The sequence below is a fragment of the Perissodus microlepis genome, chromosome 19 (genome assembly GCF_051167445.1).
Source record: "Perissodus microlepis isolate ML-2025 ecotype Zambia chromosome 19, ASM5116744v1, whole genome shotgun sequence".
Taxonomy (NCBI): Eukaryota; Metazoa; Chordata; class Actinopteri; order Cichliformes; family Cichlidae; genus Perissodus; species Perissodus microlepis.
This window is the reverse complement of record NC_140479.1, coordinates 21,893,300-22,171,838: the sequence shown is the minus strand read 5'-3', so window position 1 is coordinate 22,171,838 and position 278,539 is coordinate 21,893,300. Positions and strand designations below refer to the sequence as shown.

The window sequence follows — 278,539 nt, the reverse complement described above, 5'->3', positions numbered from 1 at the left end:
AGGGGATTGTCACCTGCAAAAAGCTCCAGAGGGGCCAAGTTCAGCTTGATAAAAGGGGAGACGATTTTTCTAAAAGATGTCTCACCTGCTAAAACTTGGAATGACACATATTATTATCCACTTAGGCTGCCGATGTCTTCTGATTTGCTGTGTTGACACATTTCCTCAATAGTAGAAATGTTTCCATCCTCCTCCCAAAAGTCCTGCACATCTCTTTATCGCAGTCTGGCTGACATACCCTGTTATTTTGTGCTCCGCCGCCACAACTTATATTTACAGTAAACTCAACTTGACATGAATGCAGCAATGCCCCGTGTCACTATATTTTTCCCCCCCCATTCTTAAACTGTTTTGAGGTGGGGGACATGTAGTCAGCGGGGACAGAAAAGCGACAGATCTGACAGAAGAAATCGCACATACACGCACACCAGTTAGACATCCTCTGCCAGCATTAGGTGACACAGCAGGCCTGCAGTATTCACACCTGTCTAGATCGCTCAACACAGAAACAGCACAAAAAGCAGTGGGAAGGCCTGTTGGATTGGCGACGAAGATTCATCATTTCGCCCAGACTAGAGCGCCGTGACAGATGGTTCTGCAATTTGATGTCTCGTAGCGACATCTTTGCATCGGTGCGTATGTGGCTGACGAGGAAAATGTCAGCGGGCCTTTAGTCATTTGGATGCATAATTCAAAATAAGTTATTATGAAGACATTCAAAGCAGGGGATCTGGTGACACGTGTGCCACCTACTGTGTTTTTTGTCACCTGTGCAATGAAACCAAGCGACTGATTTCAGAGACAGGGAGATATACCCACGTCTGTCACCAAGTAAGTAATTCTTCTCCGATCTTGTGCGCTCCCCTATCTCGCTGTCTCAGGATGACCACAATCCAGCTGCTGGACTGTGTCACTCTGCACAGGTGCCCAAAAAACTATAGAGTTTCATTCATCAGTCTGAGCTTGAAACCTACAACAACTGCACCCACTAAAACAACTCACTACACACACATGCACAGCAAGAGAGGGAGAGACAGCTGCACCCTGATGAATGCCCTACATTCATTCCACAGGAAGCCGGTTCATATGTCACCACTGATGCAGCCCTTCCACTCTCCTCATTCAAAAACACACACAGGCACACACACACATACTGAACTCCAGTTCTCTTTCTCTGATTATACTCCCAGCTGGTCTCTGCGACAAATGCTCCTTTGATGCGTCTTCCCGGAGGCCAAAGCTACCATCGGCATTCTCCTCCTCCTTCTCCTCCCTTCCACTTCTCTGCTCTCTTTCTGTCTCCCCACCAGCAGCTTCCTGCGTGACATTGAAAGTCGTGAACTCGCCGTCCCATTCTGCGGCAGCTCTGTGCTCCAGCGCGAGGACGACAGAAGAAGACAAAGAAAAGGAAAAGATGCCTTGTGATCTAGATTTTTCCTGCAGAGATGCCAGTTTGAGCTGGAATGAGACGCCCACTTCAAACCCATTTGTTTTTATTACTTACCGGTGACAATAAGTCATCGGGAAGCACCCAGAAGTTGTAGATTGGTCTAATTACCCAGCGAAGATGGGTCATTTTCATTGCAGGTTGTAAAATTTCTCTGGTTTTAGCAGATGGGCCTTCCTCAGTAACCTACAGTAGACATGATATGTTTGATAATCAGGGTAAATGCCTGGGAGAATGCCCAGCAGCCAACAGCAAACATCTTATATTGGCTCCATGAAATAGGAAAAGGAGAGGGACTCTTGTTTGTTTTGATGAATTTAATTTTCCACCTGGGCTTGCCGTGAGCTGATTGTGTACAGAAACACCACTTCACATCCAGTTGGCGTGTGTACAGAATGAAAATGCAGATTAATGTGTAAGCATACATACCTTTAGTCATTCTCTTGACGGGATTATGCTTCTCTTTTCAGCCTCCAGGCCCGACAAAGATTTTTATTTATACGACTCCAGGAAGAGCCGAGATTTTAAGCTCCTACCTTAATTTTGAAGGCCGTCATCTGCACCTGACAGGGTACTATTTAGATAATAACTCATGGAGCTTTGATATCATTATGGATGTAAATTAGGGGGTTTCGATGATTTTACTCGCTCACTGTTTAAGGACCACGGACCTAACTTGTGTTACTCTGAAAATAACCATATATTTTAAAAAAAAATTGGACTTTTTTTTCTCCTTTTTCTTTTTAAAGTCAAACAAAGAAAAGATGTAAGTGATATCTTATTTTGTTTGCCACAAACTGAACTTGCACAATGCATAAATGTGACAAAACAGAAATTACCATCAGGCATTTTAATGACTCCAAATGAGATGTTTTACAATATGTTGCCTGAATTCAACAAACTGCTGGAAACACTCCTCAGAGATTTTGCTCCTGTTGACATGAGGGCATCACTCAGTTCTCGCAGATTTTCCAGCTGCTCGTTTGATCTCCATTTCCACCTCATCCTGAATGTGCTCTATTGGTTTGAGATCTGCTGACTATGGAGGACATTTAAGTACAGTGAACCAGTTTGTGACATGTTGTGTTATCCTGCTGGAAGCAGCCATTAGAAAGTGAGTATACTGTGGTAAAGGGTCAACATGGTTTAACAACAATATTGAGGTGTGCTGTCGTGTTTAAATGATGCTCAGTGGGTACAAAGAGGCCTAAAGTGCGCTAAGAAAATATCTCCCACACCATTAGCAGCCTGAACCGAGGCAGGATGGGTCCACAAATTCGGGCCCTACGATCGAGTCCAGACAACATTTTTCTAGTCTTTGATTATCAAAGTTTGGTGAGCCTGACCAAACTGTAGCCTCACTTTCCTGTTCTTACCTGATAGGTGGCACCCGGTGTGGCCTTCTGTGCGGTAGCCCATCTGCTTGAAGGCTTATTTAAGGCTGTTGCGCGTTCAGAGATGTTCAAGATATGTTTGTGGCTCACATTTTATTTTTCTCTGTAAACCCTAGAAATGATTGTGTGTGTCAGGCACCAACTGCCACGTAAACTCACTTAAATCACAGTTCTTCATCATGTGGACACTTGATTTGACCTTCACCAGTTGTGTTGACCAAATGTGTCTAAATGCAGTTGCTCCCATGTGATAGGCTGGTTAGGTGTACCTAGTGCATGAGCACTAAAACAGGCATATTGTTCACAGAGTCGGGCTCAGCTGCAGATTGCCTAAATCTCATTTAGCATGTGGCATTTCAGTGCCTGCAGTTCTGCATACATGTGGCAACTCCTCATGCTGTATCTGATTTAATGAGATACCTGCTGTCAGTGTTGACGTCTGGTGCTTTTTGTGCAGGGGATCCTTGTTGCTGCTCTCCCCACCACAGAGCCATCCCATCAAATATAAATGACTGCAGACAGAAATATTAACCATCTTCCTCGGATTAAAGTGCTACTGACTGAAAACCAGATAAACGTCTTGCACAATTAAAACAGTAAAAACTCCAGAAGTAACAGGTCATAAAATACCCTACTGATTACAACCTCCTCCCCTTTCCTTTTATAGCTGTTAAGCAGGTTAAGTGGCCTCCAGGTCTCCAAATAAAACATTACGTTTAAAATGGAAAACATGAAACTCAAAGATCAATTCGTGTATGGCAGCAGAGGCGTGACGTATTAAATTTTAAACACACCGGTAAGAGAATCTAACCCCTTGCAGTCTTGAATTCATTGGCAGACGCATGCATGACATTTAATGAGTGAAACACAGCTATTTATAGGAAGCGAGTATGTAAACACTGCATGCTGCTCATTCAGTGCGACACGCAGCCTTTTAGTGAGCGGTCGACCTCGTGATGAGTTCGCCGTGTGCAGCAGTGACAAGATGACACATCACTCCGCATCGTCAGCCTTTATTAAAACAGATCCGCCTCTAAATAGTATCACTGCTCAGTTTGCTGTAGAAGTGTCAACTTTTTAACCTGACGCCAGTACACTTGGTGTCACCTGTCACGCGTGATTACTAGCGGTCGAGAACGATTGACTGGACCAGACAAGGAGTGAAGCGCGAGGATTTGGTGCATGCAGTAGTCAGCACAGATTTTAAAAGTCAGTGTGGATGCCGTCTCCAGAGAGAAAGCTTTAACTGTGTGACCCTCTCTGAAGGTCAGCATTTTACATTTTACCAACATCACACTCAAATCCAGCAAAGGGCTTGATCTCACTTTAAAGGCTTAGGTGTGTTATTTTTCCAGGATCTGAACCCTCACTTTTTTTTTTTAACTTCCTGTAAGTATAGCACACCTACCTACCTTTTCAACTCCCCAAAGTCACAGCAAACCCAAGAAATGATGTTACCGATAAAAAGTGTGAAAAGGACGAGTCCAGGTAGAGCAGTCAGAGGGAAGCTTGTAAATATCGTTCTTTATTGCACACATGACATTTGTTCTCCTCATATTTATTCTTTTTTTTCCTCTTTTTTTGGTGTGAGCAACAAAAACTGGCATTACATGTTTTACACCCTATTGAAAAATTCTCAGTCTAACCCTGTATAATAAAAAACAAGATAACACAAAACAAAATAAAGACTACTTCACATAAAAACTTACAACTCCACAAAAAAGGAAATCTCACAGATATTGCATCACTAAATGGATGAGAAACTTACAATATATCATACTAGTATTTTTTTTAGGAAAAAATTGTTTTATACTATTAAATGCATATATATCATTATTATTTTTTTAAAAGGAAGAAAAATCCAGTGGCGCGAATTTATTTCTGTATTTTGGTAGCATTTTTCTTTCAACCACCTGAGTGCTACATCGCTGAGACCAGTACTGATTGGTTAAACCTGCCGTTTAACTCATTGGAGGAATGTTTGTTAAACAGAGGTGAAGAAGAAAAAGAGATTGACAGGTGAGAAGGTAGTTAGTAGATAAATACACTGAATGTCCTGTGACAGATTTGGAAAAGACACTGAGAACTCTGCCAGAGATGGCAGCAGTATGCAACCAGCAGCAGTTCACTGCATACTGTGGTCCGATTAGAAAGTTCTCAGTGGATCAAATCGAAAACAGGACCCATTAAGCCAAAGTTTAATGGTGGGAAACATCTGTGACCAAATTCCCCCTCTTTTTTTTTTTTTTGGTCAAATTTCCCAGTTTAAAGGGAAAAAAAAAGAAAAAAAAAGTGTGCATTGTGCTTGGGTATTTAGTTTTGTGTGCTCAACAAGGCAAAAATAAAAACAACAGCTTTTGGTGAGATAAAGGGAGGCAGAAAATTGGCACTTGAATGATAATGTACAAAAATATATAATTTTCCAATCTGAGAAAGAAAAGGCACTTTTTAAACAGAGCTGCGGTATTTTAGGCAGCGTTTGTAGTTTACTGTGCTTCAGAAAAGAACTCACACCGGGTTACTGTCTTTTTCATCAGCTCGTTTGTTGACGGGAGCCACTGAAAACCTCTCCGACATATAAAAAGGCAAGGCTTGTGACAGCTAGTGGACGGATTTTTAGCTCAAATTGCTCATTACGACACAGACGAGCCAATCGAAAAAAAAAAAAAAAAAAAAAAAAAAAAAAAAAAAAAAAGAACACATTAAAGGCCAATCCTAGATTAATAAATAAAAAGCTTATGTCTAACAATCAAAAACGCACAGCGAAAAAACATAAAATTACAATTTTTTGGCTTGCCTGTAATGTAATCTCTGCCTTTATTTGCTGGTGTATAAGCAGGTGTTAAAGGTTAAAGAAAAATAAAAACATGTTAATGTTAATTTTCCAAGTCGAGAAATGTTAGTTTTTATGTTAGACACTTTAATTCTTGCTCTCCGCTCGCTGAGACACGAAGAGAATTGTAACAAGTTAAGGCCAAGTTGTTTTGGTTGCTGCAGATATTAAAAAGGAGGAACCCCCCGCCCCCAAAATAATGATCTGGAGGCAACAACTCAGCAGGTTAAAGTAATAATCGGGATTAATGAAGTTAATCTTTTGCTTGTGTGTCAGTGTCAATACCTCGAGTAAAGAGTGGAGGAAGAAGAGAGCTGAATAAAGAAAAAGGAGAAGAAAGCTCAATGAACCCCAGGACGAGTTTAATGTCAGCAGGAGGATGAAAAAACACGAAACAAAAAAGAAACCACACACACACACACTGGCAGTGTTTCAGACGAGGAAAATCCACTCTGGACAGAAAAAAAGGTGATAAATACTAACAAGCTGAAAGCCATATCAGCATTCTTACACTGGAAGAAATAGTACGGTTGTTTTGATCCCAGAGCACTTCATATTGGCGTGGTGTACTGGTGTGTGTCTAAGCGTTATAGATGCTCCCAAATGGCCTAGTATTAGCCGTTATATCAATAAGCTGAATGGGGAGAAGTGTTCACCAAACAGGCAACAGCTGGTGATAACAGTAATGCTCCAATCCAGGCATAACAAGCCAGGGATGCAATAGAGGGAAAGTGGGGAAAAAATAAAATAAAATACAGCTTTAGACGTTCACACGACTGCCATCTATAAATTTGCCCCCCCGCCCGAGTGTCTGTTGTAAATAACTCACGACATCTATAATGTGCAGTGATGAGATGTTCTGCTCTTCACATTCACAGTAAAATTAATCCCTTTGAGATGACTAATATGAGTATTTTTGCACAGCTTGCGATTAGTCCTGCACTAACTAATGGTTAGAGATAGTGTGTGTGTGTCTGTGTGTGTGTGTGTGTGTGTGTATGTAGGGAGGAAATGGGAGTTTTATCTTCTGGGGATTAGGGCGTTTTGACTTTGCGTGTGGAGATGTATTTGTTTTTTTAATCAGTGCGCGCCTCGTTGGAGAGAGAACAGCCGACCCAGAGGTTAACCCGTGACCTCAAGCAACGTGGGGCTTGTTGTTTCAGACAGGGCGACACTTCCTGCCGTCTCACGGAGGGGGCGGCGGAGGGTCAGTGACACAGGCGGACAGGACAACTAACAAAAAGTTGCTTGGGAGAGACGACAAGACACAGCAGCAGTGTTGGGTGCAAGTATGAAGAGACATTTTTTTGTTGGTTTCTTTTTTTGTTGTCAGCACAGAGGTGAGAGCGCGTGAGCGGCAGTGAGGGACATTTATCAACTCGTGCAGTTTCCAGTTAGATCTGTGCGTGTGTAGTGTGGTTTTATGTAGAGCACACTCGTTCATGTAATGTGCGCTGTCAGTCAGTGGAAGTGGTGGCAGGACAACTGGTTTTAATCGTGTTAGTCCGTGAACCAGACCAGAGGTAATACATTCATGAAACTGGTTATAAACACAAGACAAAATATCAGCAAGTTAGTAAAATTCTTACTAAGAATGTTTTATTAAAATAAATGCCAAGAGGTTAATAAGAAAAAAAATAACAGCATACACCATGAAAACTAAATGCAAGCATGTAAAAATACTCGTGACAAGGAAAAAAATTAACTAATAAAGTAGCTAATGAGTTAAACAAGCTGGGAATCAGCAAGAAAACAAAACAAAATGTAACAGGGAAAAAGGCAACACTCCCCACAAGAGACAGTTTTCGAGATGTAAAAGAGATGAGGGGAGGGGGCGGGGGAGAAGGAGGAGAGAGGGTCGTTTAAGGGCGAGGGGGGTTGCAGTGGGTTTCATTTAAAAAAAAAAAAAAAAAAAAAGAAGAAGAAGAAGAAGAAAAAAAGCACTCAGAAACATGATTAATATACATATAAAATGAGATTAGAAAAATACATTATAAACCTGTAACAATGGCTGTTAATTACATTATCATACATGTAGTAGGCAGGCCAGAGAGAATACGGTAGGTATAAGAGTCAACCTTTCCCCTGATGGTCTTATCCAGCCTTTCACAATGACACAGCAAGTTGTAACATTGCAGAGGGAATTTTCTTAATACTGTCAAATGCCGAATAACCATCTCTTGCTCCACTTTAATATTGCATTTCAATTTAATAAAAAATAATAACACTGAAAAAGAATATTTCATTGACCTTTCACTGTAACAGCATGATGAAAGAGCTATGAATAGAGGGAAGAAAAAAAAACAACAAAAAAAACCCAAAACCGCCAAGTGTTATATTGGATTTAAGAATTCCTCGATTTTAATATTATTTCACCTTCCAGCAATAAACTGTCAGTTGTTTCAACAGCTGAGAACTGTTTGGCGGTGAAGCGGGCCTCGCTTGTTTCATTATTCCAACATTTCAGCTGTCCAATTTAAACCTCATGATTGTATTGATAGTTTGTTGTCAAACTGACGCTGAGAGACGTGGACTGGATGCTTTCAGTTTGCAGCTGTTGAAACAAAAACAAACAGGCGTAGTGGGGACGACCCTCCCCACCCGCTGTTCGCTCTTCCATCCACTCCCTTGAACGTCATGTATTTTTCTTAGCTCATAATAAAAACAAACAAACAAACAAACAAACAAACTATAAAAAAGAAAAAAAAAACATGTTCCGGCAGACTACTGGGTCACGACTGGCAGTTCAATTTGTTCTAGGAAGTTAGTCAAAGTCACCAAAAATCAAGACAATATCTCGTTTGATCGTTAGAATCGAAATAACAATAATAATAAAAAAAAAAAAAACAGAGAACAAAATCTGCTCATACCGCAGAGTAAAGGGCCATCAGGTAAAAGGAAAAGAGAAAAAAATCATTTCAGGAAGACAAAACCATGGCACATGTTTGTAGCTGGTCAAAACGACTGCTATTCTTTTTGCATAGAATAACTTCGGTAACGCCACGATACGGTGGCGGCTACCCTGCTCGACCTTTCAGAGCGTGTAACACCAGCCATTCCTCTCTGCGCCATCTTGGTGGGTGCTGGATATTATTGAACACAACTGGAATACTAGAAAACAGAAACCGCTGTCGATAAGGCACTTTGATTTGATCTTTTTAAGCTCTCTAGGCGACCGTCTCACTCTGATGCTCGCTAACTTTCCGAAGGGTCGTGACTGTTTTGGTCTTCCTTTTCCAATCATATTCAAGGTCAACAGCACTTCTCCCCCTCCCCCACTTGCCCCCCCCCCCATTTCCCCTATACGGTTTTAAACTTTTTTTCTTTATTTTTTTCAGATTTTGTAACTGCAAGTAAAGTATCAAAAGCTAAAATTGCCAAAAATAGATCTTATTTTTTCTCATCTCCAGCACCCTGTAAAATTATCTTTTTTTTTTTTGTTCTCTTCTGTATTTGAATATGCAATGACATATCTACATTTTTATATATTTATATATATATTTATATATATAAGACGTATGTATAAAGCAATTTGAACAGGCAGGCATGGCTTTCACATCCTATTTTTTTCTTGAGAGAGTTAAACAAAAGATTGTGGGCTCAGAAGCTAGACTATGATCACAGGGAGGTGTGACACATTGTGGATGCGCTTTTGGATCGTTTACCTCGAGTTTAAAAAAAGAAAAAAGAAAAAGAAAAAAGAAATTTCATCAGTAAAAAAAACAAACACAAAAATGCAAGTAGGCTCAGATTATGCCAACTGCATGATTCAACTCATGTAAAGTCTTCAAACTGGGGTTAAAACTTAAAATACATTTAAAAAGAATTAGTCAAACGTGGAGATGGAAAAAATGGCAAAATAAAATAATCTGTTTGGCAACGTGGCTGATGAAACAACTTAATATAGAATCCAGGTAACATGGCAAAAGCATTTATGTACAGAACTTCAAAGTGCCCCCCTCCCCCCTTTGCTGTCACTGTGTAACATGTTGATTTAGTGTTGATTAGCATCGCTTCACCTTAAAAGAAAACAGAGCAGTAATGGGTGAGAAATCATCTAAACTGACTGGCTGGCTGGCTGTTACAGCTGAAGGCAGGCACTAAAAATTCACACCCTTTTAAACTCTTAAAAATCACAAAGAGAGCCCTCTGTGAGACAGATGCATAACTGCAGATATATAATTCACTGGCAAACCCTTTGGCTAAATATGCACACTTAATACTTTTTTTTGTCTTTGTGATCACAGCTCAGCTAACTCATTGAGATTTTTTTTTGTCAAAATACATCAGGCACTGTATAGTGGATGTAGTGTGGATGGGGGGGCAATTTCCCTCTCCCTCCCCCCGAAGCCTCAACACACCCTACTTTCATTGTAGTATTAATTAAAAACACACACACAAAAACACACAAAGAACCATCAGCCCAAGTAGTGACCTTCCCATCTTGCCCTTCATCATTTCTTAAGCTTCTGCGGCCTGCTTTGAACATCAGTTTGCGTACTGCTTTAGAGCTAACCACCTCGCCTTGGTTTTGCTGGTCAGGTTTAAGCAAAAGCTAATTAGTCAAATATGAACAACAGGGGAAAAAAAAGGACAAAATCAAGTGGAGAAAATGACTAAAAAAAAAAGCATTAAAAACAGACAGGAGAAAAACAAAACACATAAATCATAAAAAGCTCCTTTAGCAATCATTTCAGCCATGCTTTTTAAAAAATTAAATAAAAACAAAGACAGAAAGCTGTTTAGAGGGGCACACCCAGAATGTGTCAGCTCAAAATTACATCTTAGAGCTCAACAACTGAACTACACGTGAAAATGACAGAAATTAAACAAGTTAATGTGAGTGTATGTTCTCTTTCCTTCTATTTCTTTTTCTCTCCCCGTGGGTGGGTTTTGGAACAGGGTGGGAGCAGGTAGACGCTCTTATATCTATATTTTGAGGGAGGGGAGGGGAGGAGGGGCTGTCAATCTGAGGGCCATTACTCTGAAACCAAATGGTTTGCGTCAAATAAATACTCAACTTTGATTCATCCAAAGGGAGGTCACCACATCAGAGTAATTAGAGGAAGGGGGTGGGGTGTGTGGGGTGGGGGTCTTTATTGCTATGTAATTCAGTGCAGATTTATGAGTCATACCACAAACACGTCCACCCAGTGTGTGATTCATGAAGAAAAAGAAAGAGAAAGAATGGGAATCGAACTCAATGAACAAAGGGAAAAAAAATATTTATGAATATCACACAACTTTGTTGGGTTTTCGTTGTGTTTCTGTGAAGATTCTGCGTTGGTTTCTACTTTTTTTCTCTCTTTTTTTTTTTTTAATTGTCAGAATGTGTTAGGGTAACTGTACGGGCAGGCGCCTCTCTCTCTCTCTCTCACACACTTGCGTCCGAGAGGCTAGCAAAAGGCAATTACCAGTTAACTGATCAGCAGGCAGGCTTGGGGCGGCTCGTCATTGGGTGAAGAGTTCAGAGGTCAGAAGGTCATGTGTTAGTTGCCGGTGGCGGCTAGGTGGTTAGAAACAAAAACAAAACAAACAGAAAAAAAAAGATAGAAAGGATATTAGTGTCAGCAAGAAGAGACTGGAATGACATCATTTTAACAATAAAATGAATGCAATCTCTTACGTCGCCCCCTGCTCTTAGTCCCCTGCCAATATGAGGTGAACCCAGCTAATCTCACTGCGATCATGGCGCCACAGCGGCATGATCCAAACTACTAAGCCCCACCCTGAATCAGGTAGCTTGGTGGTTTAAATAAAGCGCACATTGCCCCCAAAACCAAAAATCGAAGCAAAGAGAGGTCGAACAGACAAACAAAGTAACAAAAATCTAGTGTTTTAGTGTCGTTCGAGTTGGAATGCAAGCTCCAAACAGTGTGATTAGTGTTAAGGAGACTTAATAACTAGAGTTATGTGAAGCATAACTAAGACTAGTGTTATATGTGCAATGAATAGATGAATCGCTGTTTTCCGATTCGTTCTCTTTATTTAGCAGTATATTTTTATAGAATATAAATATACACAAAACCATAAATACATTTGATATAAAATGCTCAAATATAAAATGACAGTACCTCATGTACAACTGAAATATTAAAAATGTACTTTAGCTTTATTTCAATATATTTGCAATACACTGGAGAGAATGCAAGCTACCTCAGCTTATGTCTGTGCGTGCCTATCTTCCATAGAAAAATCAAAAAATCAAAAATAAATGTAAATTTCAAGGTGAAATGGGGCCTGGTAGCAGCACGGCCACTTGCCTTATGCCTGCTATGTCTTTACGATACAGTATAGAAATGAGTCTCCTTTTTCTCTGCTCCTTATGAGTCGAGGAGATAAATCATGTATGGGAACAAGCCTGCCCCATTTTAGGCTCGAATCTCACTTCAGAGGAATGTCATTATACACTTTCAACACTGCCTGCAAAGTACTACCTGTCCTGGCTTCACAGCTGCAAAAACCCAAACCTTTCAACATCACTTTTGCCTGAGCTTTGACATATACACAGTCTGCACATACTGCATATGTTAAGTACTAAATGTAAACAAAATGTGCATACCACAATCAACCATTTAGCTGGCGTGTGGCGATACGGGGTAGGAAAGGTGGCAGGGGGACAGGAAAACAAAACAAAATGCAATACAGACAATGTAGAAATTCCCAACTAAGGCATCGAGGCATAATATAATAATCACTGAAATGCATAAGTCAACATCAAAGTGTAGCTAGGAGACTAAACTGACCTCTGTCAGCGGTCACAATCCTTTGGTAAGGATGGACCCGCGTGTCATGCCGTCTCACTTTAGTAGCCATTGCACCTAGATTGTAACAGGTCCACAGGGTTAGAAACCGTTCACTTTGAGGAGGGCAAAAACAGTCATTTGTACAGTGATAACATTCACATTTTTAACCATTATAATGCTCGGATTACACAACAATACACAGAATAACATAATACAGATTATAGTACATATACACACAAACACGTCTTCTTTTTTTTTTACCTTTTACATGTAGAAAAAAATGCAGTAGAAAAAAAAATTATACATCTTTTTGGAGATTTACTTAGTATTTAAAAATGCATAACTTAAGTACTAAAATTCCACAGTGCTCAGAGTTATATGTGGGTGGGTGGGTGGGGGGGCAGGTAAAGGGTACAGGCTCCAGGGCTGTCTAGAAAAATAATGTGATTCTTCCTGTGGGATCCAAAAGGGGAACAGAGAGAAATTTGTCTCTTCATTTTGAAAGGTGGGGAAATCCAATACAGCTCTGATGGTAATTGAATAGTGCCAGACACCACCTGCCTCTCTCTCTCTCCTTCATTTTCTCTTTCCCTTTTCAACATTTCTCTCCAGGTCAATCTGCTCACTAGCGGCACAGGCTGTCATTTCCCTCCTATATTTGTCACAAGTGATTTCTTTCTACTGCAGCGGTTGACACCGCCTCGTATGCATCACAAAAACTGTTTGTGTGCCACACTATGTTCAAGTATTACAAATTTCAGATGTGTGCATGGATTTAAAACAACAACACAAAAATGAAATAGAAAAACATTTCCCAGAGGAAGCAAGGACATGCGAAATAAGTTATAAAAAAAGATTTTCTTCTGGCATTATCAAGAGCGGATTTTTTTTGGCCCATGACTACACAGCTAACTACACTACTCTGAAGTAGCAGATGGCCTGACATTTCTTTATTCTCAGAGAAGCCGTTGGTGGCTAGATACAGTAGCGCAGGAAACTGAGCCAAGTCTGTGAGTATGTGTGTGTGCGCGCGAGTATGAGAGGGAGCGTGTTCCACAGGGCCCTGTGTTGCTGAAGGCACCAATCGATAGTGTGAGTAAATAAAATGCACTAAGCTGGTGTAACCCTGCAAGTTAAAGAGAGAAAAGCCAGTCAGCTGCCCCTGTCTGTTCTACACATGACTCCCAGAGGCACCTCAAATACACAGGTCAGCTAAAACCACACTTGTGTCTGCTGCTGCCAAATGAATCTGTGAACATTAGTGAAGTGCAGTGTCAAATTAAATCTGGAAAGCGGCTAACAAAGGTTTCTCCTGCCTAACGCGGGAAACGGCTTTTCTTTTGTGTTAACTAGAGCCTTAATATAACATATGGGGACGGTACCAGGCCTAAACCTAGTTCTTTCTTCTTTGGTAGCAGATGAGCTGAGCTTAAAGCACCGTCGGGGATAAACACAACATATATTAGGGAGTGAGGGGGGGAATTTAATGAACATCCCCAGTGGGAGTGAGAGGGACTATCTGCAGGCATTGAGGCCTGCCTGCAGACAACAGCGCAGAGAAATAATTTCAAAAGCTGCAGAAATCCGAGGGGATCTGCCGCCAGACTGAATATACCTCTAGGCCAGTGCATGAAAGGGTTAGGGAGCAGACCTGCGTGTATGCGAGTGTGTTACTGTCAGTGTGCCTCGTTTCACGCTGAGGCAAGTGCAAGTCCACCTATAATAAACCTTGCAGACAAGAGGCAATATAAACCTGAGAGCGCAACTGTTTGGCAAGAACGTAACTAAACAGTGAATATCCTTAGTCTATAGAGAACTTCCCATTAGCCTGGCCCTCACACAAGGTAATTATTGCCCCCCATTGCCATTTAACAAAGTGTCCATGAGCAACATAGCTGGTCATCCCATCACCAAGAGCTTCATCAGTACATCCACCCTGTGAGTTTGTCTGTTTTGATCCTCAGGTGGACACGACATATTTACCTTTCAACAAGTCCTGACTGTGGCTCATGGAAGCCGCGTCCAGCACCCCAGCTCCGGGGTAAAACAAGCTGGCCTCTTGTCCAGGCTGGCTAAAGCTGGTCGCTGTACCTGCGGCACCCATGCTTCCCCAGGCTCTCTTACCTAGAACCCCACTGTGCTCGATGGGGTACTCCAGCAGGGAGGTGGGTGCCAAGGCATAAGGGTACTCGTAGGGGGTGGTGTAGATAAGCCCGCCATCCGGTGTGGGAGGCACCAGGGTGGGGGTGCCATTGGGCAGCATGGCAGCCATCTGAGTGGGCCGGATGAGGTTCATGATGGGGGCCCCGGCTGGCGTTGGAGGCCGCAGTGCCGGGGGAGGCAACACCTGACCTGTGGAGGTCGCTATGAGGCGAGGGCCCTGAGCGGCTGCTGCCGCCGCTGCAAGAGAGAACGCAAGGGTGGCTGCCATAAGCAAGAGAGTGAAGGACAGAAACAGAAAGAAAGACAGAGGACAAGAGATAAAGTGTAGCGTGGTTGAACAATATCACAGATGAAAAGTGAAGTGTGAAAATACGAAAGGGGGAAAGGAAGGGTGAACAGGAAGTGGCAGAGAGAGATAGAGAGAAAGGGGAGAGGAGCAAAAGGGAAAATTAGTCCATGCAATGATCATGGTGGTGAACCACAAAAGCGACAATCTTTTGCCAACATTGCCAAACAAAATAAAAAAAATAATAAAATCACCCCACACACCAAAACACAAGAAGCACAAAAATACTGAAATAACGCCATCATCCCAGTGCATCTGAAGCAGACCGATCACCATAGCAGCTACACATTCACCTACTGGAAATGATATGGGTGAGTTAAATGACACGCATGCCAACAGAAACAGAGCTGTTGACTTCATACAGAGGAGGAAGCAGTTTTTATGGCATAAATAAATAAATAAGGAAAATTTTGAACTTGATGTGAAGGTCAGAGTGGGAGCATTTAAACTTAAAGAAATGCCCATCCTCTGCAAAGTCAGCACTCAGTTTGTGTTGGATGACAAATGGACATACAAATATAATTCTTATAGAGGCTAAGTATTAGCATGTTCTATAAGCTGTGCCACACAAGCTTCCCCAAAGGGAAGCCTATTAAATAAAGTGCTTTTGTAACTGCAGTTGGGTGGTGGGCTACTTCATCATGGCTCCCATTTAGGCAGATGTTAAACGAGAAAAATTCAACAAAGAAATTAATCGCTTAAACTTTCATTTTAAAAAAAGTGTACAGAATAACCAATTTTTAGTGACATTTTTAATTAAATTTTGATTAATTATTAAGAAAATAATCACATGCACAAGTTCAGATTAACTTGCTATTAAGTCAAACATTGGGGCTGTATATGATTTACATTTTCAAACATAATTTGGTGATTACAAAACACACGTGAATCAGCAACTGACATGCAGAACTGAGCAGGTGAAATACAGCAATGTGCTTAATATTTAAAGTCTGCCAGGAGCGAGTAAAACAGGGTGAATGCATGTGGATTGCAGGGGAAAGGATGGGTGGATGAAAGGATGGTAGAGAGGACAAGAAATATGGAGAAAAATGGAACAGAGGTATTCCTACTTATGGTTGGAAAACAGTTTTGAAAAAGAGGTCTGCTCATAGTCAGAGATAATATGATGTATGCACACAGTGGAGCTGACTGCACATTTATTTAATGAAAACCAAAAGTATGAGTTAATGGGAAATATTGGAAAAATATCATTAAAATATTAAAGGTTTTTATTATGTATGGAAGAAAACTGATGGATTATGGAAATCGGGGATATGGTTGCTTTTTTACTGCAGCTCACTTACGTGTTTTGACGTTGTTATCTCTGTATGTCCCATTGAGAATAGCTAGCTCCATCAGCTGCATCTTCTTCAAATTGTCCTCTCCCTCCGCCTGTTAAAAAACAAAACAAAACATTTTAATACTCACATTAACACACCTTACATTGATTAACATGAGCCGACAACTATCGGACAACTAAAACAATCCGCATGAAGACAATTTCACCTAACCGCATATCTGGGTGTTGCCGTTAAATCATTTGGACACGACATGTCATCTGCTCTCCAGAAGCACTGGTTGGACTGGGTTTAGGGAAGCAGATATGAGATAAGCTAAAGTGCTGTTGTCATGGCAGAGTGCCTTGTTGTTACTAAAATGCTGACAGAGACATTAAGTGTGGGAATGCATATTCATAATCCATATCAGAATGATAATTACTGTAATTTTCTTTGCTCCCTTGTGCGCAATCAAATGCGCAATAACCGCACTGGCTAATGTCAGTCCTGTCAATTAATGTTTGGATAAATAAATACAAAAGCAGCAGCCACTGTCATTATCGCCAAATTAGGGGACTGAAATTATTCACGGAAAGCAATTAAGATAGCACCCCTCCTTCCTCCTCCCACTCACCCATCCATTCCTCCCAGTTTCTTTTCTGCACCTCGCCCCACCCCACCCAAACTTAATTTCCCCTGAAGCTACCGAACATTCAATAACCATGACAACACAAACCCCTCCCTGTGATTTTCCAGGTTGTACGTCACAATATAGGCACGGTCTTACGTGGCTTATTTACAAAACCGAGGGTGCACGTGAAGCCTTGCTGACCTCAGGTTAACCTCAAGTCAGTTATTGATTTTATACCTTTTGCTGGTTCAAGGTAAAATTGTGACACTTGTTCCCTCACTAGTTCAACTCGTAGGCACATACACTCTGCACCAGCATTTAAACGCCTCATGTGTGCACAGAGTAAGGCAAACCTGCCTGTCAGGGTGGCAGGAATGAAAGCAGAAAGGCAGATACTGAACCTCCTCCGTTTCTCTATTTTGTCTAGGTGCAGAGTGTGTCTCCTGGACTAATTCACAGTTCAACAACAGCCTGCAGCTCCATTCACAGGACGATAAGGGAAGAAAAGACGTGGAAGGAGAGAGAGAAAGAAACGGAAAAAGAACGAGGGCTCAGAATTAAGCCCTCCCCTGAGACTCCTCTTCAACACAGACACCGAGAGAGGAAGAGAAAGAGCGAGGTTAAGCAAGAGAAAAAGTGACAGAGGCTGGTCTCCCTTGACTAAATATAAAGCTGTGGCTTCAGAGCAGTCACAGCATTCAACAGTGTGTCTGCGTGCGTGTGTGTGTGTCTGTGTGCACACGGCATGTTTAGTGTACCACAGAGCTGCCAATTAATGAAGCAAGGAAATTTCTTTTCCTTCGCTACCTCCACTGTGATCTGTCTCTCTTTTCTTTTAATAGGGAGGTCTTAAAGCATGAAAACGACACTGAATTATTCCAAGCTGCAAAGGCTGATCAAACAATAACTAGTGATTCAACAGACATGTTTTTATTTTCCAGGTAATTAGAAATTGATTGATTAAACAAACAGCTTTACATTACCAATAATTAACATCTAATTATCATTCATTTCATTCAAAATGGCGTTCTAATATTCACCTCTGAATCAAATATTTTACATCTAATCAAATGACAACTTATGCTAACTAGCACATTCAGAAATTGGTTAAAATAAATAAAAAAAATCAAGCTACAGGCTTGAACGGTGCTGTATGACAGAAAAGTCAAGACAAGGTGTTAAAATAGCAGCCTAGCACTATTTTACTCCCTCGCCATTAGCTTTGGAGGTGAGCAAAGGGCCGCTTGACATGCAGCTTCAACACTAACTGAACACGGCCCAGGTCAGTCGCTAACATGGACCAATAAACCCTCTTCAATAGAGAGCCAAAATCAGTACTAATTAGATGCTGCAATCTCTACGTAAACAACCGAACACATGAATGAACAAGCCCTGCCAATAGACATTAAATCCAATATCATCTCTGTTTCTTCCATTTCTGGGATCACCTTTAGTTACTTACGTTACAAAGTCAATATAATCATAGTGTCTACAACCTTGCGCAGTCCAGAAAGTGGGACAAGCCTGCTGTTATTTGCTAATGACTCTCATAAGTCAAAGCAACCATTTATTCTCCTGCTTCCCTCTACGTGTGTGTCTGGGTCTCCCTAAAAGTCCATAATCCTTTCTCTGGAGCTGGCTTAAGCAAACGTAAGCTTCCCACGTCCACAAGTATGCTCGGGTACAAGTGATGTAAATTTCATCATCTGACCCAGAGCGTGAGGGTTCGTGTAAATGTCTACATACCTGCCTGTTTTCCGGAACCGTGGAGAGAATTTACATTGTAATGCACCAACTACGCAAGCGCCCCGGGTGGAGGACTTCAAGAAGACTTGAAATAAAATATTAGAAGAATGACTACTCGGCTGCCGGGTCTGTATCCGTAACAGAGTATAATCAAGGCAGTCAAATTGAGGGATGAAAAGTAAAGAGAAAATACAAAATGAATAACATAACTACAGCAGAGGAAAATCATGACGAGGGGCTGCATGTGTAATGCTTTCAAAGCTCAATATGTTTATTCTGACAATAATAAATCACACCATCTTGCCTGTGTCCCTGCGTGGAGAGCTGGATAAAGAATACCAATTGTGCTAAAACCACACTTGCATTCAAGTTTTATTTTACACACAAGCAGAAAAACCTCTAACTGTAATTTAAATGAACTGGCAGGCTTGTCTCTTATATTAAGAACTAGCCCTTAATGAGCACATAGCATCTCAGCAAGCTTAGTGCAAAGAACACAGCATCAGTTTGGTTGCAACAGACTAAGACTTAAAAAAGAAAAAGACATAATAATTAGCACATTTCAGGGGTGAGACTCTAAAGTATATGACAAAACGATTAGGGGTTACTTAGTAGGAAGCTGGAGATCAGGACATATGCATTCAGGGATGTGGGTGTTACATGTGTTGTGTGTGTGTTGAGCAATGATGGATCTGCAGGGCTGTGGGGGTTAAATGGGTGCAAGGGGAAGGGGGTGCCACCATCCATCCAACTCTGCATAGGTGGCACACTGCCTGTTGAGAGGAGAGAGACAAAATAGAGGGCAGCGAGAGGGGAAAAGCACAGATGCTGCTGCTGCTGCAAGGATGAGGTGTGCATTGCTGTGTGTGAAATGTGTACATCCTCAGTGGAGGGCTGCCGATATAGCTCCAGCCTCTAACAGTTTGCTCACTAAACCCCCCAAACGCAAGACAGATCATTTCTGTTTTACATCTGAAACAAGCTCATTTTCTGCATCAAAACACAAAATCCCTCTTGCAGCATTGCCACCACTTTTCTCTGTAGTAATGGTAGGTTTTGGGAAGTGCTGATTGTATTAGTGCTACTGTTTGAGCAAAACAACAACTGAAAAATGACAGGCTCAAAATGGCTAAAGACACAGCCATTTACACGGGCAGGAAACAAAAGACGGCACTGCAGAAATCATGTTGCTTCCCCCCGCAGAAGCACAGATTAGATAAATGATGAACGGTACCTGGGAGAGCAGTTAACACTTAAATGTTGTCTTGCTCAAGGTGTCGTCACAATTAACAGACTCCTCAGTCAGCATGCACAATAAATAATAAAATCTTCACTCTGATGCTGCACTAAGTGTGTGTGTGAGAGCTTCTTTGTGTGTGTCTGTAATGATCTGGCTGCTGGAATTCCCTGGAGATGAATAGCTCCTGGATTACAGAATGAGAGGGAAAGGAAGTTTTCTCTTATCATCTCTTACATGCACACACACACACACGCACACACACACACACCTGTCCATCAGTGAAAAAGCCACTCAATAAAGCTGCTCTATCCACAAGAATCAGATTCAATCAATGAGGCCTATTTGTGAAATCAGCAGAGCGGTAAAAGCTATCAGGGACAAGCAAGACGGAGGGATGAGGGAAGGTGGCGGAGGGGGAGCAGGCAGTGTGATGAGCTAAAGCAGGTGAGCCATGTCCCAATGCCTACCTGACAACCCGGCGATGAGGTCACTAGATGCATGCTAAATTACTGTCACGCTTCACTCTCCCGTGCCTCTTCTGATCACAGCTCGTGTCAGCGTTTTATATGAAAACAAACTGTAGCTAATGCTAGTTTTTATTAGACAATAGTGTTTAATGGCATTTACTGCATGTGCATCCCATGAATGATTGTGTACACTCACTCTCGCCCTGACACCCCGATTGAAGGCCCTTTCCTTTCCCCTCTCACCCACAGAAAAATGCAACAGGCGCCTGGATTAGGTTGGATGAGTTTCCTCGTGTCTATGACTGCAACTGAGGGGGAGTTTTTGCTCATATCTGGCAAGAGTCACAGTCTATGCAGCTCAGCTCAGAGAGATGAAATGATGAGCAGTGAGAGATACAGAAAGAGAAGTGGAACAAAAGGGTGACAGGAGGAGAAAAAGCGCTGCGGAGCAAGTACAAGAGAAAGCGTGAAAGATTGTCCTTGAGTTGGTGGAGAGATGGAAAGATAGGTAGTAAGAAGAAAGGAATAGCTGAAGAATATGAAATGAGAAAAGACAGAGTAGTGAAAGCCAATTTGTCTGCTCCCTAGTGGGATGACACTGGCTAAGGCCTGCTTTCCTTCCCTGGCCTCTCTGCCAGTCATCACAAACAGCCGTACGCACACATGTGAGTATACGAGCGCGCACACACACACACACACACACACACACACACACACACACACACACACACACACACACACACACACACACCTTAGGCCTTAGCAGGGCTAGGGTCAGGCTCTCTCCAAACTACTCCAATTACCTCAGCGGTAAACACAGCCTGCCCTAGCTGCCTCCTGGGGTATAGGAAGGCAGTATGTGTAGAACTGAGAATGAGAAGGGAGGGTAAATTTTTCAGCAGAGGGGAGTGAAGGAGATGATATTGGGAGTCTCGGGAAGGGAGGAGTAGGTGACTTCATGTATATGGGTGGAACTGGCAGTGGCGGCAGCTGGTTTCTCCCCCCGTATCCCTCCCTCTTTTCACTCCCTTTTGGTTCCTTCCCAAACTCTAACATCTGGAGGGAAATGATTACTCTTGCTATGCTGCCAAGACGACTTATCAACAATTCCACACTCTCCAGAAGTGGAGGGTGTGAGAGAAGAGGATGGAATGAGTACTTGTAGCAAGCTTCAAAACATCTCCACACTAAATAGTGACAAGAAGTTTAATCAATGCAAGATAGTTAAAGCAAACTTGGAACCTGGACGGGGGGGAAGAAATGAAAACACTTGTGCAGCAAACCTAATTCCAGTGTTTTCATAGACAAGACTGTAAATCAAAGAGATGCTCTGGAAATGAAAAAAAAAAAAAATCCAACATGCCACTCATATATACAAGTGTGTCTTTCCACCAGGGATAGACACAAACATGCACGCACAGAGCATGTCTATTCTCTTTCATTAAAAAAGGCCCTTTAAAGGGTCTAGTAGAGTAAGTGCTGTTTGTCCTTTTTCAAATTCACTGCTGCACTTTCAAAGGCAATTTTCTTGCCTCTGCCTTGCCCCTCAGCTTTTGTGAACATATCTGCCAAGAGAATCAGGCCTCAACTGTATTTTCCCTTTCCCCAAAGACTAACAATGCAATCTCCTGCAACTTTGCTTTCTCGCAGCCTCATGCCTTCACAACATTCCCGTAAAGCCTCTTTATTTCTGCTGCACTTCTTTGCTCCCGTCCTCACACCCAGACAGCTCTGTTAGCGATGTGCGCCATTAGTCATGCTAAACCACCAACACACTTGCTCATTAGCATAGAAGTGAACCTGACTCCAGTCAGATTATTACAAACACATCACGGCTGCTCCGCCCCATTGCTGTCAATCAGACAGCTTATCGAGGTACGGTTGAAAGTGGCACATATAGTGAGGCGCTAACTCTTCTGTTAATACTTCTCTTTCTACTTCATAACAAAGCTCAAGTGCCAAAAGCTCAGGCTCAGAAGTGCCAACTCTGCTCCGTCTAGAGAAGCATCGGTTGTAGCTCAGTATGTAAGACATATGTTGCAAAAGGGTATTAATTTAATTGCATACTTTATTCCTACAGCTTCTCTGGGGTTGTTCATAGCATGCGGTGTAGGTATGGGTGGTAGAAACAGCCTGAGCCATGGAACTGGAAATGGTTACTGGATCTATGGGGCTTATTACAGCCTTTTATTGTACTGGAGAATAGCGAAGTGGGCAGCCTTGGTGCTTGCCGATAGCCCCATCAATATCAACTGACAGACCCATACACAGACTCTGCCACGGACAGGAGAAAGGACAAGAAAATAAGAAGGGAAGCAGAAATACTTTTTTTTTTTTTTTTTTTTACTGAACTAACTAGAACTTAAAAAAATTTTTTTTTTCTTTCCATGAAAAGCATTTCCAGTAATAGGGAAATAGCCACGCAGAAATTCTGAGTGATCATGTTTATCCTTAGAAACTGGGCTGGTATTTCATGTAACATAACAGCATTAAAAGCGGATTAAATTTCATATGAATAACCTAGAGAAAAAAAATATACACAGATTTAACAGAATGATTCAGATATAATTAAAGCTTGTTGGCCTGCTCTAGCTTTGACAAACCAATGACGTTACAAGCTAAGAGAATAAAGGATCGTGCAGTCCCACCGTGCTGTACAACCTAACTAACAGCTGTCGGATTCTCCTGAACTCACTCTCATCATCGTTTTGCTTGCCTGACAATAAAATTCCCTTTGCCTACTCCCACATTCCCAATTTTCACTCACAAGCTCTACCTTATTCATCCATTTCATTTTTTTCCCCCCTTCTGCTCTGCACTCTGTTCCTGCCCGTATCTTTATCCCTCATTCCAGCATACTGCCAGACGGTGTATTGTTCTGTCGCTGCGATCCCTTAATGCCATCCAATCGAGCAGGGAATATCTTGAAGGGATTTGGCCAGGGATGATTTGGGAGCTTTAAATACTGCTAGGGGATTTGCATCAGATTCAGAGATCCTGACTCAGAGCTGATCACTGGAGCTTTCTCCCGAAACAGGGATCCAAGTACCTGCTGCAAGATGTGGATTCAACCCTGGAACTATCTGGATGGATGTGCACATGTGCAGGCCAGCAAAAGACAACTTCCTTGGGTGTCCTTGGGTTATCTGGCTCAGTGCAACCTGGGAAAGCTAGAACTGTGACTCTCAATAAAGGAAGTCTCAGTTCACTCATTGTGCTATAACTCTTAATTACCAACATCAACAAGAAAGCAAAGGGTTTACCATGATTCTGATGATTTCATTCACTAAGTAGCACAGAGCTATGAGGCATCCTAGCAGTTCCTACAATGCACTGCTGAAAAGTGTATTTAGTTTTATTTAGCATGCCAGTATTGCAGATGTTGACTGCATCCTCTGCTCATACAAAAGCACATTCAACATAGCTGTTTGGAAGAAAAACACCAAACAGGCAACGGAACTCAACTTCTACCACGGGACGACCAGTCAGCAATCGCCAACAAGTTAACATCACCCCTAACAAACAAAAGCAGCGTGGAAGAGAAAGACAAAAGAAGGGCACTGCGATGAACAAATCAAACCAACCCAAGTGAGATTTAAAAAAACAAAAATCTGAGGGAAAGCATTTATTCTCAAGAGACCGTGGAGGAGGCAAGAAAGCCATCAGTCCAGAGCTGGCTGGTGGGACTGAGAGAATGGAGTTTGAAATGACTTGAACGATGGCGGGCAAAGCGAGGCATCACAGCCTGTAGGAGCTGAATTTGATGGGCAGCCTTTGGGCTTTCAAAGCGCTGAGCTCTACACAATCCTATTTTCCTGCCTAAACACTGGGACACACTGTCGCTGGAGAGGCAGAGATGAAAGCACCGAGTGTGTGCGTGTTTGTGTGTGTGCTTCCTCTTCACAGATGTTGCAGCTTGGCCCTGGTATGGGCCCTGAGGAAGTTCAGAACATACTGTGGGTGGACAGTATAAAGTGGCGTGTGCAAGAGACAAAAAGACAAATTGGCAGAGAGACAATGTGCACAAGTCTTGATCAGCACTGAGCCGTCGGAGACAGAGTTCTAACTGCAACTCCCCTGAAATTGACTCGCAGCCATGTGCACACTTCTGCATTTCCTTGCCTCTCTGTAAAAGGATTAAAGGGACCTTCAAAGAGCGGCAGAGAGATTGGCCAGGGGCCTGCAGGGTCCCTTTCCTCACCACTGGAGGACCAGGGCAGATTAAAAGTGCCCGGGCTGCTCAGCCTGCCTTGTTACCCGCCTTTGCTTTCTGCGCAGTGTATTAGGACACTTGAAACTCCCCCCCGGAGGAGCCGAGCACAACCAGGTGGATTAGGAAGGAGGTTATTTTACAATGATGTGAGGGACCTGGATGGGGACCGAAGAGCACGTGTATGTGTGTGAACTGAAATTAAAAGGACAGTACAAGTGGGCCAGGCAATTTCATAAGTGGTACCTGTGTACACAGAATGCACCCTCACAGGGGATCATGGGTGACTGAAATCTAACTGAATGAGACAGGAGAAGAAACAGGCCTAATTCTCCTTAGGCAGAAAAAATGAACTAGATGGATTAGCAACAGGATGAGGTTTCAAGGAGAAATGAAGAAGTCAAGAGAGCGCGTGAGAGAGAAGCTGCTAAGTGTGGCGAGTTTGGTTCAACAACAAAGGACAAGCCATCACAAATGAGACCTCTTCGGTTGTTCAGCTAGTTTATATCGACAATTAATTACTGACCAATTACCCACTGTGAAATTTGATGGTCTAAGAATATAGTTATCCTCATTTTACATCCAATTTACTTGGCTCTCATTTGTAATTTGCATGGCAGCGCACATGCATGGCACTGCGCTTCTTTCTTCTTTCCACAACTCTTCCCAGCCGTGAGTAGGTGAATGCCAGAGGGATAAAACAAGCAGGAGGTGGGGAAGGAGATGAAACACACCATTCAGCATGAATATTATTGTAATCTGAATCTTCTCCTTGCTTTGGGTTTTCACCATTTCCTGTGGTTGGCTCTGTGAGCAGACTGACAATGAAGGAACAGCGGGGAAAGTGGAATACAAAGCAACAAAACCATTATTCCTTGTTCATATGTCACTAAGTGCGTGCAAGCAGCTTACTACAGGTGCACATCTAGGTAGGTGCATTTTATCAAAACCGTTTGACAACTTCTTTCCGGATGTGGGGACAGCTGACAGTCAAACTAGACTAAGACTGTTTAAAAATATGGTCCCAGTTTAATTCCAGGCTACTTCACTCTTTGCAAAAATGTTCTGTTTGTGGTCAATACGCTGACAGACTAACTATAGTATTTTTCAACAGTAAATTCATAGCATAAACTATCCGTAAGGTGCCATTAAAATTGAATGTATAAGAAAAGCTTATGTGGGTGGAGAAGCAAGGAGTAGGCCAAATTGCTAAATCTTGAGATAAAGTTCAAGTTCAACAATCAAATAATATTCTAATGAAAAAAATAATTGCAAACCAAATATCTATGTGTACAACCAACGCCTAGTTTCATGTCCAACATGAAACTAGGCTTTGAGGCTGAAGCCTTCCAGGCCCTCGTCTTTTCTATCAGCGGTGAGTCTCAGTACACCGGTGAGGATAAAGTTGGAACACAGCATGAGAACAGAGCTGTTCAGCAGATTTATGTAACCATTAACTAGTCCAAGACTATGTAAGGTTACTCTAACGTGTTCTCAACCTTATCTGTATTTGTCCATGTGCTTTGTTATGTAAGACGAGATCACCAAAACGCAATATAAGTGAGCCGCATGGCTACACGATGTGATGTTATACTATTCTATATTTTCACTCGTTTTTATATGTGTTATTAATTACCTTTTAGTTAAATGCCCTGCAGCTTTATTTCATCACATCTTATTTGAAGTGTTCCCTGTTTTTCCCTGTATTTTAATCTACATATAGGGGGAAAATGGCCAATTTTAGTTCAACTCAAATTGGTTGAAGAAGTCTGCCTACCTGCCTGCGAGCTTTACGGCCAGTAAATTAAAGAAGAAAAGGACAAGGCCAGGGAAGGTAGCCAAGATTAGACAGGTTGCTCCCTACGGGATTACAGTTTCTTTAGGGTCAGAACCACCTGTCTGCCGCCCAGGAGAGTGGTAGAGCTGGAGATGACGAGGGATGGGCAGATGGAGATGTGGAGGGGAGAGATGGCAGGGGAGGATCCCTAAGGGGAAAGACCAGACCGAGTCCCTCCGGTCAGCATTTGAGCTGAGAGGAGGGACCTGGCACACAACACAGAAGCTCACCGATTACCACATATAGTAGAGCGATAGAAAATGGAGGAATGTGTGTAACTAGATGATCAAAATTGGGTCCAAACAAGTAGCAGATAAAGGAATAGAAGAAAGTAGTGAATAGCTTTTGTCCTTTCAATCACTTCTACAGAAGAGAACTTCTGTTCTCATACTTTATGAAAGAAATGTCTTTCGCTATAAATCATGAATTGATGTAACTGTGCAACTGTGAACACACACGATAAATAGCAGTGTTACAAAATCAAGCGTACGCGCAGCAAGACCCGCACAATTACAGGTGAGAAGTGAAAACCTTTTTCTCAGAAAAAAAACGAGAAGAAGAAGAAGAAAAGAAATTAAAATGTACGCAAACAGATTTATATGCCAACAATGCTGGCCTTTCAAGGTGATTGATGGCTTCCCTTTCTGCACATTTCAGAAGTAATAAACACAGAAATATTTCCTTCTCTTCTCTCTTAGAAAGGCACAGAAGGAAGGTTTGGGTAAAACAAATGGCTCAGAGATTCCAGATGTGTGGTCATTTATTTTATACCCAGCTTTCCCTGCTGTACTGGAATGTTAGCGAAGGTCTTGTCTGAGCCCGCTTTCAAATGTTGTAAGTTAACACCAACCGGAGGATGGCTGTGTTTTATTGTTGATTTGGTGTGTAAAGTATTACTGAAGAATGGGTGTTGGGGATAAGTTTGCGATTTATACAGCCAATCCAAAAAGTTAAAAGGAAAGTCTTTGAGGAGGGGATGTATAAATGTCAGTCTGCACGCTTGATTAAAGAGCGCTTCAACCTGACATGGCCGATCACGGTCACTTCTTAAAAAGTAGCCCATTAAATGACATGCACTAGTAATCATTATTGGCATAAGTGTCAGAAAATCCACATCTGTTTCCCGTGGTAACAGTTCAAGTGGTCCATTTCAATTACCCACTTATCACATCTAGACCATTAATCAGAGCTGCTTTATACATCACTATTTTAGTGTTTGCTCTTCACTGCTCTCCTGGTTACAAGGTTTCAATACGAGTCTGTGCGGTACTTGTCTCAAATGTATTAGCAAGGGCACAGAAAAGGTTGGATAAATGAGTAAAGAGTGTGAGCGCTGAAGATGGATGATGATGAAAGTGGAAGACAAGAGGATGGTTAGAAGTCAGAGGTCACAGTGCCTCCAGGCCACATTCTCTACCACTTCACACACACATGCATACACACAGCCAAACCAAGACAAAAGCATAATTGCACTGAAGCAGGAGCACAGTGATGCAGCCTTGCAGTCTCTAGCAGAGGTCACCATGTCAAAGAAGCCAATTAAAAAGATGATTAACATTCATGTGGGAGAAGCGTCATTGACGTGCAGGTGGGACCACACACCATTCACTCACCCACACACATATCTATATAATGGGTGCACTGAATATTGCAGTCCAGCCAGTTGTAGCTGCAGTGTCCTGGGAGGTGGAGATCAGGAGGTTAATATGATCCTAGCCAGCTCTTTCATTAGACTGATGAAGGTAATAACAGCCTACAGGGAAGGAAGGGCTGCCAGATTGACTAAAACCATATACCCACAACCTGACAGCAACGTCTGCAAGCCTACTTGAGCTACCTGGCATAGTGAGATAATAGCTACTTTTGTCATTCACCGCATTTAAATGCAGACAAACCGAACATGGAACAAGAACTGACATGATGTCATGCGATGTGTTAGTCTGATGCCCTTTCATTCCATAGCTGTACTGCAGACCTTTCAGCTAGCTGAAAGGTCTGCAGTATATGAAGAAATGATGAACCAGTGATTTGCGATACTGCACATAAATACAGAGCCAGTATTGCAAACACCAATAACAATACATTAAGGTGCAAATTTATGCAATGCAAATTTAGTTGGCTAAATATTAAACTTAAAAAACATATCCATCCTATCTGATCAACACCAACACCAACATTGGTATCAATAACATCAATATTTGGATCAATCTGCCCAACTCTACCATGAAGTTATACTTTTACACAACTACATAGCACCTGTTGCAGAGTATTTTCTTTAGAAGTCATGTTCATTGAGCACAGTTAAGTGCATGCATCACCAAAACACATTATGAAGAAATGTGAGCTTCTATTCATGGGTATAGCCGATATCATGCATGGCTGAGAATGTGAGGCAGGGGAGCAGATTAAGAGTAAATAAAAAGAGGATGGTCGTGATAGGTAGCCCCAACAAAGAATAAACATCATTAATTGGGGAGGCACACATGGATGGACACAGCCAGATGGTGTTTTGTGCTCATTTGTCATACACTGCTGACAGAGAAAGAGGAAAGAGTGAGAACCAGAAAGAGAAAAAGGAAGAAAAAGGTGTTTATTGATTGCAAAAATCAGCACACTGCTGCCTAGAACACACTTTTACTGTGCAAATCTACCTCCGCTTGTTCTGCACCGTCTTCTCTCTGTGCCTTTCCAGACTGAGTGGTTCTGATGGTGCTGCCATTGTACACTCTGCCAAGCCGGATGCATACTGGTGAGTACAGACCCAACACCCCACAGATAGCCAAGCTTGGCATCCATTAAGGTCCATCTGTCTGCCTTTCACAAAAACACCCTCTACTGTATGTTCTTTCTCAAAGGTGGCCCACAGGAGAGAACAGAAAAGAGAGAAGAGTGACAGCAGACTCAGGAGAGCAAGAGACAGGAACAAGAAAAAAGGGGTGGAGTGGATTTGGGGGAAAAAAGAACCCTAGTGTTGGCATGAAGGGACTCCAAATGACAACCAGCTGGGCTCTCACTTTGCTGCTTGCTGCTGTTCAGGCATTTATAAAATTGAAGAGAGAAAAGTGGACTGAAAACAATGTCTTATTTTGCATTATGTGTACTAGAACTTCTAAAGTAAAAAAACAACAACAACAACAGTAGTATGGAGTGGAAAGTAAGAGAGATGTAGCACAAGAGGGAGCAGTAAGTCTGAGTCAGGACTGGGTTTCCACCATCCCACAAATGGAGAGTAGTGCTCAAGGCCATGGGCTGCTCAGGCAGCTACCATGCTCACTTTGTTCTCTGCGATGACAGTTTCATTCAGAGAGGCATGCACTCGGCTCCCGAGGGCCAACGTGCTCCTGCACCAACCAGCTCTTTCTTTCTCTGTTTGCTGTTCTCCTTTCAAACACAACCCTGCCTGCTTTTTGGATGTTCAATGTGTATGTGTGTAAGAATGTCAAAGGAATCAAAGCTAGCTGGCTACCCCTATTAATATACTATGGGTACCTTACAGTAAGTGCTTTACTGTCACTGCACTGAATCAGATGTAGATCCTGCTGACATGAGAGCCTGTAGACCAGATACGGTCATAAAAATGCCTGAAATTTAAAACAGAATTGACTCACTTTTTCTAAATAGTATAAACTTTGTAAGCAGCTCAATTATCACTACACAGCAGAACATTTTGCTTTGTTAGAAAGAGTGAAGTGCCAAGTGGTGTTTTTTTGGGATTGAGCAGACACACTATAAGGCAGAAATATAGCTCTCAAAGAATCTGAAATAGTAGATTATTGGAGAAATCCATAACAGCACAGATGCAGGCTGTCTCACCCGGTCTCCAAAGAGCCAATCAGAAGTCGAACAAGGAAACATATTAGCCAATCGTGTGTAGACTGGAGATTCACGAAAGGATTCACTGTGCATTGCAGTGTAGGTAAGCCCAATTTTTGTTTTTCTTGCTTTGCTATATCTATAATATGAATTAGCATCTCTGGTGAGATGAACCATAAACACAGATCACGTCGCCATAAATGAAGCTGTGATACTGCAAAGCGATTGAACGGCCAATTCATAGGCGACCTGCTTTACCTCCTGAATTACAGCTACCCCACATTTATGTCTGGAACAAAAACATTAAGACAGGTCATCCAGTTCCTGTATCAGAAATCTGTGAGCTCTATGCAGAGTTTTAAAAAAGGCAACACTGCTGCTCCCTTTTCCTTCCTCCTGCACACTCTCATACACAGAATGTTACACAATGCATCTCTTGGCTAACATAGTTATTGCCAATTAATAATAATAATGGATTGCATTTATATAGCGCTTTTCGGGGCCCTTAAAAAGTAAATCTCTACTAAATAATTTGGAGACAACGTCTGCCACACAGCTTGCAGTGAAACAGTCAGGCCACATGTCAATCAGTGATATCACAGCAGGCACTTGCTCCTAAGAAAGGTAAAGTACCTACACTGGCCTGATTAAGAAGGGGTGTGGCCAAAGGTGCGGCGTGCCTAAATGTTTCATACAGAGGTCATGTTATTGCGTTTAATGAGGATTATAAAGAAATTGCTTGTGGCACCCCCTGTGTGTGCAGCTGCCAAGCCAAGACTTCATTACACCAGAAAAAAAACGTTTTCCATCGATGCTTTGTTTGAGGTTGTGAGTACAAGTAAGCAGTAGATCATTAATAACATGTGGAAGTAATTCAGATGGATTTGGACCTAAGCGTATGTCTGTTTACACAAGTCAGCTGCAAGCCAATTCTTATTTGTGATGACAACATCATTCTACATAATCTTGGCATACACAAAAATCAGGGTTTTGAGGGGGATTTTTTTGCCTCTCTCTTAATTGGCCATGATATTCTGTCAATCACAGGATAATGCCTTCCTATAGGCTGATAATCTTTGCTCTCTTGCCCTTCTAAGGATAGTGGGGAGAAGTGCAATGAGCCAGTCAGGGTTTATGCATACAACTGTGCAAGCTGAGGTTACCGAAAGTGCATTGGGGTTCTGCTGCTTGCTCTGTTTGAGGCCTTAACGAAGGACTCAAGAGATGAGAGCAGCATTTTTGTCGGTGTGTATGCGAACGCACGCACGTGGACGCATTTTTGTGTGCAAGCGCATGTGTGTGTGCGCACTAGCGTAGGATCAGTGAAGTAAATCCACACTTGAAAGAGTAGCTCAATCAAGCTCTTCCACCAATCTCCCCCCACCTCCCTTCCTTCTGCCTCTCAACTTGCCGTCGTTCCCCTGCTCCCAGTTCATTTAGAGTTGAAAAGTTCACAGGACTAAGGAGTGAAAGAGCAACACACGGGGCAAAGATGAAGAACTACCATGAGCAATGCAGCAGCCACTGGCTAAATGACAGATAAAATGTAAATACATCATACAAACCCACAAATGAGCCGAATGATTTTACAAGTCATGCTTTTTAAGCCCTTAAAAAAAAGAAAATTACATGAGAAATAAGCTCATATTGTTTCTGTTAAATGCACTTATTTAGCCTAGGGAAAAAAAGTTTCATTTTGAATAATTAAACTAAATCATTACTGTTAAACAAGCTTCTACAAACTATTTTCTTACTAAAAAAAAATAAATAGTATGAGCGTGACTGAGTTTAGTTGGCTAAGCAAGTGGGAGGAGAGGATTTTCATTTTGTGTCCTGTGCGATGTAATAAAGGCGATTTTACGCTGCCAAACGTAGAGGAGATGCCCTTCATTAGAACTGTGCATACTCAGCGTGTCCATACTTTAATCCAATTTAGTTTAGCATGATAAAGGGCATTACAGCCACCCAGTCCCACACATACTCACGACACGTATGCATTCAGATGCAGGAAATAACAGAAGAAAAGAAAGAAAGAAATGCAGAGCCCTTAAGAATTATTGGGTAGATAATGCACTACCCCAGTATTTAGGAACATCAGACAATTATATTGAACCCAGGGGCCAATCAGAGTCCTCTGTGGTAAGTAAAATCTATAACAAAGTCAAACTTGGTTTATTTCTTGCGTCAATATAAAGTAGAGTATTAACTAAAAATATGTCTTAGCCGAACAAGCTTTAGCATTTTTTAATAGATATGAATGTGAGGAAAATGTGCTTCCTTTATTTCATTATATTCCAAAGCAAAAACAGGACACATGGATCCTGAGAAATCAGAACATTTATATGCAAATTTGATAGGTTCAGAAAAAACACTATCTATCTAATGTCTAACTAATGGAAATAACTTTTCATTATGGTTAAATGAACAAAGATGCTTTGCCTGAAGGAAAAATAGCCTTTGGCGAACTGCATCTGGTCATTAATTAGATCCATAAAACTCTTATTCAAATTAAGAGAGAAACTTTATGAGCAAAGAGATTTCATTAGTGTCTCAAAAGAGCAAGAAGCTTTCTTGTGTTTGAGAAATAAAAGAGTGCCTCTTTACCCCACTCAGTGGTTCAGGTACCAAATTAACAGACTGTGTTTAATGTACTTGTAAGGGTGCAAAATGCACAGAGATTTCTAGGAAAGTGATAAAGTTATTTTCATGGCACTTGATTCGGATTAGTTTTAACACTGAGAAGCTGCCATTATCTTAAAAGGTGTTGCTGTGTCGTGTTGACACGTGTGCCAGTGACTCATTCTACTTATAATAATGCAGCTTCCAGATATGGCCTTCATCTTCAACTGTGCATATAAAAGTCTTTCAATATCCTCTGTACATAATTACAAGTCTCCAAACTAAAGTCAGGAAATGAGAACCGGTTCCAAATTGTCCAATCCATCAGAGTAGGATGTTCCCTGGGTTACTTTTTTTCTTTTTATTGATGCCAACATGTTTTTCTGACTGTTGAGTCTTGCAAAAACAATGTTGTTAAACTCATGAATCTACTTTGTTGGAAACTTCTAACAAAAAGGAGTCAAGATGAAAAGGAGGAAACGGTGCAAAGCATGGCTTCATTTGAGAGAAAAAAGGATAGCAGTGCTAGTTTTAATGGCTTTAAAATGATCATTTCAAGTACGGGTGGAAACACCAGCAATATGCCGAAACATCTGTCTACACAACTTGGGCTTAAAACAGGAATCCATTAGACACTATTGCTTCTCAGCTAGGCAGCACACATGTTACAAGGGTAAATACTGCATGGTATATCCGTGCAACACAGGCGAGCTTAGCAATTTTTTTCCTCTTTGACTTCAAACAAAAAAAATTTTCCCCTCGCTGCATCCATTTTAAGTTTTGACTGACTGTTGCTACAATAAAATAAGGGAATTCAACCAATAAGGGTAAAAAAAAAAAAAAATCAATTAAGTGTGGTATGAGTGAAGTCATATCAGTTCCTCGAGGAGCTGTGAAACACTTCAGTATTCAAAACAGTCGGCGCCTAAACAAATGACAAGTAAGCCGAATACAGACAAGAAATACTCCGGCAAGATGGCACGAATTAAAGCGCTTTCCATACTGTCTCAGAAAGGCCTTATACCGCTTTGACAGACAGGTTAGAAACATCACAGAAGACAGGAGATGCATGATGCAGCTTCCTGTGGCAGACGTGAAGCTCTAAACTGGTCTAAACGAAAAGATGCCGTTCACGGCCCTAGAATGATGCAATGACAAGGATTTGTTTTAACTCTTTACACTATAAAACAACATTTTACAGCCTCCCCCGTGATGAGTTTTGACACCTCAGTATATATCAATAAAAATGTGGTTTGACGACCATTAGGATGGTTTCCAGGTCTTTTCAAGCATAGCTGCATAGGCAGAGATTACCCTCACTAACTTCTGATGCACACCCAGTCATTTTGTTCTACAAGCAGACCAGAAATATGAGAGAAAGCACTCAAGGAGCTTCAAGGGGTAAAGAGGTAAACCCCATTTGTTTTAACAATTACTTTCCTGATGTGGCAGACCCAATAAAATAACTAATAACCCTGAGCTGACACATGTAAACATTTGAATTAAAATATAGCAATTTATAGTCTATGCTTGTTTTTCCTAATACAACACCAGGATTCAGAGAGCCTTTCCCATGAGAATTTCTATATAAAGTTTCAAACATGTTGGTCTTAGAGCTAAATAGGTGACTTCAACTTAATTCTTGGGATTCAGGTTTCCATTTTATAAGTCTGAAGAGAAGTTTGTTCAGCTATTTTTTGGATAAATTGATTAACATACAGCTCTTACTGGTGTGCATCTGAATATCCCCGTAATCTTATAACCCCTATTTTGATGTGTTCAGATCAAATTTTTTCCCACTATTGAGCTCATTTCCACAAATGTTGACTTTCTTGGGGTATCGAAGGCATCATAACTCTGACACTCAAACATTACATGCTTGTAATTGTAATACAGTTACAACTGGGACAAACGCTGTCCTTGTTGCGTATGTTCCTCCCCGGGCGAAAGAATCTAAATGTGAAGCACACATGTAGGAATAATTATGCATTAGCACGATAGAATGCATGAAGGACAGCAGCTTAACAAGGTTACAAATGCAAGTAACACTTTGTTTAACCTTGTAGGGCTGATATTGGTTGGCCCCATTTCCACAGACCTCCAACCCTGTGCATTGCCACCTGGTGGTAAACCTGTGCCTTCAGCTGCCCTGCCCACCTGGTCGCCACAGCTAAAAGCAAAAATATGCATTGCATGCCAAAAGCACTACCAGCAGCTATCACCAGTGGCACCATGTAAGAGGAAGTTTTGGCAGAGGGGAAGCGGAGATGAAATGTGGCAGTCACAGGAGGTGTGTACAGCTAGCTATGTTTTTCCACTCCGCTGGAGGTACAGCCAACCTGTTCTCCTCAACTATATATGGAAGTAAACAGGATGCTAACAGCGGGATAGAGGTAGTATGCCATATGTAGGTCGGTAATCTTGTTGTTTTGACCAAAAGCTTCTCATAGGACCATAAATTTAGAGTCAATATAAGTCCTTCATCTTCTGGGAAACTCAAATGGAGAACATTAAATCTCTCATTAAACCACAAGCTGCTACCATTGCATCCATCCATACATCCATCCGAGCGGCAAAATGTACAAAATGTGTACGTATAAGCTTGTGGACAGTATGTACTTACTGCAGGTACAAGGAGCTTCTTGACCTCCTCCACTGCTCTCCTCATCTTGATCTCTGCTCTAGCCTGTGTGTCTTCCACTGTGATGAGGACATGAAGGTCTTCATTTAGGTGTTCCCAGTTTGGCTTCCCTCTGTTCTGCTCCTCCTGGACAGAGAAATAGGAAGAGCGAGAGAGACGGTGAGTGAATGTGACAGTGTGGGTGTGTTAGAGTACCAGTGCAGTAACACAGCATATCAGAGAAAGTGGAGGCGAGAGGCAGGCATACACAGAGGACGACGGGGCCCTGTGAAGAGAGGCGGGATGACAGGGCCGGCCCTTTAGTCAGCTATTTAGCTTTAACTTTGAAAGGACACCCTTCTTTAATAGATCCCTCGCTTCGCAGAGACAAAGATGACAGCTAGCCCTGCAGCAATTAATATCTGTGAAAGATGGATGGATCAGAGAGAGATGGATGGGGATTTTTTTTTTTTAAACCGCAGCAACTTCACTTGTTGGAATAAAATTATAACACATAGCTAGGGCTCAGAGTATGTGAAAGTACATGAGTGTGCATCTGCCTCTGACACTTTTTGACATACACTGTAAGGGCAACAAAGGTTCGATGAAGGAGTCGTTTTCCTTCCTACAAAGGCAGCAGCACAGCACTCTCAGGGTCCCAAACTGTAGTAATAGCAGCATCTAAAAGGAAAAAATGGGTTGTATTCAAAACCAGCCATCACTGCTAGATAGCCTTTCAACACAGTTAAATAGGAAGCAGGCTCAAAATTGAAATTTGGCAGACTGAAGTTTGGAGAAGCTTTATGTTTTCAGTTGCCTCCATGAAAAGCCCAGTCATACCCAAGTCGTGTGAAAAAGGTAAAATGGGATATATGTACAGACAAAAAAATCCTACATTTGCAGCAAAAAAATAAAAAATGGGATCAATTTTCAATTTAGCATAGCTACTTTCCTCCCTCTTCTTGTTGCCTGGCTGACAGTAAATCTAGCGAGCACACTGAGAGCGCTCTAAAAAGCTTTTGAGGTTGGATCGCATGTCAGCGTACAACCATGAAAGCCAGTGGTTTGAAAGCAGACTACTTCCCCTTGAGGTGAGGAGTTGAGGTCTAGGTTGTCTGTAAAAGATACAACCTCAGATTTTGATGTGTGACACCACATTATAGCACCAAAAAGGAAAAAAAGGGATAATAATGCTCAAATGTTTCAGTTTGTGAAGACAAAACATGTAAAGTGAAAATGGATCTGACTGCATTGTAAAATCAGAAATGTTTTTCTAAAGGAGGTCAGAGTCTCGAGCAGTCAGCTGCATACTCTCCTGCTGTTGTTCATAAATACTGTATCGTTTACTCCCGCCCATACAAACCACCTCAACTCCAGATCACGGCTCATTTCTGAGTAGTGAGCGAACTGCTGCAAGGATGTCTAATTACAAACAATGCATTGCTGTGCTCTGCATGGGGTCCACCTGACATGATTTCAATATACTCAACGAGCACCTCAAAGTGAGGTGGAGCACGCACGCACGCACAGTACTAAGAGCTTGAGCTGAGTGCCACCCACCTGCTTTCTACTCCACAGAGAGCTGTTGCCATGGCACTGCTCTTTACAACACACAGACACACACACACACACGCACACACACAAGAAAGTTCAATATTCCACTCTCGTTTTCCCCTTTTCCACACATGGGTGTGGGTGGGAGGGTTGTTGGGGGGCTAGTTTTCAGCAGTCAGGCCATTATTTCACCATGGCTGTTTGCTTATGGCCTATTAGGGGACATGGGGACTGGAACGTGACTCAGCACTTTCTGGAGGGGACAAGACAGAAAGGCCACAAGGGCTGCCACTGTATGCAGGACACAGTATGAAAACACATGGCTGACACGTAAAAGTATTTACACTGACAGACTCCTGCTCAAGTTGGAACCAAAAAAAAAAAGATTAGTCGGTCACATGCTCGTGCGCATATGTGTGCAAAGTGTGACCACCAAAGCTCGGACAGATTCAGATTTGGTAAGGATTTTATTCAAATATATCTGGGGGGGGAGGGGAATGCGTACACCCACACATCTCACACCAGCATGACTGCCTGAGAACAAGGTCACTGTGTGCCTCTGAGAGAATGTGACAGCATGACAAACAGGAGGAAGGCTGGAGGGGGAGGAAAGAGGAGACCTACCAGGAATATTGGGAAGGCCTTTGAAGACAATGTCCACGCTGGCCAACATCAAATGCCACTGCAATAACCATGTACCGGAGGGCAATGGATTTTGGCAAAGCACGTAGCATGAAAAAATAGCATGGGGATTGCATCTATAAACACCATCTAAGAACAGGATCAAGGGGAAAGGCTGCTAGTCAGTTATGTTGCCCGACTTCCAACGTCTGTGCAGCACCTGTTAGCCCGTTGCATTTCACACCTCTCAGAAAACTTAAGGCCTCAATTCTCACCACATGTTAAAAGGTTACAAAAATACAGCACTGATATTTTTGACGATCCCTTTTTTGGTTGTCCTAAAAATCGTGATTCAGCGTAGGCTTTTTAAACTTATTTCATGATCCGAGTAGTTACTCTTTACAGTCAGGTACACTCAAAAGGATCTTTGGCCATGCAGCGCCACAATTTTATTGTTATTTTGTTGGTATTTGACAGTCTAGCTACTGTTTCAACTCGTGATCTGGAGTTGAGGTGGTTTGTATGGGCGGGAGCCTTTGCTACTCTGAACGGCCCATTTGCCTTTGATCCTAAAGGATTTCCCAACTAAGGTCAGAACAACTGAGGCTGAATGCAAGCAGGCCAAACAGGTGCAGAGAGCTGCAAGGACATGGAAGGACAAGAGAAGATAAGCAACGCTGGAGAAGAACAGTAAGCACTGAGGGGAAAAGATATAACTACATATTAAATGAAAATGAGGCAGATTACAAAATAAACACAGAAAACCAACATATCCACCCCCAAAATGTAGATGACAGTGGTTAAAAAACTCAACTTATCAATAAACAAGATCAAAAATGACAGATTGAACATGACATTACTAAACAGGTCACCTTTAAATCTTTGTGGCTAAAGGACATAACCACCTATCACAGAGAAACAAAGACATGAATTACTGGGTAATACGGCAAGTGTAGCTGCACCCTCTGCTCAATGCCAATCACATTAAGGGTGCTCAAAACAGACCAAAAACAGCCTGCAACACAACTCCGTTACAAATAAGGCTTTTCAGATTGCAGGGAGTACAAATCATTCTCTCGGCCATCAATACCATATGGATGTTGATTTCATTTTAAAGTCAAAGTGACTTTGTGCGACACTTTGTGTCCATTAGGTATTCGGTTTCAGTCAGTGTGTTGCAAACCAGGCCTCAAGTGACCCCACAGGCTCTAAGCAATGGGACATATTGTTTTTAGGGTGTATTTTATCCATTAGCTACAACAACTAATGTTACTAAACTATTGTTAACAGTTGGTCATTACAATGATTAAGTATAAATTCAAAAACATAAAAACAGCTTGAAAGAGTTAGAGCTATAAATATAAAATGAGAGAAAAGAACCAGGCAGATATTTTGACTCGACATTGTTTCCCTTAAGTTGTTCAGCTTAAGGTAAACATTGCTAATAACCAGCCATTAATATTAACTAATTAAGGTAGACTAAATTATTCACTGCTTTCTCTCTCCATGCACCAGCATCTGTGCACTGAAAGCATGAAGCCGTAATACCTGCATGTATACTCTGCTATTCTCACAGTGTGCCCTTTTGCGGTTGGATGGTGCCAAGTTAACCGAGGCGCAGCCCTGATGTCTACCAGCTTTTCTGGTGTATAATCAGCCTGGCAGCCTGTGCTTCTTCCACAATCAAATATTAATGTTCACAAATGAAATTGGATTTTATATATAATTTAGAAATGTACAACACTAAATAACTGCCTTAGTCCTTTTCTATGACAGTCAACTTTTAAGCCCCTAAAGCCATTTGCAGAGGAAAAACTCCAAGGCAACTAAAGTAACACCTGGACTCTGAAGACTTAAGTACAAAGAAGCTATTGTGGCTCTATCGAAGTGCATCCAAAGATGAGGAGCTAAAAAAAATAAATTAAAATGTAAACAAAACAAGTAGGTCTGCTGCAGAGCCAGCAGGCTAATGGAATTCAGTGTATTGACTGCCAATGTCACATATTAACTCTTAAGCAATAAATGCAGGAGCTGTAGTGTGACTCTGTCTATGGGCTGGCACAAGCTGATGGCTCAAATTGGAGTCCGATTCTATTCCATCAGTGACCGTGCTGATAGCACAGTTTTAGTCATTATGTTTTGGGACAATCAGCAAAAAAAACAAATCAAAGCAAATTCACTTGATAGAGAACATTTTTCAAGTGCAAGTCTGAAAGGACATTTAGTGCGACTCTAAATAAAACAGCCATCTACGTAATTTCACCATGTAGCAGCCAAAATAGAATTAGGGAATTGGTTTTGCAAAAGGGAAGGGAAATCCCTTTTCTGCCTGTGCAGCAGTCGATACAGCGTACCTGTAATTTAATTGCAGTTGTTCTTGCTGCTGTTTTGCATTAAGCGCGACTGCAGGAGTGGAAAACAGAGACCAAAGCTGCCACGTCAGGTGAAAATCTGATTGGAATATGGCTGCAAAGAGAGTCCTTTTTAGCTGTCAGAAAAATAATTACTCAAATGTGTCAGAAAATCTTTCATCTTTCCAACCATACTTCTCTATTCAGAGATGTTGCAAAAATCTACGTGTACCAGTCACTCTTATAGAGACCTCACAAGTTATTTTCATGTGTTAGACTCCCCTGTCTCAGCCTAAGCTGGATTTCAGATGCCTGCACATACACACAGACATTTGTAGTAAGTTCACTATTTTCATATTCTGTATTTGCCTACCATGCCAAACCATAAATGATAAATATACTTCTGCTGGGCTCTGTCCATTATGGCTGCCCAACATCATTTTAGCGTCAACACTACGGTGTGCAGGCCTGCAATCATTACATCACAGGCCGTGCTGCAACTCATTCGACAAAGAGTGTGTCATTACAGAAATATATTGCCTCAGTCCTGAGGAAATGTCGATGGTGACTCGGTCAGAGGCACAAAACAGATTTTTCTCTAGTGTTTTTTTTTTTCTTCTGTTAAAAAAAATTAACATTTAAGAAAGAACGGTTTGCACTCGATTATTACTCAGGGGCAAGAAATTCATCTGTTCTAGGGAAAATTCATGAAAATCACTTTATTTTTCTATCTTGTCCAACATGTTTCAATTTCTACTTCAGATATTCTATTCTAAATAACCCAATACTGCACCATTAGACAAAAGACATTTGTTAACTATGCTTAAATACTGTGCTTGGAAACAATTAAATGACTACAGTTTTTAATTTGCACACAAAATACTACAGCAAACAAAAGAAGACTGCAATGCAAAGTAAATTTGTGTCAGGCAGCCTAAAACAAAACATGATATGTGTTGTTACATAAATATACAACAAATAATTATAATCTGGTGTGATTAGATGTTCAGGATTACAAAAATCTCCATCACTCGTCATCCATCCGTCTACCCTATTTTTCTCTTCACCTGCTTCTTTCCCTCTTATTTTATTTTCTGCTTTTCTTCTCTCACTATTGTTCTTCACTTCTCTTTCCCATTCCATAGCTCCAGTGAACTGACTCCCTGTCAGGCAGTGCGACCCAAGAGGGAGTAACCAGCTGAATTATTGAGAGCATAAAAATGCTGTTGCTAATGGATCCTGAATAAACACACTGGCTAAGCTGCTGCCGTGGCATCCCCTTCTGCCACGGGGCATCAAGCTGAAAATACTGAGGTTGAGAATGCAGTGACTGGGAGCTCCTCACGCAGCTTTATTTGCAGCTGAGCCACAGCCATGAGACACTTCAAAGCTTTTGAGGTCCTGTAAACAAATCTCATAGTATCCATTATGATTTATGGGTCCAAAAACAGTCACATTATTAGGCGTTTTCCTCATTATGCACTGTAACGCAACATTAATGGGGGGAAAAAAACGACATTAGTGGAGTGTTGAGTGATTAATGTAATTAAATCTTCAGTTATAATTTTGTTTAAAAAAAGACATTCGAGATAGGGAATTATTGTGCTGCAATCAATTTTGTAATGGTGTTCTGGTTTTGTCTCTTTTTATGAGTCCAGCAAATGCCTTTTCCTCAACAAAGGTGAGACTATACCAGCAAACTCCAGAAATGGAGACTAGTGAGCTCAACTTCCATCAAAACAATCCTGTATCCCTACCACCTAATTTCTTTTCCATTCACATATTTGTTGTTCAGTTTAATTAAATTTAAAGTTCAAGGAAATCCACAGTTAAACATTTTTAAATTTCACAAATGTATGTTTTTAGTCTCGATAAGTAATCCTCTTAAATAATGATTTTTTTGTAGCCCTACATGGGTGTACGTTAAAATCCAGGCACAATACTAGGGAAAAAAGAGAGAAATGAAATTTAAAAAAAAAAAAAAAAAACTATAATGGATTTGGGGGAGGAAACAAAACCTTTTCCTCATTTACTTAGATTTTCTATGTATACACAGTATTCAGGACCATTTATGAAGCATTTTGAACATGAGATCATTTAATTTCTAAATATCAAGTGGAGAAATGATCCTGCTTGCTTATGTGTGTAATATTTGCCTTGACAGGTCCCATCACAGCATCACACACACACAAAACAAACCCGGCACACGTCATTAACTTTTAACACAGTAAGAAATAAGGGAGGCAATCATGGATTCACGTAATGAGCTAAAACAAAAGGATGTGTGGGCTGGTACATGTGTGAGCATGCTTGGTCCCATTAAACAACTTCGGGATCTAATTCCAAAGAAGACGCCGCAGCTGAGCATCTCCATCTTGTTCTGTGATAATGAACTTACTCAAATGGAAATGAGAAGGAAAGATAGAAATTAAAATACGAATGAAAGAAGCCATAAAAAAAAGAAAAGAAAGTGGAGCAAAAACACTGGGCCTGCAGCAAACTGGATCCTCTAACATATGACTCAGCTGGAATCTGTATGATCTATTGGACTATTTTGTAACTGTTGGACTTTTTTGTTTTTATGTAGGAGAAAGGTAAGTATTTGGACATGGACAAAAGACATTTCTGTAACTGTTAAATTACTGCTTTCATCACACTGTGTCAATGCACTGGTCACTTTTTAAGTACACCTCTATAACTGCTTGTTAAGCCAAATATCTAACCAGCCAATCATATGGCAGCAGCTCAAAATATTTAGTTGGGTCAAGACAACATGGTGAAGTTCAAACTGAGCACCAGAATGGGGAAGAAAAGTGATTTAAGTGTCTTTGAAACTGGAATGTTTGTTGTTGTCAAGACAGGCTGGTGTGAGTATTTCAGAAACTGTTGATGTACTGTTGATCTGTGGGATTTCCCCACATAGCAATCTCTAGTGTTTACAGAAATTGGTCAGAAAAAGACAAAATACAAAGTGAGAGGCAGTTCTCCGGGTAAAAGTGCCTTGTTACTGAAGCAAAAGCGGGCTTGATCTGGTACTAGCAAGGTGTACCTAAAGAGTCACCGATATGATGATGAGCAATTGGGAACACAAAGAAAAGGAAAATTTAAAAATGAGATATAAATAATGACTTAATTAAATACAGTCAAAAGCAGGAGGCTTTATAGGAGGCTTTGAGGCAGATGAGCAAAATTTGCACAGTTAATTGAAACAACACATCTTAAAACTGTCAATTTGTCCTTATATTAACTTCCACACAATTTCCTCAGGGATTAATAAACTATTCTTATTTTAAGGGCATCACTAAACCTGATCTGACAGACTTGAAATCTTCCTTCAGGGTGCATTTTTGTTGCTGTTGTCTTGTTGTCAGCCATACTTTGGGATTGTGTTACAATAGGAATTTCAGCAAACTTGGCGTCTGAGATTTTTAGGACACACACCTATGGTATATCAATTTGAAAATCCTACGTCGTCTCGTTGGAGTAATCGTGTCCATGTCACTCGCACAGAGAGACAACATCAATACTCCAGGTCTTTTATGACTGTGGGCTCAAAATGTTTCACATCATTTCATTTTATTTACCTAAAGAGCACAGTTTGTAAATAAAATAATGCAAAAGGTGGCATTGTTTTGCATAACTTCATTCCTTTGTGGATATGTAGAGACCTTATATGTCTCCAAAGTCAGCTCGGTATATCCAGAAATAGTGGCTGCTCCTGGCCTTGGCCGACTGGTTTACTACTGGCTTCAATACTTTCCACTGCGCAGCGTTTTGCAAACAGCACTATCAGATATCAGGATGCAGCCACTGGGCATTAGCTAAGCACGTGTCTGCTTCATGTTTCTTCAAGACCAGAGGGAAGCTTTTTGTGTGACCACTGGCCCAGAAACTTTTGCAATATTGTGTGAAAATTAAAAAAATATGAGTTTTCCTCTTGTATATACCAGGCACACTGCCACTGATGATCTTACCTTCTTTTTGTCTCTCATGGAGCTTTTTCCTCGCACCATGATTTTGCATCCCGTTTCTGCTTCCAACTGTTTGGCTGTGAGTCCCCGCGGGCCAAGGATTCTCCCCACAAAGTTATACTGCAGATAGAGAGAGAGAAAACCTTGTGAGTCTATATACAGACACATAAAAGACAGAAAAATTTACATTTTATTTACCTCAGAGAAACCCTTCATAAGCAATGAGCAGTTTCCATGAGCTTTCAAAAAGCATGACCTCAGCTTTGTTGGATATCACGCCTCTGCTACAAAGACTACACGCACAGCCAAAACTACCCTCTTTCAGCCTTTCAGGAGCCATTTTCACACCTGCACTACAGCCCTGAACTTTTCTCGACAACAACACTGGAGGATTTGTGTCTGAGAACACAAAAGTCCATATCAGTCTGACAGGATATTAAACTGACCCCACCCTGCCAGTTCCCTATGCAGTGTAATGTCCACTTCACTTAAGCGAGTACGCGTGCAGGTGCCGTCCATCATGTGTTTTCTGTGATCTACCAGGCCATGCTTAACCCAAAATAGATTTTTTTCCCCTTGTCTGACACAAACAATCTGCTGTCTGCTAAATGTAGGAAAGGAAAAGTTGGTAACCAGCAGACACAGTTCCTCTTGGTAGTTTTTTTCCCCACCTATTTGACTGGAAACTGTGCTAAAATAGCTGCACTGGTTGTATTTTTTGTCCCTTCACCACAATGAGAGCACAATCACAGACGACAGTGAGGTTGGCTTGCCCCAATAGATGTCAAAATGATCTCAAACAAAAAATAGAATATTAACTACAGAGGGTGTAGTCTGGGTGGGCATGGTGGAAAAGGAACAAGGGAAATTGAGGTGGAAAGTGTGCTAGGGGTTGTGAAGTATGGCAGTGTGTTTTGACACAATTTTATTATCATGGCCCCCCTTTCACTGGTGAGTGGCTGTGGAGCTTTGTACCACAAGGAAACAAATTTGCCAACAATCCTCTTGACATGAAACTGGTTTCCAACAGGATAAAGAGAAAACATGTTGGAATAATCCAAATCAATTTTCAGCCAGAACAAAAACAGAGGGTAAGGAGGAGCACAGTGATGTATAAAAAGGTAAACAAACCACCCAGGTTTCAATAACGTATGCAACGGCTGGTGGAGAGCATGACGGGTAAGAGATGCCCCCTTCCCCCTTCTTTTCCTACCTGAAAATGCTCACTGCCATAGCGGAAAGCTTTCCTTCACAATCAGAAGCACAACTATTCGTCTCTTGGGCTGTCGCAATGAGCTGTGACACCACAGCATTAAATTCTTAAAACGCAGTCACATCTGCTTACGCACGCCACCGCACCAGTGCCTCTGCAAAATCCAAAAGGCTATCAGAGGAGTCACATTTAATTACAGAGGGATTACAAATTTAATGTGATGTTGCCAGTATTTCCCCTAAACAACATAAATGCTACTGAGGACAATCGAAAACTCCGGGCCTTTTGTTTTTCTAGTCCCTGTCAGTGGGGTTTTCCTGCATCCCTGGCCTGTCTCTAACAGGAAAGACATAGCCTGTGACTGGAGTCTCCCACAGATGATCATAGCGTGCTGCTACACAGGCTGCAAGCGTGCTTTTCTCTGTCACAAGGCAACTGTCTGTTTGGTTAACTCGAATGCAGGAAACTGGCACAGGGGCTACATTTGTGTGTGTGCGTGTGCCAGCTGAAGGATGTAAGGACACCTGTCCTCGGAGGTCAGCCACCAACGAGGTATGGTGGCCTGCTTCTGACTTGTACGTAAACACACACATGCATGCACAGCCTCGAGAAGCACAGAAGAGAGAGCTGTCTGTCTGCATCACAGCTCCCGCTGCAGACGAGGGTGAACCCTGAGTACTGTGGTACTCCTACACATACCACACAAACACACCGTTTCTAACCCACTAAACTCAAGCTACAGTGATGTGTGTTACACTCTGCTAACAACAGTGGTGACATATTTGAAAAATGCTTGCTATCAAATTAGCAAATACAAGGTTAAAGAGAAAGAAAAAAAATCTAAATGTATATGTAGATTTCTGTGCAGATATGACATGTGACAGCTCCCATTGGCCTTAAAACCTACAATATAACCCATCAGTCCCAAAACTGACAGATTTATTCACCGTGAATATATTAAATACATATATATTACACAGCAAGCTTGAATTATCGGATTATAGAAGGGGGTAGGAGAATATCTGATTAAAACTCTGAGGTGGCAACTAGTCGAACCACTCGCCTTTTTTACAGCAGAGGTGTACAATGTGAACATGATTATGCTGTGTTTGTCAGAGAGCAGTGACACGAAGGAGGAAAGCAGGAAGAAATAAAGAAAGGAAAAAGTTAGAGATGATGCCACATCTTGTTTTACCACTACTTGGGAAATGATTATGAGTAAGAAAGGCCAGCACCGGCGCATTCTCGCATTTTTCACACTGTGCAGGTAGACAAGCTAACTACTCAACTCCATCTGACGGGTCCTTGCAGATAAAAGAAGTGTGCGGATTGTTATGGCCCCAGGCCCTCTTGCGGTGGTGCTGTCTCTATTGTGTTGCAGGGGTTCCTGTGTACAGCTGAGTAAGACTGGTGGAAAAGCAGAAAACCCAGCAAGCACTCTGCACAGCTATTTAAACGCCACGTGCCTCGTCTGGCTTTGTCTCACATGTCCATATATTGCTTGCACACTTCACATTTCTTCCTGTAAGTTTCAAAAATATACATATTTGTTAAGCTGGCAGTACACCTCATTTTTGCTGTGACGTGATTACGCGAGCATTTCAACAAAGCAGCCACTCATCATAGTTAAACTTGAAATTTGATTTGAAATGTAACACTGCTGTAAAGAGTGAAGCCACATTTACTCAGTAATAGAATAAAGCTCAGCATTTTAATTGTAGTGGATGGCTCGCTTTGCTCCCTGGTCTGCAGTGAGGGTTTGACACTCTTTTCATGGATGTTGATATGCTTTTACAAAAAAGCGACCTCCATTTTCAGCTACTGGAATGTAGAGACAATGAACAGCCAAGCGGGTGAGTTATCAGAAGGGTACAGGGCCATCGACTCTGCCAGGAACTACACTCAGTACAGCCAGACAGGGGAGAAGGACGGATACCGTGCCCTGACTGCCAAATGCACTATCCAGTCTTCACCCGGGCCTGCTAAACTATCAAGCTAGCTTTCATTTTCTGTCTTCCTGCTGTTAAATCAACTCTGTGCTTCTGCAGACTTAAAAAACATCTGGGAGCCATCATTTTTCTTGTCTGGACTTCCAGAGCTTTATTATTGATTATTGTCAACAGATCTATGATTTTCCTCACTAAAAAGAAAAAGGAGGGGGGTTGGGCTCGATTATTTACAGTAGTAGAAAATTGCAATGGAACCCTTAGAGGACAAAGTCTTCTCTTCAGTTCTTGAGTTCAGTGTCACGTTATCTGAGTTTTCTCAAAGTTTCACCCCCCCCCCCCAAAAAAAACAAACAACAAAATACAAATACAAACATATACAGTATTCACACATAGCTCATGTGTAAACACAAAGACATACAGATACGCACACATTCATACTCACAAAGCCCCCTCCAGGACAAAGGCTTACACTGACATTAAAGGGCCTTTGTTTAGTCCCAGTTATCGCTACTCCACAGGCGGGTTATGCTGTGTGCATCTACGTCTCTGTCACTGTGTGTTTGTGAGCGTGTGTGACACAATGTATGGGGTGAACTCTTGCAGACACCCTCGGCATACAGAGCTGCACGGGTTTGTGCGCACGGGCATTCTGGTTTTGTGTGAACTACTGAGAAAAAACAGCAGTTCCACCAACAATGCTCACAGAAGCAGAACAATTGTGCCTTTGACGGCGTTTGTTTGTGGTGGTGGGGAGACAGGAAATGAGATCATGCTGAGGGTTCTGACTGTGTGCGTGGAAGGCTTATCGAAGAGCCGGGCCAGGCCAGGAGCAGAATACCAATCACTTATTAACCAGCCTTGCTAGGCTTATGGAAATGAGGAATAGTTCATTCAGTGCAATGCATCATGGAAAGGAGGAACCTGGTTACACCAGGCACCATCATCTCTCCCCATCTTTTCACTTACTTTACTCTAAACCTCCCTCAAAGTCTGAAAGCATTATTGCGAAACAATGATACCCACCATTTATTGCAAAAGTCCCATTTCCTCCAACCCAAGATACATTTTGTCTCATTTCTCCAACGTAACAGTTTATGGAGGCTTTACAGAGTTTACCAGCCTGCTTAGTTGGTAAAATACATCCCTTTTGTTTCCATATCCTCCCTTCTGTATCCATTCATAGCTTCTGGAAACTCTGCGGGCTTCCTTTTCCTCTTTGTCCAAGTAAACAGGACCTAAACAGCGTTTCCTTTGCTTATCTGTGACCCCCACCCCTGTAGTGGACAGGTCTTTCATTTAATCATAGACAACCTCCCTACTTTTAGTCACTCATTTATCTTTGGGCTCTAGTGTTGCATCACTGAAATAATCCATCATATTTACCTTCACACTACTGCCTGATCCCTACCCCTGCCAAAAAACAGTATAGAAGGAATATGAAATGGAGCAGACGGGTGTATAAACTACTGAAACCTGCGTACCTGATGTTCGGGAGGGACAGGGGACACAAGGCCATAGGCTGATGAAGGAGTGAAAATTAGACTTAGATTCCAGTGGTGACATTTACGCCTCAAAGCCCTACAGACTTCAAAGCTCTCTATTCAGCACACCCAGCATTTAGTGCCTAATCCATAGCTCCTTTGATAATTCTGTTTGGGTTTATTTCGGGGTTGCAGGCAGGGTGGAAATACAGACGAGTGAGGACGGAGAGATGGAAAGCATAAAGATTGATATTGGCTCAAAGTTTGGAAGATGTGAGTAAAGAAAGCAGGGAGCAAAGTTTGTAACCCTTTAGATAAACAAGAAGCTGGGATAAAAAATAAACAAGTAGAAACATGCTCAGTTACATTCAGCCTCACCCCTATGGTTAAACGTTGCATAATCACAATGAATCAATAGAAGACTGAGAAAGATGTGGATTACTGTTATTCGTGTGATGCTAGCTTTCTCAGGAAAACTTGATGCCGGTTACTTACATCTCACCAATATCCATTCAGTTTAACAGAATTATGCAAATTCAGGTAAAGCTGTGAAATCACACTTGCATCAGCTGATTAGCCATCAGCTTCTTTACTCACTTGTACTGATTCATAATATGACAGCCAACCATGTAACTGATAACAGCTAGTCATACACATTCATAGCCTGATCTGCTTCTAGCAACACCCTGTGATGCAACAACTTCCTGTTAAGTTTTCGGTAAAGTTGATGTTGATATCCAGCATTTATCCTGGCGTATTAGATCTCCCAGGAGTGTCTCTCATTATGAGCTATTTCCAATAAATTGTTGATTCCTTCAGGAGATTCTCTTTCAAAAAAAAAATTAATAAAACAAATAATGTTGGTACTAGAGGTGGGAATCACCATACATCCCACGATACGATATTATCACAATACTTAACGCACGATACGATATTATTGCAATTTTTAAAAATATTTTGAGATATTCAGATTCTGTACATAAAGGTAAACTTTATCAATATTCATTTTATCTAATATCAAAGTCTCACACTCAGTCTCTCATTTCAGTCAGTTGTATTGTTGACAAACTGAACGGTTTGTATTACAGTCTCGTCCAACTTAACTGAACGCAACCATCTGGTACAATTATAGCTATTCTGAACTATGCAATTTATGAAAACTATGCAGCCCCTTCAGCAACTGAAGAATTTGAAAGTAAATTAAAACAAAATATAATTTTACATTAAATAAAAAAGTTTTAAACTTAATTAAAATAAAACATGTCTTAAATTAAAATAAGTAAACTGTCATGTTTATTGCTGCCAAAAAACAAGTTAAACACATTTGGACAGTGAAGGAATGTCAGGATTCTTGCTCAGAAAAAGGATCAACATGCTCTGAAGTCAGAGCACAAAAACCTTTTTTGTAACAAAATATCGATTTCTGCTGTCCCTGTATCGATACATTATTAGCAAACAAAATATCACGATACTACACAGTATCGATTTTTTCCCCCACCCCTAGTTGGTACTGACACAGATATCAAATTAGTATAGTCGATATTTACATCCAAGATTTTTGTTCAGCAGTAAAATCCTGGTACTTACACAGCACTCTTCAAGCATTAAAAGTGATTTTCTCCCACACATTGATACAGTGCTTTTTTCAGTGCCTTCAAGTGCTTTCCAGTTATCGCACACATGCAAACTGATGGACCCATCAGGGGTGACTTGGACACTCTGGGATCAAACCACTGACCTTACAATTGTTAGACGAAACGCTCTATTACCTGAGCCAGTCCAAACAGGACAGGTCTTGCCAGCTGTCTCTGTTTTTTTGGGGGGTTTTTTGAGTCAAAGGCATGGATATTAGTATTTGCTCAAAAATCCTGTATCAGTGTGATCTAGTATATGTATGCAGATAGTGTAGCACTATTGATACAAGCTGACACGACATCCCCAGTGCAGTCTTTGATTCCGGTGTGGTCGACCTGCTTCATTTTGTCCTTGATTCTCACTTTTCACCCTCCGTATCTGTCAGCTTAATGATGCACAGACGGACGGGCCAAAGCAGCACGTGGCACCATCCACCTAAAGTATGCAAGCACAAGCTGCTGCTACACAAGCTGGCATTAGTGTGGTAATGGAAGCACATCTAATAGCTTATACTTTTGCTCTTCGTCATTTTAACTGACAACAACAAATAGAGTTCTCGCTGCTTAAATTATTATTGTAATTACCTTCTTATCAAACGGCTAACTGGAAAACCATCCGTTCATCAAATTATCAGCATCATGGATGGCTGGCTAGCTATAGTTATCAAAATCCTTGTCTCTGCCGCTCTACCAGTGTGTCGAGGTGAGGTGCGGGGCGGTACATTTCCAGGACTCGTAATGACTTAAGGGGGTCAGAAGGATATCAGGAGCTGGCATGATAAGTGAAGACACCCTCATGGGAGCAAGCTTAATGACTTTCCCTGTGCAGGGACCTGGCTGGTTTGGCCGGGCAATTTTTCCGCAGTGAAAGAGAGAGGGCCAGGACATTCTGTCTGCTCAAACCACCAGAGCCTCTTTCTTTGCTGTTCGCAAATCTGGGTGCCTTGCAGTGAAGCACCATGATCCAACAGAACACACACACACACACACACAAACATACTCAGAACTCGAATAGTTAATGGACTTTTTCTCCCTCTCCCTCTCTCTCCCTTTTTTTTTTTTTTTAAAAACCAACTCATTAATGTATAGAAAATATAGTATCTTTCTAGTGTCTTTTTTTTTTTCTTCTTATTTGCAAAAGGATTTACAGTTAAAAACCTCATTTGAAGCTTAAATTCTTTGGAACAATGAAAGGCTGGTGATCCCCCCGGTGCTTTCTCCAAATATAAGGAGAGAAAATATTTGCTTCTATTAAGGAGACGAGTTATTTGCAGTTTACAGATCGACCAATTTGCTTTTAGAAACTTTAAAAAATAAGAAAAAATAGAAACTCGCATGGACTTCAAACATCTGCTCCTGTGAGGTTCTTTGGTTTAGAGACAGCTGGTGTGGTGAGAGAGCGGAAATGGGACAGGGGCTTAAAAGGATTTCATTACTGAGGTAAACAACCTTAAGTGCCATGACAACACCCAGAACACTAGACAAACAGAAAAGACCAACAGCAGAGACTTAGCTAGGGTGTCCCTAGCTATTTTTTCCCCCTTTTTTTTTTTAAACAATTTTGGCTATATAAGTGATCATTTTCGTCTTGTGGATGCCCCCGAGCTTGTGACAAGTTCAGACGGTCCTGTTTACCACTTGCTCAACAGCTTACATCCAACTGAGGGTCTCATTTCACAGAGTCAGCACAGCCGAGGTGTCTCCCCCCACCTCTCGCGTGTGTTTTCAGTCCTAAGCATTTCTCAACACCAGGTGACCTGCCCACAACCCACGTGGGCATTTAAGAGTTGGCACATACAAATACACTGGGAATAAAGTGGAGACAGACACCATCTTAAAAAGATATGTCACACATCCTATCAGACGGCTCAAGGTCAACGGAAATGACATGCTGAGCTGTCAGTCAGCTGCCTATCAATGTGTATGCGAGCGTGCGCTTGGAAGAGAAGCGGAGCCACAGATAGCATTTAATTGAAGGTTGAAGTTATCAGATAGCCTGCGACTCAGCTGTCAGTCAAGATGCAGTCACCACAGTGACGCTTCGCAGTGTTCTGCACCGCTGACGACATCGGGAAATGGCTGACTTTGAAGAATGGCAAGGGGGTGGGGGAGACAGACGCGCAGGCAGACTGAGTGATGGAGGCGCACGCATACACAAACACATTTACAGACAGATGTGGGGCACACAGGCCAGAAGAGGGACACACTTAAGGGAATTAGAGTAGGAGTGTGCTGGCGAGGCAAGTTATTTTGATAGAACTGACATGCCGCACTGCATCCAGGCACCAGGACAATCTAATTATCTACTGGTGAAACCTGAGCAGGGTAAACATAGGTGATCTGACAGAGAAAGCCCCAAAGAGAGCGTGTAACCTCAGCCTAAGGATATAGTATGAATAAAGGGAGTTTTTAAATGGAAGTGAAAACTGAGAGGAGAAAAAGTAGATGCCAAGAGTTCCACAGATGGGGAAACAGCATGAATGATGACAAATGTTCCACGGCAGGTGAGTAGATGCCAACAACACAAAACAGGAGACTTGGAACATCATTCTCCATTTTCTTGAGAGAGCCTAGACTTGTATCAGCAAGCCACACATACATGGATTTTCAGTGGGAGGACTCTGGGAAATCAGACAGAAATGTAAAAAGGATGGTGAAATTCCCCAGTCTAATAATCTTTCATTACACTTTCCTATCCGTTAGAAGTGGGCAGATGGGGATAAAAGGGACATTTTTCCCTTTGCTTCTTTTCTATCCTCTCGTGCTTCCTCCCCCTTTTTCTTAAAAGGCTAAAGGGTTCTTCTTTTTATCATCTCTAAAAGCACAAACTGTAGAACCGCTGTCTCTCCGTGTTAAGACAACCATTGTAACTGTTTTATTGGGAAATCAGTTTAACGCGCAGCAACACTTTATCTCCTATTGTCTGCTGCTCAAATAGTCAATGCCAGATTTCATTTCCTCTCTGTCCACTAACTTAAAAATCCTAAACAGCAGCGAGAGCAGCAGCACAATCAAAGGGATGACTACTCTTCAACTTCAACTGGTAGCCTTAAAAAAATTACATATCTGGCACAAGATTACTGTTGGCACCTACACAAATATGATTTGGCAATCATGTTGAGGAAGTTTTGCACATGAACCGTGTTCCAAACAGGAGAGCTAAAATAAAGAAATAAATAAATAAAATAACAATCATTTAATCTGGACTTGCTGCTGATTTCTCCCAACTGCAGTCATCACATCTAAATTTAACAGTAAGTCTGCCATTGTCCTCTTTCCCCGCTGACAGACTGAATGGCCATGCTTGAATGTGTTCACCAAATGAAAGCAGAAAAAAAATCATTTGAAAAATGTCATATTTTCGTGTCACTGAGTTTCAGTGTTCGTCTGTGCTCACACTTCTTTATGTGCATGTCAGTGGGTGTGCCAATTTGTGTCTGCTAAGGTCATCAGTGAGTCGTCTTGACCACCAGGGGGAAGCCTAATTAATTTAGTAGCTTTCCAAACAGCTTATAAACAGAATACAAGAGTTACAGCCCTGCTCTGCTCAAAGCAGTGTAGCAAAGCGAGTGAAGGGTACACAAAGGGTCATCTGAGGATGCTGTACTTTTAATAGATTGTGTGTGTTATTTCATTAGCATCTCTACAGTCACAGGTGGCACCCACTGCTTCACACATTTTTATTGAACTTCTTCGCTTAAAAAAAAATTGCATTCCTGTGCAGCACAAAACCCACACACAAAGAACACAGAAACTTCTGCAGTAACTGAAAGCAGGCATCATCTCTAAACAGCATGTCACAGTCGATGATCTCACTAAGACGACCACCATGCTCTTAAAGGCAACTGCACATCAGCTATGACCACACATGTCACAATTACAAGGCAAACACTTAAGGGTCACTTAAACTGGCTGGAAGTCACTTAAGAGCCTGAGCGCAGACGCTGGGCCTGGTCTCAGGGTGAGATGGAGCTAAGCTGATCCTAGCCAGTCCCTGGTGCCTTTTATCAATTCTGTCAGGGGGAAAATGCAATCCATGCCCGACTGAGCCTTGGCCTGCTCTACGGTGTCTCTTATCCTCGTCACCTCCCTCCATTCATTTCCTTGCTGCCAGCTGCTGGGATTATGAAGAGAAACGCTGCTTCTCAGGACGTGACACAATCATTCATGTGTGTGCCAAAGATTACCATGAGCATAAATGTGGCCGACTGTGGTAAACGCCTTACACACACGTCCCAAAGCTTTACACACAGACACACATATCACTCTGCTCTGTGCTGCCACCATCCTCCTCATCTCTAGAAACACCATGGTACCTCCACCGTGTGCTGCTTCCCCCCCTGCCCCAACTGTGTGCATCCATCTCTCCATCAGAGTAAAAACCAAGTGGTTACTCCAAAAGATTTTCATTCCCTTTTACTGAATATTTATGAAATTGCAGTTTACTTTTCTTGATGCTTCTTTTTTCAATCCCCCGCTTTCTCTCTCAGCACTAATCTGCTGCTGAGTTGGCTCATAAACACCCCAGCATGCTGCGTTTTCCACAGACCGGGACCAAATTAGTGTGCAGTCTGATAAAGTTGTGTCAGTAGTACATTAACAACTTGGTGCACACAGTGTAAGTCGGGCAGCTAATAAAGTAAAAAGAACAAGTCAAGGACTGCATGTTTATCAACTAAAATATTTTTAAAAAAAAGAGCATAAAACTGAAAGGCAAAAGAACAGAACTGAGAGCAGAGTGCATGAGCAGTGAGCAAGTGCTTACAACAGTCATGAGATATGTCCTCAGTGCTGACAGACTGCAGAACTATCAGCAGCTGTCGTTCCCATGATGACATATCACAAAGACACATGGCCTAAGGCAAAAGGACCAACAGTGTGTGTAGAGGTATTTCTGCACAAGGACCAGTGTGTGAAAGAATGTCTTTATCTGTTAACATGAACTTATATGAAAAATAAAATCTAGTTTCTCGATAAGATTAAGATTTCTTCTTTAATACACTTTCCTCTGGCTCCAGTCTAAATATTAATCCAGCCACCATTCAGGCAAATGCTCTGATATTATTGGCAATGTGATGCAACAGCAAAAGTGAGAGACGTGTAACCCTGATACTCACATCTGGGTACTCTTTGACAGGCACAAACAGTTTTTCCTGCAGGTGAACGATGGGTCCGACTGGTTCGGGCAGCTCCAGTGGGTGTTTGTCCACAAGGCCATTCACTGTGTCGCTGTACATGTCTTTACGCACTCTGTTGATCTCTGAAAGACAAAAATATGTAAAAGTGTGGTAAGCAACTGCATAAAAACAGAGCAGTGACACTTAAAAAGAACGGTGCTAGATATATCACTGTCATATTGATTTTGACTTATGGGGAAAAGCCTAATGTAGCATACAAATCTTTGCCTTGCGTAATGTTTGTCTTTTACAGATAAACAACTGCGTAACTTGGGTAATATTAACATAGCCTTTGAGTATAAAAACGTGTGATCATTAATGCTTCCTGCTTTCTACAGAAAATGGCATTTTTTCCTACTACAAACTGCTCTGAGTAGAAACAACGAATCTGTGATTGTGTGCAAGTTAGTCTATGAGCTGGACACAAAAGTTAAACACTGCACTATTTACAGGTTAAGGCCACCGACTTTCTGTTCTTTCCCCTCAGAGGTTGTTCTCTAACAGAGCAGCCTGTGCAAGAGCCTGAGCAGGAGACCAGATACAGGGGAATCACCAAGGCTTAAGTATATGCCGCCTTTAGATCTGATCCCCCTGTCAGATAAAACTAATGGACCTCTCTCTCTTCCACACGCACATGCTGCCGACTCAGTCATACACATGTTCAAGCACACCCCATTTTTACTCCATGTGTAGCCCGATGCATACAATCAAACCAGTGTGTCTGCAAGTCCTGGTATGTGACAGTGAAACAAGTGTCAGCTGCTGCAGGGCATATTTCTGCTTTCCAGGTTACCCTCAGAGTACGGTAATAGTGAATCCAAAAGTGCAAAGACGACGCACTTTGATGTTTGTGCCATAATCATATGATCTGCGATAACACTGGTATACAAGTTAATGTGACAAAATGTTAAAAAATTAATTGTCATATAACAATATCACTGACATAGTAAGACAGTGTTTACCTTCCCCCAGCGTGCACAACAAGACAAGCTCTTACATGTTTGACAGCAAACCTCTGATGTTGATTTAGCACCTAAAAACTAAGCTATTTCAACATCTCCACCATAGCACGTACAGGAAAACACGCCATCGAGTACAACCAGGCTAAGAAGGCACGTGAGGAGCACATTCTCGCAGATGGTGATATGTGACCCCAAAGTAAACAAATGAGTCAACCAAGCATTGCTAGAGAACTCAGTGGTTGCACTCCATATGACAAGAAGAGCAAACAGTGAATGGATGTTACTGTAGCAGGTACATGGTTGTAAAGGAGGCCTTTAAGCAATGTTAAAAAGCTCAACCCAAGACACTGACACCTTTTTTCCAATAGAGTCACACTTTGAATTAGGCAGTTTGTCATTAATGACAAATACCCTTCATTTACTTGCACTTCTAAATGCTGTTGCCTGCAAGCTGCAAGCAATAAAACATTGTTCAGTAGTTTTGTTTTCTATATTTTCATAAATATCACTATTGCAAGTTTTCCTGAAATACTGTGATATCATTTTGTGGCTATGTCACCCACTCCTGGTATGAAACAGCATGAACTAAATGGTAGAGCTGGCAAGGCCTCGAGGAACCGTGTGTGCAGGGTGGAGTGGGAGCGGCTGCTAGGCACTTTTTCCATCACCCATGAGACCTTCTGGCAGTAGGGAGCTCTATATTAAACTGCAGCAGGGGAACCTGACACTCAACTATAGATGCCCTCAGTAAGGCATGCATGACAGGCGAAGCATAACCCTGCACCTATGCAAAACTGGATAGGTGGGGTGAAACTTGCATCATCAGCTGCTTGTTAAAATTTCCAATTATAACAAAAGACAAAATAGCAGCATTAGAAAGGGCAAAAATGTCCCGACAAATCTAAGCAAAGCAAATTTCCCTGACGATGTCTCAATTACATTCACAGGCAAGTCTTTCTCTTCCTGTCATCTTAAGCAGATTGATACTTGTTGGAAAGCTTTTACTACACTCACAGTAACGTAATGAGTGGTCAAAAATAAAGTCATCCTTAGCTTACCCGTCAATGTTCCTGTTGGATCACATAATTGTGACACATTTCCAAACTTGGTGCAGGAAGAAAATAAATTTCCTGCATTTTTATCTAATTTCATATTATGAACAGCAACCGGTGCTGTGGTTTAAAAGTGCCAACAAAATGTTTTAATTTTTGGACAGTGGAGAAAATATTTCCTCATATATTGACTTTATGTCCTACAAGACACCTAAATACAACATTTTTACTGCTAAACTGAAAAAGAGTGTTATCTCCGGACATGGCAATGAGACTAAAAATTTGTCCACCAGTGAGGTCACAGACACTGACCGGCACACAGCTAAAAAACATCTGGTCTGCAGCTGTGTGGACAGCACCTGCAGAAGACATTGGAAGAGTACAAACAGGCAGCCAGGAGACTCGGCCCAACTCCTTTCCAAACCACATGACCTCAGTACTGTGAGGACCACAGATACTCCCAGCCCTTCCCAAAGATGAATTCATCCTCATGGTATCTTGCACAGAAAACAGATTACATCACTCCTAACCAAAACAGCAGCCAGGCAACGTCTTAGCTTTGGTTTGACACATTATACAGGGAGTAGACCACGACAGAAGGACCAAACAAACAACATACAGGAAACGCAACATAGTTGATGACAAATCAACATGTGTTGTGTTTTAAAGAACCCTTGAATCAGAAAAACCTGAACAGGAGCAGGTTTAATTTCGTTCCTTCATCTTAAAAATAAGTAATCAGCACTAAAGTGCAACTAAAACCAAGTTCTAGAAGCCTTCTCAAGACAATGAGTGAAAAAAAAGAAGTTATTCAACACCAGTAAAAGCAAGTCAATGACAACTAAAGAAGAGATCTGTAACTTAAATTAAGAGATCACTTCTCTGTATACGAGGGCATAACTGTGCTTGATATGAGTTTCATATTTGGAGTCACGGTTCGGTATGTTTTCTCTACAGCAGAGAAATCATCCACAAAAAAAAAAATCCATTAATAATAATGGATTGCATTTATATAGCGCTTTGAGGGGTCCCGAAAAGCGCTTTACAATTCCACTATTCATTCACTGTCACGTTCATACACTGGTGAAGGCAAGCTACAGTTGTAGCCACAGCTGCCCTGGGGCAGACTGACAGAGGCGAGGCTGCCATATTGCGCCATTGGCCCCTCTGGCCAACACCAGTAGGCAGTAAGTGAAGTGTCTTGCCCAAGGACACAACGACCGAGACTGTCCGAGCCGGGGCTCGAACCGGCAACCTTCCGATTACAAGATGAACTCACAACTCTTGAGCCACGATCGCCCCATTAAGTTTTTAAAACTTTACAAATGCATTCACACGTGCTCGACTGGCAAAAATTCAACTGCAACAATAAAGGCACTCAAATGCTGTGAACAGTCAATAAAGAGAAGCTCGGTTTAGTGTCAAGCATAAAACAAATCAAACAAAAAACACAGTAAAGAAGAATGCAACATAACATAACAACACAACTGAAGTGAATAAATAAACATCTCCTGCTTGTTGCTTCTATTTGACAGATACTGTACCGATACTGTATCAGCAGAATCCTTTGTATTATTATCCTTATTGTAACTGTATCGTAACCACGCTTGTTATGGGGTAATTCAAGAAAAATACACGTACCATTGCACCTATATCTACATTTTTTTTATTACACTAGGTCTGCATCCGGGAACTATTTTTTTCTTCAAGATAACAAAAGAAAACAAAAGGTGGTATTCATATGTGACAATGCAATCCAACAACCACCAGCGGCCTCCCCACCCCCTTCTTCTAATTCTATTTCCTCTTGCTGAAATGTCACATTAACATAAGGAGGCCGCGCTGGGCCATCAATGGAGACGTGCGGCATTTGACAACCTCTAATTTCTGTGCGGCAACTCTTTTCTGAAGCGCTGCGCTCACCTAAAAATTACCCCCTGCCTCGCACGGCCGACAAAATCATTTGTCTAGCTGTCCACCCCAGCAGAAAAGGCTGATTTTGTAACAAAGCATGCATGTGGGATCACTATCTTGGACGGGGGTTGGGAGGGTGTCACCCTCTTGGAAAAGAAAAGAGACGGGGGTAAAAAGACGAGACAATCAAGTGGAGTGAGAAAAGACGTTAGCTGCTGAATGAGACTTTTTTTGATAAGTGGTATTAAATGCAAAACCCTACTAATGCCACAGTAAACCCTGCAACTATGGTCACACATCACCCAGCTCAGTGTGTCATCTCCAACCTGACTCAGCTCTTCACACAGACAACTCTGACAGAAAGAGTTGTGTGTTTATTTACCTGTGGGGGTGGCTCCACATAGACACAGGAAGAAAGCATAATATATCTGTTTAGTTTCTTTACTCAGACATCTGTCAAGAAGAAACAAGTATCGACCTTGAGAGCAGGGTGAGGGCACAGCGGAGGGTTTGATGATACAAAGACGGAGAATTATAATCACAGTGCTGAGCAAGCAGAGTGCAGCTGAATTCTTCTAGACTCACGCTGCTCTTTTCTGCCTCAATTTAAGTTTTTTTTTTTTAAGAAGCATTTCACTTTATCGTTCTCTTTCTTTTGTTTCTCTCAGCTTCTGCCCTTTCTTCTCAATTTTGCGGTGAAAAAAAGAAAATGTCACAGACTGAGGCTGCATATCTGTCTGCCCTTTGTCAAGCAAAAGAGACAATTTCTCCTCATCTTCGCCGTGATCTTAGCAATGGTTAGAGACGTGTAACTAAAGGGAAGGGTGTGGGAGTGAGGAAGGGCAGGTGAAGCGCTTTTAAAAGGCAGTGGACTGAGAAATATGGGAGAGGAAGTTTCTGTAAGATGGGAGCCCATATTCAGTGAGGTTTGGGGAGTGCATATTAACTGAAATGTTCATTCTTGACCTTGGAAGAAAAAACTGATCGGGAAAAAAAGAAAAAAGAAAAATCTTAAATCAACATCTGCTCAATTATTTTAGCCTACCATCAGTGTGTGGCTGTCTCCATTTGGCTTAAATGCACTTTTTTGTACACGGCCTCATCATGTGATAACATGAAACTCTTTGACAAAGTTTGTGAGAAGTTAAAGAAATCACATTTGATTTTGTTTTATTGAAATTTAAGAAGATGCCTGATTTTCAGTGTCCATTTCAAGGGGTCATGTTACTAGAACGTACATATTTCAGGGGGTGTTTTTTGCCCCTGACACTTAAACACACCTGGGTAATGTGGTAAATGTAGAGGTCAGTGGATTTCCAGCTATGTTGGAGAATTTTATAAATTAAACATGTATGTAATGAGGAAATAAATAAAACCCTTTAAAAAAAAAAAATCTGATATCGCACAGGTCATTTTTGTTTGGCAGAAAACCTCTTGGGAACCCTGTTATGTATGTAAGTGATCTGTAGATACCATAAGGACCATACATATGGTGTTTTTAATCCTGTTACCCTTAAGATATAAGCCACTTGATGGCTCTTGGTTTTATTTACCTGTAGATTTAATTTGAATCTAAAGTTACGGCAAAATAAAATATGGTGACATTGTGTAACAAAACAAAAACCATACATGTGGTGATTTTTAAAGCCAATTGATCCTCAAGATAATGCCTCGTGATTTTGATCGTCTCAGGGCTCTACATTTAATGAAAATGTAGATGAATTAGGTGAAGCTACATCACAGCATGACAAAAAATCTCATTCTCATGTAACAAAACAACAAGCCTTGAAGAGAAAAAAGGCAGTGTCACTGTGCCACCTTTGCTTCTAATTGGTTCTTTAGCAGGAAGTCAGACTAGCACTCCCAAACAGAAGCCATATTCCTGTCAGGGCACAGCACCAAAAAAACAAAAAAAGGGGGGGCGGGGGCGGGGGCGGGGGGGGGGGGGGGGGGGGGGGAAGAGAGAGAGAGAGAGAGATAGACAGACTTGGGAATTATGTGCACACTGAAGCAAAAGATCGAGAGCAAATCCATTATGTGTATCGAGTTATTTAAGTGTCTGTGACACTGTCAGCCAATCACAATTGGCCACTGCAAACTCACAGACATGGACAGAGAAGCTTTTCTTGTATTTACCCAGCCAGATGTTTAAAAACATGATCACACAGGGGCAGCACATGCTGAACTAGGGCAAACAACTCATGAGCTTGTGATGAGAAAAGGCACATGACGAGAAAGAATAGCCAAGTGAGGTAGGACAAGTTTGGAATCTGAGGTAATGTATTCAACCACAGCATGAGGAAAAACACAGTGAGTGAAACAGAGAGGAAGGGAGATCAAAATTGGAGCAAAGAGAGAGGAAATAGAAGAGCGAGAGTAAAATTAAAAACAATGGAGAGGTCCAGCAGGAGATCCTGTAATCAGGTTTAAGACAGGTGAACATCACTCAACTAGACCTGCTCCATAAGAGAATGGGAGCAAGTCCATTAAGAGCCCAAAAATAGACGCGTTCCATAAATGCTTTGTCCTCACCCTGTAGCTCACAGCAAACCGTCCTCTGACCATGCAGAGCACATCTGTCCCGGTAAGTACTCTGTGAGAGACTGTCAAGAGCGGGAGTGAAAGAAAAAGAAATATAATGGTTGAGCAATCAGTGTGATCAGCTTTGCCTAAGGAAAGCTGCTTTAGATGCCTTGTGATGCCTGGCATTAGCCTGATATTATCTGGCACCTGAAGCAGATCGAGTCCAACACCAATTAATCTTCAAGCCAAAATGATCAAATGTTCAACCCTGCAGAGAGACAGAGCCAGTCCTTCCAGTTTAGGATGATTTAAGATCAAAAACCTGTAGTGTTAAAAAAAATAATAATAATCCTCTTCACGCTTGCACGTGCATGAATGCTCAATTCATGTTTTAAACAGAGGAGGGGGAGTGACTGGGATCTCAGGTAAATATAGACTGAATGCGGTCGCATGCAAAAAACTACAGCAATCAAAGATACACCTAAATGTGGCGGTGCCGAGTGAAACAAGACTCGGGCGAGGAACAAGCCTTTTCACTTAAAAGCTGTGCACTTCAGCAATCACAAAGCCTGGGTACCCGTTGCAAGCGAAAGGATTTGGGCATTTAATGCATTCCTGCCCTTTATTCACGGCACAGACAACTTTATCCAAGACGACACTCCACTTCAACAGTTTAGGGTTTGGCAGGCCAAGCATATGAAAGACGGGGGTTTCTTTTAAAGCAGAGAGCAGAAGTATAGCGCGCACTGGTGGGGGTGACTGAGCCATGAAAACTTATGCATTTCTGGGTCTTATCGTCAACTCACAGCTGTCTCTCGCTACCCCTCCCTGTTTGTGGAGGGGAGAAAAAAAAAAGTTTCCCTATGCTTCTGTCTTATTTTTACTTGCATATCTTTGATTTAACAGTAGGCCTACACTGCTAAATCTATCATGCACAATCTATTCCTGCGCTGTTAATGAGTGCTGTCTTATATACATAGTAACCAAAATAAGGTTACGTTTTGAAATATAAAATTCTTTACACTGGGGAACAAATGTAATTTAATCATTATTAGTGTATTAATCTTTATTAATCAGTGCCGAATGTTATGTCTGATATGTCATTTGTTGCGCATTGATAGTCCCCGTGAATAAGGTAATCACGGGTCATGTGACTTTATGGTTTCCAAGTAAACAGCAGCAACACTGAACAAAGAGGATTTAGATAACTGTGGATCAACATTATTCAAGCCAATTAAGCCAGTATTGTGCCTTTGGAAATGGCTACATCAAACACACCGATCATTTGCGAAAGCTTCACCCGAGTGTGTCTATTAGCAGCGTAGCCGTGTTTCTTGCAATGGTTATGTGGCTATATTGAGCAAAGCACAGTGTTATTTGTCCCCAGCAGACCGCACAAAGATTTGTCTTTTAAGCACAAAATTCACAGTTTGTCTCTTTGCTGACCTGCAGCAACAGCAATACAGAGAGGCAATTTTGCACAATACAATTTTATTGCTGTATGATATACACTTAGTCTGAGCAACCCAGAGAGCTGAAGCACAATATAAACTTTGGCAAAGAACATTTCGGGACAGAATGAGGCCAAAGGATTTTGTCACCCATCCCTTACATACGGGTTGCACCAATAATAGGGGGCTGCTCAACATTCTACAAGGACAGGAGAAATGATATGCAACTGCAGCGACTAACAACTTTTTATTGTACGAAAGTACTGAGAAAGGCTCGGAAGAGTACTCATTAAATTAAAAATTTGTGCCAAGAGGTCTCTGTGAATGCTAATGCATCTCAACTGTCAAATTCTAAGTAGCACTAAAAAAAATACAGTATATCGCAATTTTACTTTACAGCGACTTATCTACACAGTTGCTTAACCCTGACATGTGGATATAAGCGCTGACCCCCACAGGCTGAGGGGGGACTAAAAGGCTCTAGACAGAAATGACGGTGCGGTTTGCAGCCAGAGGGAGAGATTTATGTTGTGTGTCAGGGATTTTCCTGAGGCAGGCTGGGTAGAAAGCTCCAGCGTCAGGTCTTTAAGTAGATAGGCCACTAAATAAACGACTGGCATAACAAGGTTTCTGGATTCTTTCCTGCCTGTGCCTGGTTTAAAAAAAAAAAAAAGAAAGAAAGAAAGAAAGAGAGAGAGAAAAAAGAAACACAGAAAACACATTCACATACACACACTTTTACCCATCACTTGGTTAAAGTGCAAGCCACGAGAGAGTGGAGCTACACTTTCAGCCAAATTAGGGATGGACGAACAACGAAAAAAAAACCTTACATACAGCAACGGTAACAATTTCTGTCTGCGACATAAACTATAGCTGGGAAACAGCAGCAAACATAAATGCTGTGCGATTGTACACACACGTCTATATCTCAGCCAACTCACTCCCTGAAAGCAGCACGTTCTGCTCTCTGATTATCAATAATGAGCAGAAGCTGCCCGAAAACACACACACGTAGATAATAACTCACACAACATTTAAGCTATGGGCTCACCAATGCTCTGATATCATGCGCACAAACGCACACATAAGCACATATGATACATATAAAAACAAACATCCAGCCGAACATTAAAACACCCACACACGCACAAGCTAATGAGCCTGTGTGTGTTTATAGGCAAGGCTCCCCTGAGACAGTGAACCCACAGAAATAACACTACACACGGAAGGAGGAGGGAGACTGCCTCGGAGAATATCTGCTGAACAAATACAGCAGGAAACAAGAAGGAAATGGTGCTACATCTCTCCTCTAGCTTGCCTTAATAGCCACTGCTTTATATTTAGTCTGGTGACAAAAAGACAGATTAAAAACAGAGATTAGAGAAACACACAGCTGCTCTACATTACGCTGTTCTCCACAGTCTCACGACTCTTGACTGGTGAATTTATTTTATCATGATGATTGAGAGCAGGGGGAAAACTGAGCTGCAAAGTTGTAGTTTGTAACAAAGGTGAGCCTGTTAATATAACGTCATCTACTTTTAATAGCTGAGCATTAGGATTATTACAACAAATGTGTGCATGCTTGAAACAGAAAGCAAAAGATTTATGTGCACAGAAAACTGAGTTAGTGGCGAAACTAAACTCATCAAGTCAAACTAAACTGCACACAAATACGTCAGAACACTGTGACGTCGGGTGTCATGGTTTACCGCCTTCTCTGGTCACCTAAGAAAATATATATGCTCAAAGTGGAGTGTGTAGGTGTCTTCATGGCAAAAAAAACAGCAATCAGTAAAGCCATTAATCATAACCTGTAGCAAATGCTAGGTTTCCTGAGGCTGTCAGAGTGACTGCATGCAGGAAGGGGGAAGAAGTGCCAGACTGAGTATGGCTTTCTGCGGCTGCTGACACCAACAGTGACGGTGTGCTGCAAAAAAAAAATGTGTGTCATTGCACATTAGTTTGGTGATTAAACTGCGTAAACAGACAGTGAAGAAGAGGAGAGAGGATCCACAGGAAAGGTGTGGCCAAGGGTGAGGCGATAGAGAAGCAGGAACAGCCTGCACATCTGCATTTGACTGGCCACAAATTCCTTCTACAGATTGATAATGACTGTAATGTTTGAAAAAAAATCGTCACATACATAAACAACAAGCTCTACAACAGATGGTATAATAATGAGAGAAAATAAAGAGAGCCTAAAATCCAGAGAACAGTATTAAAAAAAAAAAAAAACCAGAAAAAAAGCTCTACAAGGGGTTTAAAACTGCACAAGTATACCTAGGATGCTTGCTGTTATTTTAAAAACAAACAAACACTGGGCAGACCCAATAATCATCAGATTTAGATTTTTTTCCTGTTTACAGCATTTCGAAGACGAATAAAAAAAACTATCCATCTCATTTTTAAAAAGCATCATCACTTTAATTTCAGTGACATTTTTCTTTTCTTGCAAAGTGCTGTGAACAGTCAAAAAAAAGCACCACATTAGCAGCGTGCACATAGTCCTGTGCGTGAACTTTGAAAGACTCGGGGTTGTCTAACAAATCAACAAAATGTCTTTACCGTCTCGCAGCAGCAAACAGCCCTTGTAAAACAAAAGAGGCCATTTGATTAGAGTGACTGCTGTCACTTGATAACTCCCATCAGCAGTGAAAGCTGAACAGGTGCAGATACCCCTGAAAAAGTTAAGACAAATATCCTTTTGTGATCTCACAGCTGGCACCTTTTGTTTTAGTACATATCTCAAATAAAAAAAGAACAGGATTATTACTAAAAGGTGATTACTAAAGCTATTAAGCTGCAAAGACATTCAAGGTTAATGCCTTTGGGATGGTCTGGAAGAAAAAAAATGTAAAAAAAATAAATAAATAAGACAAGCAGAAAATTTATTTGCTATCTTTTGCCATTCCACAACATTTTCTTTTTAAAACCTGCCATATTTGTTTACATATGGCACTACATTTTAAAACAAAGTACCAATTTTATGGTAAAAAGAGGAATATGTCTCCAAAACTCCTGTCCTCACATAAGGACCGCCTTTCATCCGCACCAAAATGTCATTTTCAGTTGTGTTACATGCAAACAAAGTGTCCAAAGAACAAGGTCATATGACAAATATAACAACAACTGGGATAGAATCAGAATCAGAATGTCTTTACTGTCATTGTTACAGGTACAACAAATTAAAAATGGTCCCCGATCAGTGCATCATCCCTAACAATATCAAAATATAAATAAAACAATAAAATTCAATAAAATCAATAAATAAAATACTTAAAGTGCTAATGAGAATAGTATTAGCAAACATTCACATACATTCCCACAAACATGCTTCAGTCAGCGCATAGATTAATACAAGAGTGGCGTGATGGACATTTTTTGGTAGCAGTATTCAGATAATTTAAAGGTTTGATTAACCTACAGTAATGATTCAGTGTAAATCAAATAAATAGTGAGCACATTTAAAACCCAATTCAAAACAAAATAGCCAAAACAGGCACCATATGTGGTAGTTTTTTGGGGGGGAAACACGCAAACAGAAATGATCGCATACCATAGCCTAATAATGAAATAAAATCATTATTTAATGACAAATTTGAAAAAAAAGATGTCTGATATCTAATCAATCATATGTGGCCAAAATAACGAGGTGAATAATTTACATGTTTCCCAGATGAGACACTGCAAAGCCCTATCCTCCTCACTTCCCTCAGCTCAAGGCTGAAATTACTGTTTCAGACAGTATCTGCAGAGCTATTAGGACTTCAGTCTAAAATTAGAAAAGGGGATCATCACATTTGATGATGTGGAACTGCTTTATGGGGCTGTCTGTTGGTGGGGGCAAGCTGGCAGCTCAATGAGCCAGAGGTGTGCCAGTTTTGTGCACTCAGTGGGGTCTACCATACAGAGTGAGGCAGGGGAGGGCAGCTCAATACCGAACCATAATGGTTTACGCTTAATAGCTGCCCGCGAGGGGCCAAAGTTCATTACTCCCTGCGTGGCGGGACTTCTGATCGGTCGAAACTTATAAGTGCAATTGCACTCACACATTTACACTTCAGGGAGGCACCCCAAGGGGAGTGAGCAAGGTGGAAAACTGTGGAAACTGTTTACTTTCCTTCACACACTCACACAGATACAATTCCCTTACAGGAAGCACCGGAGAGCGCGGTACTTAACAGAAAGCTTAAACCTCTTTCTCATTGCAATTATTCAGCAGTTTTGGAAAAAAAAAATAAGTTTGGTACTAATACTCTCCTCAGTTAACCTTTAAAAGTAGCCCAACGTGCTAGCTCAGCTAGGAAAAAAAAAAAAAAAGACAACCTAATGCACACAAATGCAGACTCAGACTGCTTCTAAAATACCAGGCAAAGGCTATTTTACTGCTGCTTTTGCCATCTAAAGAGGGAACGATATGTAGCGTTAAATTGGAAGCCAAAGCAATAGTCATTTAACAGACTGGCTTTAAGAGAGAAGCCTCATGAGCTGAAAATGGTTTCACAAATTTGAGAGGAAATACTTTGTCCCCAAAAAAGCAGCGGCACAAGGAGAAAGCGCATCTTCTTCCCTTACATAGACCCTCCATCTGTGTGGCTCCACACATACTACAAACTATGCTTAGTTATGATGGGAACTGTTAAAACTTGTGGGTTAATTAGTATTAACCCAAGCACACAGAAAAACTAGATTGTTCTTCTGCATCCTGCGGGAACTCATTTCTCCACCTGGCAGACAAAAGATTGACTGTGCTGTGCGGTGACACACAAGAACCCTTCTCTTACTTTGCTTGTTGCCCATTTAACTCAACTTTTAATGTTTCAGTCAATGTAGACGCAAACAGGCATTTCATCCGCCAACGCCCCAGGCATTATGCTTACAAATCAGGACTTACATTTGAGACAGACACACACACACACAAATACACACACCTCACAACAATGCGGAGGATGCTATGTAAAGTGAAGCACAGGATGCATTCTTTGAGCTCCACAAGATGTGAGAGTATGAGATAAGGAATGGGAAGAATAACAGGATGAAGAGTCAGGAAGCTTGCTGATGTGGTGTGTGTGTGTGTGTGTGTGTGTGTGTGTGTGTGTGTGTGTGTGTGTGTGTGTGTGTGTCTTGGCCCGTTTTGTGTTGACGCTCGCCTTCTGGACGGTGGAAAAAAGGAGGTATCCTTTTCCTCTTTCCACAACCTGGAAGGGGCGGGAGGGAGTTCAAAAAAAAGTGTCATTTCCTGTCAGTGGCCAGATACAACGCTATGCCTCAAAGACGCAACCCAGTGTCTGGCAGAATAACTTTGAGCTTAAAAATACACAACCACTAAGATGGTGAGCCGCCGTTCATTTCATAATATATTTTTGCTGTGTGTGCACACAGCTGCCCCCTTTTGTCACGCAACAATTCAAGGAAAGGTCCAGCTGTCAGAAGAGGAAGTGAGGGGAAGGAAAGGCTCCGACTGTCAATGTGACTGGAGGAGATAACACGCGCTGTGCTTCCTGTCCCCACCCCTGTAACTAAGGAGACCACAGTGCACACAACCAATGGCGAGGATGGAAGGGAGGATTATTTGGATAATTTGTAATAACCCCTACGTCGTCTTTGTGAACCGATCTCTTCCTCAGATGTTTGTCCCCTGACTATGCAATTTACCCATGCTTCAACTCTTTCCTACAAACCGATCAGAACCCACAGGAAGCCGACAAAAAGCTGGTTTACTTGAAGGTCGTGCAGTGGAAGATTGGCATATTCAAAGATCATTCCATCACGTAAACGCTGCCAAGTGATGGCACAGAGAGAGTCTCAGACAGATGCACATTTTAACTGTAAACCTTGGGCAAAGCCTAACATCAACTGAGACTTCTGATTTTTGACAAAGAACAGATGGGAGCAGAAGCCTGCAAGAAGTGCGGCACTGAGAATGTCAAACAGAAACAAAAATGTTTATTTAAAAAGGGGAATTTCACTTCTAAATCACATTGGCACATTTTCCATTTGCCTGTAGTGATTTTTATCTCAAAATACCAGAAGAATATAGACGAAAAGAGCAGAAGTCTCTATTTTAAGAAATCATAACTCAAAAATACTAAATTCGCCTAGTAAGCGGTTTCATATAGGAACTTAGTGTAGGAACAGTTTTCTTTCATTAAAAATAAAAAAAAAGTCTGTTTCCTAAAATCACAACCTGGTTATTCAAAAAACATTTAAACATTATTATCTGCACTTTCATGGGGAAATGATTTTATTTGTAGCAAACTGCATCCCACGGCAAAAGTGGTATGCACCGAGCTTATATTACAGAGTCGGCCCATTATCGACGATGATGACCCTTCTCAATGAATGTAGATGTGTGCTTCCCTCTGTGGTGTGAGAGGGTTGGCTGGTGAATTTCTGAGTAACCTGGTCATGATTTCAGAAACCAGATGTCTCCAAATATCCAGTGTTATAGGACCCTTATTGAAATAAGTACAGAAATAGACACATTTCCTTATAATTTTGAATAAAAGATGGAAGACTAAGTATTTTTTATTCATATCCATTTCCATGGAACAATATGGGGGGGGGGGGGGGGGGGGGGGGGGGGGGGAATAGGGGAGGAAAACAAAAAGACAGATCCATCCATAATCTCTTCAGGTGTCCACAGAGCAAACTCAAGCTCAACACTTTCTTAAAGCAAGGTAAGCAAGTCAGCTTTATCTTTTGATCTGGCTCAAAAGATGAAGCCGACATAAAATATTTACAATAAATATTCCGAGGAAAATACAAAATAAAATATGATGCAATTAAATTAAAAAGCAGTGCAATAACTCCTGGCTTTATGGATCTTGTCATAACCGGTTACTGGTTTAATAGGTAAGTGCAACCATAACAAATGCAGTCTGCTCTTTCATATAAGCAATACAGACGTTTGAGCACGTATTTTAAACGCCTTTTAATCCAAAACAGTTCCACCAAATAAGAACGTTAAGCTTTAAAAATGACAATTAACTTCCCTCACCTCCTCTCTAAAGAGTGTCAGACAGTATACAACAAGACAGGAAGACTAAGCATGCATTGTGTACCACAACTACAAGAAACCACTGAAACATTTAGTCAATCCATAAGTTAACAAATGATCTGTAAGGCTGGTGCTTTGCCCTGCTCTTTCCTGCGCTCCACATTTTTTACTAATAGGAAACTCAAATTTGTGCCAATGCACATTAGTAGTCACCCTGCTATGACAGCTATATTCACCTGCCATTATAGCAATACAGGCTTTAATGAAGCATTTCAATCTAACGCTGAAATTAAGTAAGGTGCGTGCCTATAGTCTGTGTGCAGAAAAAGCTTGTGAAGGATATGAGTTATACATACAGGAAGACAAACAGGTTACATCACAGATCATATGCATGTGTGTGTGTCTGTATGTCAGCTTCTTTTATCCCCAGGCGCTGGGCCTGCTGGGGCTTGTAGCTACCATCTTAAGTTCCAGTCCAACAGCCACTCGGTCGCTGTCCCTGGGTGTGACAACACACAGACATCCCAGCTGCTATTGTGTCTTTGTGCCGGCTCTTCATCAGCTTTGCAGTCTGATGGGCCCTTTTTTTCCTCCAGTATTTAAATCTTACCACTTTAAACGCCTACTCTTGTTCAAAACAAATTAGGCATACAAAAACAAATGTGTTAAATATCTGTATAAATATGCATGGTCCTCTGCCAGAACAGGAATTATTCTGGACTAAGTATCCAAGGACGCATTGTGTAAGTGTTAGATAGTCATAATTCGGGACTGTTCTTTATAGAGTAGCTGTATGTACTAAAAAGCACGATGCAGACACACTTAAAAACTCTCCTGCTATGGGATGTACTTCCAGATTGCTTATCTTGAAGGACACACAACAACAAAAAATAAATTTCAAAAAAGCAAAAAGGGCTCCCCCTCACCTACCCTCTCCTCTATCTGTAGATCATAAGAAAAACTGCACTTTAGCTATGCATCTGTTTGGTCTGGCCGCCCCACAGATCAGCCATTTGATCTGTTTTGTCTGCCAAGTCATGTACCTTTCAGAGTATTTAAACAGAAGGATTTTAAGATTTTGAAGAGCTACAACAACTAGGTCAGAGTGTCAAAAGGGGAGGAGAGGAATATGAAGAAGAAGAAAAAAAAAAGTGGGAAGCGCTGTCGCTGACTCAACTGTCATTAACCAAGCTTCCACAATGTTTAAGCCTTTAAACATTGATCTGCCTCAAAGTGCTTGGGTGTGGGGTGGGCTTAACAAATCTGCAAGTGCAATGTACATGTGCACAATTACAGCCAGCGGGCGCAGGCATGTTGTTTCCTACCAAACGACGATTGAGCTTGGCAGTGAGTGAGTGGAAAGCTGAGTGCACGCTTGGGTCCTGGGCGCAGACAGTTAGAGCTGGGCTGATGCAAACCGACAGACAACGTTACAGGCCTTTAATGTCACCACTGGTCCTCACATGAAAGAGGCAATGTAGCCCCAAGGCTGGATTTTTGCCACACATGCGAGTACAGAGGGAGGCTGGAGAAGTGAAAACAAATGGAAGCAGAGAGTGGGAGAAGAAAATAAAAAAAATCTGGAGAAACAGGAGATGAGAGGGGAGAACAAAAGGCAGAGGGGAAAAAAACAATGATGGGAAGCTGTAGAGTCAGCCTGATAAAATAAATAGGTGAAAAGACAAAACTAGGAAAAATGAGTCACTCCCTGGGGAGAACAGATACCGATTTTTCCCCAACAATGAAAACGTTGCTTTTGCCGAGCACCACGTTATCAAAATGGAAGGCAACGCAACACAAATAGATGAGACGGATGCATGTACATGTTTAAGGCAGAAAGGAAGAAATAGGAGGGGGAAATAAGAAAAAAAACTATGTGTATGTGCATTTTAGAGATGCAGATAGAGCAAGATTTCACATGGTGATGAGGGAGGAGGAGACAGAACCAAGGTCTGGTTCATTCAGAGTGTTAGACGCTCAATAAAAATAAGGTTGCAGGAAGAACTCCCATCACAAACAGCCTAAAGTAGTGTCAGACAAATACTCTCCAGGAAAGCAGAGCAGAGGAGAGCAGGGAGCTGAAGAGAGGGGATTAAAGGGGACAGAGAGAGAGACAAGTCCATCTCCTAGCAGACTATTCTTCACCTTAAGGTGTCAACAGCAGCTGGCACCTTGGCACCCTGCTCATGTCCACACCTGTCTCTCCTGCTGGGTCTACACACCTTCCATCGCCAGCTGCAATAAATCTTTTCTTCCCTTGGAAGGAAGGCAACTAAAAAGAAATAAATATATATATATATTTATTTATTTATTTACCAACACAATGCTGGCAATCACAAACAAAACACAACAAAACAAATCTCTTAAATCACCATTTTCAATGTCAGCGAGCTTATGCTGGCACCTTCTGTAATAAAATCTATACACACCAGCCGGAGAGAAGCAGCTGTATTCGTACCCAGGATGTACTGACGCAAAGGGGCGGGCAGTACTTCAGCATACTGTCAAACAGTGTTGTTTATTTTCATTTAAACAACACGTTTTTCTCGTCCAGCAACCACAAGTGCCACAAATACAGGAAAAAAGGACTTAAAAGCCTTTTTCAACCACTACTTTGACAGAGAAAGTGCTTATAGATTTGAAGCTCCTTCAATAAACCACATTAACAATTAAACAGTGACCAAATTATATTTTTTGGTTTTATTGTGGCAGTTTTACTGTATGTCACAGTTTATTATTTATTGATACTATTTAATTAAATTAATAGGCTCATTCTTCTGACAGGCATGTATGGAATATAAAACATTAATTAAACAGAGATAATAAAATAAAAGCATGTGGCCAAACTCATAAATCTGTTCTTCTAACCTCTAAGATTCGAACACAAAATAAATACTAGAGTCAGGCCATAACAGAGTACCTGTTATGGTTTCTGTTAGATGTAATGGCACTTTTTGTTTGCCACTGTTTTTAAACAAAGTCAACATCTGGCTCGTTAGCATTAATGTGTCCACAGCCGAGAGCAGCTTTCAAACAAACTCTGTTTGGACTTATTCTTCCAAACTTTGCAGCACAAATGATTGTATCGCCAGGAAAAAAGCACCTGTTAGCCTCTAGCTGGGTTTCTCCTGGCAAAATGAGCCTTTGGGGGATACACTCATAAGCACGATTGGTCCGCTTATAGTTAAGGGAACAAGCGTGTGTTAACTTACTTAGCAGAAGCCTGTATTGTTTCCTGTTATTTCTGGACATTTGACAAAAAAAAATAAAAATAAAAAAATAAAAAAGCATTTAATCTTATCCAAATTAAACTACACTTAAATCAAAACAGCTGTCTACTTATTCTTTTTTAAATAAATAATAAAAAAATAAAAATCACAGTTCTGGTGATTTTCCTTTGGTGGAAGGGTGGGTACCAAGTTCGTTTTTCAATGCAGGAAGCGCATTTGTTAACCTAGAGTAACATGTTCATTATGCTGACCTCACCTGGAGCTGTCTGTACCCCGCCTGCAGTGAACTTTAAGCATGGAGGGAGCCTGTCCAGGAATGAGACATGACGAGTCTCATTTTGAGACTGAAAACCTTACAAAGAGCTGACCCAGCTCCTTCCTGTTATATTTTTCATTTTCCATCTGTCTTTATCGCTTCTGAATGTAGCAACAGAGTCTCAGACTGCCACTTGGCTAGCTAGCATTATGTAGGTGGTGAAATTTAGCAAATGTGCAGTTTTTGGTGGTACAAATAGTTTGTGTTACAAATTACAGAACTCATAGTTCAGTAGAATTGGTTGCATAATATCAATTGCCTTATACATACAGATTGACATTAATAGACTATAAACTCTTTGATCTGCCATGGTGGTCTTTTTTTCTGCTCACCTATATAATATTGTGTCAGGAATACCACCAGCAGTATGCAGCAGCTTTATAAAGTGGTACATCCAGGTCACATTATTAACCAAGTGGTAAATACAGAGTGTAAAAATTAACTGCAATCCTCTGGGCTTTTTTGACAGATAGCACTTGTGTGCATGCTGCTATGTGAAGCGGTAGGAATGACCCAGTGTGTGAGTCTGGCCCATTAAAGCACAAAAAGCCATTGTGCATCATTTGCTGAGAGGAGGAATGGGGAGACAGAGGGGTGGCGTGTGGAGCTGAGGGAGGGGTCGGTGACCTTCTTCATAACCAACCAGATGACCTCATTCACAGCACATAGGAATCCTCTGTCTCCCCCCACTGTTCTTTATCACACTCACCATCCTCCCATTGCTCTCGGAAGCCTAACTCACCTTTTTTGCTTTCAGCGAACACAATAAATTAACTGAGTGGGGACAAGGTCATGCCCTAACCCTTTCATATAGACGACACATTCTTTCCTGCCAGTTATCCATGTTTTTTATGCCAGTCTTTCCCATGTTGCACAAAGTGTGACAGGGACTCTTTGTTTCGCCAATTAAAGCCTAATCATATGAAAACACCTATTGTTTCTGCTGTGTAATCTCCTCCCAACCCATGCACTGATAAGGATAGGCAGACTTAAGCCTCGCTACAAACAGACAAGCAGCAACAAACACTAAACAAACACAACAGGCTCAAAACTGGTTCACTTTCTGTCACAGAACTTAGTTCAGGAGCTGCTCCTGTCACCGTGGGCTGCATGTGCTGCACATGGGCATAAATTATGCTAAGCAAACCATGTTTTGTATTACAGCAGAAGACTGCAGGGCAGACAGCCACTGTAAAATACAACTGTGCAACACATGTAATTGGAGTTGGGCCAGACAGTTACTATGTGTGACTGTGTCACTGAGTCAGAGTAAACCCTGTTCAATAAACTGAACCACTGCTGTACAGGTTGAAGGAACAATGACATAAAAATCTACAGAGGACAAAAAAAAGACTGCTGTTTGTAAAAGAAATGTGTGCACCTCTATCCAAGACAACATAACTCCATCACTACAAACACGAATGAGAACACCAACAACAACAAGGACAGTACAGGGATTGCTACCTGCAATTAGTGTGACCAGGTGTCCCACTTAATGTATGGCTGCACAGCATTTTTATCCCTCGTCTCCCCGACCCACATATTGAGACAACATACCACACTTGGATTGGTTCAAGCTAACAAAATTCAACACGCGAGTCTCACAAGAAACATGGCTGCCAAAGACATGAGCCGTTTATGGATGAATAAATAGAAAAACTCAGAGATAATTAGCAGAAAGAACAGAAGCTGAAGTAACACTTTTAAACCACTGTAACACTGTGATGACATTAAAACTGTAAGACTATCACTCAGGGGCATTAAGGCAATTTTTAGCTTTTATTTATCCTCGTAGGAAGTTGTAAAATGTGCATTTAAATACAATAAACAACATCTGTTTATGCGCCTGATCCCAAATCTCTAACCCGTCTATAAATTAAGATCATCTCATGCCACATAAAAATCTTTTCCCACCACATGTTACAGGTCAGCGTTATTTTGTTATCGTTTTTATCGTTTACTCGGTTTTCCTGGGTCTTTTCACGTGTGTTATGAATAAATCTTCTTTTTTTCGGTACCGGTACTAGTTTTATTTTGTTGTATTTATCCGCGACACCTTAAAGGCCGGTCCGTGAAAATATTGTCGGGCATAAACCGGTCCGTGGCGCAAAAAAGGTTGGGGACTGCTGATCTACGCCTAAAATAAATACATAAAAAAAGCCTTCCTGCATGATTTGATAGAGGACATCCTCCTTCACTCTGCTGACATGTTTCTATTTTACAGTTCACACACCGCATGTGTGACAAAACCAGTTTCACAGTCTTTAAAACTATCTTTATAACTGGTAAAAGTTAAATATGTCAAAGGCCTCTCCTGTTTAAAAACGAAAGTAATTTAGTACTTATATACTGGGTAAAAGCTTCGATATTATGTTATATAAGCATTTAAGAGAAGTCTGCATGCATGTGAAATCCTTAACATTGAGGAGATTTCTACAAGATGAACTCAACTTTTTTGTGGGGGTTTGGGACTTCAAACAACATCCTGAAAATATTTATTATATTTACAATTGTTTGGAACAATGCTGACATTATTTCTGGCACCGGTTTGTTTTGTTTTTTCTCAGAACTGTCAATTCTGTTCAAAGCAGGACCGGAGAAATCTAAAGGGACAACAACATCTAAAGAACAATGCAGCAAGCGTCTTTACAAGAGATCGACTGCATTCAAGATGAAAAGCCGACTGCCCTGGGTAAAAATACAAACAAAACACGACTCGCAAAATTCTGCATCATTGTGTAATTAGAGCTCCCAAACCAGAAAAAGTCTGTGAAGGACACATCAAACGACATCTCAATCTCCGCCTTATCAAACTGGACGCCAGAAAGCTTGTTTAGAAATGTCTTTAAGACTATGACACGTTTGAAATTAAAATATAAGAAACAGGTGAAAAATACAAAAACCATAATAACTCATAATAACAATATATAAAAACTGCAGCTTTAAGGCAGCAGTGCAGATGCCAGATTAAAAGTTGGCATTGAAGCAAATGGCACAGTATACAGGCTAAAGGCATCATTTTGCAAAATTATGCAATTTACAGTGAAATTTTTACAGCACGTTGCACAATGACACAACTAACAAGCAACTGTACTGTGAATAGTAGAGTATGGCTTTTGAAATGCAAGGACCGAAAACGTGTTGAAAGCACGGTGGCAAAATGCTCAGTAGTGATCTCACTGCCTCCTCCCACTTCACTTTCTTTGGCCCCTACAGGAGGTTATGGCAGCACCGCCTGCTCTTGCCAAGCTTCACAGAAACAACAAGGGCTGCTGAGGAACAGTTAAATTATTCATCTCAGATTCATCAGCCTGCGACTAGTTAGAAACCCCTGCAAAGGCTGAAAACCACAGGCAGACTGATTTAACGCTGGGTGTTATGAATAGGACAGGGCCAGAGGACGCTTTGGGCAAACAGGGGTTATATGAGAGTATAGAAACGTTACAAAGCTAAAAAGGGGGGGTAAGAAAGAACGTTTCTGCACTTTGATATTTCCACAGGAGTTGAATCAAGTTTCCTGTTGCTGGCTGTTAGGGAAAAAAATTTCACAGAGTCAAAGACAAAATTATTCATCGAACATTTCCAGGCATTTAAAGCAAAGGAGTAATTCCTACGTGTCACGGTGGCATTCGCATTAAGCCAAGCTAAAACACTCTATGAGAGCAAGTGTGGGGAAAACAAACACTAGGCTGGAGGTTAAGTGTTCTGACTGTGCTCCGGTGAAATTCCTGAGCTGGCTGCCAACGTTCGCTTTGCCATTCCTCCTCTGAAAGGAGAAAGAAAATGAATGCAGATCGGTGGGCGAGTGAGACGGGAACAGAGTGAGCATTCAGCTCTTCTTTTTTTTTTTTTCCCCCTCATCTCCTTTTATGATAAAAATAGGGGACAAAAACAGGATATGGTGCTGGTCAATTATAACCAGTGTATGTGTTGGGACAGTTCAGACTTTAAAAACAGAGTGGAAAGGGGAAAAAGAGAGAAAATGAGGTGGACTTCTGTGAGTGAGGCCAGTGGGAGAGCTGTTTGAGGCATGCAAAGAATGTAGCAGGGTGGGGCCCATACTTCTGTAACTGAGAAATATAGCGCAAGTTGTGTATTTATATAAATGTGCAACGGAGGAACCAGATAAGAGGTGATTCATTATGTAATCTAAAATAAGTCAAAAAAATAAAATAAACTGAGAGACAGGCTCACCTCTGTGGGTCTGGAAACAAAAACAAAACAAAAACAGAGCTTGTCACCACAGCAAGAAAACAGCTCCCCCTCCCTCCCCGTGCCTGTCTGAAGGAAAACAAACCACTGACTCCCCCTCTTTATTGCACTTTCCTGTCTGAAGCAGGCATGACTTCCTGGATATGTTATTCCATCAGACACAAAAATTTAAGACAGATTGTAAAAGCTGACAAAACTTGGGTCAAATGCAATGGTGGAGCTCTAGTTTTAGAGACAGGAACAAGTAACCCATTTTACTGAACAAGTCTGTGTCAGGAAGCTGTTGTAAGATTACGACATCCCTCAGTTCATCTTCCGCTTTAATCCTGCTTGTCATCATCTAATGAAACACAGAAACAAGTATGACTCCCACTTTAATAAGAACCACGATTTTACAGGAAGATTTCCTGTCCATCTGGTTACCTTACTCTCTTATTGCTCATTCTGATGCAATGGCTCTGCTTTTAGGGAAAAATAAAGCGAGATAAAACTGCCTGCAGCCATGTGTGGCCTAACAGCCAGCGGCATCATAAGGAAAGACACTTAGTCTTGGCAACACAAGCCTGATAGTCAGCCAGGCAGTTGGGGCAGGGCACGAAGACAGGAGGCCAGGCAGAGAAATCGCTGATAAGGAGTCCCCAGCATTCACGGGATTGAGGCCTGAGATAAGACCCTGGAACTGTCAGTGGATGACTTTATCATACAGCATCCACAGGGTGGGAGTGGTTTTGTCGGGGCGAGAGCAGCACCAGGGGAGCAAGATGGCTCCAGGGCCAGAAGCTGCGGTGGGGGTAGGCAGAGGTACAACAGAAGAAAGTGTCAAGCAAACGCTGTGACTCTGTTTCCTTCTACAAACCCTCCACATCACCCTGTCAGACTTGTGCCACCACCTAATTTATTACCAGGGAGGAGAGACCGCGTAAAGGAACCACATTAGGACCAGAGTAAGGCCCACTAGTGTGTCTACCTGATGTGCATGCACAATCGTATATATGCAACTGTTTGTGGTACATCAGGTATGATTCTCTACTGGATTATATACAGAGTTTCTCCTGTCTCAAAATCGGACTTTAGGGGGAAGGGGTGGATGAAAACACATGTACAGCAAGCACAACTGGGCCAAATGTAGTTAAGGGAATGAGTCTGTGTTACTTTACTAAACAAAGATCTGTTTATTTCCCTGATATTTCTGGTAAAAATGCTGTTTAAATAGTTTTTTCCTTGGTAGAAAGTGTTTTTAAAAAAATAAATAAATAAATAAACCAATATTCATATGCTGAAAAACCCCACATATAACAGCAAGAGCACGTTTTCAAAGTCACGGGACATATGCTGGAAGTGAACCAAGTTTAGTGCTGATCTCAGCACATGAGAACTGGAGGAACACTGGTTCAATGAAACGCTGTAGTGGTACACTTCTAGCATTTCTAGATTATCTGTAGATATGAGAAGTTAAAACAAAGAAGTTAAAAGGTTAATCATTGCTGCCCTAATTAGCTGGTATCTGAAATAGAGCTTGCTTGAGATTATTTCGTGTTTTGTTAACATACGACACAAGGGAACTAGTGGAACTATCATGTTACGACACTGCCTGTTGCTAGCCGTAGCTGCGGCCCCAATGGACGCTGGCGCTTCTTTCTCGCCCTCTCTCTCTGACAGAAACCATTGTGGTCCTGTTGTTGTACCTGTAGAAAAATGACCAGATGTATGACAACTGCAGTAAACTAGTATATAACTACGCAAAAGGAGCAATATAGCTACTGTACAGGTGTCTGGGTGCAAGCTTGGAAGAAAGAAAAACTGCAGCTGCTAACGCTTGCCGCTCTTATCTAATATTGTGTGCATGCAATGCGATGCATGGATCAAAGAGCCACAGAATTCAGCAACATTTAAAACACAATTTTATTCTATAAGAATATAATTAAATGTTTTAGAGAACTGTTAAATACTTTTAGACTAGCTGAGCATCTGGAGCTGGGACAACCAGGAACATCCCTGCTATAGACAGTCAAGGCCGAGAAAGGCAAAGTAATGATCAGTTTACCATTGTTCTTTATTGTTAGATAACATATGCAGAAAAAAACCCTTCAGAGTAATTTACCTGCCGACAGCTATATAAGAGGCACTGTGTGAGTCATATGCAGAATAACCAATAATCATAATATACTTATTCAGCAATCAAAATAGTTATTGGATTCCGCTCTAGGGGATTTAACAGGTTTCTGCTTGCAACAACAGCCTTGGCCTAACACCCCCCAACTTTATCTGTGTTCCCTTACAGCTCTGAGCACTATCTCACTTTGTGAGCTGTGCTCCATCTTGTTAGCTGCTAAATTGATTGCATGTCAGAGGTTACTGCAGGTCCAGCCCTGTGCCGAGGAACGCCAAGGGTCAAGCTACAGTGGGAGGGAAGTGCAGCAATGGCAGACACAGGAATACAGGGGGAGGAGAGGGGGGACTGCTATACACGAAAGACTGACAGAAATGTGGGACGTCAGGTAGAGAACAGAATTCAGACTTCCAGCAGTCACCCATTTATCACAATCTGTTCACTAAAACAGCTGTTCCCTGAAGACCAATTCCCCACAAACGCACCACAGTGGACAGCAGACTGTTTGTCCTCCAGAATGCTGACAGCTCTCACAGGAATGTCCTGTTAAAACGTGACACACAGAAATAAACAAGCAGACACTAAAACTGTATGCAAAGGGAAATGATGTAGCTAGGAACAAGTGGCACATTGCACCACGTGGCTTCACCGCACAATTGCACATTTAATCTACTATAGCAACAATCCACAAAAATAGGCACATTGCTAAGGCTGGGTATTGTGGCCCAAAATGCTGATTTTCCATTTTGGAGGCTAATGGATGATTTACTACGTCAATGTATTAGTTTACTCGCCACTCAAGACAAATCGTGACTCAAAAACAGCTTATTAAAATAAAACTGAAGGCCTACACAAAACAAACAAAGAAAACAGCACCACTAGCAACTGCTAATGTTTACATATTGCAATTATAAAGAAAAACACTAAGAGCAGCTGGGCAACAATAACAAAATAGCGAGAGGGAGTACAATGTTATTCCCACCAAGCTAATGCTTGTGTAATTTCTCTTTGCTGGTGCCCAGTCTTGTTACACAAAATGAAAGTAAGACCACTAATGTTAGCCATTTTTAAACTGTGGTTTTGGAATTGAAACAGAAGCTAACATGTGAATCGCATTGCTCCCATTTTACAACATGCCTTTGTCTAAAGCGCTGAGCAGTTCTGCTGTGCAGCTGCTGTTAGTTTTCAAAAACTTTACATGTCTTTGCAAAACTGACCAATTTTTATATCTGTGGAGTAATCTGGCTACATTTCTTCATCTTCATTTCATCATAACAGGAGCTCAGAATAAATATATTGCTGAGAAATCTGACTATTTTGCCCACCCACAGACATTCATCAAACTTCATGGCAACAACTAATAAAAATCTTGCCTTCAACATTTCCCGTACTTCACTACTAGGACTGCATTTCTAGATGTTATACAGTCTGTCTCCTTCTAGCAAGAGAAAATATAGCAATTTGAAGCAGCTTGTTGGCAGGCAGATCGTAAAATAAAAAACTCCACAGCAGGTGTCACCTCAGGGAGATGAACAACTGCAACGGAAGGGGATTTCAAAAAGGGGGGCACGTCAATCGGCCAGAGTGACCTTGAGGGACAACATGCATGCTGGGAAAGTAACGGGGTCGTCCGTGCACGCAGGCTTGCTAAAACAGGGCGGGAGCGGTGGTCGCACAGGAGGGTGGTGTCGGCTTTCTTGCGCACATGGAAACAGCTGTGTAGACATGCACAAAATGCTGGGCGGGAGGGTGGGGTGGGTTGGGGGAGACGAGCAGCTGTCGGAAGGGTGCACTGAGAGATGGGAGGAATTGGGAGTTTTTAAAATATTCAACTGCAACTGGTTATATTTTTGCTCTCATTAGCAGCACTTAAATCTGACAAAGGAAGGCGTTTAAGCCGTTCAGTCACATTTAAGCCCACAAAACAGACTCAGAAAGCAAAGCCCATCCTCTGGGAATTTGTTTTAAACAATACACAAAACGTCCAACACTAATGTAAAGCTTTATCAACAAATTAGCACAGTCATTAACTTTTTGTTGTTTGGCACAGTATACTTGCCTTCATGGGACACCTTCAATGTGCAAGAATTGGCTGAGATATCGAAGGCACGTAGCATACTCCGTGGGGAAAACAGCGTAACTTGTTAGATCAAATACAAGTCAGACCTCAGTCTATCCAGTCTGACTAGAAAGGAAAGAGAGATGCTATCTTTACTACTCAAATATCAACTACCAACCGCCATTAAAAACTTTTTTTTTTTTTTTTTTTAAATCACAACTCTACACTACTTTTCTGAACTTCGGGAGGAGCAGACATTCAACATCACATGAAACGCAACATAAACAAGCCTGATTCTACTAGATGTGGTGGGGCCTGCTTACAATATATACAAGGGGACGAGGGGACCGAGAGGAGGTCTGCTCCAAATACCACATCAGAGTTTTGGCCCCCTCCACAGGGAGATGAAACCAAACAACAGAAGAAACCAGACAGTCAGTCAGACAGGCCTTCACTACCTTCATCTGATACACACATGCAACTTTTAGCAGCAGGGTAAAGTTTGGGCTAGTGCCGTGGAAACCCTCAAAAACATCAGATGTGCCGTTTTAGAGGAGCGAGACTGGGAAGTTACAAGTGATTTCTTAAACACCAGAGGACTGGATGGTTTTGCAAGTTCTTTAACAACGGGCGCTGCAACGAAGCATCAGACCAGAGCACCGAATCGCTTGCAGAAAACAAATGCAATTTTTATCCAACTCCTCCTTGACTTAAGAGTCCGTTTAATGAACACAACTGGGAACCTTTATCAGCCCAGCCTTTTTAGTATTCCTGAGATGCAAACAGATACATTTTAGTTGGCCCCATGTATAAAAAGTCAATACGACAGAAATGCATTATTTGCATGGAGTTCTTTCTTTTTGAGGGGTTAACTCAAAAGTTTACCAAAAGCAGCAGGGCTGAGCTGTTAACAGTGTGGATGAGAGAAAAAAAAAATAGGAGAACACATCTGCTTCCTAACTCTCCCTCAAATGAAAATACCAACACACCCAGCAGTCCCACATGACTACAATAAAAGTGCAAGATATTTCATCGGTTTTGTGAAGTATTTATGGGGTGTGGAGACGATCAAATTGGAGGCCGAAATCATTAAAAACAAAAAAATACGTGCGCATTGCAGAGCTGCAGATTTTCTGAGAACATCATGCATAAGAGACTTTAGCAAGCCTCAAACTAGATAAAAAAGATGAAGAGGAAGAAGTGCAATTTTCTACTAATAAAAAAGCACTATAAAAATGTCCTATAGGCAAATGAGAAGACTTCACTATTTACTGCACCAAAGCAGCACCCAGGCTTAAACTTAAAGTCAAAGTGCATCCGTTTAGCGTTATGCAAGCTTTAGTTTCATAGTGGTAATAAGTAAACAGCTCCGCATTTGTCTTGTTTATCGCCCATCAAGACGGCCAGAAAATCTTTGCAGACCGGTTTAGCAACTACATACTACAGAGCCTACTCATCCAGACATGTTACCGAAACTCATAGGCATGCGCTACTTTCAGGTCCTCTTTCCTCTTAAGAAATAGCCCGTTCATGCCGTAGCTTACGGGGTAGTCTTATTTTTAAATTCATCGTGATGTCCGATCCAAAGCTACACACAAAATGCATGGGGACAGTCTGCCAGGGGGCTGTGGCGCTCTCTAGTGTCCCCAGCTCAGTTACATAAACCACAGGTCCAACCTTCCGCTTAGACCAGCTTATGATAGTGATACTATCAACATAAACGGCAAACAATCCTGGGTTATCAAAGCCACAGGGGGTGCCAAAATCAGTGACAGGGCGCAGGAAACAAATGCCGGCTGCCAAATCCAGCCTGGACGGCGCCGCTGACAAAAAAAAGGGCGACGCAGTTTTGGTAGGGCAAGCTTGACTGGTTAAAAAAAAGAGGGGAAAAAAGAAAACACGACGGCAGCTGCAGCAGGGGAAGGAAATACAGACAAGCCCCCCTTCTAGGTTTTACGGTAAATGTTGTAGTAGCCAAAAGAAGAGGGAGAAAGACGGCGGTGCCGCGTTTAATGAAAAAGTTAGACGGCTGAAATAATCTTCCGAGTACCCCCCCTCCTCCTCCCTCCCAGCAGCAACTCAGTGGCCATTGTTTGGGCAACAAGCAGAGACATTCCGCCGTGCTGTTAGACTCGGCCGCTGGGCAACAACTAACACGACCCTCGGAGTAAGGCAAAAAGAGAGGAACACGAGCAAACCCAAACACCCCCCAACGTGTGTTTATAGCAGTGTTAAGCACAGCAATTGCAGTCTGTTTATTACATACGTGGCCAAGTTAACGCCACTGCCTGGTTCTTGAAGAGTTCAGCAGACACCCAGACAGGCTAGCTGAAAATGTTGCTAACCCGAGCGGCTAAACTGCTGTGTGGAACATGTGGAACCAGGGCCCCAGAGATTGTTCTTTTTTTTTTTAACTGAGAACAACATTTGTATAACCTGAAGTGTGCTTTTATTTTTATATCTTTATTTATTTTTTTAAACTTGCCTGTTAACACGTCTGACAACATGACAGTGATATGCGGTTTTTATTTCTTAGGTAAGTAAGAGAAAGTTTTCATCTCGTCGTCACAAAGTCAAGAGAGCAGCAGAAAACTCCGGTGGACTCGGAGCTCAGGGAGAAACAAACTCGCTCGGGTAGGATACTAGTGCGTTTCTTGGGTTGTATTGTGGGGCAATTCTCACTGGAAGTTGGTACTACTACGCCTACCACCGCCTGGAATATCGGGGTGCCCTCTGCTAGTGTATCCCCGGGTTTCGCTAACGATTTGCGGCAGGGATGCCCAGCGAAGCCGTGCCGACACCGGACTGCACCGTGGTCATGCTTTAACCCACTCCCCCACCTCTCCAACGAGGAGGGTGTCTCTCCAGAAGGCCACTTACCTTCATCCAGAAGCCTCTCTAGGTGTGTGAAGATGCCGCAGAGATTTGGCAAACTGGTCATGAGCTTCTTCTCGTTCAATAATTGCATTAAATAGTCGGGACTCGGCCTCGGTCGCTCCTTCACTTCGACCTCTCCGACCATCATCTTTGCGGCGAGAGCGGAGAACAAACCACCGCGAAGCACAGAATCCTCTTTTAAGGAAAAGAGAAAAAAAACGAAAAAAGAAAAAAAAAAACTTGCGGCTCCTCGCTTCCCTCCTCCTGATAATCAGAAGACTCTGTGAGACCCCCCTAAAATCAGGTTTGGTTTGTTCTTGTTGTTTGAGTGGAGAGGGGGGACAAAAAAAAGAAACCGTTATCTCCCTTCCACAGACTCGTGCGCTGTACTCTCCTCTACGCCGTGTGCGCTCGGGGACGTTCGATTCCACCACTGTAGGCGCGAGAGCCTGTTCCACCGGAAAGGGTCCGCCCTCCTTAACGCTCATTGGACATCTTGCTTTACAGAGTAACCAATCATTCCTCAGATCCGAGCTACAGGGGCGGAGTCGAGTCGTTAGCGGAATGACGGACGGGTATTGTAGCCAATGAGACGCAGTGCGCAGGAATGCACATAATGCCTCTAATATGTTGTGAACAGAATAGAACACATTTACCTCCTCCTTCCCCCAAACTAACAGCAACATTTTCCAGATTTAATCTTAGTCTCTCATTCTTTGTTCCTTAATAGCCTGACACTGCCATAAGTGAGTTCATAACTGTCATACCACACCATTCATGTGTGTCAAAGGTTCATGCAGTGGAATGGCTTCATTTTAAGCCCAAAGAACAAACATCAGACACAGCGATAATTTCACCTAAGATATTGTTTACAATCAGATTTTTGTGTATGCATGGATATGTAGTATCCTGATGGAAATAAGAATACAGGTGTCTATACAGCCTATGGTGGCTGAGGCTTGGAGGGAAGCTATCAGAAGCCTGGATACCATTATAATTCCTACAAAGGGATATCAATAACATATTTTTTCATCTTCCAAATAAGATATGTCAATATTAGGAGACCCATACAACCTCCAGTAAAGAAATGCTTTCATAATTAAATTTTTACCCCCTAGCAACATAAGTTGTAAGCATAGAACAACAGAATGACTGTCTCCAGAGTCTTTAGATGTGGAGCACTTTCAGCCATTAAGTCGCTCAGCTGTTCTCATCACTGTGATTGCATTAACTTTTTCATTGGAGAAAGAACAAAGAAATCCTTTATATTGCACAAGGACATACATGTTGTATCAAAACTTCAGCCCCGCTTGTCATTCAGACTGTATAAGGCCTGGTGTGATTCCAGGTCTCGGTAATGACGTGTATGGGTCTCCTAATCTATGGAGTAGTCAGATGATTTGAAAAGTCATACGTGGGTTGAGTGCTTCATGCACAGGGTTTGTGTGCAGCAGAGGCAGTACACTTGCCAAGACCAACCTACGAATCAGGATGATTGTGGATTTCATGTGTGGGCTCCACTCTGGGATGCTAAAATATGAAATAAAGATCAAACTTGCAGTTCATATCCTACAACATGCCTATTGTTACTCAAGACTTGTACATCTTGTTATCCGTCTGGGACTGATTGATCAATGCTCTGGTAATCAATAGAGACTTTTCATTGTCCTGTCCTTGGGAGAACCTTTCAACATGTCCTTTGAAGATTAAAATACTTGATCGATGAAATGCATGCATGCAACCAGCTACCTCAACTTAGATCTGACTTTGTGTGAAAATGAACCACAACTGGTGCAATTTTAACAGCTGTTGGTTAAGAGGCACCCAACTATGTCTGAGCCATGACCTTGGCAGCCATTCGATTTGTTCGCTTGTTGCTCACCCACTTGTGTTTTTGTATAACAAAAAAAAAGGAAGAAAGTCCCTACAGTGGGTGCTTAAACAGCTGCATCATAACCTCCTGGATTTACTTTGTCGCCACTGTGTTGCAATGAAATACAAACATTCTGGTCCAAGGTATTAGAGTCAGTGCAGCATGTCCAATAAACTGATCAAACAACACTAACTATATGTGGTGATGTGCTTGGACTAACATTGTCCCGCAGTATTATTAGCTCGAAAAACGTATGCCACTCATAACATACCAATCAGCCAAATCATTAAAGCCACTGAGATGTGAAGCAGATAGCATTGATCATCTCACTGTAGTCCAACGTTCTCTTGGGAAACCTTGGTTGCAATCACGTGGATCTTTCTTTGATACATAACAAATGCACCCACCGGTCCCACTGCAATTCCATCTGCTAACGGTGGGCTCCCTTAGCAGGATAGTGTGCACACACATTCAAATCCAATTCAGGATCCACAGAGGCTCAACTGTAAAACTCATAGGTTCCACAGAATCTGCCTGTCTGCCAGTGTCAGGACCACAAAGGACTGGTGTCCATGCCCCGATGTGTTTTTCAATTTTATTTATAATAGCGCCAAATCACAACAACAGTTCCCTTAAGGCCCTTTACATTTCAGGTTACAGACCTAGCAACAATACAGAGAAACCCCCAACAATAAGACAGCACTCCATGAGCGAGCACTTGGCGACAGTGGGAAGTAAAAACTGCCTTTTAACAGGAAGACACCTCTGGTAGAACCAGGCTCAGGGAGGGGCAGCCATCTACTGCGACCTGTTGAGCGTGAGGGGAAGGACACAAGACAAAAGACACACCGTGGACAAGAGTCAGAGATTAATGATACCTAATAATTAAATGCAGAGAGGTAAATAAAACACAGAGAGTGAAAAAGAATCAATCAGTGCTTCATGTGAAGTTCCCAGCAGCCTAGGCCTATTGCAGTGTAAGTAAGGGAAGGTTCACCGTCACCTGATCCAGCCTAACTATACGTTTCATCAAAAAGGAACGTTTTAAATTTCCTCGCCTGTTCTGGTGTAACAAAGAGGGAACCTATACAATATTAGGCTGTTGAGCATGACGTCAGGGCTACATCCAAAATGCCTGCTCAAAACCAAAAGAAATAAAAAAAACACATGCAACCGGCCGTTCAGCCCTAGATGAGGGCAGTTAGGAGAAGAGCATGCCACAGAAGGCTTCCTGTCAAAGCAGGAGGACAGATATGGTTGCCTTAACAACCGGTGCAAGACAAGACAAGAACCAACAGACTTAAAAACTCCTTTGTCCCACACGCCATCAGACTGTTTAACTCCTCTCTGGAGGGGAGAGGGAGGGGAAACAGGAGGACAAAGGAGGGGGGAACAACTAAGCTGTAGTGCCTCTTCACCTCACTGTGCAATTACCTTTGTGCAATACTTTTTGTTAATAGTCAGCGGTGCAATAGACTCCATACTTGAAATGTGCAATCCACTTGTATTTTTATTTTTATTTTATTCCTATTTATTCTATTTATCCCCTTTGTATATTTTTATCTATATATGTCTTTGTATTTATATATGTGTGTGTGTATATATATATATATATATATATATATATATATATATATAGATATATATATATATATATATATATAATATTCTGTAACTCTATAACTTCTGTCGGTGCTGTGCTTATTTGGAACCGAATTTCCCAGAGGAACCCACCCGAGGGATTAATAAAGTTTTATCTTATCTTATCTTATCTTATCTTATCAACACATTCTTGGATATAGCTACATACATTACTGCTATAATTACTGAGCTTCAGGTCAGACAAACTGAGCTCAGAAGAGACAAAATCCTGCTTCAGATTGTTTTTGAACTACCTATTATACATCAAAAGGACTTTACGATCTAAAACTCTATACTTGAAGTGTCTGGAATTAACTATTTGATCATAATTTCAACCAGTGACCAGGGAAACTCAGATAGTAACGCTTTTGCATAAAGGCTCGTCACTTACACTGCCACCAATTACACAGGATATGTAATATTAGTCCCGTCGTCCAAATGGTCTGCATTATCACAGGGCTATCTTAAACCCCAGATGATAAAACATCCCTTGAAGTCAAACGCTGATAAGTGATTTCAGCGGATAAGACTAAGCAGATAGGCAGAGGAACGAGAAACCCAATTTTCATGTGACTTGGAGATAGCTAAATTGTTCACGGTGTTGACTTTATGTTTCTCTTTTTCCCCCCTCCTGCCTTATTCTTTGAATATAAGCGATGGAAAAAGTCATAGTCTTCTAGCATCAAAAAGAATCTGGCATTTATTCTGAGCTTTGAAAATGGGCTTAGTTCTTATCACCAACGGTGTGCATGGTAATTTGCACCTTGCCTAGCGCTCATTCTTCTGAGATGGGTCACATACGCCCTGTGTGTGTGCGTGAGTTTATACATGTGTGAAACAGCAACAGAGAGTTAGAAGAATTGAGCGAGACGCAGCAATAGCATACGTAAGTGTGTGTGTGTGTGCCCATGTATGCTTGTGTCTTCTGACAGCCCGAGAGTAAACAGAAACGATATTAATCCCCCCCTTTTGCTCCCCCTGCCCTTGTGTTTTCGTCATTTTTAATAACACGGTTTCTATTCAACAATTAATCCAATTAACAAGGATCCAGATAATTAATGAACATGCGTTTAGGCCCTTTTGAAGAGAGGCTGTTAGCTCACTCACAATGAGCTCTGAGAGCGCCTTGGGTTCTCGAATGAAAGTATGCTGCTGGAAACAATCGGGCCCTCGGTAGGGCCCCTGCAGCTTTTCACGGCTTGCCTCGGGGGCCACAGCCGCGGGAACGTGAGTCAGAGCTGGTGACTCTGTCGAGGCAAAGCTGTCTGCGATAAAGACTGCAGCTCTGGAGGAGGCGAACAGAGAGAGACCCACGGGCTCTGATAACACGCATACATACAAACAAGTACAACATCTCTCTCTTTTTCTACCGACTTGCTAGTTTGGGGACTGTGGGGAGAAACTGCCGGCAGAATCTGGGTCATTTACATTTTGAGGAAGGTGTGAGCACAACGAGAAAGAAATAAATGTCCTTCTAGCAACCACAGCACATACAGAGAAACGCATAATGCCCCTATTATTCATTTTAACTTGTATCATAGGCGTGACATGACAAATGCACTATTCTTCCTTGTGCATTGTTTCCCTCACACTTGTTTGTGCTTGGTGGTACTAAACAGTGCAGTATTTTTTTGTCTTCAAATAATCACCTGATGTAAGCATTGGAGATACAATGGACAAAGAGTAAGCGAGTGTAAGTGAAGCAAAGGTGGGGCATGTTCAGATGACAGGCTAATAATGAACTTCCCCTCTAGGTATACTTTAGTGGACTGTAAAGATTTGCAAAGGTCAATCAATTTACAACCTCTAAACTGCTTTGTAGGCACTTATTTTAAATGTCAGTATTGCCACATATGTTGATATTTAACTGCATCTGTGTTTACCTCTCAGTAGCTCCTATTGCCTATTGTTAGGAGAAGCTCCAAACATTTCTGGACAGAGTAATTAAAAACTGCATTTTAGCAGTAAAAGTAGTTCTTAACTTCGAGAAGCTGAGAGGTAATTTTCCTTTTTCTGGACAATTCTTCCAAAAATACAGCCATAATTTATTATGAAAAAATATTTCAATGGTGGAGAGTTACATTAATGATTAAATTGGGGCAGCATCACTGAAAATACTGGTTTGAACAGTCATTTTGCTACTAAAATGTGTTTCCAGTGCTGCTAAACATCTCTGCCATCTGTCAGAATTCTTAATGCTCATCAGGCTCAATTTTTCCTGACAGTATAATAAGTGAACAGCAGCACCGGTTGCATTAAAACCGTTCTGTTAATTTACATCATCTTTTTAGTTTCGTGTAATATTAAAAATTCATTCACTGAAGCACACAGCATACACTGTAGTTAAAAAAACAAGAAGCCCTCTTAGCTCTGAAAAAGTGAAGCCATTGTGAAAGTAATGAATAAGCCTTCCTTCAAATGACCAACAGGGGGTGACCCTGCATGTTGGAGTCATAGATGGTACAAAATATGGACATAACATGCCGGCTGGAAGCTGCAGTCTATCTAAAGCCCAGCAGATGTAGTTGAAAAAAGACCTCTGTTCCTATGTGACATCATGCGCACATTGCTCAAGGGTTGTCCGCCATATTCGATGTGATGGAGCCAGTGGTTGCGAGGGAAAAATTATACTGGCAGAGGTTTCTACCTCTTGAAATTAATTGCAATTTCCCAGATGGTTGTGGACCAGTGTCTTGGCCTGCGTGACTGGGGGCCTTAGTCACTTGAACCTATATGATTTTTAGATCCAAAATGGCCAACAAGTTAACGTCACATGGTCACGTGAATGTAAATCCGCAGTAGAAGGCTTTGGAGCACCAGTTTTCTTTCTGTCGTGACTCTGTAAAAGCTTTCCCGCTCAGTTTATGGACTCAGCCGCTTATTTTGGGTCAAACTGAATAAAATGAAAGTTGCCAATCACAAGTTGTTAGCCAATGAGTTTCACAGACAGACCCGCTCTTCCCTGTCACATTTTGAAACGTTCAACTTGAGGCTTCAACTTGAGAGACCAGTGGCTGACAACATCATGGTTACATCCATTTTTTATACTGTCTGTGGCTGCAAATAAGAAGACATTAAAAAATGAAGACCCCAACTTTGACTATTGCGAAAGATGCTAATTTTGGGAATTATGTCCCCTTTTGGATTAAAATAGATGACAGACCAGATAAAGAAGGACATTTTAAGGAATCAGCTGCTGTTTTTCTCTGATAAGTACATTTTAAGTGCCTTTCCCTATCCAAAACTATCATGTAATTAATATCACAGGGAATCACTCATAGCCAAGCTAGCTAGCTAGCTAGCATTAGCTTTGGCTCAGTCTTCTTTTCCAAACATGGTCACGTCCCATTTCAACTGAAATGGCGCTGGCCAAATGCCAAATCAATGTGTAACGACATGGTGGCTGCATTCATCTTCTATCTACAGCCGATGACACATAACAGTGGCCGGTCAGTCAGTCACTTCGCACATCAGTAGGAAATTAATTCACAAAGTATAATGTCATTCATGCTTGAAGGGCCTTTCCCTTTGCTTGTTTCATTCTTGTTTATTCTTTACTAATAGTTGCTCTCAGCAGCTTTCGGAGTATATCTAAAGAGGAAACTCGTATAAACTTTCAGAACAGTTTACAATGATTCCTCTAATCTACAATTATAAACCCTGGTGCTTTGGAGTGGTTTCTATATATATATACTTAGCTAGACTGGTGTGAGTGCGGCCTCATTTGTGTGAATTTCTAGCTCGAAATACCTCGACTGCATGTCGCCCTGTGATCTATTACAGATGCGAGCGATGGGGTCAGAGACCTCTATACATCACGTTATATTTGACGCCTGCCTACTCAACACGTTATAAGGTTAGTAAAGGGCAAAATGCATGTTTTGAAACTTAGCTGACTTAGATTTGTGCTCTCGAAGTGGTTGCAGAATTCGTGGACAGGAAACCAGACCAGGAAAATATCCATGTGCTAAAAATTCACATAGTGCAGGTTATACTTTAAAGGAAAAGAAAGAAAAGCCAGCTGTTGAAGTGCTAAAGCATGGGGCAGCATGAGGAAAAAAAAAATCTATCACAATTCAATCTGACACTGCAACATTCAAGCTCTTGTGTGTTTCCACAGCCCCTTCTTACCCCCACCACCCCCCTTCAGCTATACACTATTTTCTATTTTGTTAAAGGTCACCTTGGGTGTTGTAGCGTAGATGGTCCAGTGGTTTGGCAATCTGGTGATGGAAATGCCTGTTGGCTTGCCTGTTGTCACTCAGACAGGGAAAGGGAGGGAGAGAGGTGTAGGACAGCTGGAACTACTCGTGATAGTGGGCTGTGGATGGGAAAACATTGCCTCCAAATTCCCACCTTGAACCTGCCGATCTTCAATCAGACACACAAAAACCACTCTTTACCATTTTGCAGGATGAGGCACTTGTACAGGCTGGAGGATATGTTTCGCAGGCCGCACGCTCCTTGTTTCATTCCTCGTTGAGATCACACCGGTGTCAGCGCAGCTTAAAGAAGTCCAGCTGATGCTACATCTGTCCGTACCAATTGTTAACAGTGTGGACTCGTTGCCGCTCCTCCCGAAGATGCCTGTATTTGTTTACTTTCTTTCTTGCCTGTTTGTTTGCACCTGCCAAACCGTAGCAGGGAAAAGAAATGAGTGTTTGTGAGTGATAAGACCTGTAGGAGAGGAAGAGGAGAAAGATGAACAGAGAAAGTGGGAGACGGATAGTAACGGAGGGGAGAGAGGCAGAGAATCCTCATTGATCACATCTGCAAAGAGAAGGATCGATCCCGTGGTGTGGTCTGGGATATAAACACACGCGCAAACACACAGGATCACACTGGCAATCATGAGCACTGGTAAGAGAATCATTTCAATCAGGATGTGAGTTTTTAGCATATTTTTATTCATATTTAAGGGGAGTTTTGTGGAGGGCTGCGAGAGGGAAACAGAATTTGAGCTGTAAAGTGTTTACATTATTTCTCCACTCTTGAATTAAGCCTGTGAATTAGACACCTGGCACATGGAGAGGCAGATAGATAAATCTCCATTGTGCTGTCCTGTCTCGCACATGCTCAGTAGCTGCCCGGATGAGCAACGGAGTCCGCCAGGCAGACGAGAACAAGACGAATCATTCCCCGGGGGGCATTTATTTCTGTTGCACAGCACAATCCCTTCATTGCCGGTTCTAACAATCTGCCTTTTGAGACTATAACACTGCAGTAAGAGAGACAGGACATCAGAAAAAAAAAGGGACCAGATGAAAAGAGGAAGGAAGTGATAAAGAGGAAGACAGATGAAGACTTCCCGAGTGCTTAATCAATCCTTCAGTGTGCACAGGGCTACATTACTGCATGCATCACCACAACACAGCTTTTTATCATATTAAGTGTGACCCACATGGCTGAATTATTTGATTTCCAACACGCGGAGATGTTGCACACAAAGTGGGACATTCGCATTCAGCTTGTTTGTTCAGATAAGGGAGCGTGGTGATGTTGTTAAGTGGCAGTTGTCGCCTCAATTCTCCTCTGTTTTTCACTTGCGAAGGGGGGAAAAAAAACAGACAAACAAGTGGTTTCTTCTTTGGTCTCTTATTTCTCTTTTCTGCAGCTGACTGCTCCTAAATCTCAGGTCTGGCTGGAGCTAGACAGCTCTCTCTACCAGGTGACACAACATCCCCCTTCCCTCCATTCATCCATCTCGACGTGGCCCACACAGCCTCTCTTTCCCTTCATTTCTCTGCGCGCTGGATTCATCTCAGGCTGCCCGTCTGTCTCCGAGCTCAGGTGCAACCAATCTCCCTGTCCTCCTCTTTATTCAGCGTGCTCTCTCTCTCTCTCTCTCTCTCAAACAGACAGCACAGGCATTGTCATGGTGCCTTTTCCTCTTCATAATTGTTCCCTTCCTCTTCTTTCCTCAGCCTTTTCTCAATCTCTTTTTTTTCCTCTCCGTCAACAAAACGCTATCAGCGTGTTTGTGTAGCTTTTGTTGCACAGCTCACTGCAGTATAAAAGCCTTTGTTGGCCTGCCACCACTATGATGTGGCGAGACGGAGATGCACAAGGACAAACTTGAGCTCTGTGGAGCCGGCTCTCACGACGTCACTGTTCATTCTGAGAGAAACGTCTCATCCTGCTGCTGCTGGGGTGCGAGCTAGACACGCACCTACTCACTTGACTGAGTAGTCAACTGTGTTGATCTGTGTGGCTGGATGACGTCTCTGTATGTATGGTCCCATGTCGGCGTACCGAAGTGTTTCCGACAGTGAAATAGCTCGCGCGTGCTCCTTGGTGGGAGTAGCTGCACGGCGGCAGCAGCTGTTGTGAGTGGCTGAGCTTGCTAAGCTAATAATAAACCTTGGAGCGGAGCGAGTGGCTGTGGGCCCCACACCATCTATGGTTGACCCGTGAAGTTGAGCTGTAACAGAGAGTGGCCATCAGGAGAGATCCTGGATTAGAGAAAGCCATCCCAGTAACATGTGACTTACTGGAGTCAACCTAGAGCCTGCAATGTAACAACGTAGCTGGACGACATTGTTGCTTTGACACTATGTGGTTCTGTCCCAGTGTAGAAAGTCGGGGTAAGTTTGTAAGGGATGTTTGATTGATGTCGGACCGATACAATTAGCTCTCATGAATTCGTTTCTCATGAAAATGCGACAACACTTGGGAAGAAGAGACAAGCAGGTATATGGACACATTTTGTATTTGATGTCAAGAAAAATAAGACACTTTTAAAAACATGTGAAGCAACTCTCACTGGGAAAAACACAACAAACTTCGCCTACTATAATCTTATGATTTCGTCAACTAAAATTAGACTAAACTAAATGGTGTTTTGTTCAAAAGACTGTGATTAAAGCTAAATCAAAATTGACTGTCAAAATTAACAGTGGTTCAGAGGAATTTGTGGTTTTCATCCCCACTAAGGACAAAGGTAAGTGTGCAGGAATGGTTAACGTTGGGTTTGTGACACCTTAAAACAGCACAAACCTATAAAAAAAACATGCCAGTGAGCAGTACGGTGTTTTTCCAAAATGCAGTCAGAAGGGTGTTAGACTTGTGCAGAAACTGGGATAAACACATCTAACCATGATTCAAACAGAATCAGCAGATTTCCCCCTCTATCTCTGCAGCTATCTCTGTTAACAACAACAGGATGGTTGGTGTGAGGTCGTTAAGTAACATGTTAGATTAATACCACTGACTCCACGAGCTATCAGCAAAATCTTTCAAAATAGACAAGGAATACCAAAGGAGAGCAAAAAAACAACTCGGAAATCCGCTCAACTGAAAATAATAATGTGGCTCTATCTGCGGCAGATAGTATCTGCTGTAAGGAAGAGGAGCAGATTGTTGTAACCTGCGCTCTATGACTGGAGGAAATGCACCGAATGGGTGGCAATTTATTTCTTTGTGAATGTTGGTGCACCTGCAGTCATAAGATGATCAATTGCTCATTATGACTGAGGGGAGAAGGGTCAGCATATTATGATCAGGATCATTTCAGCTCCGTGCTAAATTTGTTGCCGCTGTGTTTTGTTTTGTTTTTCCGTGTCTGAGAACAGGACGAGAGATAAGGTGGGGGGGAAAAAATTCGGGTAATGTCATGCATGTCTTTCTGGCCTGTAGGTCTGAACCAGCCATGCGGCGATGCTTTTGATAGAGCAAATAACCTCAATGGCTGCCTTCATTCCTGTTCATTTTGCACTTCACTCTATTACTTGCATGAACAATTACAGCAGTGTAGCTGCTTGGCGTTGGGTTGCCATTACTGCGTGTGTGCGTTTGGTTGTGTTACTCAGATTGTGGGGGTGTAAATATGTTTACACGTTCACATTGTGGGGAAAAGCAAGGAGATGATTAGATTTTTAAGGTGGAAGTATGATTTAAGGTTAGTTTGGGGTTAGATTTAACCTATGAAGATAAATTGAGTGTTTCTGTGCAATTGCAAACTCTGTGTTAACCATCCTGGTATCAAAATGAAGGTAACACTTGTGAGATCTCCTCATAGGTGTAAGGATCACAGCAGATGCTACTGTATCAAAGTAACTGAAGGTGGAACATAAAAAAATATATAAGATTTTCTTCATATTTCATATCATCTAACACCTTTAAAAATATGTAGCTGTAGACCAAAAACTCAAGAAATCCATGAATGTGCATACTGACATCTGCTGAAATTATTTGTTTTGAAGGTCATTTTTGCAAAAATTAAAATCATACCAGTCACCTCGAGGTGCTTTATATGCAAGGTAAAACTCTTCAAGAATAGAGAGAAAATCCCAACAATTAGACGACCCCCTATGAGCAAGCACTTGGCAAAAGTGGGAAAGAAAAACACCCTTTTAACAGGAAGAAACCTCCTGCAGCTATCGGTTGGGGGTGAAAGGGGTTTAGGAAAGTAGAAGTTAGGGTTAGGCTCACTCTGAATTGATCTTCTTTTTGAAACCATATTCTCAAGCGTTCCTTTCCACACTGTCCCCTTTCTTCCCGATGAGTTCTCAGTGCCGATTAGCGCCTGTGATGTGACCTAATTGGAAAAAAAATCACATTGCCTGGCCCTTTAAGTGTGACAAAGCAAAGTGATCCGTATAATATGGCTTGCATGACACGGTGTTCAAAGATGGGAGGGGGCGGTGGTGAACAAGGGGGAGAAGTCCCATTTCTAAAACCAATATTTGAAAAAAAGCTTAACAAAATTGTTCGCCCTGTTTCACTTTGTCCTTTTCTTCTAGTTCTCCTCTTTATCTCTAAGCTCTTTGCTGGCCAGCTGCTAGCCTGTGGCTCAGTAAAATTGGACAGGTGAAGCGGGACAGCGGGGCGTCACTGATACAGTTCGACAGAACTGCAGGCTATTCAGAGTTCGATATGCTCATTAAGTGAGAACACGGGTGAAATTGTACGCCCCCCACCCCCTCCACAGTGGCTATACCGTTGCTATCTTTGTTTTGCTATGCAGCTGCAGTTATTAAGGTGAAATATGTGCTTTGTCTCGAAAGGGGACCTCTCCGCACTACCTTACGTCTTTCACTACACAGATCAAGCACGAGGCAGGAGCAGCTCGACTTGAGTTCAGCAGTGTGGAACACCTATTCAGTAACGTTCCTTTCAGGATGTGCTGAGGTTGAAATATGAGCATTATGAACCTGTCTTCTGCTTGAGAATAGATTCCTCCGCAGGCCTGTAAAGCTGCTTTCGCTGGAGACATGACTTACAATAAGAGATGGCGCAAGTGTCCTTGCGAGTTTCAGAAATCAATTACGCTGTGTTTTCCCCCATGGGTCGCAGTGTTGTATATGTATATGTGTCAGTGAGTGTATGTGCGTGCGGGAAATATGGCTGCTAAAACTTCTGCTGCGTCTGTGAAGAAGTTTACAGCAGACGATAGAGAGCGAGAGAGGGGAGCTTCACTCAGTGTGAGAACAGAGAGCTGGTTACTGAGTTACTGGCTGGTCCGGATAAACAACGAGGCAGGCGTGTTGTCATGCACAAACACCCACAAGTAAGCCCGCATACACACCAAGTGTTCCCTAAGATCACTGTGGGGTATTTGAGTTCAAATATCCAACATAAATGCACGTTCAGACAGGCTGCGTCTCCAGCTGGGTTAGTGACAGAATGAGTGCAGTAGTACAATACGATACAAAAAAGGAAAAAAAACCCCAAACCCCTCCGCAGTTTCTGCGTTACTGAAACCAATCTTTTCTATATCTCAAAAAGTATTATCAGCTTTTCAAAGGAAACCTTTGTGGTGAAGCGATAACGGCTTTCAGATCTGGAGATATAAAATACTTTATATTTATATTTCGAAATATCATAAATACACACGTGCTTCAGAGACAGCTGCTGCTGGAGCTGTGGACGCCAGCGTAAGTCTTGTCGCTGTACATTGGCATCTTCTTTAGCCAACATAAATCCAAGATGGCCAACGCTTCAACAGCAACATAAGTGTTTGAAAGGCGAAAAAATAGATTCTGGGTGAAGATTTACTTAGATGCAACAGAATTTTTAATGTTTTCATACATTTTAAAAGAGGCTTTGAAACAAACGTCAGTATGCACCGAGGACTTTCCATCAGCTGTCTAAATAAATCACTAAAGAAACGGGAACAGAACAACAAACTGATAGCACTTTAAACATGCCGCTGTAAATTAAATCTTAAAGACGTGGACATGGCTGACAGCCCCCTCCTCTCTCCTTAGTTCGTCAGGCAGGACTGATAGGTGGGGATCATGTATTTGATGTTTATATAGGCGTCCGGTCCTCCGTAGCGCTCAAAGATCTGGAGAGTCTCGTTGATCAGTTTGCCAATGTCCTCTTTCTTCAACTGGTCGTAGTCGATGCCATCTCCGAGATTTTCTAGGGGATGAGCAAAGACATAAACCAGACAAAATGAGGAAAAACAAAACAAAGACGGCGTATATTCTAGGAGCGCCGGGTCATTTCAGACTGTGAGGCTGATGTCAGGGCTCACAAAGCACCACCTGTGGCCACAGCGCATTGCTTTGAGACTGCAGACCGAGTCGGCAAATGCCATCCTTCCATCTGACTTCAAACCCAGTGGACAGACTGAATTTAATTTACTCCTCTTATGCCGAGGCCAGTTGGGACCAAACGGCAAAAAGAGTTTTCAGCTGAAAGTTTAATGAGGCGGCCTGCGGAGGGGAGAGTGGCGGAGAGGACGCGCGAGGTAGTGCGTGCTCTGCTGCTGCACAGAGCACGCGCCGGTGCACATGAGGCATGAGCAGTGAGCTGGAGTCATGCTCCAAAGGTAGGAATGTGCTTGGTGTGTGTGTGTGTTTGTGCTGTTATCTTCTTTCACTGATGTGATTGTGTGATTTTGATTTGGAGTAAAATCTGAGACAGTTAAAATCCTCAAAAACACACAAAGGAGCTGATCCTCTGCATTTCAGTTAGGACCCCTGCAGTTTATAGTTGTGGATCACGGCTTTATTTGGGGATCTCGGACACAGTGGGTTGCAAAGAGGCTTGCAGGTAATGCTCAAAATGACATTAGCTGAACTGGGATTGTAACTGACCTGGACTCTTTGGTTTACTGAATTTAAATCAATTCCACAGCTGTGGACATACATCTGTATGTAACCAAAACTCGTTCACTGCACGATGAAAAAATCTACATCTCTTTGACCCAAGTGGACTCCTTTAATGCTACGCTTTGGCTGCATGTTTGCATACTTCACTGTGATTAAAAATAAACTTGTGGCTAACTGAAAAGCAGTGAAACCTGCCCTCCACTATCACACACACACACACACACACACACACACACACACACACACACACACACACACACAGTGCAGTAAAACACATAAAATTACAACAGCCGAGCACACAGCGCAGGAAGAACTTGTTATCAGGAAAACATTCCTGAGGTGTCCAGGCTGCACTCCTCCTTCCTCCTTCCTTTTCACCAGCAGGCACACTTAAATGCACACACGCACACGCACACACACACGCACACAGACGTTGACTTTATCAGCACACAGCAAACTGCCAATCTCATGCCAGTGCACCGGAGGCTCAAAACACTTTTCAGAGGAATGAGACACACACACACACACACACACACACACACACACACACACACACACACACACACACACACAGATGTCAATGCCAATTTAAGGCCCTGCTCCACTAACATATCCTGAAGAAAGAGTGTAGATTTTATTTCTGGAGGCTATAAAATAAAACAAAGAAAAACAAACCGGTCATTTGACTTAAGAGAGATTTGAGAAGAGAAGAGAAGAGAAGAAAATCATCAGGATGTGATGTGAAAAATTAAAAGCAGCACTTAAAGGAGAACCCGGCAACCCCTTCTTTCACTCCTAATTAGACGTGGAGAGAGAAAGGGGACACTAAACCTCACGATAACCTCTTCCAAACACTCCATCCTTTATTCTTTCTCGGTCTTTTCTAATCACTCATCTTCCCTTACAACCCCACCAACCCTCACCACCCCTCCATCTTTCTCCTCTCCTTTCCACTCGTCCATGGCCTCCTCATTAAAACACAAAGACAGCCAGTCCCATAAAGTGGACTGTTAAGCAGTAACATGTCTATGATCTCAGTCTGCAGCTCTTGCTTTTTGATATGTGGGGGGTTGGTTTCCAGCTGTGCTTTGACCAACAGTTAGCCCAGATACACTTAAGATTTTTACAGCTTTGGCTTTATTTAGCAGCTATTTACTGTTTTCCTTTTAGAGATACAACAACTACAATAGTCGCATACGCTGAGGAATGCAGCATTCGAGAAAAGCTCTTATTCACATCAAAACTCAGGCAGTGATTCAATTTGCAGCGGCCCACAAAACAGGCGTCTGCATCCTACTAGTTAGCAAAATCTTAAATAGCATCTATAATGCAGCCAGTGAAAGAAAACCAGAGATGTGTGTGAGCTGGGCAGTGAGAGGTAATGAGTACAGTGACTCTTACAAACTTGCAGTCTGCTTCAGCTGCGTGTGTGTGTGTGTTTGCACAAAAGCATGTTGGTGTAGGTTACAAAGCCAAGTCTGTGGAGAGTTGCCCCCTGTTACTGTGGAAATGAGCAGCCAAAGCCAGCCCAGAGGGGGAGCTTGGCCTTCAGACAGAGAACACAGGGAGTCAGGGAAGAGGTGCAGCTTGGGAACCAGCGGAGCTCCGACCAGTTTCCTGGGGCCTGGAGTCGGGGCAGAGAGGTTGTGCAATCTGGGGCCTTTCAGCCCATCCAAACACATCTCACCCAGTGAGCTGTTGGGAGGCCAGTAGCTCTAAAGGCAGAGAGCAGAAGAATTTTCAGCGATTCTCAATATTTAAAGAGCAGAAAGGGGAGAAGTGTGTTTAAGCAGGGATGGAGGAAAAGGAGTGAGGAGGGAGAGGAGGGGTGAGGGTGTTAAAAGCAGCCTCTGCAAATGTCCTTCAGCAAAATAACTTCTCTTTCTACCCCTGCTTTTTTTCCTTCTCTCCCCTCCCTGCCTTTTTTTCTTCTTCTTTCCTCTCTCCTTTTGGCAATATCCGCAACCCTGGGCAAAGAGCGAGACAGAGGGAGAGCGAGGGGAAAAAAATCTTTAAAAACAATCATAATAAAAAAAAAAAAAAAAACTCCCACCCCATGAACAGAAGGAAAAGGGCCCTAGCAGGAGCCGGCTCTATGTTCCTCTGAGGAAGACGAAAGGTCGATACAGAGGCAGACAGCCGAGGATTCTCGGTGCAGCGACATTTGCTACACAGAAGGTGGAGGAGGAGGAAACGCAAGGTGGCTTGGAGACGCCGCTTTGTTTCTGCCTTTTATGCTAAATCCCCGGGCTTAAAGGGGGCCTTTAGCACATAAAGCGAGGTGAGGAAGCTGGAAGGAAGAGGTGAAATTATCTATCTATATATCTGTCGATGCCTCTCTGGCTCTGCTGTGATTTCTGCCAACCCACAGCAGACCAAATCTAAACTACACACAACAACAGCTGCAGCCTTCCTCCTCCACCTCCTCCTCCTCCTCTCACACCCTGGTCTTTCTCCATCCCTCAATCCCCACGGTCCTAAACAACCTGTCTTCCCACATCAAGCTGAAGACGAGCTGTCACAGATGGAGGCAGCGCTCGCTGTTTCTCCGAATTACCTCCAAATGTACAGACAGCGGCCTTTCGAGGCATATTTACTGCTGGCAAACTGGGTCTAATGGGTTATAAGCAGACCTCCTTATTGCTTAATTTTCCCCTCTGAAGCTGTAACAGAGCTGCGCTCTTACCCAGCCCAAAGATTTCTGACTGAGGTTAGCGTGCATTATGTGTATGCTGTGAGGTTATAATCCCCTTCTCCCCTCTGCTGCCAGGGACTGAGTGACACACACAATGCAAAGGCTTTGGGAAGTTTAGCTCGAAATTCCAGTGCTGGCTCAACGTAGCATCATCCCACCTGCTTTGTTTCTAATCAACTTACGCCTGATTATGGAGGTTCCTAATGAAAGCAGCTTAGAGAACAGACCCCCCCAACACAATAGCCCTTTGATCATAGCAGCCAGATGCTGAAGAGAATCAATGAATGTGAGAGACTTGTTTTTCTTTCCTTCTTTTTTTTTTTTATTTCCTCTGAAGGGCTTTGGCCTTGCTGAAAAAGGGAAATGGAAGAATGCAGGTTATGAGAGTGATGGAGCAGCTTGAGTTCCAGGAATATTTTGAGCATTGCTGCACAGCTGACTGTGTTACAAGAGTGCATGTGTTGCATATCTTTCCTGCTCACAAACCCGATAGCACTCTAAGTCCATTTTTCAGGCAGACAAAAGAGCGTTTTCATTCAGAAACAAAACCAAACCGAACAGAGTAAATTCCATGAAATTCAATTTTTTTTTTAAAAACCATCAATGTTTGTAATTGTTCTTTCATAGATATATAGGCGCAGTTTAATGTGACTGTTTAAATAATTCGAGCTTAAAAGGGGCTAGAGAAAGGGGTCGTGCATTTTCTTTGCCTTCTGGGTACAGTGTTTAACGCCTTCAGGTCTCAAAGGACAAGGAGTGAAGAGAGCACAGCGGCGGTCTGTGTGCAATGGAGGGTGTGTGGGTTGGAGGAAGGAGGTGATGGGAAGTGGATGGGACCATTGGAGGAGGTCTGTGCTTAACAGCAGGGCTCTAATTAAAAGTGCCTCACAGTTGGGTGCCAGGCAGGCCTCGCATAAAGGGACTGTGGGGGAGAGTGTGAGACTTGATGTGTGTGTGTGTGTGAGAGAGAGTGAACGTATGCTAGTGTGTGTGTAACCACAGGTGTCTGTGAAGGAAAGGCAGAAAGACAGAGTGAAAAGGGGCTTGTATATGCTCTTATATGTGTAATTCTAAGTACTGTATGTAGTTTTATGAGTTTACTGCATATGCGTGTAGATGACATAAGCATTTTTAAGTGATTACACGTGATAAGGACAGAAAGAGCTAGAAAGCAAGTAGGAAAAGGGTCCTTTCTTAAAAATATATACTTGCAAAATCTAAGAAAGGCTCACAGGATGTTCAAAAATACAACAAACACCACCTCACCCTCAAATACTGTTCTTCCCCTCTCACTGGTTATTTCCCTGTGCCATTGTCCCCCCCCCCATAATGGATTAGCAAGAGGCTGACGGACAGCATAGCTGTGGCTCACATATACATCCACATTCACACCTACACGCACACACGCACGCATACATATGCATAAACATGCACGCACCTGGAGCTGGGCTCATTCTCTGGCTGTTGCTTTTCCATCACAACCTCTGTGTGTAATCAATAATAACATTTCAGCTTAACACAGCTAGCCCCAATGAGGGCTGCAGCTACAGTGGCATTACATTAAACACATACACACACGCAAACACACACATGCACAGATATCCAGAGGAGAGACGTAAAACAATAGGCTTATGGTCAGCAGTAGTTTATTAAAGCCCCGGCTCCTGCACCGGCCCTCATCTGAGTGCTCGTGCTTACTGAAGTCTAACCTTTGCTGTAGGTCAGCGATCTCATTTTCCATGTGTTCACCCAGCCCAGCAGTGCTCAATCTATAGGCTAGGTGAAGCAGAGTACCACTTCAACCCTGTGAAAGTTGGACATCAGCAAAGCAGCAAAGCAGGTAGATGAGAAAACGTGTCAAGGTCAGGTTGCAGCCCGGAAAGTAAGGCCGGAGGAGTGTGTAGACAAGGCCGAGACTAAGACGTAACCAGCCGAGGATGCTCCTGAGCTGCTCAGGTGCTAAAACTATTAGATTCCTATCGATCTGGGTCCCACTGGCTTAGTAGACTACATCTGTGCGTGGATATACAGAAACTGAATTCCAATTCCACGCTTCCGCCAAAATCATGCCGTGTCTTCGGCTAATCCCAGGTTGTGCGAGGGATTGAAAGCCCGAGCGAGGCAAGGTGAGAGGCTCATCGCACTTCCACACATCACAAAACCCTAATTTTACTCATTTCTTTTTCAATTAGCCCACACGACCTAGCCATGACCGAGAGCAATATCAGTTTGCACCATTTAGTCATGCTTTTAATGCACAAAGAGGGCTCATCTTAGATGATGGATCAATGCTATTTGCCAAGCTGTTATCATGTCCATTATTGTTTCAATTACCACCACTCAGATAATGGTTATCCCAGGCTCATCGTATCCAATTTTAGCTTGATACATGCGTCTCAAAATCAGCCCCAGCATGCTTATCACAGGTTTAAAGGAAAGAGCCATCCCATAATATGTGTGCAGGTACATTACACTGACGGCTTAGATGGGCAGTATACGTTTTAATTCTTTTTAGATCAAATTTCACATTGTTTTAGGCGCATAAGTGATCCCTGTTGGCCTGCTGAGGTTTTAATCTGGGACAGAAAATATGCTTTTTACCACGAGTCTGGTTAGACAGTGGGTCATGCATAACCCAGCACCGCCTACAGACAAATCCCACAGAGCAGCAGCAAAGCTACACTCTGAATTCAACTGTACTGAACTCTAAGAGGCTGCGGCGGCTCAGGCTTCAATAATACAGAGGTCGATCCTGAAAATTTGGCTTTCTCGTGGAAGAAGAATGCCAAACGTACCTGCCGTTCTTTTCAACATCTTCCACAGAGATTTTATAGTAGGTGATTGTGGACCACGGACATGTTCACCCAGCTTCCGTCTCCAGTGAAAGGTTTCATAAACTGCAATAAGTTTTATAGAAAAACGTATATTACAGTGGAAGCAGAACAAAACAACGCTTTTAACAGTACAGCCGACCACAAAGGACCTACCCTTTCCCACTCTGCCCGTCTGTGTCGTTCCCTGGCTGGGAGCTGAGTGTCAGTGCTGTCAGGTGTGAGTCAATGCCGTCAGATGCGATCTCATTACGCCAACTTACCTCAAGGTTAGCAGCGGGCTGCTGGCTAGGCACAAAATCGATCTGCACCAGGGACAGGCGTTAAAGGCCACCGCAGTGTGCAGTGCGCACACCCGGACACAAGCCAAACACGCACTGCGCTTTGAAATGCAAAGGCCACTTAAACAGGAGTAAGCACATAACATACGTACACAGAGAAACTGAATGTGTACTATAGAGTCTGAGCCCACAGGAATTTGGCGTAGCTTATATATAGATAAAAGAAAGACTTTATAATGGCCACTGTTAATAAATAATCAATTATTCATATCTAAAGTTTAGTTAATAATGATTTTATTATGAAAATAAAATGATAACAATGTTGCTAATTTTTATTAATGTTACATTTTATGTTGCTTTTGCCATTAGATTAGTGCAATAATGGTTGCAATTGTAAATATCAATGTCAATTTTTTTTTTTGAATTTGTACTTGAATTTGTGTGATGCATATTAGCAGATTTAAAAAACAAATCTAAATCTCTGCAGCATCTTTACAATAGCTATATAAACAGTGTTTAAAAATGACGTACTAAATAAATAAAATAAAAAAGTATTTATTTGATTTAAAATTTTAATTTTAATGCAAAGAATATATGTAGTTTATGGCTATTTTACATGGTTAGCAGCAACCCCATAATGACTTTAAATATAGATGAATGTAGATAATACTAACAATCTCTTTACAAATCATTTTATTCTCAAATACTAAAATAATAGAAGCAATAATAAACTGGTAAGAAATCATTTTCAGAATAAAGAATAAATATTTTCAGAATAAAATAGCTACATATATAATATATATAGCATATATATTACACAAACTACTGAAAAACTGACATTAAAGAAATCATTAATAATTAGCAAAGATAAATAATAACAGTTTAATTGCCTGATAACATTTAAAAACAGACTACAATTGAATAAATTAAATAAAAAAATACAGTAGAATATGGATGGATTCCCCCTTTTTAAGGAGTGGAGTGTTTGCCCACAATTTAAAAACATGTCCCCGCGCATTTACACATCTGTGGAGGTCACAACACCACGCATTCCTTACATCTCAGCATTCAGAGAAGTTAAATTAATCATGGTGACAAAAAATATACAAACAAAAGGGAATAGTTTAATTCCTATTCAGGGTGGCTGATGACTTTCAGAATACTGGAGGAATTAATATTAATAGCAAACAGCTTGGCTCGTGCACTTTTGCTCTGGTAGCAGGTGTCTATATGTGGGGGATACAGGCGCCTTGCTAGGGCTACCTGCCTTCCCTTCCTCTCATTTACACATCTTAATGGGTGCAGAGAGCATATGCTTTAGCCGATCATTTTTTTAAAGATTTACTTTCTTTGAGAACTACTAAGCTATTGAATAAAACATACTGCACAGCTTGGGAACAGTGTGGCTACTCCTTTCCGTTAACACCTCCATGGTGAAAATCTGGATGCACGAGTATTACATATAACCTCATATTATAGTCTATAAACACTGTGAATAAACAGATTAATACAATCCTATGTTTATGTCTCATGGTTTATGTCTAAGGATAAGAGCCACACACACACACAGACACAAAAGGGAAGGGAAGCTGAAAGAGTTTTCTAAGGTGGTGCTGCTTTTGATCAATTTAAACTGAATTTGTTCTGTAACAAACTGAATTCATCTCAACTTTAAAGGCATGAAAAGAACAGACTCGCCAGACCCACATCAAGGCCAACCATTAAACATCTATTTAACTATTTAACAGAAAAAAGAAGATGAGAGATATTTCAGTGGGAAAGGACAGTTCAGATGATGGAGCAAGCCCCTGGTTGTTACAAAACAATTCAAAGACGGGTCCCGGCATGTGAAAAATCAAAAAAATTGCTAAAACGGACTCGAATCAGAGGAATCGCGTCTCGTAAACGCAGCAGAAGTCCAGACGGCAGCCCGTGTGGGTTTCAGGCGGAAAAACTGACAAATAGAAAGCGATGGAAAGAGAGAGGAGGAGAGGAAGAGCGAGACGCAGAGGGAGGAGGTCGGGCGGTGCAGCAGATTCCAGGAGCATTTCCCTTTGTCCTCTTCGCTCGTCACAAGAGGAACATTTGAAGTGATGTGCAAATTTAAGTCAGTGACAAATCAAAGTCCTTCATTGATGTTACTCTAAAGTTTGCTGAGTATTCTCCCTGCACTTCACGTTTTTTGCAAGTCATTGAAGGAATGTGACTGCAGTCGAAACATTAAAAAAATAAGGTGTGTTTATTTCTGTATTTTCTCCTCACACCTAAAATAGTACCTGTACAGCCTTATGACTGCACAGACACACACATGGACACACACACACATACTTATGCCCATACACAGTGATGGGCTATGTGCCTGGCTAATAAAATCACTTTAGCCTTCATAACCACTTTAGCCTTGGAAGCTGCCATCAGTGGAAGGACAAACACACACACACACACACACATTCATGCACAGGAACGAACAGTGAGCGGTCCAGCCCTTCCATTAGCCTAATGAAGTGGCTCCCTGAGATGGATGACATGACATCACCTCCACCACCAATCACAATATCACCCCTAAAAAACCTTCCACTAAAAGCCCCACCCCTCCTCTGATACCGCACCCCCCCACACCGTTGCTTACAGCACCAAATGGACGGCGAGCTTTCCAGGACCCATTCTGCCCGCTCACAACACTTTTATTAGTCTGGTTATTTATCTCTTTAATGCAATTGGCTGGAGCAGAGGCCCCATGGATGGGGAGAGCTAGTAAATCACGGCGGGTTGAGGGTGATTAAAAGAACTTTGGCTCAACAATGACAATGGCACCAAGCGGACGGCGCTGAGTCCACTTACATTCTAAGCAGAAAGAAGCGCAGGGGAGGGGAAGCTGTTCACTGATGACATTTACAAGAAAGGACAACGCACATAAATACAAAAGTGCATTATTGTTTTTTTCTCCATGCAGACAGAAAATCAAGTTTTTCAGCCAGTGAAAAATGAGGATGCTTTCTCCTAATCAGATAAATGGGAGCCGCATATACTGATATCTGTTGTGTGATATTATAAGCAGTACTTTTGGATGTAGTCCTGTTATGAAGCTTTGAGTTGCCATCCTGGCAAACCCTATGCTGTCCAGTGAGCAGCCAATGAGCATATCCTGAATAAAGGTGTCAGTATACCTGCCGCATTGGTGCAATGGTCTCTATTTATGCTCACCATTAAAGCGCAGTAAGCCACTGCAGCATTCTCCTGGACAACAGGTGTCGCAAGTCACACAATACCGCCACACCAGTGCTGATACAGGAAGAGAAGAAGTCAAAACCCAAAACAAAGACATTTCTGAGAGTTTGTTTCAAAGTTTTTTCCACAAAGTCTCGTGTTTCCAAACTAAAATATTAAAATCATGGCAAAAATCTACATGACAGAAGTGTACATCTGCACTTGTGTCTTCAACTCAGCTGAGACCACATTAAAAAAAAAATCGGGAGTAAGCGGTGAGCACAAAAGCAATCAAATCCTCCTGACTCAGAATGAATAATTTACAAAATGGACTTCATTATCTATTCGATATGACCCGACACTAGGGAGTGAGTCCATGAAGTCATGAAGAAGGTGCTCGCTGAGGTCTCAGTGTGAGGAAGCTGTTTTCCCATATACGTCTATACAACCGAAAAAGCCGAAGGCTTTTTGCAAAAACAGGAGTCGCCCCCTTCTGGTTACTGAGATAAATGCGTATTTCTTGCATTTCTATGACTCTCCGCTTCAGACCTGGAGGTTAGCTCCATATTTCAAAATATCGATGTTCAATATCAAGTGTTTCCTTGTCATTTTGGAATGGGATGAAATCTTTAACAGCTCTTAAGATGCTCTGCGTTAATTGGTTAGAAAAGAACAAAACAAAAAACAGATGCTATCAGTGTCACGGTTCAAATGTCATTTACTTGCAGAAACTTACATGCCTCTCCACTCATTTAGAGTTTTATTGCAGATGGCAAACTATCTACCAAAACTACAGACAGGGAACACTTCCTGGTTGAAGTCACACAATCTAGTCCCCTTTTGCTCCTTTTCCTCCATCACGTCCACTTCCCAGAAGGACAAAGGAAAGCGTTTATGGGTGGAAAGCTGCAGGTACAGGCATCCATAAACAGTCAGTGTTTTATAGGGAGTGGTAAGGCCTGGGGTTCTGTCACGGTTTATGACTCCCCAAACTCTTTAAAGCAGGAGAGTTTAAGTGTGGTATTTACATAAAACAAGCCAAGGTGTCTGTGTGAAGCAGACCTCACCGCCGCATGGGACATGCTTAGCATTTCTTACAGATCGATAATCTGAGTGTGACAATCACGAGTAAGAATATTACTCTATATTTACATTTTTCCTCTATTTGTGGATCTAAACTAAAATTTGTCTTGTTTAAATAGTATGTTTTACACCTGAGCAGCTGTGTGTAATGAAGTGTAACTCGCAATATTTTATACCTTTGTAGCACCAGCACATTCAGTACACGGTCAAACTTATCTCCAGCATTAATGTGGCCTCATCACCTTTTTTCCAATGGCATCTTTGCCTCCTGTCAGCTTTCCCCTTTTTTCTCCAGCTTTATTTATTTACTTATTTATTATCACACTCCACATGGGAGGGAAAATAGGAGATGACTGATTAAAACACAGTAAACTCTATATAGCTATCCAATGGGACTGCGTATGTTTACTTATTATTAGCGGATGTCCCCTAGTGAGGAAGGTGCATCCCAAACCGAAGCAGAAGGGGAGAGTATAGGAGGCATAGGAGGATGCACATAGGGTGGCGGGATGAGGGGGTGTAGAGATGTGCTGGGACAGCAGTACCACCCTGATGTGAGTCATAGGACACACTGTCAGCAACCATCCAGCATCACACACTGAGTTATTACGCTACAGGAGGCGACAACAGTAGCCATGATCAAGGAGAATGGAAAAAGGCCCATCAGTGATAGATGGAAAGAGAGGAAATAGTCAGCATCAGCAGTAATGGTGGTGGCCTGTCTGTCATCGTCAGTGATTATGATGATGATGATGGTGCGAACACTTTCAAATGTTTACAAGTGCAACGACAACATGGTAAATTATTGATGCTCTGAACTCCATTTCTTCTCCATTTTAGGTGATCAGATTATGCTTCATCTCATTTAGACATATTTAATTTTTTTATTTGGTGACTGCCTTTCCAAGAAGCAAATGTTTTTTTTTTGTTTTTTTTTTAAAAACACCTTCAGGGTAAAGGGGGTGGATATGGGCTTTCACAGAGCACACTCTCACTTTTGATTTCTTACTGCCACTCAACTTTGTTTCTTTTAATCCAAGCCAGATTTTTTCCGTGACCCTAAAGAAATCATAATCAAGCCTTAATCACAGCAAGATGAGAAACCGGCAATGATTGCATTTTCCCCATCTGTGATTTGCAATGTCCTTTTTAGTCCTTCCAATAAGGTCATAAAAAACTTTCTTAAGGACTTAAAAAAGTGATGAGGACAATAAACAATTAACTGGGATATTCAATTAAAGGGAAAAAAGTCAAGCAATCTGACTTTTGCTTTTTTTAAACAACAGTGGAAAAAATGAATCTTTGCTACATGTATTACGTACTATATTTATAGTTGGAGGGACTATAAATGCAATTTCAGAAGAGCCAGATGTAGGATATTCTTACTAGCATGCAAGCAAAACTTGGATACATTACAACCAAATTTGGGTTAAAATGAAGCTAAGCTGATACACTTGTGTGAAAAAGAAGTCTTATGAAATACTAAGTATGCCGCATGATTCAGTAGCATGTAGAAGCTAAAACTTTATGTAATTGTTATCATTGGTTTCTGAATATCACCATTTTGGAAGGGTTTTCCCTCTTGTCTTGTTTCAGTTCATTGAGGTCTACAGATATTTGCAGAGCACTCTTAAGGTCCTGCCACAACATATCAATCAGGTTGAAGTCTGGACTTTGACTGGGCCATTGCAACACCTTGATTCTTTTCTTTTTCAGCCATTCTGCTGTAGATTTGCTTTCGTGCTTGGGATCATTGTCCTGTTGCGTGACCCAGTTTAGGCCAAGTTTTAGCTGTTGGACAGACACTGTTTGACTCTAGAATACTTTGATATACAGAGAAGTTAATGTTCAACACAATGACTACATGGTGTCAAGGTCCTGTACCTACAAAACAACCTGTAGTCTACTGCGATTCATAGTTGGTTTGAGGTGTTTGTGCTCATAAACATATCCATTTTGGTCTCGTATGTCCAAAGGCGATTGTCCCAGAAGTCTTGTGGCTTGTTCAGTTATAATTTTTCAAACAGGCTGAGATGAAGCTCTAACATTTTTTGCAGTTTCTCTGAACATTGCACAGTCTGACCTTGAGGCAATAGGACATGAACTCCTGGGAGGATTGTTCTTTTGAATGCTCCAGAACAGAACAAACTTCCAAAACGTTGCCTTTTATAGAGGTGCTCACACTCCCTGATCATCCTTTAACCAAACACATTTAATTAGCATGATCTCACTGCTACACACCCTCATAATTCTTATGAAAACAGCAATGGTGTACTTAGTTTTTCTGTAGAAAGCTTTTGCTTTTCCATGACGATGCCTAAAATTACAATATTCTACATTTTTCTCCATAAACGCAGACTTGCAAAATGACAAAAGAAAGAAGGAAAAACTCGTTTTATGTTTTTGATAGATAAACAGTATAGTAGTAGTAATAATATATTGATGCCATGTTGTGATACACCCTGATAGCTCAATAATTACAACTGCTTAATAATCCCACCACCTGGTGCGTTGACAGAGGATACAAATTCATAACATATGGCATAACTAGCTCCAATGAGAACCACAAATGAAATGTCACAATGCAACGGATTTTCCGGACTTTAATTATGCAGTCTCCTTACACCTCGTTCTCGTTGACAATATTTAACACGCAGCTGCGCTAAACTGTACAATGTAAAATGCATTTTCTTTTGACATCTTGTTGGGTTTTCCCCCCCCTGAACTTCAGAATAAGACGCACAATTTGAAATATGTTGGCATCTATCGCCGATCTCCAAAGGTTATCGAGTGCTGCATGCGTATGAATATTAGTGTATATGTGATAGCGCTTTAGATGTGATTAGGGCTTTGAGATTTGAATTATCTCCCCGTTATGTACTCCTGCAACAGACACCTTCATGTCACATTCATACATCACCATGCAAATAGCACAATAAACATCCCCCGATAAGCACTGTATTTGTCTAGGGATATGCTGACAGCTGACAGGCTTTATTCATAAGGTGCCTGTGAGGCTTGTGAGTTTTTCTCTTTCCAAGCGGACGTTTGTATCCATGTAGTACCCAGGCTAAGCACTGTCCTCTGGCCAAGTGGAAAGCAGGACCATTAGGTCGGCAGAGAAGGGACCATTTATTTGGCTCTTTTTCTGGCTGTGGCTGTATTATCTGCCGTGATGCTATTTGTCTGAGACCAGCCAAGCCGCCAATGCGTCAGGAGTTGGGGGGGGAGGGTAGATGAATGATGGCTCCGAGACTCAGCCAGTTTTGCTTCGCTGACAAACTGGGGCAAGAGCTGGAGGGCTGAGGCGATGAGAACGATGACAAAGAGCAAGGATGGAGGCAGGCGCAAGGGACACTCTGGGGTGGCCGGTTCACCAGAGGACACAGTTTAACAGCACCTGTATGCAATGATTGATCAAAAGAGGAGGAGAGAGGGCAATGGTGTTTGAGATACTGCATGATATAGGATGAAATGATGTGACAGACATACAGAAGAATACAGAGTTCGAGAGGTATAGGTGTGGAGGAGGAAAGTAAAGACAGAGAGGGAATGAAACAAAGAAAAGAAAAACTACAAAAAAAAAACCCCACACACAAAGAGCAAGGGCCCCAGATGAAGTCATAGCAAGAGAGTGGGAGACAAATAAAGAGAAAAGGTCGCTGGTGCAGGAATGTGTGAGCAAAAGAGACAGAGAGAATATATATTTGTCCCCTGATGGGAGTGTGTTAGGAGTCCATCTGGGGAGAAATGAGATCAGTAGCTGACTTAGTGGTAGAGGAAGACTTTGCTGCCCTGGAGCTTACACACAGACTCAACACCTTCTCCCATTCTCTCTGCTTGGCTCTCTGGTCTCACACAACCTGCAGCGCATTTAATCTGCTGGACCATTTTGTGCATGTGCTCAGGCTTCTGTGTGTGTGTGTGTGTGCCCACGGACACCTGTGCAGTCTTATTACCCAGTCCTACTCCACCTCTCCATCAAATGACTAGGGCAGTCTGGCCCCCGCCCCACTCTCTCCTCGCTATCTTTTTCACTCCATCCCAGCTGAGACCACAGAGGAATCTCCTCATAGAATCACCCACTAAATCATCTATCCACCAAAGAGACACCTTGGCAAACACTCTTACTGCCAGCTTTCATTTTCAATCCAAACACACACAGGATAGACAGTGGGTGGGTTTGAATTTGGGGGGAAGATAATACGTGGAAGAGCTACTTTCATGTTTTACTTTATATATGGACCCCAAATGTATCAATTACAGGAAGTTATCAGTAACTGCTGTTAGCAATCAGGCTCTTTGGTGGCTCAGAATGAGCCTTCGGGGGTTGACTACATGTGCATCATGTGAGTAAATCTCAGGGTAATTTGGGGTTTTATTGATTTTTTTGTAACTGTTCTATACACAGGCTCAAATATAAACTCACACTCCTACTATGTACCTTAGCAAGTTGCCCCTTGAAATTAATGTCAGGCTTGAGCTTTGGTACTTCCTCGATTTCTCCTGAACATCCCAACCAAATTTCCTCTCCTTGTGTACAATTATTTGAACTCATGATCTTGGAATCTATAGTTCTCCTCCTTAGATTTTCACTGCGTTCCTTGAATTTTCCCTTTGTTCCGAGTATTCGTCAATCCAATGAGTGCTGTCAAAAAAATTCTTATGTTGCAAAGTGAAACTAACACTTGTAGTCAAGCATAACCACTAGGATAAGTTAATAGGCCATGGCTAAGATTTAGGTGAGTGTATATATATTTTTGAACCTGTGTGGATTAGTGGTTAGTCATCAAAGATGAATGTTGTCCAATTTTCCAGCCTGGAAAAAACCCCAAATTACCATGCCATTCACTCCCATGATGAGTGTATTTATGTACTTCTGACCACAAATGTATCATGGTGATGAATGTGTGTGGTTCAGGTTTGGGGAAGACTGTTTTCGTATTTCTCTGTGTTTGGTTGCAGGTGGTTTGATGTGCGGATCCCGCCTGGTTTCCGCCCTCGGGTAGAGCAGGTTTGTCACACACCTGCAAGCAATCTGCTCATTGAAGGCAGTTTGCCAGTCATCTGATCAACCCTCTTAAGAAACTTGCCCTCTGGATCACAAATAAAATTTCCACAATCCCCTTCTTTTTTTTTACCATACAGCTCCTGTATGCTGACCCACTCTGAACTTTGCCTCTCCTTTTTCACAGGCCCTCCCTGTGTGCCAGCGTTGTGTTTAGGGACAACTCGGGTTTTCTCTGCATATGTTTCACAGTTGTTTTAGCTTCATCAGCAGGCTCTGTTAGCTATGAAAATGAATGAGTTTGTGTATGTGGAACCTGTTTTAACCAAGTGACAGTCTTAAGGGCTGCATATTGAAGCGCCTAAGACATTTGCTCTCTTGGCCACTTGAGGCTGACTCCACAGGCAAGTCGATCCCCACAAACCCCCAGCTTCAACCATGAAACAAACTTCTTGGTACAAGAATGGGTTTGATCTACAATCATAGTATGACTTTCTCTGTTGATGGTTATGAATGGGATTTGCTAAAACGTCTCTCTCTCGTTCAAACTTAATCTTGCTTGCTGAAAAAAACAAAAACAAAACAAAAAATAAAAAACAGGCAGCATGGGATTAGCAAAAATGCTTATGCTGAGGCTCTGAAGTCACAGTAGCAATGTAGTCTACACTACATTAACTTGATCTGGTCTGGTGCAAATAGGTGACACATGCACTGTGTGAGTCCACTGTGCAAAGGATCCTTTTTATACAGCATAATCACAGGGTGCACTCAAATCCACTGACGCATATCAACATCCCAGATGACACAGCACGGATCTTTTTCTACCCAGGAAGCCAAAGGAAGACAGAAGAAGGCTTATGTATAGTTCTGGTGACGCTGAGATGAAGTGTGCCAGAGGGGAACCAGATGAGGTAGGAGAGGAAGGGAAGCCATCGGGGAGGCAGATTAGAGAGCCTGGAGGCTGCTGAAGAGGGGAAAAAAGGAAAGAAAGGCTAGAAAAGGGATGAAACACAGAAGGAGCGCTGTGGAGGAGTTAGCTAGTGGTTAACAGTACCTGACAGAGATAACACTGCCGGTAGGCTTACCTGATTACAGCAGTGTGCTGGAGGACAATAAAAAGACGTATGCACATGGCGCGTCATGCTCATACACAAACACTGCAAACACACACACAGAGCCAAAGGGCTCAACAGGAAGCAGTAGCTGCAAAATTCTGGATAGATTCGTACATCAGAGTGGACTGTTTATATCTTCAAGTACTTCTGTATTGCATAAGGTGTGCGAGTGCATTACATTCAAGAGGAAGAAATACATCAGATGTATTAGCGAGTTCGCCAAAGCTATTCCTCCCCCTCACTCTTCTCTGGTTGCAGAGCAATCAAGCAGAGGCTCATATAATACAGTCTCTCCGTGCTCAAACTTTCCTCTTGATCTATGTTTCATGGTGTACGAGACCGAGCCGGAGCGCACAGCACTGCGGCAGTCGTATAAAGTCACAAAATTATCCTGGCCTTACAGGACGAGGAAGCGAGAGGAGTTAATTAATCACTAGTGCCTCATTTTCTCTTTATAACGCTCTCATTTACTCTGTGGCTCATTTCTGTGTGTCACTCTTCGCTCACTGTCTTCTCCCACTGCTGATCTATGTAAGGTGTTTGATGAGGGTAGCAGTGGCTAAAGAAATAACTGATAGTTTTATTTTATTTTTTTGGTTAACTCTAATGCCAGCTTTACTCTTTATTAATTGATGGACCCAACTTTATGCAAGCAGCATAAAGCTGAACGATTAGCTAATTAGCTGCGTGTGATATTTCGTGTCAAAGAAGTCGGTTTTCTCTCTACGCAGGCGGTTCTTTTAAGTAGAGATGAAATTAGTTTATCAACAGGAAATTAATCAGCAACTATTTTGATAACTGATTAGCCTTTTTTTTGTTTCCAAAAAAAGACACATTTTCTGATCCCAGCTTTTTTTTAAATTAATTATCTAGAGGTCTTAGAGGCTGTTTGGCAGACAAAAACAACAATTTCAGGACACTGCCTTTTTACACTGAACTGAAAAGTTGATTGCTTAATTAAGAAAACGATCCATTATGGAAGTAATTATTAAATTCCTAGTCTACTTACAGCTGTTGCAGCTTTTTAAAAGCTTCGCCTAGAACTGAAGACGACGGGAAAATAATCCCTTGTAAATTTGATCATAATTGGGATTTTCTTTTTTTTTTAAATTATGCTACATGTTCAGAGAAACTCATTTGACTTCCTAGCTCAAGAAAGAGGGACAGAGTTGAGTCGATTAGTCATTTTTGGTGATCATTTATATTAATAACAAGCAGGAGTGTGTCTGCAGCTCTGCCTCATCTCATGTTCCTGTGATGAATGGTTTATTAGTTGGTGTCCGATCTTTCTTGAATATTCATTATTAGTGTACACATATAGATTTTTATGCAGCCGCGGGTACAGTGATTCCTTTTAATCACCAGGAGTGTTATAAAATAATTAAACACTGAGAAAAGTTAACACATTCATGTGCAGTTGCACAAATCAAGGTAATATGTCGTTAACAAACTGCGCCCAAAGTGAACAAAGTCAAAACCTCGCTGTATGAACTTCCTTCAAACTGCAATCTGAAGTTACTACACGACCCACGGGCCTCCTTCTGCGGTATCCTGCAGAGCCGCAGCTGGACATGGGCGTGAGATAGAAAGAGCCAGATGCACGGCGAGAAAAACACAGGAGTGGGAGGTGGAGAAAAGCCAGTCAAAAGTTATGAAACGTGCCCCTTGAATAATCAACGCCCAAATCAATTTGTTCAACGTCCAAGGGAAGCGGATGGACTACAGAGGAATGCGTGGAGTGGGCGGTCGCTCGGTGCATCCAAGTCCATATCTCAGACAAACACACAACAGCCAGAGAGACTGCCTGAGTGTAGAGAGAGATGGCCAGGAGGGATGGGACCGAGCTGAGAGGGACACACACACACACACACACACACACACACACACACACACACACACACACACACACACACACACACACACACACTCTTCTTCTTCCTCTCATTCTTTCTCCAGTTTTTGATAGATACTGCAATGCACATAAATTTCCATATTTCTTAGATTAGCGAGCACTTCTATGTTCATACATTTTTAACAATACTTGCTATTTGGCCAAAAGTATGTGGACACTGACGCTGGAACATTTCACTCATTAAGTTTGAGCTAAGAAGACCGATACAACTTGCATATCTCTATCCATCCATTTTTTTCTCCTTATTCAAGTAGAGAGGAGAACGGCCGAAGTAAGGACGTCCAGACCTCGGTCTCTCTAGCCACCTCTTCCAGCTAATCCTGAAGTGTTCCCGGGCCAGCTGAGAGATGTAATCTCTCCAACATGTCCTGGGTCTCAGTTAAATATAATACCATGTTCCCCGTGCCTTCACTGCTGGTCGGCAGTTTTGTTTCCCTCACCTCTCTCTGTGTGTCTGCCTGGGCGCGGCAAGTTGCAGTGCACATATCCCTGGTCCTTCCATTCACTCTTGCCAAACTATTCTGCTGCTAGGGTGTAAGGCTTACGCTAATTCCTAGAGTTTTTCTTGTTTGTTAAGTTTGAATTATCCTTGGCACTTTCTCCTTGTACTCTAGATCCTTCTTTTGTGCCAGCCATCACATCACAGGCCCAGTCTGCCAGACTAACGCCAAAGAACGTCACCTGCCAGTCCACCCCACCCTGCCTCTGCTTTGGCAGCTAAAGACCTAAACATCATTTTCACAAATAGAAATCAAAATATTCCTGCAACAACAGCACAAAAATATATGCATTTCTTTAATTTATCGCCTTACCCTCCCACTGTTCCATTTTTACTCAAAATGTCCTAACAGGGAAGCTTCATTGGACCGAACTGAAGTATGAGTACGACTTGTGGAGTTGCAGTGCAGTACAAGAGTAGAAAAGGCCCGCAGGCAGCAACTGGCCCACTGTGCCCCGCTCAATAAAGGCAGTCGTTTTATGACCCCGCCTCTTGGCATTTTGATTTTAATACTCTTCCTCTTTTCCTTGTGTCTTTCTCACTTCCCCTTTCACTGTTTCTTTTGTCGCCAAAAGATCTGTATTTTCCTTCACTTCTATTTGAATTCCTGCCTCGTCTCCAAGAACGGCGTGCCTGTCTACTGTCTCTGCCTCCTCGCTCCTGAACACTGGCAGAGAGGCGGCCTAAAGTGGCGGTGGGAGGGGGTGGGACAAATGCTGGCCTAACCAGATTAGCAAGTATCCTATTTCTTACACTGACAAATTAATTTCCGTACAAATTAAATGAAGGGACTCTCCCTTGATAATTCCCTAGGAAATTGAAGATGGTTTGGAAGAATGTAATAAAACAGCATCTTCTACAAGACACACACACAAAAAAAATCTAATTACTAGCAGAGAAAAATAAAGGTAGGCTAATAAATTAGGGGAAATATAAAGGCAAGAAGCCAGAATACAATATGGTCTCTGAAACCAAGTAATGTGAAACAGAGCGGTTACTAGTCAGGTGGAGTTAGGCTGAGCAGAAATCCAGAAAAGGGTGAGAAAAGAGAAAAACAAAGAAACAAAAACCAGCCATGTCTATTACAGGATCTGCTATATTCCTGCAGGCAATGGCAAGGCAAAGGTAAAAGACAATAATGAAAGTGAGAGGGAGAGGGTGGGTGGGATAACAGAGGATGGGGAAGGAGAGGAGAAAATAAACAGCTCCCAGACAGAGACAAAAAAGAGAAGGATGGATAAAGAAGAGTGTGAGTGGCAGGCGACGGCACAAGGCTGTCTGGGCTCCGGCTGTTCAGATCCACTGACATTTACAGAGTGGCCGATCGCTCCTTGCCATCCTACCCTTGAAAAGTTCAAACGCACACTGATCCACAGAGGAAATGCTACGCCATGTGGATTAACACACTCTCTCACATCTCTCTGCAGGCCTCCCCTCCGTCTTTGTGTGCTGCTGCTGTCAGTCTGTCTGTTTGCGCATCTGTCTGGTTTCACGTCTGTCTCTTACCCGTTTCTGCATTTTCAACAGCACAGGACCAATTCCCCCTCTGATTCAAAAACGTAGCAGAACTTTCCGTATGTGTGACGATGTGCCGCAAGCTTGTATGTGTGTCTATATTCTCTCTAATGCAACCTTTAACCAGCTTTTAGCACATTTCTTCGAAATAATCTGTCTGTAAATGCATCACGCTGAATGAACACGGGGGCATGTGTGTGCTGGTGTAAACAGGTAGCTATGGGTTGGATGTCTGCAGAAAACACTACAGAAGCAAAACAGCAATGGTATTTTTTTTTTGCTTGGACTGACAATGGAACTGTCACTGAAAGTAACACACAAGTGACATAGTGGAGAAAATAGATTAGGAGTCTTTGCAAAACAAATTTGGTGACATACCAAAGCTGTACTGGGAGTATTATCCATTTCCAGGACAATGGGAAAGGAGCTCCCACACAAGAAGGATTAATTTACAAAGGGTTTCTGAGCCTAGCTTTAATGTTTTGGCTCAGTTTCATTGTCAGGAAGTTGGGAAGAGATAACAAAAGTCCCTTTTTTCCATAGAGTGTACATAAAAGATGGACTGGAGATGAGAAATATGTAGGGTTCGAGATAAAGTTTTATCAATTTCCAGGTGAGCAACAGAAGTGACTACCAATGACACTGAAGAATACATTGATTGACATATGACCTAGCAGTAAATGCATAATAAGGTTCCTTAAGCAACCGGAGCCTGGAATGTCCACAAGCAATCAGCTGTCAGCTGCAAAGCAATGTGGGACGAGTGGGCCGCTTTCAGTGTGGACGCAGCTTAAGATAGCAACAGCCAAAATCCTCAGATCGACATTTCACAGGGCCCGGCTAACAGATGGTTGACCTCGTGGTCGCTATGTCCTTCTTTTATAAACAGTCTATTGTTTCTGACAGTCCACACTAAAACAACTAATTCAACATCAAATAAAATTATAAGAAAAGAAAGTTAAACCAACAGAGAGACTATTACTTTGTCTTTGACACATTTCACTGTGTGAGATAAATGGGCATTATGCATGGGCATTGCTGCTCTGCTGCTCATTGGGCCTGTAGCAGGGGAGCAAGTCCCTAAAGTCCTCAGAAAAGTCATTGCATTACAAGTGTTGCACTGCAACACAGGCACTAAGCTGGCAACAATAACGCGTACTGAAGCGTGAGGTCAATGAGAAGGATGCTAAGGGAATCCCCTAAATTTAAAATCCTACCCCCCCAAAAAAACATAAATACAAAGGTATAAACATAATAAAATGTAAAATATTAAAGATGAAAACATTAGTTCAGAAGTACACTGTGCATGAGGACCTGCCTCAGCTCTGATTGGCTGACAGACAGACAGAGGGTGATGAATGGGAACCCCCGGCTGCGGAAAGGTTACTAAGATAGGTCCAATTAGAGATGAGCAGTCGCTCAGGTTTTTACCCAGCAGAGGAACTCCCCAGCACCATATCACTGACATTTACCCTCACACCCTAATCACCAACACACACACATACATACACACACACACACACAGACATATGTTTGTTGATACTCTGATGGGTGGGCCATTCTCCCACGACAATGACAAGAGAAAACAGTTTTCCTATCACATGACGTGCACCTTAAACAGAAGCGTCATTGCACTGGATTTCAGCCGCGTACCATAAGAACGCCGAAGGTCTCCTTTCGCATTCCTGAGGAACGGGACGTGACAAAACGTCGGCATGTTACGCCTCGGGACTGAGAACGGGCTGACCTGCAACCATGAAAAAAGGCCACGTTCCTTGTGGTGTTAATATTTACCAGCTAACTTAAGCTCCTGACCACAGCAAATCAAACAATGCTTAAGCTTGGGAGCGATACAAGTGGAGCAGACGTGCGTCTTTGTTATCTGGCAATATTTGGATAAGGCAAAAACAGACAACAGCTCAAAAGTAATTTTAGCGCCTTTGCTGATTATCCCTCTGGCTACGGTGCTTGAACTTTCAGTGCCCCCCTCCCCTCCCAGGCCCACATGCATCCCAAAGTGAATCCACCTGTGGAGATGATGGTCGGCCTGCCCTCTTCATCACCTCTTAATCAGAGTGTTGGCACTGGCTGCCCAGAATTGGATCAACCTCTGTGACCCCTGCTGCTGCTTTCCTTCCAGAGGTCAGCCTCACATCGCTGCGCTCTGCGTCTGCATGGCAGCGGCGCGTTCTCTTAAATAAAATCTTATTTCTCTCTCTTTCCGCCTCTTTGTCTTTATCTCCCTCTGGCTTGGTGTATTAACCCAGGCCTGATCTTTTGCAGCTCAGACTTGAGTTTTTTTCTTTCCCTCTTTATTCTGAGTTTTGCGTAATAGCTCGTGTTAGTCTGGATAGAATGTTTGTTTATTTATTTATTTTTGGTTTTGAGTGCGTCAGTCGATATTACCACGACCAATATTTATGACAAATGATTAACAAGACAAGCTGTTCTTTTAACCACAGGTAGAGCAGGCATGCAGAGGCATAGCTTTCTTGATTGGATTCGATTGCAGGACAGCTGTAGTGTAAACAACACTGATTGCACATTGTCTGCAGAAACTTTTACTTAGTGTCCAAGATTAGGGTTTGTTCACTCTCCAAGGACTGGTAAACAATGACAGAAAATAAAATAAATAAACCCACCAGCTGCCAAGAAAAGTTTCACTGGCTGCTTTTAATGTAAATTTGTTACCCAGACGATTTGCAGCCAGAAAGTTAAGGACACCAAAACAACTACTTGTAACTGGAATAAATCTCTCCCGGTTACACCCTGCATTTAGCTTTAATAACTCTGACTTTCATTGGTCAGAGGAATTTTCCAGACACAGGATGAGAAGATGTTACATCATGTGTGCTCAAAGTGTCAGTATCAGCGTTGTGTGCATATACAGCAAAGCTGCTTTTAGACATTAATCTGATGTCTTAATGGGGCATCTGCATGTGACATCTGCATGTCTAAATGAGGACCATAGTAAAAGCGGTCCCACCAACAAGCTCACTCAGCCAGACCTAGTCATCCCTATCATAATGGCACAGGTCTAAAATGCTGTCAGGGGATGTGGTGCTAGAGAGTGGACACAAATGCAGGGCTTGGAGGCAGACTGTATGAAAAATGAGCCTTTACTGGCCAATTAAAAGAAGCAAGAAACACAAAGCCCCAAAATGAAACAAAACATGAATCTAAAAAGAGGAGAATGACGAGGATAAACAGACTGAAATGACAAAGACAAAGGGAAAGACGGGATAGCGGGCTTTTCAATTTCACTAATTTGACCCTCTTTGTCTCCTCTGTCCTCAGGCCTCCTGCCTGCGACCAGGAAATCAATCTTAGTACGCCATGCTGAAGGATATCTCTTCCTGAAATGCATGTGAAGGACAGAGGAGGCTTGCTGGCAGAGCTATAATTGAGGACGCACAGGTGCATCCTTTGCAGAAGTGTGTGTGTGTATGGGTTTGTCTTTTTTTTTTTTTTTTTTACCTCAGACAGACAAATGAAGTGTAGCAAGAGGGGAACTCTAAACAGCTCCTTTTTATTCATACGCTGTTTCACTTAGGTAATCAAACTTGGCTTCATTGGAGGAATTCACGGTGCGCAATTTGGGAAATGAAAACAGATACAGAGGGGTGATTGGTGATTAGGCACATGTGGGAATGAAACACAGGTGAAACAAATGGAGAGAAAAGAGCAAAAGGTCAAGAAAAAAAGGAAAAAAAACCCCCATAAATACGCACAAGCGACCCCCTAAAAGTGAAACTCTTACAAATACATATGACATAGTGCCACAAAAATGCTCCTCTCCATACCTTTCAGTCACAGAACTGACACTGTGCCTCTTTAGTAAATTCAGCAGATTTTGTATGTCAAAAGAAGTTTTGTGCTTCTGCAGACATTAGCAAATCTGTCCCAAAATGTTCCTGTTTCTTTAAAATTCCAACCTTTATAATAACGGGATATTTGTCATAGCATGTTCTTGTTTACATGACCTGCATTAAACAGCGAGGTAATAAGACGTTGGTGAAGTAAGATGCACATTTTGTTTGCTATCTTCTGCTCGCTGTAGTTTCAACACTGGATGGAAGTCCAGGGTCACACGTCAGATAAGGTCGTTCAAATTCTCAGTGCACCGCTCTTCTCTTTTCCTAACTCCTAATCGAGTCTCCTAACTACCTTTCCTTGATCTCGATGACGTATCCATCTAGATCAAAGAAAGGTGGGTAGGAAAAGGATCTAGGACGCACCCTTACTCTTGTTTGAATGCATCCTTCACATTGTCAGAGAAGTGTTTCTGTTCTCACCTTCCTGTGTTCACTGACCTGCTTACATATTCAGTATAAACACTTTTGCTTCTTAAAACGAACTCAAGCTAAACTAAGAAGACGTCAACAACACAAACATGCACATGCGCGCACACACAAATAATGTAAAACCGTGCTTTTCTTGACTTCCATTTTAGAGCCACATCCAATATGTTGCCTGATGCTTTGCTCCTGAATCATTCCCCTCAGGTATGTAAGCTCTTCATTAAAGCTGTGGCAATCAGAAGGGGGGGGGGGGAGTACTGCTCCTCGTAAAGAGAATAGATTACTTCCCCATCTTTCACAGAAAGCTGTTTGCAAGAGTAGACACTCTCCTCCATTTTCATTAGCGACCTGACTACTATATATTCTCCATATAATTGAGGTTGAAACCTTCTGCACTGTAATGGGTCTTTCCATAACAGTCTTTTAAAAGTGAAAGTCTGCCATCCTTGGGCACTGTGTGATATGGGCTTGTGTCGTGCAGAGTGCATGTGCAAGTGCTTTGCAAGGTGTGTGTGTGTGTGCTGTTATCAGACTCATCAGTCCTTCTTATGCCACTTTTCAAAGGCAGCTTTGAAAAAACAAAGGCACATCCTCACGGTCTGAGAACTAATATCGGAAAAAACTAGATGGACAGAGATATTTTACACACACATGTGTATATCTGTCTTTGTTATGTGCAACCAAGCGTTTCAGCTGGTGCAATTTGGCAAAAATAAGCGTAATCTTCGGAAATCCAATTTTTTATGCACGAGTTTATGCATGAGTTTAAAATTCTCCTAATCATTATTTTATTGGACTCCTTTTATGTTGCTTTTATGTTCTGTCCTTTAATGAAGTTTTATGCCCGCTGTTGTTTTATGATAAGATGTTTGTGCAAGAATGAGATTATAATGTTTATGATTATTTTATACACTACAAACCACTTTATAGGCCTAACAGTAAGCAATAACTGCAGGGCTTTCTGAAAAACACAGGCTTTGATACATTCACCCACTCTAGCTACTAATCCTGCCTCTCTGCTCTGCATGCAGCGCGCTGGGCTAGTTGAACTCACGTGGCCAGGGTTTCATTCAAACTAGTTTCCTTAAATTATCAGGCAGGGGAGATATTACCGCACGGTGAGCTCAAACACAACGCAGGTGACACTTTTCCCTCTAATCTCCATTTTCTCTCTGTTTCTCAATCAGACTGAACATCTGAGAAGATGACATCTAAGGGAGACTTAAGCTGATGAAAGGCAGCTATTGGGAGTCGTATTTAAAGCGAAGTCAAGATGGTCAGCGGTAAATGCAAGGTAAATTACTCAGCTAGAGAAATTGAAACGGCTAATGAAATGAAACATGTCGAGTATGCCATAAAGCAGCAATTTTAGATCAGATCTTATTCAGGGCCTTGGATGATTTGAGCTTTGCTTTCCACTATAGATGGATAAAAGTATAGAGCAGACACTGTGGCATAATATGAAAAAAAGAATGATCTGCTTTTGCCTTCAAGTAGATGAAAGTCATATAACCCCCTCCTACTACCCATCTGGCTTTAGCTTGTGGTATCATCATCCAAACCTTTGAAAACAAGTTCCTCATTATCTGAAAAACCCACCTGCACTCTCCCTGCATCTCCATCTCTTACTTCCAGCCTATTAGCCTAGCTTACACCATCAAACCTTCTTTGAACGTGGACAAGTCAGCATCCCGAAGTTAGTGTGGGTGATTTGTAGCTCTGTGGAAATTGGAAGTTGCAACCTGAGTCAAAGATGAGTCGTAAACGGGAGGGAGAAGAAGACGACAGCACTCAGATTCAGAGAGGGAACTGATGAAGGCCATCAGCCTCCCGTAGATCAGAAGCGCATTCTTAATAACCATCTCGTCAAAACACAACCCTCTGCTCACACCCCAGGTCAAAGTGTACAAAATAACAAATCAGATCGTCTACGGGGAGGACTGACTTACAAACTGCATTTCTGTCCCTCTGCTGAGAGTAAACCCCACAATTCAAATTCTGCTCAAATTCTCTCAAAATCTTTTACACTTACAGAGTTTGTTTTACTCTTTTACTCAAGTTCACCTGTGTGGCTCTGCGATGTGGGGAATTCATAAAAAAGGAGGGTAAAACTATTGTTCTTCAATTATTTTTGAAGCCCAGCTTTTAGCTTATTCATCCAGGTTGATGTGGTGTGCAGTGAAGTGACGAGTATGAAAGGTCACTGCTTCAGAGGTTGTGAAGTGTATTCAGACTGAGTGCAGAGTTAATTAATTTTTCTTCACTTTTGTTATTTTCTCTTATTGTTTTTTTTTTTTTTTTTTTTTAGGGCTGAAGGATTTCAAACGTCTGCGTCTAAATGGAAAACACTGCAAGCTAGCAATAAACACAAGGATTTAAACCAATCTACATTTTTATATAAACTGTGTATGGCTAATGCTCTAGACCTGGGGAGGGCAATTAATTTTCCCAATGGACCACCAATAAGCTGGTAAGAGCACACGCCACAATTAGGCACTGGAAATGTGAAATGAACCTAGTAAAAACACCAGCATTTATTATCACTGTTTAATCAACATTCCTAAAATCAATTATGAACAAAATGCGCCTGTTTTTACAAAATCGGTGCTAATTCTATGTGCTAAGTGAGAGAAATCTGGTCTGTTTTGGGCTTAAACAAGCACATTAGAGTCAGGTTTAATGTCTGAGGTTAAAATATGAAGGACAGCAGACAGGTGATCTCCACTGAGAGAGGATCTGAATCTGGATTTGTTAAACTTTGTCTTGAAAGAAACTGCAACCTTCTTGTGAAAGCTTCCACCTTGCCTTGCAGTTTGGTATTTAGCTCATTCATTAGTGCAGTCACATCAACAGCAAATGCAAGATGTGGTGTGAGCTGTTCCAACACATTTTCACATTGCTTTCAAAATGAAAGCAACAAAGTTGTATGATGAGTTGGCAATTCCATTTTCTCATTGACCTCATGAAGTCCAGTCAGGGACAACCCAAGAGCCAGATGTGGCATGGGGTCACATGTGCTTTAGACTCACTCAACACACACAGATATCATCAATATCATTTCTGCTCCTTTTGGGCTGAATTCATGCCCAGTGAAAGAGACTATTAGTGTCTAACACCCTGCCTGAAAAGTGATAAACTTCACACAACACCTGCTCTTTACTAAGTTAATTAGCATATTGATAATCCGGTCATAATTGGGTGAAAGTGGGTTATGTTTATGTATCAGCATACGTGGTGTCAGGACTGTAAACTTATGCAGGTTAGAGAGACTTTAGAGAGGACATCTAACTGAAAGTACATTACTGAAGAAGTCCTGCTCTCTTGTTTCACAGTGGAAATGACACCAGTGGTTAAGAATGTTGCGTCGCTGTTCAAAAACTCTCCTGCACACATGCTTTTCTTTCTGCGTTTCAGACACTGAAGAGCCACAGATTGGAACAAACTGAAGATTTTACTCAATTTCATCACACACGTATCTTAACAATATTTGGTACTATGGCCATCACCCACATCTTTTAGCTTGTCTGTGTGTAAGAAAATTTGAAAATTCTTTATTGCTATAACCAACATGTCCTGAAGGACCGCCTTTTCTATCGAAATACAATATTTTCACTTAAGATTAGGGTTACATCTCTCATCATGGTCATTATATAACCTCCTACATCTCCACAAGGCTGACAAAACGATGCCATCACTGATCCGCATAAAGCTACACTGTTACCAGCAGACGTGAAATGCTGACTCAGACCAGGATCCCCCAGCTTATTCTGGTTTCTGTGTCAGAGGGTGTCTGTGTTTGCTTAAATTAATGCGCATGTGTGAGTACATCTTGCTTTTAGTCTCTGCATCTATAATGTATGAGGCAACACTGTGCATGTTATCGTGAGCATGTATGCCATTGTTTGTGTGTGTTTCTCTACAGTGATGTGATAATGCATCAGCATCTGACATTGGTTGCGTATGTGTAAGAGTATGTGTGTGTGCGTGTGTGCGTGTGTGTGTTGGTAGCTGTACAACCTGGCTCTCCAGGGGACCATCAGTGTGTGAGTCTTTCAGAGAATAATAAATTTGTGCAGGGCGAGGAGAAGAGAGGCTGGGACCGCCAATCGATCCCACCACTGTTTCTCAAATTAGGAAGGAGGGATGAGCGCGAGAGACAGGAGGAAGAGGAAGACAGGAAGAAGAACAGAAACACTAGGGGAAGGGGAACTGAAGTAGACAGTGGCAGAAAGCATTTTAATTTGAAAACGTACGAGCAGAAGGGAAACACGTGTGCAAAAAAGCATAAAGAAAGGAAGAGCAGCAGATGCAGGTACTGTTGCAGTGATTGAAGGAAGTGAATAAAGAGAAAGAGCCAAACACTGAGTCCAATTAAGTATCATCCCAGTGGGGAAGAGTGTCACCATCCTCCTCCATCCGGGCTACACGGCAGCAGCTTCCAGGGACACACTGCTGGTCACGTGGCTCAACACACAAACCTCATGACACATCCACTACAACTATTAACACGTACACGGCTGCACAATTTTCTCACAGCTGGAAAACACATATCTTAACGGATTGTTCACACAGAAAAGACATTTACACACACGCACGCACACCAATGTGCAATCGTGCACATCTCCTGAGGGACACAGCCTTTGGAAGACCTGGGGAAGAAGAGGAGCCAAAGATGGCTGGCGCCAGCAGCTACTGCTCCCAGGGTGCAGATGTGTGCCAGGGGCTAACCCACTCATCTCTGCTCTGCCCACCCACCAGCTGCTGCTGAGGGGTAGCAAACACGCTGCCCCAGAGTAAGCCAAATCGATTACAAACACACAAGTTAAGAATACACTCGCATACACACAAGAGAACGTGAGCATACACACAGACGCACACACACAGATTCATACAAATAATCTAACTCATGTCTCACACATAAACAGGCGATGGCCTCGGGGGTGGCTTCCTGTCTCTTAGAAAGGCCAAGTTAATGAGTGAGGCCTCCGGCTCTACAGGCTTTGGACTATAGCAGACAGAGTGTCTGAATGACTGACTATGGCACTACAGTGGGATTAGAGGGATGCTTCATATTGACACAGAGAACAAATCGACATACTCTAATAATTCCCTTTCACATTCTGCGGCGGTGTGAGAGGAAACAGCAAATGGATAGGAATAATAGAGGTCGAGGCTGACGGTCCCCTGTGAGTGCTTTCACCCCGCTCCCCCTCCTCAGCACATCCCACGCTCAAACAGACAGATACGTTAATGCACACATCTGAACACATGCAAGTGCGCACACAGACACAAGAGACACACATTGAATAGAGACAAGTGATCCTTTTGACTGCAGGCACTGAGTCCTGAGTTACAAGAGAAAGACAGCGCGAGAAATACGATTTTTTTGGTGGTGATGGTGGTGGGGGGGGCGTATGAAAGGCTGAGCGAGGCAGACTGAATGGCAGGAGGGAGGTGACGAAGGAGGAATAGAAAGTGTAAAAGTGTGAAAAGAAAGCCGTGTCTGCATTTCAGCATGTGTAAAAGGCAGTGAGAGAAGAAACCCTGCTTCAGATTTAATCTGGGCCTGGATGCAAACAACACCCAAAGCCCAGCCTCTACAGGGTGCTGCGTGCACAGAGTGTGTATGTGTGTTTGTGTTTGTGCATGCAGGGGTGGGGGCGGCTGAAGGATTGGTTGCCAGGGAGATTCTGACATATCGGGCCCCACTCCCTGCTGCCCTCAGTTTAGCCTCGACAAGTCGGAGAAAACGCTCTGCGGCGGCCCGGCTAATTTACAATCTTTCTCTCTTGTTCTTTCCCACCTGTCTCTCCCTCTTCCTCCTGCCGCTGTCTTCCTTTGTTTGCATCAAGGTTATATGATTCTCTGCTAAGAATGCTTACTGGTCTTTGTACTAGTCTTGACAAATTTTCTTAATCGGTTTTACCTGGACCACTGAACGATTAATTTCCCTTTCTCTTAGTCTTTCTAGCACCTCTTCTCATTTCTTCCTCTTCCTCTTCACAAGCCTCTGTACTCACTTTCCTCTATTCCCCTACTTTATTCTCACTCTAAGGTAGGCTGATATGGTCGGGACCTGTTGTTCTCATCTGGTGACAGCCAAACAGGGCCTGTTGTAATTAGTGTGGAATTCTAATGAGCTTATCAGGTCAAAAGCAGCTTAGTCCTCCAGGACCCTAGCAGGGTGGAAATTAGCCCTGCTCCCCTCCCAGACAAAACGCACACACCCGCCTGCACATTACACAAAAACACATTGTGCATACCGATGATACAAGCTTGATTCATTAACAAACACTCGCTGACAAATTCAGCCTCACTCTCTCCCCTCATAAAGGGATTAGCCCACTTTACATCAGCCGGTTAACAAAAAAGCGAATTATTAATGCGAGTGGCAACAACAATAAAGAAGGCAACAGCACTGATGTGTAAGGCTGTCACTGTGCAAAAGGAACAAGTAGCTGGAGGGGTGAATAAGTTATCTGAAGACAGGATTGTAGGCACAGATAAATAATCAAGCAGATGCTCAAACAGGCGCATGCACGCAGTAATTGCCAGCATGTACACAAAAGCAGTGCAACCTTTTCTTTACTTCTGTGTGGAAAGGAGCAGCAGCTTTTAACATAAAAGCTCATGTTCTTATGGTCGGCAGTCTGCTGCTGCAGCCAGACATTTCCATTAAGTATCTCCACAATTAGTTCTGTGGAAGTTGCGCTGATATGCAGAAAGCAGAGGGGGAAAGGCGAGGTACATTGATTAAGCACTGCAACAGCTGCACCAACTGAATTACACTCAAGAATTTCAGTTGCGCATTTCAGCCATCCTCAGATTTGATATTTGCATTAAAAGGAAGCCTATTTCAACTTGGGGGCCTTAATAAGCCTAAAATGTGCTCTCTTGCTAAATTACTCTGTAAAACAGATGAATTGTTTTATAAATCCTAAATGTTTGACCCACAAAGTCAGCCATAACTATGCCAAATGCATTGTGGGTTAAGGATATAGGTGTTATTTCTGGTGGACTGAGGTAAGAAGTATTAACATTTTTTTCTTTTTGTTTTTAGTGAGCAAAGTGGACTTCATAGCCAGAAAGTATTTGCAGATAAAGACTAACTTCAGAAAAAGAAACATGGCTGTGTTTTTGGTGCTTCTCTCTCGCATTTTATTGAACTAAAAGAACTCATAAATGCTGCTGGCTATAAGCAACGACTAAGATGTATTCTTCTTTTCACAGCAGCTCATTTTCCTCCATGTCCTCCTTCACTACATCCGTGAACTTTCTCTGAGGTTTTCCTCTTTTCCTCCTGCCTGGCAGCTCTTCAACATCAACATCCAATATACAAAATATCCACTATTCCTGCTCCGCACATCTCCAAACCAACCATCTCAGGCCTGCCTCTTTAACTTTGTCTCCAAACCACTCAGGTCGTCTTTTCTAATCCTGTCCATTCTGCTCACTCCCGAATAAAACGTTAACAACTTTAGCTCTGTCTTCTATCTCTTGGTCAGTTCCACTGCATCCAAACCATACATCATAGCAGGTCTGACTACCCTCTTGAAAGCCGTTTCCGTTTCACTCTTGCTGCTGTCCTTCAGTCACAAATCACCCCTGACGCTCATCTCCACCCACTCCACCTTGGTTGCACTCTCTTCTTCACCTCTCTTGTGCACTTTCCATCGCTTTGGATGGTTGACCCCAGGTACTTAAACTCATCTACCTTCTTCTTCTTGCATGTTTTCCTTTCCACCTGTCTCCCTCTGATTTGCCCACATACATACTGACTGACATGCTGACTTTCAGTCCTCTACTCTCCAGAGCATACCTGCACCTCTCCAGACTCTCTTCAACCTGCTACGTAGTCTCACTACAGATCATAATGTCCTCTGCAAACATCAACATCCTGCCTGACCTCTGACCTCATCTGTCAGACTATCCATCACCACCGCAAACAAGAAGGGGGTCAGGGCAGATCCCCCACCTTGAGACCAGGGACCTACCACACACCTACCACTGTCTTACTTTCCTCATACATGTCCTTAACCATCCTCATATACTCCTCATGCAGTACCACAGCTCTTGGCACTCTATTATTTGCTTTCTTTAGAGCTACAAAGACACAGTGCAACTCGTTCTGACCTCCTCTATACTTCTCCATCAACACTCTCAAAGCAAACATCACATCTGTAGTGCTCTTTTTCGGCATGAAGTCGTACTGCTGCTCACTGATCATCGCCTGGCTTCCTGTGATGTAGAGTCTGAGTAATGTCTTGTAATGTATTTCTCCTAATTTACATTACACCCAGTTTCAAATTGAAAAGGCGGGACAGAAAACAGTAATTAAACAGTATTCTTGCATAAACAGTGACGTTGGCCCATGAATGAAAGGATTATTTCAAATCCTTTTCAAATCTCTTTCAGTATCAATGTCTTCATAGTGGGGAAATCTGTAAAAAAAAGTATAATGAATGTACATTTGATACAGTGGTGAAATGGTTAAATGCACAAAGATCAGCTACACTATTAAAGCGTTTGCTTGGTATTGTGTAGATCCAGCTCATGTCGCCAAAACAGCTCCGACCCAGCAGGGCACAGACACGGGACCTCTGCTGGTGTCAGCAAAAATATTTACGTGGGTGGTGTGTATCACCTTAATGACGGGACTAAAGGTTTCACAGCAAATGTTGCATTGTAATGAGATGATTAATGTTATCCCCTTTACCTGTCAGCGCTTTTAATGTTGTGGATGATCAGTGTATCATTGTATGTCAGTGTGTAATGGTGGGAGGCCAGAAGACAGTAAAGGATTATGGGAAAAAGGAGGAGGGTGGGCTGAATAAATCCATTTCCTGTGTTTGGTGCTGTAGCGCAGCCCTTCCATCTGTTTTATTCCAGACTGGTTAACATCCAATCACTTACTGTGATAGTCCTGGGTGTGTGTGTGTGTCTGTGTGCCTGCATTTCTGTACCAGGAGAAAAATGGGATGCAAAAACTCCTATGCTTAGATCTTGAAAGCAGATCGGTGAAGCAATGCGTTTGAGGCAGAAACGAACGCTGCATTTCACCCTTTGCTCTCTCTGAAATACAGCACGACCCGCTGAAACAAGCAAAGCGTATCGCCAGGCACACGACACAGGAGATCATCAAAATGCAATCACGCAGCCACGGGAAAATATTAAAGTCTGCAAGGTGAAAACATTAACCTACCTCTGTTAAAACAATAAAAACACTGAGACATTGTTATTTTTGTAAAATACAAATAACTTTCTTTTCATGCTTTAGTCTTGGGTGCTATAGTCTGGATTTAAAGCGCATTGGAGGAGTCTAAATGGACCGTCTCACTTGCCTTTACTCTGTAATACACACATCCAAACGTCATCGTGTTATTTAAAACCATAATGTCATGTGGAAAGTTGCCCGAGTTATTACTTATAAATGTCTTCCTGTTGGTAGATTAAGCCATCCATCTTTATGTAAGTGAAATTTACACATCTATCCAATACATCTCGCCTAGCGCCCCCTGTTATTAATGCAAATCCTGGCCTTAAAGGGGGACCAGAAAGGGCCAGACACAACTGAGAGCAAGAGGAAAAAAAGAGCAAGAGCAGCAGTCTTCCAAGGTGAGCAACACAGTTAGCCACAGCGAGACCACATGGCCGTGGTCTCTGAGAGTTAATGAAGCAGTCCTTCCCTAATATCTCAGCCTGCATCCACTACAGCACAAGGTAAGAGACTGGCAGATAACCCTCTCCTCTGGCCTGAAAACTAATCCTGCACACAACTCATCCCTCACCACTCACCCTGTAAACCATACCTACCTCTGTCCCAGACAAAGGCATAAGTCTGCTCTTGTTTCCAGGTAATAAAGAACTTCTGATATAGCAAGAGAGCAAGAGTGAGAAAGAGGGAACTGCAGTGGCAAAGAAACAGATTTATTATAGGAGTGAAAACACATCCTGACTAATGACGTGAGTAAAAGATTCATGGTGTTGTTGTCAAATGATCTAATGAGCATGGTGAGAGAGAATTACAATTAGGGAGTCTAATGCAATCGCATAGTCGGACAAAATACCGAATACCAAAAATCTAATGTTTTTACTAGGGGAATGTTGTTCAGAAAATAAGCAGAAAGTTATTTTGCCACTAAGTTGAAGCGAACTGAAATAGTTTTTATTGCCAATAGTTTTATATTAAGTGCATAAACACAACAACAGTAAGAAATGAAACAATCAAAGGTTTATATGTTTGAAATACTATGTTCCTTCACGGGCAGTTGCATCCATGAAACACAGCAATGGAAAAGATGCAACCATTTTCAAGTGTGGCTGATTTTTGTTTCAAGACTGATACCAGCAAGACAGATACGTTACTCCACTGATTAGCTTTTGACTGTTAAAACAAAGCTAAAAGAACCGTCTTTGATCAGGAACCAGTTAAAACAGCTCTCTGTGCTCTGTTTGTTCTGTCGGGTAAACTGACACCACAAATCTAATCACACGTTTATTTTAAGATAGCATCACTGCATCAGTCTGGATTTATATAGTAGCAGTGGAGTGGAAACTCTCTTTTTCTTTTACCTGAGTACCAAAAGTAACCTCTAACTCTATCATACCAACCCGTGATAATACCAATAGTAATAACAATGTCGTATCGTGATATATAAATGATTGTGTCTTAGGAAGTAGAGCAAATCATCTAATGATCAGCAGGTTGATGCTTCAAAGCATCCTTGGGCAAGATACTAAACCCTGAGTTGCTCGTGATGCATTCATCAGAGAGTGAATGTGTGCAAATGTCAGAAAGACAGCAATTACAGATAGAAAAAAGTGCCTGTATGAATGTGTATGTGAATTTAAACATGTTTTATAAAGCGCTTTGAGTGCTCAATTAGTGCACTCAAAGCACAATAAGGAAATGGAAAGACCTGAGCAGTTACATAGTGGTTAAGCAGGGCTTGAAGAAGATGGTTAAAAAGCTTGACCCATGATAAAGTATCCCAGGTAGAAAATATCCTTATTATGTGGCAAATACTGTTCAGCTTCTGAAGAGTTTCAAGGTTAAATTACTTTAGTTATCATTAAACTCAAGTGTTAGGCAGTTATTTTATACTTGTACTTTAAATTTCCATGGAAAACACTATCTAGGCCTAACATGCTGTCTCACTGTCACTGTATATAATGGTGAGTCACTGCTATTGTCTTATAAAGCTGCTGCTGGCACCTTGTTTCAATTGATTCACATTTTGAATTAGACAGTCTGTCATCAGCGACAATCGCTGCTGCCTGCAAGTTACAATCACTGTGTATCTCTCTGTATTTTACTTTCTATATTGTCACAAATATCATAATCGTAAATAAATATCGTTATATAACTTTGAGGCTATGTCGCCCACCCTTTACCAGCATCTTACCTTACCTAAGATGCTCTTAAGTGCTACAGAGTAACTCAATCAGCCTACTGTGGTGTTATTTTCAGTTACCTGCTCTAACCAAGGCAACCCAGAGGCAGCACCACAAGCAGTAACCGGGCCACTGGCTAACATCATTATTCTGACTGCCCGTCACCGGCAGCAGTCGACACTGTCGCTATGACTTGCCACCTCAGTAATGCCGACGCGCCAGATGGAGGAACGCACAAATTAGTCACCGGACTTGTCTATTCCTGCCAGACTAACACATCTCTTAAAACCAAGAGGGATAGCGTTTCTGTATTTGCATTTTCAGACGCAATGTGCATTTAGTCAAACTAACAAATGTGTTTTTAATCGGAATATTTTTCTCTGTGTGCAGAGCAGAGGCAGCCTTAAGACTGTCAAACTGCTGAATGTGCTCAGGTTTTTTTTCATGGTGGGGGTGGGAGCTGTGCAACCTTACTTAACTCTGAATAAATAAACACTACTTAAGAAAATTATTACATTTTACACGTTTTTTTAATAGGAAAACCCTGATGCTTTGTTGCCAAATGCTTTGTTGATTTGCTTGGGGTTCTGCTTTGGTTATAGTTGTGTTGGCTACCAAAAAGGTTAAATAACACTTACTCTTTGAGGTCTGCTTAAATGACTTGCTGGGATCTTTTCCTTTTCCTTTTTTTTTTTTTTTTTTTGAAAACTGCCTACAGCTATACAGAAGCCTTTCAAGCTGTGTGAGTGTCTGAGGATATTGCCTTACTACTGCTCATCCCCTGGGAAGCCTGGGTTTCTGCACTGCCTCACACATTGTATCTGATAACATTTCCACTAATATCAATATTGTATAACTCAAATGCTTGTCACATCTCATTTTTCTCAGTTTCATCAGCAAAACAGACCTGACGAATTGTATTTCTTGTAATACGACAGCGCTCTTCACTTAATATATATTTGATCTGGATATTTGTCTTTCACACCAATGCACCAGACAGAGAGGGTGACTTTGTTATTGTTGTGTTTGATTCATACCTATGTTGTGTTCGATTCAGGCGCACTTATACATCCATCTGTTTCCAAGAGAGTTTGTTAATTAATATCTTTGGTTCCCTCCCTGGTAGCTGCACCTGTATTCTCACCCATTCGTAGCACCTAGGATTTTACAAATCTGTCTTCAGCACAGTCAAGTATAAAGCAGAAATCAATGCCATCCATCCTGTTTCTTGTGGAGACAAAGTAAAGTAAAGCCATAAAGGTTAAATCTGCCCGTCTGTCTGTCTTAATGGCAGAGTCGGTCCTCTTTAAGTAACGCCAGCTACTCAATTACACAAGAAAACTCACACAGGTAACAAAACAGGAGCAAACTTGTTAATGTGCACGTTTAGTTTAGTACTCGATCGAATGATTCATCAGTTTTCAGGTTTTCCGTTGTTTCCTCCCCGCAATCTATTTGACTGTCAGTTGGCCCGCGACACATTTAAGGATTAAATGTGCTCCATTTCCATTCCACCACGGCAAAAATCACATCTCATGTCTTGACGCCCGGCTGTCATTTCACAGCCATGCGTGGAGCATACCAGAGATCTCAATCTTTAATGCGGCTAATGTCAAACAGGGAGAAACGGAGAGGGAAGGGAAGAGAGGGAAGGAGGAAAAGACACCGAGACCAAGAAAGAGATGACAGCGGAAGAAGAGAGACAAAGGCGAGAGAAATCAACAGTGATATTCTTGGACTGGATGTGAGGCGGTAAGTATGAGAGGATGGGGGGAGGGAGGGAGGGAGGAGGAGGAGGAAAATGTCATGGCCAACCTCTAATGAAGGGCCTTGCGGGAACTATAGTTAGATAAATTATTTAAAGGCTTTCATTTAAAAATGTCCAAAAAACTGTGCTGCGATGATTTGCGCAGGGGCTGGGGAAAGGTCAGCTGTGTGTTGGGAGTGCTTCATTAACCTCCCACCACCTCCCCACCTCAATTATTTCTGTCAAAGAGCACCTGGAGGGGGGGGGGGGAGATAGGGAAGACGGGAGAGAGGGAGGGAGCGTGACTGCTGCGGTCGAGCTGATACCACTCTGCTGCTGGTGTGGCTGCCGCTCAGGAGATGAGAGCTGAGGGGCTTCGACTATGTTCAGCTTATCTCAGAACCTGGTGGCGGTCGTTTCCAGGTGGAATGTTTGGGTGACTTCAGTGTTATAAAATCCCCCGAGACGTGCAGGGGTAAAGGCTGGATGAACTAGTACATGTCCTAGAATGTCTGTGTGTGTGTTTGTGTATGTAAGTGTGTGTGAAGAAATGGGTTGGGAGGAAGCTGGCTGGTGCCCAGGGCTCGGGAGTGTTAAATGCTTTGATCTTGTAAAATGTTTTCTACAACCGTGGAACTGACGGAGCTGCAAGGAAGTTTGATCACTTAAACACATGCACACGCACACACACACACACACACACACACATTCATATAAAGTAACTTTTTTCACATGTGTAGCAGGAGGTCGAAACTTTCTGCCATTTTTCACTCCATCACTTATCTCATCTCTCACATTGCTCTTTTAACAGTCCATATGTTGAAAAACGTTACTTTCAGAGTAAAGTGTATGCGTTTATGAAGAAGAAGAAAGCATTTAATGGTTTAGCTGAATTATACTATTGGAACTGCACACAGTTTCAACAAACGTAGATACATTTGTGGTCCGAAGTTTACACACACCATACCCATCATCAAGGGTAGGACTGTCATGGTAATTTTGAGCTTTTAATGAATTCTTTGAACCGCTCTTTCTCCGGGGTGAATGATTGTACAGCATACATATTTAATGTTTTTTTTAAAGAAATGGACAGTTAAGTTTGTATTTATTTTGTATTTTCTAAAAAATACCTTGTGTTTTTATTCATAACCGCTTAGCAAGTGTTTGCAAACCACTTGCAATCTTTAGTATAAACACCATGGGACTGTGGCAATCTGCTCACGAACAAAGCAGTCGCAAGGATGTTTTCGGTGTAGCACCGTATACGTCTCTTAGATAGCTTGCGTTAGATAACAGCTTTCAGCAATGACTCACAATTCCAATTTATGTGGATTCGTTTGTGACTGATGACGTAATTTGGAAATGGTAAGCTAGATTATTAGCCACATCAGCACTGGGTCTTATACAGGGTGTTTTGCTACAAGACATGTCTTGAAACTGGGTACTGTTAGCAGAAAAGCTAGCAATAATTAACTAACATTAGCCAAAAAGAAAACCAATTTGATGCCAGCTTGGAGAAGAAGCTGTCACTAGCTGCCTCCCATCAACTTCTTTTATCTTACCCTGCTTTTCTGGAATATATATGGCTCCATAAACAACTGAAATAATCGCATTAGCTTGCTGTAGGGACAGTATAGCATTGCATATTTTGCCAGAAGGTTAAAATGAAGCATGTGAAATAAAATGTCACATACTGCTAAGGTCATGATAATGCACCACCAAAAAAGGAAAACCTTTAATAGGTGTCTTCAAATGTTCCCAAGGCAGGAATTTATCTTAAACCTGTCTATCTTCCTCTCTTTTGCTCTTTGTCTTGTTATTCTGATCCCATCCCAGTGAGGCAATAGCAGACTAATTGTCAGGCTGTTCCTCTAATGCCTGATTTCAGGGTTAGAGGGCAGCTGTCGGCTCCCCTGAGCTTGTAAAGAAGATAGTACCAGGGAGAGAGAGAGAGAGAGAGAGAGAGAGAGAGAGAGAGAGAGAGAGAGAGAGAGAGAGAGAGAGAGAGAGGAGGAGACATGAAAAAAGTAGATGGACAGGGAATCATTTTTCTTTGATTCCCTGAAATTTTACAGATTTTCTAAGAATCCACATGCAGGACTGACAACAGTCCAACAAGCTGCAACACATCCCAAAAGTAGCAATACGGAAGCAAAAAAAGTGTTGAAGTTTGGCATATGATGGAAGATGGTGTTTCAGTATTATGTATTATGAGCCCTATTCAGCTAGCAAGTGTCGGGCTGTCTTCTACTTAAGAGCCTTAATATAGGCTGCTACATCAAAGAGGTGACTAATCAGGCAGACGGAGAGAGGTGTCACAGAGTGTCAATCCTTCAGGGCTGCTGCACGTCTCTCAGGAAGCCCAGTCCATCAGCTTTGACCTCAAATACCCAACACGCAGCACATGCACGTGCTGTGTATGCAAAAAACACACAAGCACACGTAGTAGCATGCAAACACAAATGCACATATATGCCCAAACACATGCATACGTCCATGTTCGTTTGCTAACATAAGCGCATACATGTACTGTAGGCATGCTAACCCAGCAAAACTCATTTAACTGCAAATCAATGTGAAAGATGACTTGGTTCAATGATAGGTCTCTGTTGATGAGAGCTGATTAAAGAGGTAAAAAATGGAAACTCATCTTGATGTATTTGGGTCAATTTCACGTCCACAGCCGTTGCTTGGTCAGGCCTATTTCTAGCAGAAGTGGTGGCGGTAATTAATGGGTGATAACGGACACATTTAATTGGCTGTAATCTATCCGATGAAGCGAGGAGCTTCCATTCTTTTGAGGACAAAGGCCCGTTGGGAGGGCGGAAGAATGTAGCTTCATCTTTAATGCTGCAGGCATACAGTGCAGAGTGGACCATACATCAGCATAACAATACAGCAACTCTGCGATGCCAAACAATTAAAAGCGACACTGCGCATTTAAGACATTGTAAATACACATCCTTCACTGCGTGAGCATGGCTGCATCTTTCTCCATGAACAAAGTGCAGGATAAAAAAGTCCTTTCTACTTAACATAAAACTCAGCAAATCAGTTCAAGCAGGCGATGCACTATATGTACTCATAGCTGTTTGGTTCTGCCCGAGAGCTCACTATACAATCTAGATCTTCCATATGATAGAGAAGAGAAAATGCAGTCTGCGAAGAACTCCTCCCAGAAGAGGGGTGAACACTTATTTGCATTGAAATGAACTGTCTGAGGCATGTGTGTGTGTGTCTCTGCGTGTGGCAACAATACTTGCTCTGTGTGTTTTGTCAAGAGGGTGCTGGCTTGTGTGCATGGATCACTAGTGATGGGGGTGACTCTGCAATCTCACCACCCGGCCTCCAGCCCCAGGGGGACATGTGCATGTAGCTGTACTTACAAATAGTCTGTGTTTTCTGTCCATTCCAGCTCCACTGCCATGCCTTCTCTCCCCATTAATCCCCTATAGTACTGGTAAACATAGCACTGTCAATGCCATTGAAATGACGGTATCATAGCTAATTCTTCACTCATCTGTAATTGTTCTAAATCAGATCCTAACCTTAATTACCATGGTTACCAAACAGTTAAGACACCATTTGCATGTTTGGACGATTTATTTTTTTGATTGGGGATCTATTTTATGTGAGAGGTCATGGGGATGTAGAGCACATATTTCACCTCCGGCTCTCTTATAGCTAAGAGACAAAACAGTGGATGCTGCAGCGTAAGCCTTCTGTACCTTACATGTAGTTTTGCACAAGCCAGCCTAAATCTTTTAAGCCCCGGGTTTGCCACAACATTAGTTTGGAGAACATCAAACAATAGTTGATTGAGTCTGGCAGCAAATCTGCTACGGGGCATGGTTTTACTTAATACTCACAACAAGAGAGACTGTGTTATGATTCCAACTGACAGTGCTGTTATTCTAAGAAAATTTCTATTGAATCTTGCCAGTTTACACTTGGTCTCAATACAACATCGCTCTCCTCTTTCCTCATTTGCTCCCCCCCCACAAAATGAATACTCCATATTTTTCTCCACTGAGAGCAATCAGCTCAGATTAGGGATGGGTACCGAAACCCAGCATTAAACAAGCACTGGGGCTAAAACACTAAGGCTCATATTGATAAGCTCTGACATTATCAGCTCCGCTGTCATTACTGAGAAATTATGATGCATTTTTACTGTTCCCTCTCCAGCAGAGAGAACCATTTCTTGGAGTCTGTGTACAAGGGGCGGACACAGCTGTCTTTCTTACAGGCTTCAGCATCATGCAGCAATCACACACACACAAACCCACAGAGACCCTGCTCTTAGTTAGAGGACTATATGTTTAAGAGGGTGGTTAAGATATTATAGCGATGGTTATAACTCTCATAACTGGGCATTATGCAGTATACTTATATGCTTCACAATCTGCCACACAGTTATATTGTAAATGAGGCCCAAAAACTAAACTGTTTGGGGAAGGCCACACCCCTTCACCTTAGGTCTGACACGTTTGGAAAAAGGATTTAATCAGCATATAGCCACTTAAAATATTATCAATTGATTAAACTGCCACTTATTTCTCACTCCACTGATTGTTCTGTAAAAATGGTTCATTAACCTTGTGAAACAGATAAACAATGAGATATTTCTCAGTGACACAGCGGTCTGACCCATACTGTAGTTAGCCAGGCAAGAAAAGAAAAGAGTAAACTAGCAAAAACATTAAAAAAAGTTAGTTTAGCTATGATCTTTATATTTTTTATTATTTTTATATTAGTCATTGTGTGATAGTAAAAATATGTAAAGCAATTAAGATCTACAGCAGTAAAAACAATATATTCCAACATTTGCCTCAAAATTCTGGTGGACTACAATTATAAAAAATACTCAAAAGCATCTTTTGGTACTAATTGCTAGTAATACATTAATTAAACCCTTTAACAGAACTAATATTTATCAAATGCGATAAACAAACACAAAAAAGAAAATAAAAAAGGGGGGGAAATAATGTGGAAATCACAGACAGTCAAATCAATTATAGACAGTTCCAATAACAGAGGAGCATTTTTACCATTGGGCCTCTGCAAACATTTTCTAGGGTAATAGAAAAAGTCATTAATGAAATTGCCTCTCTGCTCAACATTATATGGAAGACATTATGTGCGTTGTCTAAGATGGATTAAATTTAGGCTCTAATAGAAATTCAAGAAGGAAACTTTGTTTAGATTCATTCCCAGACTGATGTCGTCCTTTGCTCGGTTTTATTTTGTCACAAAGGCAAAGCTTGCAGTGGTCTTACAAACAGACAAGCACAATGTCACCGACTCACCAATCAATCATCTGTTTGTTAGCAGTAGGCCTCAGAATACTTAGCATAGCAACATTCACATGTAATATTGCTTTTATTTTTTTATTGACACAAGAATAAATGTATTTATTCTGTGTGTTGTTCCCGGCTCTGTGTGTATGTGGATGCCCACGAGTCTCTGTGTGTCTTATTGTCGTGACTTCAAAGCTCAGGTCTTATTGGTACGGTAGCTGAGCCCGCACTGATGTTCAAATTGAAAGCCCATTTCGTTACCACTCCATTATTCTGCCTGATTGCCTTCTTGTTAGCTGCTTTCTGTGGGAGGTTTTGATTTTGCCCTGAAAAACATGTCTGGCTGCTTTGACGTCATTTTTTTTCCAGCACTGAGGCAGCATAAGCAGGGATAGTGCTGTTTGTAGCAAGTCCATATCCGGTCTATGACTATGTGGCTGTTAAATGAGCTACAAACTACCAAATAATTAGCAATTGTGTTTTAAAAATATTTAACAGCTGGTTGTAAGTATGTTTAATCTCTTAAACTGACTCACTACCACTCTGCTGGGTACTCCTGCCTGCAAAGGCTCATTCTCCAACCTGTTTGCCAGATCCATTTGAATTGCTCAACAAAATTTGAGATGTGGGTGGCGATGCAGAGGTTTGGAACCAGAGTAAGTTGAGCCTCCCTGTGCAAAGCATTATCTATGGATCACAGCACGTCTCCACTGAGTGCTCTTTATAGGTAATCAATAGGCAACTGGCTTATGATGGCTCTCACTCATTACAACTCTTTAATAAAAGCCCACCCTGCGGTGACTGCTGCATTGAGCAGTATGAATACTGCCACATGGGAAACCAAGTCTCTGTTTACGCACAGGGAAGACTAAAACTCACAAACAAATATTGAGCACATCATACTTGCTAGCAGGCAGTTTAATCTAAATCATCTATAGCTGCTCCGACAGCATTACTCATTAAGAAATCTAGCCCTTTCTTACGTATCCTGTTGGTGAGGACTTCTAAAGTATCTCTGACTTAATCAATATGCACATCACCCAATTGATAGGGCGCTGTGTCATGAGAGTTTCCAGGAGACTCTCGAGAAAAAGGTGGCGCACCCGCTTTAATGCTCCAATCAATGCACTGCTGCCTGCATTTATCAGCGACTAAACTGCCAGACTACAATTCTCAAGCTGAAAGCATCGTTCTTGTGACCAAGAGAGCTGAGCTTCAATTTGCATGGTCTCACATAACCTTCAGCAACATATGGTTTCCTCTCTTATTCGCCCCTAAAGCTGGAGGTGTGTATCCTAGCTATTTTCCAATGGCTGAAAAGCAGCTGTCCCATCTCTCCGCACATATGGAGCCAGGTGATGAAATTCATACTACACCAAAGTTGTTGTTTTTTTTTTAAATCTCTGTACTTTCTAATGAGGGGAGGCCTCATGTTAATCTATAAGTGGGTCACTTTGTTATATATAGAGGGTCAGGGGAAGGGGTCCCGCATGGATCAGTTTCCCATTACTTTGCCTTCATATGTCCAGGAAACACAGGGAGACATAAATAGAGAAGGAAGTAAGTGACCCTGCTTCTACTACTGCATACTTCAGTACTCAATAAGCACAGATGTTCTCAGTCTACCTTAAATTACCCTACAGCATCTGTTTCAGCTTGCCATCGGCCACCCACACACATATATATGGATGCAAATACACAGCATCCTAAATGAAAACACAACAATATATAATTAGGGAAACCTACTGTAATAAGAAGTTTGCCTCCACTACTCTCTACTCTAAATGCAAATATAAAACAATACAAACCAAAGAGGCTAAAAATCATCAGCAGAGAACCTGCTGACTTCTTCTGTAGACAGTGTGCAGTTATGAGCATCCTTAAGGTGCCAGTATCCGAGGGGAAGATGACCTTTCTCTTCCCAGAATAGCAGGCCTGTGGGAAACAAAGACTATGGTGACAAACACAAGAGAGTGACTGTGACCCCGCAGGGGCCAACACACATGCTCTGAACACAGCTCAACTCCAGAGCTTGCTCACCTGCGTGCAACACACACACACATATAAAATATATATATGCATGCTATAGCCTTAAAACTTTTGTTTCAAATCAGTGATTTCTTCAAAATTGGATTTCAATGATAAAATGAACAACAATCAGAGCTGAAATAGTTGAAGGAATATCTTTGTGGACCATGTTATGCTATAATAGTTTTGGCATTAGATGAGAAGAGTTAGATGAGTCACATAAGAAGTAAAACACCACACACATACATTGGTAAATAAGCCACAACCGTCTCACCGTTAGCCAAACTTAACAGAAAGACTAAAAATCAAAGAGTGAATGATAACAGTAGCAGCATTTTTCTGTATTTCATTGCTTTTGAAGTTCACATGGCTGTCTACTTCTTGACCGCTTATAGTGACGTCCGGGACTCTCGTTGTCATGGTGCGGTTGCCAGGCAACTCCAAGATGAGTGAGCTCACAAATGACCATGAGCCCTACCAAGTTCAGACTACAGAAAACAACGAAAGAAAAGAAAAAGTGTTCAAAACTTTAAGAGAGAATTGTGTTATTTTAGAGTCACCTCTCACATAAAGCCCCCTTCTGCCCCCAGGCCAGCAGATATCATATTACATACATATTTTAGCCTAGCTTAAAAAAACAAAAATAAAACAAACAACAAAAAAAACCTAATTCAAATTTAACTCCATATGATTCATAAGATTATGGGTAGATTTATGTATTCAACCCTGTGTCTGCACCTCTTTACTGCTGCCTCTTTCCAGTGAGCATCAGCTCCACCACATATTACACTTGCATCAGAGTCACTGATGTTTTGTGAACTTTTTTTGTTGAGAAAAACAGATTCTCCTTGGGATGAATTGTACTACTACTTAAAAGATACTGTATTTTTAGTAGCCTTGTACACCTCTGTTGAAGTGAAACCTTTAGAGTACTAGCTGAAATGGAAACTTATTAACTTGTCATTGGTCATTGGGTTACCTTGAATGAGGAAATAGTAAGTTTCCCTGGAACTTTAAGATTACATGTCCCTGGTGTAGCAGCATATTTCCATATATTCGGGGTTTTTTTTAAAAAAAAACAACCATGAAAGAAAAAATAATTTTTTGAAGAAAAATGTGAGAGGAAGATACTGAAACAGTTTGCTATCAAAGCACCATGAACCACATCTGTGTAGTATAGATGTGGTTCACAGTAAAGGAGAACATCGAGGCTTGTAGAGAAATGAGGCGAGAGAGGCTGGGGATTTGCTTCTCCATCCACACAGACTAAATATTTGATGGGAGGAGGTGGTGGAGAAGACAGAAGCTGAGGGGAGAGGAGGAGAACCATGGGTGCATCTCCTTTGGGAGTAATGTAAAGTGTCCCAGGCATGCAGAGGGGTTGGCGGGTCAGCACGTTACAAGAGCTGCCACAAACCTCAAGGTGAATAATTCATCTATCTTGGGTCAACAGTAGAGCAGAACAAAGAAGCTAAGGCTTTTAGCACTTGGGCTACACTGAAGGAAAAAGCGAAAAACGATGCATCAGCTCAGTTATGAAAAGGAGGACTGGGAGCAAACACGGAGCATAAAAGATAATGTTAAAGCCTTGGCTGGTACTGAAAGTCAGATAAAGTTAATTATGTGGCCACTGTTGCAAGGCGTTAGATGAAGGGTCCACCTTGCATCCTTATCACCAACACATACATAGAAAAGAAAACTAGGAGTACCGGATTTGTATAAATCACCACAGCAGTGTTTTGTTTATGCTCCCAACATCTTTTGATCCTGTGTTTCCAAAGCGAAGATGTTAGAAAGTGCACGGCGTGTGCAAAGCTTTCACCGCAGAGGTCAAGAATCTGCCTATAAAATATGATCCCAAGCAGACTGCAGCAGGCATACTCTACATTCCACGTGACGGTGTGACGTAGACGTTGATGTTTATATCCCCTCTATTGACTTTGAAGGGCACAGAAAGTGTGTGTACGCGTGTGTGTGTGTGTGTATCCTGCACTCACGCTTGTGTGACAGAACAGATCCTGAAAGTAAATAAGGCACTAAAGTGGGAATTTTCTCAGTGTTTGCGCAGCAGTGACAGTGTGCCCTATTGCACTCGCACGCAAGCACACACACATATCCTGATAATGGTCTTCTGTGTCTGTGCAACTGGTGTGGTAACAATATTATTTACAGATGAAGCTGCACTGAATTAATTATGCAAACAATGTGCAATGTGCATTCTAAATGATAATACTGTACATCGCCAGCAGCCTATTTAAATATTAATCTTTCCTTTATTAAATGAAATTTAACCATTAGCAATGTTGCAGCACTGAAAAGGCAACGCGCTTGAAGCGTATTCCATGGAGATAAACATTTCAAGTGACGCTACTGATTTCTGAGCACACCGTTAGCTCGTAGCTGAATACTGAAGTCATGTGCTACATTTGAGAGATTTGTTTCATGTACGTCTTTAACACCGTGCAGCTTACAGATGACAGTTTATGTCAGGGAACTTATTTTACATGACAGGCCACACATAGCCCACTTTGATCCTAAGTGGGCAGAACCAGTGAAACTCTCCTTTCTGTAGACAAAACGAAGTTTAACTGCTAATTTGATCCCTGCAATATATGATTGCAAGAAAAAGCAGCATTTCTTTATCAGGTTTTTCTACCTGATAAAGAAATGTTCCTGTATTAAAAAAAAAACATCTGTCAGCATGACTCTTTGAGTTTAAATTGTGAGAAATTATTGTGTAAAACAACATAAAAGGTTTTGATAGCACATTGCTTGGACTGTTCTGTAATTATAAATCAAAAGGTTTCTGTTAATTCACAGAAAACAGCCTTTTAAAAGAAATAGTGGAACATACAGGACTTTTTCTGTCATTTAATTGTTAAATTGTATTATTTTATTACTTTGGTGCAGTATGAATGGCCATGCAGGGATGCTTTTATCAGGATGAAAAGCTGTAAAACTTGAAAATATATGAAAATTAAACAGTTAAAAGTCAATAACATGTGCTGTCGTTCACATTTTCCAAAGCCATCTATTGGAGTCTGTATCAGGCTGTTTCTGATTTTTGATAATTATTATGGCATTATTGGAATATGAATTCTGGAGTTATGATAAAACAAAAAAAAATAATTGTGAGTGAACAGTGATCTTGACTGAACATCAAATTCACCATTTCATTGATTCAGTCTAGGACAGCGACCAGTCTACATGTAACATTCCAGTTCTTTCTGAGACCGTCCATTTACGAGAATTTCACCCTCAAAATCCAATCAGCTGATGAAAAAAATAATGAAAAAAAGTTCCCTCGAGCTGTAAATGAGGATAAGATGGACAGACAGATCAGACAGACTGACAACAGAAAAAAAACAAACTAAAAAAACAACAGAATAAAATAGAACCTACATGGTATAAGTAAATAAAATTCCAGTGTTCATACCACTCTTGTATGATAGAAACATGACAAAAAAAGCTGTGTTATTGACTGTATGAGCAAAATATGTGGGGTGTGGTTGCTTGCCTATTGTTCACACACATCAGTTAGAGACAGTGCAGAGACTGACTGGCATATGACGAGATAAGGGGGTATATCTGTCAGTGAAATACGCCCAGAAGGGGCAGTAATGGGGTGTGGGTCTCTAAAGGGGTAGGGTTGGGGATGCACACTGTGGCAGCATTACGCTGGCTTTGTTTGGTTCAGTGAGAATGACTATGGGTGACCGAGTGGTTTTCCTGGCGGCATTAAAGTGGATCTTCTGTGTGAAAGAAGACAGAGGTGACAAAAATGACAGTTGTAATATGACTGCCACAGCGGGGACTCCTGAAAATCTCAAGTGCTTTGCAAACAGTGACCTGTTTGAAATGCGAGTGTATCACACAAATCCAGACAGAGGTGATAAAATCTATTTTATTCATTGTTTATTATGAGTGTCCTTGCCGGAGACAACAAAATCAGAAGCCTGTAGAAATGCCATTTGTTATTTATTTTGCAAAACTGTGCTTTTTTCTCTCTCTCTGTGTTCAAGCGGCGGACCCATTTGTGGAGGTGCGCTTATGAAAGCCGACAGCCAACCTGACGCAGGGTGCGAACGCTGATCCAAAGCGGGCCGGACAAATGTCTGCACACACACCAGCACTCTGTCGCTGCCTGCCCGCGGAGATGTCAAACACGATGATGTGGGAAGAAGCTGGAGGAGAGCTCTCTGCTTGCCACTACCAAGTCAGGAAGCCCAAAAAAATTCTCATGCGATTCATACGTATGAATACACGGGAGCCATCGTCACACACGCACTCTAATCTGAATGACAACAAAGCGGCCCACGAATCTAATCCAGGCTGTGACTGGAACGATCACCTGTTTTTAGCAAACACAGCTAATGCTGGCCTATTCATCTCACTCTTTTGTCTGGTTTCGACAACTCGATAATTGTGTTACACATGTCAGGCCCCTGGAGCCAGGACAATCCTGCAAATCGTTTCAAAGTGCCCCAAATTCATTAATTACAGAGTGTGTTAATCTCATTGAGATGGGAGGGAATCGGGTGAGGAAAGGACCCTCATAACTCATCCAATTAAGTAATTGGGTGCTTCTTGGATTTAGAGGGAATGAAAGGAGCAGCTCCACTGAAAGTGAAGACTTATGTTTCATCACTAAGGATACGGTACCTACATATTCATCTACAAAGCAGAAGTTACTGTGTTCAGTAACCCGATCTTAGCTGTCTAAAAGCTAAACATTCAGCTTTTAGAAGACTGATCTAGAGCCTAAATTCTTGTCCAATAAATATCCAAGATTTAAATTTTAGTGAAGATTGCTGAACTAGCTACTCCAAGGAACCACAGGGAAGGGAATTACTGTGGATGTATTTTTATAATGAAAAACACCCATTCTACTTCATCCATCAGCTTAAAACCATTTTCTGCATCTTCTGTTGCAGTGACTCCCAGGGTGTAGGCCAGGTTCCCCTGGTGGTAGTTTGTAATATTATTCATTACTCATTGCTCTGACTAAATTTGAAGTTTGTGTCCTAGTGGCAGGTGGGTCACACATTAGTCTTAACCTCCTAAGACACGAACTCTTCCACAGCATGCATTTTTAATTTCTCTTTGATATTTGGGCATATTGGGGCCCAATGAATGTAAAAACAAAGAATTACCAGATTTTTATATATTCTTTTTTTTTTTTTTACCTTTTTTTTGTTTTTAAGAAAAATAAGAGTCACATATGAGAATATTTGTTTAAAATTTTGATAGAACAGTAGCAGTATAATGTCCTCGTAAGTGGATATCAAGCCCTTGTAGAGCAAAATTGAGTATTTTGGTCTAAATAACCAAATTCTATTTCATTTTAAGTGCACTGCCAGCTTTGGTGCTTTGTTAAAGATCCCGCAATTCCCCTAAGTGCTTCACATCGCAAAAAATGCATTATGTACCAAATGATGAACAAATCAACAAACATAAAGCCGGGCTCTTTCTGAGACGCTCCTCTCAAACAATTAGTAAAAGTACATTATGTGGCTTGATGGAACAATAGAGGCAGGCATTTATTCCGGCGAGAAAAGGGCACATGAAATACGTCTTCTTCTTCGTTTTCTGAGGGTCGATCAGACCAAGAGAATGAGTTGTGTATGCTGGGTGTGGATATGTGTGTGTGTGCATGCTCATTGAGCAGTCTGCCTGTCTGACTGCGGAGCAGCCCAGATTATGCATGAATCTGGCTGCTTATCAGCTGACCTTTAAATTGGAGCCGCGGAGTGACTGCAGTCCCAAGGGCTGACGCTCGCAACTGATTGGCTGCTCCGCCTCAGACCTGCTGACAATAGAAATTAACAGAGACAGGTGGGCATATCCGCAGGCGCAAGGAGTATTGGAGTGGAGGGAGATAGAAAGAGGTAGGCGGGAGGGGAATGGGGGGAGTGGGCGGCATTAATATAAAACTATATTTCTACTATTTTCCTCAACTTTGTGTCTTTTCTTAAGCTTCAGGAGAGAAAGAAAAAAAAAGTCATTATGTGCTGTGAAGCATGCTAACAGTGCAGCAGGTAAGGACAGGCAACTCGGTAAACCTGGATTTCATCTCTTGCTCACTCATGCTATATGTTCTTCCATTTCTCTTTGGCTCTCTGTTTCTCCCATTCATCTCGTATTGTAATGGTGGAGGGGTTTCGGCAGGATGTGATGGTTTGATAGATATCTCCAGTTGGAGGGGGGCTATGTGGAAAGAGGAGCCCGGGGCTGAAGATGAGGTGTGTGTTCTGATGTCCACTGGGGGAAAAGGAGCTCTCCGTGCCTGTGGAAGATGATGGATTATAGTGGGGGCATGGGCTTATGTGTGTGTTTTTGTGTGTTTGTGCGAGCGCGGCTCCTCCATAGCGTTGCTATGTACACAACGAAAGCGTGGCAGTGAATTAATTTTTCACAACAGCAGCTGGAAAAGGTCATTAAATAAAGCAAATGTTTGTGAATGGGAATCCCCAGAAATTAGCTTCAACATCATACACGCCACAGTGCAGTGGTGTGGCAGTAAATGGGAGTATTATGTTGTATTGTGGACAGGAGCACAGGTGGTTGAGTACACAGGCATACGCTTGGCCTTCTGTCTTATTAAAATGAACCGAGGGAAAAAAAAAAAGGATTTAATTTCCTTGTGTTTCTGCTCAAGATGGCCTTTTCTCTTAGTATCATAGTTGAACACAGTGGAATAGGTCTCCTTCCTCATGACTCTCCATGTCCTTGTATCAGGGTGTGATGGAGGGGGTGGGGTGGGGGTGGCGGTTGTCTGGTGAACCACCTACCCGTGTTTATTTCCATTCAATTCCAAACATCGGCTGTAACTGAGCCGCCGTATAAATAAAAAAGGCCCAACGTGACCTGTGAGTGTGCCTGTGACCACGTCATGTGATACTCAGATAGAGCGCGGTCATGAGATAAGATACAGCCACAGTGCTGCATCTGTCACCAACACAAAAACCTCACCAGTTGTCCAGACACAGAAGACAGAGAGCCACTATCACAACTTGTAGAGTGTGTGTGTGTGTGTCTGTGTGTGTGTCTGTGTGTGTAGGCTCAGCAATGCATGTGGGCGAGACCCTATCATAGCTGGCCACATTCCTAGCAGAAAGATAAAAGAGGCTAAATGAACCAGATCACTGGTGTGTGAGCAATAAGTGTGAATAACTGTGTTTCTGTGTGTGAGAGAGAGAGAGAGAGAGAGAGAGAGAGAGAGAGAGAGAGAGAGAGAGAGAGAGAGAGAGAGAGAGAGAGAGAGAGACAGCAAGAGTGCGCTTGTCAGTGATGAATAGGTGTTTAAGGACCTACACCTTACAGATAAGCAGAGAAAATTATCAGGGCAACAACAACAATGCTACCCTGGGAACCAGACGAATCTGCGAGCTCATGTTTCATTCGCTGTGGCAGAGCACGCCAGGCCCTCCTCCTGGTCATACAGATTTCTAAATGCTTAGTCTCCGCTACACCAAACACAACAGCTTTAAACGACAGCTGCATATAAAAGCTATATGATTGAGCAATTTCGATAAACACACAACCAAGATGCTTGGCACTGATGTGGAGCACCCTGTTAAATCCACTTTTGTCTCTATTACAGGAGTTGGATGGATAAAGAAGAACAAAAAACTGAACTTGAAGACTTCATCTGAAGCCAAGCACCAACACTGGGGCTGAAAAATGAGGCAAATATGAAAGTCCAAAAAAAGCAACTTAAATAGCCACTTGAGGCTGGCTGTGAAAATAAGCCATCCCCAATAAACTCACAGTTTGAAATCCTTCGCTCTCGCCTGTCCTTCTTTGTTTGTCCTTATTTTAAGTTGTATCATTTCCCTTAATAACCAACCAGTTATAACAGAGGGCTCCCCCTCCCTGCACCTGGCTTTGTCTTCCTGCCAAAACAGAGTTCTTCCTTCCCACCGCTCCCCAGTGCTCGCTCATAGGGGATCATCAGAAGTGCTTTGAGATGGCTGCTACTGTAATCTGAAAACTGATGTTAATTTTATTAATTATAAATGCACAACTTAACAGCAGAAATGTTTAGGGAGTATACTGTGGGTGATTATTTATATAACCAGTCTGTTGAATTGTTTTAACGTCCCAGCTATGCTTCGAGCCACTGAAGTGACCATTTTTGGGTCCCACTGGAAGTGATTTGTGTCGAAAAGACTCCATGTATGCAGGATTTTTTTTAAATTTAAACTTGAGTTAGTGTTCATAGTTTTCTTTACATCTGCTCAGCTCACCAGGTCCTATTTATCATAAGGTAACATAACCGAGTGTGAAAAAGTGGAATTTAGTAATAAAGAATCTGTATTCACTGATCTAGCCAACATCTAATCTACTAAATAAAATCAGTACTGGCATACATTTCATCTTCATTCACAACACCACAATATATTTTCGATGTTGTTTACTCCGCTGCAGAGTCCCTTCCTGATATGATGTACAGTACGGCAGATAAGTTCCCATCCTTTGAGCTCAGAAGAGGAATTTGCTGGATGACGGAGCACATCTCTCCTTCTTAAGGAACATTGTTGCATTTCATTAGGGATAAGATTCATCACATCAAGAAAACAAGAGAGCCATGCAAATCGTATTGGAGAAATTCCTACACTGTCCTCAACATTGTCTCTACAACACACACATGCACACACACATGCACACGTAGACAAATACACAAAGAACAGTTGATAAACAAAAGACACAAAGCAAACAAAAGCTGGGAGCGTTGATTCAGGAGACAAAAGGGTACATCAAGGATGGTGATACTATGTGATTGCTCATTATTGTGCACTTCAAAATGACGCATTACTGTGACAGTGGGAAGAATGGCAGCCAGCAGCCCGGAGTTAAACAGGCATATTTTTCTCTCTTTGAACAATGACAGAGGCCTGGATCCCAAAAAGACTGAACATGTGGGTTGGTGGGTTGTAACGCCGTTCTTCTGGTCAGAGGGCCAGCGCTCTGTCTGAGTGAAAGGACACCCGAGGGTCCATTTTGGAGATGGCTGTTAAGTTCCGTCTCTGACCTTGGAAAAATGGCTCAGATAAGGGCTGTATACAGACCAATTTAACAGGTCACAACCCTGTCTCAGAGTGGGAGCGACACAGCGGAAGCGTGGGAACACAGCCTAAGGGATCTGTCCCGCGATGAGATGTCGGTGATATCTAACTGTGGCCCTGACCCTGCAGCAGTGGCTGTCAGCCTATTGATTCGGAGCTCGAACAACTGGGCAGACAGAAACAGAGTCAGGTTGTGTAGCCTCATCTGGACCGGCGTGCAATGGTATATGTGCAAGTATATGTGGGGCATGTCATAGATGTGTAGTAAAGCATTGTGTGCCCAAGGCTGGCAGACAGACAACAGTGAGCAGGGAGAGACAGAAAGCACTGAAGGCAACAGCTGCATATGGGATACAACAGATCTATTCATGACAGACGTACACAAATGTGGACACAGACACACACATTTGGCATGAAACGGACAGTGGTCCCGTTGTGGCGCAGGAGATAAGAGGGATGCCATGCAAGCTCTGTGAGTTACAGTGTGGGAGTTACCACACACAACTAGCCGGCCTTCTGTGTCTTCTACTGTATTAACACAATGATCGTGCCTGTCTGCTAGAGGCTCGGTCTGAGGCGCTGAGACAGCCGACTGAGTGTGGGATGGACCTGGAGGTGTATATAAGTAATATTAGATAATAGATGGGCTTCAATGAAAGCTTTGATATTGATATAAACAAGCCATAAAACAGAAGAGAGAAACAAAGACAAAGGCACACAGAGAAAGACTGTGAGAGAACAACAACCCTGAAATATTTGTGGATTAGGCAGAAAGAACTCTAGTTCTAGTTCACACAGTGTTTGTTCCCCCCTCCCCAAAAGGGAAGCATCTATTCTCTGTATTTGAAGTTATATCTTTCTCTGTTAGAGGGGAGTGGGTAGAACAGAACATGAATTGTGACAGCTCATCTAAGGCCTCAGACAGTGATCGGGGGGGAAAACACAAGGAAATTATCCAGCTATCTATGAACTTACAGTATATAGACGCTCGCTTGCACCGACATACTTTACTTTGGTAACATTTTCAGCCTCAACTCTCGTCAAACTTTACAGGAGAGAAACTCTGCCGGGTGCCTATAAACTACTGAAGAGGAAGCTCTGTCCTTGTTTAGCAGATTGGGCCCTGTGCTTTGGCAGCTGTATGGACCTCTCTCTGGCAGAGGCTGGTCTCAAGAGGTGGATAGCAGAGACGCCTGCCAGGTGAGAGGTTGGCTCGGATTTAATCGATGCCTGCCAGAGGAGGACAGAGGAGCAGTCGAGGCAGGTGGACAGGACGCCACGGTAACTACCAGGCAGATATATTCATGGTGAGGTTCACCGGCTGACTCCGGAGCTTTTGGTGCGGCGGAGATACTCGCGCTTCAAAACGGTTTAGGGGATTGATTTGACAGCTAATTTACGGAGGAGATTTGCATAAGGCCGTGCGCTAATAAGGCGGGCTTTCCTGTTCCGTCCTTTGTCTTTTCTCACTATCTCAACAAACAGATAAATGTAAGCGAATTAAAGAGACAACAGATTCAAATTGGATATTGATTAAGAGACTAAAGCCTTGTGTTTTCTCCCGTTAAAGCTTGTGTTTAGATGATTGATTCACAATGTCAGTCTCCACACCCTGCTGTGGTGTTTGGGGCTGGTTGTGCCTTTAAGCCTTCAATGGGTCCACATCATGTCACACCATGCTAAGTGCTTTGACACAGCCACACAAAGAGCCCTGCCTATCTGATGCCAATCTCCCCAGGTCCTGGTGTCACCCAGGTGCAGCCTTTCAGAGAGAGCAAGGACAAAGTCTCCTCCTCAACAGCACTGCACAATGCCGCCTGACTGACAGCAGAAAAGACAAAATTGAGCTTCTCTGTCAAGTGGATGCTTAAGTGGAAGGAGGAAAAGTAAAAAGGACTCGAGGGCAGAAGCTTTGAGTCTACAGCAAAGAAAATGCAGAAAACAGAATCCCTTTTTAGTTGGACTCAAATAAAAAGAGCCACTTAACCTCTACGTGGCATTTCTCAGGGCTGTCGAATCACCTGGTTCACGCCCCTCCCCCCGTGACTGCTGCTCTGCAGTCATGCCAATATTAGAACAAGCTTACACAATATCTGCTCCAAAAGACAAACACCTCCCACATCATCTGTCCTTGAAACACTCCAGAGCTTGGTGCCTGAAACTCACTTCTCTTGTTCTTGAAGAGGTTAAAAACGGTGAGGATCTGCCTGAAGTAGGGCACCAGAGCTTCTCCCACCTTGTCTGCAGACATCACCAGGTGCTGCAGGACTTTCATGGTGGTGCACATCACCTGATGGTTCCTTGTGTTCAGGGCATCTGGAGGGCAGCAACATAATTTGATATCAGTTAGCAATATCAGTTAAATACAGTCAATATACACATTGTTTCTTCCTGTAAGTGAAGGCGATGATCTGCCTTGGGAATGGGTTTAGCAGACTCCCTTTTCCTTGAAAGAATTTTCCTTAAAGCAGAGCTTTGATTTAGACTAGCTTGTCTGCAATCAGTGATTTCAAATGCACTGGGGAGGCAGGAGTAAGTGAGAGCCAATCACTGGGCTATTTGGCCTACAGCTGCACTTAACTCCATTTCCCACCGATAGAGAGAACAAAAGAGAATGATGGTGGGAGAAATGGAGAGCTCGTGATCCAGAGAGACAAATATGGAGAGGAAAAAAAGGGGGAGAAAACAACATAAGACAAATGTCAAATCAGAGATTAAGATAGATGAAAGACAGAAAGGAAAGGGCTAGAAAATAACTTGTTATTAGCCTTTAAGACTGGCATATTCATACTTGTTGTTTTATTTCAGCTGCTTTGGATTTTATGTGGCCCTTTGAATGAGCACTGGTAATTCCCTTTGTGCAGTCTAAAACAGTATATCCCCACCAAAAAAGTCAGGTCTCTTCATGAAACCTTAAACTGTCATTTGACGCCTACTTTCACAAAAAAGGGGTTTGCAATACCATCACACTGACTATTCTGCCAGTAAGCACTTAGAAAAACAAATATGAAAGGCATGAAAAAAAGAAAAACCTTTTAAAAGAAATACTCAAAAACAAAGAAATCAGCTACGGAGTGCAAAAACACTGAGAGCCTGTGGTTGATGGTGAGGAAAATAGGAATAGCAGAGAAATGCCGCTATTATACAGTTTCAATCTGGTAAAAGATACTAGGACACGGCAGAAGTATTAAAGCCAGCCATTTGACTTTAAAGATGCAATGAATGAGGATATCAACTGCTCCACGCTAATTTAGAGAAACCGTAGCCACAGGTTTTGCTTCGTGGTTATGCTACTGACTTTGGTTAGTAAAGCTGTCGTAATATTAAATGCCACAGAACAAATGTCAGTCGACAGGCAAGTCAGTCAAGATAGGAATCAAACAGGTTTGCCTTTCAGTCATGTTGATGATGACAACATTCAAACACAATAAATTATTTGTTTAACGTGAGGTGACACAAATTCACAGGAAAGCTCTTTTGTCATCTTGGCCAACTGGAGGTATCTGGTTCCTCCTCTTCATAAACTGTTGATGTTGCAACTAAAGAGATTTTTGTTTCTGTTACAGGGAACAAAGGCCACATCTTAATGACTGACTCTGAATCTACTTTGCTTTGGAGATCTTTTTAGAATTTCAACTTGATTATCTGTTCAGCATGGACTGGTTGTAGCAGTTTTATTTAACAGCAGGTCTCTACCATTCCCTGTCGTGGGTGGTAGAGGCTAAAAACAGAACTAAAAGGCAGGAAATACTTGACATTCACCAGAAGCCAGAAAGCTGTTCTGGGAGTCCATCAACTGCTTATTTTTAGTGAAAAAATGCTATTTAAAAAAAAAAAAAAAAAAATTTAAAAACTAGGTAATAGACAATCCTTACAAAACTACTGCAATAAATGGCATCCCTCTCTTCCTGTCAACATGGACCGCTTACCTGCAAACCCACATACAGGGAGTGCAGAATTATTATGCAAGTTGTATTTTTGAGGAATAATTTTATTATTGAACAACAACCATGTTCTCAATGAACCCAAAAAACTCATTAATATCAAAGCTGAATGTTTTTGGAAGTAGTTTTTAGTTTGTTTGTAGTTTTAGCTATTTTAGGGGGATATCTGTGTGTGCAGGTGACTATTACTGTGCATAATTATTAGGCAACTTAACAAAAAACAAATATATACCCATTTCAATTATTTATTTTTACCAGTGAAACCAATATAACATCTCCACATTCACAAATATACATTTCTGACATTCAAAAACAAAACAAAAACAAATCAGCGACCAATATAGCCACCTTTCTTTGCAAGGACACTCAAAAGCCTGCCATCCATGGATTCTGTCAGTGTTTTGATCTGTTCACCATCAACATTGCGTGCAGCAGCAACCACAGCCTCCCAGACACTGTTCAGAGAGGTGTACTGTTTTCCCTCCTTGTAAATCTCACATTTGATGATGGACCACAGGTTCTCAATGGGGTTCAGATCAGGTGAACAAGGAGGCCATGTCATTAGTTTTTCTTCTTTTATACCCTTTCTTGCCAGCCACGCTGTGGAGTACTTGGACGCGTGTGATGGAGCATTGTCCTGCATGAAAATCATGTTTTTCTTGAAGGATGCAGACTTCTTCCTGTACCACTGCTTGAAGAAGGTGTCTTCCAGAAACTGGCAGTAGGACTGGGAGTTGAGCTTGACTCCATCCTCAACCCGAAAAGGCCCCACAAGCTCATCTTTGACGATACCAGCCCAAACCAGTACTCCACCTCCACCTTGCTGGCGTCTGAGTCGGACTGGAGCTCTCTGCCCTTTACCAATCCAGCCACGGGCCCATCCATCTGGCCCATCAAGACTCACTCTCATTTCATCAGTCCATAAAACCTTAGAAAAATCAGTCTTGAGATATTTCTTGGCCCAGTCTTGACGTTTCAGCTTGTGTGTCTTGTTCAGTGGTGGTCGTCTTTCAGCCTTTCTTACCTTGGCCATGTCTCTGAGTATTGCACACCTTGTGCTTTTGGGCACTCCAGTGATGTTGCAGCTCTGAAATATGGCCAAACTGGTGGCAAGTGGCATCTTGGCAGCTGCACGCTTGACTTTTCTCAGTTCATGGGCAGTTATTTTGCGCCTTGGTTTTTCCACATGCTTCTTGCGACCCTGTTGACTATTTTGAATGAAACGCTTGACTGTTCGATGATCACGCTTCAGAAGCTTTGCAGTTTTGAGAGTGCTGCATCCCTCTGCAAGATATCTCACTATTTTTGACTTTTCTGAGCCTGTCAAGTCCTTCTTTTGACCCATTTTGCCAAAGGAAAGGACGTTGCCTAATAATTATGCACACCTGATATAGGGTGTTGATGTCATTAGACCACACCCCTTCTCATTACAGAGATGCACATCACCTAATATGCTTAATTGGTAGTAGGCTTTCGAGCCTATACAGCTTGGAGTAAGACAACATGCATGAAGAGGATGATGTGGACAAAATACTCATTTGCCTAATAATTCTGCACTCCCTGTATGAATGGTCCTCAGCACTTAGACAACATGAAAGCTGGGGGTTCCAAAAATTCTATTGAAATGTTGAACCTGTTTATAAAGATCATCAGAAACATGGGTAAATGACAAAATGATCGGCACAGTGCTTCATACCAAAAGAAAAAGTTTGCTAAAAATAAGTTTTAAATGAAAAATAAAGGTGAAATTTCTTTTCACTGCCCTCGAGTCACAAAACCTAACGAAATAAAAAAGGTTTCTGGATTATTACCCCCATATCAGTGGTTTGTACACACACACACACACACACACACACACACACACACACACACACACACACACACACTTATATATATATATGTACACACACACTGATTGGACAGTGTTGAAACAGCACTGCATATTTGTGGAGGAGTTATTTAGGCTGTCCTTCGTGATAAAGTCTGCAAATTATCATAAACATAAGCAGCTCTGAGTTATGTATTTTTAGCACAAACTCATGAACACAATTTCTATCGGCAGCACGTGTGTATATACTGTACACTGTAAAAAACTTTCTCATAAAAATACGGTTATTTTCAGTAATGAAAATAGAGTTTGTTGCCCAAATTTTACATGGGATTTTGCCTTTTTCAAGTGCTTTTAAACATTAAATTAGGAACATTTGAATGTGATTAAAATGGTAAATAAATGGTAAATGGCCTGTATTTGTATAGTGCTTTACTAGTCCCTAAGGACCCCAAAGCTTTACACATCCAGTCATCCACTCATTCACACACACACTCACACACTGGTGATGGCAAGCTACATTGTAGCCACAGCAACCCTGGGGAGCACTGACAGAGGTTTATAGGTAATTTCATTAAACAATGAAATTACCTATAAACAAGGTCAATGAATGCGGCAATATGAATAATAATACTTAAATATACAGAAATATACAGTTAACAGTTGGTTTAAATAATAATAATAGATTGCATTCGAGACCCTCAAAGCGCTTTACAGTTCCACTATTCATTCACTCTCACATTCACACACTGGTGGAGGCAAGCTACAGTTGTAGCCACAGCTGCCCTGGGGCAGACTGACAGAAGCGAGCCTGCCATATCGTGCCATCGGCCCCTCTGGCCATCACCAGTAGGTGGTAGGTGAAGTGTCTTGCCCAAGGACACAACGACCGAGACTGTCCGAGCCGGGGCTCGAACCGGCAACCTTCTGATTACAAGACGAACCGCCAACTCTTGAGCCACGATCGCCCTAAATAACATTATTTGATGTAAAAAAAGTTTATAAGAATCATTTTATATATTTTTCCATAGCATTACATTTGAATTTCAGTTCAATCTTTCAAATAACGGACAGATATTTGTGAAATTATGATACGTTTGTGAATGTATTTTAACAATCTAAATATGCATATGTACAGACAGATACATTTAAAAAAAAAAAAAGAAAATTATGTTTTATTACATTTACAGTGATTTTATGTTATTTTACATTTGAAATGTAAAATCACAGTCTATTTATGTAAATTTAATGATATTCTAGAAAAACAGTACAAAACTGTAAAATGCACAGTAAAATACTTTTATATTACAATATTTTTTTTACAGTGTATGCTTCAAGATGAGTACAAAATTGATTGTAACAAAATTGATAGCAAAGCTATATGAATAGCCCTGCATGTAGCTCAAAGGCTTCCAGAAGCGAGAATAATGACTAATTAACTTCCAGAAACTGCTACTGTGAGCCCCTGTCTAAATGAATGGAGCCTGAAAGTGGTTCTACCTGCCTCTAACTAACCTGTAACAGCAACTAACCCAACCAGTGGGATTACATGCTTGTGTGCAGCCAAGTTAAACCCTTTGTCTTTCAGAGGAATTGGAGGGACATTTGCGATCTCTGCCATGACAGAATTCTTCCATGAATCTCTATTCATTCATTCATGGATCTCTGTTTTTCTGACTGCTACATTAGAATCAATATATATTTCAAGTCATTAGTAGAAATAGTAATTTACCCATACCTAGCTGCAGCACCTTATTCGAACTCACATAAGACTAACCGAGAGAGAGGAAAAGGGCACCAGCCCTAAAAGATTGTGTGTGAGGAGCAAAGAGAACAGCATACTGCATCACTCAGTGCAAGTGTTAAAACAGCTAATATGCAAACATGGAGCAGTCCCGAGCACACGGAGCCACACTCTCATACACCACTCACACATCACACACACAAGCGTACCCGTACATGTGCACGTACATGAGTGCACATTCCAGTGCAAGCATTTTACAAGCAATGGGACAAAAATGTCAGCTTCAGTCATGAGCACAGGCAGTGCTGAATGTGGCAGTAACAAAACACGAACCAAGTTACACAATGTTAGAAGAGTCTCATAAACAACATGAGGCTCAAAGGTTCAAGGAATATTGCATACTGCATTCAGAAAAGACTATGTGAACCAGGGCCACTGCTTTGTGTCCATCTGAGAGCAGGAGAATGAGAAGGAGCGTGACTTTATCTGTGTCGGCGACAATGTGCGAGTGTGTGAGTGAGCGAATGAGTGAATGAGTGTGTGCTGAATGAGCAAATGTATTGTGCTTCACGCCATCTCTCCATCGTTGCCTTAGTGTCTCCCCCGGATAGACAAGTGCGGTGATATCTGCCATCACCGAGATAAGGTGGAATGTGGAATGACAGGAATTTCAAACCTACATAACAAACAATGAAATTCTAATTACCAGCCAGCGCAAACAATTTTCCCTGCTGTGACATTTGGACCGCGGGACTGTTCAATTATTCATCAGCACTCTTGCCTCACTGCAAAAAAGAAAAAAAAAGAAAAAGAGAAAGGAAAAAAAAATTAAAAGAGCCAGAGTGGAAGGCAGCCGAGGGCCTGATATATTAATGCTGGTTTAAAACCTGTGTTGGGACAAATCTGAATAATCATCTATTCATGCTAAGGCCTGTTTCGTATTCAGCGTGGAAATAAAACAACGCTGACCCCGTATTCCGCTTCCTGTGAAATGTCAGAGGCAGGGGCGACACCTCGGAGAGTTTAGCAGTGAATTGTTCTCGCTCGGGGTATAAATACACTTCTGAGATCAGACGAAGATGTTCTCGTGCAGAGGCGTAACTGAGGATCTCCTCGTAATGAAAGTCTCATTTTAGTTCAAAGCCGAACAAATGCTCTGCCAATCAACTGCACGCAGGCATGTCTCAGAATCTTCCTCCTTGTTTAAGGACGCCAGAGAAAGCCCAAAACAACGGCGTTTCAAAAATATTCTGCCTTGTCTCCTGAGTCACCTTGGATCTGTTTGGCTGAACAAAACCATTTTTTACGACTTTACTTACACAAATTAATGTTTCATAGCAAACCATTTGTCATTTCAAATACACACCGGGAAAACAAAAGCCTTCTGAAATGCGTCAACGTCACAAAAATATATTAAATGCTAGAAAATCTGCTCTTGCCTCTTTTCCCACAGTAAGGTTTTCTTTCTAAAGCAAGCAAAAGGGAGCATGGTGTACAGTAGGAAAGAGTTCAGTCTTTTAGTCACTGAGGACGGGGCCTCAGAGTATAATGTCAGCCAGAGCCTTCCTCATTGTGTATTCTCATTGGGTGACCTGCAGTCATCATCAAAATTCACCAGGGCCTGATGTGGCTCAGTCGCTCTGCAGATAAGAGTCTGCCAGCCACATTGAAGATGTATTAACGTCAGAGGAGAAAAATATATATCTTGCCATTTTAGACTGTGGATGGCTTTTTACTTTCTTCCTCTTTCTGCCATCCCTCCTTCTTTCCAACGCCATAGAAAAGTAATTAATCTGCAACAGAGACACGGACTGGCGGCTTTGCCTTGTGGATGGCAAAACGGGACTGATTTTTAATAAACGAAAAAGTTAATAAGGAGCAAGCCATTTAAAATTCCATTATCAGGGCGAAGTGTGTGTTTTCATTAGGGGCATAACCATCACCTTTGGTCTGGCCTCCAGAAGGCAAATGGCCAAAACTGCTGAGCGGTTTGAACTTATAAAATGCTGTCTGGGTTACTGAGTAGCCAAGTACCACTGTGTATAATGATTAGTTGTGTGTAAAGTGAGTGCTTCATTACAGAGGGCCGAATAGACATTTTGCTTTCACGTGCCTGTATAGAGACTTACAATCTATCTGTGGTGGTAGAGGAGGTTGCAAACACACGTGTGCAAGCAAAAGAAGGCAAGCCAGTGCTTAAATTAATTATTAATATAAATACTTATTGACAAAAAACTTTGAAGCACTGACTGGTTATCTCATTTATCAACAAACTCCAGCTGAGCGGGGTTGAACTGCAGCTGGTAGTCCTTGCTCTGCTTAGTGTAGTGGCAGCTCATGAACCAATTCTCCATCAGCTGCAGGTTTTTGTTGGAGTAACCCTCAAGCTCACAGCATAGGAAAGGAAGGGCCATCTTCACCAGCTTCGACACGAGAAGGTGGATTTGAACAAGAGAAAAAAAAAATCAATCAAAAGATTCAGAGAATCTGGAGAAAACTCTGTGCACAAAGGGCAAGCTTGACATTCAACACCAGATGCCTGTGATCTTTAGGCCCTTAGGTGGCACTGCATTAGAAACATGGAAATCACTGCCTGAAATCACAGTTTTCTGTGCCACCCAAAAATGTAAGTTGAAGTTCTATCATGCAAAGAAGAAGGCACAAAAGCTGCATCTCAGATGGAAAAACAAGCCTGTACATCTGAAAGCCACCGTCAATCCTGAGCTGTAAATACAGGTTTTAGAGCAGCAACATGCTCATAACCCGGTGGCTTTTTCAGGAATGAGCTTGCATATTTCAGCAAGACAATGCTAAACCACATTAATCATAACAGCATGGCTTTGTAGTAGAAGAGCACAAGTTGCTGAACTGGCCAGCCTATAGTCCAGACCTTCCCACAAGTGAAATGTTTGTCACATTATAAAAAGAAAACTATGACAACAGAGATCAAGGTCAGCGGACCAGCTAGAATCAGACCAAATTTGGGACAACACAGCTCTCCTAAAAGTCTGGTCTCCTGAGTTCATTTATTGTTGTTAAATGAGAAGGAGATGCTACACATCGAAAAACATATGCCTGTCTCTTTTTTCTTAAAATGGTAGATTTTCACATAATCATTTGATAAAATATTGTTTTATGGAATTTGCAAATCACTGCAATCTGCTTTTATTTACATTCCACAGAGCATCCCAACTTTTTGGAATCGGGGTTGTTATGAAGCAGTAAAGCGTACGCACACACGACACTTCGGAGTTGTTACATTGTATGATGTGAAACAGTTAAGACCGAGCAGCTTGTGCTCAGTGCGACTTTCTGCCAGGGTCAGTCTGTCACCGTGTCTCTGTGTCTCCAACAGCCCTGCCTGGTGTTGGCCGTCATGCCCCTCTGCCTCCACAGACATCCAACACCCACACATAAACAAGAAGCACACACACGTACACACCCCCAGCCAACTGCCCATGACATGAACACTACCGCAGGCTCACTGGGCGCCACTTAAAGGCTCCCACTTTGAAACTGACACTCCACTTGGCAGTGGCGCCAAACAAAAGAGTTTCTGTGTGTGTGTGTGTGTGTGTTTGAGACTTTGTGCCTGTGCTTGTGCTTAAATTTTTTCAACAAAGCCACACTTTGCATTCCTCCAACTTCTTCTTTCCTTGTTCTTCCTTGTTCTTGCCGCGCATGAAACCTTTCCCGTTCGCATCCCTATGAATTCCAAAGTCTATTTTTTGAAGTCGTATACCACTTCGCCCTCAGGCACGACCTTTCGGCCCTCCTTAAACATGTGTGTGTATGTGTGTGTGTCTGAGAGACTGTGCGCACGCGTGTAAACGTGTCAGCCTGGAAAGGTAAGGAGGCACAGCATGAGTACACAGTTAAATGTAGCATGTCACCACATTCATGGCAGATTATCAGGCATACTTTTAGAGCCAGCGTCTTCCGGCAAATGCAAAATAGAAAAACAGAAAAAAAAAACAAGGACGCTTCACCCTGAGGGTTAATGCAATAATAGGAACTGTATGACAGCGAAACCAAATTAGGACGCCACATCAGGACTGGTTGTATAATATTAGAAGCGGCTGTAGCAGCAGACTGCAAGACAGGTGATTCTTTTCCTGGTAAAGCATGTTGTTCTATTTTTGTTGCATCGAATCTCCAAAGCAAAGTCTGAGAAAAGTCTAAGAAAGTAAATATATATATGTAAATATAATAAATATATATTATCTATAAAACCAAAGTGAGAAATCCATTTTCATTAAGGTCAGATTCCTTAACCCTCTAACTCTTGCCCCTTACTCCTAACTATAACGTTACCAGGCCCTTTATTTGAGTGTTTTTCAAATGTGAAAGCTAGATAATCACGGTTGGAAATTCATTTTCATGGTCCCAGTCTATGACCCAGCTTTTGTGTTTTGACTTTTGATTCAGGTTTATTTAATATTCTGTTCCTAGTATTTCATTATTATAGTTGTGATCTCTGCTTGTAGCCTGAGGTCTTAGTTTGTTATCTAGGCTTTAGGTTTTCTGTTATCATTCCTCTCTGTGTTCCCCGTCCTCTTGTGTCTAGTTTCCTGTGTTGTTGTAGCGCCCTGTGATGTCTGTCCCTCTCTCTTTCTTATCCCTTGCTCTCTCACTCTCTGTCTTTAGGTCATGTCTGTCATGTCATGTCTGCATGTGATTCTTATGTTCTAGTTTGACTATTGCTTGCTTCCATGTCTTTTTATCCCCTGTAGTGTAAAGCTCAAATGTCCTTGTCCAAGTCTCAGTGCTCTTGTCACTTCCTGTTTTATTCTGATAGTCACTTGTCTTGTGTGCAATATGTTCAGTTTCTCATCAGCAGTGTTGGTCAAGTTACTTGAAAAAAGTAATCAGTAACTGATTACTGATTACTTCCCGAAAAAAGTAATCCTGTTACTTTACTGATTACTTATTTTCAAAAGTAATTAGTGACTTAGTTGCTTTTTAAAACATGATTTACACCCTAAATAGGTAATAAAGCAAGAGATCTTACAGCCCAATTCTACTTTTTCTGCATAATCCATCATATAAAATGCAACCAAATGAAAAAGTCTCTTTTTAAAACTTGTTTTATTAGTTTTGATCTTTTAACTTTATGCATCAAGCAAACATTAAATTATATGCAACATTCTCTGACTGGAAGAAATTTGTTTAACATTTAAACCTATTTTCTGCACATTCAAGCACATAAAATAAAATAGTTTTTTGTGTTTACACTCAGTCTTTCAAATAGATGCAAGTGAAACACAGCAGAAAATAAATAAAATCAAAGACTCAGCGATCCTGTTGCTCTATTTTCACCTGTATAGCAGGAGTGGGGCAGGCGGAGGTTTGCCCTGGTGCAGGTGTGTCGCAGCGGTCAGTGGAAGGATATGGCAGTTTCTCTGTGAATTTCACATTCCAGTGGCAGCGCACTCGGTGCTTGCTTGGAAGTTTAGGGGTTTTTTTTCGCTGTAAAAAGTTTTCTTCCCACGCAGTGAACAGCGGACGCTAATGTTTTTGTCACTTTTTACAGAATTAAACTCTCCCGCACTCATTATATTATCCATTTTTGATCTGCACACAGCTTTTGCCACAAACGTCGCACTCGCTTACGTCATTGTCATGAGACACTCTTGCAAAAAGATCAGTTTTAGTAACGCAGTAACGCAGCGTGCTAACGGGAAAGTAACAGTAATCGAATTACCGTTTTTGCAATAGTAATTCCTTACTTTACTTGTTACAGTTTTAGTTTTGTAATCTGTAATTCCAGCAATAAAGCTGTGTTTTGAGTTCAGTTCCGTCTCCGAGAGTCCTGCATTTTGGGTCCTTTCCTGCCTGCTTCCCACAGTGTAACGGCAGATATAGCCTCCATGCCCGTATAGTGAAGCCAACATTGGCTTTGATAGCAAAAAGACCTCTGCTTACGTAGAAGCAGAGGCCTGCAGTACAATGACTCTCTCATCCTGAGACCTCAGTGAACAATTTCCTAGCCAGTTTATGGGTTCAGTAATTCCACTAAAAGGAATGCCTTTTAGTGTCAGAGATCATAAGCTAATGAGGCTGCCACCAAATAGTGAATAATGAAATAATGACATGCAAAAATATTTATTAAGGCTGCAGTTCAAGTCTGAGATGATTACTCTGCTGTCTATCAGTGATAAAATAATAATAATATTTACATATACAAAGGTTTGGAAAAGTAATGTAAATGATGATGAAGATGATGAGGACATTTTGCTGCCAAAGCTAATTGAAAGGCTGCTATATTTTAACATCACAGAAAATTGCCATGATAATAACTCTGTGTGATTGCAAAGCAGACTTTAGCCCTGAAAAGTAATCATTTAAACTGTCAAGTTACACATATTTAAAACTTCATCTGTGGTTTCTCTCTCCTTCTAATTAGCTTTAAAGATGTGATTTTCACGTTAAATCCAGCTCCTCGCTTCTACTAACACTGTAACTGACTTGGATTTGTCTCCAGGTCACTATACATTTCCCTGAGAAAACGAGAGAGCGAAGTGAAGCGAAGGAAAAATGACATGACAAACTGGGTCATGTGAGAGAGGAGCTCTGTTTTGTGTGGTTGGTAAACCGTGAGTGCGGGCACCCTCCCAGACTTACTCCTGATGGGCATGATGAGCTGGGGGATGACAGGCAGGATCTTGGGGCCTCCGCGGTCCAGCATGTCATGGATTCCCTGGCGGGCGAAGAGCTCATACGGAAAAGCAGTCTCAGTTAAACCATCAAAGAACAGTGGCAGGTAGTGGTGGTAGTCCAGTGTCTCGACATCCACCTGAGGACAGAAACACACATTTATATCACAGGTAACATTAGCTCCCTATTAATCTTACTATTAAACTTAATAAAAGTACTTAATCTTAAGCTTGTCTCGTTAAAGCTTTGGGTGTGTAACAGAAGGTTATAATTGTAAAAGCTCAGATTTTGAAATTTAAGTCAAATTTAAGTCAAGACTTTAAATAAGCCACTCCAAAACCTTCATTTTGTTTTGTTTTTTAGCCATTCAGAGATGGACTTGCTAATGTGTTTTTAATCATTGTGCTGCTGCATAAGGGTACCTGAACTTCAGGGCACAAACTGACGGATGGACATTGTCCTTCAGGATTTTCTGGGACAGAGCAGAATTCAGGGATCCATCAGTTATAGCAGGTTGTCGTGGACCCACACTATCACACCAATGTTCTTTGGACTGATGAGACAAATGCTGAATTTTATTTGTAAACGCTGCATCCTGCTTGCGATGGAACTGCCTCAACGATGCCATTTATTCCTAGTGTCTTTCTTATTGCTGAATTGTGAACTCTGACCTAATTGAAGCGAGTGAGCCTTGCGTGTCTTTAGATGTTGTTCTGGGTTCTTTTGTCACCCCCTGGATGTGTTGCTGATACACTCTTGGAGTAATTTTGGTAGGCTGGCTACTCCTGGGAAGGTTCACCACAGTCCAAGTTTTCTCTATTTGGGGACAATGGCTGTCACCATAATTCACTGGAATCCCAAAGCCTTAGAAATGGCTTTGAAACCCTTTCCAGACTGATCATGCCAATGATTTTGTTTCTCAGCTCTAGTCAGGCCTGCATGTGGCTAGTGAAATTGTTTTCACATAAGATCAGGAAGATTTACATTTTTTTCACTTGATAAACAAATCATAATTTAACACGTATTTTTATTTATTTGTCTTATGTTCGTCTAATCTTTGAAATTGTTTGATGATCTGAAACATGTAAGTGTGACCAAAACCGCTTATAATTGTCAGGGCTAAATGTGATCAATATGGGGAAAAAAAAGCAATCGGGAAGGGGACAAATACTTTATCACAGCATTGTTATATTCTGGATTACTCCCCTAAACGTAAAAAAGAGTAGTGTGTGTTAAATGTGAAAGAGGTCCTGATTAAGTTTCGGGATTCGGTGAGCTGGTGAATGTGTTGCTTACAGCCATGAGGCCCCCTCTCATTCTTTGCCCTTTCTCTTTGTTTGTCCTTGGCTCTGCACAAAACTAGGGCTAAATCTCCTCTTGCCCTCATTTATAACCCTCGCAGTGAACACATACACTCACTTACACACTCTCACAAACACACTGCTAGGGGACAGCTGTTCAGAAGATCATGACACCACAGCATGTGGCGTCCAGTGGGGGCTGACATGTTAACACCTGTTTACACCATTTACAGGACAGACAGAGAGACGTGCAGAAACAATCAGGTGGTAGATGAAGACATTTGTCCGGCTACAGGCTGCTGGCAGACTTTGATGTTGTTCAGCTGTGTTCGTGTCTATTGCGTGACACGTGAAAGTGAAGTCTTTCATGTGCGAGAAGCTATTGGGCTAGAGCCACTCAGGCACAGGTGATCCAAAGGAAGCTGTCCTTGAGTTATGAAATGCATGCAAATCTTACATCTAGCCGTGGCTCACACAGCATGTGCATGTATACCGAGGTACCGAGTGTGTATCAATATATGCTTTAGTGCACAGGCAAAAAAGGCTATAAGAATTACAATAAAGTCACCTTCCTAAAATGACATATCCCTCCCAACTCCAAAGTACTGAAATAATTTTTAAGTGACCACGTGCATGTTCACATGAATTCTTGTGATAATGTGCTCTATGTTATTCACTTTACCTGTCAGTGGCTTTAATGTTGTTGATGATTGGTGTGTACAGGCGCACCCTACTGGGCCACGCTGCTCTGTGCTGAAATGTCACCCAGGCAGTGACACTGTGTGCTTTTAAGTCCCTCGCCCCACTGCCGGTCAGAGCCGAGACTTCAAAGCAGGGCTGACCGCCTGTACCTCGCTCAAGCTGCCAATCCTCCCTGTCGCACAGCTAACTGCCCCCCCACCCCGGGTAAACACAGAGATGGAGGAGGACAGACTAAAGATGGAGACAGGGCAAAGATGGCGACAGAGACGGAGAGCTTGCGCTGTTAGCGCAGAGAGAGACAAGGCTGATTGCTTTGAGGCAATTTGCAACCTTGACCTTTCCCCGCGCTTGGTCAAGATGATCACCGTGAGTCAGGTTGACTGGAGACAAGAACAAAAGCAAACACGAGCCCAGAGAGCAGGGGTGGACAGGGGATGAGAGGGTGAGGAGAGGCGAGATGACACTACATCACTGTGCTGCTCACTAGCCAGTGGCAGTCAGTGGTACAAAGGGACACGTCATGCCATAAGCAGCTTTTCTGGATGAGGCTACAGAAATAACACAAACAGCAGACACAATAAAACACTATCACAAAACCCCTTTTTAACCAGTACACTTGGCCTTGTAGAAGCAACTTTAAAATCCTTAACTATTAACACTGGACATAGCAGGCAGTGAATTTCCCAATGTATTATTTAAATACTGCTACATTAGCAACAATGCTAGACATAAAGTAGGATATTTCATTCAGCTGTAAATGAGATGAATTGAATTATTATTATGGAATTAAATAACATAAAAAGGGAGGAAAAACACCCTAATTTGAGTAAATGGAAAAGAATAATACAAAACTACAGCCTATAGAAAAAAATACCCACAAAATGCAATTAGTTTAAATGTGAAAAGATGTGAACTCTACACCAAAATGTGAAAACCTATGTGATATCTTTCCCCCCCTAGCTTCAAATTATGCTTTAACGTAATATGCGACTTTTTAAAATGAATTCTTACTTGCAGAAACAAAAAAATGACACACAGGAGAGGGAAAAGTCAAAGTAATACCTGGGGCTAACAGAAAGTGGCACACGCAGTTTTACTTTTCACTGTTAGCACATTATCTGCTCTCACACGACTACGTTGTGAACCTGCGATGTTGCGTGAATAATTACCTGAAGCATTAATTTGCTGCTGTTGTGAACTCTGATGCTCATAATCAAAATCACATAAACAAGCACTTAGGGACTGACTGAAGATTCCAGTTAGCACCGGCAGAGTGAGGACAATCAGCAAACACTCCTGCAAGCTCGCACTGTTTCACATAAACACATACATTCCTGGGGAATCTTAATCAGACACTGTGCTGAGCGCTAACTCTTGCATCCGTTATTGATTGTCCGCCCAGGTTTGTTTGTCTTTGGGTGCCTGAGGGAATCCCTCCGGAGTCTGGGGAGTCAATGAGAGTGGAGCACAGAAAGACTATCAGCCCAGCAGCAGCAATTAGCCCTGGGACTCAGACCTGCGTGTCTCCTCTGGTCAGCGCTGCAACGGCAGACAGACAACAACAGAAGCAGGCCAGCCTCTGCTCATTAAACAGCGGTATCAGAGGCCCCTGACAGCCACAGGAGACCAGGAGGAACAGAAAACAGCAGGTTGCCACTTTAAATACATAATACCTGGACACCATTTGGTGTGAGGTGTGTGAATACATGTACGTGCGACTCCATATGAAGCCCGGGAGTGTGCACAGACGTGATAAGCTGCCGTTTTTCAGTGGCAGTGTGTATTATTTCTGGTACACACTCTGGGGACATAGAGGCTATAGAGAGAGTGTGAAAGTGACACGGAAAATGGCGGGGGGTTGTTTTGGGGGGTTTGAACCTGAGGTAAGTGCCGTGGACTATGTCACATGTGATCTGATGTAACAAACAACACGTTGACACTTCCCATTACATCGACTGTTAGCTTGTGGGTCCAAGGTTTTGTGGGAGGGGGCGGGAGTCGCTGTGTGTAAACTTACATTTCCAAAAGAGCAGCAGCAGACATCTAATCAAACTAAAGTAGCTGATCAAATCCTGGCCTGGTGACGCACTGGTGTTGTACCTGCAACTGAACTTTTGCGCGGAAACAAAAAAACACTGTCATCTTATCTTGCTGTCTTAGTGAAGCCTGCCTCATAGAACAGGCACGAAACAGGCTGCACTGCAGCTGTTTGACAGTGATGCTATTTTAATTGATGATGCCATAATGACTTGACCTGGATTCTGCCTCCTGTTAACACAAGTACAGGTTGCTGTATTTAGATGAGCTGGCAGATGAGGTGCTGTCAATTATTTCAGCTTTAAGAGGAGAACAGGTTTCCTATTGGAGCCGCTAACACTGTGAGTCATTCACCGCACAGTCAGAGTAGCCAAACAAGCATCCATTAGTTCTGCTATAAATGTATTACACAAGACCAAAAAAGAATACAGAGCTCACACATGACAGAAAAAAAAAAACAGTGTGCGTGCATCTAAAAGATAGGCCCAGGAGAGAAATACACCCTAGAAGAGCTATAAGTTATGAGGGATGCAGGAGGCAGGTGTGAACCAACCGGCACTAAAAATAACCACACACAGCACAACAGTGTAGTCTGGGCTCCACCATGTAATTAACTAACCAAACACTGACTGTACATTATGTGTTGGTCAGGGTTTTTTTTTTCTATAACCTGGGTTGTTCGGCAGCTTCAGCAAACAGGATCATGATCTGTTGAGCCAAACACTCTTGCCTTGCTCTATGAACTCTCTATAGATGCCTCTTCTTAGTCAATTTCTTTTTTTATTCATTTTAATAAACAGATAGTGTACCGATGCCAAAGTTGACAGACGGGGAGGGTCAGATTAGCAAGAGAAAAGAAAAAGATGATGATGATGAAAGAGATGACAAACTGGGGGAAAGATAGAAAAGATAAAAAAAAAAATAAGAGAAAAAGCACAAATAAAGTCAGATTCTGTTTCATTTTTATATGCATGCATTCTTCTTTGGTAGATGTCAGATTACAGCACAGTCAGTCTGCAGCCACATCATCGTGACTGAGCAAATTTTCTTAAATTTTCTCACATGAGATTTAAAAAAGGAAATTAAATTAGTTGCAGAGTTCAGTGTATCTGAGTGTGTGCAGAAACATTTATCTCCTGATTGATATTTTGTTAAGAAGTCTTGTTGCTATGATCATAGTAAGCTGTGAATAAATTTGATACCCTCCGTGTCTTTTTGCAGCAATATAACACATATCACATATTTACAAACCTTGCTAAGCATACTGAGGATGGCTCAGGATACCGTGTTTGTCAGGTTTTGTCAGTTTTTGTGGTGAACAATCCCAAATGCAAACTCTTGGGCAGTTGAAAACAACCTTTTATTGAAAGCAAAACAAAATCCATGCACATGTCATGCAGTGCAGGACTGCCAGGAAAACACAAGAAGCGCAGAAACAGAACTCAGTACATAACATGAAATTAAGGCAAGCCGAGGAAATAAATGCACAAGAGGTAATTAGAGCAAAGGGGAGACACCTGGGAACTACATACAGCTGAACTAAATCTGAATAATGAGACACAGGAAGCAAAAGCACAGACACATGTCTATCAAAATAACACAGGACGTAACTAATGGCCAGTGCCATCCTCTATGCCAGGGGTGTCCAACTCCAGGCCTCAAGGTTTTAGATATCGCCTGGGTCAACACACCTGAATCAAATGATTCGTTTATTACCATCTGGAGAACTTCAAGACATGTTGAGGAGGTAATTTAGCCATTTAAATCAGCTGTGTTGGGTCAAGGACACATCTAAAACCTGCAGGACACCGGCCCTCGGGGCCTGGAGTTGGACACCACTACTCTATGCCGTTGCATGCTGGAGCAGCAGGTTGTGGGTCGCAGATGCCAGCAGACTCAGTAAACTGATCCACAAGACCAGCAATGTTGTGGAGATGGAGCTGGTCTGTAATGGTTTGCCGGAGCAAGCTGTGTGGAGTGAAGAATAACGGACCCAAACCCTGGCACTGGCTGAGATGCGATGAGGGAGCTTTATTGACATGTGGTGAAAATACAGACAGCAACGGTGGTGACGAGGACAAAAACTAAGACAAACCTAGACTGGGAAAAAACTAGCAAACGAAAATGAAACCTAAGCTCACGGGACGAAACACAGGATGACGCCAGGGTGAGACACGGAGTGACACAGACGGACCGACAATGAGCATAGGTAAACACAAACTATATATACATACAGAGGGGAATGAGGAATGCAAAAGAGGAGGCACAGCTGATTCTAATTGGCAAAGTAAAACAGGAAACACAGAACACAGGGGAGCCACATAACAAAACCTAGAACTAGAACTCAAGAAATACTAAAAGACTAAGGAGCTAGACAGCGTGAGAATGAAACCAAAAACAAAAAGTCCAAAACATTAAAATACACTGGGTCACCGACCCAGAACCATGACATGGACTCCCTTAAAGTGGTGTCGGAGAGGTGGATATTGTCTAAGATAAGGACACCTCCCACCCACTCTATGACGTGCTGGCCAAACACAGGAGCAGGTTCAGTGAGAGACTGAGACTACCCATAATGCACCACTGAATGGCACAGACAATCATTCCTGCCTGTCCAACTCCTCCATCTAATGAACAGTACACAATGCAATAGTTCCATCCATTTGCACATCCTCTACAGTGAAAATAACAAATAACAAAGTTTTACATTTTACAGATTAAAGTAAAATGTCAGTCATAAATATTTAATCTCTGTAATATTTGGGATATTTATTATTAAGCTATTTGTATATGTTAGAGCCATTTCTTATATTTTGTAACTTTGTTACTCTTCTTATTGTCTTGGACCAACTGTAACCATATAATTTCCTTAGGGATTAATAAAGTATTCTGCTTCTCATTCTGATAAACAGCAAACACTAAAAGGGTGATTAACTGTACAGGGGGAACATAGGAGAAGCATTATAAACCAACAGAAGAAATACAGTAAGTGGAACAGAAGCACTGAGAACACAATAGGCAAACTAAGAATCAAACTGCAGACGATTAATAATCACTAGAACTTTTTTTACCCAAATATGCATTTTGCATATTTGGGTAAAAAAAACTAAGGATAATGACAATGTTACACTAACTCCGGGCATTAATGCGATGTGATTGTAGTAATACATCAGTGCTCCCTGTCATTGATATTTCTTTAACCAGAAGCCCTAGAAATTCTCCACCACTTACTTTTTCCTTTTAAAACACGATTTAACACTAATAACATAACTATGAAAAAATCACCTGTTTTACCCAACAAAATAATAGTAATTGTTATACATAAAATAGAGTACGCATATTCAGAGTTTTCTCTAGTAAGCAAGCAGATGCCGTGCTGAGCGGAGGCACTGAGTACATTTTATTAGACCAAAATTTCAGCCACTGCTTTAACGCATCAAACCAGCTCATAAAAATATAAAGAAGTTTAGAAAAGGAATAAAGAACCAGACAAATCTTGTGACTTAGCACTGTTTTACCGATTCAAACCGATTCCACTAAATATCTATTAATTACAGAATATGATCTTTGTATGATTTTGTTTATTTTATCAATGGAAATCAACTCAAAGCGTCTTGCTCTACCTAAAAAGGTCTGCTGCTCTCCAACAATTAGGATTATCACTAAGGCTAATCTCTCTGTAACTCCAGAGTGGTACAGAGCTGGTATTCCTTGACCTTTATCTCATCATAGGGGTTTGGCTTCCTAGATTATCAAATAATAGGTACATAAAGCGTTGCATTAAATTGTTATTCAGGGGGAGCATTTCCCAGAAATCCCAGTCATTGTTTAAATCCCCCCCAAGTGTGGAGGCCGAGGATTTTTTATGAAGATCAGATGAATCCACCATGACACAAGTCAATAAGTAGGAAAGGTCAGTTCACCATCAACATGACACATACTGTGTGGATAGCAAAATCACTCTTACTGCTATAAATGCATAAACTGTAAAGTCGATACTAACGTCAATAGTTGGCCAGAGATGCTCAGCATGTTTAGTTCGAGATTCATCTTATATATAAAAAAACATGAATTCAGCTTTCAATTTTTTTCCACACACAGAGAACAAAGATAAAAATACACATAGGAAAATCGTGCCTGAACAGATGTGTGCAAATGTTTTTTTCTGTAGAGGTTGCTGAGTTAGACAAATCCTGAGAAATAACAGCTGGTGCCCGCCTGACTGTAGGTTGCTGCTAACTTTGTCTCTTAAAATATCACTGAAGCACTTTTGTACATCCAGCTTCCTGTTCTCTGTGAAAGTGTTAACACATGTTGACGTCTCCTCATTAACTAAATTAACACAGTGGCAGCAACATAAGCTCTGGCTCTGACATAAATATTGTCTTTTATTTTGAACAAAACTGTGTTTGGGTGGATGCTGCACCTCTTACACACAGCTTTTTTTTTTTAAATAAGCTGTTATAGCAGCACCTCTCCAACATTTCAGAAACTGTCGTGAGCGCACAGCACAGACAGGTAATTTATTCATACTAATCCAAGCTTGTTTCCAACTGTGCCACAGGTGCACAGCACACCTGTGGCCACAATGTTTCCAAAAATCAGTCGGCATGCTGCGTGAGCTCACTGCGAATACGAGACGGGGGAAAAAATTAAAGGGAAAAGGATGAGAATATTTTGACTTCCTTGGAGGTTACAATAAGAGGAGCAAGACTGGAATAGGCAAACGATAAGCGAGGGAAAGAGGAGTGAGTCACTCTCGCTATCTCCCCTGACAGCTGTTTCCATCTAACAAGCATGCAAGTATGCTCAATTCAAAGCACTAGTAGCCGAGTGCATGGTGTCAATTGAAATGATACCTAACACAGGCTGGATGAGACAATTTCGTGGCTTCAAAGATAGTTCAAAACCGGGACATAGTGAGTTATGAATTTTATGTGAACCAACCGCTCTCTCTCTCTCTCTCTCACACACACACACACACACATACACATATAAAAACATGCATACAAATACATGCTGAGATGAAAAGAACTTTATTTAGGTACGCAGTCGTGCCGGCAGTCTTAAATGGGGTGTTGAGGATTAAAAGCAGGAGGTTGTTATTAGTGTAACAAACATTAGCCAGGCGAGCCGAAGGAGTGACCCTGTAAGACAGTGTTTCCATTGAGAATCTGTTTCTATTAACACTGTTGTTAAAGGTGACGAATATTCACGGTAGATGTTACAAGCTGCAAACTGTTGGAGCGTTTCCATTTTTCCCGATAAAGTCTTCATCGCACGGTGAGAGAAAACTCAAATGAATGTTTTAGCTCACATTTCACTAGCAGGGACCACATCCTTGGTAACGATGGGCGATGAGGGATGAGGAGTGTGAATAGTGCTGCAGTTTGGGGAAGGCCTTGAAGGGGACTGGCGACGGCTCTCGGGCTGGGCAGAACCCCATGTACTAACGAGAAATAAAGGGAGGAAAGGAAGAGAGGAGAGGACAGGAGAAGAGAGGAAAGAAAAAGGGGGGGCAGGGTGGGGCATGAAAATGAGAACAGCAGGTATTGGAGGCCGGAGGGGGCGTGAAGGAGGAGTGGTCCCGCTCCTGAAATTCAGATAATATCTCCACAATATGTAGCAAAAAAAGGGAGGAAAGAAATGCTGCAGGCTTTTCTAAAACAGGCATATTTGCACAAACTGTCATCGTGAAAATCATTACAAAGTTTGTGCTTCAACAGTTTTTTTGTGTTTACATAAGAAACAAAGAATAAATTTGGCTTGTTCTCGCAGTCCCACTGAGAGCCCATCACAATTATTCCTCTCCAAACGAGAAAGGAAGTAAACCAATTAATTTGCCACATACATTTCAAACTTGCCAGCAGAAAGCTGGTAATATCCTCCGGTGGATGTGTTTACCAATTTCAATCAGCTCATGCCGTTTGTGTTGAACAAAACATAAACTGCTGCCTCTGCTAGCTGCACTCGAGCTGCCAAAATATATCAGGCACTGTACGACTGCAGCGGATGACAAAATGTAAACAGAGTGACGCTGATGGAGGAGTGGAGGGGATTGAGAGCAGTAATGTTAGAAGAGGCTGAGAAAACGGTGCGGAAGCTGCTCCAGTTTTAAAGGTGAGGCAGCTAAATAAAGCTCGGATTAGGACTCCGCTCGGTGTGTGGGACCCTCTACCACTGCGATGTAAGTAGGCCAGAAAAGTGGAGAAAAGCTGGAGGGATTCAGGAGGCCGTGACAGGAGTCGTGGAACAAAATAAATGTGATCAAAGGTTTCGTTCGAGTTATAAAAGTCCAGACGTACACGTACGCTTGCATGTGAGGTACAGATATTTAAAACAATCTAGCGGTGTGACCGTTCCTGCATCTTGTCTACCAGAGCCACAGCGTCTGCTTTTAGCTTCCAGTGATTACAGCTCAGCAGCCGAGCTTGACAACACACAGGCAGAGTGTAATCAAGTCGGAGAGAGTGAGGTGCAATCAGCATTTCGCCTCCAATCAGCCCCAAAATCACTGTCTCTAATCTGCAGCCAGCCATTGATGGGTTTGATTGATAGGATGGATTTGTTATCTGGCTGTGGGGGTCTGCAGGGAGCAGAACAACAAGCAAGAGACACAGTCAGCTTATCAGCTATCGCTACATTTGTTACCGCTCCCCTTGTTGAGCAAGCAGAGCTTTTCCTCACAGGCTACAACTGCAGTTCTCCTCTCATTTATCATACAGAAGAATTAAATGTGGACACTTCAAAGTACTTCCACACACAAGGGTCCCCGGGGGCATGTGTTTTCTCCCTGTTTAAAATGGAAAAGGCCTATCCATCACCGGCTGTTTGTGACGGAAACAGAAACCACAGCGAGTATTTCTCCTTGTGTGTGCGTCTGCGCGTATGACTTTGCAAGTGCATGTGGGGTATGCATGCATTAATTGCTCACGCATAAGTGTATGTGTCTGTGATTTGTACGTGTCAGACACCTTGGAAAGATATGAGGACAGAACCATACTTTTTCTGCAAGCGAATACCGTGACTGCAGCATCTACTGTCTGCAATTTTGATAAATCTCGCTTCTCTGCCTCAAACTACACAGACGAATCCTCACAAATGTTCAAACAAATATGCTCATTTTCAATGAGCATGTGATGAATGAGCTCCATTGATTTTGTGCACAAAGCCAAAACAATAGAGACCAAGACGAATGCTTGGCCTGTTTAAGATAACAAGGGAGCTTTACCAGGTTGAGCGACAGTCTTTCAGTGCGTTTCAAGAAAAACAGTCAACAAAGACTGGATAAAAACAACTAAACGGGTAGTTTACATATGTGAATGTGACCTTGACTCTCTGTTGCCAAGATGGTCAGTTGTCTCATACAGTGAAGTAGGAAAAATTAATCAAAAAAATAATCATTTGTATGTTTATACTGGTTTATAATGGATTTGGCTTTCATTTTATTAACCTTCAAGTGAGCAGGAGGGGTCATTTGTGACCTCAGCCGTATATTTAAATGTCCCATTGTGATATTTTTAACTGTTGCAATAGTGCCAGATGGAAAAACAGAAAAATGGGGGAGGTTTGCATCAGGATGGGCACAAAGATGATTTGTGGATGTAGTGAAGGAGGATAGATAGAGAGTTAGTGTGACAGAGGAGGCTGCTAGGGTCAGGGACAGGGTCAGATGGAAGCAGATGAGCCACTGTGGCGACCCCTAATGGGAAACACTGAAAGAAAAAGGTTTTGCCTGTTGCATTTTTCTGTTTTGTTTTTTTTAGTGATTCTGTAAAAAGTATTTAAAATATTACACATCTACAAGATGTTTGTTTAGATTTAGTTTTAAATAGAATTAGAGAAGTAACAAAGGAGGAAAAAAAAACACTGTGATGCATTCAGTGCAATTTGTTGTTGATCAAAATATTACTGATCACCAGTTGGTGTTAAAATGGTGCTTGCATAATGTAATACATAATTTACTCAAGAATACCTCATGCTTAGCAAGAAGAAACATACAACTTTTGTTCATGTTTAAGTTTCAAGCTTATTTGTATAGCATCAAATCACAACAACAGCCACGTCAAGGTCCTTTTTGCTTCAAGATAAAGACAGAACTACTAGACAGTAAAGACAGTCGTGGGTCATTCCATCTCAAATCATCGTGGGAAATCACCACATGCGATTTTATGGTTCCTTTTATGGTTGTATATGTTACATTTCTTGGAGCTTTCATTCTGGCGGCTATCATCCCAGTCACCTGGCCCCTGCTTGCCTGTGGCAGGTGTGGCTTTAGGGTTTGGTTAGGTTGGGGTTAGGACTAATGGATGGTTTTAAAAGTGTGATGATTTGAAATGGAATAAATCTATTACAGTCTTAAAGCGAAAACACCAACAATGAGATGATCTCCTACGAGCACTACTAGGTGACAGTGGGAGGAAAAACTCCCTTTTAACAGGAAGAAACCTCCATTAGGACGAGGCTCAGAGAGACACAGCTATCTGCACTAACCTTTTGGGAGGTTGGTGCTAGGAGAAAAGAAAAGGGAGAGCATAAGGAGACTGGCCACTATGAAAAAAAAAAATTAATGACATGCAGCAGTGGTATACCGTATGAACAGCTGGGGAGTAAAAAGAGGTGCATGCTCAGTGCCCATAGCAGCCACAGTCCTAACATTTTAAATCTAATCTTAAGAGTACTGTACTCTGAATCCAAACTGGAAATTGGTTCCACAAGTGAGGTGGCAGATAGGAAACTCAAAATTTGGAAACTGTATGAACCACAATTAAGCCTGCAGTCTGAGAGCAAAGTGCACTACAGAATAATATGTTACGATGGGACCCATCATAATAAAATATAATGGGACCTGATTATTCAAGGCTTGTATGGGAAGAGAAGAATTTTAAATCTAGTTATAGACTTAACAGAGAGTCAATATATACACTGTTTCAGTATACCAATATAATACCAACACCTTTATCTGAATAGATTATTTTGTGTATTTTGTCTCTTTTTGCATAAAACTAATTTGAAATAATAATTAGCCGCATTAGAACATTTTAAAATATCTTTCATAGATAGAGGAAGCAGTACAGTTACAACAGACACAAAGTAACCTTGAAAAAAAGGATTTCTGCACAAAATATCATGAAGTTATAAAGGACCCAAATAGCTTGGTCGATTGAGGGCTAACTAGGCCCACCAATTCCTTTTAAAACCCAGCTTTCACTTCCACCACATTTACATTTTGGTGTTGAATAAATGTCTTTCTACAGAGAGAATAGATTCGTGTTCAGTATTGGCCTGAGCTGTTCATTAGACTGCACTACATGGAGTAAAGTCTGTGAGCTAGTTTCAGCTGGCAGCTTCAGCTGCACGGCATGATACACATCTAACATGCCTCACTATCCTTATGACCTGTACCGAACACATCTCCCCAATTATGCATCATATTTAAGCTGCAAAACATCTCACATCCAATCAGAAGGAAGCTGCCCTCTACCAATACAACATCCATTACTTATCACTCGTCATTTTTAGATGTATCATATCAGTGGAGGGTGATGGCCTTGGGGTGTAGACATATATAGATTTTAAATCATTTCAAACTTGACTTGTCTGACTGATCTGCACATTATGACGTGTAATGCCTTAAATCAGGCAAAAGAGAGATCGGCACAGAGGTTGATTTCTGTCTGTGTCACGTGTAAAATGGAACTGTTGGCTAAAGGATGTTAAATAATATCTTTGAAACAGTCACCAAAGTGCAAAATAGGTCATCTAAATTGACTTTGTCGAGAAATTGCGTGATCAAGAGAATATCCTGGGGAGTGCTTGCCTAATTTAAAGTTCCAAATTCTGCTAAGACACCTTGAACCAGGGACCCAGTCAAAGTTTCAAAGCCACAAACACCAATGGCTGTCACATCCATGACTAACCCAAAAAATAATTAAAAGACTGCATTTTAAAATTTTCGATTCAACAAGTGAACCTCACTCTGAGCTTGTGCGTCAAGTGTACTGAGCCAGTAATGCCCACCCTGAGCTACTAAGGAGCATCGGTAGCAGCAGGCAGTGTGCTTTTCGAGCCGAGCTGCTGCAGCAGCAGCAGTCACAGCAGCAGTGACAGAGAGTGTCTGTCAAGGCTCTGTCCGGCTCCTAATGGGATGTTCTTGTTGTTGCCAGCGGATAACTCTCATCCTGTGTTCTGGACTAGAGATCAAAGAGGGCCTGGACTCTGCAGAGGCTGCAAGGATGGAGAAGACAGGAACAGACGACAGAGTAAAAAGGGTAAGTAAAGGGTAAAAAACAAGAAACAATGAAAGGAACGAAGCACAAAAACAGGTAAGGACCAAAGCAAGGAAGAAAGAATTGATGAATAAAAAGAGAGAAAAAAAAGAAAATAAAAATCGTGTCCCTTTGTTCACCCTCACAGGCAGATTATAGCCCATTCTTTTATATATTTTTTTGCTTCTATCAAGGTGAGGGGAAAGAGACGAGGAAGAAAAAAAGATGAAAGGCCGCTATAAAAGTCAAGTGGGACTGTGGTGTTTTATTTAAACCTAATCCAGGAAAGCTGGGAGATTGATAAGGCTGTGGGCAGTAGCCCAATGTTGGGACTGCACAAGACAGCATCACTTAGAGCAGAGGTTCCCAAAGTGTGGGGCCCGCCCCCCATTGCAGGGGGGGTGCAGTATGAAAAAAAAAAAAAAGAAGACACTACTAGCATAATGGACAGGTTTTTGACGGGGCTTCCACACAAACGCAAAGCAGGAGATGAAGCATCGCCAAATATGTTTCCAAACCAAATTCCTTCCAAGCCAAAGACTAGAAAATATGGTGAAGCATATCTACCCTTTGGCTTCACCTGCACAAGTGCCAAGGTAGGTCTCCCCTGCAGAATTGGTTTTCCCTGCGTCCGGAGCACGCGCTGGGCTCTCCAAATCACGGACAAACAGAATCCCACAGTTGTTTATGTTTTTGCACAGAGAGGCATTTTTTGAAAAATGGATTGATAGCAATGTTGAATATTATTACACAGGAAAAAAACAACTACACGTAAAATAATTACACTGGGATGCCTCTGCCTTTCTAAACAGAGGGACAGTAACTGTGTGTGTGTATAAAACCTGCAGATAGTCAGATTAACAGTATTTCGTCTCTATCTGCCATTCTGCAATTCATCTCAAGTAAACAATAACGTGGCGCACAGCGTGACGTGAAAAAAGGCACATACCTTTGATGTTGTGTGACGAACTCTGTATTCGTCGTCCACACGTGAACGCAAAAAAAGAGTTTTTAAAAATCTCAGTTTCCAGTGATTGGAAACACTGTTTACGTGTGGACGAAAGGCCCAAACTCATAGAAACAGCTGCGTTTTCAAAAATACCTGCGTAGGTGCGGACGTAGTGTAAAAGAATTAGCAGTATATTTTATTACTACCTGTAATTTATTGCAGTTTGCTTGTATTTGCTTAATTGTTTACTAAATGTTTGAGGTGTGAAATAAACCGCAATGGAGTTTGAAAACAAAATATGGGTGTGTGTGGTTGGAGGTTCTTACCTTTTGAGAGTCAGCCCTGCAAAACAGAGTCATGACTCCACAAATGTGGCATACTTGCTGGGTCAGTAAACGTTAACATGGAGAAGTGAGGCGTCGTCACATTCAAAGCTGACCAGGGTTTTACCATGTGAGCACATGACTGCCCTTTTTGTCAAGGGTCAGTGGTGATGTCAGCGCAAAGCTCTTTGTCAGATGACACAGAATCAGCCTTTTGAGTTATGAGTGGCAGCCAGCTGCAGAGGTGATGGTCCAGAAATCAGAACATGGTCGCGTGCGGTGACAATCAAGAGCGGGGAAAAAAAGGCACCGTGATGGGCGGCCAGCAAAAGAGAAAAAAGCCCTACTTACAGCGTTACACACAGAAAGAAACACACACACAGACACAAACACACAGTTCGTCATCCACCTGCGGGGAGAAAGATGTCTTTCCCCAGTGCTGATGATAGCATCTTCCGCCCTGCAGTTCAACACAGTCACTCAAGACCTTTGACAGAAGGACTGAATTCAAAGAAAAGGATTGTTTCAGAGAGATTAATGCTCTCTACATGCAGGGCTTTACGAGTGGGATGAAAGGAAGCTTTTGAAATAGAGCAATGCACCAGTACACATGGAATTGCTGCTGCTGCTACTGCTGCAAGATTCATATTTTTATCTTTTGATAATCATATCAATAACTAAATGGAAAGCAATTCCCAGCACTACTGAAAGGACAGAATTTTCTTCCACTCTTGCAAGCTTTCATAAGAAAAGAAAATTGGAAAAGAAGTTGGAAGCTAAAGACATTTAAAAAAGAACTATATTGCCCACCCAGTTTAAGCGAGAGATTATAGCTGATGAGTAGCCATTGCTGTTATAATATTTAAAGTATAGATGGAATGAATTATTTCAATCAGACTTATGCCTAAAGTCTGCTTGTAGGGTTCACATGCAAAATGAACTTTCTCTGCAAAAATGTCACAGAGGTCACAAAAAAGCCTCAGACACCCAGGTACCATCTGATGATGAAATTCAGGCTACTCAGACCTAAGCAAACCCTTTCATAACAAAGGACAAAGAAACTATAACACCTGCAAAAGATACTCTGATCAAGAACAGCAACCCAAATCCCCACACAGAGACACAACTACAAGAATACATAAAAGAGCATTAACCTGTTACATTTTAGTTAAGATCTATTTATTGAGGAAATCTCAAACAAGATTAAATCTTGTTAGCAGAATCATTATTTTCAGGGAGAGCTTTGCTCATTTCAGCAAGGCCAGGCAAAAATACTCTGCACACTATGAGTATTTCAAAGATGATACTGATACCAAGGAAACAATTTATACTCAGCACCATTTATGATACCACAGGGTGGAAAAAAGAACAACAACAACAACAACAACAACAAAAACCCGTATAAAATAATATAAAGACTAAAACAATATAAACAAAAACATTAATTAATAACATTTTTCAAGATGTCTGAGGTAGTGCTGTGCTTCTGCTTACATTTATCTATAATTTTGTTGCTAATCAAATCAAGTTGCTAAGAGAGGCTGCTACTGTTTCCATCCAGTTAATGTAACACTTTTTAAACACAAATATCTTTGTTATCCTGTGACGTTAACACCATCTATTAATATTACAGATGGGCAGAACTGATATTATTTGCTTCCTTGGTTCCCACATTAACATTATTGTTTTATTATTAACTACAGCTGCTAGCTGCTACCTTGATGATAACAGACAACTGATGTGGCTAATTGCTAATAGTTGAACATATCATATCAAGAGTGTGCTTGCTAGGGTAACGTCTAAGATAACTGTATAATACATCACTGTTGCTCCAACAGGAGTTTTAGTTTCACTGATCTCTCGAAATTCCTCTTAATTTAAAGCAAAGGATTACTTTAGCATTATGGGTACTGAAAATTTAGCAATTCCGATTCCTTATCATTATTACTTATCGATTCGATTCCTTATCTCAGTGGGTTCTCGTTGGCTCTGCTTTGAGAGTCACCACCATCACTAAGCAGCATATCAGAGACATTACATTTGTGCAAATTAATTGCATGCTGTGTGGTAAATGTTTGTGCATGTTGGAGGTATTCCCCCTCTTTGTTGTGATCAACATTAGAGTCATTACTATAAAAAGTAATGTATTACACAGATTACATAGAACATTCTAAACTTATAGGCTACAGTCCCACAGACCAACACAAATCCCTAACCTAACAAGAACACAAAGATCCTTCTCTTATTGTTTAGGTTTAAACACAAAGCACCACACAACACAAAGGAACGATGAAAGCACAAACAGGCACAGTGATTCTACTTTAGAAACATGAACAGGTAGAAACAGAAGCTGCACCACCCATCCAGACTACTCATCCATTTGCTACCAGTTGAAGTTCAGGGTCTGGCTAATGGGCTGGGGTCAGCATTCACTCAGATCTAACATCACTCTGCGTTCTTAGCTACCTTAGCGTTATAATGTGGAGATGCTTACAAAGAGTTGAAGCTGTGTTAGCAGCAAAATATGGTTGTTTCTGTCTTGGATGTGTTTTGGTCTTAACCAACGCACTCTCATCCTTTGGTGCAATAAAAATAAAAGTAATGAAGTAATGTTCACATCCACACTGCAGACCGGCACTCTAACTGAAATTAGCTGATTGTAGCACAAGTGCAAGTCGAACCGATATGCGGAATCGATAAGCAACCAGGAACTGAACTAATGGGAAACTGTTCTCTACAAGTACTGGTTCTCATTTCACACTCCAACTCCTGGCCTGGGAGACAAAACTAAGTAGACTGACATAACATGTGGATCTTCTTCATGCTGTTTCATAAAACACTCACTTGTCCAAAAAATAAAATACAAATAAACTACTTGCAATGTCATAAAATCTCTTTTCATCACTGCAAGCTCAAAAATACAGGCATGCACACACACAGCTGGAGAATGCAAAGATTGTCTGTTTCTCAGAAGAAAACAGTGGACAAATATATTCTACAGTCTGTAGAAGACAGTGAAGAGTCACAGTAGGGGAACCATTATAGCCAGCGGAGGGTGGCACTACAACGGATGGATAGAATAAAGATATATGTACTTGAAAAGCCAAAAGCCTTTTTTCAATTTAATGTTTGCTTGGATGTAAGAAAAATAGCTGTTGCCCGGAGATGGTGTACAGGGAATACGCTTGTTCAAACACCCCCAGCACACACACGCACACACCCATCTCACTCCTACATGCATGCATGCACATACAACCACAAATGTATTTGTTATTTGGAAGAAGAACAGAGTGTGGGGAGCAGAAACAGTGCAGTGAAGCTGATGTAATTACAAAAGGCAATACAAGCGGTGCGTCCCCAAGTCTCTCTGACCCACATGGAGGAAGTAAGTCAGAGCTTATCAGTTTGCCACAGAATGAGGAAATCTTCTAGCAGGGGTGGGTGAGTGCTCCCTGCTCTTTTCAGAAGTGACACATTGGGAAGATGATGGTAGTGGTGGTGGTGGAGAGGATAGCAAATAAGGAAATGGTCCCTCCTTTCATTCCTGATAGGAGACAATCTCTATTTTTTGCCAATTTCGCTCCGAGAAAAGTGATATGAAGCTGATAAACAACACCGGTCAAACTATCACATCAGGCACAGACAGGTTTAGACAGGTTTTGAGTTTTAATAGTACTGCAAAAAAAAAATTTGTGCTTCTTTTGCTTGTGTTCTGCTGTTTGTGGTGTGAGGTACATCTATGTGTGTGTTGGAGAGTATCATTTCTGCAGGAGTTGTCAGATGACAAAACAAACAGGTAGGAGATGAAGATTGGTATGCTTCTGACAGGTTTATTGTAAAAAAAAAAAAAAACAATAACAAAAAAAAAAAACCACGTAGGTGCAACCTGCTAGGTCTGGATGGTGCCCTGCAGCTACAAGCACATGCTCCCAATTGTATGCAAAAAGCAGATGCCATCCATACACTTGGTCTCCCACAGCTACTTTCTACCTTTATCCTAATCTTCGGTATGCAGCAGAGGGGAAGATAATGAGAACAATTTTGCAGAGATTCAATCAATTTTGGTTTAAATTCTGCTCATCAATCCTTGTTCTTACTGCGATTTGGTTGTCACTCTTGGCACATTATTTTCTTGCTAGAAATTAAACTCAAATAACCTGCATATGCTGCCCTAAACTTTAATAAAGCACAAATAGCAAGGATGTTTTTTTCATGTTTGGTTAAGATATTCAGAAATAGTATTTTGGAGAATATATATGCTACGCATTGTGCACTACTAGAGATACATGCATAGATACATTTACAACAGGCGATGTCACAGAAGTATTAACAGGTCCAAAATTGACTTTCAGCATGTCCCGGACCCCTGGAATAAATAGCACGGAGCAGTGAGAAAATTGAAGAACAACCTCCTCACAGTGCATTTTGCCTCCAGAATACAGTCCCCATTACCTCTGCTGATTCACCGGAGGTAATCACCAATATAGCACTGGAGAAATCGGAAGGATAAGGAAAAGGGGAGGGGGGGGGGTCTGTTAAACAGAAAGAATGAGAATACATGGTAGGGCCTTTGAATGAAATATGGCTTATATTATTTCTTTCTGCTCTCCAGACAGGACCGTCTGTCATGGCCGGGAAGGGGCCAGAGAAAGTGGGCTAAGTGGCCAGGTCATTTCTTCATGCCTTTCCAAGTGGCTGAATAGATATTAGGATTTTACAGGCTATTACACATGATAATTGCACAGCATATTGAATTTTAGGCAATTTTCTCACACCACCTCTCCCTTTCTTGCCCCTTCTTTTCTATAAATAAACATTTTACAGTATGCAAAGTATCCATCATATGCATTATGATTTAAACATTGTTTATGACACACAAACAGCATCTGTGGCATTCATGCAAATTCAATAACAGCGGTCTGCTAATTGCATGGCTTAAACCCAGCTTTAGCTCTTTAGATATTCATCTAAGCCAATTAAGTGAGAGGCAGGTTGGGGATGGGGCATAATCCTTGTTCGAATGTTAAGAGTGCACATTTAAGAGCAATGTCAGAAGAAGACCCAGCCAACTCTAAAATAACTGCATGATTGCCGGAAAAATTTTCACTCCACAGAAAAACACAAAAAAAAAAAAAAACACTTTCTGCAAGAGACTTTTTAACAAACCACAGAAAGAGAAATGGATTATTAAGAATTAATAGTTAAAGTTATATGCTATTCTGTTTATCTACATTCACAAAGGACTGTCGGTCTCAGTTTACAGCATGTATGTGTACTTTGTGCCATGTTTTTCCTCTGCATTAACAATACAAAACATGAAAAATGCCTCTAATGCTAACAAAAAGCAGAAAATGCTATTGTAATTTATGCCGAAGAAAGAAACAACATTATATAATTGTTCCAGATCTCAATAAATAAAGGAATCTCAATATGTGTTTCTATCTATGTATTTATCATAGAGGTTTTGTGAACATTTACCCTGTCTACACTTTTCAGCCCTAGTGGTAGCCCTATGAAATTGTGCTACTATGCAATCTCTTTATGTGTGTCTGTTTTCTCAATAACCAATTTTCTTACCTAAATCACAGTTTGTAGGTTTATTATTGAGGAACTGTGGAAGTGCAGTGTGACTCTGAAGATCTTTGGATGGATTCTCATGTAGTTAATGTGAGAATAGCTCTTTTCTCTTAGTCTTTTCATAACCACCAAGTGCCTGCATATGATCCATTTAGGAAACCTCAGTAAATTGCGCCCCCCACAATATGCACCACTACAAGCAGAGTTTCATTCTGTGGTAAACACTGCTTTGGCACAGTGATCCAAGAACAGATCTCACCACATACAGTCCACAGTAGCTATTTACCAATGTCTGCCTCAGTTAGCTTATTCTGTTCCTCAGGATTTCTTCAGGCTTTTTATCTTCATTAGCAGCAGTGTTAATTAGCATTAGCACACACTGCGTGTGCATGTGTCTTCCTCAGAATAGTAACATTACTTGTGTCCTTTCATAACAGCTCAATGTCAGGCATTCAGGGAACATCTATAAATTGTATAGTCTACTAATAGCCTGCATTTAAGGTACTGCAGAATGATCAGTGAAGTGTAGTTCCTACAGATTGCAGGAGCAGCTGCATTCTTTTTTATTTCTGTAAATTCTGTTAAAACAATTACTTGAGTAACGCTCTCGCCTTTGCAGCTAGTAGTTACATAGTAGTACAACCAGTATGACTTGAATCGAAGCAAAGTGTCTGTTTTACTTTAATTCTTATGGGAAAAAATGAATTTATAGGAAATGTCAGCAATCTTAGAAAAAGTCAGAATTCCAGAAAATGTTTGAATTCTCAACAGAAAAAAAAAAAATCTCGGAAAAGTAAGAAAAAAATCGGAAATGTGATAAACAAAGTGAGATTTTTGAGATTAAATTCAGTTTGATTGATTGAGTGATTCTGTTTGATGAAAAAACAAAACCTGTTGTTGGGCACTAACATTTTTATATGCAGGAAAAACATTTCTTACATGCAGAAAATATGCAGCAGTCCTACAATCTATTTTACCACTACAGCAGTCATGTAAAGACAATGTATAATTACATGTAGCTCATTCCAAACAGGCCTGTTTTGAACCAGCACTTTACTACTCTTTACAAAAGGAGACTTTTTGCTACAAAAAGCAGAATTATGACGAAGACAAATTTTTTGCCATGACTAAAATTAGCCCCCGTTCCTGCTGCTTTAGGCAAATAAAGGAGGACACATTGACACTGGTCAAACAGCCTTCTCACTAAAAAGTATTTTTTGCATAACTGTGGCTAAAAACATGTTGAGTTGCACAACCTTTTTTTTTTACATTTTAATTTAACTGCCCACATCATTTAAAGTAGGCAAAGACTCCTCTTATTCTTTTAGTGGCCTGTGGAGAGACTTGAGTTCTAAGAGCCTATACAAGTCAGAGTTCAAGCATGATGTGTATGAGTATTTAAGCACCATTACCATTTGCATCAACCTGCACACTGGCACAGCTTAGCCATGATAAAAGAAGAGAGTGAAGACAGATTATGAAATGCTGATGGAGTACCCTCAGCACTACCATTTATCAACATAATTAACCATAATCAGCGCCATCCTCAGAGAGGGAGAGAGAGAGACAGAGAGAGGTGGATGATGGAGGGGGGGAGAATGCTGTTAGTAAAAATGTATTTAACATGGCAGAGCAGCAAGACAAAAATACTTTCACCTAAAAAAAGTACATGGAATGATTGTGGTTGATTGTGTCTCTTTTCTTCTGCTGAATAACAGTGTAATGGGGTGTGAGCGAGTGAAATACCATCAGAGTACACCTGGCCTATCTATCTATCTATCTATCTATCTATCTATCTTTCTTCCCCCTCTAGGGGAAAAAGGGCAAAACAAATGATCAGAGATAACATTATAACTACTGTCAGGTAAAGTGAAAAGCACCGATATTAGCAGGTGAACACCATGTCCTCAAAGTTTGACAAGGGCCATTGTTGATGGAAAGTTGACTGGGTCAGAGCATCTCCAAAACTGCGGCTCGTGTGGCGTGGCTGTAGCTCAGGTAGAGCAGGTCATCTACTAATCGGGAGATTGGTTGTTCAACCACTTGCTGCTCCAGTCTGCATGCCAAATATCCTTGGGCAAGATACTAACACCAAGTTTCTCTCTGACGCATTGACGATTGAAGCGTGAATGTCTGTGAACATTAGAAGCACTTAAACATAGAAAAAAAAGGGCTTGTATGAATGGGTGTGAATGTATGAATGAGGTATATTGTACAAAGTGCTTTGACTGCTCAGGTAGAGTAGAAAAGCACTACGTAAGAACCAGTGGTCCAACAAAGGAACAGAAGGACCAGGAATAGGATTTTGGGAGGCCAAGGCTCATTGATGCATGTGGGGAGCAAAGGCTGGACCGTGTAGTCCAATCCAACAGATAGACTACTGTAGCTCAAATTGCTGAAAAAGTTAACGCAGGTTCAAATAGAAAAGTGTCAGAATACACATAGCATTGCAGCTTGTTGTATATGAGGTTGCATATTCACAAGCCAGTCAGTCGGCAACAATGGGTGCAACAACGGGCACGTGAGCATCAGAACTGGACCACAGAGCAATAAAAGAAGGTGGGCTGGTCTGATGACTCATGTTTCCTTTTACATCATGTGGATGGTGTGTGTGTGCCACTAAAATGGGGAACACCAGGCGCCAGAACTATTGAAGGAAAGAAGGGATCTCGCAACTTACAGGACTTGCTAACTCGCAAGTTAGCAGCTTGCTAACTGTTGCTAAAATCTTATTTCCTAATACCACAGCATACTTTCAGGGGTCAATTGGAGTCCATGTCTTGATGGTTCAGGGGTATTTTGTCAGCAAAAGGGGGACCAACACAATATAAGACAGGTGGTCATAACGTTGTGCCTGATCAGTGTGTTGCATTCAGGCTGCTGAACGGCTTTTTGAGAGGGCTGGGGCGGGACAATCACGGTCTTGCTATTACAGAATCTCCTCTTCACAAAACAATTTATATGTTGTGATTTTTTTCTAACTGAAAAATAAAATGTGTAATCCATCCTCAGAGTCAACCACTTATAATGATATCATCTACTATGTGTTTATAATGCATTTAAAAGCTGAACAACACCCCCCCCCCCCCCCAACACACACACACACACACACAGCAGGTTGTCAGGTTTTGTTTCCATCAAATGTCTGCAGCTCATCTTGCATAATTGTAATAACTGGTCGCCGGGGTCAGCCGACATTCTGACGAATCATCTGAAATGCCCCGTCAGCTCACGCCACGTCTGCAGCCAAGTTCCCATTACACATGCTGATCTGTTCGTCTTCATTCAATATTAACAGCCAAATGCAGCCGGGGCCATGTAGGCCACTTTATAGGAGTTTAAAATTTAAATACTTCAAAATTCCTGGGTAATTTGGATGATGACCTGACAGCAGAAATGTGCCTTACTGCGTACAATCTCAGAGGGACTTGCAGCTAATATTGAAGTGACAGCATTAAGGCTTTTATCGGTGACTCACACTCTGCATGCATTCAGCAGTTATTACCATTGAAGAATTACATGTAGTGTTATTTGAGCATAATACTGTTACCAAAAAAGGAAAGGGAGGGAAGTGTAACCATAAATAGGGCTGGTAGGTGTTCATAGAGAAAAACAAAACACTTGGAAAGAACCCAAGCACTCTCTCATACAATAATGTTTAATAATCTTTAATTCAAGTATAGAATAGTCATGAATAAAAAATTACCTCAGATCTGTAGGAACTAATATTTGTATTCAAACTACACTTTACAGATTTGATAACAATCCAGAGCTAATTTTTAATACTGCATGAGGATTTGAAGTTACTTTGAGCGTAGCCCCCTTTTTAAAAAATTATCTCTGTGTATGTACGCAGCATTCTCAGTATTAGGTATTTCACAAGCAAGCCTGCCAGAAGCCGCTCTCGTATGACCCTGACCTTTTCAGGAACTAATAGAATTACAGCACACTGAATGCCAATTAAATAAGCACATAAATGGAAAACAAAACAGGCAAAGAGAGCACAGGAGTGTAATTGGTATAAAACCCCTTAAGGTAAACACATGTTCCCGCAGTCGGCAGCCTCAATGAGATAGCGGGACGAGGAAAGGCGAGGGGGAGTGTGTTTGTGCGTGGGGGAAAGAGAAAAGAAAGCAGGGGAGGAGGGTTTCAAATAAGCGAGGCAGGCCAACCAGTGAATGTGTTGTTAATTTAGCCATGTTTTAATTAGCCCTTGTGCCAGAGAGAAGCAAAGCAGAGGGGGCCCTGAAGATCTGGGCGGACTGGCAGGACCGAAAGAGGCCACCAGATTGGCATACCGACTCCTGCTTGCCTTCAACCTGCCGCAGGGAACACACATAACCCCACAGCTGTTCTACCTACCCAAAGGTAAAAATATAGCATCCACAAAAGAGCCTGACAATAACTGCACCCACACCCACTCACTCGCACTACTTTATTAACTTATATGCCCCCCCTCCCCATCATATTTTCATTCCTCTTGTGCCCTCTGTCTAGCTTTAATTAAATCATGGTCTGCAATTTTTTTCTCTCTACTTAACAATGCAAAGACAAAATCTGACAGTTGCTTATGATAATGTTCCTTCTTCTCGCTCTCTAAGGGACAATCTCTGTTTACAGAGTTCACACTTCAGCTACGTTGAAAACTGGGTGGGTGTCTGCTCTGCGTATATGAGGCCAGCTGATATTTAGAGAGTCTGACTATTTCATGAGTTTTCAGTCTTAGAACAAAAAAAAAAAAGGAAAAAAGAAAAGGATGGCGGATGGAGACAATCCCCTCTGAGCAGCAAACAGTGCGTGCCCTGACGGAATGAGCAAATATGAGCCTAACTGCCTTAGTTTTCTAAGGGGATTTATGACATGCCGTCTTATTATCTGTAGGTCGGATTACTGCCATACGCTGCACTCCAAAATAAAGAGGTTCCATGCCACATAAAGCCCAAAGTGTTACACAGTCCTTTGCACTTTCAGCACAGATTTAAGGGATGACTACACTGTTGCACTTTTTCGGCTGACGATGAGTTAGTCAGCACTCGCCGCTTCTCTTGTTTGCCTTGGCACTTGATGCATCACGACAATCAGAAGGTCAAGAGAACGTCCATTTTTTTCCTTAGTGAGATCGCCCTGATGAGACCTACACTTGAAATGGATAGTAATTGGTTGGTAAGTACCCAAGTAAAGCAGCAAAGCTCTCAAGTTAAGACAGATTAAGCTACCTGCAGATGGAGATTGAGCAGGGCCAGGGGACAGGAGGGAAAAGGGTCTCCTCTTGACTTTGAAGACACACAGAGAAGATGGAGAGCTTGAGATGAAGGAGGCTGATTAACATATTGTGAAGGAGAAAGTGCCTCTATCTACCAGTCAGATGGCGTCTGGGGAAATATGCAGCAATCGCCACAGCTAACAGGAACGAGTCTGTTTGTGGTCCCGTTAATTAACAAGGATGCAGTTAGGGCTGTAAAGATACATAGTATATGAAGGCAGGGAGGATGCAGGAACAAATCAACAGTGAGCAATGACACCATGTAAACACGAGCTTCTCTCCTCAAATAATAAAGACAAATATTGTTGGTCAGCCCCTTTAACAACCCTCCAGTGAATGGCTGGAAATTTTCCCTGCATCACACCTGAGTAATTGCTGGGTGTGAGCAATATTTCCTGAAGCCTTGGGATAGGTAACTGAGTTGTCTGCCAGTTGGGTTGTTTGATCTGCTAACTTTGATCATACAGAATGTAGAGTTGGGCAGTCTGATTTGACTGCAAAACGCTGATTTGAAAAAACGCTCACAGTATGATTTTTTAATAGTTTTCTTCTCTCCTTCCATCTCCTTCTCCTCTGCATTTTTACATTTACTTCTTTTAAATCCATGCCATGGATCCATACTGCTTCCATACTGCTCCCGGTGCATTTGTGCTCTAACTACATAGTTGGTCTAAGCAGACAATATCCACCAGGCTCCCACGGCACTGGACTCATTTTATGCTACTTTGTTTGGCACGGCAGCATGGAGACAAATACTCAGTGAAATATAGTAAAAATAATATCAAAAACCTGGCAACCACTGTTTGGTATCATATCTGATCCCCAGAGAAAACAAGGGATTTTTTTTTTATTTTTTATTTTTTTACACAAAGCTTCTGGGCTCAAAGCCCCCAACAGTCATTTCCATAAATCATATGTCAGCCAGAATGTAGTAATGTTGGACACCAAAATAGAAATAAGGATTTCCTGGTCTTTCTTTTGTTTTGTTTTTTCAGTTATCCCTTCTCATACAGTACCTGCAAACAATCCACCTACACAAAGAGAAACAAACAGCCACACACACACACACACACACACACACACACACACACACACACACACACACACACACACACAGAGGTCTGGCCTAGACCAGTAGTATCAGAAGACTGTGCTAGCTCCAGGCTTCTAATTGGCCCCATTTCTCCTCCTCTTTTCTCTCCCTTTGTGCTCGCGAATGCACCAGCTACTCTGTCTGATGCATGTTTCTGAAAGGACGGACACAGTGTACCCTGCTCTTATCCAAATACAATAAAACTGCGCGAATTAAAGTAAAGAGAAAAGACAAGGCCAGTGTCCTGAAATGTATCTGTGAGAGAGAGTCTGACAGAATGGGGATGAGACGGCGGACAGAGACACAGGGAGAATGTGCGCTGGCAACAAACTGTGAGCCATGAAGGACGCCCATTGAGGGATCTGATGCGAGCATCTCACAGAGAGGACTGTGACAGGGTCCAAGACAAAACAGAGGACTCTTCAGAGCTGACTGTGGCATGCATCACTTAGAGCTAGTGCATCCCACCCACTGTCCAGGCTAGCCAATCAATGAGCCTATTGTTGTGATGTATGCGGCCATAGGTTTATGGGTGTCCATGTGCTGCAGTGTCTGGCTAGCTCTAAAACTGTTACAGCTGATTATAAAAGACCGCTGCCGCACACTCTCACTCTGACTCCCTCTCCCTTTATTCTTCCGTCTACCGCAGAGCCAATTTGCTAATGGATACAGCAACCTTGTGATTTATTGTTGTCAAAGATATGCTTCAAGTAAAATGCACTAAGTGATTTAAGTTTGCAGGCAAAATTTACATTTGAAAGCCTGCCCACTTTGGAGAGTGCCTCACATCAAATATGCAAAGTTGATTATGTGGAGCATCTATTTAGTTGCTCTAAATCATTGTTCTAGACCTCTCGGTGATATTAAACTCTGTATAGATCGTCTGTGGTTTGTGTCTATTCTTGGATTCAGAGGATGGGATGGAAATTAAAATACCAGTACTGCAGCACTGTCCATATACTTTACTGTCTGGCAACTTCAGTATTAAAGCTGCATAAAGGTCAAAGTAGTTTTACTGAATGTTACTGGAAATTTCTACTTTGGTTAAAACACTGTGGGCCGTATGCTAACAAAAGAACAGGCTGTGTTGAATATAACAGCCTGTGCCCAATTTTATTTTTGATCTTTTAGTGTCTTTTTTCAGTATTCAGTGAAGACCGTAGGCAGACGGCGAGTTCTTTGTCCTCTCGCTTGTTTAGGCAAGCCGGATCTATGTTGCTCTATCTGACACTTTTTAACCCCTGTCAGCACAAAATTATTGCAAAAACAGACCTGTAGGAACGTCTGCGAGTTCCCTGGGGTGTCGAGCCGCAGCTGAAACCAACTGCTGCTCTGAGAGCTAAAATGCCCTCTACAAAAAACCCCAAAACAAAACAGACACTTCATAGCTGTAGACGCAATAATGTTTCACTGACTCTCCACCAACTGCTTCACACATTTCATTCAGTCTCACCCCACCTCAATATTTCTGTCTCCGTCTCCCATTTTCCCTCTTCTCTTCCTTCCGTGGCACACTCTCACACATACAGTACCAAAAAGTCACGTGGCTCAGGCACAGTAGACTTCAGCCTTCTTCTAAATACTGGTACAGTTTACAATTTGTTGGCCAGTCTAAAGGTGAAATCTGTTCCCCCAAACAGAGAGCAACAGGCGTCTTAGGAATTACACCAATGACTTAAAAAAAAGCCAGATTAAATTACTTGCCTGTAATTTAAAAACTTCATTTAGATCCACTGCAAACTTTATTGAATATGATATTGTTCATTAAGAGTAAAGCATGCCAATAGCAATCCCGATCTGGCTTAAAATGTTAAATTGTAAAATAAATAAATATTAAACTGGCACATAGCACTAGAAACTGTGAGTTTTGGAAGATCAATGCACCAACACCTCCACAGAGACTTTCTCTGGCCAGACTGTGCCCAGACTTTCTCTGGCCAACGCAAAGTGTCACGACATTAAAGCTAACAATGGACTCAATTATACTTAAATTAAACTTTAATTGTAGTTGTTTAACTTCAGACACAAGTAGAACTAGCTGCTTACAAAGGCTGGACAGTCCCCATTAGCCATTCCTTGATATATGAACTACACATTAGTATCAGCAGTGCTAATTTCAGCTTATCTGCACAGAAAAAATAATGAAAAAAGACAGACAGACATCTCACAATTGATTTTGATTTGTTTGTCTCTTTGTTTTGAGTAGGAAATATATATATAGAAAAAATAAGCAAACTGAAGAAAAAAGGAGAAGCCTTGTAGAGATCATGCAGGGATCATTGAGCCACACACTGGACTGGTCTGCCTGTGTGCTTGGACACATGCATGTATGCATTATGCTGTAAGCTTAACCTGTGGGCTTACCTGTGGCTGTAAGGCCAGTACTGAGACACATTTGGAGGCTGTCAAGGACATGTTAGAACCCATTGAGCAGCCCTCGGGTGGTGCCTTGGGGTCTCCCAGCAGCTCAGTGACACAAATGGACATACATACACTCAGCATGAATCCACTCTGACTTAGAAGTGCTGCTTTCACCACAGGGAGAACAATGCTCTGTGCTGTAAAAAGGTAATTTGCCCTCTATGCCTCAGCACAGACCCGAGCACTTTTCAAATGTCATTAGTCATTAAAAACGATCTATTAGTGATCATATCAGCACTTGCAGATAAATCACAGCACATTTGACACTCAGGGCCCATTTCCATTCTGCACCGATGGAAGTCAAGGATGCTATGCAGGCAACCTGAGGTGCTGTTTCCACGCTTGGCTGAACTTGCTCATCTGCTAAAATGTATTTCACTCCTGCGTAAAATCCAAACACTGACTGATAGAAATAAAAACATCATGCAGATGAAAAATAATAAAGAAAGCATGAGAAAGACCTGAACCCAAGATTGTTTCCAGTCCTAAAGCCTGGTATGGTTATGAAATATTTGTTAAAATGTTTAATTGGAATAAAGGCAAAGCACAAAGAATTATCAGATTGTTCAAATTGCTAAGGCAGAGGGGGCAGAGACTCGTGCTAACCTTTTAGTTGGTGACGCACCAAGGCTGTGTGGTTCATTTACCCTTTACAATCATTGCAAAGGCTTTGAGCATCAAGTGAGTCATCAATATACAAAACTTACTTTAACCCACTTTTAAAATGCTGTGGATCTGTGCAGCACGCAGCAGAAAAATAAAGCAAAACAAAGGGGGGAAAAACACTCGGGCACAAGCGGCACATGACATATCTGATTCGTATCTGGCATTTAAAATCCTTCCCTGCTTTGCTCTGCTGTGCTTTACTGGGACTAGGCCTGCATGTATGATCAAAAAGAAAGATTTGGACAACTGACTCTCTTCCTTCTCCTTCACACTGTGCCATGCTGAAAGGCTTCATTAAAGCACAGGGCTGAAGATACAGTATCAGAGGCAATTTTCCATGCCTTTTCCTTGAGAAAAAAAGAGGATCACATTGTTAGAAACAGAGGGAGAAAAGTCTGTCAGGGCCTTTAGATGAGATATAATACAGAGCACCACCGCCTCTGTGTTATAATCTACAGTGATGTGCTTGGGCTAATGGGAGTCTGACCTGCAATGGAGCTCATTGGGAGCCATGCAAAGAGGCAGAGGACAGGAAGAAGAGAAAAAAGAGGCGGTGGCAGGAGGGCAAAAGAAGAAAGAAAGACAGCGAGAAAGCAAAGGAGGAGTAAGATAAAGAGAGAGGGATGGGGAAGAATGGTTTGAAATTTTCTGACAATGAAATGTCTCCAGTAATTGTTCCTGCAGTGATAAATGGTGTCCCATTGTACGGCAGGTCTCCTTGTCCTTGGGAGTCAAAAAGATGGGGAGGGGATGAGGGCAGGGGAGGGAGCAGAAGCAAAGATGGACTGGCAAAGCAGCATTTAACTTGGCTTCAGCTGCGTGCAATCAACTTTCGGTGTGTGGGACGTGTACAGTGCTTGTGTGTACGGTCTGTCTGTGGCTGTGCTTGTTTGTGTCTGCATGTCTGTGTGCTGCATATGTCGAAGCATTTCTGTCTAAGTGAACCAGCAGGCAGCACAGTTGTGAGTGGGGTTCCTGCCCTTGGGGATGAGACTGACAGAATAAAAACACATCATAACACTGCAGTAATATTCCCTTGACAACATGCTCAGAGCACTTTGTGCCCCGGAGACATTTTTTCCGTCATCCATAGGGAAGAACGTCTACCATGCTGTGATTTCTTTAACAGACAGTCTTTTAGAGCCCTAATCTTTTAAATGATAACTCCACCATGATTTCTGATTTTACCTTTTTTTTAAATTTCTTGCATTATTTGATAGTTCTGTTTAATAGGTTTAATTCATATGTAGAGTCCAAGGTTAAAGTCGTTAAATCTTGTCGGGCCCACTGCAATAAGCTTTGGAAACACAGGAAATGATGTACAGTGAGGTACATCTGAATAGTTTAAATCTCAGCGCTTAACAGACAGTTACTGTACAATCTCAGTATAGAAGAGTCATCATCTTTTTCAGCGATGCCAGATTTGACTTGACTTGTATATGTATAGCAAACAAAGCAAAACGACGAAATTAATGTTAATGTTCAGTATAAGCTACAACTTCAGCTGTGCACACAATGGAAGTGAGTCACTTGTTGCACATCCCTTTACAGCTTGCAGACTCTCCAGGCTCCAGTTGCTTAGGTAACCATAAGTCATTTAACAGTATTTTTCACTCTCACTGTAAGTTCAGAAAACTTTATTTCAGGTCCCGCCCACTTCCTGTTGCCGATGGTTATTTCACCCAAAGCGGCATTAAGTCGCGTTCACTTTCACTGTCTTTCATGTTTCAGATTTGGTCGCCACCTTGCTTCTTAGTTAAATCTGTAACTAAGATTACAGTACGAATACAAAAATTACAACACAGTGGTGAACAACCACCTTTTGTTTTTTTACAGCACAGAGTAAGAAACTTTTAAAATAAAGATGTTTCACTGAAAAGACACCTAAAAAAAGGTTACAAGAATGGTTTGGTTAATGCTTTTGAAACCCGATCATTTCTCTGTGGTTTGCTCGTTGTGGAATCTTTTTGTCAAGACAGCTGTTTTAGATGGTTTAACGTCTATGCAGTCCATACGCGAACAAGTCATTTCCAAAACCAAAAAACCCCCAAAACTACAACATATACTATGGTTAAATAAAGAAGGAATTGACAGAGTATTTTAGTTGCTTTATAACAAGAAGAGACAGGTCCCGTACAAATTTGTTAACATTGGTAACATCTGTCATTGTGGGTCTAAGAAACAAAAGTAGACCAGCAGATGTTATCTACTGCGTCGAGGCACAAGGAAAGAGCAAAAGAAGCTGTTCAGGCTTGTGAAGGCAAGAGGAGGAGAGAGCCTCACACTGTAAATGCTAGAGAGACTGCTGAGCCTGGAGTTACCCATGGCACACATTAATCACTGGTGGCCTCTACGCTGCATACGAATGGGTGGTGATGATGATCCTCCCCTCTGCACCACAATCTTACCTACAGCTGTGACACAATCACAGACCCAGGAGTCACATGAACGTCTTTCTTTTCCTCTCTCCTTTTCCTGTTTTTTCCTATATTTTTTTCTTGCATTATCTCATGTTATCTCCCTCTTCTCACCCTTACTCCTGTCCCCCACACAGCACGCCTGCACAGAGGCATTCATCTTATCTTGCTCTCACCCCATCTTTGGTCCCTGCTGGCCTTGGACAGGTCCGTGCCAGGCAGAAAGCAGGTGGCTGAAAGAAAAAGGTTACGCTCATTATACAGATTAAACCTGTAAATGCCCTGTCATTGGTGTAATCGATGTGCCACTTCATTGCAGTGACTTATTGATCAATCTCTTCTGGGGGTCGCACACAGTGCATCCTTATTGCATTGGTAGTAGCACAGACTGCCTTTCTTGAACAGGCGCTCACTCTTAATGGCGGTCTACTTCAGGACTCCAGGATCCTTGGCCTTGTAGCAACATGACTATTCATACTATTTATTCATTCATTCCATACTATTCAACAGCAGCATGAAACTATAGTGCCATGAAAAAGTATTTGCCCCCTTCTTGATTTCTTATTGGTTTGAGTATTTTTTATATATCCTACCCCACCAAAAAAATAAAACCCATGAGCAAGTCCACCTTTGAATGGCTCAAAGAACAAAATGAACATTTTGGAGTCAAAGTAATGCTTAAATCAGACTGAGATTCTTTGGCATGACCTTAAGCATACTATTTATACTTGAAAACCCTCCAGCATGGCTAAATTAAAACAATTCTGCAAACAAGACTGGGCCAAAAGTCCTCCACAAACAATTCATTGCAAGTTACTGCCATCGCTTGATTGCAGCTCTTGCTGCCAAGAATATAGCTAGCTGGTGGCACAACCAGTTATTAGGTTTACTTTTTCACAAAGGGGCTTGGAAGGTTTGGATAGCATTGACCTAACAAATGAAATCTTCATTTAAAGATTGCATCTTGTATTTATTTGGATTATGTTTGTCTTTTAACAAATATGCAAAAAAAACCAAAAAACCCTAAGAAATCCAGAAGAGGGCAAATACTTTTTCACAGCACTGTATTTAAACAAGGCAGCAGCTCTCTTTGTGGATTGACAGTTTAATTCTATTTGCATTGCATGTTTTATGTCTATAAGCTTTCCAATAAAAACAAGTTCACCTGCTGGAAGCGCTTTTAATGGGTACATTTATTTGTCTATGTTTCGGATGAAGCATTACAAAAGAGTAATAAGCACTTCTTGCTGTTATTGGTCATTCAATAAACAGTAAAAACCACTGCAACTGTTACTTCATGTTCTGTGCAAATCCACTTCCTATTTTTTAAGATGTCATGGTAACAAGAAAACACCAAAACTCAAAGTAAAAACTCAAAGTAAGTCTAATTCTGTTGATGACGGCAGTTAAAAGCGATAAACATCTAAAGTACTGTTTCCTTTACCGGTAATTGTGTTTTTCAGCTATACTCATGTCTCCAGATCTGCTGGTTTAAGAGAAAATAAAAACGGTTTCAGGAAAATGCACCGGGATACACGTATTTCTACTCAGAGCCATATTTTCCTAGTAAAATAAAGATAAAAATAACTGCATAAAAAGCAACAAACAGCAAAATCCTGGATTCAGCTGAGACACATAAATGAATCACAAAACGGCACAGAAAACACACAAAAACATATTCATGCAGCTCCAAATTCCCGAGAAAAGGAGAAGAAAAGATATTTGTGGGAAAGTCATCCTAACACCTGTTCAATCTTATCTGAAGGCTCAAATGAACTACAGTGACTCCATTTTGCCTAGCTGAAAGGGGATACATTTGGCTCCTTTGAAAGAAAACCCTTTACTGCAGGGAGGGAAGAAAGGAAGAGCAGCTGCCTTGCCTCACAAGATGCCTGCCTCCCCCAACACACAGATCACACCAACCCATAGCTACAAAGGACATCAATTTGTAATTACAAACAACAGAACTTGTCCCCGGAATCAGAAGGGCACTGCCCCATACCACCCGTTGGTCGTCTTTAGAAGTCTTCTGCCCCTGCTGCATCAGTAAGGTGAGGAGAGGTATCATGGGCACCTTTGGATTGAAAAAATAATTGGCTTTGGTAAATGGATAGATAGAAGTGTGTGTCAGCTCAGTTTTGGAAGCAGAGTGTACACGCTTATCGTGCTGCACAGCTGCACACTGCATGCTTTCTTTGTTTTACGGCGCTTTGCAAAGAAGAGCCTTGATTGCTAGTGTGACAGATTATTTTGTGTTAAACCGGCGGCGGCAGCGGAAAACAGCTCCAAATACATAGACTAAATCCAATATTGTGAATTACTGACACCAAAGAAGGTCTGTTTCAAAAGTTAATACTATTATCTAACCTTTGGACTGAATCATTCTGTGCCTTTCTTTCAGGGAATCAAAGCAATTGTCTACAGGGAGGTATAACAAGAGGTTAATGCATAAGACAAAAATGACTGAAATCTCTCCTAAGAGGCAAAGTCTTTATGTTAGGCAGCTTTCATTTAAAAAAATATGACACACCCTCCCTCCAGCTGGTAGAATACCACAGTTCTGCAAACAAAAATAATCAGCCGAGCACCACATCACTGACAAATGCGTCATTTTTAAATGGTGAGTATTTGAGAACTGAGCACTGTGCTGAGGAATTTGCCACAAAGTTGAGAGTGCGTGAGTCTTGCTTGCCACCGCTTACTAGGAGTAAGCTCCTACAGCATCAGGATCCATATTAAAGTCGCCATCATTCACCATTTTTTTGCCCTCACCTTCAGTTATGGATGGAAACAGATGACCGGGAAATTGCACCCTGTCTGACAAATGGCAGGATGGCATCGCTCCACAGGCTGCCCACTGGCAAACTGCTGCTACTGAAGGAGAGGACGTGAACAAATCGACTCCCGCTGCTCCAATTACCGAGCGCGCTCATCTCACAGAGGGACTGCAGTCAACTCCATAGGAGGAGGATGGAAAAACACTGGTTTGTGTGAGGGCACACAATGATGGGGGTCAAGTGTAAGATGACATATAATTCCAATCAGCCATCAGCATTAATGTGTTATTTCACTAAAGTGGGACTCCATCAGACAGGTGAGGTATGCAGTTAGGACACTGCTGCATAATTCAAATCGTTAACTGGTATTATAGTGCTGTCTGCTTAACATAAAAGAAGAAGCATGTCATGGCAGTGCTTAATATCTTATTCTAGGCTTTTAAAAAGAGGAGACTCAAGGATTTTCTGTCAGGTTAGGATGTGATATACTTGAGCTCTGCAGTGGGTTTGGCTATTCTCTATTAGCTTGAAGTGCTCCTTAAGGGAATGAGTTCCTAAGTTTTAAAAATAAAATCGGGGCAAAGCAGAGATGGAGGGTGGGTGCTCTTTGTTAGATTTAAATGCTGCACTATGTTCTCTGTGACAGGCTGTTGGTAATTTACTGCCACAGCCATTACGGTTATTAGAAAACTCACTCAAGAAGACAAATGGCAGGCTGGCCGGTTGTTGGTCTTCCGTCAGGGCTGACAAGGGAGACGTGGCACTCTTTGCTATTGACATTTTCACACCTAAAGCCAAGCCCTGCGAGCTCTGCTGCAATTCAAACCCCAACTTAATGAGCTAAATCATCCCTGGCCTTGGCATACAACTTTTCCTTACTTCTTTTATTAGAGGAGGAGTGTTCCGGTCAGCAACAGGGTGCAGCCTGTAGGGACAAACATTTCACGGGCAGATTTTTTACTCCCCAGACTGACAGATTAAAATGAATCTTCCCATAAATAACTTCTATTACAAGGATCCATTAAGAGAGACCGTTAGGAGTGTCTAAATTGAAGCCATTTCTTCTGTATGACTGAGAGTGCGGAGGAAAGAAAGGAAAGAAGGAGGAGATTTGAGACCAAGGCAATGTGCTTGTTCAAATTCAACATTTCTGAGAGCTATGAGTCATATTTCACTCAGTGGCCCAGAAAGAATGACAAATGAGTCCAGTTGTTTTGCAGCAATTGAATGTGAAAGGTGACAGGGCTATCAGTGAGGGCTCCAGCCTCACAATAACACCATGTTCGGTAAAGGAAAAGAAGTGCTTTAAAACAAAAGGGAAAAAAAAAACCCTAAAAGTTTCAATTTCCTCAGTACTGTTTATCCTCAAAGACTTTGGGGGCTTTACATTATATTAACTTTACAAATATTTACTGCATGCATTAGCTGATGGGGAAAGTTTTTCATGGAGATTTTAAAATTAACTGCTGACCAGAGCATGCATCCTTAAATACAATGTGCAAGGTTCTCTTTTACAGTAACAATCATATATATATATATATATATATATATATATATATATATATATATATATATATATATATATATATATATATATATATATATATATATATATATATATATATAAAAAAAATTTCATAATCCAAAATATAATTCGAAATTCTTGACTTGTTAATAATGCTAGATCGACGTTCCTTAGGGCCCACAAAAGCAAATTGCAAAACAAAAAACTAAATACACCTTAGACTACTGCTTCCATTGGAATTCAGAGGGTAACTAGCAGCCAGGTGCTGATAATTAAATGCACTTAATTAACTGATCAGCAAGTGTGAGTGCTCCTGTAAAAGCAGAAATTCTGGCAGCTTGCTCGTCTGAAGCATTCATGTGTGTCTTGACACAATTGCACAATCTTCCCAGGAATGGACACCCCATCCCATCCCTTCCCATGTTTGAAACTAAACACAGTATTTCCAGACAAACACCTCACACCAGCTGTCAAAAAGGTGGGTGGAGGGGCAATTGTGCGGAGCTCTTTTGTAGCCAAAGAACTTGGGCACCTTGCAGTCATGGAGTTGACCATGAACTCCTCTGTATACAGGTCAAAGATCTCGAGCAGCAAATCTACCACAGAATAGCTGAAAAAAAGAACCAAGTTGTTGCAATGGCCCCTTTTTCAAAGCCTAGACCTCAACCTGATTGAAATCCTGTGGTGGGACCCTAAGAGACCTGTGCATAAATGAATGTCTGCAAACTTCAATGAAGCAAAACGAAGCTCTAAAGAAGATTGGGCCACAATTCTTCCACAATGTGAAATCACGATAAAGTCATAAAGAAAGCAATTACTTTATGTTATTTCTGGTAAAAGCAATTCTCTAGACTACTGATTCATGGGGAGTATTCAGTTTTTCACCAGACTGCAGAGGGTCCTATCAAAACTTTCATATGACTGTAAATGGCCAGTGGTTGCCAAGATATCTTGCTCTGCAATAAAAATGCAATACAAACAAACTGACAGAAGGACAGAGAGCCAGGCTGAAAAACACATAGGCCAACACTGAGAAAAGGGCACAATAATAACTGAGCAGGTAATTACAAAAGCACCTTCACACCTACATAGACTCCTGTGACAACAGTGTTTAGTTGTCTTTAGAATATCCAATAAAATCTCATCACAGACTGCATTTAACAGATAAAAGTTGCCCACAGGTTTTTACAAAAGTGTTTTAAGAATTAAATTTTCAGCATTTTGGGTTTAACAATCTTAGTTTTTCAAATTCAGACTAAATTCAGACAAAAGGTTAATATTACTAAAAAATCAACTGAGGCTGGCTAAATGAAAAATTATAACAAATTATATATTTTTTAAAATGGCTCAAATAATCCTGAGTAGAAATCTGAAGAAGAATTCTGAAACACTAAAGATGGTGGCTGTCCTGCCCCTTTCTCCACAAAGCTAATCAACAACCAAAATTCCAAACATAAAATGCATCAATCATACTGTTGCACTGACATGCACGCAGAGGAAGTTTAAAATCATTTCAGAAACCAGAATAGTAGGAGCATAACTTGAGGGGGAAAGAATATACTTTAAGAATTCTATAAATGCAGACCACTGAAATTACACCCAAGCCTGGTTCTGCCAGACTTTCCTTCTGTTAAAAGGGAGTTTTTCATTCCCACTTTTGCCAAAGCTTTTGCTCATAGGCAGCCATCTGATTATTGGGGCTTTCTCTGTTCTCTTTTTGTAGGATCTTTACCTTACAATACAAAGTGCCTCGAGGCAACTGTTGTGATTTGACGTGATAAATAAAACTGAATTAACAACATACTACTTATAGATATCTATGGGTTAATGCCTTGCAAGCCTCATTTCGAGGAATGGCAGCTTTTGGCACTTTTCAGCCCTGGACTTGACCCTTGAATTTCACTCATGAAATAAGCAATCTCCAAATGTCTGTGTTTACTTTACACTTGGTGGTTTTACTATCTTCTCCAAGGATGTGCAGATTATTTGAACTTAGAAGTTACCAACTGTCTGCATGTTGCTTGGGTTATGCTGTTCTCATCTTCAAAAAACCCCCCGAAAAACTGTCTCTTAGGTCATTTCACAAACATGATATCGCTGCACTGATTAAGATTGCCATTCCATTTCAAAAGCTAACCTGTGCTCTGTGCTGGTGAAATGCTGGATACATGAGGTTAATACGGATACTGTAATACATAACACATAGCCAGGTTCCATTACCTTATGTCAGTAAACAGGGAAACATTTAATACATTTCAAACAGTTGACACACACACACACACACACACACACACACACTTTTTACCTGTAGCTCATAACAACAGCGAGGCTTTCCTGGTCATAAAGGCAAATTGTTTCATTCTTACTTCACGAGGCAGGGTAGAAACAGATGTAGGCTTACTCATTGGGCTGTCTGCATTCTTAGTGCTTGGCCTTTATTGAAAATATGTATTGGTTTAGTGAAGGCTAAAGTTCAGGGCAGACTGGGGTTAACTGCCCTTCCCCGACAGCACAGATGAAAAAGTGATGCGCACAGTTGGAGGTTACTGTGTGTCAGTCTGCCAGCTAACACTGGCTCATTGGGAACCGGGCACGCTCCATTTAACTTCACAGGGCATCCATATAGTGCGTGCTCCCCCTCACACAAACACACACGCGTCGAGGCTCTTGCTCCCCCTGCTTCTCCTGCATGGCTTTGCTGGGTTCCCTGCCTCCCATACCCTTCCAGGAAAGCCAGAGTCACTCTGCCTCATTAGGGTAATTGAGACAGGTCCTCCCGGGACTAAAGAGCTGCTGAATTGCTACCCACTCGCGCATTTAAAAGACCACTTAATCAAGACCTTCTGTGTATGGTTTTATTCTCTTTCTTTCCCAGCACTCCCCTTCTTTTTCTCGTCATACTTTTCGTTCATTCCCTTTTTTCTTTCCTCGTTTCTGTCAGGTCTCTCAAACAGTGAGACGTCTGTGTGCTGCTAATTGCCAGCAAGGAAATGATCTAGGGAGTTTCCTTCTCTACTACTATGCAGTCCCTTGGTACTGAGAAAGCATCTGGTCCGTGGAAGTGTGAATGGGTGACACAGCAAAGAAAAAAAAAAAAATGCTGACCTGTGGATGCTGTGAAGGAATAAGGAAGGGAGCGGGGGGGGGGTTGACAATGAGTGAGGAAGGAGAGGAAAATCCACCACCTCAGCAATTCTGGGGACCGAGCTGCTACGAGCTGACAAAGACACCCAGATTGTGGCCAGAGGTTGTCTCAGCGAGGTGAGGTGTGCCAGAGCACTCGTCATGTAACAAGTCAGATTTAGCAATACTGCTGGGTCAGGTCAGACTCAGACTGAAGTAAGAGTCACGGCTGCCACCGCGCTGCTGTCCTCTTCTGTTGCTCATCCATCTGAACACAAATTACCGAACCTTCCCACTTTCGCTAAGAAATATAGACTGGAGTGTGTTTTGTGAGGGTGTGCGGTTGCACTTTAGTCACACACACACACACACACACACACACACACACACGATCAGTATAAAATTGACTACCCGAAAGACGCCCGAGGACGGCTGAATGCTCAGCGTGTATTTTCTCTCAAGATTTGCTTACAATATTGTAGCCCAGGTAGATGAGGACAAAACAGATATGGTGTTCATCTGCTCCCAGGAAAATAATGACAATGACAACAACCTATATAGCACAAAACAGAGGAGGGGGTGGGGAGGGTGTCACCACAGAGACCCTTCTCCTTAATCATGCCCTATTTCTTCCTCTATTTCTGTCTTTCTCGGTTACCTTTTTTACTACACCTCTCTTTTTCTTCTCATTTTTCTTCTTTACCCAGCTTCTGCTCCCTCCATTCCCTCTTATCAGTGACAGGCTGGAAACAGAAGCGAGATAAGGAGACGCCAAAGCCAATACAAGGTGCGGTGGTCGAACACCCGGGGAGATTAGTCATTGACATGTTTGTCAGTTAACAATGGCATACGTGCAGCTCAAACTGGTAAACGGGCACAGAAACAATGAGATGAATTTCTCCTCATAATGCATTATATGCCTCGCAGCTTTAACAGCCAGATCCTGGCGCATACTGTTCGTTCCCTGAGGTATGGCGGGACAGATTACTAAAACGGAGCTGCCACTGCATACTTTAATCAGTTCCTGTCACTCACTCACTCAGACAGACACACAAGTTACATTTACACGCATACATGAATTCAGCTGCATCTGCTTCTGATCTAAATAACAGAGCCCTTAACAGTCGAGTGAACCAACAGTTCTTTGTGCCCTTATTTCCTTTGAGTATGTCAGTATTACTGATTGTCTGCTGTGGTGCTCGACGCTGTACAGATATAGCACAAGTTAAACATCATGCCCAAAATATTTTCGGAGAAAAAAGGTAAGTGGTATTTTCAAGGAATGATGATTTCATGCAGACTGCCTCTTTGAAAGTTAATGCACATGCAGCTGGAAATATCGCCGATTTGAGGCAATAGTTCGAATAGCGTGGAGAAGACATTAAGTTTTAACCCCCCACTCCCACCTCATCCTCCTGTTGAAAGAAGTCTTCTTCTATTTGTATTACTAAGTATGATTAAGGTACAGAGTTTTTTTCATGAATAAAATGTGAAATTTCTCTGTGGTCATTTAAAAAAAATCAAGATTTTAAAAGAAACTATTTTTGCTTTTGTGTCTTAATACACTATAAATGTTTTCTCCTACTAGGGAACATTGTAAAAAAAAAAAATTGTAGCATTAAAAATTCTCAAGACTGAATAAATATTTTGACCCTTGAATTTTGCCATGACTTTGCATGCACCGTGCACTCCAGGTCAATGATGTGAATTGGTTGCACCCCAGAGCTATTATTTCTAACAGTCCACAGTCAAAGAACGCCACACTATGCTGCCTTTGATTGCAATTTTCAGTCCACAGGAATCAAGAGAAGTGATATTAGGCTTCAGAGCTTTCCTGTCAACAAAGAAAAGGAGAAAAGAGTGCGAACAATGTTTGTGGACAATAACAACTTCCGAAAGACCTAAGGCATTTCTCCCCTTATGCATTTAAAAAATGAAAAACGTGTCCTATATTATTATAGGGCATTAAGTTTTTCAGATTAGCAAATATAAAAATAAATCTGCTAACTAGAAAATATAAAAATACATTTACTAATTAGACTTTCTTTTATTTATTTTTTTGCGTAAACCATGTGAGATACACATTAGAGAATTTCTGAATTTTTGAACGTGTGTGGAGCACAACTTTAATGATTCTGCAAACAATATTTTAAAATTGTTATGATTTGGCACCACAGTTTCATGACGGATGGATAATGTTGGATAAGCTGTGTGCTAAATTAAGACTTCTCACGTGTTTTAAATACAAATAACTGCTGCTACTTTGTCTTCTACAATTAAAGCCAGAATGTTCTGCACCACTTCTGCAGAAATGCATGCAACGGTTTGTTGAACCCCATTTAGCTTACATTCACTGCCTTTCCCTACTTTTCTACAGTAATCCTACATTTTGGCTGCTAAGCGGTATCTTCATAGATAAAATTACTGCCCAAAGCTCACAGGAAAATTGCTCCTGTTTGACATAAAAAGCCCAACATTTGTTGAAGTTCACCATGACTAAATATATAATGCTGTTTTCAAATGTATGTCTTTTACCATGTCAGAGCTCAAGATGCTCTAATTTCCATTTTGTGATCCCCACAATATTGGTTGAACTTGAGTATGAATATGAATCTCCAAATCATGATCTACAAATTGCAATAACATGAATTTTGTTTAATGAGCATTCTGACTAGAGTTTAAATTGATCAAACTCTGAAATATCTAAGGAATTAAAAGCTCTGATTAACAGTTGATGAACATGTTATTGACTTTACCGCTGTTGAAGTCAACAAATAATATTTTTTTCATATAAAAGCGCAAAATGTGTTCCAAATGCAGGGTGCTATGCAACCTGCTTTCAGTCCCACTGGCACAGGGGTATAAAATTAAGCCTATGTCTCCACACATGTGTGACAGAATGGGTCATTCTAAAAAGCTCAATTAATTCAAGCTCGGTATTGTAATAGGAGGCCACCATTTGAATAAATCCATTTGTGAAATCTTTGCCCTCCTATATATTCCACAATCAACTGTAACTGGCATTAATGCAAAGTGGAAGGAGGCTTGGAACCACAGCAACTCAGCCATGAAGACTGCATAAAGTAACAGAGCAGGGTCGCTGAGTCCTGAGGCGCATGGTGCATAAAGTTTCATGGGGAGCAGCTTCTGTAGGTGTCATGTGCAGGTGGCCCAGTGCTTTTTTTTCCCCATATATTGTATTTGCAAAGAAGCTTTTTAAGGTATGAAGACTTGTAGGATATACTATGTTTTATGCACACTTTACTAAAGTGTGCTTGTGGGTTTCAGGTGTCACTTCCAGAAAAAAGTCCACAAAAGACAAAGGGTAAAGCCATCTTCTTGCACTTGCCAATTTAAATGGCAGTTAAATCAAGAGAATGGCCACGAGTCCTCTACTCCCTTAAAACGCTGCCATTTAGAATTATTTCTGCTTTAAGGCGGTGAAGGCTAGATCAGAGCATATAGAAGCATATAGTAAATCCAAATCTTGTGTAATACTGTCCTTAAAACTATGAGGGAAAACAAAGGGCCTTTACATTACAGCACTGGCGATTGTGTCCCTCGGTTCCGCAAAGTTTCTGTTTTTCTCCCAGACAATTCCCGCTGGCTCAATTAACTATTGATCAGATTTGTGGAACCGAATGTAAATAATTAACAGAAGTGGAGATAGCATCTGCAGCCCTGTAAACAACTTCAATACACAGGCCTCTGTTTCTCTGATCAATAGGGCGTGGACAGCATGCACAGCAGCCACTGTGAAGACCTCTGCAAGGTGGCCATGGAAACAGAGAAAATCACATTTTTATCAGACATCGCAGTTGCGTCAGCAAAAAAAAAATGAAGAAAAAACCCATCAACACCAAAGCAGTAATCAGGCCCTGGCTGTTTTATTGTAAATACAAGTGTAGGAAAAACATTATCTTCTTGACATTTAGATGTCTAATTAATTTCTGATAGGTAATAGTTAAATGAATTTTGAAATCACTGCTGTTGAGGCCCCAAAGTGACTTTCGTATACAGGGACTACACTGAGAATGAGGTGGCCCCAGTAAAAATCTGTCATCCTTATAAGCAGCTCTGAGGGAAGAGATCCTGGTTATGCCCAACAAAGCCCATGTAAGAAAAGCTCCAACACTACAGAGAGAAAAGCAGGACGCTCTTTGGGGGAGCAAGTACTATATGGCACTGTTCAGGGGAACTGAGAGAAGGCCTCTGGGTAACCCTATTTGAATATCAATGCCTCCTGTGATCCACATCAAGGGCACTGACAGGGGCACCTCTATCTACAACTACCTCCAGCAGATGTAGGCGTGTGTGTATACGGATCACTCTGCGCAGTCATCAGCCACCGCATTATTCCAAGGTACTTTGTACAGTGCATTAATCACAGAGACCCTTGAGCGCTTCCATGGATCCAAATATTCCGACCTTGAGGTTACAAGAAAGACATTAGTCCTGATCCATTCAAAGTATTGGAGACAGGGAGGGGAGGAGAGGGAGGAGGCAGAAAAGCTTTCAAGGTAATGAAATTCTGCCATAATTTAAAGGAAAAGACTTGTGGGGACAAGCCAGAGCTAGAGTAAGAAAAAAAATTAAATTGGATTTTTTTTTTCCTTTTCCCCCCTTTATTTTAAATTAGGCTTAAGTGCATGTGGGGGGTAGTTTTTCTTTCTCTTTTCTTTTTTTTTTCAAAGAAAAGCATGATAACAGCATTAACGTTGAGAATGAATCGAATCATTTCCAAACCAATTAACCTTTGACAGAATGGATGAGTGGACAGGAATAAGAATGGTGCAGGGCAGAGTGGGAGGAAGAGAGGGGTGGGTTGAACAGAGTGGGCAGCGTGTGTGCAGAAATATGGGCTTGGCAGGAAGGGGGCTAACATTTCGAGGTCACTCCTGTCTTCAAGCAGGCTGCGAAGGGTCTGAGTGTAAAGGCTATATCTGACTAACACAGACATGCCAGTACTGTTGGCGGTCAGTCTGAATGGGGAAATGTCATATTGTTGTAGACATCGCTACTGGAAGAATGGCGAAGAAAATCAGCACCAAAAAGGAAAGGTGGACACTGAGGAACGGGGAGGACATTGGTCCCTTCAGTCTTACTTTCTTCTCTGTCCTGGCCCGCCTGACTGATTATAGAAGGGGTCTGCAGTTAACCCCACTTATTCTTTATGCTGGCTCACACTCCCTCTCTACCCCAATCTATCTATTTCTATTCCTCCCTTACTGGCTCGCACACAGCTGCAGCCGGTCCATTAAGTTAATTAAAGGCTCCATTTTGAGCTGGAGCCCGCTAGCAAATACGAGTGCCAATCAATAGATCTCTGGCTTATTTTGTGGGAGGGAGGGGTAACGGTGCCGGTGCTGCATTCGGGGACATGATTTGTAGCCTTGGCAGACACACCATGTCCCTCTCTGTCTTGTCCTCTGTCTCTGTCTAATTTGGTAGCCACCCTGCCCGTTCCACAATCTCCTTCCCTCACTTCACTGTGATGTCATCTATCACCTCCCTCTCCCGTCTTTACCCCAAGCTATCCATGGCTCTTCCCATCTGTCTAGAAGGAATCACAATCCTATGTTTCCCTAAGAGAGTGCGTGGGCATTTGTTTTAGTCACCATCTGCACAGGGAAGCCAGCTGTGTGGGGTTGCATCTGGTGCTGGAGGCATGGGAGGCTAGGGGGGAAGACAGTAGCAGGGCCTGGATCAACAGGGTGTCCACAGGGATGATGTTAGCTTGGAGACGAGGAAACGAGCAGTGGGCCAAAGGGGAAGAGATTCTCAGTGACTCCAAAGATCACAAAAATGAATTAGAAGTTGATCGAGCCACTCTAAGACTTAATCAGAAAGGATTTTTGAAAGTATTTGTAAAAATATTTGCAAAGTGTTTGCAGTATTTGCAATTGTGACATTGTCCACATAAATTTGTCCAAAAGTGCATACATTTCAGGAATAGAAACCAGAAAATTACATAAAACCAGGTTAAAAAACACTGTTCAGTTTTGTTGACACATTAAGCTGAATGCTTTTACAGAGGGGATTTTGGAAATAGCTTTTTATCACTTAGGAATCAAACGTGTTATAAATAAGGTGGTGAACAGTATGCACCAAGCCTCTCTGTAAAAACTGTGGGAATATAAATGGGTATAAAACTGGAGAGTTTAGAGTAAGTGGTGCTGAAGTGGACATTTGTGGCTCAGAGTCTGAGAAAAAATTAATTTTGAGATGACATCCTTTAGAGATATGCATTGTTAAAATGTATAATTTCACTGGAAACTAAAAAAAAAAAGAATAACAGACATCACTATGAAAGATAATTTCATAGTGCAGATAATTTCTTGCATTGCATGATTTCTAAATATTTATGTCTAACCATGCAAATAGTAACTTATTAAATATGTACAATCCAGCAATTTTCTTAACTACTTAATTTAGGGTCTCAGGAGAGCTGGAGCCCTTCCCAGCTGACAGGTCACCAGTAGGGATGGGTACCGGTGTCCGGTGCCATGATGGCACCGGTTCTGACATAAACGGCAGAAACCAGACTGAAAAGCAGCGCACATTTCGGTGCTTTATTTCGGTGCTTTTTTTTTCCTGAGCTGTGATACACTTCTAGCCAATCCTTTTCCGTTTCCGAGGATAGTAGGCGGGCCCAGGTACGTACGTTCTTTTAGAGCAGAGCTACAGATTAAAAATGCCCAAGGCGAAGCGGTCAAAAGTCTGGCTGTACTTCACAGCAAAATATGCAAACTCAGCAGCCTGCAACAAGTGCTTTAAGCTGATACTGTGATACTGTCAAAGGAGGTAACTCCTCGAATCCGATGAAACACCTGGCGACGCATAGCGTTTTTTGTTTTTTTTTAAAAGCCGAGAAATGCGCCGTATTTGATAGCTTGCTGCGAGACCTCACACAGAGCACATCTACTGCGGGTGTGGTGCCTGTTATCGGACCCGGATTTAGCAACATCCCCCAAAAACCCGAAGAGGAGAGTCCTGGCCCCTAGCCCTGCCAGTGTAGCAGAAATGATGATGATGATGATGGCAGCAGCAGCCGTTCTTCTCTGCGTGAGTAGCTTAATGTTGTTCGTGTGTAATTTACGTTGAGTAGGCTAACCGCGTTATTACATTAATGCATGTAAGGTGAACTAGCAAACATCATCATAGCTACATGCAGCTGTCTTCTTGTTTGATGGCAGATACTCCCTTCACCCTGGCCAAAAAGGCTAAAATGACCAAAGAAAAAGAGGGAAACAGCTAAACATGAGAGGTTTTTGGACAAAGTTTGTGTTTTTTCCATTGTTTAAGCACTGCTTCCAGCCAAGAGTGATACCATATATGCCCCATAGCTGCAGAAAAGGCTAACATTGTTATCTTTTTACAGCTGAACATGAGAGGTTTTTGGACCAATTTCGTGTTCTCCATTCTTTGAGCACCGTTTGAGCACCGGCACCGTTTCAAAAGTACCGATTTGGCACCGGTATCGGATAAAACCTAAACGATACCCATCCCTAATCACCAGTCAACTGTAGGCAAATTATGCACTGACATTTGTGAACTGAAAAAGCTCAACAGACAAAGCCCAGTAAAATATAATACACATGTGAATTTTGGATTTCTTTGATTTTATAGCCAAAAATTAAACAGTGCATCTAAAAACAATGGTTTTCTCCTTAATATTTTGGCATACATTTGCATGGCCATAACTCTGAGTCCTGTATAGGACCCAGAGGAAGGACCAAAGAGCTAAACAGCTTTATACTGAGTCATATTGTAAGTCATCTTCTGAAATAAAAGTATCTCCAATGATCCACCATTTTCTCCCAAAATCCATTTTTCCTATTGTCTCGTATCACAGCAAGAGTGGAAGGCCCACAGGCTAAACAACCATCATCAGCTTCACGCGGCGTTCGTCTGCTATGAGTAATGGCTCAGGGCAGCAGGCGGTGTAGCAGTTCAAGATCCACAGACAAGCTCTCTCTCTACTGGATGCCTCCATTCCAACAGTCCCCCTCATTCCTGCAGTCACACCAGCAGCATGGAAGTGGTGCAGCTCGTCGGGCTTCTTCCCAGCAGTCATTCGGCAATTCTTTCCCTCCAGGGAGGCAGCCCATGCACATCTTGATGGTTAGCCAGCGTTGTTAGTTGGAGGCCTTTTCCTTCCACCTCCTTCATCTACTCCTCCTTTCTCTTCTCGTCTCTCATTTTTCAGCGAGGATGCATGCTGCTTTTTCCACTTCTCTAATCTAAACTCCCTCTTTCTCTCTTCTCTCTTCTCTCAGTGAAAGCCCAGGGGGGCTTGTTCATATTCTCTCCTCTTATTGTGTTTCATCTCTTTCCTTATGACACAGAACTATCCCCCCAGAGTATCCAGCTTTCAGCCAGGGAGCTGTAGAAAACGCATGGTTAACCCCATTTTATTCTGTCTATTCAAAGGTTCCCTGACAAAGCTCTAGTGCCCACAGCAGATAAGACATCATTGCCAAGGAGCAGAAAGGGAGGTATGGTATGCATTCACCAAAATTAAAGAGAAGGTCATTTTCTGCAAAAGGAGCAGTATTTCCAAGCAAGATGTTGCACCATAATGTGCATCTTAAAAAACAATGGAAAAGCCCACTTCCTGAAGCTTATTTATGAAACAACTGTTGGGGAAGTGCTTTGCTGCTGTACTTCTGGCTGGGAAAAGTATTTGCTCTTAGATGGGTTACTTTAAGGTTTCTAATGTCTGAATAAAACTTCAGTGGATAATATTAGCATCATGCTACAGTAACCTTCTGTCAATGATAATCTGAGACATGAAAACTATGAATCATGTAATAGCTAATTTAGGTGCGAGACAGTGGAACAAATGCCATAGCCTTATATACTGCTGGTGCACACGCAGACTGTGTTTCACTTTGCTATTAAATAAGTGAAAAATCACTTGAAAGCAGCAGTTTACTAAATTGACTCCCAAGAATAAGAATACACCAATAATATGTAATACAGCTGTCAAAAAGAGGGGTCATCAACTATAAGGTATGACACGTAAAAATGCAAATAGTTAGATGGTATGAAAAGAGGATGTGCAGGGAGGAAGGATCCTTTCCACTGCTGTATCTGCAATGACCTCATCTCTCGTCTCATCTCTCGTGCACCCCACTCTTTTTCCCGTGCTCTTTTTTCATTCTCTGTCTATCTTTCATTTGTATCAAGCGCGCACTCCCATTGCATCTCTCAAGCACATGCACCCTCATCCTCGGTCACCCTAACCACCTCATTTCTCCAGCCCTCCCTCTTCTCCAACTCTCACTCTGTGCGTAATTCAATCATCCCAAGGAGATGGATATCCGTCCCCTAGGAGCGCTTACGCTCTCCATTTCCTAAAGCGCTTGATCAGATTAATTGATTGTCCCCTCCCCATACCCACCACCAGCATCTCTGCGCCCCCTTATACTGGCCGAAGTCAGTGTGGTGGCGGAGGACGAGCAGAAATCAGGTTTGCATTGATATTTTTATAAAATGGCTTTTTCCTGCTGCCCCTAGACAGGCTTTGGACAAAAGGGAATAGATAAAGTAGATGGGCTGGGAGAGGGGAGGGGGCAGACAAGCATGATTTAAAAAAAAAAAAAAAAAAAAAAGGAGAATAAAACAACAACCCGGAAGCATACAAGAGAAACACAGAGCTGAACATAAGATCAAGGGACAAGATAAAACAGATAAGCGATCAATGAAATGAAATATACAAGACTGTTTAGGGGGTTTATAGTACATGTGAGGTGAACGCGTGTGCATTGCATGTATCTGAGTGCCACAGTGTCTGGCTGTAAGCCTGCAGAGCACAGCGGAGGGTAGAGATGGGGAGTCAAACCAAGCCCCGCAGGGAACGCAGGAAGACCTCAACTCATCTATTATAACTGAGAGCCAAACGGCTGCCATGTCTCCTGATTGCTGAGTCCCTGTGGAGCTCTCTCTCTCTCTCCCTCTCTTTGTCTCCCTCTCTCTGTTCCCTCTCTTTCTCTGTCGCTCTCTTTTTGGCACCAGGGATCGCTGTAGATTACACTGCTGTTCCAGGCCTTTGGCTGCTACGTTATGGCAGTGGCCAAATACAAGCACAAACCATACAAGCATTCATGCACACACACACACACACACACACACACACACAACACAGCACACAAACACACAGGCACACAAAAACACATAGACAGGGATAGGAACTCGCTCGACACTCTCTTATCTACCTGCCGCACATGTTCCCCATACGTGTAAAGCTTTTACCTGAGCGCCCCATTACAGCTGAGGCTTTTACCTCTGGAGAGCCAAATTACCTTTCAGATACAACCTTCCCTTTTTCAACTTGCCCTTGACATTTGGTTCACTTGCTTTCCCCCTGAACATATAGACTCAACCACACATTATAAAGCCACACATACACCGGCAAGCTACACATACAGTCACAAAGCCGCACGTCTCTGTGATCATAATGGATCACCCGCGCCTAATAATTCCCACGCATTTATAAGAAGTTTTGTTCTTCAGTTAACCAACTACTCCTTAAAAACCCAATTACACACTTTTTAAAATATGAACATTAATTTATATGAAGACCTGTTAAATTATTTGGTTGGTTTGGAGCCCATTCCCCTGTGAGTGAACGCTATAATCTGCAGTTATGCACAGCAGTACTCACAATTCCACACTGCCCGCCCAGCAAGATGTGGAGGAGAGTTTTATCTATTGAGTCACTCTTGAAGAAAGCATTTAGTGAGTGAAAGAGACATTCTTTTAGCGGTACTTGAACCGACTAAAAGGAAAGCACGGGTGAATTCTGGTCTGACATTTCACAGTTAACAGTAAAGAAGTTTCCAAAAGTCAAAAACACCAGCCTGCTTTATTTCACAACAGTGTGTAAAAAGTAAGTTAGAGTCTCCTCTCTGATTTCTAACTGTCAAAGGAGTCGCATGCATTGTTGTAGCATAAAAGTACTCTAATTAGCTGGCTAAATAGGGAAAATCCAAGTACTAATAAAAATGTAAAAACAACAACAACAAACAAACAAACCAAAACAACAAAGAAGAAGAGGTTAAAGGCAAAATCTAAAATATTTTTTTCGAATAAGCTTCATGTTCATGATGAACAATCGCACAAAAATGTCTGATCACGGGAGCAAAACTGGGAGTAGTTATTGTTTTATTCTGGATTTATACACGTAGGAAAACCAGTAGTGGGAATAGCCCCCTCTTCGCTGCCACGTAGCAATGTTTGGGAAACAAAATGTGTTGCCAGTAAGTTATGACATATCTGATTTTCCACCAGAATATTAACTCATGCAACTGCCTACAGCCCCAGCGCCAGGCTACTACACTGTAAGAGGAGAAATGTTAATAACGTGTAGCTGGTGATTCATTGAGAGGCCAGTAACACATGCTGCTCACCCTGCTGCTCAGAAAGACTATGACTATGTACTGTAAGTGGAAATAGGGAAAAAAGGAACTACCTGTCTGCACCTTTACAAGCGAAATGCTGATATTGATGGCAAAGATTTGTTTGGCTGTGCATGAAGTCTGTTTGTCTATTTTGTGGTCAATTTGAGAAGTGAGTGGCGTTGATGTTTCCTGCTTTGCAGAGGTAAATAAGCATAAAAACTCTTTGTAGGGGGCTTGAACTGCTGACCTGAATGCACAAACTAATCAGCTGATAGTAGAAGCTGATATGTACAGCATACACATATATGCTCACAGTCTGTATACATGGGCACACAAGCTAAATAAACATACCAGTCATTTTTCTTTGCAAAAGGCTCTCTCTGTTACTTACCTTCCTCAGACTTTTTATTTGCTAGGGGGCTGTGTTTTCAGACCGGGATTGATCCTGAGCTGCCATCTTGAACCCGTGCCCCGAGGGCAGCTCAGTGCAAACACGCAGCAGCCCCTCTCCACTTACTCCAATCATAGCTACACTTTTTGTTATAGTATACCCACACATACAGTGCAACATGGGCTGCCTCCAGTAAACAAGAGGCTGGCTAAAATGAGTCATATTCAGCAGGTTTCCCAGACATGGATTAAAGCTAGTCCTGGACTAAAAGATCACTTCAGGAAAGCCAAAACGAACATAACCGCCAAAGATGCTTCAAAGTGCAAGCCCTAAGTGTGAACGAGCACCCAGGAAAACCCTTCTCTTACTGAGGATTTAAAAAATGATGAGGCTGTGTGTAAGTGCTGGGAGGGAGGATCAATAAGCATAACAGCAGCACTGAGTATGACAGCAACAATTACATACACCACATCCCATTTACTGAGTGTTTTTTTCATCGGCAAAACACAAAAGAAATCCATTGCTTTTTTTTCCAAACACATAGATTCATTTGAACACTTTACATAAATAATTCATTCAAAGGGAGATGCTTTTACAGTGTTTTCACCTGAAGACAGACAGCTAACTAGCAAGAAAGCTCACTCACTCACCCACCCACCTCTCCTTCTCCCTTTGAAGTAGGAAAAAAAGAAAGAGAAAGGGGGCATAATTTGCTTGATTCATTTATCATTGCTTACTATGAATAAATGCCATTAAGCATAGCGGCTGCATGCAGTTGTGAAGTTATGGAATAGCTGGCAGCATAGTGGGAGCTGAAATAAAGCAACATGGTGATTAGAAAAAAAAAAAAAACCCAAAACGCATCAATCCTACCCACGCTGCAACGGTTCAGAGCGGAGTGTTGAAACACACATATACAATAAACTTGCAAATGCATACACAGTCACTCCCTGAGTTTTTGCTGCGACTGCCCTGAGTTCCTATGGAGTTTGTGATTGATGGATTCTCTGACTGGTGCTGTGGGACAGGTGAAGCCTTTCGAGTGAGCTAATCTACACTGCCTCCTACAGGATAACAGCCCACACTGGGCCTGTGAATATGTGAGAAACTGTCATCTTCACCTCAGCCGAGTCGATAATGATGACGATAAACGGTGTTTGCACAGCACTTATCAAGTCTTCAGATTCAACCGTCACATGTATTTGACAGCAAGGATGGTTTGAAACGTTAGACAGTGCAAAAAAAAAAAAAAAGACTTTAGTTGTATTTCATTCCAGAATTGAGATTGTTGGGGTTATTATCAAAGGATGGCCTTACTGAGGTTGTCCAGACTTTAATTTGCTGCTATTAGCTTTGTATTGCTCCCGAAGGTTATTTAAAGTATCTTTTTTTTCTGACATACAGCATTACAGCCTTTGTGAAAACCACAACGATAAGTCATCTCTTATCAGAGTGTAGCGTCCCTACCTTCCATGCAATACTGTTCCCTCGGTTTTCATGTTTCACTGCAATCGGAAGCTCTCCACGCTCATAGTATTTGCGGAATGTGCTTGGTTTGGCAGGGCACTCATGAAAAACCCTGGAAGCTCTGGGACCTACCACCTGGTCAGGCAGAAAAGAGAAAATGGTAATTAAGAGAAAGGAGCAAAATAAAGATTTAAACAGAAGGAGACATGCACAGTGAGTGAGAGTGTTGTTTTATGAAATCAGAATTGACTGTGTTTTCTCCTACAAGAATAGAATCACTCCCACTGCCTTTTCTTTAAAGTAATTCGGGGAGACACATGTGCCTGCTCTTCTGCTCCTCCAAGGAAGGCAAAACGCAGAGCGAGTGTGTGCGTTTGTGTGTGTCTGCATTGGCCATGTAGCCAGAGGCACTGCCAGAGGCATTGTTAGGATCATCTTTTCTCTGCCTCCATATTGGATATGTGCTATTACTGTGCCACTGAAAGCCAATGGGACTCCTAACACATCAGCCACAGTGTCTGCCACTATTGCTGTGGGATCCATTGATGGTGGCGCCACATAAGATATGTAAGTAAATGCAACACCCCTACAAAATAGAGCAAGTAGAGAAAATTATTTTTTAACAATTTCCATGTAGAGCTGTGCCGGTGGATGATGATCTCTGGGGACTGACCATGCTTGGTGTGATTGCAGATAGCTGGCCAATCACAGCAACTTTCCCATTAATCCATTCAGTTAAGATTATCATTATTATCAGATTAATATGAAATTTAATATGCCTGACTGTAGTCATTCGTGACAACGGCGTGGACACGCTCACACCTCTGCGATCTTTGAGTGTTCCCCTCATCTCAAAATGAGAGACAACAGCCTTTCCGTCCTGTGTCTTTACAGAGATGCTAGTTTAGCCCAACTACTAAAGTTTGTTCCACCGAATGTGTGTGTTTGTCTGTGACACGCTGTGTGTGGGGAAAGAATAGTAAAGAGTTTTATCACACCTATATAAAAACAGGCTGAATGACTTAGCGGTATTATAGACCTAAAGACAAATAAGCATAAAAAAGCCATGTTTAATATTATGACTTTAAATGGTCTTTCGATATTCATCTGTTTATGGTCACTAATTACAATAGACTGAATTGCTGAATAATTCATCTCTGTATGTGAATGGGGCTCTCCTGCTGGTATATCCTCACGTGTTTCTCATCATGCTGAAAGTGGCAAATAATCTCCCCATGGTCGGTCTCTCTCTCTCTCTCTCTCTCACTCACACTCACACACACAGGCTGTGTGTGGGTTTTCTTGTGTATGGGCTACACAGTGTGTATTATAGAGGGTGGGTAGTGCTACCATAATGGGTAGAGATTAAAAACATCCCCCTCCCTGGCAACACTAGCACTGGGTACTGGTGATCACACAGGGGGGGCGATAAGGCTATGAAGGAGATCGCCCCAGCCCTAGTCCCATGTTACAGTACAACTGGGACACAAGAAATTGAACTTTTTCATAGCCTATTATTGTTTTCATAGGTGACACATATTTTGGGGACTTCAAAATATCATCTCAGTGATATATCACTCATGAGTGGGCAGACTATTTAAGCTGAAGCAGCTGGATTTGTTAAATCTTACAATAATGATCACCGTATATGTATGTGTTTGTATGTATCCTGTCTTTCTTTTATTGGATGGGCAAATCTGAACAAAACTTTGCACAAACACTGTTAAACAACATCTGTAGGGTTTATTTTTTGATTTTCATATACAGTGGGGCAAAAAAGTATTTAGTCAGCCACCGATTGTGCAAGTTCCCCCACTTAAAATGATGACAGAGGTCAGTAATTTGCACCAGAGGTACACTCCAACTGTGAGAGACAGAATGTGAAAAAAAAAAAAAAAAAAAAAAAAAAAAAAAAAAATCCATGAATCCACATGGTAGGATTTGTAAAGAATTTATTCGTAAATCAAACCTCAAACAAGGAAAATCTCTGGCTCTCACAGACCTGTAACGTCTTCTGTAAGAAGCTTTTCTGTCCCCCACTCGTTACCTGTATGAATGGCACCTGTTTGAACTCATCATCTGTATAAAAGACACCTGTCCACAGCCTCAAACAGTCAGACTCCAAACTCCGCCATGGCCAAGACCAAAGAGCTTTCGAAGGACACCAGGAAAAGTATTGTAGACCTGCACCAGACTGGGAAGAGTGAATCTACAATAGGCAAGCAGCTTGGTGTGAAAAAAATCAACTGTGGGAGCAATCATCAGAAAATGGAAGACATACAAGACCACTGATAATCTCCCTCGATCTGCGGCTCCACGCAAGATCTCATCCCGTGGGGTCAAAATGATCATGAGAACGGTGAGCAAAGATCCCAGAACCACACGGGGGGACCTGGTGAATGACCTGCAGGGAGCTGGGACCACAGTAACAAAGGCCACCATCAGTAACACACTACAACGGCAGGGAATCAAATCCCGCAGTGCCAGACGTGTTCCGCTGCTGAAGCCAGTGCATGTCCAGGCCCGTCTGAAGTTTGCCAGAGAGCACATGGATGATACAGCAGAGGATTGGGAGAATGTCATGTGGTCAGATGAAACCAAAGTAGAACTTTTTGGTATAAACTCAACTCGTCGTGTTTGGAGGAAGAAGAATACTGAGTTGCATCCCAAGAACACCATACCTACTGTGAAGCATGGGGGTGGAAACATCATGCTATGGGGCTGTTTTTCTGCCAAGGGGACAGGACGACTGATCCGTGTTAAGGACAGAATGAATGGGGCCATGTATCGTGAGATTTTGAGCCAAAACCTCCTTCCATCAGTGAGAACTTTGAAGATGAAACGAGGCTGGGTCTTCCAACATGACAATGATCCAAAACACACCGCCCGGGCAACAAAGGAGTGGCTCCGTAAGAAGCATTTGAAAGTCCTGGAGTGGCCTAGCCAGTCTCCAGACCTCAACCCCATAGAAAATCTGTGGCGGGAGTTGAAAGTCCGTGTTGCTCGGCGACAGCCCCAAAACATCACTGCTCTCGAGAAGATCTGCATGGAGGAATGGGCCAAAATACCAGCTACTGTGTGTGCAAACCTGGTAAAGACCTATAGTAAACGTTTGACCTCTGTTATTGCCAACAAAGGTTATGTTACAAAGTATTGAGTTGTATTTTTGTTATTGACCAAATACTTATTTTCCACCCTGAATTACGAATAAATTCTTTACAAATCCTACCATGTGGATTCATGGATTTTTTTTTTTCCACATTCTGTCTCTCACAGTTGGAGTGTACCTCTGGTGCAAATTACTGACCTCTGTCATCATTTTAAGTGGGGGAACCTGCACAATCGGTGGCTGACTAAATACTTTTTTGCCCCACTGTATATTATGTTCATCTCATTACCTCCCCTGTGAATGGTTCATTTTTTGATTGCATTTGTTTGTTTATAGTTAAGATTAAAATATTACACCTTTGCAACAACAGAGTTTAGTGGATGAATGGCAGAAAGCCAGAGTCACTATTTTCCCCATCTGTGTCCCTTGTGTGCATTCCTTGCCATCTGTGTCACACTGCCACATGACTGTCAGATGTGTGGATGTCATTAATCCTCAGATTACCACTCTTGGAGGAGCTGAATTATGCCAGAGAGACCCACACACAGAAAAGTGGGTCTGGGATGCGTTATCTTTGGCAGGACATCCTCAGATGGCTGTCCAATTTGACAGATTTTAAAGAGGATCCGAGCTATTACATGCTACTCAAAGTTTTCATGTTACATCACTCACTAGTGTTGCCTGTTGGTGACTTGAGTTCAATTTAAATACTAGAAGGGCACTAGGAGAGTGTATCCTTCACCAAGGCCAATGAGTTCAACAAGCTTCATGAATTTCAGCCCGGTAGGTTTTGCATAATCTTGCTGACAGACAATCATCGCGATCGTGGCTCAAGAGTTGGGAGTTCGCCTTGTAATCGGAAGGTTGCCGGTTCGAGCCCCGGCTTGGACAGTCTCGGCAGTTGTGTCCTTGGACAAGACACTTCACCCGTTGCCGCCTACTGGTGGTGGTCAGAGGGCCCGGTGGCGCCAGTGTCCAGCAGCCTCGCCTCTGTCAGTGTGCCCCAGGGCAGCTGTGGCTTGCCATCACCAGTGTGTGAATGTGTGTGTGAATGGGTGGATGACAGGTTGTGTAAAGCGCTTTGGAGTCCTTAGGGACTAGAAAAGCGCTATACAAATACAGGCCATTTACCAAACTGCACCGAAAACATACCTCTGCCTGGCTCTCGCTTCGGAGCAGGACTATAAAAAAAATTACAACTCCAAATGTATCTCAGTAAAACTGCCACCAAGGAATGATGCAACGTGGATCAAACTTTAAGCTGCGCGTGCAATACGATGTAGTGGGTGCCAGGATCAATAGACTCTGGAGAAACAAAAAAGAGAAACTACCGTGAGGGACCCCAGGTGAGTGTCGTCGAGCGCTCAGTGCATTTAAACAGCCCTAATGCACCGTGGGATTGCAGCAGAGTCATTTCAAATGAATCCGTTTGGAGCATTTGTTTACCATGCCAGGGAATACTGAATAATATTATGCTGATTAATAGGCACAGGTTTGTATACCTGCAGGAAAAAGACAACCCAAACAAAATGTCTGTGACTAACAATGCATGTAAAACACAAGAAAAGGCACTCTGCAGTACCGCTGCTCTACTAGTCTTAAGGAATCCCAGCAAACACGTATACCTATTATCAGGCTGTTATTTTGAGTTTACACTCAGTTACATTACCATAAATGTTACCTATTGTTTCGAATAATCCCATCAACAGTGCCCTTATAAAGAGACTTTTCCTTTTTATTAGACTCAAAACCAATTAGTCTATAATTGCTTGGATTGCTTTAATTTAGCATTTTCATGAATAGAAAGTGTCAGCTTGCCTCATTAGAATTTTATTTCTGCCTTGTCACATCATATAAGTTAATACAACACTGGAATTGTTGTTTCATTTAGACTCTGAAGCACACACCACTATTATCTGTTTGCCTTCTCTCTCTCTTTTTTGTGTGTTTTCTCATTCTCTTCACCGTCACCTTTTTTCCAGCTGAAGAAATAGCTGAGGAAATAGGAAGCTGTAAGGCTAGCAAGATCAGTGCTGCTCCAGCCTGCAGGAGTGACAAAGCCCTCATATCCAGGTAGCTACGGCGGTGGTTGAGCCACGCTGCACGGGGAGGCTAAAAATAGCTCAGACTGTCCAGCGAGGAGAGAATGAAGCCAGACTGCATTGACTGGCTGAGCAGCTTTTATGGTCAGGAATGATGACGCTGCAGTCAATTCAGTGGCCTGTGTTCATAGCTGAAGTGTTGCAAGCTTCACAGTCACCTCCCTGTTTTCTCTTCAATTATCATCACCGGCAGACAGTTCACGTCAACGTTGCCAAACACAGAAGCCCCTTTCCCTTTGTTACTGATATAGGCCACCATTCCCAGCAGCTTACAGAGAACTATAAGAGGAATAGCGTTGTGGGGAGATTACCACCTGCTGTCTTCCAGATGTCATTCCTGTTATTTGCCTGCTGCTTTTCTGCCATTTTTCAGAAGTGTTTCTAAAGCTTTTGTATGCTGTGAGGAAACCCACAACAAATAACTAGCCACTAACTTTGTTTATCTCAATTTGACTCCTGACATATACTCTATGACAGTGGTCCCCAACCCCCGGGCCTCGGACCGGTACCGGTCCGTCAGTCGTTTGGTACCGGGCCGCGAGAGTTGAGCCTCAGGTGTGAAATGTATGGTTTTCAGGGTTTTTATCGGTTTTCAGCATTATTTTGTTATCGTTTTGATCGTTAACTCGGTTTTCCTGGGTCTTTTCACGTGTGTTATGAATAAATCTTTTTTTTGGTACCGGTACTAGTTTTATTTTGTTGTATTTATCCGCAACACATTAAAGGCCGGTCCGTGAAATTATTGTTGGGCATAAACCGGTCCGTGGCGCAAAAAAGGTTGGAGACCGCTGCTCTATGAGGAAAGCTATACAATCCTCACTTAAGCAACGTCTATGTGTGAGAAACTCTGTATATCTGCAAAAATGTGTTGATAAATTGTAAATATTAGCCTGGTCTTTTCTTCATTCTGTGATTTAGGTTTATCCTGCAATCAAAGTAAAAATTGTCATATAAGAACAGGATTTGATGTTATAGAAAATGTGAGAAACCTTCTTTGCAAACCTAAAATCATCCCTGTTCTAAAACACTGGCATAAACAGAGAAAAAGAAAAAGAAAAGGCAGACAACAGGAGCCTATACATAGACCTGCACAAGAAGATAACCTCCCGCCCCTCTGTAGAGGCCATAAAGAGAGTCTGCAAGACGACAGACTACAGAACAGAGAGAGGTGGTGTAAGGCAATAAGTGTCTGTTTTGTGTGCCCCTGGAGCACATATCAGAGAGTCATAACAAGGCAGTGCTGGTCAGATGAGCTCCAGGCTGTCATTTCTCTCCTTCGTCTTCACTCTGCCTCCAGATCTGTTTCCTCCCTAATGCTGTTGTCCGCTCCAACTACATTCACCGTAAACCTGGCTGCCGTTAGAACCACCGAGGCAGTAAAGCACAAACACGTGCTCGCACACCACACATGCTGAGTTCCCCACGGGCAAGCCGAGCAGAGGTGTGATTGAACAGCAGCAGGGCCTTGTGCTCCTGTCATTTATAACGGTGTCATCATGAGAAACAGAGATGCTCCCTCTAACCTTATTAGTATGGTTCTCATAATGTTGACATACAGAGTGAAGTCGAGCACCCAAAAACAGGCAATATAGCAATATATGCGATATTGTATATTGTATAAAAATTATTTCCCAAGACATTTCTCAAATGGAGGTTATTTTGGTTCAGGAGTATTAGCATTTTTCCTTATCAAATAATCAGAAAAAACAGGAAAATGCATGGATGCCTGTCAAATAAGCTGACGCACTCATGGGCTTTATTGTACGCGAAGCAGTTGTGCTTACTGTTGCATCGCCTCTCAAAGGGCCGTTCTGAGCCAAGAAAAATCCCAAAAATGAGAGATAAAGGTGACGCATGAGACAGCTACTGAAAATGCTGGAAAGAACTGGAATAAGAAAAAACCAGAAAGACAGAGAAGAATATAAGGGATAGAAGCAGGAAGCAGGGGAAGGAGATGGAAGACTTGTGGATATGATAGGAAGAGGGAGACAGGGAGACAATAGGTGTGGCTCATCAATTCTGAGGGTGAGTTCAGCATGGCGGGGCTGCCGCAGTGTGTAGGTGATCCATCATTTTGCCTGGGCCTTCAGCTCCACCGCTCTCTCACATCTCTCCATCTCCAACACCACCTTAAAACTCCCTTGAATTCTTCTGATAGATGTCTGGTGAAGGCTTGTCAATTATTGACAGCTCAGGATTGCCTTTGCTATTGCACTTCTTGGAATTCCTGAAATGTGGCTCATCTCCCATCACCTTTCTGCAATTTGCTGGGGGGAGAAGGGCATTTTGCTGCCTTGCATTTGTATGGGAAAAAAGGTGCCACTGCAACTTGCATCACCTGTTCACTGAAGGGAGTTAGGTAGTTGCTAGCTTTCTCACTTGCTCTTTCTCTCTCTCTGAATTTCCTGAGTGAGAAGTTATTGAAACCTACTTCCATGCACAAGGCCGCTATTCCCGATGGAGGGTGCGGGGTAAGTGAGTCACAGAGGATGGAACAGAAAGGCAGAGGCTCTCCTGATAAGGTCAGCTTGCACATCGCTGCCACTGGCAACAAAATTAGCTTGGTTTTTTTTACAGAGCATTTTTCGCCTCCATATAGCCCAGCCGACTGCCTGCCCGCTGGTCACAAGGGATGCGAAGCTGGGTTACACATGCATACTTTAGTCTGAAAATTTAAATGGGCAAGAAGACAAAATAATGGAGGTATTTAGGCTGTTAGGGAGCCAGTGTTACACAGCCATGTCCAAGCAATCATTCAACACAATATTTCTGCTAACTCATTCCCTCTGCAGGGCAAAGCACAGACTGGTGGGAGGCAGATTCCTTTCAGAAGAATAAATGCACAATATTTGTGCAACACTTCATTAATTTCTCATGACCAAACAGCAAGTGCAGTGAGTTTCATTATGGGCAGAAATTAGCCGCGTTGCGAGAGACAAGGTCGGATGAGAACAAATGGGTAAAGCGGTCTCGCTGGACGGGAAAACCACAGACTGATGAAAGGTAACAGACTCTTTTGTTCTGAGTCACAGGTACATAGAGGTGCTGCTTTATTGTCATTGTGTCACAGGCATTTGCGTCAACAATATCGTGCACACAGGCACAAGGGCAGGGATGTTAGTAATGAAAAATGACGACACGGCAAGGTAAAGACGGCACTACACGCCTCATGTCACTACAAAGACAGGAGGATGAAACAGGTGACAGCCACCTACTATTGAACTGTGCTCGAGAGGGACAACTTTAAAGAAGAACTTCAAAAAGCATCGTCAAGCATTGAAGAGCGCCCCACTGTTTTCTGTCTCCTCTAGTTTAACCCCATCACTTAAAAGAACAGCACAGACACGGGGAAACGTTAAGGGGATGTGAAAGAAAGAGTTTGAGGTAGGAGTGCGAGAGGAGGAGTGTAAATGAAAGAGGAGCTGTGCGAGGGAGAGAAAAGAGAGCGAGCGAGACAGAGCAAGGGAGAGAGAGAGAGGGAGGGAGAATGCCCTGAGTATTTTCCATCTTCTCTGTGTGGCCCACTTATCAGCCAGGCAGCAGGGCAGCCTTGTGCTTACGGAGCCCTATTGGATGATTCGTATCACCAAACCACAGTTGAGATGATGGCACACAGTGAATAAGCCTGCATGGAAAAGGCAGAAAATGTTAGCTCCTGCTCCTTGTTAAGTGAATGGAAAACCAAATGCACTGAGCCTGGGAGGTTAAACTTTAGAAAGGAAAGACCACGTGAATACTTATGGTGCAACACATATGCACAAGAGGTGTTGAACCCACATAAACCGTCATGCAGATGGACTCAAACAACTTTTATTTAAATAGATCTTTTAGTGCTAGTTCTCATTTTTGCATTTTAGTGTTTGTTTCATTTGTTTAGCAAAATACAGAATGATAAAGAGCAGGGGTGCAATGCTGATCAGACTGATGCAGATGATTTTCTGAACATTTAATAATACAAGTGTTTTAAAATGGAAGGCAAACAAACAAAATTGGCCGATATCTGTATCATCCTTTCATCTATTTTCCTATCAACTTATCCAATTCAGGGTCTTAATGTTTAGTATTCCTTTTCATGTTTCATGGGTTCATGTTTCAGTATTAATGCCCTCTTGACTACTTCCCATTTCCCACCTGTGTCTAATGATCTGTCACTCCTGTGTGTGTATATATAGAAATGTCTTCCCGTTTGTTCTTTGTTTGCAGTCTGCTGAGCTACTCTGTTTCTGCTCCTTTGTTTGTGCATCCCCTTGGTGAATCTTAAGCTCCTTTTGTATGTTTTGAACTCCTGTTTCATGTTCAGTTGTGGACTTTGTTAAAGTTTTGATTTTTGCAACATCAAAATGAAGGGCTTACGTTTTGTTCACTTTGTTTGCATCCGTCTCGTGCATGTAGGCCCACTCCATTTTCTAGCTATTTATTTCCGCCTGTGTGCCACTTTATAAGCGTTTGGATCCTTTGCTCATACCAAGGCTGCTGGCTTGTGGCTGGTTCTGAGTTGTGTATGTGTTTTAAATGTATGAAACTCATAAACAGAAATATATGAGGCATCCCAGCTGGTCATCAGGCTGGATCAAGCAGTTGGAAATCAGCCATTCCCTAACAAACAGTTTACCGTAATTCACATGACTGCATCGACTTTTACGTAACTGAGTCACTGTGACCACATCATTACACACACATACATGGAAACAAGCATATAAACATCTCTGTAAGACAAGCTGACTTTTTTTTATTTTTTATTTTTTATTTCTGACTGTTAAAAGAGCAGGACATGCGCTGATCCAATGCTGTGAGTTTACAGCTCCAATCAGTAACGACACCTGAAGGTATTAAAACACAGCTCAAGGCCGTGAAATTAATGACACACACAAGAGGACCTATAGATCCCTTCCATTGCCACTTCTGCTGCTGAGAATCAGGAATTTGACTCTCCTCCCAGTTTTACTCACTGAATAACTAGCTTCTTGTCAATAACCATCCTCATAACTGCATTTAAAAGAGGACTAACTGAAAACCACCTCACAGAAACTTAATGTTCATGAACTCAGTATAACAACACACTTTGTTAGTTGTGGCCAAAGCTCAGAAACATCTGCATGACTCATCCAGAAGTTTAAACTTAACCGCGTGTCTTATTTGCAGGCAGTAAGAAGACAGCCACTTCAGCAGATAAGGACGCATTAGTGGAAATTAAATAGCCAACCAGAGAAATGCTGAGATGTGCAAGAAGGCTAGAAGAAGTCTAAGCTAGGAGATGAGGCGATTAATGGTGAGACCAGCCAACAGGTAAACACAGGTATGACCACATACTTTAGAAAGGGAGCAGCATGGGAGCTGTGGAAGGGTTATCAACAAGCCTCCGGGGGCAGGGACAGGAAAAGAACAGACCCAGAGCAACAGGAGGCCATCGATTTCACCACAGAGCTGCAGACAGACAGCCATAAAGATGAGACAGGAGAGCGCAGGTCAGTCTGCAGCTTCATCCACAACACACCACAGCCACGTACACAGACATTCCCAGGTGTCACAGGTAGCCCAGCACTGACAGATCCCTGAGGAGCATTGGGAGGCGCGAGGAGATAAGCAGGCTGCACATGGTAAGCGATACAGGTTCTACCTCTGATATGGGAATATTGTTTAACACTGAAGAACATTATCTAGGTGATTAGTATGTATTGCAAAACGAACCCCAGGCCCTTGGTCTTATCGCAAGCCCAGTGTGACTTTCTATTCCTGGAAATCAGTCTTGCTGCCTGTAAGGCCGTCTGTTAGAAACGAAGCTGGAAGTTTGCTTACAGAGACCAGAGGTCTGAAATTTGACCTTTATACAAATTAAAGGGAGGAAAGCACACTGAAGGCTACATCACTGCGACCAAACACCCTACACAGACAGCTAGCCAAAATCAGCTGAACTCATCAAGTCACACAAATGCATGTTAGGCAAAAAGTTTTGTTTGGGTTATAGACAGTGAAAAATAAAAGACCAGAGGGCTACTATTGTGACCTCCTGCAAAGACTTCTTTGAATGACAGTCCCTCCAATACAAAAGAAAAAAAAAACATTTTGCTGCCCAAGTGCCTTAAAAACAGGCACTCCATCTTCTCAAATCACACACTGAGCTTGTTGCTTCAGCAGCTCTCTCAGAGAGAGAGGCGGCACTTTTAGCTGAGCTACAGGGAGGCAATAACACATGCAGACAGTCAAACAAACAAACAAATAAAAACAAAACTAAAGCAAAGCCATACCTCAAAGCCTGCTGTGCCAGCAACACCTGGCTTTTGAGCTGATTTATTCAGAAAACACGATTTCTACTAAAGTCATAGAGATTTACTTCAGTATCATTCTCTTACAGTGCGATCCATTCATCTAGCTACCCACCTTCTATTCAATCACTCCTCCTACTTCTCCACCTCTTGCTCTGCATTGCAGGTTGCTGATGCTCTGACAGTGAAACAGGTGTCTAGGCTATTAGTATGAGTCTTGCTGCGCCACCTCCTCTATCTCACACCTTTGATGACAGGCATAAATCAAGGCTGTGTGAATGAGGAATAGTAAATAACGGGTTTGCTACAATAGCAAACTGTGTGCCTCCAGTCTTGTTCTCAAACACCAGTGATTTAGCTTACAGTCAGCGTGAAAGATGTCAGAAACAGACCACACCAGTGCAATCATTGAAGAGATTATTTTCCTGTTCATTTAGCAACAGCAGAAGTTCAATCTGAGCAGCACATTCTCCCTAACTCATAAAACGCTTACCGATTATGAGATGTGCTACGTCATCCTCTCCCTCTTGAATTTTATCACTCTTCTATATCTTTCCCCTCAACTGCCTTGAGTTTCCTCTCATAAAAAGGCTGCCTGACTCTCCTTGGCTTGAATTTTTATGTCTTTCTCTGGCCCATCTCAGAGGAATATTGTCAAGGTAATATGATGATGACCCTTAAAACTCCTCATTAAATCACTCAGTATCAGAGCATCAACTAAAAGTGTAAAGTGTTATCATAAAAGTACAACCAAGACAGTCCAGACGACCTAAAAAGAAAAAAGGCGGCAGGGAATTTCTTTTATCTTTTATAACTGAAGGTCTTAACCACAATATCTTACATTAACACTCACATCAGCATCCGTGTCACAACCTTATTCAGACAGCCAGACAGACAGTCCAAACAAAGTCAGTTAGATTCAACAACACTAAAGAGATGGGTGTCAGAGTGGCAGATGGAAAGTTGAGCATCTGTCACTGTGCTGAACCATTTGGCTGAAATCAAAGGGAGATGAGCTCCTTCAAAGGACAGGCAAAGCCTTGTCTGAGGCCAGACATGCTCTGGTGTGCTCCGAAGATAAGGGCCAAGAGGTTATATTGCTTTTCTTCTGTCTCTCCCTTTGTTCTCCTCTGTCTTAAGGGAGTGGGAGGGATAGAGGGAAAAAATACAGACAGAAGTAGAAGAGAGAGAAAGGTAGAGAAAGACAGAGAAGGAGAGAGATAGAGAGAGGGAATGAGTCATGAACAGGTTGCCTGTCTTCTTCTGCTACAGCTTGGTGTGTTGATCAAACACTCGTTAGTGGAATTTGCTTGGTGTTTCCGGACGACGATCGTAATGAGCAGAAGTGGCTGGAGCAGAGGGGGGTTGCTGGGCCGTGATGTGGATCACTTCTGACAGTATCAGAGTACTTTTCCCTTCCAGCTCTTCCCTTTCCCTGCCTTCTCCAGCTTGCTGCAGCAGAGCTGTTGCCTCCAGCACACCTTCAACTGGGAGCACTTCAGCTCAGCTGGATGTAAGGCATGAGCTAAATAGCAGAGTAATCCTCAGTGGAATTTCGAAGGGAACATACACACTGCTTCTAATCTCAAAGGGTTTGCAGGTTTACTTTCTTGGCACCGGGTGAAGAACACCACAGCCCTGGAGCACCATCTATGATGTTGGCTGCTGTGCTTTTTAAACTGCATCCTTTGCGCTGCTGGTGCTGCTTTGCTCTGCCCTACCATCCCTTTTCTCTTTACAGAAAGCATCTAGTTAATAAGCATTGTGACAGACACATTCTTTTACATTTAAACACATTTGTTTTCTAAAAATCATAACACGATTTCAATTGCTGTGTTCCACTAATGGATAGCAGATTTTGTTATTGTCCTTGAGGGGTTACAGATAAAAAGGCATTTTTGGTCTCTGTGCTGGTCACCAAAATTCAAAAGCTCGGGCCAATGTTTTAGCGTGATGGCGATTTTAAAAGATTTTCAAAGTAGGGGGTGGCGAAACAAAGGCCACCACTTGGTATTATTGGATTGGAACAACTGCGTTTGTCAAATACATTGATTTTTTTTGCCACTGGTCCCCATTATGTTGATGTAGGCAGTATGCGAGCTGTCACATCTGACCCTGTAGTCAAGTTCATAACACACACTTAACATCGGACAATTAGAAGACTCAGAAGAGGCCATTCTCCTCTGGCAAGGACAAGTCAGTGCGACGGGTGATAATGATGGAGGATGTGTGTATGTCATCTAATATCTCATCAGTGTACCACACTTGATCGCATCCTCATTTATATTAAAGTTTGCCCCTGTCACTAGCAGGTATATTCTAAATGCACACACACATAACAGTATGACTTAATGTTGAGGTAAAATTATGAATACTGTTTTCAGCTATGAAAGAGTTCTTAACTGGTAATGAGCCAAAGCACACGCTTAAAAAAGATGGCAAAATGCAAACAAACTGGATTAAAAAAAGTGGTCACAGACTGAAACTAATAGTAGTTTAATGGGCACACAATGTACATCACTCAAATCCTGCTGAATGGAAATTAACTATTTGGAGCATTTCTAATTATGATTTTAAGGACTGGTATTTAGGTCATATAAGTCACATAAAATAGATTATTATGGTTTATGAGTAGCACCGGTATATGCCTGGAAATGCTCTGGCCATGCCATTCCTCATGACACCAAAGATGAAGGACTTAAAGGAGTGAGCAGGGACTGCGGTGCGACAATACAACCTTGTCCAAAAGAGGACACCGGACTTAAAGATAACACACTAATGCCGGAGAGAGGGTGCAGCTTCTGAAATACTGTCAGTATAACATTTTGGATGGCTTTGTGCAAAGGAATGTAGCACAAAAAAAAGAAAGTGAACAGAACACTGCGATTTAAAAGGTTTATTTAAAAGGATTTATTTCTTGCTTCCTTACTGTCAGTCATTTTCAGATGTCTATCATGAGGTAAACATTTTGAAAGCTGCTCAAAGCACAGTATAAGCCCAATCAAGGTTTATTGCATAAACCAAACAGCAACTCAAACAGAAAAACACATTACGTGAGCAAAAGCTAGCATTACACGATATGTTAAAGTTTCACAGTCAGCCACCTTCACTCTGAACCACCACACACACAAGCCTACTCATTGCAAAATAGAATTCAAATCACTGATTTTTTTTTCCCCCCTCAGACAAACCTGTAAATCTGACTTGCTTATGTAATCAAGCAACCTTGCAACTCTAGGCAGTAGCATGAAAGGTTCTGGAAGTGGCTACTTACTGTGGTTTATCCATTTGCTTCACATGTGAAAGATCCTTGGTTTGATACTTGGAAAAAAAAAAAAAAAAACCTAGTGCTGGTCCCAGGCCTTGATAAATGGGAAGGCTGGCTCAGGAAGGATATCTGGAGTGAAAACTGTTATTGTTTATTGTTCCTGAAGCACAACAAACATGTGGTAGACTCAGCAAAAACCTGCCAAAATGGGCCAGGGACATGGTCCTATGCAAACGACAAAGACTGAGTTATAACTGTAAGGAAAAGGGATTTTATTTTATGGTAAAGTCTGCAAAATTGTTTTTATATATACGGTTTTGGGGATGGCTAAAACAGTTATTAAATAATGTTTTAAATGAATTTTCCACAATTAAGTGTGAGCAAGGTCTTAAAGATGACTGTTAAGTGACAAGAACTTCTAAAAATACTTTAGTTTATCCTAGGAACCACAAGTAAGCAGTTTGTGTCTCAAAAATAACTCCAATATTCCTCACAATGTGACTGGAGGCCAAGGTAATGCCTTCCAAAGTAAGCATCTGGTTAGAGGTCCTGCAGGCCTTTATGTCTTTAAGATATTCTTGTAACCTAACTAAATAGAAAGACAAAGCTGGGCATCATTTGGATATCAATGAAAATATATGTGTGAAATGATCAGGACCCACACAGTGTTCAAGTGTCACTTCTAAGCACCTTTATTTTTAAATACTGCGTTCCCACTGCTTCTGCACTGTATATATTCCACCATAAGGCCAGCTTCCCAGCTCCTTTAAACACCACACACTGCTCCTTCCTGAGTCCAGGCACTAAAAAGGGGCAGAGTTCAATAGTTGTAATCCCTCTCACCCGTCCCCACCGTCTTCCCGGCACAGCCTCATGAGCCTACTGTACCACCCCTCCACTGCCGCAGAGCCAGAGACCACACCCGTGCCATGCCTATGTCTTCTAATAATGCTACCTAAGCTGAGCATGTACCATGTAAACAGAACTGGTTCTTCTGGTGACCCAGTGGTTATCACTGGGTCACTGACTGATTTCTAGGCCTGCTTGATTAGGGTTTTATTAATCAATTTTACAGTGACTTCCAGCAACTTCCACTCACAACCATTTGGGAGAAAATCAATGTGAAAGCTGTAAAATACCCTGTCTTACAGCTTATAACAGACTTCACTGGCAACATATTAAGCAAAATATGTTAAGAAAACACATTTTATGGTAATTCCTGATCATTTCTAGCAATTTTGTACCTAACAAACAAAAAGAAAAAAAAAAAAAAAAAAAAAAAAAAAATGGCAGCTTTTATACAAGGACACTGCTCATAGAAATGGCATAGGTCTAGATGCCCTCAGTGATGGTTATCACATGACATAGGGCTAATTAACTCTTGAGCCGAAAATAGAGGCCCTGCAAGGAGCAATAAACATTCGCTATTAAACGCTATCTAATTAGAATTCAAGCTACAAGGGCATGAAGGAGAACATAACAAACACAGAGGCCAGTATAATTGTCAACCAAGCTCAGAGGAAGGCAAACATAATAGATATAATCAGCTGAGCACTTCCTGTAAGGTCATGATAGAATGTTGTGGAAATACTTCCACATATCTGACTGAAGTTTACTGACGGTGTTTTTCCTCAATCACGGAAAAGGTCACAGACATTTCAGCAGACGTGCACTTCAGACGCCATGCTATCAATTATAACCTAATCTATTTGTTGATACCTGGTGAGAGAACATGAATCAGAGAAACTGCTTTTTGTAAGTTCTGCCAAATTTACCCTGAGCAGAAATGTAGATCTTCAATGTGATCTAAAATCCAGGATCAAAGCAAAGTTTCAAATGGGCATTGCAGAAGCAAACTTTTTTTCCTCTTTTAAGGTGACTTTAAATTAGCGGCATTTCATGGATTTCATCTTTATATAATGCTTAAAATGTATTGTCATTTCTATGCAGTATTTCATGCAAAGAACAACGTACGAAGTTATGAGGAAAACTGTAAGATGTCCAAGTCAGCCAATGTTTTGTGCGCTTAAGACCTTTAGGCTCCGTGGTTGATCGATAGTAATGGAAATGCCAGCAGGCCTCCAGAGTCCGTTGCCAATTTAACCTTTTTTGTACCATGACTCAATTCTTCCTCAAATAACCCAGCTGTTTGCTGGGATGGACTGCAGGCTTGTGGTGCTGATAAGATGAACACACGGGAGCGAGGGAAGGGAAAGACGGATACGGAAAAATAGTGCGTGTGTCCCTACAAGTACTGCTGGTTTAGAAAACATTTCCGGGAGGCAGTTCAAGTGTGGCGGCCAAGCGGATGGGTGAGGACATCCAACTTTGCTCAGTATGCCTTGCCTTGCATAGGCAAGACACAACACAGACACAAAATACCTGAGTGTGCTTCATGGGCAATTTATGGCTCATGCTGGGCACATTATGAGTCTCTGTGTCAGTAAACGTGTTCAGAGTGATGGGGGAGAATGATTTTGATGGCAAGTGAGAGTAGTAAATAGGCAGATTCATCTTCATAAAAAATTTCAAGGATTCAATCTTGGTCAAAAAGGAAAAAAACTGCTGCTATCGTTTATCTGAAATAGCCTCATTTTTATTTCAGACTCTTATTGTTGTCTTATTGTGTTTGCTATGATTATTCCACCCTATGGTGTTTTTCAGTGAATCGGGTTTAATCGTTTTCAATCAAGCTTTAACTAATGCGCATAAAGCTATTAGAAAAACTTTGAAATCTTCTAAACAAATCAAATTTGAGACAGCATTTTAACCAAGTTTACATTACATTTTTAAAGTCAGTTTACATTTAATCGAGTTGTACTGAAATTCTACATTCATTTAAAGCCCTAATCAAGGATCAATTCGAAGCTGTCACTTGTTTAATTTGTTCAGATGGATTCATTTATTACGATGACACTCTGGGGCTAGAGCATTGAAAACAAATAGCTAAGATGTGCATATACACATCTCTGACACACTCTCTACAAAGCATCCTTCCAAACTATCCACTAAAGCAAATTACTATGATACAATACAATTAAATCAAAATGCATCTATGCTCTGTTGCTTTTTAATTTACTGTCATTATTATTTAATTGATTTAGTTTATGATTTAGAGTGCATATGAAGTAATAGTCTGATAGCCCATTGTTTCTCTGCATAAATGTTTTCATCTCCAGAGTACTGGCTGGTTGAATAAAGGTTCTGAAATGAAAGAAAGAGAGAACAAGGGAGAGCAAGAGAATAGCAGGGGAGACTGTATAAGGGGCTGAGACATCTGCTCAGGTATATAATGATTATGCTGCGGGGGAAGGATAAGATATGGAGGTCATGTTCGCTGGCATGGAGTATCCCATCTGTCCCCTGAGGTTAGTGGGGTGAAAAGGCAGGATGACGGCAGGACTGGGGGACTGGAGTTAGCGGATAGTGGGGAGCCTTGTATGAGTCTTGGGGACACTGTTTGCTGGCCTTGGTTTTACCACAGAGACCAAGTAAACAGTAAATGAGTTGTGATTTTCCAAAATCTATCATCTCAGCAATCTGCAGAGCCTTGTTACACAAAAGTTGATGTTGGGCTCTAGTGTAGATTGTATCAATTTGCCCTCTAAGGTGAACTGTGCAGCAGAGCATGAGAGGGTTGTGTTCATGTACTTGAGCATGTACAGGGAGTGCAGAATTATTAGGCAAATGAGTATTTTGTCCACTTCATCCTCTTCATGCATGTTGTCTTACTCCAAGCTGTATAGGCTCGAAAGCCTACTACCAATTAAGCATATTAGGTGATGTGCATCTCTGTAATGAGAAGGGGTGTGGTCTAATGACATCAACACCCTATATCAGGTGTGCATAATTATTAGGCAACATCCTTTCCTTTGGCAAAATGGGTCAAAAGAAGGACTTGACAGGCTCAGAAAAGTCAAAAATAGTGAGATATCTTGCAGAGGGATGCAGCAGTCTCAAAATTGCAAAGCTTCTGAAGCGTGATCATCGAACAATCAAGCGTTTCATTCAAAATAGTCAACAGGGTCGCAAGAAGCGTGTGGAAAAACCAAGGCACAAAATAACTGCCCATGAACTGAGAAAAGTCAAGCGTGCAGCTGCCAAGATGCCACTTGCCACCAGTTTGGCCATATTTCAGAGCTGCAACATCACTGGAGTGCCCAAAAGCACAAGGTGTGCAATACTCAGAGACATGGCCAAGGTAAGAAAGGCTGAAAGACGACCACCACTGAACAAGACACACAAGCTGAAACGTCAAGACTGGGCCAAGAAATATCTCAAGACTGATTTTTCTAAGGGTTTATGGACTGATGAAATGAGAGTGAGTCTTGATGGGCCAGATGGATGGGCCCGTGGCTGGATTGGTAAAGGGCAGAGAGCTCCAGTCCGACTCAGACGCCAGCAAGGTGGAGGTGGAGTACTGGTTTGGGCTGGTATCATCAAAGATGAGCTTGTGGGGCCTTTTCGGGTTGAGGATGGAGTCAAGCTCAACTCCCAGTCCTACTGCCAGTTTCTGGAAGACACCTTCTTCAAGCAGTGGTACAGGAAGAAGTCTGCATCCTTCAAGAAAAACATGATTTTCATGCAGGACAATGCTCCATCACATGCGTCCAAGTACTCCACAGCGTGGCTGGCAAGAAAGGGTATAAAAGAAGAAAAACTAATGACATGACCTCCTTGTTCACCTGATCTGAACCCCATTGAGAACCTGTGGTCCATCATCAAATGTGAGATTTAGAAGGAGGGAAAACAGTACACCTCTCTGAACAGTGTCTGGGAGGCTGTGGTTGCTGCTGCACGCAATGTTGATGGTGAACAGATCAAAACACTGACAGAATCCATGGATGGCAGGCTTTTGAGTGTCCTTGCAAAGAAAGGTGGCTATATTGGTCGCTGATTTGTTTTTGTATGTCAGAAATGTATATTTGTGAATGTGGAGATGTTATATTGGTTTCACTGGTAAAAATAAATCATTGAAATGGGTATATATTTGTTTTTTGTTAAGTTGCCTAATAATTATGCACAGTAATAGTCACCTGCACACACAGATATCCCCCTAAAATAGCTAAAACTAAAAACAAACTAAAAACTACTTCCAAAAACATTCAGCTTTGATATTAATGAGTTTTTTGGGTTCATTGAGAACATGGTTGTTGTTCAATAATAAAATTATTCCTCAAAAATACAACTTGCCTAATAATTCTGCACTCCCTGTATTACATTGCAGAGATTCAGACAGGTGACATATTACAGGAAAAACCAACATTAACTGTCGCTGTAAGGTGTTGGATGACCACATGGATTTGAGCCCCTTGATTCTTCTTCTACTTGCAAGGATGCAACACATTGTTTCCAAAAGACATGCCATCATTTTGTGTTTCATATGTTAGCCCAAAATTAAAACTTTTTAAAACTAGGTGGAACTGTAGGGACTCACTGAAGATGCAGCTGGTTATTGCGCTGTTATTTCTTTAAGTTTATGAAGTATTAAGTATTAGTTAATCTGAGAAAGAGTGGTTGCACCTAGGGCTGGGCCATATCATACCGTTCATGGTATGACATGGCCCAGGGGGGTTGCACTAATAAAGTTGTGGAGTAAGGTATTTTGTCTCGCGTCAATTATATCGTCAGTTATATCGTTATCGCAAATTTTCAAATATATATCGTGATAAATATTTTTGGCCATATTGTCCTGCCCTTGTTGCACATCCTTTGGCATGTCCCTTGGCACACGAATCTCCAGATTTAGATCTTGATTTTGTGCAAATGTAAAAAAAAAAAAAAAAAAAAAAAGTGTACCTCCAAAAATTGCCTGGTGCTTTTTAAAAAAATTTTATTGCTCATAAAATAATCATTACTTTAAAGGTATAGCATATTATTTACTAAGACTATTGCAGACTATTATATGTAGAGTGTATGAAATATGACTGCAGAAATGTTTGAAACTTTCTTTTATCACCTGAGAAAGGAGGATTTCTCTAGATAAAGGACTTTGTGACATCTAAGAACTTGAAAGACCTCAGAGCTGAGGTTGTTTAAGCATAAAAGCAGTACACACAGAGAGGAAACATTGCAGGATGTGTGATGGCAAAAATCCAACAAATTACAGACTACATAAATCAATCTCAGGGCATGACAATCATCAGAGGTCATATATTCTACTCTAATTTAATCTTCAGGATTCGATAAATCAATACCCAACCCAGAAGACAGATCTGTGAGCTCAATAGTTATTGACCAATGTTTTTATTTTCAGAATGGTATTCATGCAGCGAGATGTAATAACATGCCCTGATTAAACACCTTTGACTGGTTGCCCACATCTCTGACTCTGACAACTCAAACAAGGTTGACTACAGAAATCTGCTTCTACCAAGTATATACATAGATACTTAGTTTTGTGAATCTCCAAAATTTCACTGCAATACTTGCAGTGGCTGAATGGAATGACATTCCATTCAGCCACAGCATAGGTGATGAACAGGAGCTCAAAGTTGAACCAAAAACACCTGAGAGGAGGACTTGACTGTCCTCCGGGCTCAAGCAGCTTCTCCTTATGACAGGGAAGAAGGTGAGGCAAAGATAACGGGACACTCTGCCACTCAGAACAACATGTGCCACAAAGTTTGGATTCATAATCCCAAATACAGTTCACAGCTCCACTGTGCGAAGCATTAGCGCTAACGAGCAAGATGCTAACTGTGTTTTAAAACAGTTGTACGAAAAACTAAGATCTAACTGTTAAGGACTGATTACACCTGTGCCAGATATATATAAAGATATATGTAAAGATTGTGGTGGAAGAGTATATTAATTATTGTTTTTACCTTGTTTTCATGCTTTATTTCTCTTTTATGACAAAAATATTTCCATATGATCCTGAACATAATTTGTGATGTGTATCATTCACTCACACCATTTTTGGGGGGGCATTTCTTTCCATGTAAAGTGTGTAGTCATATCCATTCATTTTTCTGCACTGCGCCGCTGTTTGCAGTCTCTCTCAAACCTGTTATTTTTTTCTTGGTTTTTTTTTTGTTTGTTTTGGGTTTTTCTTTTTGTCATCAAGCCAGAATAAGCCTCTGACACAGAAAATAACAGCTTTGTTGCCCTCTCTATATGAAGCGTACAGTGACGACCTCCCACCAGAATGTAAAGTGCATCTTGTTTCTCTTTAAATGCTTGAGGATGAATCACTGGAAAAAAGAAAAAAAAAGGTGGAAGGGTTTCAGGGGCCTGTGCTATTGATTCAATTTCTATAACCACAAATACTTTAAAGCATAATAAGCCTATGCTTCAAGTCCCCATACCCTTTCAAGGCTTGAAATGGCCTTGTCGTTACCTACAAATCACAGCTCTCCGCAAAGCTGCCCTCTCTGGAGTGAAATGTCCGTGACCACGGGGGACAAAAAAACAAAACAGGGAGCAAGAGACACAAGCAAGCCCCTGAAAAATGTAATGGTTTTTGTTGAAGATTTAGCCAGTGGTATGCCGGTGTGCGCGTATCATTCATGTTCCAGACACAGCAGATCCTCTGGGGAGATGGTGAATATTAAAGGGCTTTGCAGGAGCCTTCCTCATGAAAGCTCTTGACAACAGATTTGTTTATGACCTTCAAGAAAGGAAGAGCGAGTCAATGATAGCTCTACACAGCCTCTTTTGCATCTCAAGGTGGACGCGGCTACAAAAAAATAAAAAGCAGCTGTGGCTTCAGGTTCAAGTGTTTGTCGTTGTCATCAGAACTGTGCGGCCCTTCTGCAAATATTCATCACATATAGGCAAGATGTCTCAGACCTGAGAACCAAAAACCTTCTGACAAAATGTTTTAAAATGATGCTCATATTCATTCAAGAATGCCACACTTTCCAATACAGTACCATAAACGGCCATGAACCAACTCAAAGCTGTCAACATAACAGCTTTACAACAATAAATCTAAATGTAAGGAATTCTCTGAACTTACAGATGAAAGAAAAGTTTTAATTTTTTTACTAATTCAGCATGTCATTCAGCATATTGTCATGTTTTTTAGTATGCACCCTTTAAGAAATAAGCTCTAATGAAGAGCTTTGTGTTCTCTAGGAAATAGGGCTAATTGTCAGAGCGTTTGGGGGAAAAAAAACAGTCAGATTTAAGCAAAATATAAACATTGTGGTTGCCTCTGACATGCTTTGCCTTTAACCAGCTGCCACTGCCTTTATGCCAACCGAGAACGACTGTAAAGGCAACAATAGCCCTTTGAAAAGGGACAGGTTTTTTTTTTTTTTTTTTGATACACCCTGTATTTACAATGACAGAGCAGAAGCTCCTGAAGTCAGGAAGGAGGGGAAGGTTGTGGGATCATTTGGCTGTTTGCTTTCAAAAAATATAGTTTACTCTTGTTGGCTTCTACAAACGTACACCCTACCTTTAATGATCCTTTTTGTCTGGCAGGTAGGCCAAGACCCTGACTTTTAACAAGCTGGTTAAAGTGCAGCCTGAGCACTGAATCATTCCAGTTAATCTTCCAGCCTTGCTTGACTCTGGAGACTTTTCGTGGGTGAACTGGAGCAACTTTTATTAAAGCTACATTTAAGTAATCTGACAATGTGTGACTATGACACCACTGCTTGTGTTTAAAGAAGACCTATTATGCTCATTTTAGCTCTGAATTTTTATTGTTGGACTAGAGTAGCTTTGCACTCAGCATTCAAAATGAATCATTACTTATGTTGTGCTGGTCGTTGGTGCAGTTTATCCTTTGTGTGAAACACACATTCAGCCTTTTACCAACTTCCTTTACATTTGCTTCCATTTGTAAACAGAAGGCTTGACCAATGAGATCACCCTTTTTGGGATTTCTACCTTTTTTGACATAATATGGACCCAAGAGTAAAAAAAACTGTAAAGTGTTAATTCTGGCCTCATTCTTTGAAAGTTTGACCATGTTTTAATTAAACAAGCATAAGTGCATATGCATGGCTATATGTATACCACATACGTTTGGGTCATTATTATGCATCTGATTAGGCACACTGTTCTGCATATAGTTAAAGCAATGAGTCTATCTGCTTTATCTGCTTAACAGAAGTCTATGCATTTCACTGTTATTTCAGGGAACTGATAAAGAAAAGTAATTTAAAAATGTTTAAAAATATTTTAATACACTGTTTTTTCCTTTGCCGGGCACTGAAATTGTTTGTGATGCAGTAAAACCCCTGTATATGTCACTGAAATAAAAGGAAAGACATTTAAATGTTCAATGTGAGACATCCCAGAATAGCAAAGCACAGCATAACTTTACTCCTCAGACACAGTAGTTTTCGAAAAACTCATTAAAAAGACTCCAGTAAACTATAAGTTATTTAAGTAAAATGATATGGAGTTCTGCACAAGACAGCAGTCAAGCCCAAATAAAATTAGATTTGGATTTTAAATAATAATCTATTTCTGGCCAGACAAAAACTAGTTTTACTGACCAATCAATAAAGTAATAAAGTCCATGAAGTCAATAGAGACTAATGTCCACTGCCATACAACCTATTACACGTTCCTGATCCATCTTCATTTGCAGTAAATGAGAAGAAGAAAGTCTTTCTTTGGAAATTAGTCAAGCCCTTCAACAGTTTAACTACACTTGAGGTCCCAAATAGGGACTTCTTGACAAGGAAATCAAGATTCAGGAGGTTTCTTGTTTTTCTCAGTGTAAGACAAGAGGCAGTACAAAAATAAATGCAGTTCCTTTTCTATTTGTAGCAAGGCAATCAAAAACAAAACTATAAGCTTTTAAGCTCAAACCACGTGCTACACACAACTCCACCACCCCACAAGCCCGTTAGTCTATAAAAGGAAAATGCTGTTATAAAAAAAAAAAAAAACAGCATTTGCATTTTTCTTAGCACACGGTTTCTGCGTTTCATAGCATCTAATCATTGCCATATAGCTTCTGAATGGGCTTTATAAGTGTCATTTTAGTCCATAAATGTTATTGGATAATTTTAGAGTTCCCAAATGTCCATGTTTGTGTGAAACCCACTCAGGCTTGTCACACACACACACACACACACACACACACACACACACACACACACACACACACACACACACACACACACACACACACACACACACACACACACACACACACACACACACACACACACACACACACACACACACACACACACACACACACACACACGAATAATGGTTGAAAAGTTTGTTCAGGCATTCTGATTTTTTCTATTGCTACCTCAACTCTCTGGGTTGATTTGTGCACAGACATTTTGCCGCAGAGCAAAAAATAACAGACCATGCAATTTCTGGAAAAATGGCGGTCGGATTGTTGCTACCGCCAGTCTTGACTCTGTGGCTTGCTGCAAAAAAGTTGGAGATAAATAGGTAGACTGAAAAGCTGAAGAGAGATAGCACTTGATATTAAAAACATAAATCAATAGGGGGTATTTATTTTGAAAATCTGTACCCCCTAAAGCGGATAAATGTGTATAACTGAGGTCTGCTGTTTTCAAAATTATCTGAGTATTGTGTTCATTGTCTGAAGTTAACTGTGGCTGCTTTATTTTTCTTTTAAATTTCACAGCATGAACGCATCATGATAACAACCACTAAATAACTGAAGACATTTATTTAGAAAAGGTGAGACTCCTGTTCAACTCTTATACTTATCCAGGCTGTAATCAACAGCAACGCTTCCTGTGTGAAACTGTGGTTTTTTTAGTAGATTACAAAATTTTAAAGCATATTGGGTATTCATTAAGGGCTGCAATAGGTTGGCGACCTGTTTAGAGGGTACCCCTACCTCACACCCTATGACAGCTGAGATAGGCTCCAGTCCCTCCGCAACCCTTAAATGGCTAAGTGGAAGAACACGGATGGATAAAATGGTCTTCTTTTGATCAACTGTGTTCTTTTATTCTGAAAATTTGACAGTCACCTGTTCCCTGCTGTTAGTCACTGCCAGGTTCCTTACTGCTAGTTGTCCATCAGTATGTGTGTGAGAAAGAAGCAGACAAGCGGCTCTTTGAATTGTGAATGACAGCTTAAATAGTCTAAAACTGCAGTATGATCTCAGCTGGAATTAGATCAATAGCTTGAAAACATTTGTTTTCTTTTCCCATAGCGTTTATAAATAACTTTAAATTGGTTAAAATGTGTCTAATACCATTTCTAGCAGATCCCTATAGTCATATTTAAGCATTTGTCTCAGACAGAGACAAACATTTGTCAGGAGGGAGTGCAGATTGTCCACTAATCAGAAAGTTGTGTTATGTTTAATGCTAGACATAGCATTTAAAAGGATAGAATAAAAGCAGTGTGTCAAAGAAGTGCTCTGGGTGCTCAGTTATAGCAGAAAAGCGTTATATAAGTACAAGTCCATTTACCATTTAATGTAAAGAAACATGACAAGTACAAGCCAATCGCGAAGAGAGGAGATTCAACTAGCCAATGAGGTGAATTAGATTCAGTTACTTCCTGAATATAAGACTATATGCCAGTTCTCTCTAACTGTAGCAGGTAAAGTTACAATGATAATGACATTCAATGTGACTAACTGTATGTAACCAGCTCTATACATTCTTCCGTAATGGGCTTGGCACTTCTCTCACAAAATTGCTTATAAAATGCAAACCGTAAATTCTCCATCCCTGGGCTTCCAGGATGAACGCTCCCCACTGCTATTATAGCTAGTGCTAACTGAAACAACTACACTCACCACTGCGTTCTTCAAAGTGGCCTTTACGGTGAAGCCCTCTGCGTTTAGCTCCGTCTTCCTCCTCATCGACATTGCCACAGCTTTTATTGGTGGAAGTCCAAATTAACGAAGGGCAATGTTGCTGGAATTACTAATTATTCTAAAAACTTGACACCTGTTGCGTTCTGTAGTGGTTGCTATCAACTTCTGAGACGCTTAGACCCGGTTGCCCCGGAGACGTGTGCGCCTCCTTGTTACCATAGAAACTATGGGGCGCCGCTGAAAATATGCAGATCAAAGTGTCGTGGTTAACCAGGGGCTGAATATTCACAATAATAGATTTAGGGTTTTTTTCCCTTAGTAATATATGATGTTATTACGATAATACTGTTACAGCGACAAAGGAAACGAGGCTACTTGACCTTACTGGAAACTCAAAAATAAAATAAAAATGAGCTATTCTTAAATAACTTATTTTTAGTGTGGGGTTTTTTTCATGATGGACATTAGATGGCTCATTTCAAGAGCATGCAGATATAGTTTTTCCATGATTAGAAAACATGTTTTTTTTGTTTTTTTTTAATAAAACAGAGTTTTTCATGATGAGGTGTTGAGAATGAATTCAGTCCTTGTGAAAAATTCTTATAAAAGATACTGCTCGATAATTTTAAAGTCCTTCAGGCTCAGACCTCTCTCATCCCCATTAATGCTTTTATCTGTGATGTTCTGGACCTGTTGCAGAGCCTTGGGTTGTATGGGCTTGTGATGTCTACAATTGCCATGACTTTTATTCCTCATCTATGTTAAAAACAACTAAAATGATCAGCCTTGGTTTCCTTAAGAGGTGGGGTCATGTCTGAGCTTTCATCATCAGTGTGTAGATGGGATGGCAGCATGACTGGTTCTTTACTATTCTGTGCCTCACCTGTTCCATCTCAGCCATACTGATGCAAACAGGGGTGTGTATGTTGTCCTCCTTTCTTCTTAGTTCATCAACCAGCCTCTCAGTTTTGCTGATGACAAGCAGTAAGTTCATCAAAAGTTACTGATTTGACAAACTCTTACCACTCTTTCTGGTTGGTGGGTTAAACCACAGTCTTCAATATAAAGGGATAATGCATAGTAAATGTGCATTGAATGGGTCAAACAACCCGCCAAAAGATCTACAATGTTGTTGATGTCAGTAAGTCAAATTGGTGTTCTCATCGCTTCTTTTTAAACTACTCTGCTGCAAATGTCAAAAAGCTGACCTGCACTCAAACAGGATGACCTGTCTTTTCTGTGCTCCTGCCACAACTCCCAGGCCACTTCAATCTCAGACACGCGGGATCGATAACACCCTCAGCTCATCATGCAGTAGACGCTCATCCAGAAGTAAATACTTAATGATGCTCTTTGTCTGGCAGGTAGACCAAAGCCCTGACTCCCAATAAGCTGGTTAGAGAGCGGCCCGAGCACTAAATCATTCCAATTTAGGGATGTGGCACTTTTAATCTTCCAATATCATTTTTGCTTCTGGAGACTTTCTTGGGTGAACTTGTGCAACTGTTATTAATCTTCAGTGCACAGGCAATTTCTCTAAAAGCCCCTATTTGTTTTTTATGGCTCCATTGAGAGAGGAGGGTATAGCAGCAGGGAGGGAGACTGTAAACAAGGTATGCAGGGTAGGCAAGTTATGTCCCTGTCAGCATTCAATGCTGGTCTCTCCTTCTTTCTCCACTCCCCCCTCACCATCTCACTACCTCACCACCCAGAGGATTAAAAAGAGGAAGAGGGGAGTTTTCAGAAAGCAAACTGAGCAAACTGGAGCGTCAGCATGAATTCAGCTGGACTGAGAAATGATTGTTCAAACAGCGCTGGCTGCGCTATCTCACTTTTCTGAGTGTGCTGAGAGGACTGGAGCTGGTCTTTTTTTTTAATTGTAGAAACAGACTTTTCAAGAAAGGAGCGTAAAAAAGAAAAAGAAAAATATTGCTAGTTCATCTTGGTAAATGTATGTAAATGTGCATCTGGATGTCAGGCTAACAGTGTGGATCAATACACGGGTCAAGTTAATATCTCAGCTTCTTACACCCTGTTCAAGGACACACACACTGACTGCAGGGACATTGACTGACACAGAGAAAACACATTTGCATTTCTGTTTTACACTAATGATGCATTGTGGATAACCATATGGTTTGGCTGGTAGGGAAAGAATGAGGGAGACACATCAGTATTAAAAAGGGACCGCAATACATTCTCCTTTGATGAGTATGTCTTTATTTTTTATGCATCTGCACTATCTTCATTGTCATGGTGTCCCCGGTTTGATCTCCAGCTCATTTTCTAGGCCACCTTCAGGCTTGGCAACCATTGTCCACTGTGTGGGAAAACAGCAATTATGATATCATTAGAGAAGAAACTGGTACCTACAAAGCACAGGACCCAGAGGGGGCCAGCAGACAAATCTCAGTAGTAAAAAGCGACAGCAGAGACTTTGCTGCATTGTCAGTTGCCCCCCAATTACAATGAAACAAGACAAACAGCCATTAGAGTAGGCCATTAGGCAGTAGGGGAGAGCGCCCAGGGCCTTGTTGGGTATAACACTTCATCAGGTTGTGAAAGTCACACAAAGCATACAAGGTATGTGGCTGAGATAAATGCCTTCCACTGTAGGAGTGAATCTGGATAGTTGCATGTTCTATTTCCCACTGTGTTACATTTTTATGACTATTAACTAGACATGAAAAATACAATCCAAGCTATATTTATGTCCTATAGAAATACTATAGAAGAGATATATTAGATATTAAGACCTGGAAAAAAAAAAAAGCGAAGTTCAATAGAACTGCACTATTTTAATAGCTCGGTTAAGTCCAATAGATAATTTAGTCCTCCCAGTAGGAATATCATTAAAATATTGCAGTGATTTGTGTCCTGATCTCTGCCACATCCTTACTTCTCCCCCTCATGTTCCTGGTGTTTTTACCTTTGTTTCCAGCATGGCCATGTGTGTGTCTCTCCCACAAACTGTGTGTGTCTGTGTGAGTCTGTGTAGTAAGGACATGGCAGAGAGCAGGACACAAATCACTGCAATATTTTAATAACATTCCTGCTGGGAGGACTAAATTATCTATTGGACTTAAGAGTGCTATTAAAATAGTGCTGTCCTATTGAAATTGATCACAAGTAGAGATTTTCAGCTTTTAATAAGTCTAAGAATCACAAGCCCAGAAGGTTCAGAACAAGTGCACTGAAAAGTAAACATCAGTAGATATAGTTTAGGTGGACTGGGGTACAGTTTTAAGCACCAGAAGTCCTGCTTTTATATTCCTCTGCTTAAATAATGTTATGAGCTGTATGTGAAAACAAACACTGATAACTTCTTTGGCAGAACAGTGTCCTAATGGCCACTGAAACCCCAGTCTGAAGCCAGGTGCTTCTGTTTGGAGTTTGCATGATGCCAAATGGGCAAGTCCATTACCTGGTTTCTCTCAATATGGAGGGCCACTGTGTTTACTCGCCAGGTGCCCAGTGTATCCTGGAATAGGCTCCAGCCCATGACCCTGACCTTGAAAAGTTTAGATATGAAATGAAATAGGACGACTGACTGACTCGATAAACATCCATTCTCTCACTCCAGAGGAGTTTTTAACGACATGCAGATGTGTTAGAAAAATCACTTGCATAATGTAATGTGTTCTTCTGGACATAAGGCTTCACAATAAATGTACTTATGCATTACACCAATTTTGAGAGGTAGGAGATGAACAAAATGTATTCCACTGAAAATAGCTGAACATAAATGGGTTTCATTTCTTGAAAATAAAAAATAAAAATCTTCAGGGAATCTTTAACTAATCTATGCTGAGTGTGGAGTGTCTTCAGTGTAATACAAAACTGTCACCACACCAGGGGAAGGGGGGGGGGGGGGGGGGGGGGGTGAACTGCTTTTGGAGAATGTGAGAGAAGCAGATTTGACCAGCTTTGACTGTTCCCAGTACTCACTGTGCTTGCTGATGAATATTTTTCTTCAGTTTTGCATGCACAAAAATACTGATCATTTTCATTGCCTGTAAAACGGAGTCTTGAACTAAGTCGCAATTACAAACACAATCGGACAAAACAAATAACACTGAATTAGCTGTACTTTTCGTGTTTTTCTTGAACACACAGAGTAATCACACAGTGCAGGCTGGAAAAAGTAACCTCTATGCTAATGTCTCTTCCAATGTCTGCTTAGAGTCATGTGTTGCGATTAGGAATTCGGGGTGTGGGTTGTCAAAGTGTCCCTCCCTATGACTAATGGCTTACAAAGAATGGTTATTGAAGTCTGCTTTTAAAAAAAGATTCTTTGGGGTGAACAACCAGTCTTTTATATGATCTTAGAAAAAGTGTTATACCGAAACAGAAAGATGGAAATGACCCTAAAAAGCATGTTTAAAGCCATTTTTGTTCATCAATCCAGAATAAGACAAAAGAGCAATGAGTGGGAAACTTCAGGATCTTATTACTCTCCCTAGGAGCTGGTGTCCTGCAAAGACCATGAAAGAAGTAAAAAATAACCCCATTGGCAAAAGAAAAAAACAAAAACAGCAAAGAAATTATTCATCTTGCACAGAGATGCTAAAATCTGTGTTCATGTGCCCAGTATAAGAAAAACACAGAATAAAAATGATGTTAATGGAAGGACATGCCAAATAAAATGAGTGCTCTCCAAAACAAACATTTTTTTTCCATTTATGTGGACAAATTTTTCAGCCGGCACCGGGACTGTTTGGTCACTTTATTCAGTAAAAACATTAAAAGCACACAACCGAGTTTGTGTGTCATCATCGTAGTCAGGTTGTGTTTGACTATTACTGTGAACTATGACGATCAGACCACACTTTTTTACTAGTCTTTTTCTTGAAACTGTAGCTTCAGATATCTGATGTGCTGATACTGCCCAAGCTTCCATTATGACCATGACGTAAAAACAATTTATAAAAAAATAGATAAATAATCCAATAAAAACACCAACCATATTCTTTAATGGGGAAGCTTTAGAGCACAAAGTTTGGAGAAGCGATGGATTACTGGTGTAATGCCCCTTTTGTTCTGATCTCTTGAAAATGCCTCTCTGAAAGCCATCATCAAATACTGTCGTAAAACTGCAAATGTCAGAAATACCCTAAACACAGCACTGCCAGCTTTGTTTTTGTACCAAACAATAGCAGTTTGGGTATCCAGCCTGTAGTCTGTTATCCCCAGAGCCCTGATAAATCCAAAGGCATAGATCTCTTCAAACGGCGGGGCAGTTGAGAATACTTGATATGGGCACAGAGTTGCAAGGCCTCAGTCACAAAGCCACAGTGTATTGATCTTCATGCATTATAGAAGCAGCTTTGAGGCCAGCTGATATTGGAAGTCATGGCTTGCACCCCCGAAGAGCATACAATCTAACATGCCCACTGGACCATCCCAGCAATAATCGGACACATGCCCAGATTATAAACATATGGGTAATAAATTCTTTATAGTATCAAAGCACTCTGGTTGATAAGTGTTCTCCTGATTATTTTTCTCGTTGGTAATACAGATTGTTGATTCACATGTGGCATGTTTCTCTTTGATACTGTCAAACATCGACAGACTTTAATCTAAACAGATTCCGGGTCACTGGGTCACAGCGGGACTGTTAGACTTTTTCTGCCTGAATCATTAAAGTAAATGCATCGAATGCCACATGCCTCACAGTGTGACCTCGCTGGTGGCGCTTTCAGCAGCCTTGGCAACACCTAAATCTCCAGAGAAAGCAGCTTCACTGTCGCCCACAGGTCAATGTCACACGAACCTGAATGTGTGAACAGTGACACCAATGATCCCACCGGGACAGCCAGCTTCTTCTCCCCACCACTCCACTGTGGACTCAGTGAAGTGTGGGGAGTGAAAGAGAGCGAGGAAAAGGGATAAAGGAAGTTTGATATTGACAGAATCTGCTTTTGAGAGCTCATCTTTAAGGGTCAAAACCACCAGCTTAATGTGAATAGAAGGCCAGAGTGAGTGATTTCAAATGTATTTTCACTTTTGAAATTCTTGCTTTATGCTGGTGTGTGAATGTGTGGGTGAGGAAAGGTGAGCTTTTTTTTTTTTTTGTCAATACTAAAAGCCTTGCCGCTAACTGTCAGATGATGAAATTTCAAGGATCATGCCTGACATGCATTGCAGTTTTCTGTTTTTCTTCTGCTTTATTTTGGTTAACTAGTGGATGTTGGATGTAATCAGATGTAATTGAATGTAGTCGAATGCAGGCAGGCGTTGTGTTTTTAGAAAATATGGTGAGTTTAAGTCTAATTTGTAGCATAAAAACATGTTGGGGAAGCGGAAATTGTGTCGTCTTGTTACCGAAAGATTTTCTTTTATCTCTTTCAGAAGTCTATGAAAGCTTGTCTCTGTCACTGATTGTTATTATTTATTTCATTGCATTTATTTTTTGTTTTCTACCATCTATACATACGAATTTGGGGTTATTTCACATTAGACCACCACCAAATAATATAAAAATTATTTCTAGTGTTTTTGTAATGAGTATGTGCAAGCTCTTTAACTAAAAAGATATTTTTAATGGTAAAATTTCTAGAATTTCTTTATTTTTTTTATGTTAGATGGTCTAATAAGTGTGTTAAGCTCTACATTAAGTTAAAAATGTAAAGATGTTAAACCCAAATTTGGTCCTTTTTTTGATGGTAAAAAAAAGGAAAAATCAGAGGTCAAACCTGTGGGTCTGAGGCTCTCGCAGTCTCAGCCTGCATGTGTGTGCAAGTGCTGGTAGCAAACAGAATGATATGTCACTCATTATGCAGTCTGCCAACTGAAAAACAACATAATCACAGTGAAAGCGCGATGTGACATGGCCAAATCAGCTTTAGCAGATCCTGACTTTAATGCACCATTTTGTTTGTGAAAGAAGAAGAGGAAATGTAAATATTGACAGCAAACAGTTCGATAATGATCTAAAAACAGGATTGCGGATGATAAAACTTTTCCGCCCATAAATTACATTTTCAGATTTATCCGCGTTAGCGTAAGTCTAACACATCGTACACAATTTGATAGTCTACATTTTGTTTTAATCCAACTATTCATATGGATCCTGCTCTTCGTCATTCACAACAGCACATGTGCATACAGAACATCCCCGTGGCGACGAACTGCGTACGGCGGAGCAAATGCAATTTGGTTTAATTTCTGAAAAAAATAACAGCAGCCTTCTCATTCACCTGACTGATCTGCCTGTGCTCGCTGTTTAAAACATTCAAATGGAGAGAGACAAGCATTTTATAAGGCCTGTATTTTTAAAAAGCAGATTCCCCTAAGTAAAGATGATACTGAGAATCTCATCAAATAAGGGCAGATGGAGGTAGTGAAAAGGGGACAAGAGGAGTGTGTGTCCCCCCCGAGAGAACTGGAAAAGTCATCTCTGCTCACATCACATCTGCCTCTCTTTTCCTGGAGCAGGAGGCTTAAAGCCTTCCTCTCTGGTGTTTCTGACATCTTGGCTCTGTTAATTGCAACATTTGCAGCCGTATTGGTATTCAGGTTAGACCCTGGGAACAGATGGCGTTTAACTTTAAATATTATTAACACTTCCCAGAATTCACGGCACTGGGTGTGGGGGTTATGAGGACAAGCAAACATACAGGTGAAATGAGCACAATTAATCTACCAGCATCAAAGGAGAAAATACAAATTGGGGTTATTTTCCAAGTGTCACCACTTGCTTTGATGCTTTTTCTTTCACAACCACCAGCGTTTCTATTTTCACATGTTTAATCTGTGCATCATTATTTATGTTAAGAGTAATTTGTTATCTAGAGAAGGCAGCAAATATTGCCGATGACACTGAAGAGATCCCTTTAATTAAAGGAATAAAAAAGTTACCTTTTGGATAAGTGAATATGTCTTCTTAGAGCTAATGGGGGAAAAAAGTGAAATATTTTATTTGCCCACTTTGAAAGTCACAAAATCATGAGTACACTTACACGCTACGCTGACAATGAGAGCATGACATTCAAAAATGTCTTATTGAAGGAGGGAAAAACGACTCCGAAAAGCCACTGTGCGAATATATGCCCCGCACAGCCTCTTGGTGAATGTGCATTCTGTCCATCTAAATCGGTTTTTGAAATGGTTTTGAAATATATATGACAGCCTATCTGAGAGGGTCTGCAAATGCACTTAACTTTCGGCTGGTAGGAGAGGTGTCGGAGAGGTGGGATGACATGGAATAACTGGAAGGCACCGCAGTGGAGAGGAGGAGTGAACATCAGGAAAAGAGAAGACAGTGGAAAGGGAAAAATAAAAGCAAGCTGTTACTTTTACACAGTGTAGGGCAGAGTGGCTGCTTTTGATGACAGCCACAGGGGGAGTAGAGTGTGTGTACCTTCGTGTGTGTGTGTGTTCATGCAAGAGTGAGTAACTATATTTCCCTGTTTGAGTGTATTTGTGTTTCAGTGTGTCTGCTTTTGTGAGGAAGACAGAGTGAACTCCTTTTTTTTGGATGTATGTGTCTGTTCCAGTGTGTGGGAGTGTTTGTGTACCAAGGAAAGGAACAGAAGCAAAAAAAATAATACACCAATATGAGTGAAAGAGGGCGATGTTCTTGAGGACGCACTGACATGTCACATCGTATTTGTCACATTTGAAGGGAGAGCACCCCGTAGTCCCTTGTGCCTTGACCCTGCAGAGTTGGGTAGTGTTGTCTTGCTCCAGTCACACAACAGCCACCATCTCTGGGACTGTGGGGCTGCAGATCAGTGACCCTCAGCAACCCCGCTGGCATTACTGTAACACCCAACAACTGTCTTCTTCTCATGACAAATTCACTGAATATTGAACGGCGTGACCTGATATCACCCTGTTGGTGTTTCTGCAACATCATAGTTAATTCAGATCCATTAGTACAATCAATTGATCAGCTGACTAATATTGTGACTTGGGGGAAAAACAATAAACATGGGAAAAGTGTGTTTTTAGGGCTTTCTGGATAAATGGTTTTCCAACATATAGTTGTGAAACATTGTAACAGGGTCTAAAATTACTCCTGAAATCTGAAAATCAGTGAAAACATCAAGTCAACAACATCCAAAAATAGTAAATCAACTTTTCTATTACTTTTGACCCCAATTTCCTGGGTGAAAGTTTTTTCATCCGGTCTCCAATTTTGTTCGTACTTTTACTACTACCATATTGTATTTTTATGCTCTTTTTCTCTGAATCACAGAGCTGTGAAATCAAAGGTTATTGGTCAGTTGCAATTACAGTATTGTGCAACATTAATATAAAGTGGCAGGAACAACCTCAAAAAAGTCCTATCCGAAAAAATCAATAAATACAATATACGATTTTTGTTCGTCCTTGTCTGTTTTGTTTTCTTGTGTTTCAGTGACATAAGTTTTGCTCTCTAAGACGAAAAAAAATATTACTAGCTAACTAAAATCTTCAAAGAGGGCTGGTGGTCACACCCCTAAAAAAAAGAAAAAAAAGATGTTTCAGAGGACTACAAGGAGACAGATAACTAAACATGTAGCTGATGTTTTATATAATGAGATGTCAGTACGCTTTCTGTTTCAACTACAGAAGCAGGACACCTGTCAATACATTCCTGAAAAGTCATTGCACGCCCTCTACATGCTGGTCATCAGCTTGTTCGCACACTGCTGTGGGATTGCATCCCATTTGTTGTAAGTCAGCCAATGTGGTTGTGTTGGTTACTTTGGCATGAAGAGCATGCCCAAGTTGATCCCTACTCCCAAATTCTGGAAGAACTCCCTGCTCTGTGGGGGCGAGTTCAGTCCCAGACTCATATGGGATTGTCACTGGTTGCAGAATCTCATCTTGATATCTCTCTATACGTAGATTGCCCCCAGTGATGACAAGCCTTGTTTTTGCAGTCAGGGAGATTCTGCCCCACACAATCACATTACCCCCACCAAAAGCTGTTACCCTATCAGTGCAACAATCAGCAGAGCCTTCTCCATGTCTTCACTCCTCACTTTGACACTACAGAGAGTGCAGAATTATTAGGCAAGTTGTATTTTTGAGGAATAATTTTATTATTGAACAACAACCATGTTCTCAATGAACCCACAAAACTCATTAATATCAAAGCTGAATGTTTTTGGAAGTAGTTTTTAGTTTGTTTTTAGTTTTAGCTATTTTAGGGGGATATCTGTGTGTGCAGGTGACTATTACTGTGCATAATTATTAGGCAACTTAACAAAAAACAAATATATACCCATTTCAATGATTTATTTTTACCAGTGAAACCAATATAACATCTCCACATTCACAAATATACATTTCTGACATTCAAAAACAAAACAAAAACAAATCAGCGACCAATATAGCCACCTTTCTTTGCAAGGACACTCAAAAGCCTGCCATCCATGGATTCTGTCAGTGTTGGCAGCTGCACGCTTGACTTTTCTCAGTTCATGGGCAGTTATTTTGCGCCTTGGTTTTTCCACACGCTTCTTGCAACCCTGTTGACTATTTTGAATGAAACGCTTGATTGTTCGATGATCACGCTTCAGAAGCTTTGCAATTTTGAGACTGCTGCATCCCTCTGCAAGATATCTCACTATTTTTGACTTTTCTGAGCCTGTCAAGTCCTTCTTTTGACCCATTTTGCCAAAGGAAAGGATGTTGCCTAATAATTATGCACACCTGATATAGGGTGTTGATGTCATTAGACCACACCCCTTCTCATTACAGAGATGCACATCACCTAATATGCTTAATTGGTAGTAGGCTTTCGAGCCTATACAGCTTGGAGTAAGACAACATGCATGAAGAGGATGATGTGGACAAAATACTCATTTGCCTAATAATTCTGCACTCCCTGTACAATCCAACTGTAGGCAGAATTTGATCATAACATTCTCCAAATGTTCAGTTTTCAGTGCACATGTTGCTGACATCAGCTCAAAAAGGCCTGATGGTAGAGGACACATGACAGGTCTGCTGGACCTGCCATAATATTTTGCAAACCTTGACTACAAATCTGTAGAGGACTGCCTACAGTTCCTGAGAACTCACAGGTTGGAGAAATTGTCTTCTTGTTGTGTCGTCTTCTTGGGACTTTACAGCCTGTCTCTGACATCCCCTGCTGGAAGGAACGTGACCTTTGAGTTGGTGATGGTACAAGGGCTCACTTCAAATAATTCTGCAACGTGGTTTTGCAGGACACCAGTTTGAAGTACCTCTATGGCATGGGCCCCCTGTAGTGGGGTCCATTTCTCACTGGTGTTGATAATCAGGTGCCAGTCAGGCACCTAGTTGTCAGCACCTGGGGTACCAGAACCTGAAAACAAGAGTCAATAGCGTAATAAGCTGTTTGGCATTGGCAGAGAAGATTTGGCATGTTTTTTGTGCTTGTTACCCACATGCTCAATTCTGCTGATCAACCCAGAGATCTTATAAATGTGACATAATTTAATGGGAAATAAACAGGTTTTCCAATGGTATAAGATTTTTTGCATTGTTACAACAAAGATATAACCAAACACAAATTTGAAAACAGCAAAACATCAAATTCCCCATCAAAATTAGCAATCATTTTCAGCTAATTGCTGAGCAAGTACAATGCTGTTTGAGCATTCCCCGTCAACAATGCAGAACACCCACTGAAATGCTGCCGGTCTAGAACCATAGGAGGTTATTAATCTATGAATAGAGGTGATTGCAGTCTGGCTTCAGGTGAATCATCTGCTCTTCCTTTTCAGTTCTTAACAGGTGCAAGAGTAACTGCTTTAGTTACCCTGGAGACAGCGATTTTAAAGGGCAGACGAATCCGCTCCCAGATCAGTCGGGTTAATGGGAAAAGGCTAAGCTTTGCTGTAAAGTGCATGCTGCCACAGCAGAAAATGACATTTTGTGACAGCCTTGAGCTTCACATGAGACAAGCAAATGCTGCTTTATGTTTATTTCACCTTGTTGGACATTTATGTGCAATCTTTGTATCAATTTCCACAATAGCTGTATTTTAAAGCTTAGAAACCTTGTGCATTAAATGGACTCTAAACAATACAAACAGACGGTAGCTCTGCACCTCACCTGAATTCTCTTATGCTTAGCTCCTTCCCCAGACTCATGTGTTATTTACTGTTCAGACTTTATATAGGCAAAAAGCATCTATTATTCTACTTGTAGCTTCATACTGCAGGCATCTTTGATATGTCAATTTACAGCAATCACGGTGTTTAAGATGCAAAGTGGTGCTTAGACAGTATGCCTCAGTAGCAAGGCTATTACTGAGCTACTGGAAAACAATGAAAGGCTGAAAGTTTCCTTCATAACTTGAATCCTTGGATCCAGAATCCTGATCCAGATCTTGGATCATGATTACTTTGTGATTTTGTGTGTGTGTCTGTGCAAAATTCCTGAATCCTAATCCAAATCAGCTCCAAAGTTTTTACAAACAAACACCTTCTTCTTAGAGGTGATATTGTTTTACTGTAATCAGATTAGAGTTCAGATTTTGCCCATGGTGAAACTTAAAACAACTCACTACATTATCATATCAGTCAGTGCAGTTGGATAAACAGACTGGACAATGTGATGTTTTCTCTGGGCCAACCTCTGGGCTCCTTGTCAAAGTAATTACGCAAATCAGCCTCTGCAGTTTATCCTTGTGTGCAATGACCAGACATGCCAGATACCTTCACAGTTCTAATTGATAGAAACATATTGCAAGCTCTCGCCTATTATCACCACTGCCTCCTACTCGAGGCCCCCCTCATAAAAAGTGGCTGATGTTTGTTTTCAGTGCTTTTTTATCCTTTATTTCATATGTGTACATCAGTTCTTCATTTACTGCCTTTTTATACAAACTATAGACAGGGGGTTAAAAGCTGTTTTCTGGTGCGAATCAATAGTCCGACATGTGCTGTTACCATACGTGGCTTTAATTTAATTAGCAATAATCTGTAATCTGCACAGCACAGTAACCAACCATGCATGCAACATAATATACCAACACTAGTCAGATGCTACATGTGATCAGAATGTTAAGTTGCACTATCCATAAAGTTACACAGACCTAGAGACCTGCTGGCAACCATCTGTCAATCACCAGGTGCTTGGGAATAGTATGTTCCAAGACCAATTGGCAAGTGATCGCACCAGTGTGAAACTGGTCAAAAAGAGGTGTACAGTGCAGCTCCTTGCGAGTACTTTGGTCACTTGTCAAAGTAATTACACAAATCAGCCAGCAAACCTCCAGCTAGACATTGCTGTGGTTGCCTGTAATTTGCATGGAAGATTTTGTCTGCAAAACTTCCAAGCTGCTTACCAAGCAGCACTGAAATTGTGAAAAGTGCACTGCAAACCAGAAAAAGAGATATCAAAGTGAAAGTTGCACCTCTTGAAATTTGTTGGCTGTAATTTTTAATCTGAAAGTGAAAGTGATTGAGTCACACTTTTTCAAATTCCACTGCAGCCTGGAGATTAGAATGGCAAGTGTTTGTAGACAATTTGGCATCTTCCATAAAAACTATGGGCAGCTGTGACAATCTACTGGAGTCCAATGCAATTACAAGAAGGTTTTGGGTGCATTGTGTTCTCTATGGCCAATTTTACCTGGAAACAACCAGCAACCTCCAATACTGGCCGATAGGTTAGGGAATAAACATTTTCTGATATAATAGTAACAGTCCTCCCACTGTTTTTCAATACAAAGTCCTTTTTTGATTACATGCTTGAGGATCTCCTTCACTCTAAGAAACCACTGACTTTAATTTAGAGGAAGTGGAAAAAGTTGCAGAACTCCAAATAGAGGGAATGTAGAGGGGATGGTGAATTTGTTGGTGTGCAGAAAACTTTCAGTGCATGCTTCTGTTCACTCTTGTGACCTGATGTGTGGCCTCTTAGCTGAAGGTGGTGCAAAGACCCACTTTTCATCAACTGTCATAATTTTGTACAAGAATTGTGTCAGTTTTGTCCTGGTTAAATTAAAAATATATGAACATATGAGCTTAATGAAGTTGCAAAATGTTTTGACTGCAAATCATTTTTCAGGTTTGTATATAGGAGAGTTACAGAATTAAGACAATAAATTTAAGATAGGTGGCAAGTGGTCAAAATATAGTACGCAAAGTACAGCATTTAAATAAGAAATTGCTTTACCTATTAACTTTGAAAAGCGATTATATTCCCACATTGCATTTGCAGCTTGTCATCACTTTTCAGTTTATGGGAATTTCAAGCATTTATAAAGGAAATAACCCAATAAAGATACAATGACTATGACTTTGATTTTGAACTTTAAAAGAACAGCGTTTCACTGTCGAATGAAATTATATACACTGGCAGGTCGATACTTAAACATCCTGCATTGTTGTGTAAAGTTGCTTCTTAAGAAATGTATACAGAGAGAAGAAATACTATATTTCCTTTTTGATTTGTGGTAGGATTTAAGGGCATGCATATTGGTCATATATCTGCCATTTATCCTGCCAATAATTCCATCACAGCAAAAAATAATTCCCTGTAGGATGATTGACTTGTAATTGTAGCCATGACTCTTAGTGTGTCCCTCTTTTCAGGACTTGACTGAATAATTTATGCATGAGTAAAACGATCAGTTGTAAAGCTTTTAGATCCAAGTGCAGTTTCCATTTTTGCAATAGCATCCTTCAAGGGTCATGGCCTATGTCTTGTTGTACGATACCAACTTGAAAGACTGAACGGTGGATGAAAACAGAATAGTAAGGAGGCTTGGAGAGACAGTCGAGGGGGAAGACAGATTCAGTGTGAACAAAGGGAGTAAAAAAACAAAAGACAGAGTGACAGAACGGTGGGAAGTATATGCTGTTTGTCAGCGTAAGGAGAGCAAATTGTCAGTTTTTGTGCTGCATCAGTGAGTGATGGCTGCCATTATCCCACCCAATGGGCATTAGCAGGCAATATTAGCATACTCTTTCCACACCCAAATGAAACAGACAGATTTCTCCACGGTGAGAATACCTAGAGCCAGCATTGGAAAATGGGGTGTGAAAGCACACGAGGCATACAGATTGGCTGGGGTATAAAAAGAGAAGCTTAAAGAGACTAGGTTAGGAAAAAAGAAAAGAAAATAAAGAGAGGAGGAAAGGAGCAGGTGTCACTGCACAAAAAAAGACAGTGCCTTCTTGGCACTGTCTTTTTTCCTCTCAGAGAAAGAGAGGAAATTAGAACAAAGGAACCGAGTGGCCCTGCTGTTTCAGAACTTCCTACAGTGCTTTAAATACAATGGTCTCTCAACATAGACCACACAGTGAGATCTGACATCCATTGAACAAAGTGGCTGAGGCAGATATGGTGGTTTGGGGCATTGCAGTGGGATGTGCATGATGAGAGTTGTAATTATAGAACAAGAACACCTCAGTCACTCTCTTAACACAGAGGGAAACTACCTGTAATTGTTTTAGCAGTGAGAATAAGTGTGTATACGTGTGTGTGTACGTGTGTGTGTGTGTGTGTGTGTGTGTAGAAGAAAGATGGTAATGTACTAAAAATCCACTTTGCTGAAGATCAATTTAATTCTGGAGAACATGGCCACCCCGACTTTTGGAAACATTTTTGCCTTTTACTTTAAAATATTGTCAAATAGAAAAATATAAAATTAGTTTATAAGACAACCTGGGAGGTCACAAATAAATAGCTTTGTTTCATCATTTGAAATTATTACAAACCGCTGCGCTGCCTAATTAATAATCTCCTCCCACCTGTAATATCTACAATATGTACAGTCCAAAACAAATTGTGTATCCCATTTCTGTCTCTGTAGGGACAATAACAGATGTTCATTAATGATGCATATTTACAGTCCCATTTGCAGTATAGCAAACACCACAGAGACTTTTACTCCCAGTTGTCACTTTTGTTTTTTCAAGCGATGCTATCATGTACAAAGAGTTTTCCCCCAACTAAGCAATTGGTACCATTCATGTGCTCAAGAACATAATTACTGTGACTCAAATCATGTATATTTACCTGCTATTTTAAGTGCACAAGTGTGTGTATTTACAAGTGTTACACTACTAGCTACCCGGATGGTGTTTTTATAATAGTCTGAAAGTTGAGGGTGGAAGGCTGATCTCCATCCAGGCAGTGATGCAGACGGGGAATGATCACCAATCCCTTTTCTGCTAGTAGGAGGAGGTTACACTGTCTTCTGCAATGATGATTCCAGTGCTAGCAGGATTATTAGCTAGCTAGCTAGTTTAACACACTGTGTTTATGTATATTATTTATTGTCTTCAATATAGACAAATTACAAACCAAATTCAGAAAATGATCTGGGACACTGTAAAATCAAAATATAAAAATGTTTAAAAAGTAAGAGGTACAAAAAAGAAATGACTTTTTTTTTTGCACGTAATCAGGTTGATTAGCAACAGGCCAGCAACATGACTGGGTATAAAGAGCATCTCACGAAGGCCGAGTTTCTCAGAAGTAAAGACGGGCAAATTTCATCATTCTGCAAAGATGGCATTTACAAATTGTGGAACACTTCCAGAAATTGCAAATGCAGGTTAAAGCTCTATTATCCAAAGAAGAAGCCCTATGTGAACATGATCCATAACTTCATCTGTGTGAATGGAATTCGCTGCTTGGGTATCTGAAAGAGCACTATCAGTGTTAAAAGGTATACAAAGCAACAAATGCATTTTCTTATTTTTAAACATCTGATGTTTTCTACCTTCTTTTGTGAGTAAAATAGGGGTTTTAAGAGGTTGTTAAATGCTTGACAAGTTGTAAATGTTTGTTAAATGCTGCAGCAAGTGTGTCAGTCAAGGTCAAATGTTGGATATGTCATCTTAGACAACTTCACAACTTAGACATCACACATGTGAAATACACCCACTGTGCTATTAAGTGTATAGTGTGCACGGAAGTGTATGCAGGAAAAAAAAGCATCCAAAATGAGACACAGTGAATCAATATGTCTGTATCCAGCAGCCCATACTAACTGGGCAAGATGTTGGCCTTTCATTGTTTTTATCATCTCTCTGTGGAAGCAATCATCTTCTCAATGGGGCCCCCTCTTCACATTTACATTCGTCCACTGGTGTTTTTCTAAGAAGAATAATTTGTGTCATCCATCGCTGGAGAAAGTTGCAGTTTGTCTGACACAGTGTATGACAAAGCTAGCAAATTAAAGAGCCATTATTACTGAGTAAATGCCCTGTATAGGTTATATCCTCCATATTGATCAGTTTCCCCAACTGGTACAATCCAAGCAAGCAGTCATAAGGGCCCAGGAAATTATAGTCATTAAAGCTTCCTGAGAAGAGTTGCTATAAAAGCATTTTATTTTGCCATAGCGGTTTACTGGTCGAGGCTACATATTTTGGCAGATAAATACATGAGTAGGCATGAAATATAATGGTTGTGGTTTTATGAGAAACTAAAGTGCAATCTGGGAAGTCTGGAAAGCATGACAAATTAATTGCAGAGCCGTTATTGATCAATAACACTGTCAAATAGTCTATCCTATGATTATTGTGTGATTGGACGGTAAAGAATATATTAAAATCTTATTGTCTGGTCAGTAAACTTTATGGCTAAAAAATAATGTCTGGTGCAGAAATACTAAAGCTTTTTACTCAGAGGACTTTACTTCAATTTGCAGTGTAGAATAATTTAACGTTCAAGTGAAACAAAATATGTTTTCCAGACACTCAGAAATACCATTATTTTTGTGGCACAAACAGGACAGCATGCTGGCACCTGCATGTGACAAGATGAAGCCGCTGAGATGGATTTTGTTCAGTAAGTGATTCACAGTCCCCTGGGCCTTCAATCAATGTTATTTTCCTCTGAGATTTGTAATGGCATGCATAATGACACTTTTTACTCACTTGTTTTTAATGTCAGAGAAGCTAAGAGAATGACGCAGGAAAGCAAACCATTATCAGAAAATGGCATGCTGAGTCAGATGTACAGAGGGTGTTTGTGCACTCTCAAACAGTAGGCCAGGTACATAAATCTCTTCAAATGCTGCACTTTCTTTGTCAGTCATGTCCACACTGGAGTGCACAGACTATGGCTGAAATAGCAGAGAAATTCAGACAGTCTTAGCCGTTTCAAACAGAACCGAGACCTAATACAGCCAACAACTACTCAGACATCACCGGCTGTGGCTCACCTACTCTGTCATTCTCTCTTAAGCGTCCTTATCTGTATAAAGCAAGTCGACAATATGAAGGCTGCAAAGTAATCAAAACAAAGCCCTGGCTGTGTACATTTGATCAAGGAGAGAGGCGAGGTAACGAGAGGTGAAGCTGAGAAAACTGTAATTCTGGGCTTTTTTTTCTCACAGGAAAAGTAGAAATGAACTGAAGATGCCAAGGTGTCAGCACCGAAAGGAGATTATTTGTTTTCAGAGCCAGATGAGGGCAGAAGCACAAGGCCCGCGTTAAGAGGCAGAGAGCTGATGCGGAGATGCCAGGAAAAATCATTTTCTTTTCAGCCTGTTTGTCTTCACTACAAGCACAGGCACAGCTACAGATAGATTACTGGAGGAGCCTATGGAAACCAAGGGGTAAGGGAGCGTGTGTGCCGCAGCCTCCGTTTGAGACGTGAGGTCAGTGTAACAATCGCAGTGTAACAGCCCAACATGAGCTACAAAGAGATACAAAACAGCAACAATTCAAAGACACGAAAAATGACTATACAAAGGCAAAAATACAGTTTGAAAGAGACGCAAAATGTCATTGTCACACCTAGTGTCTTGCTCCTGTGTGTCTGGGTCTGTGCACAAGGGTTTGTTCTTTCATAATCTGTCTAGTGCACAGCACATGCAAACACACTCTTTGGTTTTTCCAATAGCAACAATTCAGCAACAATACTGGTGGATATAACATGTCAGAGGTAACAGGTACGATTCCACCTCCAGTTAGCTCTAAACCTCTATGCTTTTGTGTGTTTGCCTCCTCTCCCGCTTTGTTTTTTATTGAAGCGGTGACAGCTTGGCAAGGCAGTGTGAATCAGATTGCAGGAAATGATTGTGCTTTTCCATCAACACAACTGGTGAATGCGCTCATTGTGCCCGTGATTGTAAGAGCGCTGACAATTGATTTAAAAAGATCTTTTCCCTATTATGTCTGCAAAGCCTGGAGTATGATGCTATCTCCCACCTATTCTCAACCATCTTTTAAACACCTCCTACAGACATTTCTGTCGTTTTTTTTGTCCAGATTGAACTAAATGAGAATAGATGTCACGGAGTTTCATTTTTGGGAAATGGGGACAGCTTATGACTCTTATTCTAAATCAGCTCCATCAGTTCAGTGAACTCCGCTCCTCGCCGTGACAGCAGAATATGTGTGGGTGACAGTACAAACAAAGGTGAATCGATGCATTTCCCCAAGGAAGGGGGAAAAAAAAGAGAGGTTGAGAGGAAGACAGAGTGAGAGCAAGTGAGGGAGAGAAAAGACTGAGAGATGAAGGTGGCAGCGTGACATAGGGAGTGTGACAGTGTCATGCAGACTGGTTTCATCGTTTCTCCCCAGCGCCCTAGGGAGATCATTAGCTCACAATATGGAGTCTATCAATCCTCACAGAATACCACTCTCCCCTCCAGATACATGTCCCGTCTGTCTACTGCTCTCTCTGTCTATCTGTCTGTTTGTCTGCATGGCGTTCATAGATGTACGTTCGGCGTCATGAAAATCGGGTTAGTAGGAAACGCGTGGTATTTTATCTAGCCTTTGGCGCTATGTCACAGAAAACAGAGTAGCTAGAAGAGTAGTTATTATCCTTTATGAAAGCTGGACTCCCACTCTGTGTGTGTGCCTGACAGAGTCCTGCCTTTTTTCCTCTGACTTGGGTGAGTTTAAAGAGTTTATCAACCATATGTTGAAGAAAAAAAAGAGATTTCAAATGCCAGAGCATCATGGACAGTTACAGTATAGCACACAGTTATTATTACGACCGTCTGTCGCCGTTCAAGCACCAGATTTGTTTTGGGAGCGCTTGCAAAGAAAATTAAAAATAAGAGCTAATATACATGTACGGTTTCTTTCAGCCTTTGCAATTAGGAGGACAAAGTCATTTGCAATTTGGGAAAGGTCATAAGATAAGATGAAAACGAGCCATCACGTCCTACACTGCTTACATTTTCTTGATATATCCTTGTTGGGTAAGCATTGGGCCATTTTAGTGTTTACATTCGACTGCACATCTAGGCAAATACTTGAGTGATTGTTATCTGATTGCCTAAGATGCCAAGAAAAAAGTATAAAGTGGGACAGAGAGGCACAGCAGCTGAGGTGAAAGTGTCTTTTACCTATTTTCAGATGTTCAACTATGTATTCTTTGAAGTATCAGCTGTGTAATCCACTTCTTACTAGAGGTGAAATACCCCACGATGCAATATTATCACAATGGTAAATGGCCTGTATTTGTATAGCGCTTTACTAGTCCCTAAGGACCCCAAGGCGCTTTACACATCCAGTCACCCACCCATTCACACACACATTCACACACTGGTGATGGCAAGCTACATTGTAGCCACAGCCACCCTGGGGCGCACTGACAGAGGCGAGGCTGCCGGACCCTGGCGCCACCGGGCCCTCTGACCACCACCAGTAGGCAACGGGTCAAGTGTCTTGCCCAAGGACACAACGATCGAGACTGTCGGAGCCGGGGCTCGAACCGGCAACCTTCCAATTACAAGGCGAACTCCCAACTCTTGGGAGTAATAATTAGACAGCAATTATTTGCAAACCTTTGACAATCTCTCTGAGATTCCTTGCAGTTGGTCCAAGTGAAAATGGGACTGTTTGCAGAAAGTTCGCCTCCTATCAGGCGACCTGTGCACCTGTCTTGCAGTGCTGCATGAGTGCGCAATACCCCAAACCATTTAGTCACCACACATTGCGGTCGATAGCAGAATGTGAAAAAGTTAAATATAATCACCAGCCAGCTACTGAGGAAGTCGCTGTCCTGTTTTTACTCCTGTAAAACCAAGAGAGCCATTAGCTTGCATAAGCTTGAATAAGGAGGTAGCTTTGCTGCTAATTATTTAATTGTTTCAGGATGGCTTATGAGATGAGCCCTCCTGTTTGTAGTATTCCTAGAGTATTTTAATTTATTTAACATAAATATCAATATTTGTTGCTTCATTGATTCCCCCCACCTCCCCACCGCTACATTTTACCCAGATCATGCAGTGACAGGCTTCAGCCACAACATACATGAAATTCATTGAAAAATACAACCCCAGTCCTGCTACTATGCATGCAATAGTATCGTGTGTGTGTGTGTGTGTGTGTGTGTTTTTAAAGAAATAGTAGAGCTGTAAAATCACAGCTTTACTATTTTTACTAACCTTAAATGTAAGGTTTGTTCAACCCTGACTCTGTATAGCCTTGTACCATCTTATCTCAAAGTGCACACTCCTCTATGTATTAAAAATACCTGAACTGACCCTGTCACATTGTTTGCTCCAACATTTAGAAAGTATGCAGCGATAGGGCTGTGGAAGATAATGCTCTAATGACCCTGGTGGCAAAAAGGGGAATGTGTCCCTAATTGGAAGGCGATGTCATAGACACACACATGCACACACACATGCATTCACACACTCATGTGAGCACACACATGCACACGCACCCAAAGAGACCCTCTGGGAGGTAATCTCTCTTCCTGTTCCGGCTATGCCTGGTCAGCCAAGCGGAGCTGCCACCTCATTGTGTCCTTCTGTACCAAGGCTCTGTATGGTCTTCCTGCAAGCAGAGAGAGAGGGGGAGAGAGAGAGGAAGAGTCTGTCCATCTCCTCCAAGGCACACACAACACACACAGACGCACAAAGGGCCGCATGGAGCCCGATGCCCTCCAGTACAAACAAAAAGATTTTACAACAGCTGCAGCAGCTGATTCATAGTCTGCCATTTTCTGTGTATGTGTCTGTGCGGTGTAGCTGCGGTGGTTGCTTGCATGTTTCATTAAAAATCTATGGCTAAATTACAGAAGTAGAGCTCAAAGTTAATAATAAAATAAACAACAGAGTCTAGTGTGCAGCATGTAACGTATTTGGTCAATTTGGTTGTAATTTTCAGTCCATAAAAATACCCCATGTGTTCCTTGTAATACTTTAGCTACTATAGCTTTTTTGTAAATTATACCTTTTTGAGTATTTTAGAAGAAATTAGTACTTTATGTAAAACATAAAACCTCCTTTTATTTTAGAGAAAAATTATTTCCTCTTCATATGTTGTAGTGTTATTAAGGATGTGGGCTGTATCAGAGAGTATCCTAACATCCCCTTCATATATCTTCATTTTACATTATTTTGGTTTTGTTTTGTCAGTAATGTAAAATTGAATAGATCTTTTTTTTCTAATGCTAGACCGTGTAGACTATGTAAAAGATGCTACTGTGCCGTAAATTGATATATAATGCAAGAAGTGGAAGCTAGGACAGTCTATTAAACAGCTGTTATTACAAATTATAAATAATAGGATGAAACATTACTTTTTCTTTCATCTAAAATATGCAGAACTTAAAAATATTAACAGCATAATGTACATCACAGCATAATCTTTGTTTTGTAAAACCATTGAAGCACTCATTTAAAAACAATATATAATTTCTAAACAAACAACAAAAACAAAACAAAAAACTTGGGTAATTATTCATGTATACTGAAAATTACACCATAGATTCAGCAAAATTACACGTCAAATGTGATATAAGTCTATATCAGTCATGGGCGACTGTTACGTGAATGCCAGCAGCACTGTATCTGATCATCACTGTCTTCTGCACCAAAAAAATTAAACAGAGATGGACACATTGTTCCAGAACAAAATTAAATCAGTTGCTGAAGAGGGATTGTGAGATTGTGGTGGTGGTTTGTTGAGATAGAGCCTAAACTTTTACACGTGCAGTGCTGTGGAAAGAGATTTCTGCTTTTTTTTTTTGCGTATTTGTCACACTTAAATGTTTCAGATGATCAATCAGATTTTAATATTAGAAAAAGACGACCTGAGATGCAAAATGCTTCTTTTTTTTTAATGATGACTTCATTTATTGGAGGAAAAAAAGCCATTTAAACCTTCCTTTCTCTGTGTGAAAAGTAATTGCCCCCTAAACCTAATAAATGGTTGTGCCATTCTTGGCAGAAAGAACTGCAGTCAAGCATTTGTGATAACTGGCAGTCAGGCTTTCAGTTCACTGCGGAGGAATTTTGGCTCACTCTTATTTGCAGAATGGTTTTAATTTGGTCATATTGGAGGGTTTATATGCTTGCATGGCCTGTTTAAGGTCATGCCAGAGTATCTCAATCTGATTTAAATCCAGACTTAACTAAGTCACTCAATAAAGCCTATTGAAGGCATTCAGAGGTGGACTTGGTGGTGAGTTTGGATTATTGTTCTGCTGCATATGCTGGACATTCTCCTGCAGGATTTTCTAGTAGAGGTTCCATCAATTAGAGCAAGTTGTCCAGGTCCTGAACAGTGTTGGTCAAGTTACTTGAAAAAAGTAATCAATAACTGATTACTGATTACTTCCCCCCAAAAGTAATCCTTTTACTTTACTGATTACTTATTTTCAAAAGTAATTCATTAGTTAGTTACTTAGTTACTTTTTAAAAACACGATTTACAACCTGAATAGGTGATAAAGCAAGAGATCTTTTAGCCCAATTCTACTTTTTCTGCATAATCCATCATACAAAATGTAATCAAATGGAAAAGTCTCTTTTTAAAACTTGTTTTATTAGTTTTAATCTTTTAACTTTATGCATCAATCAAAAATGTAATTATATGCAACATTCTCTGACTGAAAGAAATTAGTTTAACATTTAAACCTATTTTCTGCACATTCCAGCACATAAAATAAAATATTTTTTTGTATTTACACACAGTCTTTCAAATAGATGCAAGTGAAACACAGCAGAAAATAAATAAAATCAAAGACTCAGCGGTTCTGTTGCTCTATTTTCACCTGTATAGCAGGCGGATGTTTGCAGGTGCAGGTGAGCGGTCAGTTGAAGAATCCGCGAGTTTGTCTGTGAATTTCCCATTCTGTGGCAGCGCACTCGGTGCTTGCTCGGAAGTTAAGGGATTTTTTCACTGTAAAAAGAAGTTTTCTTCCCACGCAGTGAACAGTGGACACTAATGTTTTTGTTACTTTTTACGGAATCAAACTCAAAGTAAGGTCAGTACTTCCACGCTTTAAACGCTGCACGCTCATACTCTCTCCCTGCACTCGATATATTATCCATTGTTGATCTGCACACAGCTGTTGCCACGAATGTCGCACTCGCTTACGTCACTGTCATGAGACATTCTCGCAAAAAAAATCAAGGTTTTAGTAATGCAGTAACAGTAATCTAATTACCTTTTTTTGCAATAGTAATCCCTTACTTTACTCGTTACTTGAAAAAAGTAATCGGCCATCGCACCACCTCCACCATGTTTGACTGTTGGTACAGTGATCTTTTTATGAAACGCTGTCTTTGTCATTGAATCATACGCTCTGACATGAATTGACTCAAATGAGGCGTGCAGTCCTTCAGATGTTTTTCTGAGTTTATTTGGGTTAGTTTGTCAGACAGTTTGTATCGAAGCCATTTCTTGATTCAACATGTCTGCTAGTAATGGGGCCTGGGTGTGGACAGTGAGATTGAACTTCAAAACGTAGAAAATTAAATTCATGATCCCTTTATGAAGGAAATCATCATTTAAAAACTGCATTTTGTATTTACTCAGGTTATATTTGTCTAATTTAATAAAATGTGTTTGATGATTTGAAACATGTAGGTGTGACAGAAAGAAAGAATTTAGGAAGGGGGTGAATATCTTTTCATAGCACTGTATAAAAAAAATCCTTACAATTTTTATGCAAACATTCATCCTCTTTTTATTGTATGACTACATAATATGTTAAAAAAAACATGGGAAAGTGGAGATGCCACTAATGTGACTTATGTATTCATTTTCATTCCAGACATGCAGCAGTCAAAAGGCACTTGGAGGTCAAATAAAGGGAAATGAGGCCGACAATATGAAACACAAACTCACAACACATCAATACATGTTTAACAGATATCAACAACGCCATAAATGTAAATTAAAATGATATGTGGGGAGCAATAAATATGATGTATAATGGCTTCGCTTCTCCAGAAGGACCAATATTTTTTTTAACTTCCACCCTCCCTCTCTGCTCACCCACACATTTACACATTTACATGCAAAACAATTTCATCACCGAGACTGGGTGCAGACAAAATATAAATAAATTTTGCATTTTTTCCATATCATTTACTTCATAATCTGTATGTGGCATTCAGCACCCTTTTAGTTTACTTTCTTCAGTTTTTCAATCTGTTTCACCTACCAGGTTTTTAAAAATTCATTAACATTTTGTGCAAAACACTCCTGGGAGTCTCTTATTGATTTCTTATTAATAAGTTGTTTGTTGTAATAAATTATTTCACTCTTAAGGCAAGAAATATGTAAAGTTGGAATGCACTTGGCGAAAAGAAATGCCCTGAGGTGCCACAACCAGCAGAGAGAAAAAATATGTCTTTATTCACTTGCTGAAAAAACAATGTTGAAGCAATCGTTAACTGTCATTTACTACAACTCATAAATTTATATTGTCGTGCTCAATCAGGTTTCTCCCTGAGTGGTTCGTTTGTGATCGATAACTGTGTATGTATGAATGTGTACGTGTAATAAAAAAAATGGGTTGCTACTGACAAAATACATTTTTCGAAGATTAAATCAGTGTAAAGTAAATACAGATAACAAAGGTGCTCCGGAAATATGTTACATCCATGAGTATATCAGCATACCTGGTTAGCTGTTTCAGATAGGCTAAACTGTTACTGACTAATAAGGGCACTTTATGGAAATTTGACCTGATATTCATCTATTTTCTTAGCTGGAACTGCAGGGGCTGGGTACCAGTCCATCACAGGGCAAGATGTAGAATTACCAGTCCATTAGAGGGCTAATGCAATGCCACAGATGATTCCACACTCTCACATCCACATCTACAGCCAACTTTGAATCATCAGTTAATCTGACATGCACATTTTTGGCTTGTGGGAGGAAACAGAGTGCTCATACTAAACATGGCTATAGTCAACACAAGCACAGACCTCTGGTCGTTAGGCTTTACCCAGCTGGTATTCAAACCTTTTGTTTGAAAGGGGGCAGCCAGTGAGAAGAAAGCTAGCTTAAAAGTAGCATAGTCTTAAAAGAAGAGGAGCTTTAATGGTTTGTTTAAAACATAGATGAACTGAGAGGCTGTGCCAAGGCCCAGTGTAAGATAACATATAATTCTACTCTAACAGAATATAAAATGCTTGAATAAAAATACAATATGGATTGATATATAGTTCCCCCTTTAAAATTCACATATTTCTCCTCTTCACAGTCAGCAGGCTCTGCAGGACCACATTTTCCTCGCGCCACATTATTTGATCATTCTCTTAATAAATACAAAACTTAGTTTCTTTCCTTCTCTGTGTTGCTAACCCATGAGCCAGAGCTGCAACATATGGGGTCTCATCCGGGATCAATCACTCAATGTGCCATGTGACTTTGTAGCATCTGCAAAATTACATGAATGCCAGTTTGAGTGAAAACAAATATAAAGGATGAGAAGAATAAGTGCTTTCATAACTGCATGGTAAACTGTAGCTTTTACCTTGATTTCTTTATTTGAACAGTTTAGCATTACACTGCCAGACCCCAAATTTATCAAAGAGACACAGCAGAGCCAAAGACAGGTTTGTTTATTCTGCACATTTTTCTTCTTTTGTTTTTTTTGGGGGGGATTCAGAATGTTTTTATGCTGGAGCCTCAAGCCTTAAACAGAAATGTGTACACTCACATGAAATACTCTTACATTAAACATACAGTAGCATGTCTTGTGGCAGCAACTCTTGTTAATGTGTTATTAAAGCTGCCATTCGGATTCACTCTATTTATTGCCTTTTTTTTTTTAAGTTTGTTTACTGCAGCTCATAAGTCATGTCATCAGCAGACAGACCATTTCTATCTTCTGCACGTATAAAACTTTTACTGGGCTAGCAAACTGCAGCCGTCGACAGGTACCCTGGTGGGCCAAGGATGGGAGGGAGAGAAGAAAAAGGAAGGATTTATAGCAGCTTGTAAATGTGTCCATCAAAGCTTCCGTTCTTATCGGCTACATTTGCGCCCTTTGGCTTCACAACGAGCTGTTTAACTTCCACTGTAACCCTTTAAACAAGGAATATTTAACTTTAAATGAAAGGATGTTTTATTTTTGGATGTGGGAGGAGGAAAAAAATAGTTTCCAAGCTTCTAAAGCTGCTATTTCATTGTTGGATGGATCCTGTTTCACACATAAGTTGGAATAAGTGGGGTAAATGAAAGGTAACAGAAAAAGGGGCTTAAATGTGGTGACGAAAATGTATGCAAAGCCACAAAAAAACCCAACAACACACCTTTCTGCTGGATGAGAATCCCTCTCATTAGCTTTATGAATTTAACACCATGGCAGAGAAAGCCACAGCATTCAGCTGGCCTGCTCTGTTTGTTGGCAAAGCTAGTGATTATTGTTTATTACCTCAATAAAAACCATACAATCCTCAGCCTTCCTGTGCCCATCTGGTATAATGACAGCTTAAATATTCAGAGCTGCGCAGCCATAAAATAAAAACAGAATGTGTAAAAGATAAAGTGTGTGTAGTTGCTGGCTAGCTTTCCCTTTGGGTTTCTTTTTTTTTGCCCTCATTCACCTCAAGTTTGAGGTTGAGAAATGGACTGGCATTTAGAATCAGCTGCTTTCCTCCTTTTCAGCAGTAACGCACGAGGGATAATCTTTTATTTACCTGCATGCATGGGCATATGCAAGTGCACGCACACACCAGCAAAGATATATTCACGCGCTGGCGTGCACGCGCCAGCTCAGCAAGTATACACACTAATCACATGCCCAGAGGACATGATATAACGAGATAAACCACAATAATTTTCCATGCACAATAATTACAACGAAGTATCATACATACACTGTACCAATTAAGCTAACACAATTAACTCCAGGGCCACGGAGGATCTAAGAGGCTTGGTGAACCTTATGAGGATTTGTAGCAGGTCCCAGTCATTTCATATTATTTTTCCATGTATCAGGTAACCGTCTGCGCTGAGCACCTGTGGAGTATTAGGAGGGCCATTTGGCTCTGATTACATCCTCTGTCTCTGGTGAGCACTGTGTTTTGTTGTCACATTTTCTCTGCCAAACTGTTTTGCTTTTGTAGGAACACTTAGCTCACCGTAGAAGTCTCCCTAGCTCTCGCTGTACAAACCTCCTCATCAGCACCCTCCTCTCTGCATCACCTCCCCCCTCTCTCTTTGCTTCCCGTTCACATCCACACCTCACTCTTCGTCTCTTTCTGTCTCTCTCTCACTTGCTCCCTTCCTGCTGTGAGGGAGACCACTGTAGGCAATCAATACCTGACAATATGGCAAAATCATATATTTTTCCTCTTCTTTAGCAAATTCAATTTGGTCCTTAACATTCCAGTGGCTTTAATTAGATGCCCACGGAAGCAAATTGCAATTTGCATTTTTATAGTTTTTCGAGTTAATTAGCTTGCTCACTCAGCCAGACCTGACTTGTTTATGCTTTCTCCACTTCCTTTTCTCATTCTGCCCCCTCGCCTAATGTTTGAGGCCTCTGCATATGTTGCATTTACAGGGAGAGGGGGAGGTGGAGTGCTCGTAATGTCACACAATTCTTTCTCAATGAATTAAATAAATGTTAAGTCCACAACCACTTCTTTTATTTGCCATTAGGCTGCCACTTATTGTGTGTTGTTTTGGTTATATCAAAAAGTTGCGGCCCATTGCGCAAAAAACATTTTAATTGTTGTTTTTATAAGGACATGGGGGTTAAAAAAAAACAAGTAACTTGTCCTGTGTGTTTCCTTTTTAACTCCCTGTGTGATATTGAGTTTGACCTCTTTTCTGTGGCAGCGACCTCTTTGTCCAAAAGCGCCTTTACAAATACATACAGTGCAACCTTATTTCACTTCAGTTTCTGGGTCTAAGCTTCTCTTTAGACTTAGCTTTAATTTTTTCTAGTATTGTAAAGAAAAGGACAAGACTGCTGCAGAGAGGCAAAGTCAGTCAGCAAGACAATCAGCTGAGCAGACAGGCAAGTCACCTCTACTGTCAGTCACCACTCCCCCATGTGACCAGAGGACTAAATGAAACAAGGACTTAGATGTCCTCCATGTTGTGTTCTGTTTCATCCTCTTCCGTGATCGCTCTTCATCTTTTCAACAGACGTCCGACATTTCAGTCATGCAGCCTTGGAGAATATGGGACTGGCTGGGGGGACCGAGGGGTTGGTGGCTGCCAAGAGACCATGTAAGCAATGACCTCCATTACAACACAATTAAATGACTCATGTCCTCCTCCAAGGTAAGAAAGCACTTCCTCCTGTTCCTTACATGTTTTCCTCCTTCACACCCTCCTCCATCTCGCCTGTCTCGTCCCTTTGCTCCTCATTAAATCATCACATCTATTTAGTGGGGTCTAAACTGACATATTGAACAGAATTGTTATTGTTTGACCAAGGCTATTTCTTTCAGGGCTTCGGGAAAGCAGAGGGGTTAGACAGGTGGCTAATGTTCATGTTAACCACTAATTGGTGATTTTATGCTGATAAAAAAGGTCAAATAACAGCCCAAAGATCCCCGGATGCTCTAGCTGGGAGCAAAACATCAATAGACAATGAGTTATAACCTGCTGCTAAAGGACGCAATGATTGCTGAAATGGGGCAAGTCGAAGCTTTCCATCACATGACAAAGAGACAGTAAGAGAATCAGTATTTGAACATCAGCTGTCAGATCATTTCATGGTACAGAAACTGGGGGCGCATTTATTCTTCCTGCGAGCCTTTAAATACCACCGAACAAATGAATGAATCAATCTTTCAAGAAGTCTTTGTCAATTTAGAAAAGACAAATAGCCCTGACTTTTTAGAAAAAGGAAAAAAATATAACAGGACCATCTATCCACAAGCTAAACTAAAAGAAAATATCTCGCTGAGTGGGTGGGCTTCTTTTAAGTTTTGAAGTACTAAGAGTGCAGAAAAAAGAGCTTAATTTAAAAGTCTGTGGGGATACCTCTAGGCCCCACAGGCTGCATCATTATAGGCAATATTTTGGTGGAAAACATGCCCAAGGAGAAGCTCCTGGCTCTGAGCGAACACTGTTTGAAATCACACAGAATCTTTGAAAGCAAACTTTTGTGTTTCTTTGGACTTTCTGGAATCACTCTCTTTTTCTTTTTTTTTAACTTAACCCTTTTAATGGGCTATGCGCTCACCTCAATCAGAATTCACCGATATCCTCTAATTATACACTTCTTGTTCACTGTGCCTTTGAATTCTGAATGTTATTCATCTCATTTTCCAGACAGCTCAGTCCTAGTTATGTTTTGAAGTGCTTTTCAGCTATCCTAACCTTATTTTTCTCCACGCAAATTGCTATTGCTGCATCTATTCTGTCCTAAAAACTGATAACTAGAAACATAAACACAGCCAAGACATCGGTCCAAAAAAGCGGAATAATCTCTGCCTGAGGGAAA

The 278,539-nt window shown here is 41.5% G+C and overlaps 2 protein-coding genes across 7 annotated transcripts; both read right to left on the bottom strand.

Moving 5' to 3' along the window:
* Positions 1–4,345: 4,345 nt before the first annotated feature.
* Positions 4,346–85,491, bottom strand: qkia (QKI, KH domain containing, RNA binding a). Of its 5 annotated transcripts, none has more exons than XM_084915155.1 (8): positions 85,056–85,491; positions 55,281–55,423; positions 43,890–44,006; positions 35,393–35,536; positions 16,234–16,321; positions 14,404–14,844; positions 12,421–12,495; positions 4,346–11,180 (listed from the first exon to the last, which is right to left on the bottom strand). In XM_084915155.1, exons 1-8 carry the CDS (start codon positions 85,198–85,200, stop codon positions 11,164–11,166), a joined length of 1,170 nt encoding a protein of 389 aa, XP_084771281.1. In that variant the 5' UTR covers positions 85,201–85,491; the 3' UTR covers positions 4,346–11,163. The 5 variants fall into 5 exon arrangements, with proteins under 5 accessions (XP_084771281.1, XP_084771284.1, XP_084771280.1 ...); XM_084915158.1 differs by having other exon boundaries at positions 14,545–14,844; positions 85,056–85,490; XM_084915154.1 differs by lacking the exon at positions 4,346–11,180 and having other exon boundaries at positions 11,639–12,495.
* A 13,055-nt stretch (positions 85,492–98,546) lies between these two features.
* Positions 98,547–248,146, bottom strand: pacrg (PARK2 co-regulated). 2 transcript variants are annotated; one of them, XM_084915026.1, is made up of 5 exons: positions 247,944–248,146; positions 221,489–221,623; positions 167,751–167,922; positions 155,777–155,926; positions 98,548–98,931 (listed from the first exon to the last, which is right to left on the bottom strand). In XM_084915026.1, the coding sequence occupies exons 1-5, from the start codon at positions 248,013–248,015 to the stop codon at positions 98,771–98,773; spliced, it is 690 nt and encodes a 229-aa protein (XP_084771152.1). In that variant the 5' UTR covers positions 248,016–248,146; the 3' UTR covers positions 98,548–98,770. The 2 variants fall into 2 exon arrangements, with proteins under 2 accessions (XP_084771153.1, XP_084771152.1); XM_084915027.1 differs by lacking the exon at positions 221,489–221,623 and having other exon boundaries at positions 98,547–98,931.
* Between the last annotated feature and the right edge of the window lie 30,393 nt (positions 248,147–278,539).

Excerpts from the sequence above, each read along its gene's own strand:
- qkia (XM_084915154.1), bottom strand. The coding sequence starts at position 85,200 with ATGATGGTCGGAGAGGTCGAAGTGAAGGAGCGACCGAGGCCGAGTCCC. Across the intron at positions 35,537-43,889 it reads CCATGAGAGACAAAAAGAAG|GAGGAGCAGAACAGAGGGAA; the intron begins GTAAGATCATCA and ends TTCTCTGTCCAG. Across the intron at positions 12,496-14,403 it reads CAGTCAGGACTTGTTGAAAG|GTGCAATGGCTACTAAAGTG; the intron begins GTAAATATGTCG and ends GTTACAATCTAG.
- pacrg (XM_084915026.1), bottom strand. The coding sequence starts at position 248,015 with ATGTCGATGAGGAGGAAGACGGAGCTAAACGCAGAGGGCTTCACCGTA. Across the intron at positions 167,923-221,488 it reads GGAACAGTATTGCATGGAAG|GTGGATGTCGAGACACTGGA; the intron begins GTAGGGACGCTA and ends TTCTGTCCTCAG. Across the intron at positions 98,932-155,776 it reads CCTCTTCAAGAACAAGAGAA|AAAATCTCGGAGATGGCATC; the intron begins GTGAGTTTCAGG and ends CTCATCCCCTAG.